This window comes from Hesperophylax consimilis, chromosome 21, assembly GCF_061612785.1.
Source record: "Hesperophylax consimilis isolate HC1 chromosome 21, BYU_Hcon_1.0, whole genome shotgun sequence".
In the NCBI taxonomy this organism is placed as follows: Eukaryota; Metazoa; Arthropoda; class Insecta; order Trichoptera; family Limnephilidae; genus Hesperophylax; species Hesperophylax consimilis.
In genome coordinates this window covers 10,623,355-10,827,954 of record NC_142856.1, presented here as the reverse complement: position 1 = coordinate 10,827,954, position 204,600 = coordinate 10,623,355, and the positions used below count along the sequence as shown (strand labels likewise).

At 35.7% G+C, this 204,600-nt stretch overlaps 1 protein-coding gene across 4 annotated transcripts; it reads right to left on the bottom strand.

Annotated features, from left to right (window-relative positions):
* Positions 1 to 16,714: 16,714 nt before the first annotated feature.
* Hipk (Homeodomain interacting protein kinase) lies at positions 16,715 to 194,281 on the bottom strand. Of its 4 annotated transcripts, none has more exons than XM_089644645.1 (21): positions 193,915 to 194,281; positions 165,308 to 165,565; positions 52,865 to 53,183; positions 45,372 to 45,574; positions 41,203 to 41,421; positions 38,294 to 38,779; positions 37,545 to 37,757; positions 36,533 to 36,712; positions 34,567 to 34,689; positions 32,508 to 32,744; positions 31,245 to 31,345; positions 28,817 to 28,960; positions 27,957 to 28,031; positions 27,756 to 27,875; positions 25,609 to 25,847; positions 24,222 to 24,601; positions 22,566 to 22,916; positions 19,416 to 19,499; positions 18,716 to 18,783; positions 17,474 to 17,605; positions 16,715 to 16,964 (listed from the first exon to the last, which is right to left on the bottom strand). In XM_089644645.1, exons 2-21 carry the CDS (start codon positions 165,560 to 165,562, stop codon positions 16,784 to 16,786), a joined length of 4,110 nt encoding a protein of 1,369 aa, XP_089500771.1. In that variant the 5' UTR covers positions 165,563 to 165,565; positions 193,915 to 194,281; the 3' UTR covers positions 16,715 to 16,783. The 4 variants fall into 4 exon arrangements, with proteins under 4 accessions (XP_089500771.1, XP_089500772.1, XP_089500773.1 ...); XM_089644646.1 differs by having other exon boundaries at positions 52,877 to 53,183; XM_089644647.1 differs by lacking the exon at positions 27,957 to 28,031.
* Positions 194,282 to 204,600: the final 10,319 nt, after the last annotated feature.

Sequence of the window (204,600 nt, the reverse complement as noted above, 5' to 3'; positions counted from 1 at the left end):
ATACGAAAAAAGGCAATGGGTATAATGGAATAACCGTTTATTAAAAAAAACTATTTAATTAAAAAAAAACTTCACTTTTCTAGCCTTTCTATCGGCGAACTCTTTTATAAGGTTATCAAAATCGATATTTTCAGCAATTTCATTTTCGATTGACAAAGTTGCCAAGTTTGTCAATCTAGATTGTGATATTGTCGATCGCAGATAGGTTTTAATCAGCTTAAGCTTAGAAAAACTCCTCTCCCCACTAGCAACCGTTACAGGTATAGTCAATAATATACGCAATACTATCCACACATTTGGATACAGTTCTTGTAGGTTGCGATCTTTGATAAAATTTAAAACATAAGCAGGGGTAACCACATTCTGATTAGGCAAAAAAGATTTCAGGCTTACGAGTTCATCACACAACATACAACCATCTATATCAGATTTAGAGTCTACAGTTAATTTCAATTGGAGATTACCACAGAGTTTGACAAGGTCGGGTTTTTCCGGAATCTGTTTTATATTGTACAAAAAAGACCAAGATTCCGAGTACTCATTTAACTGTTCAAATCTTTCATTAACTGAAATTAATGTAGTGTCCAAGAGAGAGTTGAAAAATTCAACCTCAAATTTTTTTTCTGGAGAAGTTATAGGCTCGTCGTGGGCAGTTTCACCAGCTTGACGCTTAACAAATCGAATTCTTGTTGTGGCTCTAAACACAGGTTCAATTTATAGTTCTTCAGCCAATCCCTTCGCAGTTAAAATGGCGCTTTTAAAGCCAGTATTTCTATATTATTCCAAGAAAGTGCAGCATTTTTTCAACATTTCTGTACATTTACTGATATCCATATCTGTTGATTGTAGAGATTTACTAACGACATTAATTTGAAAAAGTATGTCATACCAAACAACCAACGAAACTATGAAGCTGAAATCTTTTAACTGTTCGGCTAGAGTAGTAGCCTCATGAGAGACTTGAACATCAGTTTTCTGAGTTTCAGTAGCCAAAGTAATTAAAGCGTCATGGATGGCACTAATTTGATAACGGACTGCTTTAACACTGTTTATTCTTGCTTCCCAACGTGTGTCACTGAGCTTTTTTATAGTATATAATCCCATATGATCGGTTAGAATTTTCCATCGATGAACAGAAGCTGAAAACAATGTGAACAACCTCTGAAGTACCCCAAACAAAGTGACTGATTTTACGGATGACTTAGCGGCATCGCATAGTACGAGATTGTAGCTATGACAACCACAAGGTACATAAACAGTTAAGGGATTTATGTCCAGAATCCTCCTTTGAACCCCAATATTTTTCCCTTTCATATTCGCTCCGTTGTCATAACCCTGACCCCTACGGTCGTTCAATTCCAGTCCGTGTTTATTTAAAACATCAATAATAACTTCAGTCAGTTTTTCACCAGTCGACTCATTTACAGGTATAAATTCTATGAAATGCTCTTTTACTGATACTTTATTGTCATCTGATGATAAATCAACAAATCGTATTGTCAGTGAAAGTTGTTCTACATGACTAATGTCCGGAGTACAGTCAGCTATAATAGAATATTATTTTGATTTCTTTGCGCGAGATATGATTTCTGACTTTATTTTTTCACCGATCAACTCTATTAATTCATTTTGAATGTCTTTTCCGCAGTAGTGGTCTGAAACATCACCCTCCATAGCTAATCGCAAGTGCTCCTGCATAACTGGATCAAATTTGGCTAGTAGTTGTACTAAGCCACTCCACTACCGACGAATTCGTTTGTATTCCAGATGTAGATGCCACATTCAGGTCTTGATTTTTTGCTGTGATATATTTATCTATATTCATAAACTTTTTTGTTTTTTGAAATTCCTTTTCTTTTTCTGCTTTCCGTTTTCTATATTTTGACCCAGATGGTTTTCTTTTGATAAGATCAACGTGTTCAGACATTTTTTTTACCAATCAGGTAAGTAGTAATCAATAAAATCTGCAACAAATTAAATCTCTGTAAGTCGAAACATTTCTAAAAATAAATTGATTACAATAAAATTTCATTACAACGCTATCCAGCGAGGACTACCAAAAACGCATTACATTTGGGATAGCGTTAAACACGGGAAGGAAGATCAAAAAATCTAGTAACATTGACATGGCAGCAGAATATTTGTGAAATGTTTTATTTACTAGCTTGTGTTTCGCAATAGTGCTTAGACTTGAACGAAAAAGTCACGATCATCCACTTTTTCCCGTGGGAATGAGATTTTTCCCGCATTAAAAGTAGGTACTACATAATCTATTTATTTCTAGTTCTTTTAGTTCCAAAGATTTCCCCGCCCCAAACGTATAAACATACAAGCAAATGTTATAGAGATCGATAGATAGCAGAGAGAGACAAATATAGTAGTAGAGAGTGTGTAGTATAGTAAAGCGTTTACCAACTCATGATCATAGAGAAATTTTGCTTTGCACTCAGATCATGGAAATAGTTTAGATTCTAGCGTTGCAACCATAACAATTTTTTCCTTATATTTAGGGAATTTACGAGTAAGTAGTTAAGTAGGCCTCGTTCAAAGAACGAGGGATATAAAGGGGCGCGCCGGGCGCTTGTGGCGCCCCTTTAAATCCGGCGCCCTGGGCGGTCGCCCAACCGCGCCCTACCCTAACGCCGCTACTGACTACAGCCAGGGACGGCACCATGATCTGCTGTGTATCCCACGTGGCAGAACGGACGTACTGGCTCGGCATAGCATGACACGAGATATGGCGCTGTTAAACAACGCCTCTCCAAGACTATCGATATTTTTAATAGTAGCCTTGAAGAATTCAAGAGGCATGTCAATGCCAAAAATCACTATTTATAACTTGTTATTTCTATTCTTTTTTCTTTCATTGTTTCGTATTATCTATATGTAGTTAATGTTACATGTGTATTGTAAATGGACACAGTCTGTAATAAAAAATAATAAAAAAAATATATTTGAGAACTCCAGTCATCAGGCATTATGCCAGCCTGGAAGATTTTTTATTTAAGATACTTAAGAAGTGGTTTAGAACCTTATCATAACTATTTTTGATTATGCTGTAAGGCGTGTAAGGCATACCATCTCTGCCTGGAGATGAGTCCTTGACTGTTGATAAACAATTTGTTAGCTCCATTAAGGTGAATGGAGAGTCTAACCAATGATTAGACATGGGAGTATTATAGATGGGCGTTATTTCATCTAAGTAAGGTACAGAAGGGGGGCAATTTTGTCCAAGAATTCATCTATCCATTTAGAATGAGACGCTCGAGGAGATGGTGAACTGAAGGAGGTTCGAAATCTTCGGATCATAGACCAAACTTCCGAAATTGGAGTGTTCGGAGACACTGAACTGCAGAAGTTGTACTACCCGGATCTTTTTTTGACCTCAATACCCTTTTGGCATTGGATTCGGCGTTTTTGTATATTAGATAGTTCTCCATAGTCACATTGTAACGATATGAAAGAGATTTAGCTTTCCGAATTCTTACTACTTTGGAACATTCCTCATCCCACCAGGGAGTTGGAGGGAGTTTTTTGAGAGATTTTGTTTTAGGGGGAAGATTAGATTTATTTATTGCAGTTATGAGCATTGATTTGAAGTTATTATAGTCATCTTTGACGGAAAATATATCGGTAGCGGGAAAATTTAGTAGGAACTTGTCCATATCAGAGTAAAATTCATCCCATTTTTTATTATTTATTAACCAATAAATTAACATACATTTTTTTTAGTATAATCCACCTCACTAGGCTGAGCTTGTTCCGAGGTGGCGGGAGTTTGATCTAATTTTAGATAATGACAATAATTAAATTTTATTATTATAAATAAATAGATAAATTTTAGATTTTACATAGAATCAAAGAAATAAATAAAAAGATAAATAATAATTCATTGAGGACGGATTATAATTGTTTGTACACCCATTTGTGGCATTTGAAAGAGATGAACCATTGGGATTTAAGAGCAGTGAGTTGTGTTGTTGCTGATCGTATCCAGGAGCCGGTTTAGAGATAGGGTTTATGTATGTCAATTTAGTTGAACGAGAAGAAGTTGTTGTAGAGGAGGGAAGAGGGTTGGATAATGCCATAGAAATTAACTTTTTAATTTCTATAAATGCCATAGAAATTTTAATATTTTTTGGCGAGATTGTTCTGGGCAAGAAGAGTTGATAGCTGTATGTGAGCCTGAGCAGTTAAAACATGAGTGGTGGGATAAGTACAGTGATGTGCTTTATTTCAAATAAATCCATTTCAAATGGAAATGCAAAATGGGTATTTTCCATTTTGCATTTTAAATGCTTTTCTAAAAACCATTTTGTAAATACAAATCATACCAAATCCCGTAAACATGTTACTGATCAAGGTTTTTTTATTATTTTGTAACCATTCATTCCTCATTTTCCGTAAACATGTTACTGGTCGAGGATTTTTATTTTTATTTTAGACGAAGCTACAAGCCAAAAATGTGTATATTCCTGGTATACCTTATATTGTAGGTAATAGGCATTAAAATCGCTTGACAAACGGAGTCTAGAAACGTTCGATTTCAAGCACAAAACTGGTTTTTATTTATTTTGTAAATAATTTTGTAAGAAAGCAAAAAAGTTAATCTAGTGAAACAGTCACAAATAATCTTAGCTATAATACTGTTTTTTTACAAGTTGTTTCCTTTACGCGTTCATACATTTCTATCGAAAAAAAATATTTTTTAGTAGTTTACATTTATATTTTTTATTGAGTAATTTATTTTTTTATTTGTATTCTACTAAAGCGAAACAATAGGAAAACCTTCAATTTATCTAAAGCATATTTTTTAGTATTCATAATGTACACCAATTCGTTATAAAGATAAATCAAAATGGTGATTTAGCATTAAGCTTCGCCTTAATAGATGTATTTAAAAATACATAATATTTCCTTTATTTCACTGCTGTGACTTTAATTTTTTTTGGATTGACTGAAGATTGAACCTACCTCCTCAGGGACTAACTAAAATGAGTAAACCGCATTATCACGTAAGTCATATCCTTATTGGATGGTACCGAGATGTATTTCGTATAAATTGGTTTGTTGTAAGTTTTTATAATATCATCCAAAATCTGTGAAATGCGTGCGTATGCGTGTGTGTATGCCAAATGGGTTAATTTCCATTTTCAAGATTCGTTTAATTCATTTTATCATTCGATCAAGAAAAAAAAAATCTAAATTCAAATAGGTGTATTTAAAAAATTCCGTTTAGTCAGTGGGAAGTCTGCGCCGATCGAATTTGGATCCGTAGATCATTGATTAGATAGATATTGTATCAAAGATTTCAACTGATAATATGTCCGCGGCCCTAAATGTTGGTTTCCCCTGCCATGTCGGTACACTTTGTCGGCGAGATCAAAGGATGTTCCCTACAATAATATGTATGCACCTACGGAGGTATCGGAAAATCCTCAAAAGTCAAAAGGACACATTCTTGCTTCTAGTTAAAAGATAATTTCATATTTTAGTGTAAAAAGGGTTTTAAATTTGGAAGGAACATTTTGTTCAAGTATGAAAGCAGTTTATGATTTTTATAACTTGTCTAAAATAAGTTCACGTTTTTATTGTTCTGTGTCTCATTTCAATACTGTGGCATTATTCTCACAGTCAGTAAGTTTACGGAAAGGAATGGGTAAAGTCAAAACTGTTAAATATGTACATAAATAATTACAATAATTTTGTATTTTATTTTGAGAAAAAAGGTAGGTACCTACTTACCGAGTTTTATTACATGTATTTGGTTTTCACCATTCAAGGGAAGGAGTTCTGAGGTGTTGAGATTTATTACATGTACATATTTGGTTTTCACCATTCAAGGGAAGGGGTTCTGAGGTGTTGACTTTTTTATGTGATTGATTTTTGGAATAACTTAATGAGTAAAACCTCAAATTGTAGCTAATATTGTCTTCAATGATTAAATATTACAATTTGAGATTTTACTCAATAAGTTATTAAAAAAAAGTGTATATATACTCATCCTAGACTTGTAGAAAAGTCAATAGATGTCGCACATTAAAATAAAAAATAAGTACAGATTTATCCAAGGCACTATCTAGATTGCATTTAGTTCGGGAAGAATTTTGGAATCGTACATAAAGTTAGCAGCCAATAAAAATATGCCTTAAGAAAATGAAGATAATGTTGGTAGTTCTTAGTCGAAGTATGATAAAGTTAAATATGACCGAATGTGATAGGGTTGAATAAGCTTAGTGGTAGAGCAAAGCCCCGGCAAGGATGAGGTTCTGGGTTCAATTCCTAGATGCGACCAAATCTTTTTCTGATTCAAATTGTAGTTTGAGAGTCGCTAATAATGTTTTCAACGATAATTTTAAAAAAATAAATTTTTTAAGCATTTGAGATCTAAGTTGGTAATTTTTTTGAAAGGACATAAAATGAAAATTTTAGATGAAACAATACCGATCAGTGGCTGAGTTGGCGTCGCGTCTGCTTCCCACCCAGGTGTCGTGGGCTCAATTCCTCGGCTGGCTTCAAGTCCTCCATCACGACACAAGTAACATTTGCAGCTCATTATGATGGTAGCAGGAGATTTTCAATTATTGTCAGGTTCAGGAATATTTGTTTAGAGTTTAACAACCTAAAAGAGTCTTCTTTTCCATATATCACAATAAGTACAATCGTAAAGAGAATTTCAATTCTTGTAGATAACAATGATTAAAGTACAGTAGTTTCTAGTCAATTTCCCTTCTCATAGACAGCAACTCGTAGAAATCCAACTAAAGGTTTTAAAGTGAATGCCTCTCTCTCTTCTCGTTGTGAATCTTCAATGCAGCATAATTTATTTTCAGGACAGTTTACATTGTATCAGTTTGTATATGTGTAGTATAGCCAAAATAAAACCAATAATGGATTTCCTCCTTGTAATTGTACCTCTAGTAAGACAACATAGTTAATCATAAATCAACAAATAAATTATATCATGTTACAAGTAAATTCAATTATGTTTTTACATAATTTTGAAATAACTTTTGAAAAAATTTTGGTCTACACAAAGAGTTATGGCAGTATACTTTCTCATTAAAATGCTAGATTTTCCCACCCCCGTGCGCATGGATTACCTAATAATATAGAGCAGGAATAAACAACGTGTTCTAGTTTTTGTCATCCTGGAGGGATTTACAAATCTCCCATTTTACTGTACTTTAAATACTCTATCTTTTTAAATGGCATACTATAATATAATAATATGTGGCAATTTAATGCATCCCCGTGTTTAAGAAACAGAATTAGGTGTAACTACTGGACACTGGATAATTGGATAATTGGACAGTTGGACAATTTGGGCAAGAACCCTAACTAACTAGTTAGTGCTAACTTAGTGTAAATAAATGAAAGACAAACATGTTATTTATTACAACATCATGAACAATGATTTGTTAATTTATTTTTTTGAATTGTTTTCACATTTTCTCATGTAACATGGCCACAGTTGCCAGACGTTGGGTATTTGCACACAACAAAATATTATTTTTCTAAAAAAATATGTATCTAGGCCGTTAACTTTGCATTACAATAATTATTAATAGAACATTTATTATTTTGGCTATAAGAAAACACACACTGTGCTAAATTTTATAAATTTGTGAAACACTTAAGCTTCTCGAATGTCGATAATTTGAAATTTGAAAACAAATTAAAATTATTATATCCAAAATTTGATATAAAATTTAATGCTCGATTTTCACTAAAAGTGAGCAACGTAATGACATCATTTTATTACCTACTCTCTTGCTTGCACTGGTTTCTTAAGGCGTGTGAATAGTGTTCACATAATGTTCTCTGGAACATCCAGAACTGTCCCACACTTCATATATACTCAGTACATCCCAACTCTTTATTATTGAACTGTCCCACACCTCATATATACTCAGTACATCCCAACTCTTTATTATTGAACTGTCCCACACCTCATATATACTCAGTACATCCCAACTCTTTATTATTGAACTGTCCCACACCTCATATATACTCAGTACATCCCAACTCTTTATTATTGAACTGTCCCACACCTCATATATACTCAGTACATTCCAACTCTTTATTATAGAACTGTCCCACACCTCATATATACTCAGTACATTCCAACTCTTTATTATAGAACTGTCCCACACCTCATATATACTCAGTACATCCCAACTCTTTATTATTGAACTGTCCCACACCTCATATATACTCAGTACATTCCAACTCTTTATTATAGAACTGTCCCACACCTCATATATACTCAGTACATTCCAACTCTTTATTATAGAACTGTCCCACACCTCATATATACTCAGTACATCCCAACTCTTTATTATTGAACCAGTGTGACTCAGTTCTGGAAGATTCTAAACAGTAATAAATTCAATTTATACAATCCACAAATATCAGGCAGTCTTTCTAAAAACTTTCAACATTGAACCACACAACAATCACATAATATTATTTTTGCTTCTATTTAACCCTTTGAAACATATCTTCTATATCAGTAAGATTATGTACTGAATTAATAAGTGAGGTGACAGTATTCTTTTTAATATAAATAGTGTGTGGTCTTCGGTCATTATACTCATTATATTGGGATGCAAAAATGGTTATTTTGTGAAAAGCACGTTATTTAAATAAGTTTCATGTCCCTATCATTTAATATACCTATGATAACTCAATCTTATATGCAAATGAGCCACCAAACCAATAAAAAATATCAAATAGCTATTACTTGGTTTGATTTTCACCGAAAATTGAAAGTTTCAAATTATTCTTCTGAGAAATATCTCTTTTGCACTTAACATATTATTTTGACCTCAGACCACAGATAATTGTGTCAAAGGGTTAATTAACATTAATATTATACGTAAGAAAAATAATTAAGAAAAACAAATACAAAGTTACATTAGACATAAAATTTTTGAGCTACAAAAATGGTTTTTTTTTATCAAAGACTGCCCAACGAAATAGATAACATTTTCGTAATTCGTATTACATTTCGATTTATGTTAAATTATTTCTAATAAATTAATAATTTATTATGAACAAAACAAATCACTCTTTGAATTATTATAGAAATGGTTTAGTGGTTAAAAGGTAATATTATTTGCTCCATGTCAACATTAGAAGTTAGATTTGCAAGAAGTAAGAAAGATGCCCCCTCTGTAGCGAGTTGTTAAGTGCCATTACGTCGAGTAGAAGCCAGTAGAAGAAGTTTAGTTCACAGCTATATCCAATACAAAAATTAGATGAAAAAGTGACTAAGAATATGATTTGTTTGTTCCGAGGTTTACTCGGGAGTGTAACTTTAATATGTATAACAACTATGTATTCGTATTCTCTAATATAAAAATTCTATGGAGAGCATTGTATGAAAATTAGATTATAAATCTACCGAACTATGTATATAATATATAATATTTTGTATTCATTATTTTAATAATATGTATTACAATAAAAAACTACACATTTCTTTTTTTTTGAAAAACAATAATTGCAATTTCTATTTTTTATAGTACAACTCTACGATCACTAGTTTGTTACACACATGAGCTTGTTAAGTAATGAGATATCTATTCCTGAAACCCTCCACTCTATTCCTTACTTTAACAGCCTTTGCCGGCGGTCATTGAGAGCCTACCGACCATTCTCTACCTAACCTTCCCACCTCCCATCCGAGAGGTTGGAATACTGACCACCATGGTAATACCGTGGAACTCAGTTCTCTAACCACCATTTCTGTATCTAAACTTTATATCCTGCAGTGGGTTCACTCAATTCAATTCTTTACTGACTGCCAACTAACCATTTCTCTATCTAATCCTCCAATCAGAGACAATATGAACCATTGCCAGCAGACGCTGACTGTAAACCAACCATTTTCTCTACCTAACACCCAACTATTTATACCACGATATTACCTGGGAATTTAATTCTTTACCTTTTGCTGATTAACTATTTCTCTATCTAAACCCCCAAACAGAAACATTAATTCCACAATAACAGAGACTTTCACCGGTCTGGACTTCCACATGTCATAGGGTATTGCCGATGTCCGAATGCAGACAGCCGAGAGTAGTAAGTCGGGGCAGATGAGAGAACTCTCTAATAAACCAAACCTTTTCGGCCAAAAGACATTCCTAATAGAGGCAAGGATTAATTAAAGAGATTAAAAGGCAAACAAACACGGAACCTACGCGATCAACATTAACTCATTGCACATAGTTCTACCGGCTACAATATTACCATTAACATCTATTTTCATTGGACACATTTTCCGTAATATAAGTTTGTCTTAATAATATAGGTGTAATGATTTCCAATAATTTATTACAATAATGTTTATTAATATTACAGATAATCCAGTGATACGTTAGGCACATCGATTGTAAGACAATACATAATAAGTGAAACACTAGCAGAGACTGACTGCCCAGTAAACCCATAGAGAACCTTCACGGAGTCAGAAGCAGCAGCCATTATTGTCATAATAATATCAGCCGTACGGTTCCAAGGCCAGTCCGGGATATTACATGATAGGTACTATATTGTACTGTACTATAATGTAATGTACTTTACTATACTGATGCCCTTGAAACCATATGCCTCGCACAAATGAAACATTTCTAAAGTACAATCACTAGTTCTAGATTATTTTATCACAAGTTTGTATTATTTAAATAAGGAGGCTGCGTGTGGTGTGTTTGTGACAAGGAGTGGCGAGTGACTGCCCGTAAGGCAGCGTAGAGCGATAGCATTGTGAGCGATGTCTCCGAATGGCTGCGATTGAGTAGGGGTAGAAATCAGACTTTTATAAACATTTCCTTGAGCTAGTTCTAATAGCAAACGTTGTTGAGATGACTCAGATGAAGTCAGAATGAGCGAAACCCTAGCAGTTGCCTCTCTATGGGATTACTTCTACTCTCGTATCCCACTTCTCCTAACAAACATACATACATACTCTACTATGGTAATCTTAAGAAACATTCAGTACAATTTAACAATTATAAAAATATCATTTTAAAGACACCAAACGCAAATATTTCACACCAAGGCTAAGGATTTGACAGTAGCCCATCTAGCTACGGCGTTATCTATAACAATGAGATAGTACATGAGCCGATTAGCTGACGAGCTGATGTGTCTGACGCAGTAGCCTACGAATAAAGAGATGCAAAGTAGAAAGAACTACACAAGAAGTGATAACATTGAGATTTGCTGGTTAAGGAACATCAATACATACAGAGATGTGACAAAGTTTCATCTAACATTTAGGACACTTACCTTAATAATATAATATTCAATTAGGTACTTGTGGAAGTTATCATAGACAGCAATATTAAGCTCTTTGTTAATAATAACGTCTAGGGAGTGCCCATACACCGAAACAGTCCAACGGAAACCTATTCCTAATTAGACACAATGGCTACAATCGTATCCGTTAAATATGTATAGTTCGTGTATCCCTGTTCCTAGTTCGTGTCCTAGCCAAGTGCGACCGTCCTTTCACTGCACAAGATGGATTGTTAAAGCTTGGCCAGTTACCGGTAATGAACTGGTTCATAGGTAAAACACAACACGAATGCTCAGCTACGATGTACATACAATTATTCAAACAGCGTATTATTAAAAACTACATTTAACACCTTATGACCGAAGGATCCTAATAAATTGATATAAAAACAGTCCCCTGTATAGTATGTGTTATGTGTAAGCTAAACCTTATAAACAGGTGAAGTATGATTATCTTAACTTAATTATATCATCTTTAGAAAAATCTATCGTACCAAATTGTAAAACTGCCCCCATTAAAACAACCTCCTTCTCTACGTAATACATGCAATACTTTAGTATGTAATTAGTATGTATTAGTAAACAGCGCCTAACGGTACCTAACCAAGCCACAGATACGTTACATCCACGCCGCACTTTACTTTATTTGTACCAAAGAGAAACAAGTACACATACACATGCATTACGTAAATCACTTAAACATTTGTATGAAGATTATGGAAGGAGTTTAGTTTTGTGAAAAGTTTACGACATGAAGATTCCCAATGAAAGAGAAGCCAGAGACATAGCTCGGCTGATGGCAGGATTGCTAATGCCAAATATGTTTACTAAGAAATTTGTACACTCACACATTGATAAAAAAGACAAAAGTTAATATATGTATTATATAATAAAACCAACCATATATCAAATATCGCTACAAGCTCCATTATATAAAAAATAGACAAATTTATAAAATTGGCAAACGTTTTATTATATTTAGAATTATCCTTATGTATTGAAAGTATTTGGTCAAATAATTTTATGTCTAAGTGAAGATATATTTGAAGGAAAATTTAAAAAGCTATTAATGTGATATTTGGTTGCATAAAATTTTAATTCTATTATTTACGAATCTATTCTGGACTGGTGACTACGTAATTAGTAAAAATCAGATATTACCTATTGTGGTCGCTCGTACCGCACTAAATCAGCTGGGCAATACTCACAAGACTGTCCAACCAGAGCAGCAGCCGCCACTACCCGCAACTTACCTCTGCGTCTAATCTCCATTTCAGCTATGGACCAGCATTACAACCATTACAGTTGTTTTATATAGCCGACCGACGGCTAGATTGAGCATTTCAGACAGAATTTACAAGATGGTAGCTATAATATATAATTTTTGTAAACAAGAAATAATAATCATTGACCAGTGAGATGGTCCAATCAAAAACAAAACATCTTCATTTGCTTATTTAAAAACATTTTGACCAAAGAGTTGAACCTTGTTACAATACATTTCACAATCATAAATAAAATCGCTATCCTCGGTTTTATTGATTGAATACACAACGTATTCCGACAGCCTTGTTGCAAAAAAAAAATAGAACAAAACTGAAAGAAAAAACATAACAGTAAGTAAAAGAAATGATAAAATAAAAAAATCAAATTATAGTAGTTAATAAGAATTTTATTTACAACCATAATTAATTAAAATAATATAATAAATGCGCATGCATCTAGTTATCCCTGAATTCCCAACTTTATCTTTCATTTAAAATATTGTATAAAACATCTTCCTGATCAAACAGACTTGTCAAATGTTGCGCAACCTAAACAGCGAGGTTACATCTCATCCGGCCTACAAAACGCTACACATGCGCTATGTAATTCTAACCTCACTGGACATGCATCAAACTATTTATTCACAAACAACAACAGCCTTTTGTAAGGCAGGTTGGAGGAATGCGTCACCATTCACCGAGCGCGTACAGATTTATAATTATTTATTTGATTTATTCTCAAAGAAATATTATGAAATCGCTTTTCGATCCGGTTGTTGGTGGCGAATGAATGGTGGCATTTAGAGTGCGGGTGGTCTAGCCTCCAACTGTACTGCGATACATATCACACTCTCTCTCCCACAACACACGGGATCGGGACAAGCACGTCCTTACCGTGCACAAGCCACGTCACCTAAACTAACATAACCTCTAAAACAGTTTGTTAACACCAACACCAAGCAGGTTGTGCGTTGCATTCGTCCTCGTGGCGAGGCTAGACGTGTAGTATCTAGTAGATCTGCGGGAGATCGGAAGCGTACAAATGAACACCGAACACGGTTTGTTTGTAATTCAATAGTAAAGCAACATTCAACTATAAACCTTCTCACCACTAATGACTACGTTGACATTCCGCAAGTATTACAACTTGACAAGGGACACTTCAACACAACCCGAGACAAGAAGTTCAGCAAGTCTTCCCCAACAAACAATGACCTACTTTTAAAACAAATATTAGAGTTAACCCAACTAAAGCGATATCTCCACCTAACTAACTAACTAACTAACCACCAAAGCTAAAGTACTTTTTTTGTGTTTTACCGTAGTACTGTAGTTACCTACGTAAAGATCAAGGAATCTAAAATTAATAAAAAAAAAAACTAAAACTGACAAACTGCAAAATACATTATTATTATTATAACAAATTTGCAAAACTTATAATATAAAATGGATTCAATTAAAACAAAAAGGACACAGGCAAAAGAAAAGAGGTTATTTTCAGTTGGGCTCTGAGGTCATAAAGATGAATCCCAATAATTACATGATCACCTAGAACCTATACATACACGGATCACAGAAGTACTTTTTTTCAGTTTTTACATTATTAACGAGTCGTGTGGCGCACTTCTTAATACACAACAACCCGCCGTACTGAATAATAATTGTGGTTTGCAGTCCAATGAGAAAATGAACACTATATATAGCCTTTAGCCGTGTGTCGTTAACCTACAACACTAAGTTAAGAAACGGATTGTTGTATATTTGGGAGCGTCGCGGCTACTGTGACTGAGATATCACTATTTGTGTATTGTTTTTATCAAAACTAAATACATATGGCAGTTAAGTTCAATTAATACACTCGCAACCTTCTTTACTAAGAATATTCAAAATTTTAACAAACCGAATTTTACAAAATTTGATGCCATCGTTTTATTAAATCTTATTTTAAAATACTCTAAGTCGATTCATAATAATTCCTATATACAAACATTTCATTCATATGATCTACTTTAGACAAGAGTTATTATGTCAATTTGAAAATATTATGATAAAATCAAATCACTTTCAATTAATTAATTAATATATTATAATATTATTTGATGCACGACTTGGAAATCCTGTACAAGGAGACAATATTCCATATAAAATGTGTCAATTAACAAACAACACAAAAACTATGATTACATAAAAAAGTAAGATTATTCTATAGTCCATATTATTATTTAGGATAATAATAAATCCACACAAATATATATATATAAATATACACACACTGTGTACAATTCTAGTTCATCCAATGTACCTCTCTAACAGTAGGATTTACCGACAGTATTGTTCAATACATGTTATATACAAAAGAGCCAAATAGTAAGTGCAATTGCGTATACAAAAAATTTGACACCACTTCTGGGATTAGTAAACTTGGAATAAAACTTACTGTTCATTATGAAGAACATAAAATATACAAGAAAATGCCTATCTTTGGTTTGCATTTTAAAAATTAAATTAAAAACATTAGCAATTAATTATTTCAAGTTTGCAAGAAGCAGTTACATTGTGGCTTGCCATGATTAAATAAAATTGAAACAATTACTTTGTTTAAAACCAAAATATTTATGTAAACCGTCTACTGTTTACTGTTTAACGTCTACTGTTTACCGTCTTCGTCAAGACAAATGCAAAATGCTTTTGCCAAACTGACAATTTAAAATGAAATATATATACAACAAAGTACATCATTATGTATTTGTGTAATTAAATCTACATAATTATTTGACTATCTGTGATGGTGCGACGCACAAGCTAGGCAATGCTCTAACATTCAAAATTAAAAGGAATTTCATTAAAATAAACAAACAAAACGCCAAAACAAAATATACAATGATCATAATATGAAAAATGAGCTAATTTATTGAATATTATGAATAAAGAGACAAACATGTTCAGTTTGCAGAAATGCATACATAAATCATTAACTTATAAACTTTGTAGAATAATAAGAGTTTACCAAAAGGTTTAGTGGTAATTTCACAATGTACAACGTAATAATAATAATATTAACAATCTCAACTACGGCATCTTCCTCTGCCAACGAGCGAATTGTTCCCCCGAGCCTCGGATATATATACTAAATATCCTCTGCAGAAAAATCATAATAACGTTACTTTTATTTAAATATTTTTTAACTTTCGCGCACAATCTCCCGTCACGGTGTTTAAAGTGTTAATTAAAAAGCATTCTTCAAACAACTATCCTTTTTCTTGTTACATTTTCTTTACACTTTCTTTTTTCTTTTCACTATGTCGTCATATGGAGAAGTTCCATCACCGTAAGTTCTCTTTTCTTATTCGTCCGTGATTTACGAAATATACAAAATAATACCGATTTTACACAAAATAAGTAGAAACTTTAAGTAGATCAAACCAGGAGAATTCTCGCCCAATATGCACTTGCTAAATTTGTACAATGTCTAGTCACGGAAAAAAATTATAGTCAAGTTTATTGTTTCTTTCGTTTCTTTGAAGTGCGAGGGGAGCTTCAAGGTGGTCCGTAATTCACTTCTAGTATTGCACTGGCCGATTTCAGTTTTCTACATCGGCTTCTTGCCAGCATGTGTCAAGACTCTCCTCACCATGTTGATGAAACTTTCATTACGAAGGACACAGTCAATGTTATCTCACATTACGTAGGACACAATCAAAGTTATCTCCCATTACGAAGGACACCAAGTTATCTCCTGATGCGAAGGACACGGCTGATGTTATCTTACGTTACGTAGAGTACAGTAACCTCCCATTATGAAGAACACTATCAAAATTATCTTCCTTTACGAAAGACGCGGTCGAAGTTATCTCACGTTACTGAGGACACAGTTAAAGTAATCTCTCATTACGAAGGACACAGTCAATGTTATCTCCCTTTACAAAGGACACCATCAAAGTTATCTCACGTTAGCGAGGACACAGTTAAAGTAATCTCTCATTACGAAGGACACGGTCAATGTTATCTCTCATTAGGAGGACACCAAGTAATCTCCTGTCGTGAAAGACGAGGTCGATGTACTCCGGCTCGGGTAGCCGGCTGACTCAATCCATACGTCATTTCCCTGTGTAAGTTACGGCAAGACGACTGACTGCAGAGCTAGACTGAATGACTGCTAGACTGTGTGTCTACAGGCCGTCCAGTCGGCAGAGGAAGGCGCGCGCCGGCCGTCAGTCGGTGAACCAGAGCTGGGGTGGCGGCTGGTAGTGCGCAGGCGGCGAGGCATACGCGGCCAGTGGGTGGTGGTGGTGTGGGTGGGGCGGAGCGGCGCCCCCATGGTGCGGCGGCGGGGGCAAGTGCGCCGGCGGAGGGGCGCGAGCCTGGTGCGCTGGCGGTGGCACAGCTCCACCACTGGACAACACAACAACATGAGAAAATATAAGTCATCTTCAAGCTCACAACATGAATAAGGTTTTTCTGTATGTCTCTCACATCGGGGCGGATGATACTCTTCATATTGCCCTGGTGGGAAAGATCACCATCAGAATTAAATTGTTTTTTGAAATTACTTTATCTATGTTTAGGGATCAGCCATGCACTTTCCAACTTTCTCTTTTCGCCCATCTCTTTCCTCTTCCCACTTCCTTTAACCTCACAACAAATTTAGTAGGCCATAGTCCCATTAGATCCAAGCAGTTTGGACTGCCACTCTTCTTGTCCCATTTATATTATAAAATATGCAAATACTTTTAACCGATAAATTTTTGTAACATGATAAAAGAATAGGTTAGGTTAGGTTGTTTTTGTGATATTTTTCTTTACTGTTCTGTTGTTTCAACTATTCTTTTTTGTTATGTAAATGTAACATTTACAGAAGTGGGCTATGCTATGATACAAGTGTTTAAAATAAGTTTTGTTACCCATGATGATAATGGTAGGAGGGTGGCACCACTCCCACGTACAAGGGGGCTCGGTGGGGTACGGGGGCTGGGGCGTAGCCCGGGGACACTCCCCCCGCGGGGCTGCCCACTACTCCACCAGTGCCTCCAGTCCTGGAACAAGGAAGATGTGTTATACATCGGACTAAAAAATAAATAAATTCCTGCAGCAGAAGACTAAAAAACCACCAATTCATTACAATTAATAAAAAAAAAATTGTTTGTACTGTTAGCACCGTATACGAATATTGATATCACAGACGTTTGGTTAGTTGATCCACCGCCGGAGTCATTGCTCTCGCATCTGTCGGCCAAGAAGAAAACTATCAACACTGTAGTTTGCTATCCGCCGCAAGAGGTGGTGCTCTCGCCTCTGTGGTCAAGGTAAACTATTCATCACCCGCAGAGAGCGGGCATTCCAACGGATTCAAATAAAAATAAAAACATAACATTACTGATTATTGTCATTTGCGTTATTGTCGACTTAATATATTTTATTATAAATATTCGGTGTTTTAAATATCATATAAAAAAATATTTCAAACTTTGTGTGTGTTCATTGTTTTCAGAAAGCAGGTCACTCTATCCGCACTTGAATTCAAATACAGTTTTTTAGCAACGTGCTGAAAATACAAAAGGTTATCGAGCATGAGATTCTAATATAATCTGGCCCTTAAACTTGAAAAAGATTACCTCATGTTAACTAAACTGTTAAGAAAGAATTCAGACTGAAACTCATCCATATACACTTGAGTGATTGCTTGTATATATATACATTTACCATATTTTTGTTATTTGTTTTTGGGGTGTTATGCCGTGTTGCACTAACTCCTTTTTTTTAGCCAACATTTCGGACAACGTTGACTAAAGAAGGAGTTAGCGCAACACGGCATAACACCCCAAAAACAAATAACAAAAATACTTTTGGCTGTGAAAATCTTAAATCATATTTACCATATTATTTAAATAATATCATTCCTCAAATTATTCATACGGAAACATATAAACTGCTTACTGTGGTTTAAAGCCAATGAATCCACCTATATTTAGCATATTTTTAGGTTCTATAAAAACCTTGTACATTATGACAAACGATTGCTCAAAACGTTTTTGCAAACTTGCCATAATGATCCAAAAAATTGCGGGAAGTGAATATAACGATAAGTGATAGATTGCTAAACGTGTCGGAATATTGAGATTATTATTATTACAAAGATAAGTTACCTATAGGAGGGGGCCCAGCCGGTCTTGAGGTGTGCGGCGGGAGGCTGATAATCCCGCATGCTGCTCATCTGCAAACAGAGATAATAAATCATCAGTGAGAGCAACAACAGTTAGGACGGGTTCATGGTAACCTGACAGAAAAGTGACAAAGTAGAATGTGATAAAAGACTGGGTCAGGTGAGGTTTATATATTTATTTATTTAAGCCCTTAGGGATTTTCAAAAAACGCGACTTAAAAAATTACATTAGTGCGTTAAAATTATGTAACATAACAATAATAGAAATAGCAACAATAATATATTGAAGCTCAGTGTTGATACTTGTTTAGAGTAAATAGCAAAACACAACATTAAAAGAAAAAGCTGGGTATAAATATGGTCAATATTAACATAAAAAAGTAACAATTTACAAAAGTTACGAGTTAATTTTATAAAATAATATTATGGAAACAAAATATTAGAAATTTCCAAATTTAAATTTTAGTTTGGAATAATTGAAAATATCAATGGAACTGAATTAGTTCCAAGCCTATGAAACCTTTGGACTGGGGAATTAATAAAATAGTTTGTTTTATATGAATAAACAAAGAACAACTCAGGAAAATGTTCTGTTGGTCTGTTCTGTTTTATCATGGAACTGGAGTTGGTATAATGGATGGTATGATGGATGTTACGGTGGGTGGATATGGTAGGATGCTTACACTGTCCCTCTTGGTGTGGTGCATGGGCGCATAGTGTGCGCACTGGTAGTCTTGCTGGCCGGAAGAGCGCACCGACTGCGAACTCTGCAACGAGAGGCTCAGTCAGTTACACTCATACACACTGATGGTCTCCCATTTACCCATTACCTAAGAGAACTCGCCTGCTTCATAGATAATAGAAACAGAGGGAGATATGCATGGAAGCATGCTGACTGTGGCAGAGCTAATTTGATAGTCTCTCTTTGTTTATATTATTTATGAACTTTTTTTGGAGCCCATTAAATGAAACTGTATTAATCTCTTCTCCAGTGTTAACTATCAAATCTAGAATAAAATAAAATAAAATCATCTTTAATTTTATTTTTTTTTAATATTAAATCCCCACCTTCCTCTTCTTCACCTCCCCATTCCCTTCAGCCTGACAACATAACCAAATTTGGGATACCATAGTCTCACTGGCTCCAGACGGTTGGGAGCAGTTGGGTAAATATATTTTTTAACTTATTTTTAGAGTTTAGGGATGTGGGTTCTGTGTACATCATGCATTATTGGACCAATATTTTCTTCAAAAAACATCAACGCTAAAATAACAAAGGTCTCATTAATATATGAAAAAATTCTTACCAGTGATAAGTGTTTTTCAATGAAAATTTTTATTTATTTGTAGCAAAACAGCATCGGTCAAAATCTTTCAAAATCGGATGTAGGTATTGTGTTCATTCAAGTTGAATTGTGTAAAAATGGAAAGTGTTCGATAGCTAACGAAACATTTGTGAAGATTTATGGAGCTTGACACCTTTTTGATATTGTTCGATAAAAGGTAAAAAGCGGAAGTAAAAATAAATTTTTGAATTGGTGACGCCGTCATGCGTGAAGATGTTAAAGAATGACAAGAGTGCAAACAAGATTAATTTACGTAAAGTTTCTCGGTATGAATGTGAAACACCGTGTACACACACAAAGAATAAGTATGTTTGAGATTAGTCATCGAACCACGGAAGTGGATATAGTCATGCTCTGTGTTGATGTACTGCGGATGCGGACTTCATACAGATAAGAATTTATTATTACATTTTTCTTTTTGATTATTTGTTTGTTTTATTTAATTTTCAATAAATTCGTGTGTGCAGTCGTCAATCAAATAGACTGAATTATTTAAATTTTTTTGGTTGATTAATTTATAAAAATGGAGGAAGACGAAAATTGTCCTACTGACCCCGAGTCCATATTTAATATTGCAGATGGCCATGCATCTGATGCTAGTCATGTTTCTACAACACTCCCTTCCAGAAAACGAAGACCATCGCTTTGTCTTGATGTACCACCCAAAATGAAATCTCTTTCTCAATCCAATGAAACCTCAAACTCTAAGGGAATTCGTAAGGATCCCATAATACCAGAAACTAAAAGTACTGAACTAACTTATTCCTTGTCCTCTTCCGCTCCATTAATTGTTAATGTCCAAAGAACTGAACAAGGGATAATCATTTTCTTTTGCTCCGCAGCGTACCAAAGATATTCCAGAAGAACTTATTATAGGTTTTTCTGATAAGATTGCCCCTCCTTCAGTTTCTAGATGTAAAGAAATGCCCTCTTTTATTTCATATCCATCTCATTCTAACTGGCTCCTCTTTATCCAGCTCCGTAATATTCTTCGATCCTTACTGTGCACTGACTCTCTAAGTGCAGTATTAAAAATTTCCTCTAATATCGTTCGTTGTTATTTGTAATATTAAAAACATCCTCAATTTAAGTTTGAGACAATATTGGTTTGGGTGCCTGGCCATCTAGGAATTGAGGGTAACGAGAAAGCTGATTCTCTAGCTAAACTTGGAACAGTCTCTGGTTCTATTCCTTTAGATTTTAGAATTCCTATCTATGACGTCTTCTCTATTCTTAAATCCAACATGTATCGTTCCTGGGAAGAAAATTGGACAGATATGAACACTCGAACTGGATCTTTCTATGCTGGAATAAAAAATCATATTCCAAGTAAACCCTGTTTCCACGGCAAAAAAACAAAACAAAAAGATTTACTTCCTGTATCTCGAGAATGAGAATTGGCCATTGTTCTATTGTAGCTTATTTGTTTAAAATTCGGGTACTCGAATGTTCATTCTGCCAATGAGGTGTGAAGGTAGAGACTCTTGACCATGTCTTCTCTGAAAGGCATGTATCGTTTACTTATTAAAATCACCCACCAGTCTCCCCTTAGTATTCCGTATTTGCTGTCCCTCAAAAACTCTCGCTTATATTCAATTTTATATAAGTTTATAGATTTGAATGACTGGTATACAGAGATGTGCAAAATGGGTACCCAAAACCATTTGAAATGCAAAATGGAAATGGGTCAAAACTTTTCCATTTGAAAATGCAAAATGCAAAATGGTTTTTAGAAAAGCATTTCAAATGCAAAATGCATTGAAAATGCAAAATGGTTTCTCAGGTCAAACAATCAAAATAATTAGAGTTTTGAAACAATTTTGTCATTTAATAATGGACATCAATTTAGAACAAACATATTACATGATGGTAAATCCAAAAACACCACGACTACAGATTATGAAACCACAAAAAATTTGCGCAGGACTAATGTTGCCAACGTAAAAACATAGAAACTGCTATCTAACATTTAATATTACAGCGTCATGGCCCCATGTTCAGTGTTTGAATCAGTATTTTTTGTAATGGTATCACTCAATTGCCAGGGCTCCTACCAGGGAGCAACTTGACAAATGTAAATTATCTCTCGTAGCGAGGTTGAGGACCGACTGATATTTGGGGCTTATGAAAAAAAGATGAGAGGAGATAGTAGGAAGAATGTTGCAAAAAGCATTTAAAATGGAAAATGCATTGAGAAAAGCATTTAAAATGCAAAATGCAAAATGGTTTTTAGAAAAGCATTTAAAATGCAAAATGGAAAATACCCATTTTGCATTTTGCATTTCCATTTGAAATGGATTTATTTGAAATAAAGCACATCTCTGCTGGTATATGATATGTCTTGTCCTCTTATAGACAATCCACAATAGTTTAAGCATATATCTTAACTCTAACGCCACAAAGCACTCTTTTTAGGGTGAATTGCCTAATACAAAAAAAAAGTATGGGAGTCGAGATAAAACATTAGACTCGATGTCGAAATCTCACCTGTGGCGTAATCACATAGTCGTTTGAAGGTGGCTCCTGCTTGGCTTGACACTCGGACTGCGCCATGGCGAGAAGCCGCTTCTTCTGGTGCTGCTGCTGGAGCGGCTGTTGCTGAATCTGCTGCTGCGGTTGCGCCTGCTGTGAGGATCCACCACCATTGTGGCTGCTGTTGCCGCCGCCACTGTTGTTGTTGACTTGCTGGCTGTTGCCGCCACCGTTGTTACTGTGGTTGCCGTGGCCGTTGCTGTTGTTGCTAGCATTACTGTGGCTGCTATTATTGCCAGAGCCGGACTGGGGGGCCGCTGAAGAATGGCTGCAAGACACCTGGCCGCACGGTTCATGCTTTATCGTCTGGGAGATGAATAATAGATTTAAAATTTATGGATATAATATCGTCGCCGTTCAGGAAAAAGTCACCAACCCACACACACTGAAAAACTGTAACTAAATTTAAATGTTAAAGAATTCTCAAATTGAGGCCGGAACCTTTGGTTACAGTGGTTTACATTTTTATTATTCTGTGGTTAACTTCTTTATTTCAATATAAAGCTTGGTGTTTTCTCTTTAGACCTAGTACATATTTCTAACTATGACGGTATGGGAGACAACGATTTCTATGAGATTTATTTAACGCCCAGAGGGCTTTTACATGTAGGTGGTACAATTTTAATGACAGACAGTTTTTTAACATTATCATTACATAAACTTTAAAACTGTATTATAATGATTATAATCTGGATAAAATATTTAAGCTTTTAAATTTACAGTATCTCAAAAATGTGTGTCGTGGTTTGGTAATTTTCAATGTGTAAATATTAATTTAACTAAAAATTATTAGGTAACACCATAGACACCCAAATTGATAGACTTGCCCTGTCGTGAAATCAGGATATTTACGAACATGTTATTATAGTTAGCAAAAGAACTAGAAATAAGGTTTAAAATAAGACATAACACATAACATTACATATTAACATTCATACTTATTAAATTTTAGAATATACTTACCAAAAGTATCAAAATGTTTTTTTTCACGGCAACATTACATTTTTCAATCAAAAATAACAGGCTAAAAATTGTTCCAGAATAATAACAATTAAATCTGTTTCTTTGTTGTGGATTACTCTAACTGAATTAATCTTTAGAACCGCACAGATTACACATTTAGAGCTAATATTGTACAAATAAATAAAAACACATGGCGCTCCAAAAACAGAAATTTGTCTGACAGCTGCTAACAAAACTACATTTTGACACTTTATTTTTAATTCCGGGACTTAAAATAAATTTTATTAAAAAGAGAATTGCCCTTATACTCCTGAGAAAATTCAAATATATTTTTAGTTTTTGCTGCAGAACAAAAATTAATTTTGACAAGCATATATAAAATCTTTTCTAGAGACTACATTCATGAAATAAAAAGTAGCAACTACAGTGTTATTTGCGCAAGCGATTCTGATTTGGTCCTCTATACAGTTTTCATAGCATAAAGGATAAAACTGCATTGCAAAAATATTCCAGCATGGATGATATTAGAGCACTCACATTTGAGCGAGTTTCGAGCATGGTCATAAAAATGTTACTCAGATGTGAGCGAAAACCAGCTGACTGGTTAAATAAGAAAAAATATATTTCTAGACTGTTCAAAATTCTTACCTGTGAAGTGTGATGATGGTAGTGATTCTGCTGATGTGACTGCTGGTGGTGTTGAAGATTCCCCTGCTGTTGCTGAGGCTGAGCCTGCTGTTGCTGCTGTTGTTGCTGATGCTGTTGCTGCTGATGTTGCTGATGCTGTTGCTGCTGATGCTGTTGCTGCTGATGCTGCTGCTGCTGTTGCTGCTGTTGTTGTTGCTGATGCTGTTGCTGCTGCTGCTGCTGCTGCTGCTGCTGCTGCAGTTGTTGCTGCTGCTGTTGCTGGTGCTGATGCTGATGCTGTTGCTGCTGGTGGTGGTGCAACGGAGCGGGCTTGGAGCGAGGCGAAGCTTGTTCCACGGGACCATTGGCCATGCAGTTTCCTCCGCTGCATTCACTGCCGGCTATATGTACATTACGAATAGCATTATTGTTTTTAGAAGATTTATAGCATTATATGATGATTTACAGGTTATTCCAATATTAATTGAACTGAGGCCACTTCTGGCTACATGTAAAAATACCTAATAGCTGTGCCCCTAACTCTACTAGCCGAAATCCATCTCGAACACGCCTAACAAAAAAATGGTATTCACAACTCTCAACATGAACAGGGCTCATCTGTTCACTTTGTGAGCTTACTTATGTATCTTTTATCCAATATCTCGATCTTGTTAAATGTAATTTATAATGCACCGAGTCCAGAAACTCACGGAAAACTGATGAATCTCACACATTTTGAGTTGATTTCGTGATATTAATTTTGTTTGATTTGAGCTTTCATTTAGTAAGAGTAATTTGAGCCAGCAGTTAACAGGCTAGGGGGTTAATATCAGCTGTTTAATGTCGTTTAAAATATGTAGATGTTAGTCTTACAATAACGATTATTACCTCAGACGCCATATTAGCAACACACTATTAATATCATTATTAAACTCTTCTGGATGGAAGGAGAGAGGCTACTCCAAATACCTCTCACTCCAGAAGAGCTGTGGGGAATCAGCCGACTTGAGAAATGCCCATCTCGTGCACCACCCCACTGAGTGACAGTCTGGTTTCTCACTGCCTTGTAAACTCTGAGACGGTCCTCCCACAGCCGCTATACCCATGATGCACAGGTGGTGCAGAGCAGACCACCGAGCATGTGGTCAACAAATGTCCGCTGCATTCATTCCCCGGTGAGATGGATGAGGTCCACAAGACGATACTTGAGGCCCTAGACTGGCTCACTAACCTAGATGTTCCCCTCTGATCTCCCACCATATGAAAGACCAAGACCATTCATGACTCCAGAGCGGCCAGAACTCTCCCAGTATTATTGCGTCAATGAAAGACATGAAGCATTCTTGAGTATTTTCTGCCATCCAGATTTTTTCATCATGAGGTACACCAGCATGAGTGTGGAACTAACCTTGCTGCGGCAGAGGCTTGGCCTTAACTGTGGCCTCATCTTCTGAATCGGAGATGGTGATGACGGAGAAGGTGGGCGAGGGGGTGTCGTCGTGAATGGTGATGGTCTGCTGCTGGCCCTGGAGAAGGGGAGCGGGGGGGGCTCCTGCGGCTGCCAGCAGAGGGGCCGGCGGGGCACCGTGCTGTGGCCTGGAGCACCCTCCATCCCAGCCAGACACCGACGGGGGCTTTCTGCCAGATCTGGAAATATAAAATGTGCTTAATATAAAAAATTAATACTAACCAGCAGGTACAATTTGCAAGGAAAACTTCAAGTTCTCTTTGAATATTATTGTCGCATGCCTCCAAGCTAGGGAGGGGGGGGCAGCTTAAATTTTTTAAAGAGCTCACAGGGAAGAAACAAAGAAGTAGTCACAACCAACTACATAGAAATATTTACATACAAGCTTACGTGTACCCGAAGAACAGGGCCGTTTTAAGTGAAGGGACCCAAAATATTATTTTGCATTGAAAAGGTCAAATATATATATATAGATATATACTACATAGATACAGAAAAAAAAAATACGAAAAGAATTGCGAATACCGCATATTAGTCCCAATTCCTCAATGATTTCGGAGCGCTGTGGAACTATGACATGGGGTGGAAAATAACTTTCTTCCTTTGAGGTTGGTATGCGGTGTGGATAAAGGTAGTGGAATAAGAATTATTATATTCATAAACAGATTCAAAAATCACCGCAGGCGAAATTTTTTCTATGGTGTTCTCAATAGGGGTAGGTATGTGATGTGGGTGAAGGGAATGGAATATTAATCATAACTTTCACAGATACACGGAAATATGTGATATAGGTATGTGATGTGGGTGAAGGGAATGGAATATTAATCATAACTTTCACAGATACACGGAAATATGTGATATAGGTATGTGATGTGGGTGAAGGGAATGGAATATTAATCATAACTTTCACAGATACACGGAAATAGCGCCTAGGCGAAAATTTTTGTCGGTCGAAGCGCACACCAATAAACGGTGGTAATTTTTATTTTTCGGAGAGTCATAACCCCAACAATATTTAGACGAAAATTAGTAAAAATATGAGTCATCATAGATGCCAAACTGAGCTGGAAAAACCAGGTGGAATCTGTGGGCAGAAAGGCATGTTCGCTAATGTGGGCAACTAGGCGGATCTGCAGCAGAACGTGGGGACTCAATCCTAAAATGATGCAATGGCTGTACACAGCCGTTGTAAAACCAAGGATCATGCATGCAGCCCTGGTGGAGGAGAACAACACTGAAAACAGTGATGGTCACACTCAATCACACACCGGGACTCGCATGCAGAGGAATTACGGGAGCTATGCGAACCACTCCAATACTAGCCATGGGAGTGCTCCTGAACCTACCCCCACTAAACCTAGAAATAGAGGGGGCGGCGATGGCGGCAGCCTACAGGCTACAATGCAAAGGTCAATGGAGAGGTGAGCTGCCCAAAAACAGTCATACAGAGATTGGAACAAGACTGATGGCAATTAGCCCGACAAACAAGCCGAATACTTCTTCAGACGGCAGTTTGGGGTGATCTACCCCACAAGGGAGGAATGGGACACAGTTCCAGGTCCTACCTCCAAATAGGAACTAATCTGGTTCACAGATGGGTCCAAGATGGAGGAGGGAACAGGGGCCGGAGTCTGTCTGCAGGGATCCAAGAGGGAACTCAGTATACCTCTAGGAACACACTGTACTGTGTTTCAAGCTGAGATGGAAGCCATCTTGGCCTGCGCACAGGAGAATATACATATCGGGTACAGGAATAAGAACATAAGCATATGTTCTGATAGCCAGGCGGCCCTAATGGCACTGGGAAGTAACCGATGGGACTCCAAACTGGTGATGGAATGGAAATAATCCTAATCTGGGTACCAAAGACATAAAGGTATTGAGGGCAACGAGCGGGCTGACGAACTAGCAAGGAAATGGGAGATAGCACAAAGGGTCTATGGCCTAAGCGCTCACGGGAACTACGGGTAACCCGTCTCCGCCCTTTAAAAAAAAAATAAAGTAAAAATATGTAACAAACTTATAATCTATTGAGAAATGAGTGTTTTATTATTATATAGTCCTTGTTTGCTAGGAATGTTCCTTACGGGGCTTGTTCTGGCCAGTGACTGTTGTGATGATTGTTTCGCCTGTTGGGCGGGGTGCCTTCCTTCACGCGCTTCTTCACCGGGCTCAGCTGAGTGGTCTCCTTCTTGTCCGCACCCACCCTGGAAAGAAACAAGAATTAGCGCTAGCCCACACACCGGTTATTGGTTTACTATTTGATAGAACCTGTGTTAGCCACTTGCCAGTTCATCTGGAGCACTGCCTGCTCTGGCGGCGCCTGTTCATACAGTTCATCGCGTGCACTGCACGTCGGTAATCTTTGTAACACAAAGAAAATACAGTTATTCAATTGCACCATATCGCTGGGATTGACAAACATGTTATGACAGCCACAGAAAATAGGATTCGAAATTCAATGAATAAATAAATAAAAATACAGGCAGTGTTTACTTTTTTCTAGTCTTAGATCTCATTTAGGTACACAGTTTCCCACTAAGATTCCTTATTAACTCGACTCAAGCTTTGCCATGTTTTAGTTAGTGTTGAACAAGTAGGCCTTTGAAAGGGACCTTGAGGTATACCAAATGTGTCTTTTAAAAAGAGACAATTGAACCACAGTCAGTTATTACTGGCTTCAGGGAAATATAACCCATCGGTAACTGCATTGTTAAGGAATCATGTTGGACTTTAATAATAAATTAGTTACAAAAAGAAGTCTAAAAAACTTATATCAAAGTATAAATTTGTCCATAAGGCGTTGTAAATATTTGTATTTTTTTGAAATTTTAGTATTGTTTGTCAGGTCGATAGGTCAGGTAAAGAATAACATCTGACGTAAACTTGACATGGCACATGTTGGAACGCAATGGGTTAATACAAATTACTGAAGTTATACAGATATGTTTACAAAAAAAATTGTAAATTACACAAAATTTTATCAATTCTTTAACATAACCCTTATAATTCCCATCTTTACTGGTCTGTGGCCACATTGTACATTTGTCAAGATCTGTATTGTGAATATGGGGACATGCACCAAACATTTGCAGGTTAATGCTTTCACCGCATGACTAGAGGAATGGTGGCATGTGTAGTGGTGTACCTGTAGTGGTGCTGGTGCTGCGAGGGGTGCTGCGGGTGGTGCTGTTGCGGGTGGTGCTGCTGCTGTTGCGGGTGGTGCTGTTGTTGCTGCTGCTGGTGGTGAGGCAGCTGCTGTGGAGGCGGCTGCTGGTGTACCTTGCTGGACCTGAAAAAACACCAACTTTAATACAGGTCTCTTATGGAATTAACTATCCAAAACGTTAACTCAAAACATTAATTGAGTAGAAACCATTGTAATATTTTAAAGGTCCCAAAGACCTAGATGGGTTTTCTACACTGAAAGAATGTCAAATGATAAGACAGCGAAGGTAAGGACCAAGTGGGTAGCCCAATGGAAATTAGAGTTAAACCAAGGAAGAGCCGGAAGAAGAATGAAGCAGGAGAGGAAGATCCATTCATATACGAATACATTGATCCAGCAGTCTAATACAGTAGAACCCCGTTAATTCGAACCCCGATAATTCAAAAAAACATGTAATTCGAAATTTTCGCCAAAAAAATATCCACAGAAATTTTTTTTCATACAAAATCGTTTTTTAATTCGAAATTTATTTTTGTCCGCGCACGAAATTTTTTTTTGTGTAATTCGAAAAAATTCGATTTATGCGAAAATAAATCATAAAATTTTGTAAATCTGAATCTAAAAGACAGCCGTGGCGGTAAAACGACGAAAAAAGTTTTTTTTACGTATTTTGTAAATCTGAATCAATTTACACTAGAATGTCGTATTTTTTCCAATTTATTTCGAATATCCGAGTTTAAAGGGCCGAGAAAATACGTTTTACATGGAAATATGTCGTAGTTTTATGAATTTACATCAAATATCTGATTTTAAAGGGTCGGCCACGATGAAACTCGGCCCACGAAATTTCGATTTAAGCGTAAATATATCGCATTTTTACGAATTTATTTAGAATATTTGAATGTCAAATGGCCCGCTGCGATGGAAATCGGCAGCGAAATCTCGATTTACGCGGAAATATACCGTATTTTTTAAGAATTTATTTCGAATATCTGAATTTAAAGGGCCGGCCGTGATGGAAATCGGCGGTGAAATCTCGATTTACGCAGAAATATATCGCATTTTTACGAATTTATTTTGAATATCTGAATTTAAAGGGCCGGCCGCGACGGTAATCGCCCATGAAAATAAAGGAATAATTCAGAATAATTAATTAATAATTAAATTACTCCTAACTACAGCGCCCTTGAGGTGATTTTGCACAAAAACGGCGCTATACAAGTCATCCAATTATTATTATTATTTATTACCCGGATTTAAAGGGGCGACCACAGACATAGGAATTAATAGACGAGAAGATAATGGCGAGGGGTAAAATCAACTGTTGAAGAACGAAGGGAGTAAGGCTGACTGTGATTCGTCAATAAATCAATCTGACAGTAAATAGGCATCTCGCATTATAATATCACCATTTACTTCTTAAAAGTAAAATCTGCTTTTGAATGAATAGACATTTTTACATGGGAGCGCAAATTACTCGCCACGTTATGAACAAATTTGCTAAGTCCAAATTCGGCAAAAAAATTCGGTTCTATTTTCAGAGTCGAATATTTCGTTTAAGTATTTAGTTAAGACACTTTTATAAATGTTCATAATTTACTTCCCAGCAACCAACCAGCTTTGTGTTTCGCGTCCAGACGTTTCTCGATGTGATAGTATATGTTTCTAAAACTGATCTATATTATACGATGTGAATATGCTTAAAATAAAGTAAAATAATGCTTATATATGGAATGTAATACGACAATTGGGTTTATTCTCTTTTTCAAATCTATTTTTACAAGTTTTCATAGTACAAGTCAACATTTTGCCGTGTTATTTCGTAAAATGAACCGAAGATGCCTCGACCATAGTTCGCACAAGAATGATGACGTCACGTTTTCAAATTTCACTTGAGGCCATACGCGAGCACAACCGGCTCCAATGGAACCGGTATGGGGAGTGGGGATAATACGCTTTTAATCACTTAGGGCAGGTCTACTAATATTCATATGTCTATTGGGGCGACCAAGAAACTCGATTTTCGGCGTCTTTTTAAAAACAATTTATTCTTAAAATTTCGAATTACGTGGGAATTCGTTCATTCGAAAATTGATTTCTGATGTCACGTGGATTTCGAATTAACAAGGTTCTACTGTATATACATCAGCTTCACCAGAGCAGTTAAGAAGCATTAAAGATGGCTTGTTTGACCCAACCAAAATGCCAATATTCCCAATATTTTAATTCTTAGATGCATAAAGGATGATGTGTTCTTGTTCTTGCTCTTCAATGAATTACATATCAACATAATATATACGCATCTCAATGTTTGCATGTCTTATTTAATGAAATATTGAATAATGTAGAGGACCTTGAAGAATGCCAAATATGGATTTCAAAAATAAATACTTGGGTTATGTCTTACCTCTTAGGTTGAGCATGATGGTGGTGTTGGGTTGGCCAGGAGGCATGCTCCAGGGCTCCATAAACTTCTCCAACTTCTACACCAAACACAGGACGGCCATCCTAAAAGAATATCAAACAATGTATTAATGCAAATCCCCGGAATGCGACAATCAAAGTGCTCATAGATGATCCAAGCCCCAAGCAAGCCAGGCAAATAGTCAGTATAGATAGAAAATCGCTAAAGAAACTAGAAGGACTAATTAACAGGAGACTACCACCTCAGGATACACATGCAGCTTTTGGGGGGTGGAAAATACCAATTGCTGCACCTTGGAAAAAGCCTCAAATTTGTGGAAGTCATGTTGTGAAATCAGGAGATATCTCTAATTAACCATTCATAACCCTGGTGAACATAATTAAAATGACCGGGTTGCTTAGCTGCCAAAGGAATAAGATGAAGCATTAGAGGTAGAATGGGCCTCTGACTCAATAATAATAAATATACAGTAATATAATAATACAATAAGTAAAAGATTATATTATAGTAACACGGAAATAATAATAAGTTCACACATATACGCAACAAAAAAGCAATAGCAGCATAAGATAATAGTTATGAGGAAAAGCATTTAAATCTGGCAGAATAGAGGGTGAAACGATCAGATGTATGTGATCTTATTAATGATATCCCTTATCCCTGGTGTACTCCATCAAGTGCAGTTTGTATGCGGAATGTTTGTGTGTGGAATGGCTTTGCGTAGAATGGTGATGTGTAAAGTGGCTGTCTGTGAAATGGCTCGGTGTCGAATGGTTGTGTTTGATTTATGTAAAATGGTGGTGAGTGGAATGGCTGTCTGTGAAAGGGCTTTGTAGTTGTGTGTGGAATGGTTGGGTGTGGAATGGCTTTGCGTAGAATGGTTGTGTGGAATGGTGATGTGTAAAGTGGCTGTCTGTGAAATGGCTCGGTGTCGAATGGTTATGTTTATGTAAAATGGTGGTGAGTGGAATGGCTGTCTGTGAAAGGACTTTGTAGTTGTGTGTGGGATGGTTGTGTGTGGAAGGGCTGTGGGGAATGGTGGTGTGTGGAATGGCTGACTGTGAAATATCTTGTGGTCTGTGAAATGTGTAGAATGGTGATGTGTGAAAGGCGGTGCGTAAAATGGCTTTATGTGGGATGGCGGTATTTGGAATGGCTGTTTGTGGAATGGTGGTGTGTAGAGTGGCTGTGAGGAAAGGTTGTGTGGAATGGTAATGATGGTGCGGTGTGGTGTGTGTGTGTTACCTGCACTGGCAGGATAGCCGTGGAGTCCACAGCGATGAGCGAGGCTCTCGGGGGCCAATCGGGCTCCAGCTGCAGGTGGTGCGGGGGTGCAGGGTGCGGGGGCGGGGCGGGCAGGCCGGGGGGCGCCGGCGGGGCCCTCCAGCCTAGCACCACGCCCCGCCCGCCCGCCTCTACCACCGACACGGGCACGTAGCCCGCACCGCCGCCCAGCGCTCCGCCCGGAGACGCACCCATGCTCTACACACAACACACTCGTCAGTACCAGATACTATACTGGACAGTCCTTTACGTCTGCACACAACGCACAACCAACTGCATTGGGTGAGAACACTTTAACGTTTTTCTGAATGAATAAATTTATGCTGTGCCGTGTAATGCCGTGTCGGGGCGTTAAGAATCTATAATTAATATAATTTAAAATACAAATAGAGTCTTGACAACCTACAGAGCGACCTGTCTAGTCCTTAAAACGGTTCGGGAAAGTGGTGGGTGAAAAATATGTGTAATCTTACTTCAAAATATGATAAGTTGCAAAACATACATTTATTAGGATAACAGAATGAAACTTTCAATTATCTGTTTCACTGGTTTGACAGACTATTTCTATATGTATTGATAAAAATATCATGTTAATAAAATATTCAGGAGCGATGCTGAAATCTGAGTATTTATGTTATTGTTGTAATGTAATGTGTGTAATAAACAGTGTTAATCTCAAGTGACCTTCAAGGTAAGTAAAGCTATTTGTGTATAACTTAGTTATCATAATTTTTTAACGTTACAGGTGTCCCTAAATTTAATTTACTGATACTGTTGACTTTCAATTACCCGACAGATGGTGTTAAAATATTACCCATTAAATGGGTTTACCGGTAAATCCAAATACATACGTAAAAAAAAACTCCATATGACCCTATGAGATAGGTTGAATAGACAAAAAATACATAACTCTACCATTTGACATGATGGCAGACACAAACTGCAGAAGTTTTATTTAAATGTACCTTATTATTATTGTCTTTCAAACATTCCGGTTAAGCCGAATCCAATAAATTGTAAGTCTGCTCTGGAATTACTAAACCTAAGGGATTTAACTACAAGACGCACAGTGAGTGACTTAGTTTGCCTTTTCAATATATCAAATGGCAACCTGGACGCCCTCGATTTAACGAGCTTAATTAATTTGCGTATACCTACCCGTGATACCCGTTTAAATGCTCTATATTTTGTTACCAAATCTGCCAATAATTACTTCGTAAACTCTCCAATTCAAAGGCCTCATACACTTGGAAACAAATATAGTTCAATCGATGGGTTTCCAAATTTAAAACCAAAATATTAGAACTTTTAAAATAAAACAATAAACATCTAGCTATTGCACCTCTTATTGAATTATTTCCTCAAGATTGACAAAACAGGCTTATACCTACAAACTATCATGTTTATATTTGCTTTTTGCTTGGTTTTATATGTCTAATGGTGAATGTTATATTATTGCTTTACTATTCTATATTTATAATCTGCACAATATTTTTTTATATAAACTATGTAAAATGTCTGACCGATCGCCCTCGATTTAGCAGGCCATTGCAACCAGTCAAACGCAGTATATTTGTTAACAATATTGCCAATAATAATTATTTCGTTAGCTTTCTTACTCAAAGGCCTCATACTCTATGTGTGGTATTGTATCATGTTACTGCTGCCACTACCTAGCATTTACATATAAACTTTACATTAGTTATTAACTAACTTAAGTCTGTATAACTTAGGAGTAGGAATATTCTTATTTTTGTACTATTTACTTGCTGTTATAATATGTCAAATGGATATGGTTATATGTATTTTTACTATTACTTTTGTGAACTTGCAATCTTCAGAATATTATTTTTTTATTAACTATGTATGTAAAAGCCCAATGGGCGTATAAATAAAAAATAAAATAAAATAAAAATAATTATAAGAAAAATATATTTTTGCCCTTATCATATATTATCATAGACCACTTGTTGAGTGAATATTCTCATCTTTCCACAATCTAGCCGCATAATGCACATACCTGGTAGGTAGGCTGGCAGAGAATAGATGACACCAGCTGATGCTGGAAAGGATCTGGTCTTGCAGCTGCCGTGTATTGTCTTCCCACCGCTCCGCCCACTCTACCACCCCCGTACAGCTGGTACTGCAAATAGAAACATGGCCAGGTTAGCGTTATACTAGTCAAATGATTGAATTACATAATACACATTATTATGTCGTTTAACACGTAAAACCCGGAGGGTCAAAACAAAACACAAGCAGTGGATGGGGATTTCCAAAACTACCTAAAAAAAAAGAAAATGAATGAATGAAAGTACTTGTTATGCAATTTTGAAACATATCTTAATTTTAAATATGTTCTTGTGTAATTCATCATAAATCCAATACATTTCCTGTAGCGAATTGTTAACCTGTTGAACGTCAGAGTAGGAAAAAGTCCTAATAACCCTGTCAGCCAAGAAATTTTCCAGAACCGTACGCGAATTACCTTGATGAGTTTTTGTTCAAATATCGGGATAAAAATAATGTTATACCGATTATTTACCAGTTTACCAGTTAATATAATATCACTTTTCATAACTTTATAGCACTTTTTATAGATGTGATGAATTGTCATTTTGATGAGTTATCCGGTCACCACCTGAATACATACCCTACACGAAAAACAACAATCAAAAGGTGTTTTCAAAGAAATGACGACCTATATACTACTTTGAAAAAACTATTTTTAATTTTGGGATGCCGTTAAACATGACGGCCGTATGTGACGGCCGGCATAGTCCAGTGGTAACGCATTGGACTGCCATTCCGAAGGTCGCGGGTTCGAACCCGGCGTGCGCAAATAAATTTTATTTGATTAATTTGTGTTATTTCACAATTAATTAATTAAAATAATATATAGTATATTTGCGGCACGTTCCAGAGTGGAAGATACTACCAGTATCGCCCTGGTGTAAGACCACCATTCAGAATTGAAACGTTGCTCCAAATGGCTTTAGCCGTGTTTAGTGACTAGATCTGAATAGCCAGGTACTTCCCCACCTTCCTCTTTCCCTTCCCCACTCACCTTCAGCCTCACAACATCCCCCAATTGGGGATGCCATGGTCTCACTGGCTCCAGACGGGAGCAGTTGGGACTCTTGTGAGGTATTCACTATAAAAAAAAAAAATACATAAATGAATTTTGACATTCATAGACAAAATTATTTTGTAAGCTGTCACAGAGGCTACATTCATGAAATAAACAGTGATATTAGGGAAAACGATTCTGATTTTTTACTTTATACATTTTTCAAAGTTGAAGGGTTGAAATTCCATCGCAAAAAGCTAGACGGTACGATAGCTTAAACATTTGCGCGAGTGCCAATCACGGTCGTAAAAAAAAGAGAGCACATGTGCTTGAAAAACAGTCCACCGGTCAGCGGTCTCCAAACTCAAAAAGAATGTGAGCTACTTTCTGAAACTAGAGTGTCTGGTGAGCTACTTATACGTATTCCTTTTTTATGTTTTTCTCATCATCCTTTATCGTACCATGCATTTAATAATATATTTGCTGACTCCAAAAATGCCTCTTCACACACAATTATACTAAAAACTCAATGAACTTTGTCTGATTGAATTCATTTTTACCTCAAATTATGGCTAAATGTTTGATGAAAGGTTAGACAGCGTAATCATTTTTTGCAAACACTGTGTCATTCCTGACCCGCCACCAAATTTGACGTGTCAACAACATATAGAATTTATTACTTCCACAGCCGACCGGATACCCACCTTTGGTTGGGATGTTTGAAACCTTTCACATTGTAATCTACGATCTTATTAATGATCAGCGCCATTCTAAATTTTTGACATTTGAAGGGTTAACCATGTTAACTGCATGTGGGACAAGTGGGCTAAACTCGAGTTCTTGTCAGTGATGATGTGTGAAAGAAATATATTTAGAGAGATTTTTAGATTTATAGAGTAAGAGAGACGGTGTTTACCAAATTGTCGTAGGGAGCGGTGCGCAGGCGCTGCTGGTTGATTGTGAAGGTGAGGTGCGTATGCGTGCTGGCCGAGGAGGCTGGCACGAAGTTGCCGATGAGGGCAGCGGCGGGCGCGGCCGGTCCCACACCCACTCCCACCCCTACGCCATAGTCCACCGCGCTGGAGCGGCGGCATACCTGCAACCAGTCAAACAAAGAAACAGAATTAGTTAATCAATAGACAGTGGAATAAATCATAGTCTATCGTGTCATGTCTTCCCGTGATTTCATTTATTCATTTCAATCATTCAACAAGTCAGCGTTACTGGGAATCCAAGATCACACTCGTCCAGGCTGTAGCTCATTGGCACAGCGCGCGCCTTTCAATCATTGATGGAGAGTCTCATCAAATCATACCATAATCTACCAGTAAGCCACGTCTTTTGGAGATGTTCTTTTTCTAATTTGATTAAAATACTACAATAAATTAAACATATTCTGAGTGAATTTTGCTTGCTTTGCATAAAATAATGTAATATATTTATAGGTCAATTCAATAGTAAAATGTCTAATGTGGAATACCCCTTGTCTGAAATTGCACAACCCTCAATAATTTTTCAATACTATTTCCTTTTTGATAATTTTCATAAAATATAATACTCAAAATACAACAAATCAAAAAGTTTAAAAAATCATGGGAACCAGTGTTATAATCACACACGGACAGACCAACAACCAAAAGAGTGTTTTTGATTTTCAAAGCAAATTTGAGTTCATTTAACCAGATTTCATGCTAGACTAACTAACGCACAACACAGACAACCGAAATGATTACGTTTGATATTGCTGACGTGAGAGATTCACCACGCGCAACTGAATATTGCTAATGGGACAGTGTGGTTGGGTAATAGCAGACAGCATGATTTAACCCATCCACAAGTTACATAAACCATACGCAGATGGCGTTACATCTGTGGTAAGACCACAGATTGATAAGAACACAAAATGACAAATGTCAGTAAGTACTGACCTCCATCATCTGCACGCTGGCCTTAACGTTGTTGCAGTGTGCATAGTCGACCAGGTGTGCGAGGGTGACGAAGGCGTGGTTCAGTGCTTCTCCGGGGGTGATGCGGCGCTCCTGGTCCATAGTCAGCATCCGCTTCAGCAGGTCGATGAACTCGCGCCGGTCTGCCTTCTCCGCCAGCAGTTGCCCGCCTTCCAAGTCTGTCGGCACGTTTACCTACAAAAATAATCAATTATAGATGGTTTGGCAGCAAGGGGAGAGTATGTTACACATGTATGTATAAGAAGTCGAGGATGCCCCAGAAAGACAATGGTAAGATCAATGTTATTCACATAGACTTAAAATGATAGACTCGCCCTAACATGAAATCATCTTGTGCGCATTTTAATTGTTATTGCATCCAGCACAATTAAGTTCTTTTTGATACTCCGTCTTATTACAATGAAGCTCTTTAGTCATCTGCAATCTTCCATCGTTGTTATATTATATCCTCCCCTGAGGATCCTTCCCATTTTAATAAATAATGTTATTCAAGACAGAAAAACTATAAAACCTTATTTTATTACGTTTCATTATTTTGCTTTTTAATAGCATTCCTTTTTAGATGACAGTTGGTTGGTTAGGTCTCCAAACAAAGCCAGTGTCAAAAACTGTGATTAAGCCATGACGTACAGTCCAAATTATAAAAACAGAATATAAAGTTCAACAAATTAACAATAATTAAGACACCAGGCGGTTAGAATTAGTCTCACCTGTCCAATATCATCCAAGCAATTGAAGATGTATTTCCTCGCCTCCTTGGACTTGATGCCCGTCTCCAGCTCATGCTCCTCGGGAGTCTTGAGCCTCCAGAAGGGATAGGTGCTGTCCATGTCCCGGTAGAAGAACTTGGTGGTCTTGGAGGCATTGTTGAGCATGTGCTCCGTAGGCAGTCCCTGTGTCTGGCTGATGTAGCGGATCTGGTCATACTCAGAGCTGCCGGGATAGAGCGGCCATCCGAGGAAGAGCTCCGCCACCACGCAACCCAGGGACCACATGTCGATAGCCTCGCAGAAGGCCAGGCCAAGGATGATCTCGGGGGCGCGGTAGTAGCGGCTCTGCAGGTACGTGTTGCAGACCGCCTTGCTGACGTGTGAGGCGCTGCCAAAGTCTATCACCTTTACTCGGTAGGGTTGGCGGGCCGGCTCCACCAGCATGATGTTCTCGGGTTTTAAGTCAGCATGGATCAAGCCCAATTGCTGTAATAACAAAAAGGTAGATTAGTAAATCGAATGCAGACTTGGCAATGATCTGCCGATGATAGCTCTGTTATTAATGGATATATTTGCAGTATGCCTGTAGTATAGGTTTCCAATTTCTTCAAGATTTATGGGTCCGAAACAAGTAAAATGATGTAATTTTATGATTTTAACGAATATGCTAACTTAGTCTTGTCATATAACAGATTTTAGGCGCAAAGATCCTACAGTTGCCAACTTGAGTAGCGGGAATTATCAGGTTAGTTGCTGGGTCAAACGTAACGCGCAAAAGATCCGCTACAGTTCCCCCCACCTCCGGCGACCGAGCTCCTCGTTCCTCTTTCTTACGCGCCGACCTCTGACCTAGCTGGACGTGTGTTCGTTTCGGCGCCCGCGTTCCAATTCGCACCGCTCGGTCGAGAAGCCAAATGTACGACAATGTCGCGCTTTGAACATCGACAGGCTGGCACCGTTTGTTTGAAACACGGCGCACCGTCCTGCAATCAACAGGATACCCCGACAACACCATGCTGTGAGTCTCTTACATTTCCTATTACCCTTGAATGTGTCCGCTAATAACCTAAATTCGTCCACGCTGCCTGTCGGTCTAGAGAGAGCTGTTAATTATTTCCCAGAGAGAGATTAGGGAACCCTTTGATGATAATTCTAGTTAGGATGTAACAACCTGTATTCTATTGTCATTCACCCATGTAATGTCCATTTTGCCGCTCAAATACAATGTTGATTTATAAAAACCTAACCTCTTTCATTTGGGGATAGCGGTTGTATGGGAGTGTTTTGTGTAGACGGTGGGATATGGATTCTTGAGCCTCGCGCTGACCCCGAACCCTGACTATGAGAGAGACGTCTCATGCCCCCGCATCTGAGCTGGCCGAGGGTAAGTCAGGGCCCCCCCAGGTCCGACGCGCGACACTGGCGACCAACTTAGGGCAGAATTTTTTTAAACATATCCTTCCCGACTGCACAAAATTGCCTTTACGATTGCCCCCAATTTGGAAAACATGTACTATGCAATTTTGTTGCCAAGCGCATTTTCGCCGCGAGAACTTTTGTTTGTTGCCAAGCGCATTTTGCCGCGAAAAAATAACGGTAGGAATCCTCTCGAACGAATAAAAGAGACGCACGAAATTCCCGCCAAAACGCTGTGATAACGAAAGTTTGAACATAATGTTTCTTCAATAACATAGATTCTGTGTTCTTTGTTTAAACAAAACAAACCCACTGTTTTAATTTCGGCATAAATTGCACCGTAATAATAACAGTCAGGATTTAGAACTGTGAAGCCAATTTTTACACCGGAAGTGATTTTTTTTAAAAAAAGCACAATACACCCAACGGCCCATCGAAGCTGATTTCTAAAAAGTATATCAGCTACAACCTGTAAAACACAAATAATTCTTTATCCCGATTAATTATATAGGTACGGTGTTTGTCCATTTTCTTGTTTTTTTTCAGCATTTGACTGTTATAAAAGTGATTTTAAGTGAATTGTTTCAAATTAACTTCAGAAGTGCAGTGTTTTTTTTTGCAAAGAAGTGCTTTCTCGACGCAATAATAAGAACGTGTGTTCAATCTCACGATTTAGTGCCAGTAAATGAAGCAAATATAAAATCTTTCCATCAAAAGTGTTTTTTCGCTTCTAAAGTGCTGTTTTTTGTGCCTTTTTCGTGCCTTTCCTCGAGTGCAGTGAATATAAGTGCGAATAGTGCCCACAAAATTAAATAATGCAAATCCTAAAGTGTCCCCCTGGCCAAATTTTCTTCAAAAAGACTTAGAAAAATTTCGGAGTTTTTTTCCCTTTTTTAAACCATTTTTTAACAATGAATTCCAATCAAATGGCTACATCTTTGGACATGGGTGTCATTCCCAATGTACACAACTTATCCAAAGTGCACCTACAAGCCGTCTTAAAAGACAGAGGAATATCACCACTAAACAAATCAAAGTCAGCATTGAAAGCATACGCTTTGTTATTCAACAAGAAGTTCATCAGGAAAATAAACCTATCCGTTGCAAGTGAAGACAAGGCACCCAATACCCCAGTTTTGGAAATCCCCGTTTCTAACAAAGAAACCAGGACACATGTTACAGTAAAACAAGACAATGCACCCATCACGGCACAAGAAAAAACATACGATCTCACTCCTTGGAAGATCAAATATAACGGTGTTTCTGATGTACTGGATTTCATTGACCGAATCGAAGAAACGGCCTCAATTAAAAATGTTCCATTTGACGTGCTGCAGAAAAACTTTATAGAACTAATATCTCCAGAATTAATCCCGTGGCACCGAATACAAAAATCAAAATGCAAGGACTGGAATAAACTCAGATCAGCCCTAGGTATCTCATTTTATCCAGCTGTAAGCTGAAGGCGAAGTAACAAGTTTAAGCGCATATACCTTGAGCTTGAGCAGCGCCGTGAGAACCTGCTGCAGGATGGGCCGGATGTACTTGAGGGGCAGCGGGGAGAACTTGTTCTGCTTGAGGAAGTCGTACAGGTTTTGCTCCAGCATCTCAAACACCAGGCAGGTGTGAGACTTGTGCTGGAAGCACTCGTACGCGCGCACAAAGTTGAACTCGTCTGCATTTTCCTGCGACAACCGTGATAGGATGGAAACCTGCAAATAAACAGACAAACCTTTAATAAAATAGTAACACATCACTAATTTATCTCATTATACTCATTTTTGTGAAACATTTACTTCAAAAAGATAGAAAACATAGTAATATAAAAAATACCTTAAAATACTTGGAAATGAATTAACGGAACTGTAAAATAATTGGTGTAATAACCACGTAGACTGACGTCTACGTAGCATGAAAGAGAGTGTGAGAGAGCGAGATAGCCTGAGGTGATATCTCACAAAAGCGGCGCTATACAAATTGTCCAATAAATAAATAAAAAAAGGACTACAGAAAAGTGTGACCGATTATACAATGTTTCATTTTCAATTAATTATGGCCCATTATTCCACAATTTAGGGTCTGATACTACAAAAGCGCGACCTGTTGGCTCCTTCAACGCTCCAATAGCCAATGAATGACGTTGCTGCATTGATTATCATGAATTGCTGTTTTAAGGAATGCACAGTTCAGATGAGGCAAAAGCTGAACTGGATTCTTTCAGAGCATTTGAACTAGTAAAGATTTTCACAATGCTCTGACATGGGAATATTTACTTATGCCGGTGATGATTCGTGCATTTGAAGACTGATTGAAATATATTATCAAAGACATTCTATTTTAATCAAATGTGAATCAATTGGATCAACAGAAATAATTGTAGAGATGATTTTACGATTCTACAGGCAACATGATGTTATTTTATTATGTACATTGGTAACAGCTAGCAGCTATAAAAGAACCACAGGGCAACAAAAATAGAACTGGTTTCAGAAACAGGTTGTGGTCTGAAGGAAGTGGTGAGATGGTCATTTATTCTTATTTTTTATCAGCAAAAACATTTCCTTTCTAATCTGTGTCTTTAAATAGACAATAAGGTAACATTTAACATTTCAGCCAACAGTAAGTTGTTGTATTGTCGTGAGAATGGAATGTAACGGAGCATTTAAAAACCTAATTAACTCTTTCTAAACAATGATAACATTTTTTATGACTTTTTTTTCCTATAGTAACAAACATTCTAGCGAGAGCATCTAATTTCATAACAAAAAAAATTATAATTAATATGCTTTGGAAAACTGAAACTTCTCAAGACATGCCTCTCCAGATATGTGAAAGAAATGAACAACTGGCCAATTATAACAACACCACCAAACTATTTTTTTTTGTATGTTTTTATTTAGTTATAAAAAATTACATTTTATATCTAGTATAAACCTTTACTAACTACTAACAACATATTTCTATGACATTTAGGCACACTTTACACTACATTTAAAACATATTCTTTATAGCATTTATGTAATACTTTTTTATTTAACTCCATACAAGAGGCCCTAAGAGAAATCATTTGCCACAGGGTCTAACGCATCTTAGGGGACGCTTTTGGTGTGAATGGACTTTTTGATATAGGAAAAAGCTGAATCTTGAAGAGACCCGTGTTGTAGGAGGGAGGAGTCACAGAGGCCGACAAATCATTACAAAGCTAGCTGTTTGAGCAATACATGAGGTAGAAACCACCCATGACAAACATCATGTGACAAATGTCAACTGTGTACAAATGTTGGACGTGTTTCCCGACTGGGCACCAGAACCGAAGGGATCAATGATACTAGTACTTCAGAGCATCATCCGAGAAAGAATAGAATATAATATAATCATACCGGTAGAACAAGGTTTGCTTTCCCAACTCGAGTCTGTGCTCCAAAGAATGCAACACATTCGTTAAAATATCCCGTTGGATATCTGGGACGCCATCTTAGTATTGCTAAAGTCAAGGTTTAATGAAACAACCTTAGGGCCTACTCTGTATCTTTCGGGATAGCAAACCAATAAGTTTGTGCTTTAACCTTTCCTTGCCGATGCTGTCAACTGAGTGAACATTGTCTCTAATTAATAAATATGTAGTTATCTTGGTGTACAAATAAAAATATAATATCAACTCTGATACAGTGTTTATTGTTAAATTAAAATTGATTTTACAGACGCAATATTTACGCGTTTACTATTCACAATACTATAGAATGCTGGCGATATCTAGGTCAACTTGGCTGGCGGTTTGGAGACGGAATACTGGCGAGTTCCTTCACGCTGCCGCTTTTATAAGGTAAAGAAGCTTCTCGAACATTTTGGTTGCTATGTAGATATAAAACAAAATTAAAAAGAATAAAAGAACATCCAAGAAGCTTGTTTGGAAAAAGCCGAAACTTCTAGAATTCCGTTAGAATCAAGTAGTGGCGTACCACTACAAATATCTCTGTAAATATATTAAACACAGAGTTCAAATTTGTTGGTATTCCTCCATAATACATTTATATATTGCATTGAGTTATTACAATATATAAATATTTACCTAGTGTATAGCAACGGAGGACGAGGAATTTTTTAACACCGTAAGGTAAGGGTTAATACGGGTTTGTGACGTGGCTAAACTGGCGGCAGGAAAGTTTCGAAAGATACAGAGTAGGCCCCCTGGTGTTAAAGTTTCCATTCCACAACGCGCAGCATTGTATTTACAAAATTAATTTTAACCGCTTAACACTGTGTTCTGCACTGGTACGGGAATTTCAATCGTTAATATTAATGGGTGATATATATATGTGTTGGGGATTTCATAAGCTGACATTCAACTATTGGGTGGTTGATTAGGATTGTGAGATTTTCTGGGAGGATTTTTACCCCCTCACACTGCGTATGATTGCAAGGGATCATGATGCCTTGATTATTAAAAAATATAATGTATATTTTAGAACTAGATGAAGTATTTTTTTTTTTTTTTTTTCGTATAGACTGTGTGTCCATTTACAATACACGTGTAACATTAACTACATATAGATGATACGACACAATGAAAGAAAAAAGAATAGAAATAACAAGTTATAAATATGTAGTGATTTTTGGCATTGACATGCCTCTTGAATTCTTCAAGGCTACTATTAAAAATATCTATAGTCTTGGAGGCGTTGTTTAACAGCGCCATACCTCGTGTCATGCTATGCCGAGCCAGTATGTCCGTTCTGCCACGTGGGATACATAGCAGATCTTGGTGCCGTCCCTGGCTGTAGTTGTTCGGTACGAACAACTTATAGCATTCCAGAAGGTATGGGCTATCTATTAAATTATTAAAAATTTTGTACGCCGTTACTGCAAGGGTACGTTACTCCTCCTCGAGTGGAGACTTTGGTAGCGCGTTTCGGCAAGCAAATCTTCGTGATGCATGAATCGCGGGTACTCTCCGTGCATTCTCAAATATCTACATGTATCTTAAAAACTTTTTTTGTATCTGTTCTAATTTTTCAATGTATTTTTGTTGGTATGGGGCCTATACAGCAGAGGCGTATTCAATTTTAGACCTTATAATGCAGTTGTACAAAGTTACCGGCGTTGCCCAAGTTATATTCTCCTTTAAAGGATGGGGCGGTTTTTCTAAAACTCATTCATGTATACAGTGACCTTCCTCTTGTGTTGCGGGTTAAGTGTGCAAAATTTCACCAATCTCGGAATAAAACTGTAGATTTGAATAAAAAACAAACACTCTACAGACACTCTTCTTTATACATATATACACGGTGTCCGGAAACTCGTAGTAAAAGCAGGAAACAGATAAATCTACAAACATCACATTTGGAGTCGATTTTGTGGATAATATCTTTTTTGATTTGATTTTCGTTTTTGAGTAAATCGAGTCAGAAGGTGGAATTTTTTTACATCAAATTAGAAAAATATCTCTCACTAGGGGATTAATATCAGCTATTTAATGTGACCCGGTTCCAAAAGCTTTAGTAGTTTTTAGTTGCTGAATAAATTAATAATTTAAAAAAAAATCGAAATGCTCAGATCACAATTTTTTTTGGGTCCTCTATGTGATGTAGATTCAGCAGTTTCCCACTTGTACCACTAGTTTCCGGAGACCGTAATCAGATAGATAAAGAATGGTAACACTGACCTCTATCTGTCCCTGCCTGGCGTAGGAGGGGTGGTTCTTGAGTATCTTGATGGCCACGATCTCGTTGGTGCCTTTCTTCCAGCACTTGACCACCTGGCCGAAGGTGCCCCGGCCCAGAAACTCCAGCACCTCGTACTGGTTGGCCGAGGAGTACAGCACCTCGTGCTGCACCAGCTGGTAGTCGCCATCTCCGCCGCCGGATCCTGCATCGTCATCGCCAGTCATCATCACCAGAGATCAACACCAGAGATCAGAGGGGCCGGCGGTGAAGGTATGTGGAGAAAGGGAAAAGCAGCGTTAGCGCATCTATGTCACTTATACATCAATATTAAATCAAATAAGAACACTATTAAGTATTAGGTATTTTACCATTAGAGACCCAATGTTAATTCAAATGAACATGGAATAACTGACCAAACAGCAAGACTTCATTCATTTGGCTTGTGAGGGTATTCATTTAGGTCTCAAAAGGTTATAACATAAATATTAATAGCAAGCGCATGAAAATGAAGGGATATTATGTTAGCAAATCTAGTTAGTTTGTAAATAATGCTTTCCATTAAAAAATCACAAAATTTGACTTTACTTGTAATCCTGACACCATAACAAATTTAAACTAAACCCATTTCAAATATAGAATTAAAATAATTTTATGGTAAAAACATATATTAATATTATAGGTAGGTACTTTATCGCTTGTCTGAATTCTGGCACATCAGTTCCAATTTCAACCGTAAGAAATTTAAAATAAACCAATTTCAAATATAGAATTAAAATAATTTTATGGTAAAAACATGTTAAAATTATAGGTAGGTACTTTATCGCTTGTCTGAATTCTGGCACATCAGTTCCAATTTTGAAGATGAAAATATTAAAACAATTTTCTGTTAAAATATTATAATGCAGGTACTTTATCGCTTGTCTGAATCCTCGACACTATCAGTTCCAATTTTGAAAATGACACTTAAATTCAAACCAAATCCGAGTTACAATCACTCACAGACTCACAACCGAAATAAGTATTTTTGTTAAATAGGTATTTAGGTAAGTAATTTTTTTTTTTTTTTTTTTTTTTTTTTTTTTCTTTATTCATGAAATATTAATGTGTACAGTTTTTACATGCTTTTCGACTACCACACTAGACACACGCCCGTATTATGGTAGTCGAAATTTATATACATAGGTTTATATAATTATATAAATGTAATATTTGATAACTTGTTAATCTAAGTATTTTTTTTTTACATGCAATGTATGTGTATAATAGGTGACACTTTTACTGGTTCCCAGTTCAGTAGATTGCTCAAGTGTACATCAACCGTATTTTAAACTGTTGATATTAATGAGATAAAATGAACACAATCAGCAAATAAATAGGTTACTTTACTTGTTAAAATAATGAAAATAAAGTAGAAATTATGAAAATGAACTTGTTGAAATAATGAAAATAAAGATTAATTAATTAATTATTAAACTTTTTTCTTTACAGAATTGAATGAAAAAACAAAAATGACTAATAAAGAAAATGAGCTTAATTTAATGATGGCAGGCATTCCTTGAAAAAGTTCCTTCCCTTTATAAATAACCAATTTTGAACACTTATGACATACAAATTGTGAGTTTTTGATTTTCTGATATCAATACTCAGCGAGTTGAATATTTTGGGAGCAATATAAGAAAACTGCCGCTGGGCGAAAGCTGTTTTCGTTTGGGGAATTTTACAATTTAGGTGTGACGAGTAACGGGTGTTAATTTTTTGTTGTGTTTTATTCACCAAGTCATTTTTCCGTATGTATATGAGAATGGTCTTAACATATAATTGTCGAATATCTAATATTCTGAGTTTTCTAAAAAGTGGTTCTGATGGGTTTGTTGGCTTACATTTGAATATTATCCTTAGTAACAGTTTTTGAATTAAAACCATGGGATGAAGAATCGTTTTTGCACAACCTCCCCATCCCACTATACCATATGTAGTAATTGATTGAAAAAGTGCAAAGTATACACATCTTAGTGTTTGTAGGTTAAGGATAGATCTGAGAGAGTAGAAAATGTAGCATAATTTGCGAAGCCTTTTTGTTGTAGAATTTATATGGGCCTCCCATCGCAGTTGATTGTCTATAATGACCCCCAAGTACTTTATTTCGTTTGATATTATAAGGTTATCGCATGAACAATTTTTGTGAGGTGATGTAGCCATGTTGAATTTCTGTGAACATGAATGTATGGTAAGTTTATGATAGTTTTGAGGGAGATTAGGTTTGCGTATGGAAAAAAGTAAGTATTTAGTTTTCTCAATATTTAGAGTGAGGAGGTTGGAATCTAACCAGTGTTTTATTTCATTTATACCATGATTTGCTTTTTCAAATGTTGAATTCAAATTTTCATCTGCAAATATTATAACCGTATCATCGGCAAAAGATATTATAGTGCCACCAGTATCCAAATTGCATAACGAGTTAATGTATATTAGAAACAGAAGTGGGCCCAACACACTGCCTTGGGGCACGCCATATGTGATTGGCAAACTTGTACTTCTATACTCTTTAGCGGAGTTAATAATAGTTGACTGGGACCTATTTGTTAGATAGCTCTCAAACCATTTAAGAGGAACACCTTTTATTCCTATCTGTGAGAGTTTTTTCAAAAGTATGTGGTGAGATACAGTGTCAAAGGCTTTAGCCAGATCCAAGAATACAGCGAGGGGCTTGCGACTTTTATCGAGGTTATCAGAAATTAATTTAGTAAAAGCTGCAATTGCATCTGATGCACTAAGACCTTTGCGGATTGTCATAGTTATTAGTCGAATGCTAGTTACTTTGTAGATTGATTAATTAATTTATTTCGTGTAATGATGTTCCAATACCGAAGAATTAGTCATATAATGGAAATCGAGTGAAAAATTAATTTATGTCAAAGTAGCAGATTTTCGCTTTTACGAGAAATTGGTTGCTGGTGTAGAGGGCCGTTAATCAGCGCAAACCGGCACGAAAATTATCTCGAAACTCTCATTATAATCAGCACTAATTAATCATATTTTACGAGTGGTAAAATAATAAAACAAATAAAAACGCGAGGTGAAATGTTGAAAGAGCGCCGCGGCAAATAAAGCAAGCCGTGTCGTGAGAATTGGGTTCCTTCGCGTTACGCCGCTGAAGTTCTACACACATCAAACAATACATGCGATAATCTACTAACTACTGACTACTGTTATTACTGGTACCACACACGTCGGAATATTTGTGATTCTTTTCTATGTGGTCGGTACAGTTAACAATATGAAAACGGAACTGAAATTGCGGCTGCGACATGACAAACCCGGATCATTGAAAATATTTAATTCAATCAAATTATTAAGAATTTTAAAATTCTAAGTTCTGTCCCTGACAAAGATACATTTTTCAATCGATTTTCATATTTAAAAACTAATTTATTCTATTAATAGCTGTACCACGCGTTGCTGTGGCTCACTCCGTCTGTGCAGATACAGAAACAAAAGCGCGTGTTGCTTTTAAGTCCAACAGATGGCGCTGTTTAAAAGAAACATGTTTTTACCTGTCACCGGTGACATCTATATAATGTAGGTATATAAAAACACACGCGTATTCGAATTCAACGTTGTGTTAAAATTTCAAAGCAATCGGAGAAGAACTTTCGGAGATTTAAGATTGTGAACAAACGAACATTTACATTTTTATTTATATAGATAAATTTTAAGGGCCAGTTGTTTCACAGAATTTGAACAAATCATCAAATTTCAAAGTTAAAATCCAATTCTGTAAAAATTTCATTCAAGTTCTGTTAATATTTCATAATGGGCCGGTTCTTTCACAGTACTTATACAGGGTTATTATTAGTGCCGATACGGCACTAACCCGACAAACTTTAACCAGCTATTGCTTAGCACATTTGGAGTAAAAAATGTTATGGGCACTTTGCTGTCCGGTAGCATTTTTTTTTTCAATTAACACAAAAAAAATAAAATTTCCACACTACATCACTGTCATTGGCATTGCGTTTCGTGTTCAACAGCTGTTATAAGCAAGTATGTCAAAAAGCGTCTTCGCTCTTTCGCACACACTAAATAATAATAGTTAAAAATGAGACGAATGGTGCCGTGCCATTTCGTTGTGATTATAAAAGTGCGCCAATATAGGCACACACGTGCATTATTCAACGGAATTCGAATAAAATATTTGCCAGATGGGTTTTCAAACTTTGACAAAGGATAAAACAGTGGTGACATGTGGTGAAAATATGAATAGTAAATTTTTTATTAAAAAACAACGTTACCGGACAGCAAAGTGCACATAAGATTTTTTACTCCAAATATGCTAAGGAATAGTTGGTTAAAGTTTGTCGGGTACGTGCCGATACAGCCTGTATAGTAACAGAACTTTAATGGGACTTTCAGATTTTTTTTACATTAGCTCTACACAGGAGGCCTTGAGTAAAATATTTACCCTCGGGGCCTATGTAATCTTTGGGGTTGTTGTGTGGAAAGTTTTTTAGGTAATGGAAGATTTGGGAAAGAAAAAGGTATGAGGGGTGGGTTGGAATTTGAGGGTCAGTGTGTCCATGAGTGACAGACGTTTGAATTGATCCCTCCCACTGCAAGGCGATGGGTCCAGAGTCCTACTGAGGTAAAAAGATCTTCCTCAACCAGTCTTTCCAAATCCGGCCCGCCACACAGTAGGTACCCTTGCTAAGTCACCAAAAGCAACAAACCACTTGGGGTGACCTATGTAAGGGGTGTTGGCTACCCATATTTGAATATTACCTTTGAAATTTGATGAATTGTTCAAATTCTGTGAAACAATATTTTTTAATAATAGTAAATACCTACCTAATAACATTCAGTTTTTGAACATAATATGAGAAGGGCTTTTCGTTTATGTATTTTTATTCCAATTTATTATTTAAAATCTTAATCAATGTTTAAAAATGGTGTAAAGATTCGTAGGTGCACAACAGGATTGATTTTTTTTTGATAAATTTGAATCAAATTAAAATAGGAATTATCATCAGCATACACTGTTTAATGCGATTATTGACCCCGATTGACCCCGCAAACATACAACAATGAACCTTTAGATAATAATAACTTTAGACTTTAACAGTAAGGGCCCGTTGTATAATCCGTGGTAGGTATAAAACTCAAGTGGTGGTTAAATATTCGAAACGGTTAAATTAAAAATTAAAAATTTTAGAACGGAATTACATAACATAATATAATATGAAGGTTTGGATAAATTGCCAGACTTTAACCGCCGCTTTAGTTTTATACCACAGATGAAACAACCGATCCTAAGAGTACGTATACATTTGCGAACCGAAACGCGAACCGTACCACGAATTACGGGAAAGTAACGAATCAACTGTTTCTTTCCCATAAGTTGAGGTTCAGTTCGGCAGTTCGGCTCGCGGATGTATACGTAGCATTACATGCTACAATTATCTAAATACTACAAAACTACGCGAAACTTATAGGTGTGAATGTTAATAACTGAAGGAAATAAAATGAAGGTTATATTTTAGTTATGGATTGAAGTGTAGGTAATGTATCATGTGGGGGGGGCTTGAGCCCAATTTAAATGTGTCTGTATGTCCACAAAACAAAAATGATGATCTTGAAGTAATTTATTCTGATTGTTTCTATGTGTACAAGAAAATAAATACACAGATTTGACAGGCTGGTATAATTTGGGCATTACATCTATGCGACAAAAAGCAGGATGTATACTTTTTCCTACTGAAAACGGGTTGCGCAAAGCCAAGTCTTTGGTAAAGGTTTATCTATGGGTAGCATAATTATATATTTATGTATTCTGGATTTTGAGAGTTGGCCAAATTCCAAGAATGTTAGGGTCAGTTAAGAAATTGCTATTTACCGGAGTTCAAAACAAGAGTTGAGACAGACAAACGCTACTATTGGTAATTGTTACTAATCGGGAATCTCGAGTTAATGTAGTATTTTTGATATTATCTGATTAAGAAACTTTTCATTTAAGTCGCATAAGAGTTCCTCCACTAGCAACGCACTAATTTCAGTGTATTTTTTCATTCATGCGGAAAATGTTGTGGAATGATGGAGGACTAATTAAGAAAGGAATTGAACCCGCAGCGCCTGGGTAGGAACCCCAAATTTTGACAACTTGGCCACTAACCGCAAGTAAAAGAAGGTACGTAAACTTTTTTTTAGTATTTTCGAAGGAAGCAAATACTTTGGGGTGTGACATATTGAATGAAAAAACATACACTTAGTAAGACACCACTTTATTTTTGAATTAATAACAATAGCCAACCGGGTTTCGCTTGTCCCAAGCTTCATCAGGACTAAATATCAACTAAAGCAAATTAGATACAGGCACATATAAATATAGGTAAATGAAAACAATGAGTGAAAGAGATACAAAACAGATAGAAAGAGATGCAAATAGAAAATGTGGAGACAAATTATTAAGGATGATGAGGAGGGTGGGGGGGAAGGAAATAACAGTTTCAGCGGCGGAATAAATTTAATATGGGACTATCAGATAAATTAATTTGGTTATTTATTATATTTAAATTATTATTAACTGCTTTTTTTATTTCAATTATATTTTAAATTTTATTTTATTTTTATTTTTTATTAATTAATACTAAAGATAAAGACGACAAACTAAGCCACTCGGGCATATATAAACTTAATTGTAATGATTGTTCTGCTTTTTATATCGGAAAAACGGCCCGGAATGTCAACTTAAGAGTAAAAGAACATTTACGATGTTTAAACAATAATGCCTTTTCAGAATTCGCGAATCATTTAATAGAATCTAATCATTCATTCGATAAAATCTCGGGAACTAAAATATTGCATAAAAATGGATCTGGAATTAGATTAAACAACTTAGAAGCCCTTGAAATAAAAAAAGCAGTTAATAATAATTTAAATATAATAAATAACCAAATTAATTTATCTGATAGTCCCATATTAAATTTATTCCGCCGCTGAAACTGTTATTTCCTTCCCCCCCACCCTCCTCATCATCCTTAATAATTTGTCTCCACATTTTCTATTTGCATCTCTTTCTATCTGTTTTGTATCTCTTTCACTCATTGTTTTCATTTACCTATATTTATATGTGCCTGTATCTAATTTGCTTTAGTTGATATTTAGTCCTGATGAAGCTTGGGACAAGCGAAACCCGGTTGGCTATTGTTATTAATTCAAAAATAAAGTGGTGTCTTACTAAGTGTATGTTTTTTCATTTTTTTTAGTAGTTCGCTAGCGTTCGTTGGTGGCTTGGTGTAGAAACCGGAAAACTTAACTCTGATACGCATCGCGATTCTTACCCGCTTTCCCAATCAGAACGATCTTTTGTTTTTGGTCGAACTGTACAAAAAATAATTAAGTGTGTGTGCATTTGAGTGTATGTGAGTGTTTGTGTGTGTTGTTTGGTTAATATAATCAGGTAGAGAGAGGTATGTATAGGTATTGATGGTTCTATTACGTTTGGCGTTACCTTGCGGCTGGGGCGGGTGGTTGGCGCCGCCCGCCGCCAGCTGCTTGCTGTGCGAGGCCGTGGTGGGGCCCGCGTGGCGCGCGCAGCACGGCGCCCCGCCCTGTGCCTGTCCCTGTCCGCTGCCGGCGTGCTGCACGGCGTGCGTGGCGTGCGCGTGCTGGGGGGGGATCGCGCCCCGCTCACCATCTCCCGCGCGCCGCGACCTGCACCTCTGCGGTGTCTGTTGCACTGCCCCCTGCGCCCCCTGCTGCAACCCCTGCTGCTGCAACGTCACGCCGCACGAGCAAGAGCACGAACAGCAGGCTCTCTAGAACAAACAAACAACACACGCGACATTAGTATTAGACATTGCCAGAGTCCAAAATGATAAATACTCTCAGTATCATCCTGGTGAAAGACCACCATTCTGAATCGAAAAGTTGTTTGAAGTGGCTTTAACCGTGTTTGGTGGCTAGATCTGAATAGCCAGGTACTTCCCCCACCCCACTACCGTCAGCCTCACTACATACCCCGATTGTGGATGCTATAGTCCCACAAGATCCAGACGGTTGGAATTTTATCTACCAGTTCTCATTCAATATGGAAGACGAAGAATTGGAAGGTATAGGCGCTGCTACGTCCGAGTATTGACCATGATTGTTGTTGCACCTTAAGATTGCTCCATGACAAAGCAGAAGATTTGAATTAAAGTAAAACAAGATGAAAACACAAACAAACCTAACCTAACCTTACATTTGATGTTTTATCCGCTTACTCTCTAGATATAATATGGATAATTGATTGGGCCAAAAGATATTGTTCGTTTTTAATATTGAGGAACAGTTCTTTCTTTACGAGTGCACCACTATTGTAGCCTTGCAAGATTTAATTGCAATACTTAACAGTCGTTCAGATTAGTAATTTCAATTTGGGAGGCGAGAAACATTTTTTTTCCTCTGGGTGTCCTGTGTGGAGCAGCTAATGTAAAAGTAATAATTTTGTAAATGTTAAGATAATCAAGAAACAAGGGTTATCTCCGTCAAAGAAAGTAGTTATGTCGTTAATAAACAAGATGAAAACACTGGTCCCAAATTTGATCCCTGCGCAACACCGCATAAGTATTCTATTTGGTATGGGAAGTGCGAATTGCGTTTGACTGATATTTTTATTTGGTGTAAATAACTTTATAGGTACATATTTATATTCATAAAAGGTAATCAATAATGATTAGCAATCTGCCAACCATTGTGCAAGTTCACTGATTGAATTTAAACACACAAAACGTATGAAGGTTCATGTCGAAAAGCTAGGCTCTACCTCAGATCAACAATGGAGCAGAATTGACATAACCTGACAAAATATTGTAAATAAAATAAATCTTTCCTAAAAAATACAACCTTAAATAACCTCTGGCCGTCCAAACTATATTCACACCATGTTAAAATGTTATGCGCCCGAGTATCAGTACTGCGTAGAACGCCTTTGATCCAACCTGATCCACTTTAATGTCGTATATGTTTGTGCCGATCCGGTAGCGTAACGGACTGGGCCGGGCTGACTGCGAGCTGTGGTACATGGAGCCAGTGCAAGATGCATAGAGCCACTGGACTGCTTTCATTTTAATTGGACGATTAAAAGGCGTTAATGAAACCAATAAAATATTTTATTATATCAATAAAAAAATACTTAGGAACTAGGGATAGCGGCAAATGGGATTTGCCTCGCTAAGAAATAAAAACTCTCGTTCGGATGACTCTGAGAACTAACAACAATCTGAGAATTATACTGATTGATTTTAATGTTTCTTTATTCTTATGTTTAGTTTTGAAACCTGTGCACTGAAAGAATTTTTGAAAGAAAGGAGTTTTCGAATTAAGGGTCGTCTATAGGTCATGAATGCATTTTCAAAATATACTAGACATGAGATAGACAGGGAGATTAAAACCGAGATGTGAATGGCTAAACATTGTCAAATTGTACGGGGCACAAACAATCGGGCAATGAGGGAAATCAGATAGAAAGGTCACCATATAAAAAAATCAAGGAAAGAATGATGAAAATAAGTTGAAAAAACACAGCGTGCCAAGAAATCCACCGTGGATTTACTAGCAGTTCATCGCACTTGTTTATTTATTATTCATTAACGCCCTATCGGGTTTTACAGAGGAAATTGACGGATAGGTATGTAAGTGTAACATAATACATAGATAATAGCATAACTATATACAAAAAAATAAAAATCAAATGTTAATACTAAGATTAACAAAATTGTCTCAATTTTAAGGTATTTTGAACCTTAAAAATGCTTCCAGCGCACTAAAATACAATGAATTCGCTTGACAAGGAAATACTGTATATTAAATTTATTCTAGCTTGTTGTTTCGTCACTTGCAAATATGTTTATTTTATCTCCTTTGCAAAATTCCATACCAAATGTCAAAATTCAGATTTTCAAGTCATAGTGCTGTATTTGTGACTTATTTTTATTGCGAATATCGCTTCTTAACTGGGATTTTTTTCTGAATGTTGCTATCCATGGGAAACTACGTAAGATTAGAAATATATTTTTAATTATAAATATATAAACTGGTAAGACAAAAAACTGAACGTGCGTTACTTGCCTAAAAGTAGACAGAATCGACGAACACATGCGCGTGGTACAGCGTATTATATTATGTTCAGTGTGTTTGTGTGTATACACCAAATAATCCAAAATAAGAAACACAGGTGGGCCTTATACAAGCCTTTACGTGTACACAACATTACACACTAATTACATACAGCCAGCTGCCGAAGTTATCAGACAAGACAGCCTTGCGCTCAATTTCTAGTGCAGCCACTTGTTTTGTTGTCGTTTTCCATCAGAAGGCCAGTACTGTAGTAGCTGTAGCCCGTAGCGGTGTCAAAATAATACAAGGTAGGTGCCTCACTGTACATTGTGCAAACTATGCAGTACTGGATTCTTTATTCAATTTAAACAAATAATAAGCGAGAACTATTGTCATGAATTATTCGTACTGCACTGGCATGATCTGGCAGGATTAATAAATTATTCGTGTTAATTCAACGTATAAAGCAAATAACATATATTTTTTTAAATTATTTGTGTGATACTGCATGATGGTGCCATATGACCTGAGTCAGTGGGACTATGACAATCCCATTTGGGTAGGTATTGTTGTGAGGCTTACAGGTGTCTAAAAGTATTTGGCTATTTAGATCTGGTCGCGTTTTGATACCGAACGAATATTTCACTCTAAACCGAGGTACAACAAATATAGTAAAATATACATTGGTACAAGGTGGCGCAAAAGTAATGTCGTAATGTGAATATGCCATAATTTTTGCAAATGTCATTGTGCTTCGACATTTATGTTGTAGACAGATAGAGAATTAGTTGACAACAAACAATGAAGCGATACACACCTGAAGAACGCGGAATTATTGTTAATGCTTATTTGACCAATTTCCGGTCTACGGTTTTAACGCAGCGTTCAATTCTTCGTCGTTTTCCTCGTCGTCCTGCACCATGTGCGCGAACAATTAAGCGTTTGGCTGAACGTCTCGTGCAAACCTTCAAATAAACTTTCCGTGAAAACTTAGCCTAATTGTTCTAATAAAATGGCAGTTAATTCACCTTATGACATTAATTTTTCACTACCTTATATACAATATACATGAATTAAATTTTAAATAAATAATGTGAAAACCCTGTTTTGATAACTGCTACTTCGAAGTCCAGAGCCAAAGAGTTTACCGATTTACCCCAAGAGCGCTTGGGGGTGATTTAAAAACTTAGATAAATATTGCATACCAGCGCAGGCCCGTGAAAAATCACGGAATGGTAGAAATTCTCGACAAATCAATTACAATTTTAAATGGCAAATAAAATAATTTTCCGTTAAAAACATTATATTATAGGTAGGTATACATACTTTATCGCTTATCTGAATTCTGCACATAAGCAATTTCAATTTGAAAAAATTGCATTTAAATGCAAAGTAAATTTGAGTTAATTTAACCAGAACCAACTAGCGTACAGCACAGACAATCGAAATTAGTAAATTTTAAAAATTAGGATATTATTTAATAATTAACCTAAAAAAATAATTCCGGCACACCAGCAGACACGCCCACAACACACTTTTATCGGTTTATTTCTTCAGTGGTATTATCCAATTATCCACGCTTGCCGTAATTCCTCAACTATTTCGTCTCGAACCCATATAAACTATGTTTCTATTCGTCCCTGCCTCGCCTCGAAAACTAAAATTAGACGCTCCGGGGGAGTAATAATTCCCGCTTTGCCGCCTCGCTAATCCGTCGCTATTTACTTCCCCGACAGATTCCAAAACTGGATTCGCACTTCGCACCCGCAGGAATTCAGCATTTGTCACCAAACTAAGAAAAACCAACCTACACTACACGAATTATGTTTACTGTTCTTGTTCGTATTATAAAAGGCTTGCCAAATTGTGAGGTCTGTTTTAAGGGTTACACGCAGAAAAATGATCGTGTTAAAAAAGTGACAGCATGCAAACTTCCTGATAAAATATTAGTCATTCAGAATATATCGAGAACACGTGTTCTTTTCCTAATAGATATCATGACGGAATGCGACAATATCAATTTCAGTATTTGTATGAACACGTGTTCCGCCTTCCTCATAAAACATTCGCTTTTGACTGATACTTTGTAAGGAACTCTTTCAATTCATTCGTCACAAGTCTGCAGTCCCATTTTTAACAGGAAAACGAATAATTTGACCAGTTTTTAAAAATATCAGTAAGTATGTTCTACGAGTAAACTTAGAATAATTCATAATCTGATCGATCATTCATTAATGGCGGTGATTTAATTATTTTGGAAAAAAGAAAACATTTTTGGACCTGAATTTTTTAAAAATGAATTGTTTGTTTGCTACCGTAAATACACAATATGATTATGAATACATGGGTTAGTCCGTATAAAAACTCTATTCTTCCAAGAGGGGCATGCCTTTTTCAGGACTTGAGCATTTTTAAATAATCTAGTCCTGGGACTACCTAAAGTTCAACAGTCCTGCTATACAACAATAAAAATATCGTAAACCTGTAAACAATAGCGGTTTCTGAACACTAACGACAGTGTCTAATGATACGTATACATACGCGAGCCGAACTGCCGAGCTTAACCTCAACTTACGGAAAAGGAACGAAATGCCGCTTCATTAAAATTTATTGAAATCAATTTATTTTAGATCATTAAATTCTTATTATGATATATAATCTAATATACATATATTAAAAAAAGAAACCGTGTTTCCCTTCCCGCCTAATTTACTTCAAACCAGCCACTGTCATCTGGTTATGGTGGTATATAGCTCTTGGTGTCACATCGAAAGTAAGAGAGTTTGGTGGGTGTGGCTGAGTGTGGGTTTTATGGGAAGGCCGCGAATGTTTAAAATTAGTTCAGAATGAGTACGCCCGACCGTGTCGGTGACTCTGGAAGGTTCCAGAAAGTCCATGAAGGTTCTCGAATGCTCTAGAAGGTTCTGGAAGGAGAAAGTTCAAGAAGGTTCTATAAGGTTCCAAACTGAGGGGCGGTGAGTCTAGAAGGTTCCGGAAAGTTCGAGGATTCTCTTCAAAGTTCTGGAAGGATCCACAGCAACGCATGGCAGGGTTCAGCTAGTTATTATCTAAAATAAATGCTGCGAATCCGATCAGTTTATAAATGGGGGATGAAAGTGAGTGATTATTCCATTAATCTACATCATAACAACGTTCCACACTCGTTATTCACTGTCGGAAAAGTTATCATGGACGGATAAAGATTATAGATGGATTCATAATTCACATCTTCATAAAGTATCATGGGCCCGTCATTATTACGTAAGATAGATGTTTACTGGTGATGGGAGCATTGGAAAAAATGTTTAGAATAAATCGCGCAGTGAGAATAACTTAACTACACGGAGAAAATGAGTTGATTTATGAAAACACTGTTAAAAACGAGAAAGCAGGCAAGCTTCCTAATAAAATTTTAGTACTTTCCTAATATATCGGAACACGTGTTCATGCACCTGCATTTGCTTTGTGAATATGTAACGAAATGCGAAAATATAATGATTTGTATGAATACGTGTTCCGACATTCCTTTTTTACTATAAGTTTAACATAAAACATATCACTTCATTCAGTAAGGGCCTGCAGTCCCGATTTGACAGGAATACGAATAATTTGAAGAGATTTTAAATAATTTAGTAATATTTCATATCAGTAAGTTTTCTCCTTCTGTGCGAAGGTATATGAATTTTAATAGAGAAGTAAGCGATAAGACACTGTGTGGCGTTCCATTATATCAACACGAACAAAAAACACGTAAAAAAAAAAAAAAACAACGTTATTTCCTGTCTTAAAATATATAAACACGAAAATCCAAACAAATATCAAACCGTCAATCCTAGAGTACATCCCACAGTTTTTTGCATTTGGATGCTAATTAATTCCAAATCAGAATTCTACATAAAATTTCTGCATCACTTAGGACGGGTTGTTTCGGAGAATCTGAACAATTCATCAAATTTCAACGTTCATTTTCAAGTTCTGTGAAAGATTTTTTCAAGTTCTGTTTTTATTTCAGTTTTGTTAAGCAACTAGCCTACAATGATATAAAAAAACAGAACTTGAATAAGTCTTTCACAGAACTTGAAAATGAACGTTGAAATTTGATGAATTGTTCAGATTCTCCGAAACAACCCGTCCTTAATTTGAATTCAACTCAAGCTTGTTTCATTTTAAGAAAATTTTATTTCGATCAATGAAAAAAAAAATGTGTATCACCATTATTCATAAGGCTAAATTACACCTGCCGAGAGCTCGGCGAAGTCACTCATCCTGTTACTCGGTCGAGTAACTTACTGGAGAGTAGAGGTGATCACATGTAGAAGAGACAGTGGGCGAGTCAATTCGTTGAGATTAGTTTAAAGTGCTGTTGACATCGTTACGCCAAGTATGAAAAATAGAAAAATTTTATAACAACAAACGTCAAAGATTTTTTTTCTTTCACTGACTGAATCGGCTGATCTCACTGGCCGAGTGGAGATCCACTTCCACTGTCTCGCCTGAATCACTGGCGCCTGTTTTTATACCGAATAGGTACTGATTGTACTTTTTAATGAACTGTCTCGGCCGAGCACTCGGCAGGGGTAATTCAGGCATTACTACTTATATGCAAACAAACAAAAGATAGTCGAATAAACTCAAACATTATATTAAGAAAGTGGCAATTCAAGGGGGAAAAGTCATCCCTAGCAAAGTTGCGCAGTGTGACTAATATAATATCTAAAACAGTAAGTAGGGGAGGGACTGGGGGCTAGAAGTCTAGGAGACTTAGATGTCCCAGGTCTAGAGGACAAGGGGACAAAATCGAAGAGAACTATTTTTCTATCTACGAAGGGATTTTAAATTACTCCAAAGGACAAGTACTAATTTTATACAATAAGAGCCAAAATAATAGAATGCCTTAAATAGGGTGTTAATTAATTGCGTTTTTGTTTACTTCATTCTCTCTCTCTCTGGTTTCAATCCTGGGATTGGTTTGCAGCAATTTTATCTACTCTCCTCTTCCATTCTTCCCCGTCTTGTGCGGCTCTTTTGACTTGTGCATATGATGAGAAGCGCACGTCCACCAGCAGGTCCTCCAGGTACTCTCGGCGTGGGCGTCCCCTAGAGTTGGTCCCCTCGGTCATACCCTCTATTATGACATGCAAGAGGCCTTCTTGTCGTATAACATGGCCGATCCATCTTGCACGCCTTTCGGACAAGGTCCTGAGCAGGTGCCTTCCTCCTTCGATTCTTTGGAGAACCTCCTCATTTGTAACATGGTCTCTCCAGGAAATTCCTAACAGTCTTCATTATCGGTTTGATAAAATACTTTTCACAGATTAATAACAAATATGCTCGTTAGTAGTAGAGTGGTCAAAAGCGCCGGACTCACACCCGGAGTCGCGGATTCAAACATCTGTTAGCTAAATTCATCTATCAATGTACAAGCAACATTTTAAACAATTATGATAATAGGAGAAATTCAAATATTGTCAGGTTGTTCGTGAATTGGGAAAGATTGTCTTCCTTTAAAATAAACATTGAAAACTCGTGGCTGAGTCTGAATAATAATAGCTAGGCACAACTTTCTATATTCACAAAAAATAAATAAAAGAATGGTCAAAAAAATTCTAGCAATCCTGAAAAAGATCAATTCTGATGTTAAAAAATCCAATAAATAAAGGACAGGGGGCGGGATTCGTTCTGCAATACCCCTGGTGTGTCAGAGACAAGGTCAGACTTCTGCGTACCTAGATTGTCAATGTCACAGCACAATGACCAAGCAAGTTGTGCATCGATGAGGACAGTCAAATGGATATTTCAAAGATCCATAGATCATGATGTAAATTACGTTACTGAACTGAAAACAATATGGAAATTATGAGACATTATAGTATTGTTTGTTTTGATCCATATTATTCAATTCAAAACTCAAGCGAAAAACAAAAAAAAAATAATAAAAGTTAACAGGAGAGAATTCATTAACCTTCAGGAAAATTTCAGCGACCAACAAGTAGGCATTTTGAAAGGCTCTAACTTTGATATTATTCAGGAGACGATTCTGCGCGATAGATTCAACCCGATATAGTATAAAATAGCACGCTATAGCGTCTCCAGCGGGCTAAATCCATCCTTCCCGCCCTCGCTAAGGACGCCCGCCAAGGTCCTCCCGGATAGCCGCCCTTGCCGCCCCCCGCCCTAGCCGCTCTCCCGCCCTCGCAGCCGGGGAAATGTCAAAGGTTAAATTAAACTCCTACGCCATACCCCGAGCGGGCAACTACCCCGGAAAACTGCCAGACTGCAACCAAATCTTGCCCACGAGCAAAAAGGTAGTCAACATTACTGCGCACATTTTCAAAATAAAGAATTCATTTAAATCTTTTTGCAAGTTATTTATTACTATGATACTCCTACAGTACCTAACCAACAGACTATCCTTGGAAAGTACAGAAGTATCCTAGGAAACTGTAAGCCAATTTTTACCCATGACTGAAAGGGCAGCATTGACATTACTATCTACCCATATTTGTAGAAGAAGCGATCAATTTACAGCAAGAAAACAACTTTGAAAACTGCGAACAATTTTTACCCGACAGTAAAAAATAAAACTCAATTCAATATGTGTCAATTCTGGATATTATGGGTTGGTGAGCACCTTTTTCGAGGGTGCCACGTTGATAGGGTGGTTGTTAGGGTGCTTTCCAGTGGAAAAGGTTACTGCGCATAATGCTATACGAAGTAAACAAAATAATTCCAACCAAGAATAGATCTCATTCATTTTAACTACGCAGTGATGCAACCATACTTAGTTTGACGATTTAATGAATTTTACGAGAAAGAACCATAAAATATTTTAATATAAGCGTAGAGGCATTATATTATTATATCAATATATGATATAAGACAGCTGACCGATCAGAAGAATGCAAGTTCGGCTACCACGGCTAGTAGTAACTTTGGCTACTCGAATCCATCATACATAAGGGTGTAGGGTACCCGACAGACTTACAGCCAGCGATTCGTGAGTTAATTTGGATCAAAATTGGTAGATGTCATTTCCGATGTGTTTATAATAATTATGTATTCGTTATTATTTTTTTAACGATAAATTAATGCTTACAAGACAATGTTTTTATGCATAGCACAAAGGATGATAAATTATTATAAGCAATAATTGCCTGTAATATCAAAAATAAATTTGGTTGTTTACAGGTGAAAAAAATTGTAATAAGCAGTAATTGTTGATTGAAGTACTAGTACATATTGAATTATTTGGCGTGTTGGAAATAAGCCGACGTGGCTCAGTGGTCCAAAGCGTCTGACCGGACATCAGAAGGCGCGGGTTCAATTCCCGTCGGCGGCATTTATTATTTCATGGAAGATTTTTTCAATTTTTATGGGTGTTTCAGACTAATAATTATTGATTATAATAATTTGTTATCCTTTGTGCTATGCATAAAAATCTTGTCTTGTAAACATTAGTTTATCATTAAAACATAAAAGAGACATTACTTTATTTGCATTGTTAATTGCAAACAAAAATAATTTAACAGATATAGCTACTATATAGGAGTAGAAAGTAATTTTCATATTTGGCCAAAGGACTACCTAAAATGTTTCGTTAAGTTTTGTCGATTCTTGACGGGTCTCACCAAAACCTCCTAGAACACAAGGCCGGGACACTGACTCAAATCAGCCTCTTAACTTGTATGAGAACCTCCAAAAACGTATTTTATTATATATTTTTTAAATTAACTAAAACTTTTTAAGATGTTTTAATAAATAAGAAAAAAATTGAACAAAAAAAATTAAAACGTTTTTTTTTGTAAGATCCCATACAAGTTAGGAGGCTGCTTTGAATGAGTGTCCCGGCCTTGTGATCTGGGAGGTTCTGCCACTGGAGAAGTCTGCTGTAGAAAGAGGAAAAAGTTTCGACGGATCTATCACCTTTTAGCATGACTATTCCCATGCTTCGTCATGTGGTGGCATTTTTAACGGAATGCATAGAGAATTTAATAAGTGTATGCGCCATGCTTTATCGCGCATTTGACACAGGTAACGGGGAGATAAATGCTTGGAGTTGGTCGTAAACTGTGCGAAAGCGTATAGCTAAATAATAAAAACAATTAAGTACCGCGGTCGCCGGCTGCATAGTGTGATAAAATACCACTCCCACGGGGCTTCGTTAATACATCAGGCAAGAATATGTTTCTTGTTGAATCTGGTAGTCTCTTTGGAAAACATTATGTGGAGGGGTACGCGTGACATCATTTAGTTTATTACTATATCGTAAACACTAAATAAGAGGGAGCACGAAAACAACTCAATTTATTGCTGGTATTCTCTAAAAAAATCTACTCATAAAAAACAACATTTTTAAACTATCATTTTGGTTTTATTTTTAGTGTGGATTGAACCTTCCTTCCCAGGGACTGAAGTCAACCGCGCTAACAACTGAGAAAAATCCCGATTGGAGGACCGACATTTATTTCGTATTTTACTTCTTTCATCCAATTTCAGAGAAATGCGTCTATGTCCGTGTGTGTATACGTGATCAATGCATTGACAACGAGTCTATCTGCCGAGTTTCAGCTCGATCGGATGTCGAGAAGTGGGTTAATTTCCTTTTCCAAGATTCAACTTCATTCATTCACGAAAACGAAATCGAAATTCAAATAGAATTATATCATTGATGAAATGAAAACATGAAACAGAACAAGACACTAAAAATAAAAAAAAGAACAGTCACAACTAGGAATTAAACCAGTGATCCCTTGTCTTACCGGTAGAAGCGTCTGAAACCACTCGACCATTGGAAGCGTCATATTTGTTGACATCATATTTCAAATACAGAATTTATTAACAATATCAACTTGTATCAATATCACTTTCAATGAAAACAATATAATAAAATTGGTTTGCAACCTAGATAGTGTCTCGGATAAACATATCCGATTTTTATTAATATTATTTCTTAATAAATGATATATTACATTGATGGCTATAACCTTTAAAATAAGTTAAAAAGAAAAAGTTGTTCCTCAAATAGCATTATGTAAAAATGCTACATTTTGTAGATCTGTCGAGATGGCACATTTATTTAGTTCACTAAATCTGGATGATAAACGAGTGATTTTGTTCCAGGGTACAAGTTGACGAAAATGAGACTTCCGAAAGAAATGGAGTCAAATAAGGGGATCGAACGAGAACTTCGACTATTTGAGACAAGTCGCAGATGACGTGACTAGGACAATGGATATGTAATGTACATATATTGTAGAATTCCAAAAGACCACACAATTTGCAAAAGCAACTCCATAGACCGTGTGAGAAAAGGATGGACCTATGATGAACGGAGCCCACTGACGTAGAACAGGGACAGCTGGAGGTAGGAAGAGAAGGAAGAAGATAGATTAAGTAACTAACTAACCATCCCGCCGTTTCCCCACAAGGGTAGGCAGAGAGGACGGACCGCCAAACCACTCTGTCCTGGCACACATTCCTTGGAGGAAGAAGATGATTCATTATTGGTTCTGTCACATTCTTTAATATAAAGCTCAGCATTTCGTTACAAAAAATATAGTCGAATAGTAATTTTAATATTCTTCCAAATGACTAAAGATCATTTAGCTATTCATAGCTATCTGCCGCGTTGTCCAACATCAAGTTTCCAGTGTCTCCTTACCAAAACTATTGTCTAACAGTCATTTTGCTATTTTCAGATCTACCACATCGTTCATTTTAAGATCAGCACTTCACTGACACATCAACACTACTTTCCTGATCATTTGTCTAATCTTATTTCTGCCACGTCCACTATTACTACACAGCAGTTCATTCTTTCAATAAATATTGTCTAAAAGTCAATTTACTATTCTTAGATTTGCCACGTTGCCAAAATTATGTTCACCATGATGTTAAGTTGTTTTGATTACCTTAACATCGACATTTCTTACACCTGAATAGTGATCCACGGCAAGACAAACTCGTGGGACATGGGACGGAGTTACAATTTCCGTGAAGCATAGTGAGGCGGCGAGAATACAGTAAACTAATGAATAGAGGTTCGGATGTGCCACAATACAGTTTGATGGAGTTCATAGTTCCGGCGTTACTACGTTGTGTACTGAGATTGTGTGCTGGATGCTGGATACACATTACACAGAGAAAACTTTCACCAGATAAATACGTAACGTTAATTGCTCGAAACCGAATACAAGCAAAGATGATTGAAGCGTGGATATGAGATGGGGAATGCGAATTGGTTGGTCCAGCCTAAGTTAACTAACTAACTACCTAACTAGCTCGCCATTTCCCGCAGATGTAGGCAGAGATGACGGACCGCCAAACAACGCGGTATTGGCACACACACTTCTTGCCTCATTCACATTCATACATACTATTCTATTATTCTTACTCCTGACATGGTCCGACTCAAGTGTCTGATTCACTTGATAGTGCCGTGTAAGCTACCATTCACGTTTGCGTCATATATTCTCCTTACATTTCTATCTTGGTTCATTCGCTCTGCATGCCCAAATCATCTGAGCGTCCCTTTCTTAATCTTATTCAATACGCTTATATAAGTCTTACATTCTTTGTAGATCTCCACATTTCTCAGATGATCATACATGGTTTTACCACACATACGTCTCATTATTCTTAGAATCTGGGTTTATTAATTAATTAACTGTTTCTCCGCAGGGGTAGGCAGAGAGGATAGAACGACACAGAACTCTGTCTCGGCACACACTCTCTATATCGTACCCTTCTAAAATTACAATAAATGGTGTACATCAAAATTGAGAGGTGTGCAGGGTAATCGTGCAAATGAAATACTGTAAATGTGTATTTATTGAGTTGTATTAAAATAAACATATTATTACAAGAAGCTATTGAGTTATTAATGCTATTATATTCACATTTACTTTTAGTAATTCTAATAATAAAACGCCAAAGCTAGTTTACGAATGCTATTTAGAGTTTTGTATACAAATCCCTTCCGGTGGCGGATCCGAAAATGGGAGTGAAGTGCCACCAGTTAGCAAAGCTTTGTCAATACATATTATTATTTCTGTTTGGGCCAAATAGCCCCACTCTTCACTCGCCAGATCTGCTTTTCAACACAAGACCTGCCAAAAAGAGTTACTTTAAAACCTCTTTAACAAACGAGACATTTATGATAAAGAGAGACACGTAACAATAGAGCTGCCAGTGACTAGGTGATCGGATAGCTCATCAAATTGACAATTAAACACACATAAATGTGACATAAAATCATGAAAAGTGATGAAACCAAAACTAGGTTATATAGGTTACGTAGGTTAGGTTTTTAGGTTAGTTTTTTAATTACTTTTTAAAGGTGTGTTGAATCAAAACCATATAGAAGGATGTTTTGGTTGAATTGTCATTGTGAGTTATCACGGAATACAGCGCCTATACTATGTAACCCAAAATTAATATCCTCCTTATATTAGCTTAAATACTTGCTATATCATTTTAGTATTTTACATATTCCTGCGCAAATACACAAGTAACCATTAATAACTGACCGACTAATTGGGATTTCTATATTTCAAAAGGCCATAAGACAGAAAAATGCAAGGGGTCGTCGGAAGACCCATTTGGTTACAGACGATTTGCATGGCATCTTGGCCTGTCAAGAGTTAAAACAAAAATAAATTGATAGTAATGATTAAAAGCAAAACAGATTTACTTGGTTACTGCAGACCATCATTGAAATAAGGATTTTAATTATTTGTTTATTATCTATATAAATAAAAAATTTCTTTGTTCTAAATCTTAAGTCTCCGAAAGTTCTTCACAGATTGCTTTGAAATTTTGACACAACTTTGCTTTCGAATACGCGTGTGTTTTTTATTACATAGATGTCACCTGTGACAGTTAGAAACATGCTTTGTTGAAAAGCAGCGCCATCTGTTGGACGTAAAAGCAACACGCGCAATTGTTTCTCTATCTGCACCATTGAATAGAGTAGGCTATTTTATTTATCTGCATAGACAGACTGAGCCACAGCAACGCGTGTCGGGGTACAGCTAGTTTATAAATATAATATTTTTTTATTTGTGTTTCGTGATTCAATTCTAGGCTTATCAAAATCCACCTTTCATTATTGGATCAATGAAGAGACGCAATATTAAATTGGCTGTATAACAAACAAAACAAATGATATCTACCGATGTACCGATTAATTGATTAGACAATGGTTTATCGGATCGCGGGAAAGCCGCTGGCTTTAAGTCAATAGAATGGGTGCAATATGTAAGGAGCCAAGAACGACAGAGAGAACAGGTATTACAGGCGTCCACGACGATACGATTTACTCTTAAATATTCTACTAAGAAATCAATTAAACTGACTTTTTAAATAAATATTACAGAGCTCGGTACATTTGGCCTAATTTCCACGTTAGTGTAATCGAATCTTGTTCAGATGACAAACACAAAATATAAAATTTTATATTTTTTTACTAACCCTTTCAGCACTGCACTTTTGTTTCCACATATAGACCATATTTTATGCTCAAATTTACAGGGTAACATGCATAAATATAAAATAAAAATAATAATGGATCCTAGTCCAAGCAAAATATACGGCATTTGTCGCTGGAGTAAAGGTTGCAACCATTAGAAAAAATAGACACCATAAGGAATATCCTTCATTATATGTTTCACAAAATCAAGAGTTATTATTTTTTTCTTCATGTTCCCGAGGAAGAACTCTGGTATTGAAAGGGTTAGTTGAAAATTTTACGGTAATTATTAGACAATCAATACGACAAAGCTGCGATTTAGTGTCGACAAAATTTGCATTGTCATGAGACGTATTTTCTTGGTCATCTGAAGATATGACATCTACTGATAATTATTTCATTTTAAATGAAAAATATTAACAGTTTGTTTGCGGTGCCTACAGACGGCATACCGAAGTGCAACCAACATATTTATACAGGGTGTATCGGCAAGTACCCGACAAACTTTAACCAGCTATTCCTCAGCACATTTGGAGTAAAAAATGTTATGGGCGCTTTGCTGTCCGGTAACATTTTTTTCCATTAAAAACAAAAAATTAATAAAAAATCCACACTCCGTCACTGTCATTTGCATTGTTTCTCGTGTCCAACAGCTGTTATTAGCAAGTGTGTCAAAAAGTGTCCTCGCTCTTTCGTACACACTAAATAATAATAGCTAAAAATGAGACGAATGGTGCCGTGCCATTTCGTTGTGATTGTAAAAGCGCGCCAACGTAGGTACGTACGTACATTATTCAACGAAACTCGAACAAAATATTGCCAGATGGGTTTTCAAACTTTGACAAAGGATAAAACATTGGTGACATGTGGTGAAAATATGAATAGTAAATTTTTTATTAAAAAAAATGTTACCGGACACCAAAGTGCCCATAACATTTTTTACTCCAAATGTGCTAAGGAATAGCTGGTAAAAGTTTGTCGGGTACGTGCCGATACACCCTGTATATTGTAGTCGATAATGTCCATTCAGTACACAGTAACAGTCAGTGGGTTTGTTTACCACTTACTGACGTCAACTGTAGCAAATAAGGCTACACTATTCATTCGTAATCAATCTGTTTACCTACTTGAAGATTTGCAGTTATAGTGCAATTCAGTGATATTTACAGCACCTTTTAATTAATAAGTGCAAGCGTGATGTCCATACAATATGTCCAGCCACACAGTACGAGTGGGTTTATTTACTGCTTCGATGACGTCAACTATACCATTCATCCGACCTTACTAACTTATTAATATTTTATTTTATTCTTCTATATAGACAGTATAAAGACCCACTAAAATGCCAAAGCACTTTCTCAGCAGATCTTGTTCACAATATTAATTATAAAAGAAAAGCAAACATATTACGAGCATAACATAAAACAGATAAAAAATAACATTAAAAGTGACTACAATACAAATACATAGATAGATAGATATGACACAGCCAACATACTCATAGCCGTACACACACTCAAGGCACACAACATACTAATTAAACACTCTCATAGGCATATATACAATGCATGAGCACGATCAATGGATACTAATGTATTTATAAACAATATCAATAGAGAAAATCTTGATCAATTAATAATTTTTTTAGTTCAGTTGCGCTTGATTCGCTTTTTACATCTATTGGCATCTTATTAAATATAGAATGCAGAAGATTGGTATTGATTATTATATATATAGGGTTTTCCAATAAGAGGTGTTATTTTGAATAGCCCTCTATTTCGGTAGATGTTACTTTTGAAGCTGATTTTTTGACATTTGACAAGAAGAAACTGCGCCATTAATAAAAAATGGAACGATATACGCGTCAACAACGCATTTAAATTATTAAATTTCACTTGAGTGAATCAAATGCAAATCATCTTGAGTGATGAGGCCCATTTCCACCTCGGTGGCTTCGTCAACAAGCAAAATTTTCGCATCTGGGGCTCCGGAAACCCAAGAGTTATTGTTGAAAAGCCTCTCTATCCTCAACGTGTGACTGTTTGGTGCGGTTTATGGTTCGGCGGAGTCCTTGGACCTTACTTTTTCGAAAATGAGGCTGGAGCAACAGTTACGGTGAATGGATCGTAACGAGAGATGATTAATGATAATTTATGGCCGGAATTGGATGGTATTGATCTGGACAACGTTTAGTTTCAACAAGACTGCGCTACGTGCCACACAAGCAACGAAACCATTGATCTTTTACGATTGAATATCAAAATAACACCTCTTATTGGAAAATCCTGTATACCATAAAATCTGATTACTATATATATATATATATACCATAAAGTGAAGCTGGACTGTTATTAATTCACTGCCGGTGGGATACGATTCCTGAATTATAGAACAATATTATTTACTGCTCAATGACTCCGTCCTGACTTTGAGGGGAGTGCTACGCATGACCTAGACGCCCTAGACGAGTGCGAACTTGATACATGAAGAGATAATTGAACATTAATGCGAAGTTCCGACATAATATAATTATGGTCATAATTGACTGTCTACCGTTCTTTTTTTATTGGTCGGGAACTGCCTCGAACTAAGGAGGGGTGGGCCAATGTGTGGACAGGGCTTAGCACGCAGGTTCGTTGCTTAGCAAGGTTCTTTGTGCAAACTAAACAACTAACCTATTATTTTATCTATTTACTGTTTTTTTTTATTTATTGTTTTGGTGTTTAATTCTTAGAACTCCATTTAATTTTTTAAATAAATTTAAAATAAATCAAATTTATTAATGTTATAATAATTATTAAGTTCTGCAAGTATTTCTATTATTTTTACAGTTTTTAATGTGACAGCTGTTTCGGCTTTTGAGGCCATTATCAAACTGTGAAAAAAAATATATATCTATTATTTTATCAGTTTTTTTTATTTAAAAGTATATTTCTTTCGTATAAAAACATAAATTAAGAGGTAAATACGTGTCAACCCTAGATTCATCATATTTTTTTGTAGGTTTTTCATAAAAACGAAGCCATAAAAGTATCAATTTCTTTTTATAATAACCTTTTCAACTTATTATAAATTAGAATGCCATTTTTTATACACACTAAATATATGGGCGTCGTAAATCCCAACCTAATAATTGTTCACATACTCGTATCTTATTCAGTTGCTAGATAATATCATAATTAAACAGCTAATTTCTAATACCTAACATTACCAACATAACACAATTACTAAACAATAATTGCGTTATCCCAAATGCATTTAAATCATATTAGATAGTACGTAACACCCATGCACCCACGGAAAAAATATCACATTTGTCAAGCAATCCGAGTCCGAGATATTTTTGACGTATCTCGGATTTGGGAATCGATTTGATATCGATGAATTCTAACCAATGACGTGACTGCTCTTAAATCCATTAATTCTGACCAATGACGTGACGGCCGTGGTTTCGTATGATTTTTGACAGAATCGATTCCTTGTTCGATGACGTTTTAAAACGATTGTCTCGAACTGTGTGATGATTTTTGGCAGAATCAATTTGTCCATGAAAATGAATCGAAACATTTGGATGGTCAAAAAGATCGAGTAAATCATCGATGATTCATCTATTGTGCCCATTGCTATTCCAGAGCGACTAGAAATCAGAATTAGAACAGGCGTACGGAAATCGGAAAAGAACATCCGGAGTTGCCCGGGCAGGGAGGGGGCGGGGGCGGGGGCGAAAACATCCCTTCATTAACTCCGCCGCAATTAGCGAGAAAGCCTCCTCCCCGGCCATCCAGGAGTTGGTCGGAAGACGGCCGGAAATGGAAAATTCTGAGCAGCCTCAATTGCTTACATGAAACCTTTTGGACCCTACGTCTACATAATATATCGACTTTAAAATAAACAGTAAGAAATTTTCAACCCCAAAGCTACAGTAAAAGGAAGCGAGCTAATTTCAATAACATTACTACCCCACACGAAGAAAAATTATCGATTTAAAATATTTCTAATTTATTACGAATCTCTTCAACTTATTCGTAATAAGGTTAAAAACGGGATTACAGGCCCTTAACATTAATTGAATTGATTTCGAAAAATTCTGTAAGGCCGGCGACTTCCACAACTAGTTTATAAATAAATACAAATTTAAAATGTACATGCATTTTAAAAATACGCGAATTCATGTAAACAAAGTTCCATTTATTTGTCTAATCTATACTATAAAGCAGAAAATAAGTTTCTTTGTGCGATTTTTGAAGCAGGAAAACGTTTTTTCTTTTGATTGAACTGATTTTTGGCGTCATGAAAATTACAATAACAACATTTATTAACGAATGAATTTATAGGTTTCCTAATAAACTTTTAGTAAAATAAAAACGAGTTATCACGTCACGGATGTTGGAACAACATTCATAAGAATCCTAATATTTCCGATTTTCGTCATTGTACATTATCAAGGCAGGTGCATGAACAAGTGTTCCGATATGTTAGGATTTACCAAAAGTTTTTTAGATTTGCGCCCACCAATATAATAAATAAATATCCCTTATGACAGCTGTACAGCAAATTCTCATAAATTATTATTATCATCGTCATCAGCTCCAGAATTCTCAGTTTGTGTACGACAGACACTCGTGAATGCTTTCATAATAAAATGAACCTAAAATGATAATCTGAGAACATTTTGTTTTTGAAGCGTTTTATAAAAAATGTTCCGACCAAATTATTAAAAATAAATCCACAATCTCTGGTGCCGAAGATAAGGCCGAACATTATTACATAAAACAAAACAATAAACTGATAAGAAATCTGACGGAAACCTGATTGTTATTCAAAGGTAGATAATTACAAAATAAAATAAAAACACCAATTTATTTTTTAATGTTATTCAGTTATATAGCCATTTTTGTGAGGTAGGTTACGTGAAACTTCAATCGAATGGAAATGGAGTAGGGGTAAGAGAAGAGAAACAGAGAAGTTGGGTTGGGTTGGGTTGGATTAGATTAGGTTAAGTTACCCATTCATATTTAAATATACATATTATTTACCTACGCTGAGAAGTAGTTAACAATAATATTCAATGCCCAGAGTTGCTGAATAAGATTCAATTCAATGTACCTGCGCGTTCAACACGCTCTTCTGTCCTGTTCAGGGTGGATCAATGCAAAACGAACTCTAAGCAGAATTCTTGCCTGAACAGACTATGCAATAATTACAATAGCAGATTATCCAAGGTGGATTTTCAGTTGCTAACTTACCAAATACAAGAGGTCCATAAAAAATATTTCTCTGATGGTTTGTGAATAATGTTATGTCTCTATTGTTTATATTTATTTATGATTTGATTTATATCTTGATTTAATATTCCTTTCTTACAAATTTTATTTACTTATTCCTTATTATGCTATCTCAGTAGAGCTAACGTCAGAAGGAGGAAATCCATAATTGGTTTTATTTTGGCTACATAATACTTATTTACAACCTGAAATAAATGTAAACTGTCGATTTCCCAAAAATTAATAAATAAATAATAATTTGCGACCCGCAGCTTGGGTCTAGAGCCAAGGAGCTTACCACGGAGGTCATCGTTTGAAAAGAAAAAAAATAGTCACGTCATTATTACTTCTTTCACCGCGAAAAGAACCGAACCTGCAACCTCCAAACTCAATGCCAAATATATAGACCACTGCGCCATGTAAAAGTATGTACAATCATGATATTTTTGATGACAGTGGCATTAAATATGAATGCAATACAAACATATCATCATAGTATCAGAAAAGCAGCAGAGAAAAACCGTGAATGAAGTATCGAATACATAAATTATTATAAGTAATAATTAGTCGCCTGTAATATCAATACAAATTGAAAATATCTCCCGAAAAATAATAAAAATAAATTCCACCGACGGGAATTGAACCCACTCCTTCTGATGACCGGTCAGACGCTTTGGACCACTGAGCCACATCGGCTTATTTCCAACCCGCCAAATAATTCAATATGTACTAGTAATTCAACCAACAATTACTGCTTATTATATTTTTTTCACCTGTAAACAACCAACTTTATTTTTAATATTACAAGAGACTAATTATGGCTTATAATAATTTATTATCCTTTGTGCTATGCATAAAAACCTTGTCTTATAAACATTAGTTAATCATTAAAAAAAATAATAACGAATACATAACACATCAAAAATGACATCTACCAATTTTACTCCAAATTAACTCACGAATCGCTGGCTGTAAGTCTGTCGGGTACCCTACACCCTTATGCATGATGGATTGGAGTAGCCAAAGCTTCTAGGAGTGTAACAGTGGCGATTTCGATGATATCAATTTGCAAAGTTCTCGGTTTTCACAGCTGTTTATTCGATCTTGACACGCCATGCAACGAGCTATGCCGGCCAACCTAATGATTCTAATGAACTAACGAACGGCCGTTATTAAAGCCTGTACAGCGAATAAAGTCTGAAATAACCGCACAACAACTATTATAAGGTTGGTAGTAGGTTCACGATAGTAGAACGAGGCGTGGGCGAAATTAATTGGATTTCTATTTTTCACGGAAAAGGTGGGATATTATAAAAAAAAATAAACCTTAGATTGCGAAATGCTTTCGTGATGATAATGATAATGGAAGAAACGGGTTGGGAAAATATTCTATTATGATTCTTAATCTGATTTTAATGTATTTCGTACGTTTCACACGAGGTCGAGCAATATTATGTCTTCCTACACACAAATTCAAAATAATACAGGGTGTATCGGCACGTACCCCACAAACTTTAACCAGCTTTTCCTTAGCACATTTGGAGTAAAAAATGTTATGGGCACTTTGCTGTCCGGTAACATTTTTTTTCAATTAAAAACAAAAAATTATAAAAAAATCCACACTCCTTCACTGTCATTGGCATTGTTTCTCGTGTTCAACAGCTGTTATTAGCAAGTGTGTCAAAAAGCATCTTCGCTCTTTCATACACACTAAATAATAATAGTTAAAAATGAGACGAATGGTGCCATACCATTTCGTTGTGATTGTAAAAGCGCGCCAATGTAGGTACGTACGTACATTATTCAACGAAACTCGAATAAAATATTGCCGGATGGGTTTTTAAACTTTGACAAAGGATAAAACAGTGGTGACATGGGGTGAAAATATGAATGAAAAAAATTTTATTAAAAAAATGTTACCGGACAGCAAAGTGCCCATAACATTTTTTACTCCAAATGTGCTAAGGAATAGCTGGTTAAAGTTTGTCGGGTGCCAATACACCCTGTATTTTATTATTATACGCACGTAAATAGGAATAAATTCTTCATAGAGGGATTTTCTTAATTCTTATCAAACCTAAAAATTATATATAATAATAATGAGTTTATTCCGGAATGTGGGGAGGTTTGTGCAATCCCACACATCACATAAAGCATATACAATAATAACTTCCCATTAAGCATATACAAGCAAGGAGATACTTTTTATATTATTATATACAGGGTGTCCGGGGATAAAGTGCGCTAACTTCGGGGGATGATTCTACATGATTTTAGAAATAAAAAAGATAAGTAACTTTTTTTAAATTTCAATGTTTTATGGTAGTTTTTAATAAGCATTGGAATTTCGAAAAAAGTTATTCATTTTTTTACCTATACCATCATGATGTAGAATCACCTCACGAAGTTAGCGCACTTTACCCCCGGACACCTCATATACGAAGAACAAAACTTTGGCGCATTACATTGAGGGGCCAATAGCTTTCTCTAGTCCGTTATGATACTTGAATCTGGATTCTGGCAGGATTCCATGATAAGAACATTTTTGCATTTAGTTTAATACTATGTTGACAAATTTGTTGCTCTGCCCAGTACATGAACTTTTTTAATCCTCCTCATAAGTTCTGCGCTCCGCTAAAGAAGAAGAAGCCACGAACATTCAAGGAAATACTAAACATACATTTAATCCCCCAGGCCTCTGGAATATTCTGTCAGAGGGTCGGAGTATTTCCGCTTTGCAATAAAATCCAAGTAAATGGAACAATACCGAACGTATCCCTACTAAAAGTTTTTTTAGAAATAAAATATAATTTTTAATATTCAAATTTAGAATGCAAAAAACTAGGAGGTTTAACTCGTAAATTATTGAAACAAATGAATTTAACTATACAAATTAACTGAATACCAATTATTTATAACAGGCCAATCGGAAACAATTGGAGCAAAAATAAATCCGTTAAAAATAGTTGCTTACTCAACAGTAATTATTATTGACAAGGTTACCGAATTTTGTTCGAAACTAACAGAGGCTGTAAGCTGTAACCCTGGGAAGATATTTATGCTATGTAGGTAGAACAGAAATAAAATTAATAGATTTATATAGCGCAATATATTTACACTTCACCCCAAAGAAGCTTGATTTTAATAGCCTATAAATCACTAAATAGTATAAAATAAATCGCTATCCGCATCTGTCTGTTTGTGCGCTTAGTTCTTCTAAAATACGCAACGGATATTAATAGGGTTTAGGAAAGTTATTAAAATTAATTAAGCCATGAAGCACAGGTACTAAGATTTACGATGGATATTATAATATTATTGAGATCATAAACCTAATAATGCTATGTAACTTAATAATTTTAGTTAGTTTAAGATAAATGGTCCCTTCAAATGAAAGAGTAGTTAATCAATAAAAAACTCATTTCTATAGTCCTGCGTAATTCTGGTTCAATGAACTCAAATTTCCTATGCATGTAAGTGTCATTTTCAAAATTCAGACAAGCGATACCTGCAATGAAATATTTATTTTAACAGAAAATTATTTTATAATGTAATATTATAATGTCTAACCACAAAGTAATTGCTTCTTATGAAAAAAAAAAAAAAAAAAAAAAATTGTTATGTTATTTTCAAAATTCTTCAAGGAACTTCAAAACTTTCAAAATTCAGACAATCCTGTGATTTTTCACCGGTCTGCGCTAGTAATTTATTATTTTAACAGAAAATTATTTTAATTAAATTATATTAATTTAAAAAATTGGAACTGTTTTGTCAAGGATTCAGACTATCCCGTGATTTTCACGGGTATAGGACCCGCTAAAACAGTGCTATAATAGCACATAGTGCTACACGGAGAAAAATGAGTACACTTTTTTTAAAAATCAAGATGCTGTTAAAAATGTGACTGCATGACCATTTCCTAGTAAAATACTAAAACATGTCTTCCGACTTCCACATAACATATTCGCGCTTTACTGAGAGTTTGTTATGAAATTTGAAAAATCATTCGTTATAGGCTTCCAGTCAAAACGAATAATTTGACAAGATTTTTAATAAATTAACAATGTTTCATAACAGTAAGTTTGCTCCGTGAAGCTTTATAATAATTACGTGGATTTAAGTAGGCAGTAAGGACATTCAGAAAAAAAGAAAAAAAAATGAACAATCATATTGTTCATATACTCACGGAGGAGGCTTGAAGAAAATTTGACTTATTATTTACATGGAGATACTGACTTAATTTTTATTAAAAAAATATTTCACTTAGAAGTGAAATGCATTAAAATCATTTTTTCTTCCAGAGATGAATCCATTGAACAAAGGCGAGGCGATTTAGAGCACTTTTTCAGAGGATTTTTATTTGCCTCACCTATTAATAGAGAAGAACAGAGGAGTTTGAAGTTCACAGCATCAGTAGAGCAGGTGGGATGCTATATTTATCTACGGATGGATTTGCGATAAATACGATTTGTTTATCTTTATCTCCCACGAATCCGGTCTTTGAAATACAGCAATCGGAAAATATTGCTTCAAAACCAGTTTATTTATATTTCGATAGCGTTGGTCCGAATAAAAAAACAAAGGTTAAAATGCATTATTTTATTAGGGGCATTAAATTGTCCCGTTTATTGGAAAAATGTCGAATACTTCGAGTTGGGGGATTCTCGGGCGTCCCCTCTAGATGCGAAAACATTTTTTTTCCTCCGCTTCCACAGACATAGGAATTAATAGACGAGAAGATAATGGCGAGGGGTAAAATCAACTGTTGAAGAACGAAGGGGGTTAAGCTGACTGTGATTCGTCAATAAATCAATCTGACAGTAAATAGGCATCTCGCATATATCACCATTTAGTTCTTAAAAGTAAAATCTGCTTTTGAATGAATAGACATTTTTACATGGGAGCGCAAATTACTCGCCACGTTATGAACTAATTTGCGAAGTCCAAATTCGGCAAAGTAAATTTCTTCTGTTTGCAGAGTCGTAGTTAGTTTCAGAGTATTTAGTTAAGACACTTTTACAAATGTTTCATAATTTACTTACCCCAGTAAACAACGATGAGCACACTTGAGAATCGCTACATTGTGATGTGGATAGTATATGTTTCTAAAACTGATCCATATAATACGGTGTGAATAAGCTTAAAATAAAGTAAAATAATGCTTACTTATGGAATGTAATACGACAATTGGGTTTATTCTCTTTTTCACATCTATTTTTACAAGTTTTCATATCACAAGTCAACATTTTGCCGTGTTATTTTGTAAAATGAACCGATGATGCCTCGACCATAGTTCGCACAAGAATGATGACGTCACGTTTTCAAATTTCACTTGAGGCCATACGCGAGCCCAGCCGGCTCCAATGGAACCGGTATGGGGAGTGGGGATAATACGCTTTTAATCACTTAGGGCAGGTCTACTCATCTAGGGAATTCCTATGTCGAGAAAAGTTAATGAAGTTATTTATTTTTAACGCCCATAGGGCTTTTAAATAAAAAAGTTTTAATAAATTAAATAAGTACATTAAAGTAATGTAACATAATAATGATTGCAATAGCAACAATAGTAATATCATATTTTAAATATTTATATTGAGGGATCAGTAGGATTTATCGGCCCAGTTAGGAGTTCTAACGAGCCGAACCCTCTGATATGAAAATATCTGGAGTCGGTGAATTATTATCCCATTTGATCTTAATGGTGAGTTGACGTGTTGTTCTTGTATTGTTTTGTATTTATTATGCTTATATATTGCACTTGCATAGTATGGATTGACTAGATGATAATTTGTGGAAAAGTGTGTGGAAGGGTTTAGTTTTTCCTGTGGGGAAAATTTAACCCGGACATAAAGTATATTTAAACCCAGTATTGATACCTACCTACAGTAAATAGCAAAAATCAACAATAAAAGAAAATGTCGGGTATAGATATGGTCAATACTAAGATAAAAAGTAACAATTTTCAAGTTAATAAAGATTATATAAATTTTAGTATGAAATAAATAAAAATATAGTCGGAATTGAATTTATTTCCAAGCCTTGTGACATATGGTCTGGGGATTAAATAAAATAGTTTGTTTTAAACGAATGAACAAAGAACAACTCAGGAAGTCTCGTGTTACAATTTGGTATTCGGAAAGTTATTAACTTATAAAAATACCTTAAAACTAAATATTACACAATATACTTAGCTAAAACGGAGCGATATAATAATAAACAACTAAAGACCGTATTTACGTATTGCACACTCATGCTGTGAAATGTTAACATTTGTGAGATAAACTGTCAAGAATGCAATGCACGCCTGCTCAAAGTAGTGGTGGGCAAAATCGAGATATTCACATCGATATTGGATGGCGTTTAATAATCGATGTGTTTCGATTATTTCACACACCTATTACAAGACTGTCGTAAGTCCAAATTCCTTAAAAATTAGATTCACATAAAACAATTTGCACAAAATGAATGCCTAATAAAATCAACTAACTGAGCTAGGTGTCCTACAGGCGTCATTATTTCACTTACAACAATAACTTATTTCGACTTACAATAATAGTCTTGTACTAGATGTGCGTTGTACGTACATAACGAGCCAGCTGTATTTATTTTTTTATATATATTTGAAGTGTATTTTCAAGAAAACTGCGCTATAAAAAAGTTAGCCAAATATTATTATTACTATTAACGATGGCTGTGAGAGCATCTGTGATCGTTTTGGGGGCAGTAAGTAACCAGGTTTTCTCATTAACAGAGATGGGCACTTCCTACTTTCGAAATTTTTTCGATTTTTCCTTTTTAAGCTTATAAATAAATAATTTCCATTCGAGTTATTCGATTATTAAAAAGTTCCTTCGATTATCCAGCCCATCACTAGTTCAGATTAGAATTAGCCTCGTGTTGGCATAATTTCCTCCCATGCATGTGGCAGATGTAAACAGGTAAAAATAGACCATTATTTGCGATAAAAGAACGCCGAAAGTATGCGCCAGAAAAAAATACGAATCGCCTTGACGCATGAATGTGTTTTATATTAAGGTAAGTTAGTATTGTAAGTTGCTAAACATACAAAAATACACTGAACAAAATATAATGTGCAATAGGGTGGGCCGTCGACGAATGGAGGATTTTGTTAATTACTTGTTTTCTGAAAACTACATAAAAAAATGTTTTATTTTATTTATTTGATACAATAATTATTTTCACATGTATTTATAGTGTTGGCATCATTGAATACTTCACAGTGCTGAGGCCCCCATTTTACAGATTTATTAATGTATTTATTTTTTAAATCCTCCGTAGTACAATTTACATGTAAATAAAGGTAATAATAAAATGTACACTGCGAATGGTAGCAGAAGTCGGGGACGCCCGAGGAAGACATGGCACTATCAAGTGAATCAGATACTCGAGTCGGGCCATGTCAAGAATCAGAATAATATAAGAGTATGTGTGAGACGATGTATGAATGTGAATGAGGCAAGAAGTGTAAGCCAAGACCGAGTTGTTTGGCGGTTCGACCTCTCTGCCTACACCTGCGGGGAAACGGCGTGATGGTCAGTTAGTTAGTTAGTTACATGCATTATGGTAATGAATGACGGGAATGAAAATTAATGCAATATATTTAAAGATTACAGCGCCCTTGAGGTGATTTTTCACGAAAACGGCGCTATATAAATAAGCCAAATATTATTATTATACGGTTGTGAATCTTGTGTATCTATGTACATATATTTTTAGAATATTTATGAAATGCAGTTAAAAAAAAATTATATGAAATTTGTGTAATATTGTCTTTTTATTTTTTCAAATTTAGAATTTTCTTGAACAGTTCGTTTTAATTGGCCCGTCTGGGGACCAGGACCACACACTTATTTCTATCATGCTAAGCATAAAAGACAAACACAACATTTTTCAGGACAGCGATTTCAAATTTATAAACTGAGATATGATGATATTTTAAACGGTATCAGTGTTCGAATGTGCAATTTTACAACAAAAAAAGCTTTGACGGCCCACCCTATTGAACATTACAATGTACGTGCATTACACAGTAGGCATCAGTAATTCACAAGCTGTGGGACGCAACTTGTATCTCTCACGAGAGAAAAACAATGAGCTGCGTGGGCCGACATTAAAAAGCAACGAGCTTTTACGAGCCGTGGTCTCGAACCATTAAACCAAGCCTTGGCTTTCTCTCTTGACTGATTGGACAGGATTAAGAATCAAGAACACTGCACAAAAACTACCAAATTCACGATATTCCTCTCTAAACCTAACGGTCTCAACTGGGAATCGAACCCAGGATCTCTGTCTTACCGGTACAACGCCTCTACCTACTCGACCATTGGGACCTAATTATCTTACGTCTTATTTGTCGATCTCATATTTGGTTGGAGACGTTTTCCCGGTTCGGTTCCCAGTTGAGACAGTTACCTTTTATTTTTTCTGTGTCCTGTTCTGTTTCATGTTTCTTCCAGAATTATTAGTATTTCGTCTTCAATGATACGTAATAATATGTTAAAATTAACAATTGATAAGGTCATTCTAATTATCTCGTAGTTTTTTTTTTAAATACCAGATTAAAAGCATTACCCGCAGTTTTACCGGCATATACAATTTGAGCTTGTGAGGAACACAATTTCAGCAACAATGCAAAAACTAAATAATAATTCGCAGTAAGTACCTACCTACGCTTCAGACGCTGAAAAGGCCACCAGAATTCACATGCATTCAGGCAATCGGAAAACGGGGCATTTTGAGATAATTAAGTGAAGTCAGAACTTTACCGAATTTATTAAGAAAAATTATATAAGTTGAGTCAATCTAGATTTTTTTTTATGTCGAAGTAGTAATTTTATTTATAAAGAAAAATAAATAATAAATTAAGTATAGGTAAACAAGTTTAGTCTCTTTTTTTAATTTTTTTTTTAATTTAATTAAAATCAAATTTAATAACATAATTATTAAGTTCTGCAAAGTATTTTTTGGTTTTTGTTATTGTTACAGCTGTTTCAGCATTCAAGGCCATTTTCAAACCAAAAAATACATGCAGAACTTAATAATTATATTATTAAATTTGATTTTAATTAAATTTAAAAAATAAATAAATGGAGTTCTACGAATTAAACACAAAAAAAAAAAAACAATCTACTGAAGTATGAAAAGGAAATCAAAACCGAAATCTGTCTTATACCGAGGGACGAATCACATTTAGGAAAGTTAATTCTGACCTTCTGAAAGAATATGCCAGAGGCCTGAGGGGTTGAGTGAATAATAAGAGTGGCAAGAAGATTAATAGAAAAACAAGGGCAACAAAAAAGGCAAATTAAGAAAAAGAGGCAATTGAGTAAATTAAAGAAAACAAAGGGGCAAAAAACACAATCATAATAATGTAGGTAGAATGTTACAAGACTGTAGCACAAAATGTACGTATGAATGTAATTAACGATACAATCTAAAATAAGTGATTGACCTATTCCGACCGCTGCATACGAACAATAGCATTGTTTATTCGGGCTTCGTTCAATCTATTAAATGAATCAACGAATTCAACAAACTATTCCTTATCCGCTAAAAGCTCCGTTGTATCGTATCTTTATGTCACTTATTTTCGTCGTTTATTTGAAAGAAGGTGAAGTTAAAATGGATTTTTTAACAGCGTGCTTATATCTAAGTATATAATATGAATGAAGCAAAGCATATTCAGCGTTATCTTGAGCTTCGAAGCTCTCAAATATAATTTTTTTCTGTGTTTTCAATTATGTACCTAATTTTCAATTTGAACAATAAAGGTGTTCAAACTCGGGCGAAACCGGGTGTTTACTATAAAATTATTTTGTAATTAAACATCTAAAGATTCAAGCCGAATTTATTATAAAATATAAAATATTGCAAATGGATGCGATGGTAGAAAAAAAATGAATCTCGTGTGTGGCGTACTATCAATTTGAAATATACATACAAGAGAGCTCTGCCCGCATGCATACACTGCATACAGTAAATATTTAAGTAGAACTGTCCCCGTACAATCAGAAATGAGCCACTTGCATGCATTTTTAAAAATTAATCTCGTGTGTGGCGTACTATCAATTTGAAATATACATACAAGAGAGCTCTGCCCGCATGCATACACTGCATACAGTAAATATTTAAGTAGAACTGTCCCCGTACAATCAGAAATGAGCCACTTGCATGCATTTTTAAAAATTAAAAAATAAAAATGTTAAATTAAAAAAATTAAAAATATCATTTGAATAGATGTCATGTCCCACCATGCAAAAGAAGAAGAAAAATAAATTAAGAAAATTCGTATTCGTATTCGCTCGTGCCGTCACCAAACGAAAATACCTGATTTGTTTTGCTCTTTTTTTAAACTCAACCGATATTTTAAATACAGCAACACTGGGTCGGCCTTTGGGATTGGATGTTTTGATATACAGTGAAACCTTTATCTATCGTTCCTCAAATAATCGTTTTCCCGGATGTATCATTTATTTCTTCTAGTCCCAATTCATTTCATACAAAAATAGATCGCATCGATCGTTTCTACGTCCACCATTTTCCCGCATTCATCGTAGGAATTACGTCGCGTATTTGATATATTTTGTCTATGTTTAAACGGCGCCAGACAACACTTGTTACGATGCGCGAAAATTGTGAGAGAAAAAGAGAAAGAATAACAGTTTGTCGCCCCCATCAGTCGCTAGTTGTCGTCAGTTGTCGCTAGATACCCGAACTTAGTGGAGTGTTTGCAGTTATCCTTTTTGAGCTTTTAAACTATCTTCGAAATGAGCCGTTTGATGAAAAAAGTACGTACTCTTCAAGAAAGATTGAAAATTATCGAAGAGGTGGAAAAAAACCCCGCTGAAAAAGCGTCGATATAGCCAAGCGTTTAGGAATCGCGGCATCCACGTTAAATTCTATTTTCTTGAAAAAAAAACGAAATTCGGGAGCAAATTCAAAAGTGCGGAAAATCTTCGAAAACTAGAAAAACCAGTAAAGAATTAAAGTTTAGCGAACTGGAGAAAATTCTTATCTCTTGGTACCAAATTTGACAAATTTTAACAATTTTGTTACTTTCGATGACAATATTCCAACTTGTGGGATAGAAACTATCGAAAGCTTGTGTGACGCAAGATTGACGGAGACAACAAAAGAGGTCGATATTGATGAAGAGGAGCCGCTGCCTGTACCTTCATTTTCAGAACCATGCATACTCTTTGAAAGATTGAAAACTTTCTTCTACGCACACTCAATAACTGATGCCGAAAAGAATATCATTTGCAAAGCCGAAAATATACTGTTGACTTGCGGAAATAAAACAGTAAAAAAACAAATGTCGATGAAAGATTATGTATTTACAATGCAATAAACTTTAAAGAAAAATTTTCTTCTGTTTAGCTTTGTATTTTTTTAAATAAATACATTTATTTACATCTAAAACTTATTTTCTTCTTATAATTTTAATCTACCAACGGTTATGCAGATTGGGAGGACGGTATCTTTACTGGATCGTATCTCCTAGTGTTTTGTCCTCTTAATCCCGCATTCATTGTTTTCCCGCATTCATCGTTTTTTTCGATAGGTCCCTTTAAAACCAATAGATAGAGGTTTCACTGTATTATATGAAATTGACGTTTTAGCCTAAGTACGTTGTTTTTAAGAAATTAAACAAAACTGAAAACTTTTATCATTAAAAAAAAATAATATTTGACAAGTCAAAATATTTCACCAACAAATGTAGATATAATATGTCTCGACGCCATCTAGTGGGAAATTTAGCACTAACAAAGCCTTTCCTACAAAAATAAAGTTGGTTGTTTACAGGTGAAAAAAATATAATAAGCAGTAATTATTGATTGAAGTACTAGTACATATTGAATTATTTTTCGTGTTGGAAATAAGCCAACGTAGCTCAGTGGTCCAGAGCATCTGACCGGACATCAGAAGGTGCGGGTTCAATTCCGGTCGGCGGTATTTATTTCTACTCGAGAGATATTTTTTCAATTTGTATAGATATTTCAGGTGAATAATTATTGCTTATAATAATTTGATATCCTTTTGCTATGCATAAAAAACCTTGTCTTATAAACATTAATTTATCATTAAAAAATAACATCTATTTTTAATATGCAGTGAAACATTTTCGACATTCCGCAACGGTCCTACGCACCGAACGGCACGACCAAGATGCGCCTTCATCTCATTCAATTTCAGAAAAATGCGTGCGTGCGTGAATGCAAAAAGTTGATATTTATTATAATGCCATAAAATTAGATTACGGAAAAAAAAACAAAAAAATCATGCAAGTGGCTCATTATTTAGGTAGTAGAACTAACTATTGGTGCTAGTATTTTTTTATCAACTATGCCGTCAGTTAAATTATACTTAAATTAGACTGAGGACAGGCGATAATCGAATAAACATTGAAATGAACATGAAAAACCAACGGTTTTATTGCTTTCAAGGTTAGAATGCCTCGATTCAGTGTTGTAGATACTCTTAGCATCGCCCCGGTGAAGGATCAACATTCAGAATCGAAGTGCTGTTGCTTGAAATGGTTTTAGCCGAGTTTGGTGACAAGATGTGAATATTCAATACTTCTCAACATTTTTCTTCCTTAAATACTTCCCTTCCCCACTCCTTTCATACTCCAATTTGGGAATGCTATAGTTCCACTGATTCCGAACACTTGAAGCTTTGTACGCAATTTGTGCGGTATTCACATAAATAAATAAATTTGTTCGATAATTTATGTACGCTTAAGATACAGGCTTAATCTTGAAACTGTGAGATTCCGTTTGTTTTTGAACCGGAGAGGTTATCAACCCTCCTATCGATACCTAGTCACTACGTAATGTTTTCTGATTAAGCGATATACCCAAAATACTGAAAACAACGGAAATTCGACCAACACGACAATATCAGTTGTTTTACAGCGCTACAAAATTTTCAAAATCACAACACCAAAACTCAACAGTTCGAGAGTTTTTAGTGGGACACACAAATAGATTTTTTGCTTTATAGTTTGGTGGAATCCACTGAATAGATGAACCGATAGAGGTGTGTTGTAGTCCTGGGTCTATAGTGAACTATCCGATCATTGTAACCCGATCATTGTAACCCGACCACGAACCGCCGATGAGCGGATCGGGTTAGTTTCCAAAAAAGATTCGACGGTCGACACCGTCTCCCGTGATGGGTGCCGGTGTGGCTGGCGACAGCAAATAGAAGTGGTAGGTAGTTACACGAAATCTAAAATATGCCATCATTTACCTACTACCTACCTACAACAGGGACGGGTACTTTCGACGGCGGGCACGCGTGCATTCATCTCTTTTCTCTAGGTCATTTTTTCCATGTGTGAAAAACCTAATCAAAGAACGGGTACTCTCGACCCGATCACTTCCCCAGTATGTCGTGAGCGACCCGGGTTGTGTTTTGGGCGTCTGTGGTGCATTGTGTGTCCAAATTAAGGTCAGTAATAATTTCCCTTTTCACAAGCAAGGGTCAAATGAAACAAGATTTAAAAATATAGAACTCCTTAAACATATAATCATTTTAATTGGCTGTCTGGGGTGTAGCATTCGAACGATCTCATGAGAATTGAGACCTTCTTTTTTTAACTATATCAAGATCACATTTCTAGGAATTACCTCAGTTCGGTGGCGGACTCAAATTGTTTTCCGTGCTCCAAAATACGATGACAAATGATTGCTCATCGATCGTATTATTTGCTTTCGAACCATAAAAGTTGCAATAGCCTCGAGTTTAAAATTATCATAGGTGCACACCTATCAATAAAAGATTTTCCGTTGCAAGCACCTTGGTTTTTATATCGAACGGTCCATTATAAACAAAGGTAATGTTCTTAGGCAATGGCATATGCCATTTAGAGACCACGGTGAAGATAACAAAGAACCGTTACTAGGTACAATGAATAGCAGTACCATGTACCAATATGTTTTGATTAGGATTAGAATTGGGTGCCTGGCACGACAATTACGTCACGTGAATAGCTGTGGTCATAGCGCCAGAAATACCCAGATCTAGTCTAGTATAGATGTCTCAGTGTTCGATTTAATTACTACTTGATGATCTGAATGAATCCGCTGTTTATGGAAGAGATGCATCACGAGTATGAAGAGATTCATTATTTGGTAACCCAGTGAAAACAGATTTGAAAGAATCTCAATAAAAAAACAGCAATGCGACGCACGTGGCAAACGTCGAGGTTGTTTTTATTTATTTATTTTTTGGCCATCTCCCTCGTTTCGTCTTATTCCTTCGACAGTAGCCCAGCTCTTCAAAAAAATCATGAGGGTTGGTAGTCACAAGGCACTCGTGTTATTCTTTTTTTCTAGGGCAATTTCCATTTCCAACAGTTACAAATCGACATGTGCAATTAATAATATTCAAATTTGGAACGCAAAAATATAGATAAAATTAGACAAAGATAAAGTTTTTAAAGTAGCTTACCGATGGTTTTTGCCGCATTACCATTTTACACAAAACCAAAAAAAAATTTTTTTTAGACAAAGGTGAATAAAATATATTGTATCTTCCTTTTTTGCGTTATATGTACAAAAATATTTATTTAAAAAAAATTTAATCTTTAAAATATTTCACTATTTTTCAGCGTATATTGTAAACTTTTAAATGCAAATACAAATCGTGGTGTTCTCTCTTTCTAACACTATTTAAATCATATATGTATAGAGAAAAAATATCTCCGAAAAGACTATGGGTGCTTGAAGTCTGGGAGAAATATCTCTAAAAACTACTCTAGGGGTTACTGAAAATATACGTGTATACTTAAAGAGCGATTAAGGTAGGTGAAAGAAAGACGGAGGTAAGGGCAAATAAGGAGATGGAGAGTGAAAAGGTTTTTCTTACTTATTTTCAAAGCATAAAATAAATAATAAATAAAATTTCCAGAGTCTTCAGTTCTCGAACCCTGAACATCACGACCAGAGATCGAGAATCCATCCAATCGTGCAATCAGAATCTACGTGATAGTTATTATGCATATAATTTTCTTTCTAGTTTGTACTAGTGATGTGGTCATTACAGAACAGAACTCGATATGAAAGGTCAAACGCTGCGCGGGGCAACACTCATATTCAGATCTCGTTCTGTTGACGTGTACAGACGGAGGTAATTCCGCAACTCTCGGGTAACGGATCAGCTGTTTTACGTCAGGGGACGTGGCGAGGTGGGACTAAGACATACGAGAGAACATTCGCTGAATAATAATGACAATTAAATGCAACAATCGGTGAAACGTGGTGCTGCAGTAACTCAGATATCATAGCGTATTAACTACATGACTCAATCGAACGAATGGAAATTAAAGGAATAAACTAATAGTAATGATTGCATTTCATTTCTCATCGATTTTTACACATTGTACTTTTGTCTTTAAGGCGATGCCATACGTAGTAATGCAAAATCATGTGTTTTTGGTTTGAAAATTTGGTCGCCTAGAAATGTTTCAGATGCTTTAATTAAATACTGCGAGTAGAATACATCTTGGCCTTTGAAATAATCGAGTATTTTTTAGATAAGTCTTTTTATAAGCCCAGAAAAAAATAATGTATAAGGCCTATGAAAACTGCTTTAGAGTTCAAAATCTCCTACTTACGAACCCATTTTCGGTTATGATTTTATTGTATAATGTGGCAAATTAAGTAATTTATAAAATGATCGATTTTTTTAAAATATTTATGCCTGAACATCCACAAAATAAAATAAAAGGCACTTTTTGGCCATGTTTTTTTTGCATAAATCAAAACAGGCGGATGGTGTTAAGCGGGAATTTAAACCTTATCGCCATCTACGTAAGGGTTATTATTGATAGCGGCTCAATTTAAAATATTACACGACGTAGTGCATCGCCTTAACTAACTAGTAGACGTAATTGTACGCCAACCCTGCAATTGAAGGACTTCGTACCTTCCTTCCTTGGGCACGACTCTTCAACACTGTTTATTTAGGGCCCCAGTTCTTACAGGTTAACTTCGTGGCTTAATCGAACGAATAAACATCGAAAAAAACTACCCTAAATGTGAACATCTCAGAACTGGGAGATACTAATAAATGATCAAAGGTACTAATTTCGGTTGTAAGGGATGTGAAAGAATCCTGCGTAATGATTTTCAAAGTTACAACTCATACAAGCGATAAAGTGGCTACCAATACTATTTTATTTTAATATACATAAGATGTTTGAAATGTGTATTTCTTTTATTAAAATTTGGACAGATCTAAATCTGTATCACTAATGATTTTTGAAGTTTACTAACGTTGTTCATTCGGAAGGCAATTCTGATTATTTGTAAACAAAAAAATATAATTAAATATTATTAAGAAAATTGACAATATGTGTTTTTGATAGGCAATGATCGTCAAGAAAATATATTATAAATTCTTTCAGCTTTCAATCTTACAATCATTATGACATCCTGTGATTTTTCACGAGACTGGGATGGTAAATAGAGATTCCAATATCTTGGTCACAGCATGACTAACAACAAATAATGAAATATAATCCAACTGATAGTCCCAAGCTGCAATTTTCAGGGTGAAATTTTCCTGTACATATCCCAACTTCCGATAGGATCAACCATAATCATCGGGGATTATTTATTTATTTATTGGACAGTTTGTATAACGCAGCTTTTGTGAGATATCACCTCAGAGGCGCTTTATAGTTTTTTTTTTTTTTTAAGTTTCTTTATTCATTGAAATTATTTGTTACATGCATTTAGGATTTTTCGACCACCATGCTAGGCACATGCCCGTGTTATGGTGGTCGATGATATTACAAATGATTTATGTATGTGAATTCTAAATTAGTTACGAAAGTGAATAAGTTAAGAAAGTGAGCGTATATAATATCCCTAATCTATACATACTATAAAACAATGTTGCTATCCGCGTCTGTCTATTAGTGCGCTTAGTTCTTCTAAACTACGCAACGGATTTTGATAGGGTTATCACTATCATTTAGATAATTTCTTCTGAAAGGTTTATATATAAGTAAATGTTGTTTAACAAAGCAATAAATATAATACAAAATACAAGGTAATTGATTTTGACATCAGTAAAATATTTGTGATGCTTGAGTGCAAAAGGAATAATAAAATAGTACAATACAATAATTGATTTAAAGCTGGACATGTTAAAACTGTAATTATTGTTTAGAAAGGCAATGAAAAGAATGAAAACTTTTGAGTTATTTATGTTGACACCAGTAGAGCGTTTTTTGACATTTTAGGGATAAAGTAATAATGTTGATGCAGGTATTACAAAAAAATTAAATATTACAAAAATAAAGTGAAGTTAAGTTAAGTAAAATGGAGTACAGCAACAGGTGACACGAAGATAGAAGATGGAGACTCTATGAAGAATCCTAGGTGGTGAAGAAACTGCACTCCTCTCTCTAGCATGCCCCGAATATTACGTTTGACAGTTGATTGAGCATAGTTTGTCGCAAGTATTGTATATGCTTAGTTATTGAATAAAACTTCGGGTTGGTTTTAAACAAAGAAAGAAAACGCTTATTAAAATATTGGAGTTCCTTTCCGTTTTTTCGATTCTTGCCGCGTACGAGATCAGATTGTTTTGTCCATAAAACGTTTAAAATTCAATCCTTTAAGAATTTTCCCGATTACAGGAGCGGCAAGTTTGGTGCGCCGATTCACGAACACGGAGACACTTTGTGAGAATCAAAAATTAATATTCCTGTACTGTCGTCCCCTTAGCAGGACCGTGTGAAAGGAGTTACTAAGTATCTTGGATTAACAAGGAGATGAACAACTTGTCTTCAATGTTGATTATTAACCCTCAAGCGGGATGGGGCGAATGGTGCAGACTGCTTAATGTGGAGCAGAGGAGATTAAATGATCATCAGATCCAGGATGAGAGAAAAATAGGGTTGCTAATAAGTAACACGAAGAAAGGATTAGAGAAGATTCTCTGGCCTAAAAGAAGAATTTTGTAATGTGACACCTCTTGAGCTCACAACCCAGTAGGGGAATATTTTAGGTAAAAAGAAGGGGCTGTTTGAAATTATTTGTGTGAGTCTTGAAGAGAACATAATTAAATAAACAGGAAAAGATGAATGCCGGTAGCGACTCCAATGTTCCTTGTTGTACAAAATAAAATAATGAGTCGGATAAACGACCAGTTCGTATGGCCTTCCACCACCTTTATACAAATCTATTTTACATCTCTCCACTCAAGAAACTTAAAGCATTGTTAAGACGAGACAATACCCTAAAATAACGTAGGAAACTTAACGACGCAAGTGAAGAAGCCATACACAAAAATATACGACGCTCAGCACTGTATATTAGACAGACCTACGGTTGAATTTGCCCTAGCTAATCTCTAAAATAAAGTGGGAATCTTAACGACATAAGTGATAAAGTCGTGTAAAAACAATATTCAATATTATAATTACCCATCTGCTAACACATCTAATACTTATTTTTTCTTTAATTTTGAAATATTTTGTGTTTGTATGTAGAATTACTTTATGTTTGTGATTACTCTTATGTTTGCTTCACTCAAATGTAAATTGTTAACCTCGATACAGGCTTAGTCCTAGTGAGGTTGATTTTTATGTGAAAAAAAGTGTTTTATGTATAGTGAGATGCAATAAATAAATATTCCGGAGTATTGGAAGGACCTATGGTCGAATTTGCCATAACAGACCTTCTCAAGTCAAAGTCGTATGTAAAAGTGTAATGATCAGGTAAGTATATTTTCTGTATCTGTTTGTAATTAATGAAATACTGGGCCTAGAAAGTCATATTCATACAGCGCCCTTGTGATTATTTTTCACAAAAAACGGCGCTATACAAACTATCCAATTATTATTTTATTATCAAATCAGGTAGCGTGGTGTGGGCAACCAAGTGGCATGGGAACTGCGCTAGCGCGGGCCGACAACCCCGGTCTACGTGACCGCTGCGGCGCGTCCTCTAGCAGCCCGCCCCTAGCAGCTCAACCACCCACCGGCTTTCACCACCCCTACACTCTACACCCTTAACTCACTCTCGCCCACACAGCAAGCGGCTAGGGCCCATTGACAAACTTTCTACTTGGAAGCGATGTCGTATGAAAACATTCATGTTTAGACTTGTGAATCGAACGCTATTTTTATATCGTTAATATAGTATCCAAATATTTTTTTCTTCATATTTTTATACCGTAATTGTAACATTATCTATCGATTCCGTTCATTCAATTTTCCTATTGACTTGCCTACCAATGGACAATGGACAATATCAGCGGGAACATAACAAGTCAATCGGTTTAATTGTTGGTATATGAATCATCTAAATGCGGATTGACGATTGATTTTATTCATTAATTTCATTCATTTAACATATATATCCAGCTAACAATAAAACACCCTAAAATAATAGAACTTCCTTTTTCTTCTGGCGTTAGTAAAACTAGATTGTTAATATTAATTTTAGTTGTAAGTTGCTAAATATGTAAATACTCGTATATATGTGGTTGAGATAGTAGTTATAGGCCTTAGTCGTAAGTCCCTAGATATAAGTCTTAGAAATAAGTCAGTAGTTCTAGTAATAACTATTTAAGAAATATATTTGTACAGCGCCCTTGAGGTGATTTCTCACGAAAACGGCGCTATATAAATTAGCCAAATATTATTATTATTATAGTAAGCAAGGATAATAAATACACAGCCGTCTCTATTATTGAAATAATGAATAATTAATTAATAATCAAAAATTTACAATTATGTTGAATTAAGGATTTTTCTTTGATGGGGATGGATTGAAGATAAAAATAATTATTATATTTGGACGATTTTTAAAAATAAAATTTTAAAAATCATCCAAAGGGCGCTGTACAAATGTATAATATATTTCTACAATGATCTTATTACTAACACTACAGAAACTATTATCATTTTAAGGCTAACAAATTGCATCCACCAGTTCTACGATCACTAATACAAAACTATATGTACAATGCATTTGATCAATGAACATGACGCTACGTTAGAATTTACATTAATATATTGTTATTTATTTATATTCTGTACAGGCAGATAGTATACAGGATCATACTTACCTGTATAGGTCACTCGATATTAAAACGGTTTATTGTTTATAAGAGAAATTTAGATTCAGTTCGCACGCAGAGGAAATAATTTGGAACACAAGTGAAATAATAAATGCTGGTATTTATTTTAATAATATTTTATATTTATGTTCTTTAATGTACTGGTTTAGGTGAGGAAAATGACATTTTATGTTGGGCAGTACAACAGTACAAGGATTTGATTAGAATTTATCTTCCTAAATAGCAGGCTGGTACATAAGAGCACGCTTCGAGTAATGTAAATCCGATCAGAAAAGTGATTAAAATGTATCATAGGAAACACAAGAATGCTACTCTCAGGCAAGTATATTTAATTTAAGAGGATGAGAGCCTAAAAAGGTAAGTTTTTAGTTTAGACCTGAATTCTGTTGGAATTGATATGGATCTTAGATCCGGAGGGAGTTTATTGCAAGCCTTCGGCCAAGATGCTCAGAAAGCGCGATCACCAAACTAGGTATTTGGCTTGCGCTAAGGTTCCATCAGTCTGCCTACAGTTGCTGATCTAAGAGTTGACTGCCTCAGACCAGTGTTTTCCGGGACGCATAGTTCAGAGATGTAGGGTGGGGCCATTTCATTGATGGATTTAAACACCATCCAGCACAGTTTGTACTGGATTCTTTCAGGGCACTTGAGCCAGTGAAGGTTACGTAATCCACTTGCCGACATCCGATCGAGCTGAAACTCGGAAGATAGACTCGTTGTCGATGACAATGCGTGTCATAAACTTTTAGTGGCATTCACGCACAACATAAACGCATTTCTCTAAAATTGAATGACATTATAACACTTAATATATGAAATAAATGTCGGTCCTACCGGATCGGCATTAGTTACTTCAATCGGTAAAACCATTTTTTTAATTTTTTAATTTTATTTTTGATATCCATGGATGTATTTATTATAGCTAAAACTTATTTTTTACTGGTTGATTTTTTTAAATAAGTTTATTTGTTATATTAAATCATAAAGAAAATACTTAATATCAGTATGTACATGACAAGAGAGTTCCTTTCCCATGATTCGTGGTTCGGCTCGCAATTGTATATACCCGCCACAATATTTTTATAAAGAGAGGTAGAGAACAGAGTTCTCGGCGACGTACGTGAATACTGAGAAAAAGAAATCATTCGCAAACATGTCGTGAGTTCGGCAATCTAGCATCTTAGAGTAATTTATCGACCTTCATCTCCCGGCATGATGATAACTACTTAATTAACTAACCGAATCCTTGAGAGATTAACCGTAGTTTGAAAGCTTTCTGTATAAATTATAGTCTAAAAGGCCATCACGGTTCGGCGTGCGGCCTGTCATAAGCCGTAATGAAAACTGTAATAAAACTATGAAAGATGAATTTGATAAGACCGTGCCACGATAGACTGTTTAATCCACGGTAATGGATTGAGTTGTTTTATTAAATAATCTATGTTTTAATCAAATTAATTTACAGAAAGTTTTATTTCGACAGACTAAGGTCATTCGTAAACGGAGATACATACAAGCGAACCGAGTATTGCGCGCCCCGCTCGTTAGTATACTCCATAATATTGCTAGTGTTCGTACATGTCGCGATATGTCGATCAGTGATGTGATGTCAAGGGAAATTTTCATAATCTAGGGAAATTTTTATTAGGGCAAATTTCGCATATTCGATGGAAATTTTTGATATATGTATTTCAAAAGACCCATTTTTTTGTGGAAACTTTTATCTAGCCGACACGTATTATTGATATTACTCACGGACGATTCAAAGCGAAATTTCTCGAACGAATTAACCATATATACAGGGTTTTACAATGAGAGGTGTTATTTTGATATTCAATCGTAAAAGATCAATGGTATCGTTGCTTGTGTGGCACGTAGCGCCGTCCTGTTGAAAGTAAACGTTGTCCAGATCAATACCATCCAATTCCGGCCATTAATCATCTCTCGATAGCGCAATCCATTCACCGTAACTGTTGCTCCAGCCTCATTTTCGAAAAAGTAAGGTCCAATGACTCCGCCGGACCATAAACCGCACCAAACAGTCACACGTTGAGGATAAAGAGGCTTTTCAACAATAACTCTTGGGTTTTCCGAGCCCCAGATGCGACAATTTTGCTTGTTGACGAAGCCACCGAGGTGGAATTGGGCCTCATCACTCAAGATGATTTGCATTTGATTCACTCAAGTGAATTTTAATAATTTCAATGCCTTGTTGAAGCGTGTATCGTTCCATTTTTATTAATGGCGTAGTTTCTACGTATATTTATATATATTTATATATATATATATATATATATATATATATATATATAAATATACGTAGAAACTACGCCATTAATAAAAATGGAACGATACACGCTTCAACAAGGCATTGAAATCATTATATATATATATTTTTTTTTTTTTAAACAAGTATAGTACCAAAAATTACTGATAACTCAATAACAACGAGTAATAATTGAATAAGGTCTACATAAAATGTTATTATTATTATTAAGTTTATTGCGTGATAGATCAGTCCCTGTCCTCTGTGAGGTACTAGAACTTTTGTCTGAAACCAATACCATGAAACTAATCCGCTTCCAAGAAATTGAATTATTCACAGGGGATTACTTCTAATTGAGATGGGTTGGTCTATATTTGGGCCTTCCTCGAAATAATAGAATAATTTTACCTACCAATAAAATTTATATTTTGTTTCCATCGATGCCTGGAATCCATTATGAGAGAGAGCTTGCTCTTTCGCCCTTTTATTTACGTTTCGCGCGTGTTTATTCCCTATATTTGCCCTTTTTCTCCACTTGCCACACTTTTTCTCCCTACTGGCAACACTGTAGTGACGCGCATTTCAGGTCACGTGATGTTTGTGTTCATATGACTCGTAATGCACCAGGTAGGGATTACCTGGATTCCAGGCATCGATGGAAACAAAATATAAATTTTATTGGTAGGTAAAATTATTCTATTTTGTGTTCCTAATCGATGCCTGGAATCCATTATGAGATGTGTCTGCTCTCACCTGGTGATCTGAAACTTGCGTTATATGTGATGCTATTTAAACTGGAGTAAAGAATGGAGCCATTGAGCACTGGAGGTGTTCGCTACCCGAGTGAGCGACCTCCCTTCGGTAGAATTTCCGGAAGGTGTGCTCAGATTTCCAATTCCCTCTTGCGAGTATCTCCTCTATAGGATAGTCTTCCAACCAGTTTAGAGAGGCTACAGCCGAGCGTACACTTCCTGGGGTTGCGTGGACTCCTGCTTCTCTGAGGACTGATTTAATCCACCCCCCTATTATTGTCTGCGTTGCAGGTTTTGCCTCTCCTGATGTGGTCACAAACAGGTGCTTTAGTAGCGGGCCTCTTCTGGCTTTAGAGAGAGCAACAACTTTCCTCAACCATTTAAGTGGGTTGATGTTGTCTTTTTCTGGACCCGTCAATTTCCAGCCTGACTGTTTGTGTTTGGCTGAATCGGTCTTTGCTCCGAAAACTGGCCACAAGGTGATCGTACTCCTCTTGTCGATAAAATGGTCTGGGGTAACTCTTAGGAGAGTTAAATCATGAACTCTCCTGCCTGACGCCAAGACGAGAAGTATTGCTGCCCTCCGTGATGCTTCAAATAGTGAGTCTTCTGCGGGGGGATTCTTGACCAACCAGTCTACCACCTGTCTTGGGTCCCAGATGGGGGCTTTCTCTTTGATTCCTCGTGCCATTGAGATTGCCTTGAGAACGTGTCTCACCAGAAAATCAGAACTGATTTTTCTCGCATTCTGAGCTGGGCCGCAAAATGTGACGATGGCTGATTTGTGGACCTGAATGGTCTTAGGGGCTAGACCTTCTCGAACAAATAAGTGGGCTAGATACCTGGCGACCATTGTTGGTGGGGGATTGTTGACATCCACGCCGTTCTGCGTGCCCCATCTACGCCACCTATCCCATGCAGGTTTGTAAGTCTTCAGTGTAGACTCTCTCCAGGATGAGTTGAGGAGTTGGCGTTCTTCCCGACTCCAAGATGTGAGGGCTTGATCCCACCCGCAATTCTCCACACCTCTAGTTCCAGATCCTGGATCCTGGGAGGAGGCAGTCCTGTCGACGTGTCTATTAGGACTCCCTCTAGATTTTGCAGGCGCATTGGGGGTTCGTCTGTTCGCTGTTTTAGGTCGCTTCTCCAGAAGGTCCTCTCCCATTTTGGAACGACTAGCAGAAACATGCCCCTCGCCTGATTTAAGTGTGCTAGCACTCTCGGAACGAGATTTGGCGGAGGGAATACCCATGCTAGATTGTAGTCCCAAGGTCGACTGAACGCGTTGGGAAAGCAAGCTGAGCAGTCGCTTGAGTCTCTGGATACGTAGGTTGGTACCACGTGAGCCGTGGCTGAAGCGAACAGGTCTATTTGAGGGCAACCCCATTTTCCAAATATCTTTTCTGTCACCGGACTTAGTAGGTGCCACTCTGGGAGCTGTGCGCCCCGAGAGAGACGGTCCGCAATTCCGTTGTATCTTCCTGGAATGTATTGGGCTGTCAGAGATATCTCCATCTGGTCTACGAAATCTAGTAACTCCCGCGTGGTTTCTAGAAGGGCAAGGGATTTTGTGCCCCCTTCCTTGTTGACGTAAGCCACAACTGTCTTGTTGTCCGTCTGTAGTAAGACATTTGTCCCTGCCAGGAGATGAGCTTGGTCTTTGATGACCGCTAACACGGCATATGCTTCCTTCCGGTTTGAGTGCCATAGTGCCTGCTCCCCCGTCCAATGACCCGCAACTGTGGTGTCGTCTAGCTGTCCTCCCCATCCTGTGTCCGCTGCATCTGTCGTCAGGAAGTGATGGAATGAGAGGGGTTGAATTGGGCTCGTGCTTCCGATGGCCCCTAGCCACCACTGTATGTCCTGCAGTGCTGCGGTGGACAGAGCAACCGGCCGAGACGGTTTCAGATGCTGTATGTGGCGGCTGAACCTCTGCAGTCTGCGGCAATGCAAGCGACCACGAGGGATCACGAAATTTGCAAAGTTGAGTCTTCCCAGGAGACCTAGAGCCTGCCTGGGAGAGCAACTGCCGACTTCCAAGGGAACCTGTAAGGCTTGGCGTAGACCAGAGCACTTGCGGTCGGAGAGAGACTTTTGGTCTGCTCTCGTGTCCCATGTTATGCCCAGGAACTCCAACTTTTGCGTGGGCGTCAGGATGCATTTCTCCAGGTTTATGCACCAACCTAGTTGTTGAAGTGTGTGCACTATAATAACGACTTGGCGGGCCAGGTGTTCTCTGCACTGGTTTGCTACTAAGAAGTCGTCTAGGTAGACTACTGTCCTCAGTCCCTTCCTTCTTAGCAGCTCCGCTACCCAGTTTGAGAGCAGCGAGAAGATCCTTGGCGCTGATGACAGGCCGAAGGGCAGACACGTCATCTGAAGGAGTTCTCCATTGTAGACGAGGCGCAGGAATTTCCGGTGTGATCTTGCGATCGGCACGTGGAAATAAGCCTGGGAGAGGTCTACTTTTATCATCCAATCGTCGGGTTGGAGGAATTCCGGAACCCGAAAATGGCTGAAAAGTTTGAAGGGCTTTGAATCTATGAAGACGTTCAAGGCCTTCAAGTTGAAGATGGGTCTGAAGGTGTGGTCTGATTTGGAGGTAAGGAACATACCTGACAGGAAGCTCGGAGAGTCGTCTGCTGCCTCCAGAATCTTTGACGCTTTCATCATTTCGATGTGCGCGGTCATGTCTGAAGACGACTTTGTCCTGAAGTTCTGCCTGAGCTCGGCTGATGGAAGAGCCAGAGGAGGTTTGGACACAAAGTGAATCCTTGCTCCTTCCAGGATGTTCAGGATTAGTGGTGACGCCCCCAACTCCCTCCACACCACCCGATATGCCTTCAGGCGTCCTCCCCGGAAGGGCTCTGGCCTCCAGTCACCTCCATCGCCTCCTACCCCGATCGCTAGTCGACTTGCGAGAGGGCTCTTGCTTCTTGGTGGGCTGGCGATGTGTCCTATCTTTCTCTGGCCTAGGAGCGGGTCGAAAGGGCTTTCTAGGGAGTGAGGGTGGAGCTTCCCTCACCGGCCTTGCCATTTGTGAGGTAGAGGGTTGTGGTTGACGGGGGGTATAGGACAAAGGTGCGACACTGACAACCTTGTCTCGTCCCCCGTTTGCCAATATATAGGCCGCAAGTTCCTCTTTATTAAAGAGGTGACTGGAGCTCGGTGGGATCCTGGCGAGGCCTTCCCTGGTAAAGGGGTCTGTTATTCCCTCCAACAGGGCCTTTCGCCTACTTTGGAGACACTCAGTTCGCCTTCCACATACAATTTGTAGGACGTCGTCCGTAATCCTACTGTATGGGGATTCCTTGGCGAACATCTCCTGGATTTTCTCGAACAGGGTCGAAGGGGTCAAGCAGGTGCCGGGATCGGCTGCCCAGTTTACCAGCGTCTGCATATTCCCTTTTACTGCCTCTGTTTGTGATAGGATGGCATTCGAGAGAGCTCCCAGGGAACGATCCAGGGCTGGTGCAAAAGAGCTGTTCTTGTCGAGCCTCTTCAGCTCTTCATTCACCTCCAGCTCTACGAAGGCAGGCGTGGCGGTGTAAGCCTTTTGGGTTTCGGCGTAGCGAACCCGCGACCATTCCTCCGAGTTAAAATGCTGAAGAGCCGAAATAACTCCCACTCTTCTCGCGTCCGCTTTCCGGATCGGTGCCTCTTTCACCACGGTGCTCGGGTTTCCGAACTCCAGAATGTTCTTCTGGGCGGCTAGGCTGGCGGGTAATTCTATGAACCCCGATCCTTCCCTCCGTGTACCTTCAGCGGGGTCTTCTCTCCCCGGATATTCCTCGAGTTCTACGCGACTGCCCATTAGGGCGTCCGTCAGAGCGGACACCTGTTGCGTCAGTCGTTCAACTCGCGTGTCCAGGTGTCTGTAACCCCTCTGACTGGACGAGGAATCTGAGTCCGAATCTTCGCGTCGGCGCTTCCGGGAATCTTGCGTTTGGTCGCTGTTGCCGACCGACGCCGCGTCATTATTTTCGATGTCACTCATTTGCGCAACAATCACAATTAAAAGACGGCAAAACACTGATAAACACGATAAAACTATGAGTTAATTTCTCGCAAACAGTATATTTATAAAGGCTAGGGAATAAACTATGATTTTTGCACTTAAAGTTGGTTTTTAAGCACAGCACAAACACGAAACGTACTTAAGGCGCGAAAAAACGGCGTCATATGAACACAAACATCACGTGACCTGAAATGCGCGTCACTACAGTGTTGCCAGTAGGGAGAAAAAGTGTGGCAAGTGGAGAAAAAGGGCAAATATAGGGAATAAACACGCGCGAAACGTAAATAAAAGGGCGAAAGAGCAAGCTCTCTCTCATAATGGATTCCAGGCATCGATTAGGAACACAAAATAGTATATTTAAATAACAAAAATAAATTATTAAATTCCACAGCCTGAATTTCTGAAATTTTACATCAAGTGCGTACAAAATAGAATATAAAATAGGACTAAGAAGATACATCACGACTAAGTTAAGCATATTAACGTGAACATACAATTATTTGTTCTTTGGCGATCTGCAGTCATGCTTGGGAACGATGACAAGTTATCGACAGTGCTTTTGCTAGGGGGCGTAAACGAGTTTTCAAACTAACTTACTTTGAACAAGGTAATATTAGTTTTAATAGCAATTAATTTTCGATTTGAGAGGTGGGTATGGTATCCGCCTTATGAACCATTCATTGGATAACCAACACCTCTGTCACCCCAAATGTTTCGCTACGTTTGGTAACTTAGCAGGGGTGTCTGGGTTCATTTGCGGGGTGAGGTTTGTTCATATCTTGGTGTCGGATGCGTCTACCCAACTGCGTGGCGGGCCCGACCGGGAGAGGCCAGATTGGGGAAACTCTCGCCCCCTACGCCTTGCATAGAAATGGAAGGGATAGATTCATCATTACTTCTGGACACTGACGTTCAGATTCCTACCCACCCCTTTTGGCTCAGGGTCTCCTGTGTGGTGTTAATGTAAAAAAATGATTATATATTTTTTCCATCAAAAGCAATCACTGGGTAGGTACTATCATTTCTCTTCCTATAACAGTTAACGTCGTACAATATGAATCTCATTAAAAATGAAGCCGATAGAGACAGATGGGAATATAAGGTTTTATCTACACGAACTCCCGAACCGAAACAAGTTTAAAACTTTTTTAACAGCCCTGTCCCAGTTTTAAAACAGTTTGGGAACTTTAGTTTTAAAACTGTCCCGTCCTCCAAAAACTGCTTTTAAATTCAAATTCATACTATCTGAACCCATATCCGACCCACCATTCCTGGGTACACTTCAACTTTTCCGTTGGACAGGCCACATAATATTCCAGACTTTTCTGGTAGAGAAATAAAATTTGAAAAAAGGAAAGTTTAACTTTGGTACTGTATAAACAAATATGACAATACAGATTATTAGATATCGCACCTAGACTTGAGTACAGCACAGCATCACACAGATCTATTGCTTGCATACAGTACCTATGGCGCCCTTGAGGTGATTTTGCACAAAAACGGCGCTATATAAATCATCCAAATATTATTATTAAAACATGTTTTTCGACATAAAATAAAATTCCAGTTAAACCGACAAAAGCAAATTTTTAAAATAATAAAAAAATACACTGTAAGTCTTTTTGAATATTAAAATTCGATGATCGTATACACATATAATATATTGTTCCTTTCTAGCTAGTAACAATAATCAAGCGCAAGGGAGACAAAAGGCTGTTTCTCAGTGACGTTTGGCAAGGACATCTCCGTCGATGTCCTTACCAAACCTAAGATTAAGTCAAATCTAATCGGATGATCATTCATCATCACCATTACTTTTGGCTCTACAACCCCTGGTGGGTCTTGGCCTCCTCAAGAGTCTTCCTCCACTCATCTCGGTCCCGCGCCAGCTCTCTCCAGTTTCGAAGCTCCAAGGCAGACAAATCTTTGAGGACGTTGTCGCTCCATCTTAACCTTGGCCTTCCCAGGCTCCTTCTCCCTATCGGTCTTGAGCTCAGCAGGGACTTTGGTTCTTGATGCTCGGTCATTCTCTCCACATGACCTAGCCACCGAAGTCTTCCCAGTTTTATGAACTTTGTGACGTTTAGCTCCTTAAACAGAGTATAGAGCTCAATAGGATGATCATTACGTAACATCTACTGACGTTTTATTCGTTGCACTATTCAAGGTCTGAAGGGACGTACTTGACTTACTTTATTCCTGACATTATTTGGAATGTAAATTTAAACGAAATTTTGGTCTACGATGACATTTAGATTTTTTTTTGGACAAAAAAGTTAAAAATCAGTAGGTATAGAACAGCTAGGGTCGGGGTGAAGGGCTGGGCGGCTACCCGGCTGTGTGACCAGCGACGATATGTCGAAGATTTGTATTTTGAAGAAAAAAAAAGTTATCTAAAAAGTCACCGAAGACTAAAATTTGATTTTTATTTTTTACTCCAAATAATGTCAGGAATCACTGGTAAAAGAAAGTCAAGTACGTCCCTTAACACCCTGTAAATGTTGCAACAGTTAGATAATAATTAGATAATAACAGTTAGATAATAATCAATGGTAAATCACTATTTTGATTAATCTTTATAACAAATTGGTGTACATTATGAATACCAAAAAATATGCTTTAGATAAATTGAAAGTTTTCCTATCTTTTCGCTTTAGTAGAATACAAATAAAAAAATAAATTACACAATAAAAAATATAAATTTAAAATACTAAAATAAATATATTTTCAATAGAAATGTATCAACGCGTAAAGGAAACAACATTAAAAAAAATACAGTATTATAGCAAAGATTATCTTTGACAGTTTCACTTAATTAACTTTTTTGCTTTCTTATAAAATTTATTTACAAAATAAATAAAAACCAGTTTTGTGCTTGAAATCGAACGTTTCTATAGACTCCGTTTGTCAAGCAATTTTAATGCCTATTACCTACATTATAAGGTATACCAAGAATATACACATTTTTGGCTTGTAGCTTCCTCTTAAAGTAAAATAAATGTTACTAAAACACGACAGAAAACAACTACGCACTTCGTTTTTGGACTTGTTTCTCTTTCGAACAGGTGTATAATATGTACATATTATTGTGCCGCGTGCCACATATCTTGCCACAAGTAACGCCAAACGAACAGCCACGAAGTTGAACTCACTGAAAAATAAACGACCATTCACGATGTGTCAATAGTAATGTTTATTAAACACACGGCGAGAGAAGGCGGTGAGCGTACCAGAAGAAAAATTCGGTTCTGCATTTAGTGAAAGCGCTGACTGTTTTGCTTCGTTGCGTTTGGAAAATTGGCGAATTGCCTTTGGATGGATGCATGAGTCACCGCAGTATTACTGGTAATACAGGAATTACTTCAGTCACTGATAAATTTTATAAAATCCCTTCAAATTCAAAGCAAACGGTCTTCGCGTGACTACAAAATTAATTTAGATTATGCTATCATTTTCAGTAGTGGCGGAATGTGGGTCAGAATTTGGGTGGGGAACAAAGATAACTAGATAGCTAAAAAATATATTTAAAAAAAAAACACGAACGCACGGCTTTCAACAACAGGCTTTCATGCTTTGTTATTATAAAATAAGTAATATTGAATGTTTAAAATCACGAACACAAAGGGTGAGTACATATTGATATTCGAAGAAAACTTCTTTTCTGATTCAAACAGTGCACGAAATAAGCCTTAAACCGAAAAATCTAAACATTTGTATGGAACATTGAATATAAACTAAAAGCGTATGCTCACATTCGGATGTCCAAAAATTCGGGCACAAGCGATATTCGCAAACATGTCAAGTCAAAAGTGACAGTAAGAAATGGCAGTTATTCAATATTAACTTGTACATCACACAATAAAAATGGGGTAGAGACATAGACATTCAAATTAGGGGACTAGCCATTAGGGAAAGCGGAACAAACCAAGTTGCGCGGAGGCCGGATGGGGAGGGACCCCCTCCCTTTGTGTAATCTGTCAATAAATGAATCTAAGATTCGCATTGCAATAACACCATGTACACCGTTTAGAAAATAAAATCTGCTTGCGAATTACTAGATCTTTTTACAATGACGCGCTAATTGCTGGCTGCATAAAAAAAGGAACTACAAATTCCAAATCGGGTGAACAAAAGTTCGGGCTTGTTTCCAAAACTGAATATTTTGTTACACTACTTAGTTATACACTTTTACAAATAATGTGTTATAATTAACCTACCTCACTCATTTTGACGTGATAGATTAATCAAAGCATTCTCGAACCCGAAATGATACTCAGATTTCATATTAGGTCATGTCAATAAAGTTGGATGTCACATGGGTAGGGCACATTTCCAATGTTGAAAAACCACGTTTTTCATAAGATTGCAAACTGGCTGGTAAATAATTTTAAGTGTGTAATAAGTAATAACAAACAACTCAAACCGCGTAACATAGGAATGATAACTGATAGTGTTAACGATAAGAAAAATAATGTATGTATATGGGTAATTGAATGGACGGAACACCGCACAGTCTATCTGTCTGCCAATAAAAACAGTAATTCAACAACGGAATCGAGTATGTTCGCTGTCTATTTGTTTGTTACACAACAGTGATCGGTGTCCGGTGCGGTCGGTGGGCCCATTGTGACATTTGTGATCTGCGATCTCCTCATGTAAACACTGGCTACACTGTTGCTAAATTTATACATAGCACAATTGGATATGCGACATGATAGTATACGAATGGTTATTTATGCATAACACAAATGCCAATAATCAAACCACTAAACTATAGTGTCATGTATGATTCTATTCCCCCAGAAGTGGATATTCGATATGATAGTATACGAATCGTTATTCATACATAACACGAATGCAAATGATCGGACCACTAAACTATGGTGCCATGTATGATTCTATTGGTGGTATTTCACCAGGGCGACACCTTCGAGAATCTACCGCTCTGTGTAAACAATGAGAGTTGTGTCTGCACTGCTGATTTGAGATCGTTAAATAATCAACTGAGGCACAGGATCATAGGGGCCTAACTAAAAAAACTGGTATTTTCAGTTAAACTTGGTTTCGGTCATGCCATAATCATATTTATCATAGCTCTATTTCATACATACAGCCATTTAAGAGATACAGTTGGGCATATAATCTTTATTGCGTTTATCTCAAAACTAAGATTTTGTAGATAGGCCTCTGTGATCCTAAACCATTGTTTGTAGAGCGACTGCTGTTTTACATCCCCATGGCACCGTCAACTGTCAAGAGAAAACAACGAGTATGACAATTCCCTCGAAAGGCGAAATAGCTATATAATAACACAACCCTTTTCCTCGTGTGTTCATTATTATAAAATAATATTTGAAATTCCCGTGCTGGTGATTAAATGAAAGTCATGGGGGAGGAATGATTCGCTAAATCCGCGAACCGATGTCTCGCAACAGAATAAAGTGAATAAATCCCTACAAATATCCAATAACGGTGAGCCAGTGGCGCGTCACCCCCTTGATTAAGCCGCAGGGGCTGAAAACTCAATTTAAAAACCTATTTCCTCGGCACAGACATGCTGTTTCCGCGTAGCAGTGGCTTGTGTCTGCCGGGGCCGGTCGGGCAGCCATCACTTTTTAATCCCGGGCGAAATTGCGCAACAAAGGGTCAATACAAAGTTATTAACTATCCCCTAATGAAGGTTCCATGCTGCGCTGGCGGCTTGTTGATTCATAATACACATTTATACTTCTCTAAATAGATCAAAATAAAGTCGCTATACGCGCCTATACCCTTTCATGTTTCTAGCTGACTAGTAGGTACTGCGGCTCAATAATAAGGCCAAATGAGCCGCAGTACTAGTCAGATAGAAACATGAAAGGGTATTGTTATAAGCCCTAGCTAGTTAGAGGATTACGAAAGAATCCATAAAATCAAAAAAAAAAAAAAAATATATATATAATATTTAGGCACTTTGCTGTCGGGTAACATTTTTTTTAATAAAAAATTTATTATTCATATTTTTACCACATGTCACCACTGTTTTATCCTTTCTCAAAGTTTGAAAACCCACCCGGCAATATTTTATTCGAGTTTCGTTGAATAATATACGCACGTACCTACATTAGCGCGCTTTTACGATCACAACGAAATGGCATGGCACCATTAGTCTCATTTTTAGCTATTATTATTTAGTGTGTATGAAAGAGCGAAGACGCTTTTGACACACTTGCTAATAACAGCTGTTGAACCCGAGAAACAATGCCAATGACAGTGACGGAGTGTGGATTTTTTTATCATTTTTTTTTTTTAATTGAAAAAAAATGTTACCGGACAGCAAAGTGCCCATAACATTTTTTACTCCAAATGTGCTAAGGAATAGCTGGTTAAAGTTTGTCGGGTACGTGCCGATACACCTTGTATAGTTTACATTTAAGAATCTAAGTAAGAATCGTGGCTCCCTTATCAGGCATAAGAGCTCCTCTTTTCTGATAAGGTATACATACATGACCAATTATGAACCTAAATATTATATTTTGCAAAATATGTATGTATTAATGTAACCCATATGATCTATATTAAAATAAATAAAAAAATTAAAAAATTATGGAAAGCAAAGAAAAGTCGATAATTTGTAAAAATATTTTTGGGCGCTAACATTGCTAACGCTGGCTTAACCTTTTAAGATTCCTAAAAATAATGTACTAAGGAATTATATATCTTAAAAACACCTACAGAAAAGTCTGCGAAGAAATAATATGTCTATCTCCTAAGGTTTTTTGACACAGCGTTGCATTTGAATACGCGTGTTTAATACACCGACATTTTATAGAGGTCACCTGTGACAGGTGAAAACATGCAAATAAATAAAACATCTGTTGCCATCTGTTGGACAACCATGTTTTTTTTAAAGCAGCGCCATCTGTTGGACGTAAAAGCAACAGGCGCTATTGTTTCTTTATCTGCTCAGACAGACTAAACCACAGCAAAATGGTGGGGTACAGCTAGTAAGAATAACAAAATGTAAGAAAATAATCTATTGTAGTAGTTTGAAGGGTTTTGAATAAAAATAATAAAAAATACGATTATAATAATATTATTAAAATGATTTAAGTATAATATGCTATTACGATTAATGATTACAGAAATGAAACATGGCAATGTTAAATTTAAAAAAAAAAACATGTTAAAAAAGTCACCGGAGACCAAAATTTTATTCACATTTTTTACTCAAAATAATGTCAGGAATCACTGGTTTTAAGTCAAGTTCGTCCGTTAACACCCTGTATACAAGAGATTTCGTTTAAATAAAACAATTGAAAATGTCTTGTTTTTTTCTATTTCGTTTCAAATCTCCATGAAAGAAATGACGTTGCGTGGTGAAAATAGTCAGAATCAGAATCTTCAAATTCCTTCGAATGAAAATGCAATGGAAATGACGCCAAGGCTTACCTACCGAGTTTTTGTGCTTCAGAACAGATTTATATCCGGTATGATAGTTGTTACAAAGTTATTAATTTAGTTATATTGCTTCATAAGCAAATGGCGTATCAAAAGACTTACATAATATCTGTGGTAATTAATTAATCAAACGTAATAATACTCGAGTTCATTGCGCTTAAATTATGAAGTGGTCTGATTCCATAATATATCATCTGGCAGTATAATATTACTTACGTATCTCGAGCAAAAGTATCAAAGTGGTTTTTTCCAGCATTGACTGGTGACTTTTTAAAACTGAACAAAACATTACGTATTACATTTATAACAGAAATAAAGGACATAATATACAAGATAATTAACTAGACATTAACTGTGTGTAAGAGGGGCAGATACTAGATACTTGGTATCCCCCTAGTGACCACCATTCAAAATCGAAACAATGTCGTGACCAGATCTGAATAGCAGTTGGAACTCTTGTGGGGTAATCACATTCAAAATACGATGAAAACCCCGATGCAGAAATCCGTTATTTCTTTCTATTCTTCTCTGGTGCCTTATCCAATCAGAGGATGGCTATCATCAAGGCAATCTTCGTACAGCAGACGTAATATAACTGTTAAAATTACCTATCTAGAAATGCAAAATTATTACTGCTAAAATAATAGCGTACCTAAGTTAATTGCCCTTTTCGATTTTAATACATCACTAAGCCACATAAGATTAATTTGATCAACATTATTCCAGTTCATACCGACAATCTAACAGTTTATCAAAATGCAGCAAGAGAAAGAGGTATTTTTGGTAGCTTAGTCTCTACCGCCCGCTAGAAGCGTGACGAGTGTCACAAGACTAGAGACGAATGGTCCACGCTTGAGCTAGTCTGTGATAGACAACATTTCACTACGTAATCATTCTGTATGTTTTTGTCTTATGAACACAGCACGAGTTTGATACTGAAGGTAAACAGAGCACAGGCCGAGACGATTGTAATGTTGAGTTGGGACAATCTAGGTAGGAGGTATATCTTTGATAACTACAGAAAAAAATTAACACATAACAAAAGACACTTTAACCTTCACGTACCTGAAGGTAAAAATCACGTGTGATCCGAAGGGGTCCCTAGGGTCCCCCACATCGCGGAGCGATCGTGCTTCTTAATATTATTTTTGCACTTTCCAATGCATAACACTCGGATATACAAGTTATTGTTATTACTATTACCTATCGTTTTAACCTGACATCACCCATCGTCGTCCAACAGGGAATCATTGAGTGCAAAATGGTAAAAGAGATAAGTAAGTGTTTTTTCAAATATTTTTATTTTTCGTTTTTTCATAAAGTAGGAAGAGTTTTTAAGACTTTATGGACTGCATGCAAGGCATAAGGAATATTTGTTAAGATTTTATCAATATATCTGAAATATGACACCGTAATAGCACTTTTCAGTCTTTCAAAACATCGTCAGACAATTGTCAATACCTCTGCTGCGATTGGCTCAGCCAAACCGTATATTGCGAGGACGTGACTAACTGTCCGATACAGTTCTGATACAGTCAATACTCAATCCGCTTGATAACCAAATCAGCCACGCGGCTGTCGCGGGCTGTTCGTTGCACAATGGCGGGGATTGGCCAACAACGGCACCGAATGCGGCCAGGGCGGTATAATTCGGAAATGCAATAATTATTATTCAAATACACTCACTCTACTGCCTACAATGATTGTATTGTGGAGGCTCGATCGGTAAAAGATACGGGCAGACAGATGCGCAGAGGTTCGAATCTCAACATAGCTGGCCAAAAATAAAAGTGTTTTTTTTTTAAACGACAGTAATTTGGATTATCTTAATTTAATTAAGCTATAACCTGAGAACGAGAAGAGCCGACCCCAACAGCCTACCTAGGCAATGAGTTGGGATAGTGCTAGGAAGAAGAAGAAGAAGTAATTTGGATTATACTTTTATGGTGGTAATTACACAGTGGACGCATAAAACGATAAAGGTTTGTCGTGTTGGGCTTACCTCTTTACCTGAAGTAAGGTAAAAAAGTCTTACTACGGTTGAAATTGTTCAAACATTTTCTAAATATCTTCTTTAACCCTTTCAGGCCTCTGACATATTGACCGCTATATTCTTAAAGATGCTGTCAGAAAGTGTTTATTTCCGCTTCTCAATAAAATCCAAATAAATTGGATATTTCTGAACGTATCCAAAACTAAAAACTCTTTTTTAAAGGTGATGAAATACGCTTTCAAATTTTATTATTAGAAATAACCATAGAGAATTTTTTTTAAATGACATATCTTTCTTTTTGCCGTCTAAACACTGAGCTACAATTACTGATAGCAAAAATATTTTATTAGACAAATGTATTATAAACATTACCGCCACCTCACTTTTTGTCGTTTCATAAAAAAATAATTAATAAATAATTCACAAAGTTTCATGCTTTTTTTCTCAAATTGCGGTCGGAAACTTCTTAAGGTGCACATTTTAATTATTCTGTGGTTAACTTCTATTTGAATATAAAGCGTGATGTTTTCTCTTTCTAACACCGTTTAGTTCACATTTCTAACTATGACGGTAAGGGAGACACAACGATTTCTATGAGACCATATAAGCTGTTCTAAAATGCGAACAAATTGACTTTACCGGTAATAGCTAATTGTTCCCGAAATAAATTAAGTAAAACCGAACAAATTAGTTTGGGGAGTAATTATAATAAATATTTAATAAATTTAATTGGCCTATCTGGGGCCTAGGAGTAGAAATGTCTTATATAAATTATCGAAATCAGTTTTCTTTCAAATCGGTATAGATTTTAGGGATTTTCTGTTCAAAATCTCCAAATTTAATTTTTGGCCATCTAATGTTTCTATTCGCTAGTGTGTGGGACGTGAAAACTGTTAAAAAATACCGTCGAACGTGCCAAGCAACACACTTCGCCAGGTCTTTATGAATAAGCCAAAAAACTCTTCGATACGAAAATAAGATGATATTGTTTTTTCCAGCATTGACTGGAGACTTTTTAAAACTGAACAAAACATACATATTACATTTATAACAGGACTGAAAGACATAATACAAGATAAGGCACGTACCAATCAAATTAAAATCATATTTGCTAGTACGGAAATATAATGGAAGATAAGCAAGACGAATATGACGAAATGTTTTTCATCAAAGACTTCACAAGAGTGAAAACACAAGAGACAAGTCTCTAATGAGGAACTGCAGTCAAATTAATTTAATAATTTTCTTTTTGACACACTTGATTGTGCAGCCGGTGCCGTTGCCAGTGTAGATTTTGTAAATACAATGAATTTAAGGATATAAAAAAAAAAATGTTCGTCCCTTTGGTCGCCTGCTAAGATAAGTGTGTCATTTTTCAAGCATTACATAATGTTCTGTAAAAAAATATAACGTGGAACCAAATATATCTCGAAAGAGTTACTAACTTATACATCATGAATTAATTTATTTTTAATGAAATAAAATAAAACGATATTTTTGTTTTATTTTATTTCATTAAAATGTTAAACCAAAAGTGATTGCTTTCTACGAAAAAAAAAAAAAAATATTTTTATTTACGCGATTTAAAATTTCCTTCATTTACTGCCCGTTCGATCCATACCTACACACCGCTTCGAATTATTTACTCATAAACTGCCTATGACGCATAAAATATCGGCTAAACTTTCAAAAGACGTGTTACGTAGGTAGTTTCAGAAAAATGGATTTTTCCTCAAACTTGGAACTTTCTTCATGGAAAATTTGCTATTTTTAGGATAAATACCGTAATACTTTGTGAGCCGTAAGTTGCGTATCGGCATTGCGTGAACGCAGTAAAAAATATGGTGATATTAAATTTAAGAATTTAGTCATTCGTCCCTGGCAGAATTGAAAAAATAATATCTCAGTTTTGATTGATGAAAGCGGCTTTTAATCTTCTTATTAGATACTCCCAATTATGCTCGCGTTCTCGGGATACAGGCTAACTAACTAACGAATCATCATATATATAAACAATTGTTGAAAAAACTTGGAAGGCAAATTTGATTTGACCCCGAATCGTGTAAATGTGGTTTACTTGAAATTGAAAGAAAAAAATGAAAAGAAGATTTTGAATGTTTTAAATATAATTTCTTTAAATGATAAATACGTGTGATTGCTTACCGACCAGTTAACGATGCTGTGTGACTATCCTCTAATAACTGTGTAGTGATTTGTTGAGATTTTTACCTGTAACAAAAAAGAACAATAATATTAAAGCAATGATTGATCTTGCAATTTCACGACAATTAGATACTTTAGAAGAAAAATATCAATAAAATCAAGTTGATAGAATGCATTGTCATCGACAACTTGTTTATCTGCCGAATATCAGCTCGATCGGATGTCGGGAAGTGTGTCAATTTCCGCTTCCCAGATTTGCATTAATTCATTACCGAAAACAAGAGTGAAAATGTAGATGTGTTTGAAAATACCAAATAATCATACAATTGTCGCAATATAACATCCTACAATAAACCGCAAACATCTTTGAAGATTCAATAGATTATTTTTAATGTGAATATAACACAAGAGTGCAACCAGGGAGGTATAACTCCGATCGAAAATTGTAACCGAAATATTGTGAAGTCACATGATTGCCACTATATCCACCAATGAAAAAATCTGAAAGTCTATGGAATAAACATTCAGAGTTTTTCATTGGTTTAAAGTATAATAAGTAGGCTCCGAATTAGAATTTTCCTGTCTATATATTGGAATATCTATGGTTTTTTAGGATCGATTTGTTTCATACAAAAAGCCCGAAGTTATCGATCTAGTTAGTGGTTTATTTATGACTGCAACCAATCGTGTGAAGCCAGGGGGACCATGGCGCACAATTGAGGTATGTTGTGAGGCACAAGGGAATGGGTAAGAAAGGTAGATGTGATAGAGGAAGGTTGGGAAGTATCTGGATATTCAGGTCTAGTCACCAATCACGGCTAAATCTTTTTCGATTTGATTCCAACGTTTCGATTCTGAATGGTGATGTTTACTTTAATACACAATGATTACTAGGAATAATAATAAATAAGCTTTGTACAGCCCCCTTTAAGGATATATTTAACAAAAATGGTTCAGAAAAATGGTATTATAATTTCATATTATTTTGTATGGAGGGATTTCGGTCCCTCCTGTAGTTGTGTATCGTGTAGCATGTAAGTTAACAATTTAACGTCCCCAGTCAACAAAGAATGGCGGGTTAACGGAGCCGGCAATAATTTTCCACATCTCTGGCAGATTCCGCAGCCGAGGCAGAAAATCATATTATTATTCTACGGGCAAAAGTTAAAAACGCCGGCCGGAGTTACGCCCTGCCACGCGATATGCCGCTCGGAAATAGAGCGGGTATTTATACCTTTACGCGGCGCATCACCGGCCGCACCGTCTTACCGGCAAGCCAACCTGAATCAACAGGGTTCAGAAGTTTATTCTACGGACAAGACTATAATAGAACTAAACGAAAGAAGCAACTGCAAGCGGCGTTTTCCTTTCCCATAAGTTGAGGTTCAACTCGCGTATGTATACGTAGCATAATAATACACATTACACATCTCTTATTCTTCTATTGCAAGGTGTTGCCGCTGAGACCTCCGTTGTAATCTCTCCTTCCGTTAACCTTTACGTACACGAGGGTAAAAATCACCCCAAATGGGGTCACTAAGGTCCCCCTATACCGAGGAGCGATCGTGTCTCTTAATAATTTTTTTGCCCTTTACAATAACCCTCAAATAATAGAAACTATTTTTATATCTACGATTTTAACCGGTCATAGCCCATTTATGCCCAGAAGTCGCTCGGTAAGTAATGCAAAACAGTAAAACAGATAGAGATACAAAATCGAGCGTAACTCAAATATATTGTGCTGTAGCCCTTTCAAAATAAATGTAATGGGGATTGAAATAATTTCATTGGAATTGGAGATATCTTATTTAATATGTAAAAAAATATTTTTTTAAAATAGATCGGTTACGGAATAATTATTGTTCTAGGATTACCTAAATTACGCTGTAAATTTTGTAAAAAAAAAACAACATAGATAAAGCACAAAACTCTCGTTTGGGATCCGCTCATATATAGGGTGTCCGGAGCTAAAATGCGCTAACTTCAGGGGTTATTCTACATGATAGTACAAGTAAAAAAGATAAATAATTTTTTTTTTAGAAATTCCAAGTTTTGAGGTAGTAATATTTTATGGGAAAATTTGAATCATCATGTAGAATCACCCCCCGAAGTTAATGCACCCTTTACCCCCGGACACCTTCTATGGTTAAAAAAAAGTTTTTTAAGCTTAATCATTCCTTACCAATAAGAATACCAATATCACCATTCGATAATCGCCCAAATTTATTAATACAAATTAATTAATATTAACTTATAATTATTTGTTATCCTTTATGATATGCATAAAACCTTGTCTTATAAACATTAGTTTGTCATTAAAAAATAATCGCCATTCGACATATAAAAAAAATAAATATTGGTATCTAAGCATTTACGTGCCTTGAAATAATAAAAATGTATATTGGGAATTGTTGTATTTGTATTCTGCATTGCAAAGTAAAATAAACAAACAACTTGATGTGCAGAGAAAACTTTTCTGTGTGGAAACACGTGTTTTAGTGTGATTGATTGCAGAAGTGTTTTATTTGCTTATTTAAATTTCTATTAATACAACTGATTTTTTTTTGTGTTTCACCATTTATTTATTTGTTTGTTACAAAAATATTACAGCATAGATTTTGACTGTCCAACTAGGAAGGTCTCCCGTTCTAGGACAGTCAATATATGTAATACTTATCAGTATTAGATTCAGTACTTATCAGTACCATTTTTTTTCAAAATTAAAAGTTTATTAATCGTGAATTATTTGAATCACATTAAGCAAGAGTATTTAAAAAATCACAGACAACCGAAATTAGTTGATGGTCCTGCCGCTGAGAGCTCCTTCTTAATGTCTCTTTCCGTTACATGCGTAGTTCATAAGAAAGGGGGAGAGGTTACAATGGAGCTATCAGAGGCCTTCTTTCTTCTTTCCTGTACTCGAATGTCGTCTTTCTGCGCTATCGTAAACCTCACACCTCTCAGTGCTTTCTCTCAATCTGAACAGCAGACAGAGAAGAAATAATGTTTATGTATTTCCCCCCTAATTCCTATGTTCATGCAGCGAAATTGTAGAAGCATAATTCATAGGCATTACAATTATTTTCTGAACGATAATATTGCAGCCGCATTTATGAAACCAGTCGCGACTCTGCCAATCTTACGTTGATAATGCATTTTCTTTGTGAATTATCGGTTACCTCAGTACATAGGTAGATACAGGCAAAGACACTTTAGAAAGAATTTGTACACACTGGTAGTAGAGAAGGTTTCAAAAAAGTTTGAGGAACACCCACCCGCAGTACCTACACTCTTACCCCGCAGATTCCCAAATATACTAGGTGCGTAACGAGCGACATTTATCAATTCAGTCTATTTTATTTTTTTTAAATCAAGAATGACCTTCTGACTTAAATACCAGTTTTAAAATATTTTCATAGTTTTAATTTTTCAGGTCTGCCGAAATTGCACCAAATCTTTGGTTGCCTCTGTGACATCCACCAGTTACAAAAAGTTTACATTTTATTTAAACAGACACTGTATTTTGTATGACAGTGCCGAGTGTCGAGACGTTTTTTTGTTTAACTTTTAATATTTTACACTAGGTAAAATGTCAGCATCCCGTCACTTCTGTTATTGTATTCTACCAAAGTGAAATAAACAATTAATCACTTATGCAAATACTATTACTACGAAAATATGCATCGCATTACTTCTAATCAACATGCTGTGGTATTTATAATACACTGATCATGACGACTGTATAATAATAATACGTATATTAAAATTGCTTGATGCTGAAACCAATTCGAAAATACAATCGATATTATTGTGAAGAAAATGTCAAATATGCAATGATCATAACCTCAAACAGTCGAAAATGTATTTTTATAGCAAACTATAATATTAAATGAAAAAATACACTTTGTAATACATCACTTTTTATTGAATTAATAACTGACAAACCACGTATCGCGTATCAAGCTTCATCAGGGCTATTAATCCATCAATGGCTCTTTGCCAATCGCTCTTAGAATACGGTATTATCGTATGGGAAAGTGCAAATGACAATATCCTAAAATCACTCATTAAAACCCAAAAAGCCATAATGAAAATTATTCTGAAAGTCCCTATAAGAACTAGCACTGACGAAATCTTCAACAAACTTAACATGTCACTTAAACAACTCTATTCTAAAACAATACTCATAAATACAAAACACAAGAAATAACAACTAGCATAATATATATTAGAAACACTAGATCTCAGGAAAATATACCCATCAAACAACTACAAACATAACATTTGGGCAAAAAAGCTTCCTATACTATGGTACTAAACTCTACAACAAAATATCTTTTAATTTAAACTAACTATTTTTTTTTTTTTTTAAATTATATTTATTTATTATATAAGTACATTTTTGTTTATTTGTTACAATATATGATCAAATATTTAAAGATTAATATTTAATTTCTTTCAAATATTTATTTATTCATTACGGCATTGTTATTTTGAGTTTTCCTTTGACAATATATATTATTAAACTACCACTATCATACTCTGAATTCTTAATAGTACAATTTTGAAAATAACAATTAAATAAATTTCTGTTAAAAATATTATAGTATCGGTAGGTACTTAATCGTTTGTCTGAATTCTTCATTCAATCAGTTGCAATTTTGAAAATTACACTTAAATTCAAAACAAAATTGAAGTTCATTGAACCATACTTACATGGACAGACCGAATTTTTGTAGATTCAATTATGTTTTTATCCATCCAGTACCTAAACCATTAATGATTTCGTTTACTTATGTTGTTTTTTTGCGGTGCATTATTATTGTAATTCTGCAGTTCTTATTTCGTCATTATTCGATGTTTCATTTTTCATTGCACTGTTGTGATGGTTCTTGCTTACATTTTTGTTTCCGGAACAATAAAATAGAAATATAGAACAATACTGCCGTGGTAGGTATTGAAGGGGATTCTATCTTAACTACTCTATTTTTCTATTGATAAAAACTTTATTGTTCTATTTTGTTCCGTTTTAAAGTTGGCGGGAAAGCGATATTTGCCTGAGATCAGAATTTTTTGCGAGTACAGCAAAAAGTCAAAACTGGCCAGAACAAGGGAAGTTAGGGCGTCCAAAAGATAAGGAATATTTTGAATAAAGAATATCACTAGATAATATTTTGAATAAAGAATATCGCCTTGTGGGCGTGTTTCGTGATCTAAACGGAGCCTATATTTCCATACCAAACTGTGTTTGTTTCACCATTATTACGAAATTCAAATGGGAAGTCGATATACAATTCCAGGCAAGTGTAAGAGAGACAGACCGTGTGCTAAAAGGCCTAAAACCAAAAGTCCGTGGCACATTGGTTTCCATTAACATTTATATGGAAGGCACTTCTAGTTTTCTTCTTTATTCTATGGCTTTGAGGCTGAGAATTTACCTGGCTATCAAGATCTAGTCACCAATTACTATTAATAAAATATATGTATAATATTATATTCGAACTTGATTCGATTTTTTTTTCATATCGGTCCCCATATGGAAAAATTTCTGTTTTACACGACCATTATATTCATACAGAGTTTTTGGGATGGTACCAAATCGTCAAAAATGCCAACATTACTGTAGATAACAGAAAGCATCTGTTATTTGCATTTGCCGTCGACCAATCCTCGAAAATTTACGCGAAATTCATAACACCGAACAGTAACACATGTTAAAATCCGTTATAAACACATATTATGGTCTTTTTTATCAATATTTTAAATTTGAAACGAAATAAACACGCAACATTTCCACATAATATAGTTAAACAATGACAGACGACAGATGTCAAATAATGTCCGCCATCTTGAACGGTACGAAAATCGGTACCAAAACGGAGTTCGTCCTTTTTCATTCCGAATGTTTATGAAAAGTTGAACTATATGGATAATGGGCGAAAAAAAACATCTTGTAAAACGCCCATTAATTAGCATTTGAGAAAGAAAATACCAATACTCGTCCGAAGCCAAATCGTTGTAGAAAATATATATTGCTCAATGGTCAATTCCTCGTTGGGATATAGCGCTGAGATGGTGATGATTAGTCACTAATAAAATTTATGGTAAAATTAGCGAGGTTAAAAGTAATATTAATTTCTAAAAGTGCAATAAAACATTTCACTCTAATAATACTAGGTAGTAGACATACTACGAAATGTAACACTCCTCACTAAAATTTAAGAGGGCTAAATCGGTCGTTCAATCCTTGATAAGCCGCAGTCCCTTTTCAGACGTCGAGGCGTTAGCATTGTATCATAAGTGACATTTATAAATAATTGCATACTTCCATCTCACCGAAATTTTCGTAAATTCTCTAACTTTATCAGTACGGATATATTCATCGAGCGATGAGGAATGTTGATATTATTAATTGACTAGCTGTCCCCCGCCACGCGTTACCCGTCCTCCATCACAACACAAGCAACATTTTCAGCTTACTGTGGTGGTAGTAGGAGATTTTCAAATATTGTCAAGTTATTCGTAACCCGGGAATGTTTGTCTTTCTTTAAAGAAAAAAAATATTGATGATTAATCTAAAATTAATAGGTATGGTCTTATTAGAGTGATTTAAAAAGTTTCAATGTGAGAACAGTTTGTTTTCAACGGTTAGTTCGACATAATTTCATGAATAGTGCACAACAAATACTATTTACAATTCAATTTACCGGTCAGTGGCTGAGTTGACATCGCGTTCTCTATACAAATCATATACAATACGTGTAATATTGGTGATATCTTTGCTTACAACCTGTATATTATGGATTATGTGCTAAGTCACGCTAAGCTAGACATTCCAACTAAGCCGAGCTTAAAAGCAACTGATGTACCGTGCCTAAGACTATTTTTATTCCCGTTGTTTCTCGTCGTATAAACCTAAAATTGTTATTTTTAATGCTGAAGATTTCTTTGTATTCTTTTATAAAAAATATTATACCTGTGAATATAATGTCGAATATAAGAAATCGTAGTCAGTGAGTTTGATTTTTATAGTCTGTTATCGGAATATCTGAGTAGCACGAAGGTCTCGGAAGTGACTCAAGGTCATCAAATTATTAAAACACTTCATAAATAATTGGCATATCGTGTAAAATAATTATTATAAACAACATTACGATAAAAAAACACAATCTTACAATTGTCTAGAGCCAGTGGGGCTATGTCCTCCTTAATCAAAATTTACATGGCTCTCTGCCAATCACTGTTAGAATACGGTATTATCGGATGGGGCAGTGCGAATAAAAATATACTAAATCCACCAATTAAAACTCAAAAAGCCATAATGAAAATTATACTAAAAGTTCCTGTAAGAACTAGCACTGATGAAATCTTCACCATGTCAATTAAACAACTATATTCTAAAACTATACTCATTTACATTCATAAGTACAAAACCAAAGAAATAACAACAAACACGTACAATATAAACACTAGATCTCATGGTCAAAAACTTATTCAAGAAATAATTACTAATACAACTTTTGGGCAAAAAAGCTTCTTATATTATAGTATTAAACTCTACAGTAAAATACCACTCTCACTCAAAAACCTCAACATTATAACATTTAAATCTCAAATAAAAAGCTGGATACTTAATATAGGGAGATCTGAAATAGAAAATATTCTGATATCAAACACAGACTAAAACCGAATCTACTAAACTGAACTACATATATAAAAAACACTATCTTACTTATTTTAAAATTATGAAAAAAAAAATTATACTACATGATATATGTTTATAATTAAATTCATATGTTACTTTGTTGTAATATTAATTTTTTATAGTTAAATTATAATATGTAAATGAAATCCTCAGCACGGGAGATCCCAGTGGGGATATCATTATATCTATATGTTGCTAAGAAAAGAAGACAATAAATCATTATTATTATTATAATTGGGGTGTATTGTGTGGCAGAAAGGATCGGGATGGATGGAGATTGGGGAGAGGAAGGTTTGGAAGTATCTGACAATGTAAAATAGGTCACCAACCACGGCTAAAGCCATTTAAAGCAACGTTTCTACCCCTCTGGACTGGTCGACCATCCGAGACCTATGCATTATTCAAAGTTATTCGTAATCAACATAATAGTGTGTGTGTATACAGGGTGTATCGGCACGTACCCGACAAACTTTAACCAGCTATTCCTTAGCACATTTGGAGTAAAAAATGTTATGGGCACTTTGCTGTCCGGTAACATTTTTTTTTAATAAAAAATTTACTATTCATATTTTCACCACATGTCACCAATGTTTTATCCTTTGTCAAAGTTTGAAAACCCGTCTGGCAATATTTTGTTCGAGTTTCGTTGAATAATGTACGTACGTACCTACGTTGGCGCGCTTTTACAATCACAACGAAATGGCACGGAACCATTCGTCTCATTTTTAACAATTATTATTTAGTGTGTACGAAAGAGCGAGGACACTTTTTGACACACTTGCTAATAACAGCTGTTGAACACGAGAAACCATGCAAATGACAGTGACGGAGTGTGGATTTTTTATTTATTTTTTGTTTTTAATGGAAAAAAAATGTTACCGCAACAGCAAAGCGCCCATAGCATTTTTTACTCCAAATGTGCTGAGGAATAGCTGGTTAAAGTTTGTCGGGTACTTGCCGATACACCCCGTATATATTTAATCGTATCAGACAAACGTTAAAGTAGGTACTAAAATTATTTTATTTTAATAATTATCTAATTTGAATTATTATAATCATTATTAAGAAAATTGACAAAACGTATTTGTTCTTAAAAGGCAATGAACCTGAGGCAAATACTTTACAAAAACACTTTCAGCTTCACAAATTCTACAATTATAATATCCCATAATTTTTTATGGGTTGGCTCTAAAAGATAATATAAAAAAGATACAAATATGACATGGAAGCGAGCCTGTCGTAAAGCTATCAAAGCGGCGAAGTCGCTAAACGAACGCTATGCTTTTGGTGTAGGTAGGAACAAAGGTAGAAACAGAGGCGAGTGGCCGCTCTGCCGATTTGCAAAGGGTGAACGATAACGCGCCGATAGGAATATATTTTTATCAAATTGCATAACATCGGAGAGAAAAAAACGAAACCATGGAGATTTTCCATACCATAAGACTGAAAGTAAGGCCAGGGGGTATAAAAAATAGTTAACGGGTATTTGGGAGCACTGCGGCGGGTACAGTTGGCAGCCGCCCTAGGCCCTTCCCACCCTGGGCCGAGTGGGCGGGCCGCCCAAGCCGTGGCGACTCGGGTCTGTTCGCTAACTGCGCGAAATTCGTTTTAGGTCACTCGATTACAGCCGCTGCCAGCGCTACCACTGCTAATAATGGACTGCCATTTGTATTTATACAGTTCACTCCGTTATGGATATCGTCAGTTTGGGGTGAAATGCAGGAGAATGGGATGATGAAAGAATCTAAAGATTAATTTTGTAATAATCTTATATATTTGAGGTCATAAGTGGGGTCCCTCAAGGGTCCCACCTCGGACCAATATTATTTCATTAAAAGGCAAATTGAAAGATGAAGAGAGAAAAAAAATAATGTTCAATCAGCTCTTAGATAAGAATTCAAACAAACACACGGAGAAAAATAAGTAGGGGAGCCAGGGGCTTGTTGTAACGGGGGTAAGTAGTAACAGCTTAATAACTCAGCTGGTTTCAAATATTTTGTTTCGATTTTAAACTCAACGTGCCCTTTAAGATACAGCTTACGACGTAAGCACAGTCAGTACAGTGCGGGAGAGCGCCGTGACCGATTTTCTGCAGTAGTGCGTTTTTTTGCCAGGTAACCTAAAAAATATTATTTCGTAAATTTTGATTTCAAGATCACACTGTGTCAAATTGAAAAATATTTCTATTAAATTTTGTTAAGCATTTATTAAGCCATCGTATTATGGTACTTTCACATAACCAAAGCCAATCATTTTTTTTTTATAAATAAAAATTTCAGTAATTTCGGTTTGGGGCTAGTTGTAGCAAAATTTAAGGGGCAAGTAGTAACCTGTTACAACTTGCCCCAAGCCTGCACGTGGGTAAAGGTTGGTAAAGCAAAGGCGAATAGACCTGAAAAGACCAAGATTGATTAAGTGAAGAAAAAAGTTTTCAATGAAGACTTAGATTCTGAAGAAGCCTGGTTATGTTTGATTTGCGGAGAAGAATATAGCAAATCAGACAAAGAAGATTGGGTCGATTGTATGATCTGTAAACTGTGGTCACACGTTACATGTGTAAGAGGTGATCCTGTTTCGTACATTTGTATAAACTGTGAATCTGATGAAGACGAAGCATAAGCAGCGAAGGTTGAGGAAATTAGTTGTTGAATTAATTTCTTTAAACTTTTGACCAAAAATAATGTAAGATTTGTTTGTTTTCATTTTTCAAAGCCCATGTAGCATGCCACATTGATTGTGATAGTTGAGTAAATACAAAAATTAAAGAATTCTTATAAAAAAACTGTTTTATGTCGATTATAAGTGCAAATTATAAAAAATGTTTTCACTGATGATTGAGTTTATTAATAAGTTTATTTAACCTAAGTATATGCTATACGAGTCCAAAGATGACTATTGTTGTTAAAGAAAACGATAAGTATTCACCTCATTAGTTCGTAAGAAATACATTTGTCTTATTATGTGTTCGTTGGTTTTATAATACAAGCCATAAATAATGAAACCTGCTGTTTTAATGTGACGTTACTACTTGCCCCACACTTGTTACAACTTGCCCCAAAAACGGGGTAAGTTGTAACAAGCGACTATTTCCACAAAAAGTGTTATAAATACAAATTTATTATAGATTCAGGAAAAAATATAGTGGGAATATATTTTCAAATATATGATTACTCATTTAAAAGCTTTTTTCAATTAAAATACTCAATAGTTTAGTCACTCCATCGAAAGAAGGAAAAAATGTTACAACTAGCCCCTCTCTCCCCTATTGTTAATTTATGAAGAATCTCTTCAAATTATTGGTAATCCGGTTAAAAACGGGATTTCAGATTGCAGCGTGTTCGACTTCGTGTTCAGATATCGTGATAATATATTCGAAATTTACTAAGAGTTTATCAGGAAACCTGCTAATTCATTCGTTAAATTCAGTGAGATTCTGAATAAATTAGCGAAACTCATTTTTCTACGTGTATTTTTTGTAACGAAAGATATTGATGTTTCCAATTCATTTTTAATTCACTCTTACTGTCCGTTTGAATGAATTATTTACGCTTCCAAACCCTCCTCTTTCTCATCTCCTTACAACATAGGTACCCGAATCGGAGAAGCAATAGTCGGGCCCGGAAAATAACTTTTTAGACGCCACCAAACACGCCATCTTCTGGAAATGATTCTCTATAATGTATTTTTACTTTAACATGAGCACCACACAAGAATACCAAAAGCTCCCAGCCATCTGTATCAAAAAACTGTGGAATCCCCGATTGGGGTATGTTGTGGGGCTGAAGGTAGTGACGAGAGAAAGAGAGAGTGGGAAAGTACCTGGATATTGAGATCTGGTCACCAAATACGGCTAAGGCCATTTCAAAGGTTTTGATTGGAAAGGAGACAGGAAAGAGAAAGGTGAGAAACTACCTGGCTATTCAGATTTGGTCACCAAAATAAAACCATTTCAAGCAACGTTTCTATACTGAATGGTATTGTTTTACCGGGGCGATTTTGAAAGTATCTAATGGTATGTATACATTTCCGAACCGAAACGCGAACCGATCCACGAATTACGGGAAAATCCACTGCACGCGGCGTTTCGCGCCATTTGCTGTAGCTGCGTTATTTTCCAATAAGTTGAGGTTCAGTTCGGCAGTTCGGCTCGCGTATGTATACGTAGAATAACGTGCCGCAAATGCATTACATAATCCTCATTTCAAATTAATAATTGTAAAATTAATCAAATAAAATTTACTTACACAGGCCGGGATTTGAACCCGCGTCCTCCTGAGTCACAACTCAAAAAAGCCTGGAAAAGGTCTGAATTCAGAAAAATGTCGGAAATCTAAAAATACAGTAACGGCACGCCTTCATCGTCCCACTCCGCATTTGGCTCACTTCATTTTACTAAACAAACGAAAAGCCCTCTCCAACATAGATCAATTTTTATTGTCTGAATACCAAAATAAACGTTGGTTCGGCCGCTCGAGGTGTTTTCTGTTTACTCTCGCCATAGTCGAGAACATGATGGATAACACGGTACGGCTACTTGGCTACCGGCACCTGCACGAGTATTATGAGCAGAAGCTTCCCAACGGGTAAACAAAAAACATCTCGTCCCGAAATAACAGCAAAACAATCATGGCAGCCGAATAATAACATCAGTCAGATTCAATTATTGAACCTCTGTTGCTCTAATGCTAAGCATACATACACGAACCGAACTACCGAGCTGAAACTCAACTTATGGGAAAGGAACGAAGCAAACCTTTCTCGTAATTCGTGGCTCGGTTCGCGTTTCCGTTCGCAAATGTATGCGTACCACAAGCATTGAACATGTTGTCGAGAGGAAGCTACAAGTCAAAATGTGTATATTATTGGTATACCTTATATCGTAGGTAATAGGCATTACAATCGCTTGACAAACGGAGTCTAGAAACGTTCGATTTCAATCAAAAAAACAGGTTTTTACTTACTTTGTAAATAATTTTATAAAAAAGTTAATGAAGTAAAACTGTCACAGATAATTTTAGCTATAAAACTGTATTTTTTTTATCCTTTATGCGTTCATATTTTCTATTGAAAAAATATTTTTGTAGTAGTTTGCATTTATTTTTTTTATTGAGTAATTTATTTCTGTACCCGAGAAGCATACGGATGCAAGTCCAAAATTTGAAGAAATGAGTTTTTGATGAAGACATGAAGTAAATTATCATGTTCATTAGTGGCAGAAAGATGCAAGCCCTATCTTGAATATTTATGGTATTTTCAAAAATATTATAAGGATGCAAGAACCATTAGCACATTCACACCGTAGAAGCATAAAGATGTACATTGGACTTGCATCTTTCTGCCTCTAACATTACTACGCTTTCCATGGAAGTAAACATTCGAATGTATACTCAAGTCCATTTTGCGTCCTTCTGCCTCTAATTTCTAAGTTTTCTGTGGAACTAAACAGAACAATCCCAGTGCTCTCATCATTATTTATTGCATTCCTGCAATAAATAATGATGAAAAAGAGTATTTCCGTGTATGAATGTATGACGAGGCTCAAGAAACAGAATTCTTCTTAAAAGACTGATGGAAACATAGGTGGTGATATTATTATTGAAGACCTGACCAATGACCATGTCACTTATTTATTTATTTATTTACTTACATTTACCTTACCTCATCATTATACTACTGAATGGACTATATAGGGATGGAAAATAGGTGGCAAATGAAGTAGCTTCTTGCCTCTTAAAGTGGATATACAGCGATATGGGGAATAATGTTGAAGAAATAACCGTATGGTCTGACAACTGTGCAGGTCAAAATAGAAATATAACAATAGCCATATCCTACGTATGGCAGGTTTTATAAAAAATTAAAAACCTCAAGATCATTCATCTTAAATTTTTATTACCTGGAAGTAGACTCTGTCCATTCAGCGATTGAAAGGGCAAAAAAAAACTACCCAATTCCAAATATTTTACCGCACGACAAAAAAAATTAACGGGAACAATTCATCAGATATTGCAAAACTAATAATCAGTACATTGTACACTCAATGAACTTAGAAAATTTCAAATATTTAAATTCCCTTTAAAACTGGTTCACAATCACCTTTTGTATATCGAAAGAAGAATATGAATGGTAAGGGTTTCCTAATATCAACGGTATTATGGGTACGAGCTGACGTAAATGTGTCGGGGATGCTACTGTATAAAAATGGTTTTCAGGAAACTGAATTTAAATATTATTATATTAGAAGAAAAAGGAGAGGTGTTTTGAGCGGTGACCGGATAAATCATCAAAATGATAATTCATGATAATTTCCCATTTTTAAAAAGTTATATAAAGTCATGAAAAGTGATGGTAAAGTGAAGAACAAAATCTCTATTAACTGGGTTAAGTGGGTTAGGTTAGGTTTAATTTATTTTTTTCATCGTTTCTAATGACTTTATATCACTTTTTAAAGGTGTGTTGAATTGTCGATTTATCATGGAACCGTTTTGAGCACCCCGGAGGTATTGCCCCAGGTAAATACAATTCCAATCGCATTAAATACACCAAATTTTGGTGTCCTACAAAAGATGTTACAGTGGGTACCAGAGCCACTGCACTTTTTTTACACTTATTTTTTTTAATATTTTTTTTCTCTGTCAGATGACGAAGATATGGAAAATACCAATAATTTGTAAAAATAATTATAATTAAATAAAAAAATATATAAATAAAATAGATATTTATATATACCGGTTATATAGTTATTATTTTACTTCCAAATGAAATTTCAACATTGATCTATTTTATTTATATTTATATTCACCTATAAATATCTATTTGATTTTTTTTATTTATATTTACCTAGTAAATATAAATATCTATTTTATTTATAGGGAAATATAAATACAAATAAAATAGATATTTATATTTACCTGTTATATAGTTATTATTTTACTTCCAAGTGAAGTTTTCAACATTGATCCCTTTATAATATACCATGTGTCGTACCAAAATATTCAATATCATTTTGAAGCAGAAGGACTCAAGTCCACAATACTTTTTTTAAAACATTTTTTTTAGGCTTTGCATATAAAATATTTTATTTTATTTTCTCATTTTCGATACAAAATTAATTGATTCAATAGGATAAAAAATAAAAATCAATTATCATGAATATCCGCAGAAGTTATGAGACCAAACTTACAGAAAAAAAAAGTATTTTGGCTCTCCTGAACATTTAGCTTTTTGGACTTGCATCCGTATGCTTCTCGGGTACAGATTTTTATATTTGTATTCTACTCAAGCGAAGCGATAGGAAAACCTTCAATTTAACTAAAGCATTTTTGGTTTTCATAATGTACACCAATTCGTTATAAGATTATAGAAAATAGTGATTTGGAATTAATCTTCGCCTTAACCTCTCAGGTTAATTTGGTCGGTTTTCGGAACTACTCACATGGTTTTATAGAAATCGTTTTATCTCCCTTGCTGTCATGGTGTATAATATAAACGCACAAATCGATTTTTTGGATTCTCTGTGTGATGTAAATTCACCAGTTTCAGTATATTGTATTTCTTTCCAGTGTCGCCCCGCTAGCAAGGGTTCCAGGATATTTCATCAAAATGACAATAAAACACACCTTTAAGTCATCAAAAGTGATGAAACCAAAACTAGGTTAAATAGTTACTTACATGTTTAACCTAGTTTTGTTTCATCACTTTTCATGACTTTTTATCACTTTTTGTAGGTGTGTTCAACTGTCATTTTGGTGATATACCCGGTCACCATTTGTAATAACGTTGCGTCACAACATGGGTGGGTCAGTTACGTAGAATGCTATCAAAATATGTATTTGGAAAAAGTCTCCCGCTCGTATAAATCTAGTCGGAACTGATAAATCGTCTCTCAGCCGTATTGAGTCCCTATGCTATAAATATCTACATCGTAATAATTTCCGTCCCCCGATTGCTAGGAGATTGAAGGGAATCGAGTAAGTACTATCCCGAGTCTCAATTTACCTATAAAAAGATGTTGCTCTTGGCATTAGATAACTAGATACCCGAATTCTATCTGCATAAAATAAAGCACCTTTGTATGATTATTTAATTTAAATACCAATTAATCAGTAATGGTGCTAATATTACAAAAAATGGCATTATAGATGTTGTTGTAGCTGAAAACGATTTTTAATTTTTTTTCGAAAATTCGATTTTTTGTATGAAGATTTGCAGTAAATCCCTTTTCACCTACAACATCAATAATGCCATTTTTGTAATATAAGCACTCTAGTACAGTCAAACCAGTCACGATACGTTTATCGAAACAGATCTGCACAGCCAGTTACTACCGTACCTTCCTCATCTCCTCATCCTCTCTTCCTTAGTCAGCCTCAAAACATACAGGACATGCTATAGTCCCACTGACTCCCGATATTCCCTTAGCTGCAGCAGCTGGTCCAGTTTCCTCACCACCTAGGATTCTTGCTGCAGATTCTCCATCTTCGTGTCACCTGTTTCTGTACCTACTACATTTTATTTAACTTAATTTCAATTTATTTTTGTAATATTTATATTTTTTTGTAATACCTACATTAACTGTAAAGCGCCCCTGAGGTGATATCTCACAAAAGCGGCGCTATACAAATCAACCAATAAATAAATAAATAAATTCACAAGAAAAAGTGCGATACTGCTATTTTTATTTTTTATACCGCGTGTCACTGTAAAAACCTGAAAACCTTGGGTTTTACTGGAAAATACTAGCATATTTCGAAAATTTTGTGTAAAAGCAGAAATTGATAGGTTAGGTTAGTTGAAAAATTTATAAACGCTTCCATTATGGATTTTTACACAACAACTTCGCGCACACGTGCAAATTATATTAAAGCATTGTTTTTCGTTTTAATGAATAATAATTGCTTCCATAATAGCACTCGTTTTCACACTTTCCGATATCTCATCATACATTTTTCCGACATAATATTTATAATAATGTTTACATCAAACCATTCTGTGACTATATTCTATTTACATTTGTACTTAGACATGTAATTGTAATAAAATTCAGTACAATCAGACTTACAAAATACAGCAATTGATTATTAATTACTTATTCCAATATAAATACTAAAGATGAATAAAAAAAAAATTAACAAGATGTAACAAAATTGGCATTCTGTTATTGAAAATTTTAAATATAAGCATACACTCATTCCAATACACAAATACGAAAACAGATGAATAACAAAATAACAAGATGGGTCAATGATGCTTGTTAACTCCACGCTGTGACGTCATTAAAGAACAAAGTTGGACGGCTGCAGGAAACACCGGTTGGAAGTAAACAAGTCGATCTCGAGGACTTGGCATTTGCGAATGGAAAAAAACCAGTAATCAAGTCTTCAAGGAAAACTGTCCGCGAACTAAAGGAACCGTTAGTTAGCATACAGGTGATAATAAATTTACTTGAGGTGATAGTCAAATAGTTCTACGAATGGAATTCATAGAACGTTGGTTAAAATCACAGACATATGAATATTAATAGACTAGAACTTAAGGGTGGGGGGTAAAATCAACTGTTGAAGAACGAAGAGGGTAAAGCTTACTATGATTCGTCAATAAATCAATCTGACAGTATATAGGCATCTCGCATTATAATATCACCATTTAGTTCTTAAAAGTTAAATCTGCTTTTGAATGAATAGACATTTTTACATGGGAGCGCAAATTACTCGCCACGTTATAAATAAATTTGCGAAGTCCAAATTAGGCAAAAAAAATATCCTTTATTTTCAGAGTCGAATATTTCGTTTACGTATTTAGCTAAGACACTTCTATAAATGTTCATAATTTACTTCCCAGTAACAACGATGCGCACACTTGAGAATCGCTACATTCGACCAATGTTGGAGGGTTGTCACAACCGCTCTGTAGATACCTATTAATAATAAAATATTGAAATCTTTAAGAAAATATATAACATTTCACTTTTAAGAAGATAATAGAAAAGTAAAACAACTAAAAAATCTAAATAATGAAATTATAAATATACAGACAGCTTTTACCAGCGATTCCTAAGAGTATTTGGAGTAAAAATTTGGACATCATTTTGCCTTCCGATGACACTTTTTCAATTAAAAACAAAAAACATGATTTTCTATCACACATCGCCACTCGGTATAACCTAGCGCATTACGTGATATGCACTCCTTCTCGTTCCAGCAGTACCGTACATACGAAACAAGCGCGTACCTAACACGTGGTCCGTTGCGACCAAAGATAATATGTGAACGGTGGCGACGTGCGATAGAAAAATATAATATTTTTAATTTTAATAGATAAAAAAATATCATCGGACAGCAAAATGACACATACATTTTTCATTCCAAACATGCTCACTGTATCTACATTTTACTTCCAAACATACCATTTTTTCACAATTGATAACCAACCATTTATCCTATATTAAGGACGGGTTGTTTCGGAGTATTTGAACAATTCATCAAATTTCAACGTTCATTTTCAAGTTCTGTGAAAGATGTTTTCAAGTTCTGTTTTTATTTCAGTTTTGTCAAGCAACTAGCCTATAATGATATAATAACAGAACTTGAATTGGACTTTCACAGATCCCAGAAATGAACGTTGAAATTTGATGAATTGTTCAAATACTCCGAAACAACCCGTCCTAAGTGTTGTTTATGAGTTGTGTAAAATTCAAAACTCGTTTAGTAATAACGCCATTAAAATGGAATAAATTTAAAAATGATTGGTTTATTATCCTTTATTAATACGACGGAGTTCCAGCAAGATATAACAAATGAAAAAATAGAATTTCCAAATTATGGATTTTATCAAAGCGCAAAAGGCGAAGGCACATCCCTGATTCTTATGCAAACGGCTTTGTATTTTGCGTCCAGATGTATCTGGATATGATAGTATATGTTTCTACAACTGATCCATATTGTACGATGTGAATAAGCTTAAAATAATGCTTACATATGGAATGTAATACGACAATTGGGTTTATTCTCTTTTTCACATCTATTTTTACAAGTTTTCATAGCACAAGCCACCATTTTGCCGTGTTATTTCGTAAAATGCCTCGACCATAGCTCGACGCTAGTTCGAACAAGAATGATGACGTCACATATTCTAGACTCACGGGAGGCCATACGCGAGCCCAGCCGGCTCCAATGGAACCGGTATGGGGAGTGGGGAATAATACGCTTTTAATCACTTAGGGCAGGTCTACTAATATTCATATCTCTATGGTTAAAATGAATTCACTATTAAGGAACTAAAATGAATCATACAAATAAGATTTTTTTTTATTATTCATAAAATTTCCAAGTTATCTTAGGACAGGTTGTTTCATATAATTTGAACAATTCTTTAAATTTCAAGTTCTGTGAACGTTCTATTCAGGTTCTGTTCTTATTTCAGTTCTGTGAAGCCACTGGCCTATAATGATATAATAACAGAGCTTGAATAGGACTTTCACAGAACGTGCAAATTAACTGTGAAATTTGATGAATTGTTCAAATTCTGTGAAACAAATCGTCCTTAGAAAGCAAACACTTTGTGGTTTGACATTAATTATAAATTATTAAATTATTTTTTTTGTTTAAAATCACTTTATTTGATTTGTACACGTCCACCAGTTTCGGTTGATCTGAACTTTCATCAAGACAATAAACATATAAACTAAATTACAGTACAAAGGAAGATTATCATTATCTTATATGTTTACCGTTCTAACTACAAATGCATTCCAATCTTTATTTGCGTTTATCTCAAAACTGTGTTTTTGTAGATAGGCCCCTGTGATCTAAACTCCGATTTATATTCAAGCATGAATCATCTATTCTCCAAAATAATGTTCACAAATCATAATATTGCTGATGTAAGTTTTTGTGCAATTTGTCATTAGTTTATTTAGGTGTAGCTAATTTTAGCCAGATACCTACCTTTTTTTTTTTTAAATATTTTTATTTATTTTATAAAATACAGTATAATTATTTAAATTTACCAGAGATGTGCTTTATTTCAAATAAATCCATTTCAAATGGAAATTCAAAATGGGTATTTTCCATTTTGCATTTTAAATGCTTTTCTCAATGCATTTTCCATTTTAAATGCTTTTTTGCAACATTCTTCCTACTATCTCCACTCATCTTTTTTTCATAAGCCCCAAATATCAGTCGGTCCTCAACCTCGCTATGAGAGATAATTTCCATTTGTCAAGTTGCTCCCTGGTAGGAGCCCTGGAAATTGAGTGATGCCATTACAAAAAATACCGATTCAAATACTGAACATAGGGCCATGACGCTGTAATATTAAACGTTAGATAGCAGTTTCTATGTTTTTACGTTGGCAACATCAGTCCCGCGCAAATTTTTTGTGGTTTCATAATATGTAGTGGTGTTTTTGGATTTACCATCATGTAAAATGTTTGTTCTACATTGATGTCCATTATTAAATGACAAAATTGTTTAAAAATTCTATAATTATTTTAATTGTTTGACCTGAGAAACCATTTTGCATTTTCAATGCATTTTGAAAATGGGTATTTTGCATTTTGCATTTGAAATGCTTTTCTAAAAACCATTTTGCATTTTGCATTTTCAAATGGAAAAGTTTTGACCCATTTCCATTTTGCATTTCAAATGGTTTTGGGTACCCATTTTGCACATCTCTGAAATTTACATAATAAGAACATATTTCAATAAAAATTAACATGTTTACCTTTACAAGAGTCTAAAACTCGTGTGTAAGCATATTATTCGTTCCTTTCTACTGTTTTCAGTTCAAATTGTATATGTATATAATTCGTACTATGTTATTATTGGAGCCTAGTGTGTAAACAAATGTAATAAATAAATGAAAATTAAAGTTATATTAAGGTTCTGTTATTATTTAATTTTAAGTCATTTTCACATAACGTAAAAATTAGATTTTAAATTTGATGAATTGTTCTAGTTATGTAAAACCAATGGTCTTAACTATCATGAACGGAGAAAACTTACTGACAAGAAATACTGTTAATTTGTTCAAAATATGGACAAATTATAATTTTATTCCTGTTATAAACGGAACTGTAGGCCTTTGACGAATGAATTGACAGAGTTCCTTATTAAGTATCAGGTAAAAGCGAATGTTTTATGAGCACGGCGGAACAACGAGTGTTCATACAAATATTGATATACTGATATTTCGCATTCCGTGACATTTATTAGGAAAAAAACACGTGTTCTCCATATATTCTGAATGACTAATATTTTAACAGGAATCACTTTTTTAAGAGGATAATTTTTCTCCGTGTAGTAGTAAATATTTATTTGTCACGGAAAACACTCCTGAGCGGTGTGATCTGGCGTCATGAAATTTGGCCAGGATTATTATCTAAGTATTTTTTTAGATCAACATTAAGTTAGTCATAACCTCATAATATAATGTGTGTGGTCGTAAAATCCCATATATTATATTCAGTGACGACTGTATGGGATTGTATGGTGAGCAATATGGTGATATAGGCAAAACCTACATAAATTATAAGGTTACATTGTATCTGTGTGACTAGCTTTAAGCTCGCAGAGTTAGTTTCATCGTGAGAATTGAGGCTTGAAAAAGTCTTTAAACATAAAAAATAAATAAAACAACTCTACCATCGATTGTCAAAAATTTTAACACAACAAATTTCGACTGAGTTTGAAATAATGTTAATACAAGTAATGCACATATAATATGAGTTTCAAGCTAAAAAAGTTGCGTTGACCTGTAAATTTAAGACAAAAATCTGCACAAATTTCTTGACGTCAGAGTTCGCACCGCTTTGGAGAAACTCACCGTTTCTCAGAGAGACTCACAGTTCAAGAGTTTTTAATGGACAAACAAACAACTTTTCTTTTTTTATGTGTGAAACCGCATAAGAGTCCCAACTGCTCCGAACCGCCTGGAGCCAGTGAGACTGGCATCCCCGATTGGGGTGTGTTATAAGGCTGAAAGTAGAGGGGACGAGAAAGATATGAAGGAGAGGGAAGAAGGCAGGGAATACCTGGCTGTTCAGTTCTGGTCACCAGACACGGCCAAGGCCATTTCAATTCTGAATGGTGGTCTGACACCAGGGCGATACTGAGAGTGCCGCAAATATACTACATATTATTTTTAAGTGAAATAACAAAAATTAATTATATAATTAATAATAAATTACTATGAACCCGCGACCTTCAATTTGGTAGGCGAGAGCCTTACCCCTCGACCACGGAGGCCGTCAAATTTCTGTTCTATAGTTAAAAGTTATGGAGTTACGATTTCATATTTATAAATAGGTACGTAGGTAGTAGGTACCATGATTGTACGTCGTAATAAAAACCTAACCCATTATTATTCGTTGACTGAAAGTAAAGTACTAATTATTTGTAAAGGGCGTAATGGCTTATTGATCTGGTTACGTTCGGGACAAGGAACAGCCTTCACTGATAACTCTACACTGCGTAAAAGCCTACATTTACAAATAAAAGCTGTTAAAATTTTTAATGCGACTCTTTGAAAAAACTTGTTAAAATATTGTAAAAAAAAATTATACATATTGTGACCGATGAAAATCTTCCTAATTAAATTCTTCTTAGTACCAGAAAAACGACTAACGATATCCTTATAAATTAAAATTTCTGACCAACTTCATAGACTGCCATTTTGGCACAAGGCGATAATTTTTTAAATCTCGTCAAAATTTTGGGCCAGTCTAGGTACGGGATGGTGCGTATCACGTGGTACAAACTTACTGACCTAAAATCCACGGTTAGTATTTGTCACATGAGAACGGGTCGCTCATACGACTAATTCTTCAGTTCAACAGCTCGGCTGTGGAACGATTTACCGGCCTCTGTGTTTCCTCCCTCCCGAGGGAAATTATTTTCCGTAGGAATCTAAATTTAAGTGATAAAAAACCTATTTATTTTAACCTCTGAATTTATATTACGTAAAATTTAATAACTTGTACCATATTATAAAATTATGTATGTTATTTCTCAATGTCAAATACGTAGTATTCTGCTTGCAGCGGGCATTTGTAAATAAACTAATTAACCACCCCGCAGCCAAGTGGGGGAGTAGGTATTACCCAAAATTACTATAGGTACTCCTATTAGCTTAAATACTTGATATATCATTTTAGTATTTTACTTATTCTTGCGCAAATACATAAGTTACCATTAATAATTAATTGACTGAATAATTGGGATTTCTATAGTTTAAAAGCCCTTAAGACATAAAAAATGCATGGGGTCGTCCGAAGACCCACTTGGTTACAGACGTTTTGTTTGGCATCTTGGCCTGTCAAGAGTTACATGTTTGAACTGACAAAGCAAAAACTTTGTTACAAAATAAACGGTTTATCTTATCTTATTAATACCATTTTGTGAGTATGAACATTGAACAAGGTGAGGGATGGTTTAAAACCTAACTCATTCATCACGGGTAATGTGATTTTGTTAGCTAAACAAAAAGAAGCATTAGCCGTTAAGGGTGGGATGGGAAGAAAAGGAAGGGGATGTTCAGATACTGTGCGGAGGCACTAAAGTGTAGTTTAATTTAATATGTATCTCGTTATTGTAATACCAACGCGAAACTGCGCAAGATATGGATTCACATTATCCGGGTGGCTGCTTTACTTCTCGCTAAACTAGGCTGGGTTGCAGGGCCGGACTACATCTTCCTCGGAATATAGATGTATGGTGTTTGTGCTACTGGTATCTCCATTGGAAGGTGCTCCAAAATGTAGCAAAATTGATCCCTACGACACCGGTGCGTAGCCGAGAGACTCGCCAAATCACTTGTATTGCGTGACCAACACGTTCGATAAATGCATCATGAGAACAGATTGTTTTTACGCAAACAATGAAGTATGGAAGCGCTGCAGTATTATTTATTCCTATGAAAAATGACTCGTGCCTAATTAATATATCTACATACACTGTGAAAAATGAGCATTACTAATTTATTAAGAATCTCTTCAAATTATTGGTAATCCGATTGAAAACAGGATTGCAGGCCTTAACGAATGAATTAACAAGTTTCATGATAAACTTTTAGTAAATAACGAAAATATTTATTTATTAATTAACGCCCTTTTTCGAGGCTTTTACATATGCATATTAAGAAATATACATTATTTATTGTACATAACAGAATTGCTTCATTAACAACATTTTATATTTGTTTAAAGATAAATTGAAGATGTCCACTGACTTGGTACAGTTGTTTCCCTCCATCAGTATTCTGGGCAAAGAGGAATACATATGGTAGTTAGTCCCAGAATTTCTGCACTGAAATAAATCCTGACTTCTAGTATTACGTTGTGGAATCCGGAAGCTTATCAATTCATCAACTAAATATTCATCAACATATTCAATACCAACTTGGCAAGTTTTGTGGATCATTTAAAACATTTATTTCAACAATACTCCTAAACACATCATGTAAACCAACAAATAGCTGTAATTTTCTGTTTTTGTTTCTTGTGTTTGTATAACTTGTTACATAGCTTTTATCAAATGTAATTTTATTCTTATTTTTTATGTTTGAAAGTATTTGTCAAATTAAAATTATACTACCAACCATGTAAAAGCCCTCTGGGCGTTAAATAAATAAATAAATAAAATAAATAAATAAATCATTTAGAATTTTATATAGAAATACCAAGTCAGTGAATATTCTTATATTATCACAATACCCATTTTACATCGGTAAAATTTTCTTCGATTGAGATTTGGTATTGAAGTTACACTTTTAATATTTGTGTAGAATTTACCATACTTCGCATATTAAAGATATCCTCTTTCAAAATAATTAAAATATTGTTAAAGTTCACGATTTGGAAATAATAACGTTTAAATATATTCCATCCGCACCCATCTATGCTATTAACCTTAAAATATAACGAACTTATAAATTGGTTCTGGGTATACAATAATAAAAACAGTGGAAACATTATTAAATTACTTCCGTGCCTGTTTTTTGTAAAAAAAATTATAAGCCATTTCTAGCGCCTTCTAAGATTTTGGCCCCTTCTTACACGTTCCATCAACGCTTATGGTAGGTCCGGCCCTGTTCAAAGATAACATAATGTTGTACAGCCAACATTTATTTTATTTAAGTACACGGCAGTTTATCAAAACAAAGAGAAAACAAAAAGAATAATAAATATGGAAAGACGCCAAAGAAAACAGGCTAAGTAAACATTAGCTAGTTTAATACATCCAATAAATCGTACTTCTTAAATTTCCAAGAAAAAAATGTACAAACTTGAGTAATACGAGAGCAAATGGGACGGGATATGGCCTAGGGTTGGAGCGAGTTATTAGCAAAAAAGCTTACAAATATTTACGCATTATTTTACGAAAGAGTCAATAAAAACGTCCATATCGCTTTGTTTCCGTTGGGAAAACAAAGGCGCGAACTTCCAAACGTTTGATTTCCATGACGTAAATGACATTGGTGCCAAATAGGATAACAAATTTTTCGTAACGGAAAATGAAGTGAGCTCAGCTGTTGTGAAAATTGACAACTAATACATCGGAATAATACCTAAATAAATAGTAAAAGTTTTCGCGAACGTTTTATTAAATTTTTTTGGCCAAAATTTTAATTCATTTTTCAAAACAAAATAATGTACAAGCATAGAGCAATATTATTTTGAATTTGAATTAAAGTACCTAATGGTTTCAGAGAAATAATAAATTACACTATATAATGTAAGTATGTACATAATATAATACATATATCGTCGCCGTAAATGTCAAGGGAGCCAAGCCACAAAATTATAAAGCTGAGAAAACGGGGGACAAAGATTTATTGGTGACTAAAATGTAACATTATATAAAGAATGAACAGTGAAACTTTGATACTTTGTAGTATAATACCCTAAAATAAAGCTAGAATCCTAATGACGTAAGTGAAGTAGCCGTGCAAAAAATATGTGACGCGTGGCCCCATTGCATTGGACAGACCTGTGGTTGAATTTGCCCTATCAAATCTCCAAAACAAAGTGAGAATCATAAAGAAGTAAGTGATGAAGTCGTGTAAAATGAATATTCAGCACGCGGCTCGGCGTCATCGACGGACCAACCCTTCTTTGCCCTAGCAGGCATAAAAAAATTGATCTTTGGGTGGGGTTTATTTTAATTATTTCTGATGAACGTATTATTAAAATCTCAAATGTTTCCAGAGGGATCCCTCGGAAAGTTGCTAATTCATCGTCTAGAAAAATAAAATCTGATGCTTACCGCTAATTTTGGATTTGGGAAACGTTTTATAAAATTTGTAAGCCGTTTTACACAAAATATTTTAATGGTAAGCTGCTTTTTTTATTAATCTTAAATATAAATAACTTAACTAGAAACATTTGAGATTTTAGTAATACATTCATCAGAAATAATTAAAATGTGAGCTAAGAGCAAACCCTCGTTTAAGAATCTTATGTTGCCTGTCATTTTCGCCAAATTTGCGGCTTGGCTCCCTTGACATCTACGGCGACAATATATGTATAAAGATAATTATTTATAAAATATTATTTATGTAATGTTAAATATTATTTTAAATCGAAACCGAGAACAAAGTACAAGCCCATTTATTTTGATGAATATTTTTAATGAAAAAAAATGACATGCATTTTATTTTATCTCAGCTATGTAATAATTTTCCAATATAATCCAGTCCAGATTAAGCCGATTATTACTGATTGCAATTATTGCAACTAATAAAGAAGTAATGCAGGAAAAACGTGGCGTGGGAGATAAAAGGGTTTAAAAGCCTTAGGTTTTTCCAGTGACGTACGCAAACGTGTGTATGAAGATACACGAGAGCACAATCATCTTGTGAAAAATCATCACAGCATCCAACAGCCCATTTGTCAGCGCTGGACCATTACGGTGATTTTTCATTCCCAGGACGTGCTTACGGAATTTTACAGTCGCGACTGGAAATAAACTGGTAATACTCGCACCATCCATGAAGGTGCGCACACATAGACGTTGTGTTACTTATAGCGGCCACCTCGAATTTAATCTTATCTCCAAGAATACTCAACAACAATAATAAGAATTATCTGTTTTGAGCATTATGTGTGTGATAAATGATAACGCCTAAAATAATAATACGCTATGGTTTACGGTGTGTTTCTCGTCAATATACCTTTTTTATTTAGTTGTTATGGAAAGAATAACTACCACAATCTATAACAAAGTATTATAAGCATTATTAAACTCGCCTGAAGTATCCATTCAAATTGAAAATATCTCCCGAGTAAAAATAAATACCGCCTACGGGAATTGAACCCGCGCCTTCTATGTCCGGTCAGGTGCTCTGGACCACTGAGCTACGTCGTCTTATTCCCAAGCCGCCAAATAATTCAATATGTACAAGTACTTCAATCGAAAATTACTGCTTATTTTATTTTTTTCACCTGTAAACAACCAAATTTATTTTTGTAGGAAAGGCTTTGTAAGTGCTGAATTTCCCACTAGATGGCGTCGAGATATATTATATCTACATTTGTTGGTGAAATATTACTACAATCTAATACTAACATTGAAAAATAATACTCGTAGTAAATTCACTCGCCTCGCCACGTCTCTTGCGGTCAAGTGTATTTTTGAGCCCTTGGGAAACGAGAGGCGAACCATCATCACGGAGGCTCAATCAATGTTGAGGATAAGGTAACGGAATTGGTAATACGTAGCTACTAGCTACTAACAATCCAAGCAAATACAGCGCGATACGAGAGTCTCGGGAAACGTCTGACGAGTGTGTGTAGACTGTATGAATAAACCGATTTTCTCAAAGAACAATACATTTTCAAAAAGAGAAACGAATTTACGCAAAATATCAAAACAACTTTATACTTTTATTCTTGTTTTAAAAAACAAAACAAAAAATTTATCGAGAAACTTTAAGCATGCAAGAACGAAATTTAAACAGTTCAATGCAAAGTTACCAAATCGCACGTTCGACATAGTTCGTCGGGACGATCGAAATAATAACAATCCATTCATATCAGGCTCTGCCACATGTATGTACACTTCGGAGCGGCGCACAGTGGGCTGAAAATCGCCTTTCGAGACAAATAGACAATACACATAGAATGAATTTTCAAGGGTATTTTTTTTGTCTAGAAATGGATTCTGCTGATCATTACTATGCTATAAAATTTCGTATGAAGCAATTGCGTGTACAAATGAAGGAATTATCATTTTTTTAATAAAAAAATTTATGGCACTGACATTAAAAATGAGGCTATCTCTGGAATCATAAGGTTGGCCATTATATTCTTACACACAGATACACTACTATTTATTTGTATTTTTTTGACATACTTCGTATTGTGGCGCAACTTGCGCTTTTTTTTTTTAAATCCTCTTAGTTGAAATAAACTTTTTTATGCTGATGATTCATTTTAATGCTTAAATGCTTTACATATGAGTATGCTTTGTCTATTTATACAATCGATTAAAATCGCTGCGATTATTTGAAAATTGTCATATTAACATCATTGATTTTAATTCTTTATTTTAGTTGGATTTCGCTGGGAGGTTTTCTAAGAAGTAAAAGTCATACAACTGCAGAGGGCGGCTTTCCAGGAAAGAACGAAGTCTCAAACAACATCCCATCCCTTCCCACCAGGGCAGGGGGCGGGTGACGCAACCAACCCCCTGTCGTCTCATGCCACCCTCCCTGGTACCGGTGCCTTTGCATACCCGTTACACAAAAACATCTCTCCAGCGATGCTGACGTCAGGGGTAAACGTAACACTTTACGCATTAACTGACGATAACAGTGGTAACAAACAAACAAGACATAATCAAAACAAATTATGTAGATTATGTGGCTGGATAATAATATTATTATTTTATTGAAGAAGAAGATAATACTAACAAATATAAATGAAACAGAACAAGACCCAGAAAATAAAAAAGACGGTAACAACTAGGAAGTACTGATTAGTAACAATCAATTCATTAGAAATTTGTGATCATTCAAAAAGGTAACTGCCAAAAATATGGGAAAAAGATAATATTGTTAATTCTGAAATTGAAATATAAGATAGACAAATATGACGTTTAATAACTAGGTCCAATGAAATTAAACAAAACACAATACTTATTTTTAAATTTGAACGTTATGTGGTCGAGTGGTTAAGACGCTGTCCCGGTGAGACAAGAGATCCTGGGTTCGATTCCTAGTTGTAACTGTTTAATTTTTTTTATTTTATGTGTCTTGTTCTGTTTCATATTTCGAGATTTGTTAGTATTATTTCTTCTTCAATGATATATTAAATTCGTGGGTAAATCCGTCAAAAAGTTAAAGAAGAGTTGTTCAAATAAAAATTGAATATTATTATTATTTAGTAGAATAACATATTACCTTATACAACGTCAGCATCTGGCAAAGGGATATGGTAAAATACATGTTTTTTGAATATGAATACCGCACAAGAGCCCCAACTGCTCCCAACCGTCTGGAGCCAGTGAGACTATAGCATCCTCTATTGGGGTATGTTGTTAGGCAGATGTTAGAGGGGAGGGGAAGGAGACGAGGGAGAGGAAGGTGGGCTATTCAGATCTGGCCACCAAACACGTCTAAAGCCGTTTCAAGCATAGACATATGAATATTAGTAGACCTGCCCTAAGTGATTAAAAGCGTATTATCCCCACTCCCCATACCGGTTCCATTGAGCCGGCTGGGCTCGCGTACGGCCTCAAGTGATATTTGAAAACGTGACGTCATCATTCTTGTGCGAACTATGGTCGAGGCATCATCGGTTCATTTTACGAAATAACACGGCAAAATGTTTACTTGTACTATGAAAACTGGTAAAAATAGATGCGAAAAAAGAGAATAAACCCAATTGTCGTATTACATTCCATATATAAGCATTATTTTTTTTTTTTTAAGCATATTCACATCGTATAATATGAATCAGTTGTTACTATCACATCGAGAAACGTCTGGACGCGAAACACAAAGCTGGTTGGTTGCTGGGAAGTAAATTATGAACATTTATAAAAGTGTCTTAACTAAATACTCTGAAACTAACTACGACTCTGAATATAGAAGCTGCCTTACTTTGCCGAATTTGGACTTCGCAAATTTGTTCATAACGTGGCGAGTAATTTGCGCTCCCATGTAAAAATGTCTATTCATTCAAAGCAGATTTTACTTTTAAGAAGTAAATAGTGATATTATAATGCGAGATGCCTATTTACTGTCAGATTGATTTATTGACGAATCACAGTCATCTTCACTCCCTTCGTTCTTCAACAGTTGATTTTACCCCTCGCCTTTATCTTCTCGTCTATTAATTCCTATGTCTGTGGTTTCAAGCAAGTTTCAATTCTGAATAATCTTACACCACCCCCATACTGGGAGTATCTTCCACTCTGGAACGTGCCGCAAGTACACTATATATTATTTTAAATTAATAAATTGTAAAACAACACAAATTCATAACGAATTAAATAAAAGAGATTTAATAAATCTCTAAATACAGGTTTTCCAATAAGAGGTATTATTTTGAATAGCCCGCTTTCGGTAGATGTTACTTTTGAAGCTGTCATTTTTTGACATTTGATAAGTAGAAACTACGCCATTAATAAAAATGGAACAATACACGCTTCAACAACGCATTGAAATTATTAAAATTCACTTGAGTGAATCAAATGAAAATCATCTTGAGTGATGAGGCCCTTTTCCACCTCGGTGGCTTCGTCAACAAGCAAAATTGTCGCATCTGGGGCTCGGAAAACCTAAGATTTATTGTTGAAAAGCCTCTCTATCCTCAACGTGTGACTGTTTGGTGCGGTTTATGGTCCAGCGGAGTCATTGGACCTTACTTTTTCGAAAGCTGGAGCAACAGTTACCGTGAATGGATTGCGCTATCGAGAGATGATTAATGATTTTTTTATGGCCGGAATTGGATGGTATTGATCTGGACAACGTTTACTTTCAACAAGACGGCGCTACGTGCCACACAAGCAACGAAACCATTGATCTTTTACGATTGAATATCAAAATAACACCTCTTATTGGAAAACCCTGTAGTATAAAGTAAAGTCGATATCCGCGTCTGTCTGTTTGTGCGCTTAGATCTTCTAAACTACGAAACGGATTTTGATATATTTTTCACTACAATTTAGAGAATTTCTTCTGGAAGGTTTATATATACAATACTTGCATATTATATTTATAGAAATAAGAGAAAAATCAATGTTTATCCTAGAATTCACATCCTCACAACTTTACTCCAAATCATTCACAACCCCAAGCAACGCCGGGTATATCATCAGCTAGTTAATAATATTTCATATCAGTAAGTTTTATCCGCGTACCATTGAATATCTACACGAACACCATTAAAATTTTCCTAAGCAGAAGGAATCTAATTTTCTATATTCTTTTCCTGTTATGGCAAGTTTCACGTTCCACTGGCAACGTGACCATACGACGGGTGGAGGGGGGTAAGTTTGGGTATTTCCTCCCCTGAGTCACGTGGCACGGAGCCGGACACGTGCTCTGCGGTGGGTGTACCGCGTAACACCCCCCGAACCGGTGACGTAATGACAGAGGATAGGGTAAAAACAGGGAAACTCCCAGCGGGTGGTTTCCGCCCCTTGCGTAATAACGGTTCGGGGTGGGGTGCGCTTTCAGTTTCTGTTTTCAGCGGAAATATTCAAATGTTTCAGTGAGTCAGAATTCTTGAAGTCTTCTTTCTACCTTTTTTCGCGATTTTTTGTCGTGTGGACTTGATTATTATTATGAATATTTACCACGATTTAAGTTTTTAGAAGGCTTAAACACCTGGATTACTAATTCATACATCTAGGTACTAGCGAGTGTTATACTCAGTCCCAGCATTGTTACATTTATCATGATTTTGGAACGAGTAGTTCTCGTAGGTTTATGAAATTCAATAAGTTAAAGTAAATCCGGGTTGTCTATACTACCATTTACAACTTTGAACATAAATATAAATATATGATAAACCGAAAATATTAACCTTTCCATGTCCCAACTGCCCAAAGCCAGTGGGACTGTAGCATCTCCAATATTGTGGTATTTTCTGAGGCTAAAGATAATGGAGAGGAGGAGATGGGGAGATGAAGGTTGGGAGGTATCTGGCTATTTAGATTTGGTCAGTACGCGTGATAATCCCGTAAAAGAAAACACATGCATATGAAGGATACACTTTTTGGGAAAAAAATAACAAAATATAGTTTTTTTTTTGAATAAATAGTTCTGTCTGTACAAAAACCCAATTCTTTAAAGAAAGCATTCTAATATAATATTGGATTGAATAACCGATACAACATTATATTGTGTGTGTTTTTCCTTAAAGAATTGAGTTTTTATACGGACAAAAATATTTCATCATATACGGGCAACAAATAATTCTTCTTATTATTGTAAAGCATAACTTGTATGTAAGGTGTATTTTCATAAAATAATTAAATTAACGCCATCTACGAACGCGTGGATTATATCGTACGTTACGTTTAACCTTAAGGATATCATCATCTGGAGGCCGAATAGAATCATTTTAAAGCAACTAGGCAGCAGCAAACATCAGACGAACAAGAATAATATATATAATTAGTCATTAGGTAACTGCAATCGTCATCCGACACCCAATATGGATGTTTACCTCTCTGCTTCCCCGGCCGATTTCATCGTCAATATCATGTCTTGCAGCTACATAAATGGGCAAGTAATCAACATTGAATGACATCGTGTTATCATCCATCATCGATCACTAGAACCGCTGCCCTAATTTTATGCATTACGTACTACCTCAAAACCAACTACAAAAATATTCTCATCGTCAAATTATGTAATGTACTTTCTTCATATTGATTAATAATTTACTCTCTAATTTCATTTACAAGTTATCTTTAAAATCGTTCGCGAATTTGATTAGAGTTTTCCCACATTCACAGTGCAGTAGAGTTGACATCAGCGTGGATCACATAATTACACAATAGCTCAACAACGATCTGTTATTTTTAAATCATTTGATTTTGATCGACTTTTTCAAACGTTTCACATTGCAAAGGCGTTGGCATTGCTTGAAACGAGTTTCATTCAACAGTCGCTTGAGCTCTTTTCGCTTTCAAAATCAAATTCGAACATTTTAATTCGATTTATTCGAGTTTGATTGGCGTTTTACTATAAGTAGGGACGCAGTGAAGGAAAAGGTCCCCTCCGACCCTGATCTCCAGTTCCTTAGGGTCCTGTCGGCTGGAGTGAATTACTTAGTCCACAGGGTTCTTTAGAAGTCTCTTCTCTACTATCCCACCGTCTTCATAGGGGTCACTTTTGGCTACTGTGCTGCCGGGGACGGTGTGAAGGGTTCGTGGGACCACCTTCCCGTCCCCCTTTGCTCACTGTCTCTCGTCGGGGCTGCCTGTTGTGCGCCAGAAGTTACTAAGTCTGTTATTTGAATGTGTTAAAAATTTTCTGTTCCTCTGTTTGTTCCTTTTTATAAATATAATATATCTCCACTAACTTTAAGAACAAACTGCCTTGGATAAGAACACTTAAACGTTTTTGTATAAATATATGTTGAGCCATGTAAGGACAGTCGGGGACTTTTAGAATCATTCAATAGTAGCTTGTTTTTGTCGGATGTTTTAAAAACATTTTGTCGCTGGAGACCCACTTTACTCACACAGTAAAGTCATCTTGAATCTTCTAGTGTGCGTGTAGTGTCGCGACGTGGAGCCTAAAGCGGAGCAAAACTATTATTTCACGCAAAGATAAGTCAAGGTCATTAAATTTGTCAATTTAATTTTACAATTCAAAAAGCATTTATTTGAGATTTATTCATTATTTGGTAAATACTATCGCAAAGTAAACTGGAGGTATATCTTTGCTCGTTTTTTGTTAACCATTTAAATTAATGGTCACTTAAATCTAAGGTATCTCTTTTGGCAGAAGAGGGCGCCTTACAAAGACACAATGTATGAATTTAATTGGACCCCAGCCAAAGCTCAGCTCGGGGATTTGCGGAATTATATTAGTATGGGGACGAAAGATTTAAAATGTGCGACTTGCGGAGCGGTGTGTCACCTGTGTAGCTTATTCAAAATCACGTTAACCTCAATTGCCGAAATAATAAGGGCATTTAAATAAGTAAAAAAAAACATTGTGTGGTACCAGTCAACGTTTAACTCGAAATGAGGAAATGGGCTTGAATGTTTTAAATTTGACCAACACCACCCTGTCCTCTCTAAATAGTACAAAATAAAGTCGCAATACGCGTCTGTCTGTTTTTGCGCTTAGTTCTTCTAAACTACGCCACGGATTTTGACAGGGTTTTTAGATAATTTCTTCCGGAAGGCTTAAATATATTTAATGCATAAATAAAATGGTTCCATGATAACTCAACACAGTGACAATTCAACACACTTTCAAAAAGTGATATAAAGTCATTATAGACGATGAATTTTTTTTTATCTAACCTACTTAACCCAGTTGATAAAGTTTTTGTTTCATCACTTTCCATGAGTTTATATAACTTTTTAAAGATGTGATGAATTATCATTGTGATGATTTATCCGGTCACCGCATAAAATATTTATAATTTTTTACTGACGATTAAAACTTCCTCCCCAGGGACTAGCTCTTAACTGCTGTAAAATATTTTTTTGGTTTGACTGAGGATTGAGCCTTCCTCCCCAGGGACTGGACCGAGCCAACCGCGCTAACAATCTCAAGAGTCAAATCCCGATTGGGTAGGACCGAGATTTATTTCATATCATCACTGCTGTAATGTCATTCACTTTCAGAGAAATGTGTTTATGTCCTATGTATGCGTGATTGCCACAAAAATGATAATTGTTACCATTGCCGTCGACAACGAATCTATCTGCCGAGTTTCAGCTCGATCGGATGTTGGGAATTGGATTAATTTGCATTCATTCATTCACGAAAACGAAATCTAAATCCAAATATTTAATATTTAAAAATGTAGAGCAGTGTGACCCATGACGCTTATCCCGCAATACCTTTTACAGCCCGAACATCCAAAAAGTATTAGATAAATTTACAAAGATCTCAAATAATTTATATCTTTGTACGATGTACCATTAACGACGAGTCACGGCATGAAGAGGGGATGTATCTAATTTTATTGGCATAGTGTGAACTTTTTGTGATCAGAAGTGTAAATCTGTAGCGCTACGTATGTGTGATATCTCTCCAGAATTAATTACAATGGTTTCCTTAGAATATATCTAAATATATAAAATTAGGAGTCACGGAACACTCAATGCAGCCAGCACCCACTAGAATCCATCTTCAATAAACTAACGTAAACTGGTATTTACAATTTACAAATTTCACGGGTTGTGACAGTCAAGTATTTCCCAAGAATCATCTATCTTCCCGACTTTCTTTAGTCTAACAGCATTCCCCAATTTGGGATGCCATATGATATCGCCTGTGTTTTGGTAAAACCCTTCAATCCACATTTTTTTGGGAATGTTACTATTCAGTAATTTCATGTAGGAACAACTTTTTCTTTTTATCTTATTTTGAAAGTTATACCAATTGATGTAATATATAATTGAAGAAGATAATATGAATAAATATAAGCGAAACATAAAACAGGGCGAAACACAGAAAAAAAAACGGTCACAACTAGGAATTGAACCCAGGATCTCTTGTCTTAAACCATTTGACCACATAACCTTCAAATTAAAAATTATTGTGTTTGATTTGATCTATTTAAGTTAAGAAAAAAGTCTGTTCCTTTTGTTTTCATCCAGACCGAAAAATTGTTTGATTATATTAGGTATGTATTGGTGTATTCATTGTGGATTGTTCCAATGATGTATGAGAACTTTAAATGTCTTTGTCCGTGGGTGGTATATTTTGACATAGGTACGTATCTGATTTATGAAAATATCATGGATTGGTAGTAAAAGCAAGCTTAATAGAGTATCTCAGATAGTTAGATGTTTGTCACTTTGGCAGAACTTAACATCAGCCATGTTCTTTTCACTTTCCGGCTGTAACCGGCGCCACTCCGCACCTCAACCGGAATGAGCGCGTATGTATTTTCTGCAGTTTAAAAGCGTATGTCTATAAAAAGCGCAGCTGATACTCCGCGCCAAGGCCTCTGGCGCTTCGTGGAATCCTTTCTACTGTACGGCGAGAAACAGCGAAAAGCGGTGAGAAAGCAGCTCGTGACGCAAATGAGAATTCCCAAAAACTCACGAGGAACGAATTTTCGGGGAAGACAATAGGTATGTATATTCGGTGCGCATGAGGCAGGCGTACGAGGCAGCCTAACTAGTAAGGTTTTATATACCTATACTGCCTGTGGTAAGAATCTCAAGGAATACAACTATGTACCTAAGAAGAAATACATTTTAATAGTAAGAGTTCATCCCCAACATTCAAATTTCAATATCTCAAAAAAAACTGTATTTTTTGAGTTGACAACTTTTGCATGAATACGAGAATGGCTTGTGGTGCAGCCTTACGTAATTTTAGAGCGAGGGCACGAAGAAAATATGATATAAAATTATTATAGGGGACTAAAACTTGCATCAAACTGTAATATACGATACCAATGGATATTATACTCGTATAAGCTGTTTATAAAATTCAATTTTTGTCTAATTTCTTTAAATTATTTAACAAAAATGTTAAAATTATAAAAACGCTCTAAAATCTTGACAAATAATAATAAAAAAGTTTGCGAAGCTCTGCTTCAGAGCGTAGAAGTGCTCGCAAGACAGACGAGTCGTATAATTTACATTTTCCTGAGATTTTACATTGAGATCACTAATATTTAGTAGTGATCTTACACCAGGTGCATTAAAAGGTTTGATATTAAGAGTAAGATTATAATTATTTATATCGAAACGAATAAGAAAGACGCAATCAAATACAATGGGTATTTTTAAGTCACTGTTTGTTTATATTTCATACAATACAAATATTATATTTCTCTTAAGAAGTAATAATAAAACACCACTGTGAATGCATTATTACTGTCAATAATCACACGTTATTGTAATAAAATAATATAATAATGTACTTGTAAAACATTGTTTTTACTTCCTCATTATTTATTTTTATTGTACCCATTGTGTTATTTTTTTTTTATCTTTACATATTTGCTAATGTTTTGTTGTTATGCAAATTTAATATCGTAATATGTAAAAGTTCATTATAGAATGTAATAAAAGGTTTTGTAATGATAAAGTTACGAACAAATTAATAAAAAATACTTGTCGAGCTATTTACGAAATTCTTGTAACCCAATTTTAAACACAAAAAAATTAGCAATTAAAAAAAATCATTGAATTGCTCCGCAGTACCTAGAACATTGACAAATCAATGAAAACACATTATTAATGCTTAAAGACAAAATATCGTAACTCTATAAAGATTTATCCATTTTTGGTAATCACTAGTTTAAATTTTATCAGTTTTTACATGACCTGTAGTATTTAGCAAAAATAAAACCAACTATAGATTCATCCTTGTTACTTTGCCTGTAATAAGACAACATAAAAAATATAAATGGTTAAATTTATTAGATTCTCTGGTGGTAATTGAAGATATTATATTAAGACAAGATATCACAAAGGAAGATATGATATAACATTCATTAAGTTTAATACAGAATTATCTAATATATATTATAAAAAGAAACCTGTGTTTCCCTAACCGCCTAATTGTCTTTACTGCCAGCCACTGCCACCCACCGGTGGTTATGGTTGTAGATAGACCCTGGTGTCACATCGAAAGTAAGAGATTTTGGTGGGGGTGGCTGAATGTGGGTGGGAGTGGGTGACGAAAATGTGCTTTGTTATGGGAAGGCCGAGAATGCTCAGATAATTTAAGAATTGGTCCGCCGACGGTGTCGGTGAGTCTGGAAGGTTCTCGAATGCTCTAGAAGGTTCTATAAGATTCCAAACTGAGTGGCGGTGAGTCTAGAAGGTTCCGGAAAGTTCGAGAATGCTCTTGAAAGTTATGCAAGGAGTCACAGCATAGCGTGGCGGGGTACAGCTAGTATAAAATAAATAAAAACACTCGTATGACAATAGCCAAAGTTGTGTAAATATCTTTGGCGTGGTGTAAGTTAGATATACACACAATTTTCGGTTCTATAGATGGGGTATAACATTTTCTCCAAAGAGTAGATTTAAGCCATCGATATGTTCGTTTTCGAGATGCCTTCATAGATTTAGTTCCTTCTACTATCATAATTATAACGGGTAAAAATTTAACTAACAGCGGATTGACAATAATTTTAGATCAATCGTAATAATATGAATAACAGAATCACTACAAAAACATAGTCGTTTTCAAGTTTCTTCCATCAATAATAATCCAACAATAAGTTTATCTGCTGAATACAATCTTTACTGATTCAAAAACAAATTAAATCGCCTCGTGTATGCATGGTTCACATTAATTTGTTACATTTATAATGCATATGTATAACAGTAATCTCCACAACAACAGAAAACCTTATCTGGTAAAATAAATTATTTATACCACGCTAAGAACATCGAAACAGCAACATCAAACATTTCAAAATACACCGTACATTATCTTGACGTATTTTATTAACTCGTGATTAAACATAATTTGATATATTGAGAACCAAAATATAGTGCGAATGTAATAGATATTTTTTAAATAATAAATTGTAATTTTTTACAACAGTGCGTAGGTAAATATAAATTTGTACGTAAACTGAATACATTTTACTTTAGCCATATGTGCCAACATACAAGAAAGGGACAATCTATTATGTATGCAAGTCACTGTCTTTAAAGTCTTCCAACTCTGTTAACCTTTCGACGTAGGTGATATAAATTTAAAGTTTAAAGCGATATGTGGATATAAATAATTAACCGAAGTTGAAACGTGACGTGAAATCACGTGTTCATTGTTCACTTTGCCGCTCGGTAGAGGTGCGATCTACTTGCGGGACGATGGAAGAAATTCAGTACAGGATCTATTATTTTTATTGATCGTTAATTTGTGCTTTCTCGTTAGTTTATAATACTAATCCAGATTCAGTTGGGTTAGACCCGAAGAAAATTAGAGATAATGAAGTGAGACGTGGAGCCTTTGAAGAAAAAGTCATTTGTTTTAATTAGTTACATTAACGCAAGTAATTATGAAAACTACCTATGTTTAATTTCGACACGATACGAACGTACCACCCCAGCCAGGAGTACTCCTGTCTCGGTGAGACCGGTACACCAGGGGGCACTGATTTGGTAGGTCTTGGAGCACGTACTCTGAGGAGAGGAAGGATGTTGGAGTTTAATCGAACGGCGCAGAGCCCAGAATCAAATAAGCCAATATTGTAATTTAGGAATAAATTAATTGATTGAGGGTTATTTTTTCCATACCTCTTCTTTTTTCTTGCCTCTCTTGGTTCTTCTTGACTTTTCTTGGCTCGTCGTAGTTTTTCTCAATTCTTATTGGCTTAACACTACCTATATTAAGTTTCGAACACAAAAGTATCTTCTTCAGGTCTTCTACTGCTAGTTCGACGCTTATGGCCATTTTCAAATTGTGGTAATTATTTTGACTTAATCAGCGACTTTACTATTAGTTTGTTCTCAAATATGATTTATTTTTTCGGAAAAACACGTATTACAAGTAGGTGCATTTTAAATAAAATAATTAAAGGATTATAGAACTTGTTTCATCACACATAGTGTATTGGCGGAACACCTTCGAAGGCCCGACTAACAAACGCGATTAGTCTCCAAAGGGCAGGCGGAGCGGAGCCTAAAGAGCAACGGGGACATTAGGAATAAAGGTCAACAAGAAACGTGCTCACAGATTGCATATCGGAAAGGCAAAACCTGACTATTATTATGCTAAAAACAAATAAAATATATTATATTATACCGTTTCAAAGACGGAGTTACCTTTCGATGATTCCACGTTACATTCTATTCTATACAATTTCTTCAATGCAGGGCTGGACCTTATTTTTACTTAAGAGGAAGCTACAAGCCAAAAATATGTATATTCTTGATATACCTTCTATCGTAGGTAATAGGCACTAAAATCGCTTGACAAACGGAGTCTAGAAACGTTCGATTTCATGCAAAAAACTGATTTTTACTTATTTTGTAAATAATTTTATAAGAAAGCAAAAAAGTCAATCAAGTGAAACTGTCACAGAAAATCTTAGCTATAAAATTGTATTTTTTTAAGTTGTTTCCTTTATGCGTTCATACATTTCTATTGAAATAATATTTTTTTTAGTAGTTTGCATTTATAATTTTTATTGAGTACTTTATTTTTTTATTTGTATTCTACTAAAGCGAAGCGATAGGAAAACCTTCAATTTAACTAAAGCTTTTTGGATTTCATAATGTACACCAATTCGTTATAAAGATTAATCAAAATAGTGATTTGGCATTAAGCTTCGCTTTAATGTAGTCAACTAAATATACGCCTTCCCCAATTTGGTTCATACCATATCTATCTATCCCTTTTTAAATCTTGCTCATTACGTCAGCATTGCGTTATTTCTGTATCTCCATATTTGCAGTAATGTCCTCAACGATGGTACCGTATCTAAATATGCCTCCGGGATCTCATTTCTAAAGCATTTAGACAAATTTCATCCTTACTTTGGCAGTTTTACGCTTTACTGTCATACACATCAGGTTCGGTATCTTCATTGTGGACTGCTATCTTCGCTTATTTGTATAGCTTTTCACTAGCGACTACCGCGTTCAGTCTTCCGTACATGGAGTCTCCTGCATTCCTCCATCTTTCATTGACTTTATCAGCCTTTCAATCTCTCATAAACATACTTCTCGTCATATATCATATACAAATTCACCCACTAGTTCCAAGTATTAATTGTTCACAGCAATTATATTACACATAATTTTCGATCTCTCTCTTTCAAATACCATTACTTAAGGCCCCGTAGTAAAGGTTCAAAGATGGTTTGAAAGGGAGGTACGTAAATACGAATGTTAGAGGGAGCGCGCTAATATTAAAAAATGATAATAATTAAGCGAAAATGGTGAAAATATTTAGTAAAACACGACTCGTTTTAAATAAAGCGAAAATTAGTTGCATTTTGTGAATTTTTTCATGCCTTTAACATATTAAATAACAGAACAAAACGTGTTTTTAATAATTTTCGGAGCTTACTTTGCAATTTTTTTCTATCGAGGGAATTTCATATAAATAACGTTTCAGCATAACAAATGTGTAGATATTATCTTAAAAAGTAACATTTTTTAGAATTTAAAAACTCAAAGAGTTCACGAGAAACTTGTTATAAATTGGGTATGCGGGAGCTTAAGGAAGCACCAACAATCAGGCAACAAACGATCTTGAACATAAACCTATTTATTATAACAAATCAGTCTTGAATATGGAAGATAATATTAGCGATTCCTAAACGAAAATCTGAAAAAGAAAAAGATACGGTCATATCTAGGTCTCGAACCCAGGACCCTTGACTTGCCGGGGCACGGTGCCCCGGCAAGTGCCACGTGCCATGTGCGTCTAGGAACACAAGACAAAATGTAACATTCTTCTGCAATACATACACATCCAACTATCAGACACACTCACTAACCAATAGGATGCTTGTTCTGGTCAACAATTTCGGGGGTACTATTGATATATTTATTGACTCCATTTATAGAATTGAGCGTAATCTATACCAGCAGTTTGTTGAACCCTACAAATCATAGTAGTGTTAATAATGTAGTTTTAGTGATTTGTCTTAAATCTAGTATTGCCCTAGTTTCTATATTGTTTTATGTTACTGTTACATGTTTTACTAATATTGTTTCATATTCAGTTTACTGTTATTTCAGGCTATAAAATTTTTTGTATAATTTTCGGTGACCGAAAAAACTGATAAACTCGATCGATATATCTCCATATGTTTTCCTTCCGGTTCCATGATAACTCCTCAAAATGACAATTCAAGACACCTTTAAAAGGTAATTTAAAGTCATGAAAAGTGATGAAACAAAAACTAGGTTAAATAGGTAACTATTTAACATAATTTTTGTTTATCACTTTTAATGACTCTATATCATTTTTTAAATGTGTGTTTAGTTGTCATTTTGATAAAATATCATGGAACCATAACTTTCGATAGCTTACTAGGTATATTCTGTTCTTAAAATCCATGTAAAAGCCCGGCTGGGCGTAAAACCTAATAAAATAATTGGACATCTGTTGTGTCATTATTTTACCTTACTATATTATGTGGAAATGTTTCATGTTTATTTCGTTGTATATTTAAAAAATTGTATTCAATTTTCTTTATGTGTTTATCACTGATTGGGAAGGTTAAAATATCATGGAACCATAACTTTCGATAGCTTACTAGGTATATTCTGTTCTTAAAATCCATGTAAAAGCCCGGCTGGGCGTAAAACCTAATAAAATAATTGGACATCTGTTGTGTCATTATTTTACCTTACTATATTATGTGGAAATGTTTCATGTTTATTTCGTTGTATATTTAAAAAATTGTATTCAATTTTCTTTATGTGTTTATCACTGATTGGGAAGGTTACTTGGTATTACTGTTTGTTGTAATGAATTTCGTTTTGTTTTGATGATTTGTAGACGTTTATTGGTTATTTTATTTATTTTATTTTTTATTTTTTTCACATATACGGCACAACACGTGCCATTAACATAATTGACATACTTATAATAGTACAACAACATGAAGAATAACAGTATAAATGTTAGTAAAATTTAAGAAAATAGGTAAAAAGTAAGGTAATAAGTAGTGTATAAAAACTATAATGTATAAAAGTAAATTGTAAAGTGAATAGTTTAAAATATAAAGTATTAAAGTACAAACCATAATTTATTAGGAAAAAGTAAAAATAAAAATAAAAATTTAAAGATTGAAATAAAACAATAAAATGTACCAATAAAGCTGGGTCCAGACATGTTCTTTTGTCCGTACCGTACCTCCGTTTCGTACCAGCGTCGCGATCCAAAAACTCTGGACGCATCATCTTTTGTCCGTACCGTACCTCCGTTTCGTATCCGCGTCGCGATCAAGAGCCCGTATCTCCGTAACGTCGCTGCGATCATCGCGTGTCCATTTCCTCCCACCATGTCGTCGACTGCGGAAGTGTTTGAGAATTTGACGATTGCTTGCGCGTCCTTCATTGTTATTCACAATAATATAACGAAAAAAAAACAAAAAAGGCGACGTTGGTGGGAGTTAGAATTGTTCAAAAACAGAGAAAGATGTAAGACGCCGCGAACACGTCCAGACTGGCGCAGACCCGTACCGTATCGCCTTTGTGTACGAACACAAAGAACGCGTGTTTCGGCTTTCAGATTACCAGCACTCAGTGCCTGAGTCCGCTGGAGAAGATGAGCGCCGAGTTGTGGACACATAGAACGCCGGTAAAATCCGCGCCATTTGCGCGGTAGCCTGATAGCAGCTGTCAGTTTTAACAAAATGTCAAGCTCGTCGGAAGATTTTTTACTTTTGTAGAATTCTTTCTTGAAATTAAGAAATAAAACAATTGGTATTCATCCAATTAATAGTAGTAGAAAAAGTCATGGTGAATATCATCACTTGTTTAGTGAGCTTAAGGCGGACGAAGAAAGATTTTTTATATAGATAAACCTTATTTCACTCGTGACATTTGAGGTTATTATAAAATTTTCTCCGTATCGTTTTCATTCATATCCTTACTGATTTCTTTCCAGCACTTGTCGACAACATTTCTGTTGCTATGTAAACTGTTTCTTTTATCCCAGATCGGCGATTTGTTAAAAACAGCAGCAATTAGTAAGTCGCTCATTTTGACAGGACTTGTTTAGTTTATGTTTTGACACTAGCTTCCAAAACAAGCCTCACTAACCGGCCGCACCGGCGAGCCGGAATTAAGAATTCATTCCGGTAAAGCTTCTCGGCGGGCCAGCGCGCGGACACAAATCTGAACCTGCCTTCACTATGTGCGTTCTCACACGTTTAGATACAAACATTCTTGTCGGCGCGCCTGCGCCAGTCTGCCGCTTACTTGCCGGCTAATCTGAAAGCCGAAACACGCGTTCTTTGTGTTCGTACACTTTGAACGGGCCGAAAAACCGACTCGCGATGGATCGGAGCGTACCTCTATCCGTATCGAGATGCCGTACCACCGTACCGTACCGAACGGGCGTCCAAACTAGCGTTCTTGATCGCGACGCTGGTACGAAACGGAGGTACGGTACGGACAAAAGAACATGTCTGGACCGAGCTTATGATACCTATCTCAAGGTACCGACAATGATTTAAATATAAAAAGTAATAAATCCTGGATTATGTTAACCGATATGATAAATTTTACAAGTACTTATGATTTCAAGTGCATTAATAGTTTTAGAAGTACTGGTAGGCATATTATGTTTACATGATGTATTTACGTGGTACTAGCAAACAAATTTAGTTTAACGCATCTTTTGTATGAAGACAGATTACCGGCAGCGTGATCAATATTAGCATATTCATTGCCTAAAATATGCAAGCGATTTATGGTTGAGTTTTGTTCTGCGTTCGTCATAGTATTGTCACAGTGGAAAGGTGTTTTGAGTCGAGTCGGTCTACTAGGTACATGGTAATTTATTAATGAGACCAATTCAGGGGAGTCAAACCAGTTATTGTTTATTTTAAATAAAAAAATAAGATCATTGAGTATTCTTCTATCTTTTAACGATAAGAGTCTCATTTTTTGTAATAAAGATTCATAGTTTATGTCAACCGCGGGAATACCTAATTTGAAATTAATTGATCTGAGAAATTTGCGTTGGATTCTTTCAATGGAGTTTGCATGGCTTTTGTAGAAAGGGTTCCATATGGGGGAATTGTATTCTAAATGACTCCTAACCAGAGTTGTATATAGTATTTTAAATGTTTGGATATTTTTAAAATCTTTACAAATTCTTACAATGAAGCCCAGAATTTTCATTGCTTTACCCGTTATTATATCAATGTGATTGGTAAATAGTAGTTTAGAGTCGAAGGTTATTCCAAGGTCCCTTATTACAGGTACTGACAATAAACTGTGATTGTTAAAAGAGTAACTATATTTGATAGGGTTTTTAATTCTAAAGAAACTCACGATTTGACATTTTTTTATGTTAAGTGTAAGTTTGTTAATGGTACACCATTCTACGAATTTTATAAAATTGGATTGGAGGGACAAGCAGTCGTATATATTTTTTATGATTTTATATATTTTCATGTCATCAGCAAATAATAATATGTTAACATCAGTGAATATGGAAGTGACATCGTTTATGAATAGTATAAACAATATTGGACCAAGGTGCGAACCCTGAGGCACACCACTAGTGGCTTCAAATTCGTAAGATAAGTGTTCTTTAATACAGACAGTTAGTACACGTTTTGATAAATAATTCTTAATCCAACATAATAAATTACCACTTATTCCTAATTTAGACAATTTATTTATAAGAATTTTAATGCAAACCTTATCAAAGGCTTTACTAAAATCCGTGTAAATTGAATCAACTTGTTCTCTATTAGCAAGAGCACCAGAGATAAAATGTTCATACAGTGTAAGGTTAGTTAAGGTAGATCGTCCAGAGATAACCATGTTGAAATGATGAGATATTAAATTTTATGCAAGAACATATTTTTTGGAGAATTAACTTTTCAAAAATTTTTGGTATTGACGATTGTATACATATTGGTCTGTAATTTTAAACTAAAGACTTGTCTCCGCTTTTAAATATAGGAGTGAGAAAGCTATTTTTCCATATTTGTGGGAACTTGCCTGTTAAAAGTGATTGATTAAATAGTAGGTACAGAGGGTAAGAGACACTACTCCCACAGTTTTTTAGAAATACGGGGGGAATTTTATCTGGCCCTGAGCACGATTTAGGTTCCAGTAGTTTGATACATGCTGCAATTTCTTTAATCTCAATATGTATCTGAGATAGTTGTAAATTTATATCGGACTCAAAGTTTGGAATGTCTTCATCAGGGATATCTGTTTCATATACATCCTTAAAAAAATCTGCAAACAAATTGACAATATCTTTGATTTTACAGGAAGTTTTCAGTTTATAGTGCATAGTTTCAGGTATGCCAAGGTTGTTGTTATTTTGAGCTTTACAATAGTTGAAAAAATGTTTTACATTGTTACCAATCGAAAATTCCACATTCTTAATGTAATTATTATAACAAATGTTTGATAATTTATTACAATCTTTTCGCAGCTTGCTGAAAATTATAAAATCAGAAAGATTTGTTGTTTCTTTGTAAATTTTATGCGCTTTTTTCTTCTCAATTACTATGTTAATGAGGTCCTTGCTAAACCAGCGAGGGAAATTTGAAGATAGTTTATAACTAATTGGGACAAAGTTTTCTATGGTTTTATATAGATGATCGTAAAAGGCTTTAATATTCTCATCGAGATTACCTCCTTCTAGTATAGACCAGTCAGTGTTATATAGATAATCGCGTATTGCAACATAATTGGCTTTATTAAAGTTAGGATATTGTGTCTGGTTTTTAATTTGGCATTTTATAGGGTTACATAATACAGTAATATCTAAAGGTGGGTGATGAGAATCAGGGGGAAGAACTGAATCGAGTGACTTTTCAACCGCAGTTGACAAGTTGGTACAAAGAACAAGATCTAGTAATCTATTATTGTCATTTTTTACATTGTTTAATTGAACTAGGTTAAGGAAATCACATAATTCAACTATTTCTTTTTCTGTGTCAGTTAAGCTAGAGTTTTGAGATAATGTAGAATTGTCGCGGGTACCCCAGTTGATTTTTGGTAAATTGTAATCACCGATGATGGTGATTTTACTATTTGGAAATTTAAACGACAGTTGTTCAATATCCTCGAAATGACTTTTGTTATGTTCAAGGTGTCCATTTTTTGACGATTTAGTACCATCCTAAAGCATTATTTCTAATGGCAACTATCTGTATGAAATCGTAAGTACGAAAATAATTCAAATTTAATATTATTAACTAAAAAATCTGCCTCAATACATCTTCGCCTAGTGAGGCAGGTTATGTCCAACTTAAATATATTATATTATTCTCTCTTTATTTCAGTTCTTATTATCGAATTGTAAAAATGCATTTTAGCTTTAAAGAAAACCTACACATGACATAAATTGCAATATTGACAACACATGAAAACCTACACACGACATAATTGTATGTAAGTTTATATTTCTGTTATGTTTTTGATAATAAACAAATAATATTAATAATTATGGTATAAAGCAAAGATTTTTCATATGGGTCCCGGTAAAATTTCCAATTGAGATCGGTATGAAAATAATCCTCGTTTAAAACGTCCATTACTTCCATTGACAACTTTACGCTAGCGACTGCGGCATTCTATCACTCATTACTTGAAGCTATTAAATCATAATTATAAACATTTTCTAGCGGCAGTATTGACTATCGTTATTATTATGAAAGAATCTGATAAGGCAGTGAGATACGATTGCTATCAAAAACAGTTCAGTAACATGTAATAATGGGATTCGTAATGACCTAACTTACAGACAAATCATTTTAAATAGGTTACGCTTGATTGTACTTGTGCACACCGATAGCATCGAAATTATTTAAAAAAAATCTAATTAGTTTGGAACACCCGCCCGCAGTCCCTTCTTACCTCGCAAATGCCCAAATATACTTTTTTATTGTGTTTATTTCTTGCTAGAGCAATCCCGATGAGTTACAGAACTCATTTTAGGACAGGAGGAACTTACAATTCATATGTAGGAGGTAGTAGGTACAATTTTACAACGGTATTTTGATATCAAATATAAGTTTCACATCAATACAGCATAAAAATTAAAATAATGACACGTTGAGTAGAACAAACAACAATAGAAAACAAGTACAGAAAGAAAAAAAAACATGGATAAGATACAACAAGAAATGACAACACAGTTACATATTTTCATTTTTAAATGTAGTTAAAAAATATTCTTTTAAAGCATTGCTTTGCAATTTTTTATTATGGTGGATGTGTTTGTACATATTTGGAAGCGAATTATATAGTGTATAGGCAAAATATAGTTCAGTGATTTTAACCCATATTTTGTAGTGTGTGTTTGAGGAATGCGGATTTTATTGTTATTTCGAGTATTGTGGTTGTGGATGTCTTGATTGTAAAGTGGCTTGATGTTGGTGTGAGTTGATTTTTGTGCGTGGGGGCGTTTATCAATCCCGTTTAAATTTAGACTCGAGATTCAATTCGACACTGTTATTTTTATGTATTTTTGTTTCATTCTTCAGCTTGTGTAATGTACAGTACTGTGTAAGTAATGTCCTGTAATCGGGAGCATTCAATAAGTGCTTTATTATCGTAGATAATTACAGTAAATATCTATCAGGACATACGATCGTTCTATCAGAGGCTATGAGATATTCTAACGGGAACCGCAACTCTAAGTGAGCTCCCTGCCTAGGTATCGGCTATCCTCGACTGCTCTCGGAACCTTTCAGGTACAACCGACATGATATCTCTGTCAAGTATCGCCATGTATGAATAACTCTTAAAACTACCTTGACTGGATAATAATAACTTAATTAAATAACACGATGAGCTTCCTAACAAAAACAAAATTATTATTAAATTAAACTATTGAATGAGAAAATGAGTGTGTTTGGCGGTCCGTCTTCTCTACCTACCTGTGCTGGGAATCAGCGTAATTAGTTAGTTAAACCTTTTTTTTATCTGTCAATTACACCACTAAATAAACAATGGTCTTTTTTATAATGGTTTACCTGTACATATGCCGTAATGCCGTAGGGAGACATATTATAATCTAGTAGAGAGGAAGGTATTGAAGTGGATCCAAATTTATAATATGAGTAAAATAATCTAAATTGTTAAGTGTATTATTTTGCCATCGATTTCATAAATGACAAAGAATTAAACCTAATGTTTTCAATATATGTTCTAAATATTCCAAAAATTGGAAAAGTCATAGTGAAACGAAAAAAAATCGAATACCATACAAATTTGAATGGAAACGGATTTTGCCCAATAGCCCAGCGCTCCGTCTCACTTACACTCGCCTGACAGAATAGATGTCCATCCTATTTGAATTTTGTAAACACAGTTTTGTATTGGAAATTTAAGCATCGATTAGGAATATATTTGGATCGAGAAACACGCCCACAAGGCACTTCTTGTGTTATTCTTTATTCGCTGGTGTGCACTGCCTGTATCTGCTTGTTAATAATAATTATTATAAAACTAGCGTGTCCCCGCCACGCGCTGCTTTGGCTCAATCTGTCTGTGCAGATAGAGAAATAATAGCGCATGTTGCTTTTACATCCAACAGATGGCGCTGTTAAAAAAAAAAAAAAAAAAAAAAAAAAAAAAAAAAAAAAAAAAAAAAAAAAAAAAAAAAAAAAAAAAAAAAAAAAAAAAAAAAAAAAAAAAAAAAAAAAAACATATTTTTTCCTAACACAGATGACATCTAAATAATATAGGTATAAAAAAAAACTCACGCGTATTCGAATGCAATGTTGTGTCAAAATTTCAAACCAATCTGTGAAGAGCTTTCAAAGATTTAAGATTTTAAACAAACGAATATTAAAATTTATATTTATACAGATTTTGCAAGGTACTAGCAAACATAAGTATAACACGTTAGTAAATTAGATAAAAACCAGTTTTTATTTTTCATTCTCGCCAGGCTTACCCACAACTCTGAGGTAGGCGACACATTACGCTATACGCGTCATGGCTTGGCCTATTTCAGCATATCGCTCGCTATACACCACCAATAGGAATGTATGGCGAGCGATATGCTAAAATAGGCCAAGCAACAAAAAACGCGCTTATGGCGTAATCTGTCACAGGCTTGAATCAATGTCACAGACCGCGACATCTGATTCCAGATACGTTTGTTAAATCCATGTTTAGCATCTGTAGGGTCATTTGACAAAACGTAAGGTAATCTCACAAACATTGTTCTAAGAAAGCATGACAATTACATGACAATACCCAAATAATAAAGCCGCAGTCAGACTGCAGTGAAATAGAACCATGATCAATAATTTTATTTTATGTAGTTGCCACTGGCCGAAAAAGTCTCCCGGGTATTGTGATTTTGTGTCTACCTCTAAATGCGGCTAAGAAAAATGTTCCTCGCGAAAGAGTTTTTTTACTCCCGTCTGAATGCAGCTCAACACCTTCCAAATGCTAGGCATAATGACGAAACAGCAGACGACCTTGCCCGGGCTTTTACTTCCCGCTCTAAACACAATCGAGCCGCGAGACGGAACAATGTAGGATTTAGATTTGGTTTAACCCGCTGGCAGACTGCGAAAGCATTACATGGGGGCATCTGGCCTGTTATTTCAAGGAGGTGGCACGATGCACCGGCTGTCGAGCGGTTTTCGCAAAAGATATCATATTGTCCAAAGTTCGTGCCCAAATTCGAACACAACGATGGCAGATTCAATGTTATTTCTAACAGAAAAAAAACTACGTGCATTAGAAGATCGAACCCTTCAGATGAGAAAATATCTACAAATAAACTAATGTAAGCCATAAAGGAGATCATATATAAAATGGTATCCGTTTTGCTAAAATTATTATTATTACTATTATTTTTTTTCTTTATTCATAAAATATATTTCTATACAGTTTTTTACATGCTTTTCGACTACCATACTAAACACATGTCCGTATAAATGGTAGTCGAAATTTGTATATAATTATATAAATGTAATACATGTTCATTTGTTAATATATTATTTTGTTAAATGCAATGTATTTGTAAAATAGGTAATACTTTAACTGGTGTAGATTTCACAAGAATAAACCAACCGTATTGCAAACTATGTATAAATTAATTTTAGCAAAGCGGAGACCATTTATATTAATTCTTTTGTATATGTATTGTACTACTGTTATAATTTATTACCAAATATTTTTTAACAAGTTATCAACAAATAATGCAACTTTATTATTTTGAATAGGATTTTGTATTTTTAAGCAATAATGTTAACAAATTAATTGCCATTTTGTCAAAGCGCAACAGTTGATTTTTGAAAGCCTCCTATGCTCCTTCCCGGGACTGTCCCGGGCCGGTGCCGATGGAGGTGTACCACCCTCTTTTTTTTGTCATACAAATCAGCACCGGCCGAAAAAAAAAGACCGGTGACCGGCTGCAGTCTACAAGCGCGCTTAGTTGGGTGGAAGCGAGCGGGACCTCCGGCTTCAAACTCAAACTGTCGAATTCCTCGAGAACACGCAAATAGAAGACATACCTAGCACGCGCGGCGGCAGCGAGCCAATTCTTCTGCAGCAGGTTGGGCCGGCCAAGTCGGGGCGCAGTCCGTTCTCGATACGGCACCGCATACCTAACAGAAACTAGATACAGAAAGGTCGATTACACGAGGGCTAGCTTACCTGCCAGTTTTAAAGCTAGCCTATCTACTGCAAGTTCTAAAACATCTCGGCCAAGTCTTGCCTTCCTCGCTCCCGGGTCCCACGGGTCTACACGGAGAAAACTTACACATATGAAATACTGTTAATTTATTAAAAATGTGGTAAATTTTTTCTGTCGTATCCGTGTTTTATTTAGTTATAAAAAGTTACATTTTTATATCTAGTATAAACGTTTAATAACTACTTAAAACTTATTTCTGTGACATTCAGGCACACTTTACAATACATCTAAAACTTATTCTTTATAGCATTTAGGCATAACCCACGACAAGCAGCAAGGCTTTTAGCTTCTTTAAGGCGAAGTTTAATGCTAAATCACTATTTTGATTAATCTTTATAAGGAATTAGTGTATTATTTACATAAAAAAATATGCATTAGATTTTTTTTTGTTTTAAAAAAAAGTCAAACATTCCCAGGTTACGAATAACCTGACAATATTTTAAAATCTCCTACTACCACCACAGTAAGCTGAAAATGTTGCTTGTGTTGTGATGGAGGACTTAGCCAGCCGAGGAATTGAACACACTACGCCTGGGTGGGACCCCCAAACGCGATGTCAACTCGGCCACCGACCGGTCGATAGATAAATTGAAGGTTTTCCTATCGCTTCGCTTGAGTAGAATACAAATAAATTAATAAATTACTCAATAAAAAATATAAATATTTTACTACTAAACTTTTTTGCTTTCTTACAAAATTATTTAGAAAATAAATAAAAACCATTTTTTTGCTTGAAATCGAACGTTAAGAATATACACATTTTTGGTTCCTCTTAACATCTGTCGGTAGTTCATTGAAATCTTTAAACCTTTTTAAATTGTTCGTTTTCCTCTTGAAAATGACTCTGCAGGCCTACAACGAATGAATTGAAAGAGTTCCTAACAAAGTATCAGTCAAAAGCCAATGTTTTATGAGGATGGCGGAACAAGTGTATACAAATACTGATATTGTCGCATTCCGTCATGATATATATTAGGAAAAGAACAGGTGTTTTCGATATATAATGAATGACTAATGTTTTATAAGGAAGTCGCATGCTGTCACTTTTTTACCGGATTATTTTTCTCGTGTACCCGAATGCGAGGGCTTTCCGTTAACCCTAGAAAATCCGAGAGATAATCCTGGGGAACATTGATGGGCGACGCGGCACCAATTCAAATTCAAAAAATATTTATTGTACAAAAAGAGTACAAAGGGTATAACTTATAGGTTACATCCTATTTCTTCCAGCTACCCCAATATAATAGTTTCGTAACCTAAATCACTTCGAATGAAATGAGTCGTTCCGGGCAGAAACCTACAGGGTGTAGTGTGCCTTGGTGATAGCCAATTTCCTAGAACACCAAAAGAAGTCACTGACAGCGCCTCTAGCGACAGATCCAAAGCCATAGTTTGCCTTGGTGATAGCCAATTTCCGATAGGAGAGAACACCAAAAGAAGTCACTGACAGCGCCTCTAGCGATAGATCCAAAGCCATCTGGTTCGAAATCGCATATTTTAGATTTCTGTTTGTATTTCATAGAACAGAAGTTTACATCTGGTAAAATGCACAATTTAAAATTCAATTGAAGCGCCTATCTATATTAAACTATACAATCAACCACTTTCTTCCGTTCCGCTCAGTACGAAAATTAGTATTCAAAACTTCTTGGCCAAGGCACGTGCTCAGCAATTTAGCAAGTCGTGTTATGCAACACTGACCCGATCAAGAGAAGAGGAGATAGCCAAAAGAAAGGAGAGGCGACGAGAGACGAGAGGAAGTAAAGACAGCTGTGGACCAACCACTTACGAAAACTAGATTGGCAATCACGCAAAATAGAGTACCTACACGAGAAGTGTCTTACCTATAAGAAAGAATCTTGCTAACTTTAGTAAATTTAGGTTTGTTGTTTTTACATACATCTACTCGTATTTGAATTTAATTTTTGTTTCTGATAATGAATTAATGCAAATCTTGGAAGCGGAAATTAACCCACTTCCCGAAATCCGATCGAGCTGAAACACGGCAGATAGACTCGTTGTCGACGACAGTACATTCTATCAATTATCAATCTTATCAATGGTGTCAATCACGTAGATACACGCGGGAATATTCGCATTTCTGTGAAATCGGACAAAATTATATAAAAAGGAAGGTTCTTACCTTATGTCCCCGCTCCGGCTGGCACGGGCTAGCGTGCGCTGCACCTAAAGACACAGGTAAAGGCTCCTGTCTCCGGCGCTTGCCCCCGACCTGGTGCTGCACTGCTGACTGGGCGGCGCACGGCTGCTGTTGGGTGCGCTGGCGCGGACTGCAAGGGCTGCGGGCGCTCGGCGGCGGCGAGGGGCGCGGGGGGCTGCGGGGCGCGACGTCCACTTGGCGGTATGACGACCGATGGTCACTGAACATGTCATGCATTCCCTAAACACAAAAACACACACTCATTAACACTAATCACTCTTCAACAAGTAGAAAAACGAAAAAAATCTTTGGACCTACGCTAGAAAATGGATCTTACAGACCGAATGAATCGTTAGAACCAGAGCTCTAGGGATCCAGGCGTGGTAGGTCATTTGAAAAAAATGCCCGTACATTATTATATATACAGGGTGTATCGGCACTAACCTGACAAATTTTAACCAGCTATTCCTTAGCACATTTGGAGTAAAAAATGTTATGGGCACTTTGCTGTCCGGTAGCATTTTTTTTTCAATTAAAAACAAAAAAAAATAAATTTCCACACTACATCACTGTCATTGGAATTGCTTTTCGTGTTCAACAGCTGTTATAAGCAAGTATGTCGAAAAGCGTCTTCGCTCTTTCGCACACACTAAATAATAATAGTTAAAAATGAGACGAATGGTGCCGTGCCATTTCGTTGTGATTGTAAAAGTGCGCCAATATACGTACACACGTGCATTATTCAACGGAATTGGAATAAAATATTGCCAGATGGGTTTTCAAACTTTGACAAAGGATAAAACAGTGGTGACATGTGGTGAAAAAATGAATAGTAAATTTTTTATTAAAAAAAACGTTACCGGACAGCAAAGTGCACATAAGATTTTTTACTCCAAATATGCTAAGGAATAGCTGGTTAAAGTTTGTCGGGTACGTGCCGATAGTATATATATATATATATCAATTTGTAAGTCCGCGACTCTAAATACATATTATGTTAATATAGTAAATTGGAAATAACTACACAATCCATGTACTTCATTAAACTTACTGTACTTCGGCACAACATTAAAGTAAATAAAATAAGAGTTTGAAACGCCGTCCGCAGTATCCAAATATACTGGGTGCGAAGCAATTGAAAAACAACCAATTTTCCACACACGAAAAGCGTGTAAAATGAAAAACCGACATATGTTTATGTCACCATCTCTTTAAAACATATAATATTCATCGTGCTGTCTCCCTAAGCGTCCCTATGCTTTCTTCGATACCTATTTTTTACTTCGACGAAAGACATAATGCCATCTCGTTTATTCTACGGCGCGCATTGAGACAGAAGATGCCAACTTTGGGACATTCTCTAAATTGACCCAGCGAATCGTGTGGACTTCTGAATAAAAGCTACTGCTCGTCACTCGCGCCGCCGCTCGCCGCTCTGCTGTTTCGCGGTACATTCGTACATTTCAAATAAATTAAGAATAAGACCAGTTGTTTTTATGCACATAATTTACTATTATTGTTGTCTTATAATTTTGGGGGGTCAAAAACCAATTGACCCAAGGGAAGAACCGCTATTGGTTATACCAGGGAACACGTGGATAGACTACGTGGAAGAAAGTTGGAGCAGAACGGGAAGGTGATTTAGCACCGTGATTCAAAAACCAGGCACGCCAACCGCATTCCTGGTCTGCCTTTTGTCCCAGCAACAGTGTAAATTATAATATAGAGAAGGTTACAAATTTTAAACAGTAGACCAGTTTTGGTAGCGTTCTCTCAAAAAACCGCACCAAATTTTTATGGCATCAAATGTTTGACATTTAACTTTTTCCTCAAAACGCGATAAAATAAACCGCGGATTCCGTGTGCAGTCACATTTGCAGATAATACTAGGTAGAATACTGTGCGGTAAATGTTACCGGTTCCCCGAATGTAAATGTCACGTGAAAAAGTCATGCTCGAAAGCCATAATTCTATTGTAAACGAAACGTGTTATTAGCGCCCTGGGGCGATTTCTTTAGGTGAATAATTGAATTACGGCGGTATTCGCAGTCGATATTCAACGGATTTAGGTTGGAGTGTTTCAAATCGGCGATAAGCGCCATTTTTAAAACATTTGAAGGGTCACTGGTAGACACTCGGCCGGTTTTAGCTTTTGATCAAAATGCGATAAGCTGTCGAACACATTGAACATGTTGTTATGCCGATCACAATTTGTCATAATCATTAAACAAATAAACTGATAGTCTTACGTAATTACGTAGGCACTTAAAATAACATATCACAATAAATCTTGATACGTCGAAATGAGGCGCTACTGCGTTCTAATATCTCGTCGATACTTATTCCACTTAGTTTTAGTTAGAGCGTTCGGAGAGTTGGAGGTAAAAAAGTGGAATCTTTTTTTTCGCTTCATGTCGCATCTAAATATAATACATCAATGTACATCGATGGTTATGGACCATTCTAGTTCAGCCTGGTTAAATAATCGATAATCGAAAAACGATAAGGCGTATAAAAAATAGAGACGACTTTCACATAGTTATTGCCGATAATCGAATGCTAAACAACATTACGACCGCAAATCTTAGCTTTCAATTTTATTATTTACTTTATTTCTCATTGAATAGCAATATACGATAAAAAATCAAGAACGGTTAGTGACAGAATGGTCCAAGGCGTCGCGGGTTCAATCAAGTCCTCCATCGTAGCACAATCAACATTTTCAAAATCAAATATTGCCAGGTTATTCGTAATCTGGGAACGTTTGTCTTTCTTGAAAAATAATCATGGAATAGGTATCGTAGTGAGTAATGAGAGTCGAGTCGAACACAGTAGGTACTCACATCTCACACAGATGCATTTCTTGCATACATCATGTTTAAAACTTGTTCATCTATTTTAGAAAAGAAACTTAACTAGTAATACTTAATATACATATATTCACTGGTTGTTACTGTCTCCCCAATAACAATAAATTGGCGTAAGCAAGACAAAATGCTGTTCCTAATCGACGCTTGGCAATAACATCAACGTCGAAAGTAAATACGTATTCACCAATACACACAATCTTAAGTTTGTATTGCTTGACCCAACTTGAATCTTGTGTGACATGCGAGATTTACGAAAACTAAATTATTTAAGGCGTTGCACTACGTCGTGTAATAAATATTTATTTTTTTCCGAATATTTTATAAATAACTTAATTTGCCACATTATACAATAAAATCATAACTAAAAATGGGTTCATAAGTAAGAGATTTTGAACTTTAAAGCAGTTTTCATAGGCCTTATACATTATTTTTTCTGGGCTTTTAAAAAGGTTTGTCTAAAAAATACACGATTATTTCAAAGGCCAAGAGGTATTCTACTTGCAGTATTTAATTAAAGCATCTGAAATTGGTCGCCTAGTAATAGGCGACCAAATTTTCAAACCAAAAACACATGATTTTGCATTACTACGTAGTGCATCGCCTTAATATTATTGAGTACAAATTTATACTAAGTTAAGAAGGTACTAAGTTTTTTAATATTATTACTATGCACTGCACCAGCTCTAGCTCGAAAACACGCGACACATTGCAATATACAGCTGTGCGAGGCTTTAGTGTCGGCACAGCCGTGTTATGACAATCTCAAGTCGACCAAGAGGGGTCAACACGAGGTTAAACACATCAACAATACCATGTACCATCACATGCACAAATATTGATCTCTTCCTTTCCATGTAAATAATTAACTTTCAACTAACCGGCGATAGTACAACCGTATCTTTAGTTAACTCAAGTCCAACTAGATAGTAAAATAATAATTTAACTTGTGTTATGTTGACCCGGCGATAGTATAATGCACATTATCGATATATTTATACAACATCAACATTTCTATTGCCATCAAGTCGCTTTCACCAAACACACTAAGCGATTCATCGGGGCGACACGAGTTTTGAAAAGGTATGAAATATTTGGATTATAAGTATTTAATCATATTCTGTACGCGGTACATAAGGTCAGAACAGTGAAAAACTTCACTTATTACCGTGGCGTTGTTTGGTTAAAGCGGTTTTAAACCAGGCTCAAGGCCGGCTTTACCACACCAACGATGAACCGGCGTGTAAGAATCTAATTATTAAAACGTTAAATATATCGACAAAAACATGTAAATGCAACCGAATTCAATTAACACACCATTAGCAGCAAGTCGCTATCACCTGTCGGTAATCCAAAAAAACGATGTTTTTATTATAAAATCTCATCACTATCAATTCGCATCCACGGGAGATTAATACAAGATGCTAACTACACGAGGTTGATACCAGCGAACAACATCTGACAGCATTAAGCGCAACAGGCAAAGTAGTCGAATGGCCCCAGCATCCCAATTTGGACCAATTGGCTATTTGTCTCTGATTACCGAAGTTTACCCCGTCCAATTGGTGTTCCCTCAGGATTGGCTAGATGCCGATGTAGATGAGACGAGATGAGAGGAGACAGACAGATGTATTGCTGTAAATGCACCGAGGGGACAGAAGTAACAATGTCAATGTAATCTGTGATAGACAAAGCTAAAATGCATTCATATAATTACTATGTCATTTAATTAAAATTATTATTTTTGGATCATTTAAATTATTGGTTCGATTCTCTGCCAGCCAAGTTCTCCGTACAAGCAACATTTTCCGACTATACTAATAGTAGGAGCCATTCAAATATATTAAGATTTTTATTATTATATTCATACTAATTGTATTTGTATGCTTTTCTTGAAAAACTTGAGTTTTATACCGACAAAACTACGTATTCATATTCCGCGTGTACAGGTGCAAACAAACAACTCGTCTGACTTTAATATTTTTTATTTATTATTACATATCTCTATTACACTAGTTTACAATAATTTCAAAACATATAATACGAACTGAAAAACAATAGAAATTAATGAAGATATTTGTAGAAATCTAGCTACATCTTAATAGAATAATAACAAATTGTATAAACATTTTATCATAATGTATTATTATGATACTAGATCATTTGTTTTCTGATTATTGATACATACCCCTAGCCCTAACAAGTAATGAAGCTTTTAATAATAAATATATTACAAACCTAACTTTACGTTATGACTTGACTTATGGACACTGAAAATATAATCCCTAGAAGTGCGATCAACACCGACAGAAGTGTAAGTCAGTGTTTATGTCGCAAAATGGATGTATAATATTCCAAAATATTTGACAATACAAAATGTAAACTCGGGCGAAACTTCTCACCGTATTGTATTTCATATATTCAACGAAGAGAAATCCAACGAAAACAGTTCCATTTAATTAACACAATACATGAATAACAAGTATAAATTAAGTATGCAAATAAAACAGTTGCATTGTAATGTGAATGTAAACGTTTTCCCGTTAGGATTGTTTCATGCAATATTTCCCAGAAGCGACATTTTCCGACATCACAATAAATGTAAATGTTTTATGATATCACTCTCCATTCTATATATTTCCTTTTACTTTTTCTCATGTTTTATTTGCTTTATCAAACTTACATTTTATATTTTATTTTATTTGTACTTAGTTGAATCTCTGTATATAACATTGTAGTTATATTTTATGGAATGTGTGGGATTGCACTCACCTCCCCCACATTCTGGAATATAAAAATAAAATAAAATAAATATATATAAAGGGTGTATCGGCACTAACCCGACAAACTTTAACCAGCTATTCCTCAGCACATTTGGAGTAGAAAATGTTATGGGCGCTTTGCTGTCGGGTAACATTTTTTTTCCATTAAAAACAAAAAATAAATAAAAAATCCACACTCCGTCACTGTCATTTGCATTGTTTCTCGTGTTCAACAGCTGTTATTAGCAAGTGTGTCAAAAAGTGTCCTCGCTCTTTCATACACACTAAATAATAATAGTTAAAAATGAGACGAATGGTGCCGAATATAATTTAAGATTTTCACGGCCAAAAGTATTTTTGTTATTTGTTTTTGGGGTATTATGCCGTGTTGCGCTAACTCCTTCTTTAGCCAACGTTTCGGACAGCATTGCAGTGTCCATCATCAGGGCAGATGTGTTATTTAATAATGATATTTAATGATGATGGACACTGCAATGCTGTCCGAAACGTTGGCTAAAGAAGGAGTTAGCGCAACACGGCATAATACCCCAAAAACGAATGGTGCCGTGCCATTTCGTTGTGATTGTAAAAGCGCGCCAACGTAGGTACGTACGTACATTATTCAACGAAACTCGAACAAAATATTGCCAGACGGGTTTTCAAACTTTGACAAAGGATAAAACATTGGTGACATGTGGTGAAAATATGAATAATACATTTTTTATTTAAAAAAATGTTACCGGACAACAAAGTGCCTATAACATTTTTTACTCCAAATGTGCTAAAGACTAGCTGGTTAAAGTTTGTCGGGTACGTGCCGATACACCCTGTATATATAAACCTACCGGAAGAAATATCTAAATGGTAGTGAAAACCATCAAAATCTGTTGCGTAGTTTAGAAGAACTAAGCGCACAAACGGACAGACGCGGATAGCGACTTTATTTTCTACTATTTAGAGATTAGAGCTGAAGGAACAATCTGCTCACGCCGAGCGGTGAAATCATATTGGCCTAGTAAGCCATGCCAAATTGCGCCTAGTTGAGTTTGTTTGATGTGTTGTGCCCAGTTGCCCCAGTAGTCCAGTCAAGTTAAACATGAAAATAGGGTTGTGCTTGCAAAAGGTCCAGTCATTCTGAATTTTTTATATGTTGTTAGGACCTAAACCAGTATTAAAAAAAAAAATTTGCAACTTCGAAAGTGCTGTGCGAGCGGCGGTGGACCTAAAAAACCAGGAAATTTTCGGATTTTTTTCAGTTTTTGCTCAATATCTCAGTAAAGGAAGGGTCTGACCGGTGTAGTCAGTATACATACTTTTAAAGTAGACTAAATTTTTTATAATTTGAGACCAAAGCAAGCTATATAAAGCCATTGGTTTTCAAGATACAGTTCTTCAAAAATTGGCAATTTTTTCCAAAAAGTGAAATTTTTTCGAAATGGTCACTTATTTTGTAAAATAACTTCTAAAATACGCATCCCACGTCAAATATTAAAGGAAATAAAGTTGTTGTAAATTTAATTAGCTTTCATTTGAAACTAGATTAATATCTGTAGACTTAACGGTTCTCTCAAAAATGGCAGATAACCAAAAACAGTCATAAGTGGATTATGGGTGAAATGCAAATAAACTGTTCTCACGTCTTTTTATGGTTTTATTTATCAAACAGTTAACAGATTTTTGATGAAAAAAAGAAAAGATATTACATCTATCGGGAATAACGTCATCTTCAAACATTGTTTTATATACCTACATACCAAAATGCTTGTACAAACATCATGGTACCTACTATAAGGACAAATTACATGTACACAAAAAATAAAACTAATATAAATCATGTAGGTATTGTGTCTTGGTTGCCAAATCATGTCTTTCTTTTTATCGTAGCTGGGAGAGGCGCCCAGTCTGTAGTCGGGTCATCTTCATCGTCCGAGCATTTCAGCTCCACATCCGGGACGTTAATGCAAAATTTGCCACCGCATGACTGACAGAGGACTGAGCAGTGGAGCCCAACCTTTCTACACGAGCGGCTCCCAGAGCATCGTTTATAGCATTTACACGAAATTTTTCGCAAAAGGGCAGGTGGTGCGGGATCCATCGTGGTGGGGATGGGGGTGAGTCCTTGAGAAGACAGCTTCCACCCCCATTCAGTGGGATTCAAGTTGACTCCCCGCCACTTCTGCACTTGGAGGTAGCACCTTGCTGCATGGTGGCCTGCAGCATCTTCCGTCGGTGGCAAACGGGCGAGGTTTATGTTTGTTGAAGTGACAATCGTCTTATACCTCAGGAAATTCAAAGTATCCCTCGCGATGTCACTCCCATATAGAGCCACGAAGCACTTGATGCCTGCTTCACTCACGGCTTGTGGGGTAGAGTCTGGCCGAAGGAAGACCTCCACTTGCTCAGCAAGTGGTTCACTCTTGCTCAGAAGTGTGCTGATTTTGATCTTTCCTTGGCCAAACGGTGCTGAGGTGGTATCGCACCCGGCAAACGCGTGGGTAAATATTACCGTTCCTGGTAATTGTCGGGAGTCCTGGTTGTTGTAGGAGGTCGTAGAGTAGTGACAGCAACCAGCTTCACCTTTCGTGCTCTTCTGAAGATAGACGTTTGTCTCTTCAGCGCCTAAACCACTGAGAAGAACGAGCAGGTCGACATCTTCTCCCACTATGACGACCCGATCGGCATCTGCTCTTTTTGATAACGCCATCTTGACGATCTTTCGATCAGCATCTTCTTCGGCAACAGCCACTTCTACTCCCTCCTTCTGAAAGGCGTCACAGAGAAGAGTTATAAGGCGTCTCTTATTGTTTTCATTGCCCAAAACATGCTCTTGAGCAATTCGAATTACTGTGGATTCATCGAAAGTCAATTCGTAGCTGGAATGAGCTGCGTAGCGCCGGAGTCGTTCCGCTGTTTTGGTGTTTTTTTTTGTATCATCTTCGGGGTAGCCGTCAAAAACGATGGAGACGTTCTTCCCAAAGTGCTTTCGGACGTAGGTGGTATAACGCGCCAAAAGTGCTCGAACCGTGCTTTTTCGCTGCCACACGACCTTGTGCAAGAGGTACCCAACATCCAAAATGACGTGAGTGCTGGCATCTATCGGCGTGTGGCTGGAAAGAGGAGTGAAGGCAGAGCACAGAGTAGATTTTGTGCCCTTGCGCATCCCTTGTTCATTGAACAGAGACATCGGGAACGGGGCCAACTCATACTTGAAGTCATCCTGTAAATCCTGTTCAGATTTCTTTGCAATACACACTCGCTGAAAAATTGTGAGCGGATCCACAGCCACTCTTCTTGTCCGGCAGTTTAACGGTTGAGGTGATCGATGCCAGCGTGGTAACTTTATTTTTCCGTTTTATTACTACCTTGTCGTACATTTTCCCCACAATTTTCATTACTCCTTCCGTTCCAACTCTCTGGGCTGTGTGGAAATTAATTTCAGGACCTGCCAGTAAACCACTACTGATAGAAATTAAACTGTCAGTTTTGGGAAATGGAGGGTGGAGAGCAAACCAGTTTTTTAGTTTTTCCACATCACTATTATCTCGGATGATTCGAGAAGGTCTCATGTCTACATGCTGCTCTCCAGTATGACATGATAAGCTGCAAAAACTTTCCAGTTCTTCACAAATGTTCAACATAAACACCATTCCTGTTGTCCACCTTACCAGAACACTTTCGGAGATTCCTCTTCCTTGGGTCTACCCACCGTAGGTTTTCATGGATCGCATCAGCTTCTGCTCAATTGTTAGGTCTGACCACAACCCAGACCAAAATTTTTCAGACCGGCAAATGGTGAAGGATCCTTTTGTAAACATGTCGTATTCACATTTATTCGTCCGATCTTATAGAGCCATCATATCCTGAAGATAGAGGTGCGCGCTCTTAGCATACAAAAAATGTCCAACTGCGTGGAAAAAAGGGAGCATCTTGTGGACAGTGTACAAATGAAGGTTCCAATCACCAGCACGCTCTGCCTGGATGACTAGTTTTATCAAAGTGGTCATACGAAAGTATTGGACCCACAACTGTGATGTTGGACCATTCGCTTTAATTTTCTCCAAGGCACTTTTAAATTTTGCCTTTAGTATTTGGTAGGTATCAATTTCTTCTGCTGATATAGTGAGAGACCTTTCAGTGTCTCGCAGCAATTTTTCAGTCTCGTCTCGCTCCTCAGGAGTTATGTCAACCTCATAAAAAACAATGCTGGCCAGTGTGAGGTTCACCAAAATGTGGGCTCGAACAGCTCGTGAATATGCGTGCCCATTCATATGGGTACCCATGGGTATAGGTACTAATGGGTACTTGAAATTTGAAATAGTCGTAATTATATTATAACCCTAGGATAAGCCCACGATGATTAATGGATTTACTTCACAGCACAATAAAACCATAAAAAGACGCGAGAACAGTTTATTTGCATTTCACCCAAAACCCACTTATGACTGTTTTTGGTTATCTGCCATTTTTGAGAGAACCGTTTAGTCTACAGATATCAATCTAGTCTCAAATAAAAGCTTATTAAATTTACAACAACTTTATTTCATACAATATTTGACGTGAGATGCGTATTTTAGAAATTATTTTACAAAATAAGTGACCATTTCGAAAAAATTTCACTTTTTGGAAAAAATTGCCTATTTTTGAAGAACTGTATCTTGAAAACCAATGGCTTTATATAGCTTGTTATGGTCTAAAATTATAGCAAATTTAGTCTACTTTAAAAGTTTGCATAATGACTCTACCGGTCAGACCCTTCCTTTACTGAGATATTGAGCAAAAACTGAAAAAAATCCGAAAATTTCCCGGTTTTTTAGGTCCGCCGCCGCTCGCACAGCACTTTCGAAGTTGCAAAATTTTTTTTTTAATACTGGTTTAGGTCCCAACAACATATAAAAAATTCAGAATGACTGGACCTTTTGCAAGCACGGATGTACATCTTGACTGGACTACAGTGCCATCTAATCTCCCTTCTTTCCTCCATGCTTGTAGCTATCGGCCGGCGGCAACTTTGATAATATATCGCTGCATATTTATAGAACACAGACCGCATTCATGTTATCAACAGATAAGCACGTCTATTCGTGATAAAATAATCAATTTTGTCGGTGGGAAAATTGCGATAACTCTAACACAGCAAAAAGTATGTTAAAAGTTATTTTTACATGGCAACATGTATCCATTTTATTAATGCGATATTCGTTCAATGTCAACGGAACGTTCATTCTGACGTCACCAGCTAACTGTTTACGAGACATTTTTCGTGAATCCATTATTTACACATAAATAGATTTTTTTAAAAGATCCAACAATATTTAAATACGCCAGAAATCAACAATTTACATCAGCATTTTAGTTATGGCAGTAATTTAGAATTCACGAGTTATTTTTTACTTGCATAAAATATGCAACAAACCTAAAAAAACAAATCTTGGAAAATGTCCATAATTTGTGTTTTTTTAGCATGAATACTGCAAAAATATCACTGCCCGGAACCAGTTGGGAAATTATAGCATCTCTAATTATGTATGTTTTTTAATGGATGTTCAGGTCTGGTCAATAAACACGGCTATTGCCATTTCAAGCCAAAGTTACGATACTGAATGATGGTCTTTCACCAATGCGATACTGAAAGTATCTACTACCCTGATAATAATATGGAGGTTTCATATTATTTTTATGTCATTATTTACCCGCCGCACTTTTAGACGCGCATTATGGAAATTACACTTTGTTTCGACAATAACTACAAGAAACAACTATTTACATGCTTAGAGTAGGTTATTAGGTTCTCAGTTTGGGGTAAGTACTTTGTACGTATTTGGATGGATATTTAGTACGAAACTTTCGCAATTGTCTCTACATACTAAAAAAAGTGCAAAATAGGGGCAACCGCATCAATTTATAAGGTATATTTTGAACATTAAGAGGAAGCTACAAGCTAAAAATGTGTATATTCTTGGTATACCTTATATCGTAGGTAATAGGCTTTAAAATCGCTTGAAAAACGGAGCCTAGAAACGTTCGATTTCAAGAAAATAACTGGTTATTATTTATTTTGTAAATAATTTTATAAGAAAGCAAAAAAGTTAATCAAGTGAAACTGTCAAAGATAATCTTAGCCAAATACTGTATTTTTTAAAAGTTGTTTCCTTTATGCGTTTCCAAAGAATTTTTTTTTGTTTAGTAGTTTGTATTTATATTTTTTATTGAGTAATTTATATATTTATTTGTATTCTACTCAAGCGAAGCGATAGGAAAACCTTCAATTTATCTAAAGCATATTTTTTTGTATTCATAATGTACACCAATTCGTTATAAAGATGAATCAAAATAGTGATTTGGCATTAAGCTTCGCCTTAAATAAAAATAGAATTATTACGTTTTACCATCTCTCCCGACGTAAATAGTTGTTTCTTGTAATAATTAAGTTAAAATGAAGTGTAATTTGTGTCAAATATTTACCAATTTTTATCTTAACAAATACAATGGATTAATTAATAACCAAAGAATAGTGTATTTTTTTAAGGATATAAAAAGTCAAATAGCTGCTTTGCCAAATAAATGCCAGCCTTTTCACTTATACCATGTTGTTTATAGTACAGGTTTAAATGACATTAATTTCGTAATATATTCCAACCACATGTTATTGACGGCGCCATTGTTAATAATTTATGCATTATAAATAATTATTTATTATGTATGAAAGACGTGAAATAAACAAATGACATGTAAACCATTCATTACATTATACATATATTGCATCATATGTGCTGACAGAAATCTACAGAAAATTGAGGAATTTTTACAAACAGACCTAAATAACATAATTAAATGGTCCCACGACAATGGAATTATTATTAACGCAAAAAAAAACAAAATATATGCTAATACACTCTCCATATGCAAGTTGTCAGGATAAAGAACTGCATATAAAAAGTCATTCATACGATTGTTTTCACACAAAAAACCAATCTCTGCCATGTAAATGCCCAAACATAGAAAAAGTTTACCAATATACATACCTTGGTCTTACAATAGATGTCAATTTTAACTGGTCAAATCACATTGAAAATGTATGTAATAGATTAAGATCCATATTAGGGAAATTTTATCACCAAAAAAACTTTGTCAATAAAAATATATTATACTGTATATATAATGCATTAGCGGAATCAATTATAGGATACGGAGTAAATAGTTACGGATTAACGTATAAAACGTACTTAAATAAAATAGAACAATTACAAATCCGTTTCCTAAAATTGATATCAGGCAAAAAAAAAATACAATTATGTGTAGGCGATTATAAAAAAATGTTTTCTTTGTGTAATGTGCTCTCTATACATAGTAGGATAGATTACCAACTAACGCTAGATGAATTCTGGAATACAGAATTCAAAAAACCTGTAAACCATAACTACCCTACTAGGCATAGAGAAGCACAAATGTTTATTATTAAAATATCGCAAAATGTATACGGAGATAGAACAAAAAGACATAAAATTCCGGAATTGTTTAACTCATTACCAGAAGATATTAAAAATGAGACATGTCATTCAAAAATAAAAACGAAAATTAGATCGTTCTACCTCCGTCAAACATAAAAACAATTAATATTGTGGTACCAAGATATCAAGTTGAAATTAAATATATTGTTATAAGCTAATAAATAGAAAAAGTGAGAGATTTCTTACAATTAAACTGATTGATCAGTTTTGTAAGATCTAAGTAAGAGAAAATAATGTACAAATAAAAAAAAAACTGAATAAAAAAAAAAAAAAAAAAAAAAAATTGCAAACTTGTAGGTAACCTTTAGTTTGCAAACGCAGTAAATATGTAGATTACAAGTTATTTATTTATTTATTTCACGCCTATTAAGGCCTTTACATACATATATATATATAAAAAAATATTTACGAAATTATACACGAAAATAGTGCAGGAAACGACTATTTAAAACAATTGCAGAAAAATAAATATAAAGTCAAAATATCACTGAACTTGATCTATATCCAAAATATTTTTTCTGTTTCAGTTGACAAAATTTTTGTGTTAGTCAAATTAAATACCTTTATTAAAATATTCCACTACTTGATGAAAAAAACTTCAATAGGGTTTGTTTATATATTGAAATTGATGTACTAAATATATCAACAACATCGTAGTATTTTTTGTTTCCTAGCTGTTGAATCCGTCGCATAGGAGTGTGATATTGGGACGTTGATATAGAATTGCTACAATAATATGGTAGGTACTGTCTTGTAACCGACCTGCTTGGAGTATGAAAAGAGATTACATATGATAAATCAGGGGTATCAAACATTGAATTAATGATTTTATACAAACAGGTAATAATTCTACGATCAGATAATTTTATTAAATTTAATGAACAAAATACGTTATCGTAATTTAGGTTTTATCTAGGAATGCCAAATTAAAAAAATTATATATCTTAAAAATTTATTTTGGATTCTTTCAATCGCATGTGAATAAACCTCATAATTTGGGGACCAAAATGTGGAATTGTATTCTACATGACTCCTTACTAGTGACATATATAGTGTTTTTACAGTATTGACATTATTGAAATCACTAGATACCCTTAAAATAAATCCCAACATTTTCAAAGCTTTATTGGTTATTATTTTAATATGCTTGATAAAGTTAAGTTATTATTATGAGTAATACGTCTCAGTGATATTATCATTTCTACAGCATTTATATGTAGACCTGGGCCTAATATATTCGTAACAGTGAAAATATCACGATACCGCCAGATATTGGAGATATCGATACGGGATCCACAGATATCAGAGTTAATGAATACGCTCCGAGTGTAGAAAGGAGCGGGATAGCCGATGCTCCACTGTCAAATGCCACGGGCCCTAAGGGAGCGAAAGAGACAAATATGTATATTTTCTACCACAAAATACACATATCAATGCGAAAGATTTTTAGAGTGTTAGAGTGGGAGAACCGACGATTCCTTGCCACGAGTCCTACTACCATACGGGGGCGAAAGGGACAAGTATGTTTTGTTGCTTATCGAATTATGTTCTAATATTGATATAACTAGAATATTGATAGCATTCAGGGTTTAGTATTCACCATAATATCTAAATATTTAGTATAATATTTAAATATAGTAAATATTTAGTATAATGTTTGACGAAATATCGATTGTCGGCGCTCTATTGTATCGTTTCAAGTTCCAACTCCTGTTCTGCATGCTACGCTCCAAAATCTGAGGCTATTAGGTAGATTATATTATTATAGTGATATTATCTTTGACTGATAGGTATTATTGATTGATCGAATTCAGAGTCTGAAAGTAATTACGGAAAACTTTTTCAAGTTTCCAAAAAATAAACATACCAGTTTTTGGGTTGATAATAATAATAATTAGATGATCTATGGAATACCGTATTTGAAAAAAATCATCGCCCAAAGTTAATATTCATTTATTTTAATTAGTACCAAGCAATCGCTTAGTAAAAAATAATAATCATGACTAAAAAACAATTATATTTATTCATTACATCAAGTACCTACCTAATCATTTGATTTAAGTACTGTGTAGAAAACGTCCACAAAAGATGGCGCCACTTCCGTCCGCGACTTTCATGACCATACATTATCCTAATATCTGGGAACAGTGAATATATCTACCGGTAGAACCAAGGTAGAACAATACATCAGTATTAGGCAATACCACAAAAGAACAGTTTAACCCAGGCCTGTTTATATGGCATCTGTCTCCTTTCCTAGCTTACTTACGAGGGTTTAGGATCACAGGGGCCTATCTACAAAAATATAGTTTTGAGATAAACGTAAATAAAGATGGAAATACTCATATTCCCAACTGCATCTTAAACGGCTGTGTGTACAATATAGAGCTTCGTGTCAATAATAAATATGATTATGGCATTACCGAAACCAAGCATAACTCAAAACACCAGATATTGTAGTTAGGCCCCTGTGTTCCTAAGCCCCCGCTCAATGACATAAAAAAACCATTACGAGACATTTAATAGTACAACTTAGTACTTCTAGTACCGTAGGTATTAGGGCATTTTCGCCAAAATTTTTACATGTTTTTTTATCATTTTCATACTTACCATTCCGTTATTTATAAGTTACAACCAATTATAAGTATAGTAATAATAATGTATAAGTTATAACCAATACCAGATTACTAATGAAGTCTGGTTTTTTTTCAGTGCATATTTTCTGGGACCAACTACCATAATAGTATATGTACTCCTCATTGCCCAGAATACTAATAGTTAATAGTGTAGATTCTTCAGTGAACATCTTCAATTTATCACTTAATAAACACAAAAGATTTTACTGGGGCACCTGAGACACGTAATTTTTTTTACTATTTAATACTAACGTAATTGTACATAATTTTATAAACTATTAATGGGCTAACAAAACAAAAAAGTCTGGTCGCGTAATAGAACTACCTGAATCTTTACCAGATGTGTTAAACGTAATTTTTTTCAATATCATGTCATATTTACGAAAAAATATATTCTTATATATAAATATATATTTTCCAAAAATATATTTCGTAAGCTATAAGACATAACAAAACTGAGAAAAAACGATAAAATTACTATTATTGTAGAAAGCAATCACTTTGGGGTTTGACATATTTAATAAAATACTTTTTGTTTTACAACCACGAGTTTTTAATAATTTTTAGAACCGACCGGTTTCGCTTTACTCAAGCATCTTCAGGTTACAAATTATTACTGATACTGACTGTAATAATTTGTACCCTGAAGATGCTTCAGTAAAGCGAAACCGGTCGGTTCTAAAAATTATTAAAAACTCGTGGTTTTAAAACAAAAAGTATTTTATTTTATTTGAGAAAATTACTTTTGAAATCAGACATTGTTTATTTCAATGTAAAAATGGGACACGATAAAAACACCTAATTAATTAAAAATATATACAGTTTCGACAGTTCTATTTAACTGACTAAATAAACTACAATACGTAACTATGAAAAAACCAATCAAAATCGTGGGGCATGATAAAAACGCAATGTACAAAAGGCTAAAATGCCAATAAGGTTCGTTATAGTATTACATACTCGTATATACCTAGTATAGTATAGTATTCTTTGCATCTGCCTAGCCGACACTCCCGCCCTCTGGAAGAGTTGACCTTGAGGGGTGTGCGTCGCGTCTGAAGGTCACCGGTGCAACACAGCAGGTCTACACAACAAACCTAATAGCAACGTATAGGTCAACTAGAAACGTCTGAGAAAAGATCTGGCATTAGTTTTACACTACGGGAAAATTTCTTACTCACGGCACTGTGGTCACAGTCCTGTACACGGGAAGCTTGCAGTACAAGCGAGATATTAGTGAATCTACATCACATTTGTAGTCGATTTGGTGATATATTTTCTTTTTTTATTTGAGTTGGAATTTTTAGGTTAAATTTGAAAAACTCGATCGCTAAGGGGTGAATGATAATATAACATTTATATAGCGCAGTTTTGCGCTATTTCATTTCAAGATATTCAAATCATTTAATATCGGGTGTTTAATATTTTTTAAATGTGTTGAAGTGTAGACCAGGTTCAAAAGCTTGTAAACCCTGTAGTTGCCGAAAAACTTGAAGAAGTACAAAAAAATAATTTAAACAAATTTTTTTTTGGGGTCTCTTAGTGATGTAGATCCACCAGTTTCACGCTTATGCTGCGAGTTTCCGTACACCGTGTATAGATAAAATATGTTTTAGAGTTAATTTCTAAAGCACGACAGAAAACAACAGTCCTCGGTTTACTATTTAAACGTCGCTAACCGTTGAGTACCTATATTTTGTTGTATACTCTCTCGTTTGAAGCAATTAAGTTAACTCTTTCTAGCATGAGTAGCTCTCTCGCACTCAATGGCGTGTATACGTACACAAAAACCTTGATAACTTGCCATAATTATAATATTTGATATTTGGCTAATTTATATAGCGCCGTTTTCGTGAAAAATCACCTCAAGAGCGCTGGTCTAGAAAAATATGAAAAAAGACAAAAATTCCAGCACTACGAATAACCAACAGCTTAGCCATTGAGACACCTAGACTGGCCGTACACAGACAACGATACTGTTCTTAAGGCGATGCCATACGTAGTAATGCAAAATCATGTGTTTTTGGTTTGAAAATTTGATCGCCTTTAAAGGTTTCAGATGCTTTAGTTAAATACTACGAGTAGAATACATCATGGCCTTTGAAACAATCGAGTATTTTTTAGATAAGTCTTTTTATAAGCCCAGAAAAAAATTATGTATAAGGCCTATGAAAACTGCTTTAAAGTTCAAAATCTCCTACTTACGAACTCATTTTCGGTTATGATTTTATTGTATAATGTGTCAAATTAAGTCATTTATAAAATGATCGGAAAAAAATTAAATATTTATACCTGAACATCCACAAAATAAAATAAAAAGCACATTTTGTTATGTTTTTTTCTTGCATAAATCAAAACAGGCGGATGGTGTTAAGCGGGAATTTAAACCTTATCGCCATCTACGTAAGAGTTGTTATTGATAGCGGCTCAATTTAAAATATTACACGACGTAGTGCATCGCCTTAACGGCCCTCGCTACTAAATGTTTCTAGCGCGAATTCGAATATCTAACTCGCTGCACCTGGCAGCTGGCCGGTGCGTTCCATTCAATACAAGACACGCACAGAGCAAAACAAATTATTATTAATTAAAGATATTGTGATTATGAAAATTATGTTAAAATATATTTTAGAATGTAATGCAATATTACAATGGCTTGATTCATGGAGGAGGTTCTCAGTAACAACATTTAATATAACTTTTTATTTGGATTTTTTTTTTGATAAATACAATTATAAAGAGTTACAAAAGGCTTCCCTTTGTTCCAGACTAGTTTCGCAGTGCGGCGGGGCACTGTTAATACTAAATTGTATAGTTTAATTTGAGGTCACGGGTTCAAAAGCCGGCGAGGACAAAACAAATTTAATTTAATTTATATAAGTATGTCATATTATAGAATTAAAATAAATTTTATATAGTTACATATAATTAATCTGTACCTCGTTCAAAAGTGGAAGATACGTTCAGTATCGCCCTGGTGAGAGACCATAATTCAGGATTGAAAGTTGCTTGAGAACGGCGTAGATATGTTTAGTGACTAGATCTGAATAGCCTGGAACTTTCCAACCCCCCATCCTCCCTATCTCTAAAAATGTAGACCACATACATAAGGAATATAAATGAAATTTCTTTTGAGGACACTTCAATGAAAATGTTATTGATCTTCTTAAAAATTCTTACATGTTTTGGTTTTAGCTGAAACCAATTTTACTTTACTTCTTTTCGGTATTATGCACTTTGAATTACTCAGGATTTATAATAGGCATGCAGCGATTATGTCCAGGATCAATTAATTCGGGTAGCATGCAAAAATTTTAAAAGCGATTCAGCTGTTCAACCATATTAGTCTGCCGAAATTCGTCATCCCGTAAAATTTTTTCGATTTTTATCCGAGTTCAGTCCATACAACAAACATACAAATAGCTTTTTTTGTTACATGTAATTGGCCCTGAACCTGGTAAAACCAATCGTGAGATGTATTTACCAGAATTTCTCCATTTTTGCTAACATAATTTTTTTGGATTTTACTGCTTCTTATATGAGCATGCTGCGTGCTGCGAAAGGACATTTAATTTCAATCACGGTGTATTCAGAAGAAATTCCATCTGGTGTCGCACCCATATACGGATACTCTTCATGTATGAAAAGACCACACTTTTCTATGGTAATGCTTTCTAGTTCTGCAAGCTCCTTCAGGACATTGTATTCATGTTTGACTTTGACTTTGGACAATACCCTCAACACTACATCACTTGTTCCTGTATTCTCTCTGAAACCAAACTGATTGCTAGAGAGTATATTATATGTTTCTAAGAATGATACCAATCTCGACATAGCTAATCTCTCTATTACTTTTGAAAGAGTATTGAGTAAGAATATAGGTCTGTAATTATTAACATCTAGACGATCTCCATATTTAAAAAGGGGAATTACTTACAATGAGAAGGGAACATCCCACTCTCGAAGCTAATACAGTGTTTTCCAATAAGAGGTGTTATTTTGAATAGCCCGCTATTTCGGTAGATGTTACTTTTGAAGCTGTCATTTTTTGACATTTGACAAGTAGAAACAACGCCATTAATAAAATGGAACGATACACGCTTCAACAACGCATTGAACTTATTAAAATTCACTTGAGTGAATCAAATGCAAATCATTTTGAGTGATGAGGCCCATTTCCACCTCGGTGGCTTCGTTAACAAGCAAAATCGTCGCATCTGAGGCTCGAAAAACCCAAGAGTTATTGTTAAAAAGCCTCTTTACACTCAACGTGTGACTGTTTGGTGCGGTTTATGGTCCGGCGGAGTCATTGGACCTTACTTTTTTGAAAATTAGGCTGGAGCAACAGAATGGACAACAGTGAATGGACTGCGCTACCGAAAAAAAATGAATGATGTTTTATGGCCGGAATCGGATGGTATTAATCTGGACAACGTTTACTTTCAACAAGACGGCGCTACGTGCCACACAAGCAACGAAACCATTGATATTTTACGATTAAATATCAAAATTTCACCTCTTATTGGAAAACTCCTGTATTTACAAGGTGAGATATGAGACAAGCTAATTCGGATACATGCATTTTATACACCATAACACTTAAAGAATCAATACCGCACGAGAAAGACATTTTTAAATCATTTATCACATTTGTGACTTCAGAAATGCTAGTTGGTTTAAAATAAAAATTGTCCCCTGTAACGTGAAGTTCAGATTTAAAATCATTCACCAGACACATCTCAATAGTTTTATTAGCACAGCACAAATTACTAGCGAAGCTTGGACCAATGTCACTGAAGAAGTAATTTATATGATTAGTAATTATATTTGGACTCTCTTCTATTGAAGTAATAATACTATTAATTTTCAATTTTTTAAGGTAGTTTGTTTCTTTAGTTGTTTAGTGACTAGATCTGAATAGCCAGGAACTTTCCAACCCTCCTTTTCCCTATTTCTAAAAATGTGGACTACATACATTAGGAATATAAATGAAATTTCTTCTGAAGACACTTCAATGAAATAAAATGTTATTGATTTCTTCGAAACAATTCCTTTTTACATGTTTTGGTTTTAGCTGAAACCAATTTTACTTTGTTTCTTTTCGCTATTATGCACTTTTCTAAATACTCAGGATTTCTAATAGGCATGCAGCGATTATGTCGAGGATCAATTAATTCGGGTAGCATGCAAAAATTGTAAAAGCGTTTCTTGACATTATCAAGCTCGAAGTCATATTGGGTACGTAATTAGTGTCGCCAGTATCCCGTTTGCAAAAGTATGCCCGTTCCTTGCATAGTGAGTGGTCTCCAAATACATGTTTTGGACCATTCAATATATTCAAATAAAACTGTTTTATTTTTCCTAATTCATAGTCTTCCGGTACGTTATTGCACAACGTACAGCCGTTCTCAGGCGTAAAATACGGCTTGACACAATCTTCCTCAATGCTAAGGGATACTTCTAACAGTGATTTAAGTTTTTTGCAATAATTTCGAAGTGATTTCGGCATTCGATCTTTTCGACTGAAACATTTTTATACGATGTGCTTCTTTTATTTTATTGTAAGTGCTGGAATATTTTATATACTTTTATATTTTAAAAACATCAAATTGTTTATTACTATATTTATTAGAAACCCGAAAAAAAGTTAACAATAAATTAATTCTTAATAATATAAAATTGTTTATTACCTATAAACCCGAAAAAATGTTAACAATATATTAATTCTTAATAATATTAAATTGTTTATTACCTAGAAACCCAAAAAAATGTTAACAATAAATTGATTCTTAATAATACTATTTGACACTACACAGCTTCGACGGAAACGCACAGATGAAACATAAAAAAAGGCGACACACTATTATAGTCCCTACGCGCAACGCATAGAGTGGAATATTGTTGAAACGTCTCATGGAAGTGTAATAATTACGCGGAATTTCGAACTTTGAAAAAATATTGACACGACGGACCGTAGAAAGCGTGCATTCACGGCCACCTCATAGAGCCGAATGAGTAGGAGAATTCTTAGATGTTCATTATATAGTATTTAACGAAAATAAATTGTTAGTAAAAACATATATCTCGACAGAAAAATGTATTTACGATAGCCAAGCGTGGCTACATTATCGATATTTTGACGATTAATAACTTAGATTGTCGTTTGAATCTGACAATTCATGATTCTTCATACAACGATTGAGATCGCTAGTAAGGAAGGCCCTTAAGATAAGAATAAGAAGTTGTACATTTCTGGGTTGGTTGGACGAAGTTGCAAAATTACAATAAGCCCGCTTTTTCAGTACTTTGTAATGTAATATTTAGGTACCTACATGATTTATTGTATGATGTTTACATAAATATAACACAAGGTATAATACAAAGTAATTAGCTAAGTTTAGTGATGTGTGATGTGCACCTGGGAATTTAAAAAAAAAAAATATTATTTTAGTTATTCCGAATGAGTTCGTCTTTCTTTACGAAAATGTATTATATTTAATGAGTCAATAACGACAAAAAATATTTTTTTTATTAATCTCCAAAAATGTGGAAGTTATGAGCTTTCAAAGTGAACTTGGGTAAAACGTATACAATCGTATCTCGTGATGTCATACGAGCAGAGTTGCCAATTCGTAGGAAATTCCCCAAAATGTGAGGAATTTCAAAGATATTCATGAATTGGGTATTTTGCGGGGAGAACCCTATTGTAAGGAAAATTAGGGTATTCTGGGCATTAATTGGTATCCAGCCATATTAAAATATAATATTTACAATAATTGTGAGAATGTACTATAATTTCGTTTTCTTCATAACAATTTTTCAAAATAAATTCTATTTTTAAACCCTGAACGACATGGAAAACCCGAAAATGACCAGATAATACATATGGGGGTCATTTTGGAGGTAAAGGCACTTGTAGGGATTTTGTGGGTATTTTAGAACATATATATTAAAAAACCCTGCATACGAGACATAATTCATTATTCGTATTACATACATCGCTGCAGTACTGCTGCGCCAGTCATTGTATCTACCTTAACATCACACGCTTATCGGCCGGGAGCAAATATATCTTCAGTACTAATCACTATTTAGATTAAAGTTCCCGCATCATTCCCCGTTTCGGGAATATTCCCCAAAAATAAATTACCGAGAATTTACCAGTAGACAAGTTACGTTCTGAAGTCATTTCAGTCCGCCATCGGAAAATCTATGCATATCAATATTTAGCAGGTGAAAAGTACGTTAACTCCATGGCTCATGATGAAAATTACATTATTTTGCGATACATCCAGACTTGTAGTGCGAAGTGTGAGAAAAATCGCGAGGATTCATAAGCCGAAACTTCTCCACTACACCTGAAAACACTTAGTAATATATTTATAATTATTTCATAAATAACACTACATAATATGTATATTTATAACTACACGAAATATTTCTAATTTATTAAAAATCTGGTCAAATTATTCGAATTCCTGTTAAAAACGAGACTGCAGGACTTTAACGAATGAATTAAAAGATTTCTTAACTATCAGTAAAACACGAATGTGTTAAAAGGATGACGGAACACGTGTTCATAAAAATTCGAACATTGTCGCATTTCGTCATTACATTTATCAGGAAAAGCACAGCTGCACGAACACGTATTCCGATATATTCGCAATGGACTAATATTTTATTATGAAATCGATTGCACCAACAGGATTTCAATAAATCAGCCATTCTAATTTTCAGCGTATACTATTTTTTTATAATAAATTGTAAATGAAACCCTCAGCACGGGAGATCCCAGTGAGGATATCATTAAACTCATAAAAATACGAAAATTTTTAATGCAATTAAGCCCCTTTAACAATGATGGAAAAGACATTGTCTCCGATACATTAGGCTCTGCCACACGTACACTTCAGAACTGCCACTGCGTAAAAAAGTAAAGTTCGAAAGTAAGGCAACGGTTTATAGCGCAGTCCATTGTGAGACTTTTCCGCGCGGCGGCCTAGAGCGGCGGTACCACGCACAAAGTGTACGTGTGGCAGAGCCTATTCAGTGCAAATGCAACGTAATGAATTCAGCTACATTCTGTCAGTAATAATTCCAGCCTGCCATGACAGTCTGTCTATATTTAGCAGGTGAAAGGTGCGCTAATGCGAGTCACCGTCGCTACTACCACCACCACACCCGGTGTGCTCGAGTACTTGGGTAGGTACTGTACTATACTGACTATTATAATACTGTACTGTGTTTGTACTCGTCTGGCAAGGCGCCATGGTGCATATAGCAAAAAACAGATTGGGTAACGGAATGTTGCCAAAAAAAACAGATTTTAATAAAATGCTTTTAGACATGCAGTTAAATCGGATTTAGAATAATAAAAACATATTGATAGACAACTTTTCTTAAAGCCCATACAAACACAAACAATGTTAGGTTACCGATTTCAGAGAAAATGCATTTCGGCCAAAGAAATTAAACATATTATTGTGTTTCTCGAAAAAATATCTTAATAAAACTAAGCAATAAATAAATTGTTAGTTTATTTTAAAAATTGCTTGAAATTTTTTCTTTATTTTACATTAATCCCACACAAGAGGCCCTTAGGAAAATGATTTCCCTCGGGGCCTGTGTCATCTTTGAGGATGCTGTGTGGAGGGTCTTTTTAAGGAAAAGGGGTGATCTGTGGCAGGATTGTTGGTTATGAAATAAATGGATCACGGGGGGCGGGTACCATACCCGCCTCCCAAAATGCCATAGCCGTGTTTGGTGACCACATCTGAATAGGCAGGTACTTCACCTCCTCTTACCCATTTCCTCCCCCACCCCGATTGGGGTTGCCATAGTAATACCGGCTTCAGAGGGTTAGGAATAGTTGGGAATCTTGTGCGGTATTCGCACAAAAAACAGCAATCCCGATAAGTTATACAAATTATCACACCTGTAAAAGTCGGCAAACTTGGGCATCAATCACATAGTGATTAAGAGAAGTTTTTTTTAATTATTTTAATACTGCCAGTACACGTTGGGCCAACTCGCGAACAGTGTTCACACTTTGTCGCCAACGTTGGCCTAACGTGTATTAGGGGGCTTAAATAATGATAACACATTATTCAAGTGCGCTAGTGCAAGACCAAATATTCATTGATTGTTGGAAAAACCAATTAAAAAAATGACATAGGTAGGTACTACGTATGTACTTCTTTTATACGTGTACTATATACAAATCTCACTATTGTAAGTGAAATCCCAAAGACTTAAGATTGTTTTACAAGATATTGAATTGGTTGCTGTAAATATGATAAATCGATTTTTTTGAAGTGGTTGTACTGGGTGGGACACATGTTATTATTATTTTTTTTGTTAATTTTCTTTATTACGTACCTAGTCTATAATTTTGAAGCTAAAAATAGTGATATAGACATTTATACTAAAAAGTTGTGCAAATTTAATAACGATTACAGATTACAACCGTTCGACTGCTTTAGCACAACGATTTAAAAAATATTTAATTGAGATTACTTTTAAGAGATAAATTATTATTATCGCAATGTTCCAAAGCTATATTTTTTATAGATCAAGGTTACATTTATTAGCTCAATGTTTTTTTTTTTTTTTAAATAAGAATTGTAAGTAACATTCCATTTTTTTTTAATACTGTTGATTTCATTGTTAAAATAATTTTCAAAGTTTGTATTTTTCAAAGCCCGCCAAAACGATCGAAATCTGACGGAGTGAGCGTCGTGACGTCTTACCTCAGTTTTGTCGGTTAACAGTAAGGGTCAGTATGAAAACAAAAAAGATTTCCAAAAAACATGTATTATTTTGAAATAATTTGTAAACCGCAGTAGTGACTCGTGTGCGAGTATACCATATGCAGCCTGGCTCAAAATTGTCAGCATCTTAGGGCGACATAATAATCTCACATTTTAATTATATCGGACGAACGTATTACTAAAATCTCTAATGTTTCTAGAGGGATCCCTAAGGATGAAGGTTTTTTATATTTAAGATTAATAAAAACAAGACCTTACCATTAAAATATTTTATGTAAAACGGTTCAAAAACTTTATAAAATGTTTTTAATCTATTAAATCAGCGGCAAGTTCAAGATTTTATTTTTCTGTATGATGTATTAGTTTCTTCCCGAGGGATCCCTCTAGAAATAGTTGAGACTTTAGTATTATGTTCATCAAAAATAATTAAAATAAATCCCACGGAAAGATAGATTTTCTAGGTCTGCTAGGGCAAAGTCGACCGTGGGCCCTTGCATTACGTCGGGTCGCGCGCCGAATTCTGTTTTTACACGACTTCATCACTTGTGTCGTTAAGATTAAGATTTGTTGGGGCAAATTAAACCGCATGTCTGTCCAATACACCAGGGCTGCGCGTCGAATATTTTTGTACACGGCTACTTCACTTACGTCGTTAAGATTCTGGCTTTATTTTAAGGTATTGTCTCTTCTTAATGCACGCGGCCGGCCAACGTGAGGGGTAGGGTTTTAAGTGATGTCAGAACCCGCCGACCAATCACAGGGCGTTTGAGTGTCTTACGGTTTTAAATGACGATTTATTAATTTTACTTATTATTATATTTTATTAAACATAAGTATATATGTTCAGAATCAGTGGTTACTGATCAACTATAAAAAAATTAATAAATGTTTTTTAAGCCATAATATTTTTCACTAAGTTCCTGTAGTGTTTGGCAAACTTGGTTTAATTGAATTAATTAAAAGGTGTTTGTTTGTTAAAACGCCCAACAACGCAACGAAGTTTACAGAAAAAAAAAGGTATGAACGTCACACCTTCGTCATGCTACGAAATGCATTGCTATCCTATCCTAATTACACCCGCATCGAAATAATTTCAGCTGTTATAAACAAAAATATCGACTTACAATAATCATACCGCTGATAGGTTAGTTGTAATCTCCCCACTTTCTCATAAACGACGCACATACCAGCATACAACAAACTTAAAGCTGGGCACACACGGAAGAGGCATTTGGCCTCGAAACAATTGGCTGAATCCATTTGGACACGGTGCAAATTATGAGTCCCCACACGACCGAGCCGAGAGAAAGAGGAGCCGAGCCAGTTTTATCTAGGTCCAGTGATGCCGAAAAATGAAAATCGGTAGGTTATCAAATATTTATAGGAGATTGTTATTATATTTCTTGCGGCTAGAGAACTCCAGAAAGAAAACTACATCACCAAAGTCACCATCGAGTGACAACTCGAACTTTTGAACTAACGTATATGTGGGTAAATAAAATAGGATTATTTTTATATATATTATAAATGTTCAACAAAGGTTTATTTAAAATACGTATTAAAAATAATACAGGAACATAGTTTTTTTCGAGTATTCAACGAAGAAAGTTTATTTAAAAACGAGAATTGAATAATAATATACATAAATAAAATACTTTTTACCCATATAAAACAAAAGTTTATTTAAAATTAAGTAGAAAGAAATAATATAGGTGTATATTTTCTATAACATCCAGAACAAAATAACAACCGCTTGAAGACATACCACGGAGGAATCTCTCTGACTCGATATTTGAATTCGTATCATAGATATACCACCATAGTGACCAGATTTTGGCTCGGGGATTGGACACACACGACAGAGCCGGCAAGCCATTGGCTCGGGGATTTGTCAAATACGGCCGAGCGGAGCCACGCCTTTTGGCTCGGCTCGGGGGATTTTGAACTTGCCAAATATCAAGCGAAGGCTGCCGAACCAACCTAAGCCTTCTTCTGAATTTCTCCACACACGATGAGTTTCGGTTCGGCGCGGGGCTATTTGGTTTGCTTGCTCTGCCATGTGTGTCCTACCTAAAACTGAACATTCAGCTGCATTACTGTAAGATTTTTTTACTATGCCTGCAATAATAACCAGATACACTTAGCAAATTGCTAACAGCCCGCAAAGGATATTTCAAGTTGGGCGTTAAAGTAATTAAAGGGATCAGGATCAAGTATAAACACAAGAAAAATGCTAATTTTAGAACAGGACGCATTCTTATAACACTGGTGAAAGTATAAATGTATTGGTCGGGCGACCATATTGCACTCTTAGTGATAAATTATTACGTATTTTGTGTGTAAATCGTGTTTTTATTGAGGAAAAACACCGGAATCTTCTATTGCCTTCGGGTTGTTGCTTTTACATCCCAGGTCGATCTGCGTCGCCGGCATTTCGTTCAATACAAAAATAACCAAGCCAGATGTTCGCACAAACTTGATTTCGAGACTCGATAAAAGTTAAACGACGATAAATCTGTGCACTTTGAAATCGTCTCTAGACATTGCGGCTGGCAGTCAAAGGGTTAAGTGCACATTTAATTGCTTTGGTTGCAACGATTAATTATGTATTGTGGTTGACAAGACTGTTGATAATCTCGGGACGTGTTTATCATAAAACGAAGCCCTTAATAGCGCCAATGACCGACCTATGACCTCTGGCAATGACGTTTCAAGTAACCTATACTCTACGTAAACATTGGATAAAACCCACGCATTGAATGAATCCAACACTCACCTGTCAAACTAACATACGTACGCCGAAAGGGTAACGATATGTTACGCAAAACAACCCAGAAAACCCGGCATTGATGCAGGGAATATCTTATATTTAGTTTTATGCTGAGTAATCTAGTACAGCGAGCATTAAACGGGGAGGTATTAGGATCAAAACAACTTTTAAAATGTCTTTCCGCGACGCGGTATGTTTGGACCTGGCGTGGCAGCCTACGTAGAGAAACCACAGCAATATGGATGCAATAAAAATGTAGATAAATGTATAACTCACCTCTCACGCATCAACGTCTTTGCCGAAGACTTCACTATCATGCTGAATAGGAAAGCAACCATCGGACAAAGGCCCCTTCAAAATACAGCCATCTTGAAAGTTAATACGGTCATGCCAAATAATAGTATTTACCACTGCGTCATATTCGGATTTCGTTATTATGTAACTTCACGGTATCATGTTTTGGGAAACATTTTTGCACTTTTTTGGGGCGTTCACACTTAAAACTAAACACATTTAACGCACTTTTTCGACATTTTCACTCCATTCTGATAACACGACACACGGTTATTTGACGAGGTCCGTCAGACTCGCGGCGTTCGGCTGCGGCACTCGCTCTCGTTTTGGAGCCGTTTGGTGGCGCTCGGGTGTCCTCGGCAAACATCGGGTTTGGCTAGGCTGGCGGGAGTAGTTCGGGAGAGCGCCGCGGAGCGCGGCGCACATTTCCAAATGCGTGTGTTGTCAGCACCCTTGAAATCTTTTACCCACTTAATAATAACAATAATAATAATAATAAATTTATTTCACATTAATATCATACAATAAAACATGCGGAAACTTTGACTAGCTAACTAGGAATGGATCCTGTTTTAGGCCAGTCAAATTGACAAGTTTAGTTCATATCATAATTTATAACCTAATATAAAACAAAACCGGTAAGGTAAATAACAGCCGATATAATAATAAAAAAACAGATCGCCGTAGGATCTGTCTACGACAGTTTGATAATGCCTTCAGAGGGCGAAACAGCTGTCACGCGTAATAATAACTACACAGCAGAACTTGTTTAAAAATAAACTGTTTTTATAAACCCAATAACAATATTATTGAATATATAAAAAATAAAAATAAAGTAAAAACTAATTTTATATTTATGTAGGTAATCTACAGATAAAAAATATAAATATATAAATAAATGTATAAATGTATAAATATATATAAATGTGTGTACCTACATCTTATTTTTACTTGACCTTTCCAAACGCAAAAGAATATTTTCATTCGTAAATTGTGTGTTCACGAACTAAACACAATCCAAAATGATAATAACGGCATTTCCAATTATTTATAAATTATTTTTAATGCTCATTTATCTCCAAATCGCGATAAGGTGGCATATAACTGTCTTACACGAATCCCTTCAATACAATTACAGAAAAAAAGTTGGTTTACGGCTTTCAAAAGGGGCCACCAAACTCACTAGGCACCTTCAACACGACTCCGAGCAACTCCGGGTACATCCTTATTCCTTTCCTGTAAAAAAATAAGCTTGTAAGCTGGTGACACCCCTGACGTAAAGCGTACGAATACAGTCATAATATTAGAATTTTTCTTTTTACTACGGACGAACGATTATCAATCGCACAGCGTAAACCAAAGAGTTCCATGGCGTAAACGATCAAACCGCTGCGGCAATTCTCTACGGCGTATTTGCGATCAATCGAAATACATCTCACAATGGAAGTATGGATCGTCTATTACTTCAATTGACTCAGTAAACGACCAATTATCAATTGTCAATCGCAAAAACGATGTGAATTGACAATTGATATTGATCGTCTCCGGTCTACTTTACTAGGTACACACTCTTTGCTTCATTCACATTCATAAATGGTCTGCCGTTATACCGACTCTTGACGACACGCTACTCTAGCATTCGATTAACTTTTAGATGCCATATTATCTTCCACGAACGTTCTCGACTTCTTCGTGTTAGGTTTAGTTTTAATTTGTCGAAATGTTACAAAATAAAAAAAATTAAGAATATTTTTTCTATTTTTTTCCTTGATTGCGTATAATTATCCCGCGCTGGCAACATTTTACAAATACAATAAAAGATACAACGACTAACATCATTCCATCTCTTTTTTTATCAGTTTTTTACTATCTGTATCTCTGTACCATTGTATGTTGATTCATTATTTACATCAAGCAGACGCTAGAAAATGCTCTCTTTCTTTCTAACATAGAACTACAGATGAAAACTACAAGGTAAGTTTATTGCCCATTTGCTAAAAGATAGGTCATTGTTTTAAAAAGTTTTATTTTATCCAATGAGTTGCTTTCTACTTTTTTACTCGGGATTTTATTTTTGTTGCCTTAATTTCGTTCTGCAAAAGTAAGGCAGGTGAGAAGTTAAAGCGATGAATGAACGAAATAGTGTATTCATACATCCCAAAAATTCCCAAATGCAAGAAAAGGAGGTCAGATGTTCAAAGATTTCCAATTTCAAAGACGTACGCGAAATTACTTTTGAGTTCTATTTTAGGAACAATATTTCTGTAGCGCGCCGGCGTTTCAATGAAATATGAGATATCATTATAATGACGTTTTATTTTAAAACATTTTAAAACTGATATTAGGTAGAAAGAAATTTATTCTGCAGACATTTTCATACCAGTGAAAGCAGCATCATTCTAGTTTATACCGTGGAGGAAAAACCGTATGGGGTAAAATAAAAAAAAAAAATCAAAGCAGTACGCTCGTTCTGGAGTGTATGTCTGGGGTTGCCTAGCTAGGAACTCCAGTCAAAGTTTCCTTAATTTTTTTGCAATTTTATCATTTTTTAATAACATTGTTACCATAGTTATATAAATCTACAAAGGTGATTTTTTGCCTCTTGAATATGGCACGATTTGAATTATAAATAAATTCAAACGAATTAAATAATAATTTGACTAGATGATCATTTGTGGAAAAGTGTGTGGAAGGGTTTAGTTTTTCCAATGGGGAAGATTTAACCCGGACTTAAAATGTATGCAGGGGTAGTGCAATGCAATACATTCCATATTTGAAATAATATACGTAATTAGCTTAAGAAAAATAATAATAACACACGGGTGATTCCGATAGGCACAAAAAAGCGGAATTTAAGTGAAAATAGATAAAATATAAACACAGAATTTGAAGATGACGTCACAATCTCGAAAAAAATAACGATAGTGAAGGTATTTTTATTTTATTTTTAATATGACGAATAAATTTTCTATAACGATTTCAAATGTGCCATTTTCGATTTGCCGCCAAAACGATATATTCATTTTTATGCGTGGATTCGGCTGTGCGGGGTGACGATTTTGCGTTTTCCATGTCATAATGACGTTGCCAGTTGGAACCGTTTCGGAACGTGCAGTATTAGATCGTTTTTAAAATTAATAATTATCAGAACATATAAAAATTACGTATTTTGGGAATGATAATCATAAGAAGAAAAATAAAATTTAAATCTTCCACACATTTTTAAAGGTATTCATAGATTGTGAAAATAGCCATTGTTTCAACATTGCTAGGCGGTGACACTACGAACAAGGTAGAATGTCACCAGGGGTGATATTTTACCCAGTGGCGTCGTGTAGTGGAAAAATATATTTTTGTTTTTAATTGAAAAAAATATCATCGGACTGCAAAATGACATCTTCATTTTTCTCCAAATTTGCTGATATGTGCCGATACACACACCATGTATAACTGTATAGTTCCTTAGTGCTGATGTCCTGTTTCTTATTGATGAAAAATATATATTATTCCGCGATCTACATCTCGAATAGTGATAGTTTGTTGATTGTAACGTTTTAAAAGAAAACTTGAAGGTGAATCTAGAATATTAGCGCCTTTTGAAAAATTCTATTTCCTTTGTTATTTTCACATTTATTTCATGTTTATGGGAAAAAAAGTAAACTTACATCACACATTTAAAGGATATTTTGGTATTTTCAGTGTTTTTTTACTGTCTTTGAAATGCCGCCAAAACGACATGTTCGCGAATGAATATAGCCATTAGCGGTTTCTACGTCACAACGACGTTTTAGCTAATTCGAACCGTTCATAAAATCAATAATTATAAATGAAAATATTATAATTACAAATTTTTAGAGCGACGATTAAAGTAAAAAAAAATATTTTAAGGTAGGGCTTGCTTTCAATCCCGGGATTTTTTTTCTGAATCGGGATTGCGGTGCTAGCATTTTTTGATCCCGGGATTATTTATTATTAAAAAATGGGAATTGTTATAAATGTTTAAAATCTTTTTTTCATGTATTATAGACAGATTAACTAACATAACTTTTTTACTAAATTCCACTTACATAAAAGTAGTTTCACAAAACAAGTAAAACAAAAATACATAACAAAATAAATAAAAAAATCATTAAATATTTTGAGACTTAATATGCTACCTCAATAAGATCAAAGTGTCTAAGGTTTCATCATTTAGCGATGATCTTTTTTGAATCGCTATTTTCCCGTTTACCGAAGGTAGGTGGTATTGGTTTTAAATCCTTGTAGAATTTTTCAGAATTTAAATTCGAAATTTACCAGCTCATTTTTGGAATATTTAATATATCTCTGGCTGTTTTTATTTTTAAATAGAATTTAGAATAAAATCCGTGATCAATATGTTTATCGAGCTTTTCTTGTAGAGACATATTTAAATCGACTTCCTCTACAATCTCAACATCTAATTCAAACACTGAGAAAGGCCTTCCTTGTTCGACAGATTTTGACATGTCAGCAACCGTCTGTCGTCCTCATCTTCATCTTTTGCTAAGGATTTAGGTTTAGATTTCTTCTAGACATTCCCAATTTATACCTATTTATAATAAGTTTCCCTTTAACTCTTTAAGCTTTTTAAGATTATATCTATACATTTGTTATGCAGAAACGTTAATTATATGAAAAATTCCCTCGATAGAAAAAAATCTCAATTTGAGCTCAGAAAATTATTAAAAACTCGTTTTGTTCTGTTATTTAATATGTTATATGCATGAAAAAATTCACAGTGTATCTTTATATGCAACTAAAGCATTTGTCGAGAGGTTTTTACTCTATCTCAAACGAGTGTTTTATTAAATATTTTCACCATTTTCGCTCAATTGCCGGATGAATTTCTTGTGCTTAACAAAAATAAATGAAAGCTCATCTGTCCGAACAATACCGATATAGTCAAGACACAAAACTTCAGGCTTCATTAAAACATAATTTACTTCTAATAAACAGTGTAATATGGTTGAGGGAAATCCCTTGACTTCTCCATTGATTTGTACCGCAGTGGGAGGGTTGATACATACATCCGCCACTCCAGGATACACTAACCGTAAGATATTTACCCACCCCTCGTACTTGTAATGTTTATTAGAACTAGTAAGAAAATGTCGTGGATTTCCGTGGAGCTTTTTTTTTAAATTCCAGCTTAACTTTAAACTTCAATTTATTTTTTTTAACTAAAATTGTGTTTCATAAAAAATACATTATATCTATATTACGTAATGTTATAAACTGTAATATTAAAAATAATTTCAGGTCAAAGTAAATACCTGACGCTTCAATATCCACGTTGAAAACTTTCTGAATTTAAAATTGGTTGTGTATAGTTACCCCGTCAATGAAACGCGCAATTAAGCAATATTGGCCGAAAAATTAACCAAATTTACGCGCATGCGTCTATGCGTCGCATTTTCTGAAAATTTTCAAAAAATCGAAATCGAAAGCAAATAAAAAAAATCGTTTTCATCTACAACAACATATGTTGTTGCTAATAATGCTGTTTTTGTAATATTAGCACTCTAGTACACCCAAAAGTCACGAGCCGCTACTATTTGTTACAGTTTGAAGACAATGCTATTACCAATTCTTCCCCTAATTTTCTGTTGGCCGTCTTTATGTGCGCTGGAATAATAAATAGTTTGATAGGAAAGCCCGTTCATTTCCTGACGTCTCCAAAGTGGTTAATCCGGCACTGTCTGATACATACACATAATTTGGATGTCTATAAAGATTATAATATTGCATACGTTGGTATATTCAACTCATATAAGAATAGTTGGGAAATATTTTGTTTGAGGAAGCGTTGTTTGACAGCAGATCGCGTGTCAGCCGATGGCGATGTGCCCATGTTCCCCGATGTAAGGAAATAAAAGTTTTACGATCCACCTTATCCTCGCGCAGCTCCTTTATAGACTTCCTTCGGTGAATTGATGCGCTGACAATATTTAGAGATATCAAAAAGTCTAATATTTCGACTAAGTTCAAGACAGATATGAAATTGATTTCATTTCATGTCAGACAGGAACGTTTAAAACTTTTCGCCTAAAGAATAATTATTACGCAGGTACCTACCGAAGTAACTAAGTATTTCTTCGGAGATTTTTTAAAAGCAGCATAGATAGGAATTATACCAATATTTACTTAACAATGGTTTCACTGTATTCAAAACGGACAGGCAGATTGCGTAGCTATTTTTTAAATAAATTAAGTAACGCAGGCTTCAAACAAATAAATTTAATAATCAAATTGGTTTTTTTTATTCCTTTATATAGATAACCAAAAAAAATAATCTAAATGAATATGACAATTTATTTATTTTTTACAAATGTCGAAGAGACATTACTCGTAACCTTTTCTAAGGTCACAATGTACACAAGAAAAATGAGTAGTTAATTTATTGAAAATCTCTTCAAATTATTGGTAATCCGGTTATAAACGGGATTGCATGCCGTTCCAAAAGTAATTTTTTAGTATTATGTTAAAATAATACGGGAGGAAAATTATTTATTTGATAACAACGGTATAAATATACCATAAACAATAAATCAAATACAATGACATCAGAAAGTATAAAATGATCAGAAACTTTATAATGGTATTAAAGTAAGAGATGCAAAGAGACACGCAAAACTTCTAAGTAGACTTTCTAGGTTTAATTAATATTTATTAATATTCCGTCCATCACCATCTTTTGTCCCAACGTCCCAACCTTCTTTTCCTATCCGAAACTCAGATAGCCGAGCCGCCAGACTCCTCCTATCTGGACTGCCCGGGCTTTACCCTCGCAAGCAAATTCCGACTGAAAGGAGGAGTCTGCCTCTATAGTCGAGCTGACGTCAACTGTGTGCGACTATTGAGTCTGGAAAACTCCAGATTCGACGTAATGTGGGTGCGCGTCAATCTTGCCAGTACGGCAAGATTCTACGCATGTCTATACCGCTCACCGAACCATAGCGAATCAGACACTTCCGAGCTCTTCAAACATTTGAGCGATACTATTGATGATCTCTTGCCCCGCTACCCTTCGGCCGAGTTTGTTGTTCTGGGGGACTTCAACGTTCATAACGAACCATGGTTGAAGTTCTCAGGCCCAACGGACTCGGCTGGCCGACAGGCGGAATCCTTTGCCATTTGCTACGGATTAGAGCAATTGGTTCAGGAGCCTACAAGGGTTCCTGATGTCCAGACTCACCGCTCCAATCTGTTAGACCTATTCTTAACTACTGTGCCACACGGTTATAAGATTGACGTCACAGCGCCTCTGGGATCATCTGACCACTGCCTAGTGACGACATCAATCCCCGTTAGCCTCAGACCAACCAATGAGAGGCTGAGGAGAAAAGTGTGGCACTATAGGTCAGCAGATTGGTTCGGTATGCGGGCCCATTTCAATGCTTTTCCGTGGTCAGCTGTTTGTTTTCGGACTTCGGACCCTTCAAGATGTGCCCAGGAGATTGGTGAAGTCATCAAATCGGCGATGGATGGCTTCATACAATCGACTACTAAAGAAACTGGTGTGGGCTCAAAGCCGTGGTTCAGTCGACAATGCTCCGAAGCAGTTCGACGAAAAAACGCGGCTTACCGAGCCTACAACACATCTCGAACGCCCGAAAGCAGATCAGCATACAACAAATCGGCAAAGGAATGCAAGAGAATCATCAATAGGTCAAAATTCGAACACGACCTGCAGATCAGCAAAAAGCTGGCTGCCTGCCCGCATGGCAGCAGAGCATTCTGGTCGCTTGCGGGCTCAATAGGTCGAAATTTTTGCAAACCCAGTTTGCCACCTCTTACCAGACCTGACGGCTCACTAGCAAACACCGCCACCGAAAAGGCAAACCTTTTAGGGAAAATGTTTGCGGAAAACTCGACCCTCGACGACGGGGGTGCTGTTCCGCCGTCGGTTCCTCACTGCGGCTTCTATATGAAAAAGCTGAGGATCCGGCATCGGGATGTACTCCACGTCATACGGGGGCTCGATGTTAACAAAGCTAGTGGACCTGATGGAATACCTGCCCTGGTATTGCAGAGGTGTGCTGCGGAAATAGTTCCAGTTTTGACAAAGCTCTTCAAAATGTCCCTGAAGTGTGGCACTGTGCCCTCTGGTTGGAAAAAAGCGGTAATTCACCCTATTCCCAAGAAAGGTGACCGCTCCAACCCGGCCAACTACCGCCCCATAGCGATCACATCAGTTCTGTCCAAAGTGATGGAACGTGTGATCAACGACAAACTGCTCACATACCTCGAGAAGAACAAAATTATCAACGACCGTCAATACGGATTCCGGCGGAACCGCTCGTGCGGTGATCTTCTCGCGTATGTGACGCATGTTTGGGGGCGGTGCCTGGAACGTCACGGTGAGACCCAAACGGTCGCACTAGACATATCCAAGGCCTTTGACCGGGTCTGGCACCGAGGACTTGTCAACAAATTGCATTCTTACGGACTTCCCGCATCCCTGTGTACGTGGATTGCTGACTTTTTAAGGGATAGGTCGATTCAGGCGGTTGCTGACGGTTTCACCTCTTCCTCGCACTCCATAAATGCTGGCGTCCCACAGGGATCGGTTCTGTCTCCGACTTTGTTTTTGTTGCACATCAATGACCTTTTGACATGTGCACCGATTCATTGTTACGCGGATGACAGTACAGTTCATGATAGCTTTTTGTTTGACAAGCCCCCAAAGGGCACACAAACTCCAACGGCTCGGAGGGCTTTGAAGCAGAGAATGGACGGTTATCTCGAGAGTATTTCCTCCTGGGGTAAAAATAATCTCGTCGAATTTAATGTTTCAAAGACCCAATCCTGTCTGATTACGTCTAAAAGGGATCCAAATGATAATCTAGTCTCCTTCAACGGAAGCAATCTTCCGAACAGGCCTTCCATTGATATGCTTGGTGTAACTATAAGTGACCAGCTCAGGTACGGGGGCTCCATCGAAGCTAGAGTAAAGTTGGCCTCTCAGAAGCTGGGCGTACTGTACAGGGCCCGCAGATACTTTAATAGTACACAACTGCTCACCCTGTACAAATCGCAAGTGCGCCCTACTGTCGAATTTGGCAGCCATCTCTGGTCTGGAGCCCCAAAATACCTGAAAAAAACCCTTGACTCTGTGCAGAAACGGGCGGTCCGTTTGATAGATTCCCCAATCTTAACAAACGGACTGCAATCTTTAGAGCACAGGCGTCAGGTAGGTATGCTGTCCTTGTTCTATCGGTATTACAATGGAAGATGCTCTGAGGAACTAGCGTCATTGATCCCTTCGGCACCGGTGCGTAGTCGGGATACACGCCAAACGCGCGCCCAACATTTGTACACAGTTGACACTTGTCACATGAGAACGGGTCGCTTCTATGATTCGTTCTTAAGTTCAACAGCTCGGCTGTGGAACGAACTGCCGGCCTCTGTGTTTCCTCCCTCCTACAACATGGGACTCTTCAAGACCCATGTTCACTCCTTCCTCTCCACAAAAAGACCCTCCACACAGCATCCCCAAAGATGACATAGGCCCTGAGGGAAATTATTTTCTTCAGGGCCTCCTGTGTGGAGTAAATATAAAAAAAAAAAAAAAAAAAAAAAAATTGAAAATATATGATATTATAGCCTTCTTGCAGTTAAATAGATCCGCCACATCTGATTATCTATTACTAACTTCATGTAATTTAGGTATAAGTGAGTATTTTTAATGCTCAACCCTGGTATTGATACATTTAAACATTATTTTGGAACGAGTAGCTCGCGCAAGGACATGAAATTCATTGAGGTTAAGTAAATTAGGTCTGCCTATACTACCAATTACGATTTTGAACATAAATATTAAGCCGGAGAATATTAATTATTTTAATTCTTTCATTAAATATATATTTATTTATTCACGTCTTGAAGGCTTTTACACGAAAACATCATTGTAGGTAAGTTGTTCAGGAGTACGATAATGTAGGTAGGTACATTAAATTTATATTAGGTCAATGGTACGAAGGTCAAAAATAATATAGATTATAAAGCAGTATATAGAAGCAAAACATAACAAAGACGTTAATCTTTGTTAGGTTGAAACATTATATCTATGTTTTTCCTTCCCGTTCCCGCAATTACTTCTTTTGAAGTCGGTTATTTTTTTAATGTTTTTTTTAATAGTGTAACATGACTAACTGCAAACAATGATCTTGCTATTCTCCAAATATATAAATAAATAGGTCAAAGAACCTTAGAATGCAATGTCCTTGTTATTATCCCAATGTTACTAAACTTAAAAAAAGTTAAAATAATTTCAGAAGCAAAAAAATGTGAAATAGATTTTGTTGTACTGATCTTATTTTTCTCTTTTTTTTTCTATATCCTTTTTGTGTTTTTTCTGATTTAGAATAAGGTAATTAATTACCGTTCTTCGACCGACTAGGACTGCTGGAAATAATGGTTGCTTGCGGTAATAATGTCGTAGGTGAAGGAATGAAGAGCTGTAGTGTCACGCGCTGCGTGAAAAAAATTAAAGTTAACAAAGAATAAATGGAGGAAAATTATGTATTTTAATAATAAAATTTCTAATTCCTTAACAAAAAATGTACCGAATGAAATTCTTCCTGTATTTTATGCAAATAATAAACTTAAAAATTACATATTAAATAATAAAGACAGAGATTCAAA

Bases quoted from the DNA above. Each gene is read 5' to 3' on its own strand.
- Hipk (XM_089644645.1), bottom strand. From the start codon at position 165,562: ATGCATGACATGTTCAGTGACCATCGGTCGTCATACCGCCAAGTGGAC. The intron at 53,184-165,307 runs GTAAGAACCTTC...TGTTTGTTCTAG, and splicing joins AGCCGGAGCGGGGACATAAG to AGAGCCTGCTGTTCGTGCTC. The intron at 32,745-34,566 runs GTATGTGCATTA...TGTTGTGTGTAG, and splicing joins TCTGCCAGCCTACCTACCAG to AGCATGGGTGCGTCTCCGGG.